Raw genomic sequence first — 288,358 nt, 5'->3', positions numbered from 1 at the left:
AGAAAGGCAGAAGAAGAAGCCTTTATAAAACCTAAGGGGCAGATGGGCTCAGGGAAAGTATGGCCTGAGACATGGGCACTGGAGAAAGGAGTGAAGTGGGAACCTGGCGGCAGGACTACGAGACAGGGCTGTGGGCACACAAGTCGACCAACAACAGGGTGAAGGTGTCAGAGCCAGGTGGCCATGCTATCTTGGAGTGGGAACTGAGGTCACAGGTTACAAAATTCAGTAACCTGAGGTCAAGGGAGGTTCTGGGAACCTAGGCCTCCAGGCTCCTCACCATTCCCAAACCCTCAGCACCTTCTGCACTGCCTCAAAACACCAACCTGGTCCTCACCAAAGCCTTCAACATTCACTGCCCTCTCTTAAGCCAGGAGGAAAGTAGAAGAAGGAAGCCATTCAACAGGACTGATTTCTGACTTGCAGACCTCATACTCTCCCAGTCTGGGTTTCAAACTCATGCCTCTAGGCTGGCTAAGCCCTGCTTCTCTCCCCAGCCACGCCCCCCTAGATCACCTTAACTTGACAAACCTCAGGTTTTTTTCTACCCAGAAAGGCAGGTGAAATTCATATAAATTAAACCCAACCCCAACCCGAAATGCCTAACCCTAATCCCTAACCCTAACCCTAAACCCTAAACCCTATACCTAACACAAGGCTTTTTTTTTTTAATTTATTTATTTCATGTATGTGGGCATACTGTTGCTGTCTTTAGACACACCAGAAGAAGACATCAGATCCCATTACAGATGGTTGTGAGCCACCACGTAGTTGCTGGGAATTGAACTCAGGACCTTTGGAAGAGCAGTCAGTGCTCTTAACTGTTAAGTTATTTCTTTAGCACAACACAAGCAGTTTAAACCATTGAAGACTTTCTGTTTTACTTCTAGGTATATATAGTCCTTGCTACTCATGAACAGTTATTTTTCACTAAGAATAGATCCTTCTTCCTCTACTTAATTGCTAGTTTTCAATTATTGTTGAGGGATTCAAGACATGTGATTAAACACATTAACTGTGAAACTTTCTATTTTTCTGTCTGAGACAATATAGAAACTCATCTTAATGTGAATCCCATTCGCTAATAAAATATATGCATTAGTAACAATACAACGGACTTAAGTAACAGGACAATATACACGAAGTTGTTCATAGTTGTTTAAAAGACACAAACAACAAAACAGATTACTCAGAAAAGAAAAGGCGAATAACTAGGCAAACCAATTATCTGTGTGCACTCTAGAAGAGTCAATTCCCTTTTGGACTTTCTGGTGAACTTTAAAGATTCCAAAGCTGGTTATACTGGAACTGCACAAAGGGTATTCTAGCATCATTTCCCTGTGCAAAGTCCAGTCAGTGTGAAATAACAGACTCACAGAATGGTAATTCTAGTAAAATCCTAGACATGTATCACTTGTGCCGTTTTGCAAATATTTAAAAACTTATTACAGGATGGTCTGGGCTTTCCAAACCAGTCACAGAAATAATGTGCTTCCAAACTGGAACAAGTAGCCCTCCAGGCTGCTATTTTAACAGCACACACGAGTGTGAGCAAAGAATGTATTGATTAACTGGGCACTTCTCTCCTCAGCCATGTCCCTATAGATCACCTTAACTTTACAAATCTGTGGGTTTTTTTGCCCCAGAAAAGCAGGAGAAATTCATATAATTTAATCCCAACCCCAACCCATTATGCCTAACCCTAATATTAACCCTAAACCCTATACCTCACACAAGGCTTTTAAACCACTGAAGACTTTCTGTTTTACTCTGGGTATATATAGTCTTTGCTACTCATTAACAGTTATTTTTCACTAACAATAGATCCTTCTTCCTCTATTTAATTGCTAGTTTTCAATTATTGGGCAGGGATTCAGGTCATGTGATGAAACACATTAACTTTGAAACTTTCCATTTTTCTGTCTGAGACAATATAAAAACTCATCTTAATGTGAATCCAATTCTTTTAAAAGACACAATATGCATTTGTTAGCATACAACAGACTTAGGTAACAAGACAATATACACAATGTTGTAAATAATTATTTAAAAAACAAAACACCAAAACAGGTTACTCAAAAAAAAAAAAAAAAAAAAAAAGGGCGAATAAGTAGGAAAACCAATTATCTGTCTGCACTCCAGTAGATCACTTCCCTTGTGGTGTTTCTGGTAAACTTAAAAGAGTCCAGAGCTGGTTGTTCTGGATCTGCACAAAGGGTATTCTAGCAGCATTTCCCTGAACAAAGTCCAGTCAGTGTGAATTACAGACGCACAGAATGGTAATTCTAGTAAAATCCTAGACATGTATCACTTGTGCCGTTTTGCAAACATTTAAGGACTTAACAGGATGGTCTGTGCATTCCAAACCAGCCACAGAAATAATGTGCTTCCAAACTGGAACAAGTGGCCCTCCAGGCTGCTAGTTTAACAGCACACACAAGTGTGAGCAAAGCATGTATTGAGACACTGGTTTGGGGATGGGGAATAACAGGTCCTCTGCATATAAAAGTGTTAGAGAATTAACAAAACAAAAGGAGGAGGACAAAGCCTGGGGATGTTGACACCTGATGCCTGAGAGCTCAGAGAAAGGCAGAAGAAGAAGCCTTTATAAAACCTAAGGGGCAGATGGGCTCAGGGAAAGTATGGCCTGAGACATGGGCACTGGAGAAAGGAGTGAAGTGGGAACCTGGCGGCAGGACTACGAGACAGGGCTGTGGGCACACAAGTCGACCAACAACAGGGTGAAGGTGTCAGAGCCAGGTGGCCATGCTATCTTGGAGTGGGAACTGAGGTCACAGGTTACAAAATTCAGTAACCTGAGGTCAAGGGAGGTTCTGGGAACCTAGGCCTCCAGGCTCCTCACCATTCCCAAACCCTCAGCACCTTCTGCACTGCCTCAAAACACCAACCTGGTCCTCACCAAAGCCTTCAACATTCACTGCCCTCTCTTAAGCCAGGAGGAAAGTAGAAGAAGGAAGCCATTCAACAGGACTGATTTCTGACTTGCAGACCTCATACTCTCCCAGTCTGGGTTTCAAACTCATGCCTCTAGGCTGGCTAAGCCCTGCTTCTCTCCCCAGCCACGCCCCCCTAGATCACCTTAACTTGACAAACCTCAGGTTTTTTTCTACCCAGAAAGGCAGGTGAAATTCATATAAATTAAACCCAACCCCAACCCGAAATGCCTAACCCTAATCCCTAACCCTAACCCTAAACCCTAAACCCTATACCTAACACAAGGCTTTTTTTTTTTAATTTATTTATTTCATGTATGTGGGCATACTGTTGCTGTCTTTAGACACACCAGAAGAAGACATCAGATCCCATTACAGATGGTTGTGAGCCACCACGTAGTTGCTGGGAATTGAACTCGGGACCTTTGGAAGAGCAGTCAGTGCTCTTAACTGTTAAGTTATTTCTTTAGCACAACACAAGCAGTTTAAACCATTGAAGACTTTCTGTTTTACTTCTAGGTATATATAGTCCTTGCTACTCATGAACAGTTATTTTTCACTAAGAATAGATCCTTCTTCCTCTACTTAATTGCTAGTTTTCAATTATTGTTGAGGGATTCAAGACATGTGATTAAACACATTAACTGTGAAACTTTCTATTTTTCTGTCTGAGACAATATAGAAACTCATCTTAATGTGAATCCCATTCGCTAATAAAATATATGCATTAGTAACAATACAACGGACTTAAGTAACAGGACAATATACACGAAGTTGTTCATAGTTGTTTAAAAGACACAAACAACAAAACAGATTACTCAGAAAAGAAAAGGCGAATAACTAGGCAAACCAATTATCTGTGTGCACTCTATAAGAGTCAATTCCCTTTTGGACTTTCTGGTGAACTTTAAAGATTCCAAAGCTGGTTATACTGGAACTGCACAAAGGGTATTCTAGCATCATTTCCCTGTGCAAAGTCCAGTCAGTGTGAAATAACAGACTCACAGAATGGTAATTCTAGTAAAATCCTAGACATGTATCACTTGTGCCGTTTTGCAAATATTTAAAAACTTATTACAGGATGGTCTGGGCTTTCCAAACCAGTCACAGAAATAATGTGCTTCCAAACTGGAACAAGTAGCCCTCCAGGCTGCTATTTTAACAGCACACACGAGTGTGAGCAAAGAATGTATTGATTAACTGGGTGCTTCTCTCCTCAGCCATGTCCCTATAGATCACCTTAACTTTACAAATCTGTGTTTTTTTTTGCCCCAGAAAAGCAGGAGAAATTCATATAATTTAATCCCAACCCCAACCCATTATGCCTAACCCTAATATTAACCCTAAACCCTATACCTCAAACAAGGCTTTTAAACCACTGAAGACTTTCTGTTTTACTCTGGGTATATATAGTCTTTGCTACTCATTAACAGTTATTTTTCACTAACAATAGATCCTTCTTCCTCTATTTAATTGCTAGTTTTCAATTATTGGGAAGGGATTCAGGTCATGTGATGAACACATTAACTTTGAAACTTTCCATTTTTCTGACTGAGACAATATAGAAACTCATCTTAATATGAATCCAATTCTTTTAAAAGACACAATATGCATTTGTTAGCATACAACAGACTTAGGTAACAAGACAATATACACAATGTTGTAAATAATTATTTAAAAAACACAAACAACAAAACAGGTTACTCAAAAAAAAAAAAAAAAAAAAAAAAAAGGCGAATAACTAGGAAAACCAATTATCTGTCTGCACTCCAGTAGATCACTTCCCTTGTGGCGTTTCTGGTTAACTTAAAAGAGTCCAGAGCTGGTTGTTCTGGATCTGCACAAAGCGTATTCTAGCAGCATTTCCCTGGGCAAAGTCCAGTCAGTGTGAATTACAGACGCACAGAATGGTAATTCTAGTAAAATCCTAGACATGTATCACTTGTGCCGTTTTGCAAACATTTAAGGACTTATTACAGGATGGTCTGTGCTTTCCAAACCAGCCACAGAAATAATGTGCTTCCAAACTGTAACAAGTGGCCCTCCAGGCTGCTAGTTTAACAGCACACACAAGTGTGAGCAAAGCATGTATTGAGACACTTGTTTGGGGATGGGGAATAACAGGTCCTCTGCATATAAAAGTGTTAGAGAATTAACAAAACAAAAGGAGGAGGACAAAGCCTGGGGATGTTGACACCTGATGCCTGAGAGCTCAGAGAAAGGCAGAAGAAGAAGTCTTTATAAAACCTAAGGGGCAGATGTGTTCAGGGAAAGTATGGCCTGAGACATGGGCACTGGAGAAAGGAGTGAAGTGGGAACCTGGCGGCAGGACTAAGAGACAGGGCTGTGGGCACACAAGTCGACCAACAACAGGGTGAAGGTGTCAGAGCCAGGTGTCCATGCTATCTTGGAGTGGGAACTGAGGTCACAGGTTACAAAATTCAGTGGCCTGAGGTCAAGGGAGGTTCAGGGAACGTAGGCCTCCAGGCTCCTCACCATTCCCAAACCCTCAGCACCTTCCCTGCTGCCTCAAAACACCAACCTGGTCCTCACCAAAGCCTTCAACATTTACTGCCCTCCCTTAAGCCAGGAGAATGTAGAAGAAGGAAGCCATTCAACAGGACTGATTTCTGACTTGCAGACCTCTTACTCTCCCAGTCTGGGTTTCAAACTCATGCCTCTAGGCTGGCTAAGCCCTGCTTCTCTCCCCAGCCACGCCCCCCTAGATCACCTTAACTTGAGGAATTTCAGGTTTTTTTCTACCCAGAAAGGCAGGTGAAATTCATATAAATTAAACCCAACCCCAACCCGAAATGCCTAACCCTAACCACTAAACCTAACCCTAAACCCTAAACCCTATACCTAACACAAGGCTTTTTTTTTTTTAATTTATTTATTTCATGTATGTGGGCATACTGTTGCTGCCTTCAGACACACCAGAAGAAGACATCAGATCCCATTACAGATGGTTGTGAGCCACCACCTAGTTGCTGGGAATTGAACTCCGGACCTTTGGAAGAGCAGTCAGTGCTCTTAACTGTTAAGTTATTTCTCCAGCACAACACCAGCAGTTTAAACCATTGAAGACTTTCTGTTTTACTTCTAGGTATATATAGTCCTTGCTACTCATTAACAGTTATTTTTCACTAAGAATAGATCCTTCTTCCTCTACTTTATTGCTAGTTTTCAATTATTGTTAAGGGATTCAAGACATGTAATTAAACACATTAACTGTGAAACTTTCTATTTTTCTGTCTGAGACAATATAGAAACTCATCTTAATGTGAATCCCATTCGCTAATAAAATGTATGCATTAGTAACAATACAACAGACTTAAGTAACAGGACAATATACACGAAGTTGTTCATAGTTCTTTAAAAGACACAAACAACAAAACAGATTACTCAGAAAAAAAAGGCGAATAACTAGGCAAACCAATTATCTGTGTGCACTCTAGAATAGTCAATTCGCTTGTGGACTTTCTGGTGAACTTAAAAGAGTCCAAAGCTGGTTATACTGGAACTGCACAAAGGGTATTCTAGCAGCATTTCCCTGTGCAAAGTCCAGTCAGTGTGAAATAACAGACTCACAGAATGGTAATTCTAGTAAAATCCTAGACATGTATCACTTGTGCCGTTTTGCAAACATTTAAGGACTTATTACAGGATGGTCTGGGCTTTCCAAACCAGTCACAGAAATAATGTGCTTCCAAACTGGAACAAGTAGCCCTCCAGGCTGCTATTTTAACAGCACACACCAGTGTGAGCAAAGAATGTATTGATTAACTGGGTGCTTCTCTCCTCAGCCATGTCCCTATAGATCACCTTAACTTTACAAATCTGTGTTTTTTTTGCCCCAGAAAAGCAGGAGAAATTCATATAATTTAATCCCAACCCCAACCCATTATGCCTAACCCTAATCTTAACCCTAAACCCTATACCTCACACAGGATTTTAAACCATTGAAGACTTTCTGTTTTACTCTGGGTATATATAGTCTTTGCTACTCATTAACAGTTATTTTTCACTAACAATAGATCCTTCTTCCTCTATTTAATTGCTAGTTTTCAATTATTGGGAAGGGATTCAGGTCATGTGATGAAACACATTAACTTTTAAACTTTCCATTTTTCTGTCTGAGACAATATAGAAACTCATCTTAATGTGAATCCAATTCTTTTAAAAGACACAATATGCATTTGTTAGCATACAACAGACTTAGGAAACAAGACAATATACACAATGTTGTAAATAATTATTTAAAAAACACAAACAACAAAACAGGTTACTCAAAAAAAAAAAAAAAAAAAAGGCGAATAACTAGGCAAACCAATTATCTGTCTGCACTCCAGTAGATCACTTCCCTTGTGGCATTTCTGGTAAACTTAAAAGAGTCCAGAGCTGGTTGTTCTGGATCTGCACAAAGGGTATTCTAGCAGCATTTCCCTGGGCAAAGTCCAGTCAGTGTGAATTACAGAAGCACAGAATGGTAATTCTAGTAAAATCCTAGACATGTATCACTTGTGCCGTTTTGCAAACATTTAAGGACTTATAACAGGATGGTCTGTGCTTTCCAAACCAGCCACAGAAATAATGTGCTTCCAAACTGGAACAAGTGGCCCTCCAGGCTGCTAGTTTAACAGCACACACAAGTGTGAGAAAAGCATGTATTGAGACACTGGTTTGGGGATGGGGAATAACAGGTCCTGTGCATATAAAAGTGTTAGAGAATTAACAAAACAAAAGGAGGAGGACAAAGCCTGGGGATGTTGACACCTGATGCCTGAGAGCTCAGAGAAAGGCAGAAGAAGAAACCTTTATAAAACCTAAGGGGCAGATGTGCTCAGGGAAAGTATGGCCTGGAGCATGGGCACTGGAGAAAGGAGTGAAGTGGGAACCTGGCGGCGGGACTAAGAGACAGAGCTGTGGGCACACAAGTCGACCAACAACAGAGTGAAGGTGTCAGAGCCAGGTGGCCATGCTATCTTGGAGTGGGAACTGAGGTCACAGGTTACAAAATTCAGTGGCCTGAGGTCAAGGGAGGTTCTGGGAACCTAGGCCTCCTGGCTGCTCACCATTCCCAAACCCGCAGCACCTTCTGCACTGCCTCAAAACACCAACCTGGTCCTCACCAAAGCCTTCAACATTCACTGCCCTCACTTAAGCCAGGAGGAAAGTAGAAGAAGGAAGCCATTCAACAGGACTGATTTCTGACTTGCAGACCTCTTACTCTCCCAGTCTGGGTTTCAAACTCATGCCTCTAGGCTGGCTAAGCCCTGCTTCTCTCCCCAGCCACACCCCCCTAGATCACCTTAACTTGACAAACCTCAGGTTTTTTTCTACCCAGAAAGGCAGGTCAAATTTATATAAATTAAAACCAACCCACCCGAAATGCCTAACCCTAATCCCTAACCCTAACCCTAAACCCTAAACCCTATACCTAACACAAGGCTTTTTCTTTTTTTAATTTATTTATTTCATGTATGTGGGCATACTGTTGCTATCTTCAGACACACCAGAAGAAGACATCAGATCCCATTACAGATGGTTGTGAGCCACCACGTAGTTGCTGGGAATTGAACTCGGGACCTTTGGAAGAGCAGTCAGTGCTCTTAACTGTTAAGTTATTTCTTTAGCACAACACAAGCAGTTTAAACCATTGAAGACTTTCTGTTTTACTTCTAGGTATATATAGTCCTTGCTACTCATTAACAGTTATTTTTCACTAAGAATAGATCCTTCTTCCTCTACTTAATTGCTAGTTTTCAATTATTGTTAAGGGATTCAAGACATGTGATTAAACACATTAACTGTGAAACTTTCTATTTTTCTGTCTGAGACAATATAGAAACTCATCTTAATGTGAATCCCATTCGCTAATAAAATATATGCATTAGTAACAATACAACAGACTTAAGCAACAGGACAATATACACGAAGTTGCTCATAGTTGTTTAAAAGACACAAACAACAAAACAGATTACTCAGAAAAAAAAAGGCGAATAACTAGGCAAACCAATTATCTGTGTGCACTCTATAAGAGTCAATTCCCTTGTGGACTTTCTGGTGAACTTAAAAGAGTCCAAAGCTGGTTATACTGGAACTGCACAAAGGGTATTCTAGCAGCATTTCCCTGTGCAAAGTCCAGTCAGTGTGAAATAACAGACTCACAGAATGGTAATTCTAGTAAAATCCTAGACATGTATCACTTGTGCCGTTTTGCAAACATTTAAGGACTTATTACAGGATGGTCTGGGCTTTCTAAACCAGTCACAGAAATAATGTGCTTCCAAACTGGAACAAGTAGCCCTCCATGCTGCTATTTTAACAGCACACACCAGTGTGAGCAAAGAATGTATTCATTAACTGGGCGCTTCTCTCCTCAGCCATGTCCCTATCTATCACCTTAACTTTACAAATCTGTGTTTTTTTGCCCCAGAAAAGCAGGAGAAATTAATATATTTTAATCCCAACCCCAACCCATTATGCCTAACCCTAATCTTAACCCTAAACCCTATACCTCACACAAGGCTTTTAAACCATTGAAGACTTTCTGTTTTACTCTGGGTATATATAGTCTTTGCTACTCATTAACAGTTATTTTTCACTAAGAATAGATCCTTCTTCCTCTACTTAATTGCTAGTTTTCAATAATTGTTAAGGGATTCAAGACATGTGATTAAACACATTAACTGTGAAACTTTCTATTTTTCTGTCTGAGACAATATAGAAACTCATCTTAATGTGAATCCCATTGGCTAATAAAATATATGCATTAGTAACAATACAACAGACTTAGGTAACAAGACAATATACACAATGTTGTACATAATTATTTAAAAGACACAAACAACAAAACAGGTTACTTAAAAAAAAAAAAAGGTGAAAAACTAGGCAAACCAATTATCTGTCTGCACTCCAGTAGATCAATTCCCTTGTGGAGTTTCTGGTAAACTTAAAAGAGTCCAGAGCTGTTTGTTCTGGATCTGCACAAAGGGTATTCTAGCAGCATTTTCCTGGGCAAAGTCCAGTCAATGTGAAATAACAGACTCACAGAATGGTAATTCTAGTAAAATCCTAGACATGTATTACTTGTGCCGTTTTGCAAATATTTAAGGACTTATTACAGGATGGTCTGGGCTTTCCAAACCAGCCACAGAAATAATGTGCTTCCAAACTGGAACAAGTAGCCCTCCAGGCTGCTATTTTAACAGCACATACCAGTGTGAGCAAAGAATGTATTGATTAACTAAGCGCTTCTTTCCTCAGCCATGTCACTATAGATCACCTTAACTTTACAAATCTGTGTTTTTTTTTGCCCCAGAAAAGCAGGAGAAATTCATATAATTTAATCCCAACCCCAACCCATTATGCCTAACCCTAATTTTAACCCTAATCCCTATACCTCACACAAGGCTTTTAAACCATTGAAGACTTTCTGTTATACTATGGGTATATATAGTCTTTGCTACTCATTAACAGTTATTTTTCACTAACAATAGATCCTTCTTCCTCTATTTAATTGCTAGTTTTCAATTATTGGAAAGGGATTCAGGTCATGTGATGAAACACATTAACTTTGAAACTTTCCATTTTTCTGACTGAGACAATATAGAAACTCATCTTAATGTGAATCCAATTTTTTTAAAAGACACAATATGCATTTGTTAGCATACAACAGACTTAGGTAACAAGACAATATACACAATGTTGTAAATAATTATTTAAAAACCACAAACAACAAAACAGGTTACTCAAAAAAAAAAAAAAAAAAAAAAGGCGAATAACTAGGCAAACCAATTATCTGTCTGCACTCCAGTAGATCAATTCCCTTGTGGCGTTTCTGGTAAACTTAAAAGAGTCCAGAGCTGGTTGTTCTGGATCTGCACAAAGGGTATTCTAGCAGCATTTCCCTGGGCAAAGTCCAGTCAGTGTGAATTACAGACGCACAGAATGGTAATTCTAGTAAAATCCTAGACATGTATCACTTGTGCCGTTTTGCAAACATTTAAGGACTTATTACAGGATGGTCTGTGCTTTCCAACCAGCCACAGAAATAATGTGCTTCCAAACTGGAACAAGTGGCCCTCCAGGCTGCTAGTTTAACAGCACACACAAGTGTGAGCAAAGCATGTATTGAGACACTGGTTTGGGGATGGGGAATAACAGGTCCTCTGCATATAAAAGTGTTAGATAATTAACAAAACAAAAGGAGGAGGACAAAGCCTGGGGATGTTGACACCTGATGCCTGAGAGCTCAGAGAAAGGCAGAAGAAGAAGCCTTTATAAAACCTAAGGGGCAGATGTGCTCAGGGAAAGTATGGCCTGAGACATGGGCACTGGAGAAAGGAGTGAAGTGGGAACCTGGCGGCAGGACTAAGAGACAGGGCTGTGGGCACACAAGTCGACCAACAACAGGGTGAAGGTGTCAGAGCCAGGTGTCCATGCTATCTTGGAGTGGGAACTGAGGTCACAGGTTACAAAATTCAGTGGCCTGAGGTCAAGGGAGGTTCAGGGAACCTAGGCCTCCAGGCTCCTCACCATTCCCAAACCCTCAGCACCTTACCCGCTGCCTCAAAACACCAACCTGGTCCTCACCAAAGCCTTCAACATTTACTGCCCTCCCTTAAGCCAGGAGAATGTAGAAGAAGGAAGCCATTCAACAGGACTGATTTCTGACTTGCAGACCTCATACTCTCCCAGTCTGGGTTTCAAACTCATGCCTCTAGGCTGGCTAAGCCCTGCTTCTCTCCCCAGCCACGCCCCCCTAGATCACCTTAACTTGACAAACCTCAGGTTTTTTTCTACCCAGAAAGGCAGGTGAAATTTATATAAATTAAAACCAACCCACCCGAAATGCCTAACCCTAATCCCTAACCCTAACCCTAAACCCTAAACCCTATACCTAACACAAGGCTTTTTCTTTTTTTAATTTATTTATTTCATGTATGTGGGCATACTGTTGCTGTCTTCAGACACACCAGAAGAAGACATCAGATCTCATTACAGATGGTTGTGAGCCACCACGTAGTTGCTGGGAATTGAACTCGGGACCTTTGGAAGAGCAGTCAGTGCTCTTAACTGTTAAGTTATTTCTCCAGCACAACACAAGCAGTTTAAACCATTGAAGACTTTCTGTTTTACTTCTAGGTATATATAGTCCTTGCTACTCATTAACAGTTATTTTTCACTAAGAATAGATCCTTCTTCCTCTACTTAATTGCTAGTTTTCAATTATTGTTAAAGGATTCAACACATGTGATTAAACACATTAACTGTGAAACTTTCTATTTTTCTGTCTGAGACAATATAGAAACTCATCTTAATGTGAATCCCATTCGCTAATAAAATATATGCATTAGTAACAATACAACAGACTTAAGTAACAGGACAATATACACGAAGTTGTTCATAGTTGTTTAAAAGACACAAACAACAAAACAGATTACTCAGAAAAAAAAAGGCGAATAACTAGGCAAACCAATTATCTGTGTGCACTCTAGAAGAGTCAATTCCCTTGTGGACTTTCTGGTGAACTTAAAAGAGTCCAAAGCTGGTTATACTGAAACTGCACAAAGGGTATTCTAGCAGCATTTCCCTGTGCAAAGTCCAGTCAGTGTGAAATAACAGACTCACAGTATGGTAATTCTAGTAAAATCCTAGACATGTATCACTTGTGCCGTTTTGCAAACATTTAAGGACTTATTACAGGATGATCTGGGCTTTCCAAACCAGTCACAGAAATAATGTGCTTCCAAACTGGAACAAGTAGCCCTCCAGGCTGCTATTTTAACAGCACACACCAGTGTGAGCAAAGAATGTATTGATTAACTGGGCGCATCTCTCCTCAGCCATGTCCCTATAGATCACCTTAACTTTACAAATCTGTGTTTTTTTTTGCCCCAGAAAAGCAGGAGAAATTCATATAATTTAATCCCAACCCCAACCCTTTATGCCTAACCCTAATCTTAACCCTAAACCCTATACCTCACACAAGGCTTTTAAACCATTGAAGACTTTCTGTTTTACTCTGGGTATATATAGTCTTTGCTACTCATTAACAGTTATTTTTCACTAACAATAGATCCTTCTTCCTCTATTTAATTGCAAGTTTTCAATTATTGGGAAGGGATTCAGGTCATGTGATGAAACACATTAACTTTGAAACTTTTAATTTTTCTGTCTGAGACAATATAGAAACTCATCTTAATGTGAATCCAATTCTTTTAAAAGACACAATATGCATTTGTTAGCATACAACAGACTTAGGAAACAAGACAATATACACAATGTTGTAAATAATTATTTAAAAAACACAAACAACAAAACAGGTTACTCAAAAAAAAAAAAAAAAAAAAAAAAAAAAAAAAAAAAAAGGCGAATAACTGGGAAAACCAATTATCTGTCTTCACTCCAGTAGATCAATTCCCTTGTGTAGTTTCTGGTAAACTTAAAAGAGTCCAGAGCTGGTTGTTCTGGATCTGCACAAAGGGTATTCTAGCAGCATTTCCCTGGGCAAAGTCCAGTCAGTGTGAATTACAGACGCACAGAATGGTAATTCTAGTAAAATCTTAGACATTTATCACTTGTGCCGTTTTGCAAATATTTAAGGACTTATAACAGGATGGTCTGTGCTTTCCAAACCAGCCACAGAAATAATGTGCTTCCAAACTGGAACTAGTGGCCCTCCAGGCTGATAGTTTAACAGCACACACAAGTGTGAGCAAAGCATTATTGAGACACTCTTTGGAGATAGGGAATAACAGGTCCTCTGCATATAAAAGTGTTAGAGAATTAACAAAACAAAAGGAGGAGGACAAAGCCTGGGGATGTTGATGCCTAATGCCTGAGAGCTCAGAGAAAGGCAGAAGAAGAAGCCTCTATAAAACCTAAGGGGCAGATGTGCTCAGGAACAGTATGGCCTGAGACATGGGCACTGGAGAAAGGAGTGAAGTGGTAACCTGGCGGCGGGACTAAGAGACAGGGCTGTGGGCACACAGGTCGACCAACAACAGGGTGAAGGTGTCAGAGCCAGGTGGCCATGCTATCTTGGAGTGGGAACTGAGGTCACAGGTTACATAATTCAGTGGCCTGAGGTCAAGGGAGGTTCAGGGAACCTAGGCCTCCAGGCTCCTCACCATTCCCAAACCCTCAGCACCTTCTGCACTGCCTCAAAACACCAACCTGGTCCTCACCAAAGCCTTCAACATTCACTGCCCTCACTTAAGCCAGGAGAAAGTAGAAGAAGGAAGCCATTCAACTGGACTGATTTCTGACTTGCAGACCTCTTACTCTCCCAGTCTGGGTTTCAAACTCATGCCTCTAGGCTGGCTAAGCCCTGCTTCTCTCCCCAGCCACGCCCCCCTACAACACCTTAACTTGACAAACTTCAGGTTTTTTTCTACCCAGAAAGGCAGGTGAAATTCATATAAATTAAACCCAACCCCAACCCGAAACGCCTAACCCTAACCCCTAAACCTAACCCTAAACCCTAAACGCTATACCTAACACAAGGCTTTTTTTTTTTAATTTATTTATTTCATGTATGTGGACATACTGTTGCTGCCTTCAGACACACCAGAAGAAGACATCAGATCCCATTACAGATGGTTGTGAGCCACCACCTAGTTGCTGGGAATTGAACTCGGGACCTTTGGAAGAGCAGTCAGTGCTCTTAACTGTTAAGTTATTTCTCCAGCACAACACCAGCAGTTTAAACCATTGAAGACTTTCTGTTTTATTCTAGGTATATATAGTCCTTGCTACTCATTAACAGTTATTTTTCACTAAGAATAGATCCTTCTTCCTCTACTTAATTGCTAGTTTTCAATTATTGTTAAGGGATTCAAGACATGTGATTAAACACATTAACTGTGAAACTTTCTATTTTTCTGTCTGAGACAATATAGAAACTCATCTTAATGTGAATCCCATTCGCTACTAAAATATATGCATTAGTAACAATACAACAGACTTAAGTAACAGGACAATATACACGAAGTTGTTCATAGTTGTTTAAAAGACACAAACAACAAAACAGATTACTCAGAAAAAAAAAAGGCAAATAACTAGGCAAACCAATTATCTGTGTGCACTCTAGAAGAGTCAATTCCCTTGTGGACTTTCTGGTGAACTTAAAAGAGTCCAAAGCTGGTTATACTGGAACTGCACAAAGGGTATTCTACCAGCATTTCCCTGTGCAAAGTCCAGTCAGTGTGAAATAACAGACTCACAGAATGGTAATTCTAATAAAATCCTAGACATGTATCACTTGTGCGGTTTTGCAAACATTTAAGGACTTATTACAGGATGGTCTGGGCTTTCCAAACCAGTCACAGAAATAATGTGCTTCCAAACTGGAACAAGTAGCCCTCCAGGCTGCTATTTTAAGAGCACACACCAGTGTGAGCAAAGAATGTATTGATTAACTGGGCGCTTCTCTCCTCAGCCATGTCCCTATAGATCACCTTAACTTTACAAATCTGTGTTTTTTTTGCCCCAGAAAAGCAGAAGAAATTCATATAATTTAATCCCAACCCCAACCCATTATTCCTAACCCTAATCTTAACCCTAAACCCTATACCTCACACAAGGCTTTTAAACCATTGAAGACTTTCTGTTTTACTCTGGGTATATATAGTCTTTGCTACTCATTAACAGTTATTTTTCACTAACAATGGATCCTTCTTCCTCTATTTAATTGCTAGTTTTCAATTATTGGGAAAAGATCAGGTCATGTGATGAAACACATTAAGTTTGAAACTTTCCATTTTTCTGTCTGTGACAATATAGAAACTCATCTTAATGTGAATCCAATTCTTTTAAAAAACACAATATGCATTTGTTAGCATACAACAGACTTAGGTAACAAGACAATATACACAATGTTGTACATAATTATTTAAAAGACACAAACAACAAAACAGGTTACTTAAAAAAAAAAAAACAGGCGAATAACTAGTCAAACCAATTATCTGTCTGCACTCCAGTAGATCAATTCCCTTGTGGAGTTTCTGGTAAACTGAAAAGAGTCCAGAGCTGGTTGTTCTGGATCTGCACTAAGGGTATTCTAGCAGCATTTCCCTGGGCAAAGTCCAGTCAGTGTGAAATAACAGACTCACAGAATGGTAATTCTAGTAAAATCCTAGACATGTATTACTTGTGCCATTTTGCAAATATTTAAGGACTTATTACAGGATGGTCAGGGCTTTCTAAACCAGCCACAGAAATAATGTGCTTCCAAACTGGAACAAGTAGCCCTCCAGGCTGCTATTTTAACAGCACACACCAGTGTGAGCAAAGAATGTATTGATTAACTGGGCGCTTCTCTCCTCAGCCATGTCACTAGAGATCACCTTAACTTTACAAATCTGTGTTTTTTTTGCCCCAGAAAAGCAGGAGAAATTCATATAATTTAATCCCAACCCCAACCCATTATGCCTAACCCTAATTTTAACCCTAATCCCTATACCTCACACAAGGCTTTTAAACCATAGAAGACTTTCTGTTATACTCTGGGTATATATAGTCTTTGCTACTCATTAACAGTTATTTTTCACTAACAATAGATCCTTCTTCCTCTATTTAATTGCTAGTTTTTAATTATTGGGAAGGGATTCAGGTCATGTGATGAAACACATTAACTTAGAAACTTTCCATTTTTCTGTCTGAGACAATATAGAAACTCATCTTAATGTGAATCCCATTCTTTTAAAAGACACAATATGCATTTGTTAGCATACAACAGACTTAGGTAACAAGACAATATACACAATGTTGTAAATAATTATTTAAAAGACACAAACAACAAAACAGGTTACTCCAAAAAAAAAAAAAAAGGCGAATAACTAGGCAAACCAATTATCTGTCTGCACTCCAGTAGATCAATTCCCTTGTGGAGTTTCTGGTAAACTTAAAAGAGTCCAGAGCTGGTTGTTCTGGATCTGCACAAAGGGTATTCTAGCAGCATTTCCTTGTCAAAGTCCAGTCAGTGTGAATTACAGACGCACAGAATGGTAATTCTAGTAAAATCCTAGACATGTATCACTTGTGCTGTTTTGCAAACATTTAAGGACTTATTACAGGATGGTCTGTGCTTTCCAAACCAGCCACAGAAATAATGTGCTTCCAATCTGGAACAAGTGGCCCTCCAGGCTGCTAGTTTAACAGCATACACAAGTGTGAGCAAAGCATGTATTGAGACACTGGTTTGGGGATGGGGAATAACAGGTCCTCTGCATATAAAAGTGTTAGAGAATTAGCAAAACAATAGGAGGAGGGCAAAGCCTGGGGATGTTGACACCTGATGCCTGAGAGCTCAGAGAAAGGCAGAAGAAGCCTCTATAAAACCTAAGGGGCAGATGTGCTCAGGGAAAGTGTGTCTTGAGACATGGGCTCTGGAGAAAGGAGTGAAGTGGTAACCTGGTGGCGGGACTTAGACACAGGGCTGTGGGCACACAAGTCGACCAACAACAGGGTGAAGGTGTCAGAGCCAGGTGGCCATGCTATCTTGGAGTGGGAACTGAGGTCACATGTTACATAATTAAGTGGCCTGAGGTCAAGGGAGGTTCAGGGAACCTAGGCCTCCAGGCTCCTCACCATTCCCAAACCCTCAGCACCTTCCCCGCTGCCTCAAAACACCAACCTGGTCCTCACCAAAGCCTTCAACATTCACTGCTCTCACTTTAGCCAGGAGGATAGTAGAAGAAGGAAGCCATTCAACAAGACTGATTTCTGACTTGCAGACCTCTTACTCTCCCAGTCTGGGTTTCAAACTTTTGCTTCTAGGCTGGCTAAGCCCTGCTTCTCTCCCCAGCCACGCCCCTTTAGATCACCTTAACTTGACAAACCTCAGGTTTTTTTCTACCCAGAAAGGCAGGTGAAATTCATATAAATTAAACCCAACCCCAACCCGAAACGCCTAACCCTAATCCCTAACCCTAACCCTAATCCCTAAACCCTATAACTAACACAAGGCTTTTTTTTTTAAATTTATTTATTTCATGTATGTGGGCATACTGTTGCTGTCTTCAGACACACCAGAAGAAGACATCAGATCCCATTACAGATGGTTGTGAGCCACCACGTAGTTGCTGGGAATTGAACTCGGGACCTTTGGAAGAGCAGTCAGTGCTCTTAACTGTTAAGTTATTTCCAGCACAACACAAGCAGTTTAAACCATTGAAGACTTTCTGTTTTACTTCTAGGTATATATAGTCCTTGCTACTCATTAACAGTATTTTTCACTAAGAATAGATCCTTCTTCCTCTCCTTAATTGCTAGTTTTCAATTATTGTTAAGGGATTCAAGACATGTGATTAAACACATTAACTGTGAAACTTTCTATTTTTCTGTCTGAGACAATATAGAAACTCATCTTAATGTGAATCCCATTCGCTAATAAAATATATGCATTAGTAACAATACAACAGACTTAAGTAACAGGACAATATACACGAAGTTGTTCATAGTTGTTTAAAAGACACAAACAACAAAACAGATTACTCAGAAAAAAAAAGGCGAATATCTAGGCAAACCAATTATCTCTGTGCACTCTAGAAGAGTCAATTCCCTTGTGGACTTTCTGGTGAACTTAAAAGAGTCCAAAGCTGGTTATACTGGAACTGCACAAAGGGTATTCTAGCAGCATTTCCCTGTGCAAAGTCCAGTCAGTGTGAAATAACAGACTCACAGAATGGTAATTCTAGTAAAATGTATCACTTGTGCTGTTTTGCAAACATTTAAGGACTTATTACAGGATGGTCACAGAAATAATTGCTTCCAAACTGGAACAAGTAGCCCTCCAGGCTGCTATTTTAACAGCACACACCAGTGTGAAAAAAGAAGGTTTTGATTAACTGGGCGCTTCTCTCCTCAGCCATGTCCCTATAGATCACCTTTACTTTACAAATCTGTGTTTTTTTTTTTTTTGCCCAAGAAAAGCAGGAAAAATTCATATAATTTAATCCCAACCCCAACCCATTATGCCTAACTCTAATCTTAACCCTAAACCCTATACCTCACACAACGCTTTTAAACCATTGAAGACTTTCTGTTTTACTCTGGGTATATATAGTATACCCATTAACTTTGAAACTTTCCATTTTTCTGTCTGACACAATATAGAAACTCATCTTAATGTGAATCCAATTCTTTTAAACGACACAATATGCATTTGTTAGCATACAACAGACTTAGGTAACAAGACAATATACACAATTTTGTACATAATTATTTAAAAGACACAAACAACAAAACAGGTTACTCAAAAAAAAAAAAAAAAAAAAGGGCAGATAACTAGGCAAACCAATTATCTGTCTGCACTCCAGTAGATCAATTCCCTTGTGGAGTTTCTGGTAAACTTAAAAGAGTCCAGAGCTGGTTGTTCTGGATATGCACAAAGGGTATTCTAGCAGCATTTCCTGGTCAAAGTCCAGTCAGTGTGAATTACAGACGCACAGAATGGTAATTCTAGTAAAATCCTAGACATGTATCACTTGTGCCGTTTTGCAAACATTTAAGGACTTATTACAGGATGGTCTGTGCTTTCCAAACCAGCCACAGAAATAATGTGCTTCCAAACTGGAACAAGTGGACCTCCAGGCTGCTAGTTTAACAGCACACAAAAGTGTGAGCAAAGCATGTATTGAGACAGTGGTTTGGGGATGGGGAATAACAGGTCCTCTGCATATAAAAGTGTTAGAGATTTAACAAAAACAAAAGGAGGAGGACAAAGCCTGGGGATGTTGACACCTGATGCCTGAGAGCTCAGAGAAAGGCAGAAGAAGAATCCTCTACAAAACCTAAGGGGCAGATGTGCTCAGGGAAAGTATGGCCTGAGACATGGGCACTGGAGAAAGGAGTGAAGTGGGAACCTGGAGGTGGGACTAAGAGACAGGGCTGTGGGCACACAAGTCGACCAACAACAGGGTGAAGGTGTCAGAGCCAGGTGGCCATGCTATCTTGGAGTGGGAACTGAGGTCACAGGTTACATAATTCAGTGGCCTGAGGTCAAGGGAGGTTCAGGGAACCTAGGCCTCCAGGCTCCTCACCCATTCCCAAACCCCCAGCACCTTCTGTGCTGCCTCAAAACACCAACCTGGTCCTCACCAATGCCTTCAACATTCACAGCCCTCACTTTAGCCAAGAGGAAAGTAGGAACAAAAAAGCCATTCAACAGGACTGATTTCTGACTTGCAGACCTCTTACTCTCCCAGTCTGGGTTTCAAACTCATGCCTCTAGGCTGGCTAAGCCCTGCTTCTCTCCCCAGCCATGCCCCCCTAGATCACCTTAACTTGACAAACCTCAGGTTTTTATCTACCCAGAAAGGCACGTGAAATTAGTATAAATTAAACCCAACCCCAACCCGAAACGCCTAACTCTAACCCCTAACCCTAACCCTAAACCCTAAACCCTAAACCCTATACCTAACACAAGCCTTTTTTTTTTTTTTTTTAATTTATTTATTTCATGTATGTGGGCATTCTGTTGCTGTCTTCAGACACACCAGAAGAAGACATCAGATCCCATTACAGATGGTTGTGAGCCACCACGTAATTGCTGGGAATTGAACTCGGGACCTTTGGAAGAGCAGTCAGTGCTCTTAACTGTTAAGTTATTTCTCCAGCACAACACAAGCAGTTTAAACCATTGAAGACTTTCTGTTTTACTTGTAGGTATATATAGTCTTTGCTACTCATTAACAGTTATTTTTCACTAAGAATAGATCCTTCTTCCTCTACTTAATTTCTAGTTTTCAATTATTGTTAAGGGATTCAAGACGTGATTAAACACATTAACTGTGAAACTTTCTATTTTTTGTCTGAGAATATATAGAAACTCATCTTAATGTGAATCCCATTCGCTAATGAAATATATGCATTAGTAACAATACAACAGACTTAAGTAACAGGAAAATATACACGAAGTTGTTCATAGTTGTTTAAAAGACACAAACAACAAAACAGATTACTCAGAAAAATAAGGCGAATAACTAGGCAAACCAATTATCTGTGTGCACTCTAGAAGAGTCAATTTCCTTGTGGACTTTCTGGTGAACTTAAAAGAGTCCAAAATGGTTATACTGGAACTGCACAAAGGGTATTCTAGCAGCATTTCCCTGTGCAAAGTCCAGTCAGTGTGAAATAACAGACTCACAGAATGGTAATTCTAGTAAAATCCTAGACATGTATCACTTGTGCCGTTTTGCAAACATTTAAGGACTTATTACAGGATGGTCTGGGCTTTCCAAACCAGTCACAGAAATAATGTGCTTCCAAACTGGAACAAGTAGCCCTCCAGGCTGCTATTTTAACAGCACACACCAGTGTGAGCAAAGAATGTATTGATTAACTGGGCGCTTCTCTCCTCAGCAATGTCCCTATAGATCATCTTAACTTTACAAATCTGTGTTTTTTTCCCGAGAAAAGCAGGAGAAATTCATATAATTTAATCCCAACTCCAACCCGTTATGCCTAACCCTAATCTTAACCCTAAACCCTATACCTCACACAAGGCTTTTAAACCATTGAAGACTTTCTATTTTACTCTGGGTATATATAGTCTTTGCTACTCATTAACAGATATTTTTAACTAACAATAGATCCTTCTTCCTCTATTTAATTGCTAGTTTTCAATTATTGGGAAGGAATTCAGATCATGTGATGAAACACATTAGCTTTGAAACTTTCCATTTTTCTGTCTGAGACAATATAGAAACTCATCTTAAGGTGAATCCAATTCTTTTAAAAGACACAATATGCATTTGTTAGCATACAACAGACTTAGGTAACGAGACAATATACACAATGTTGTACATAATTATTTAAAAGACACAAACAACAAAACAGGTTACTCCAAAAAAAAAAAAGGCAAATAACTAGGCAAACCAATTATCTGTCTGCACTCCAGTAGATCAATTCCCTTGTGGAGTTTCTGGTAAACTTAAAAGAATCCAGAGCTGGTTGTTCTGGATCTGCACAAAGGGTATTCTAGCAGCATTTCCCTGGGCAAAGTCCAGTAAGTGTGAATTACAGACGCACAGAATGGTAATTCTAGTAATATCCTAGACATGTATCACTTGTGCCGTTTTGCAAACATTTAGGGACTTATTACAGGATGGTCTGTGCTTTCCAAACCAGCCACAGAAATAATGTGCTTCCAAACTGGAACAAGTGGCCCTCCAGGCTGCTAGTTTAACAGCACACACAAGTGTGAGCAAAGCATGTATTGAGACACTGGTTTGGGGTTGGGGAATAACAGGTCCTCTGCATATAAAAGTGTTAGAGAATTAACAAAACAAAAGGAGGAGGACAAAGCCTGGGGATGTTGACACCTGATGCCTGAGAGCTCAGAGAAAGGCAGAAGAAGAAGCCTCTATAAAACCTAAGGGGCAGATGTGCTCAGGGAAAGTATGGCCTGAGACATGGGCACTGGAGAAAGGAGTGAAGTGGGAACCTGGCGGCGGGACTAAGAGACAGGGCTGTGGGCACACAAGTCGACCAACAACAGGGTGAAGGTGTCAGAGCCAGGTGGCCCTGCTATCTTGGAGTGGGAACTGAGGTCACAGGTTACATAATTCAGTGGCCTGAGGTCAAGGGAGGTTCTGGGAACCTAGGCCTCCAGGCTCCTCACCATTCCCAAACCCAGAGCACCTTCTGCACTGCCTCAAAACACCAACCTGGTCCTCACCAAAGCCTTCAACATTCACTGCCCTCACTTAAGCCAGGAGGAAAGTAGAAGAAGGAAGCCATTCAACAGGACTGATTTCTGACTTGAAGACCTCTTACTCTCCCAGTCTGGGTTTTGAAACTCATGCCTCTAGTCTGGCTAAGCCCTGCTTCTCTCCCCAGCCACGCCCCCCTAGATCACCTTAACTTGAGGAACTTCAGGTTTTTTTCTACCCAGAAAGGCAGGTGAAATTCATATAAATTAAACCCAACCCCAACCCGAAATGCCTAACCCTAACCACTAAACCTAACCCTAAACCCTAAACCCTATACCTAACACAAGGCTTTTTTTTTTTAATTTATTTATTTCATGTATGTGGGCATACTGTTGCTGCCTTCAGACACACCAGAAGAAGACATCAGATCCCATTACAGATGGTTGTGAGCCACCACGTAGTTGCTGGGAATTGAACTCGGGACCTTTGGAAGAGCAGTCAGTGCTCTTAACTGTTAAGTTATTTCTCCAGCAAAACACCAGCAGTTTAAACCATTGAAGACTTTCTGTTTTACTTCTAGGTATATATAGTCCTTGCTACTCATTAACAGTTATTTTTCACTAAGAATAGATCCTTCTTCCTCTACTTTATTGCTAGTTTTCAATTATTGTTAAGGGATTCAAGACATGTAATTAAACACATTAACTGTGAAACTTTCTATTTTTCTGTCTGAGACAATATAGAAACTCATCTTAATGTGAATCCCATTAGCTAATAAAATGTATGCATTAGTAACAATACAACAGACTTAAGTAACAGGACAATATACACGAAGTTGTTCATAGTTCTTTAAAAGACACAAACAACAAAACAGATTACTCAGAAAAAAAAGGCGAATAACTAGGCAAACCAATTATCTGTGTGCACTCTAGAAGAGTCAATTCCCTTGTGGACTTTCTGGTGAACTTAAAAGAGTCCAAAGCTGGTTATACTGGAACTGCACAAAGGGTATTCTAGCAGCATTTCCCTGTGCAAAGTCCAGTCAGTGTGAAATAACAGACTCACAGAATGGTAATTCTAGTAAAATCCTAGACATGTATCACTTGTGCCGTTTTGCAAACATTTAAGGACTTATTACAGGATGGTCTGGGCTTTCCAAACCAGTCACAGAAATAATGTGCTTCCAAACTGGAACAAGTAGCCCTCCAGGCTGCTATTTTAACAGCACACACCAGTGTGAGCAAAGAATGTATTGATTAACTGGGTGCTTCTCTCCTCAGCCATGTCCCTATAGATCACCTTAACTTTACAAATCTGTGTTTTTTTTGCCCCAGAAAAGCAGGAGAAATTCATATAATTTAATCCCAACCCCAACCCATTATGCCTAACCCTAATCTTAACCCTAAACCCTATACCTCACACAGGCTTTTAAACCATTGAAGACTTTCTGTTTTACTCTGGGTATATATAGTCTTTGCTACTCATTAACAGTTATTTTTCACTAACAATAGATCCTTCTTCCTCTATTTAATTGCTAGTTTTCAATTATTGGGAAGGGATTCAGGTCATGTGATGAAACACATTAACTTTGAAACTTTCCATTTTTCTGTCTGAGACAATATAGAAACTCATCTTAATGTGAATCCAATTCTTTTAAAAGACACAATATGCATTTGTTAGCATACAACAGACTTAGGAAACAAGACAATATACACAATGTTGTAAATAATTATTTAAAAAACACAAACAACAAAACAGGTTACTCAAAAAAAAAAAAAAAAAAAAAAAAAAAAAAAGGCGAATAACTAGGCAAACCAATTATCTGTCTGCACTCCAGTAGATCACTTCCCTTGTGGCATTTCTGGTAAACTTAAAAGAGTCCAGAGCTGGTTGTTCTGGATCTGCACAAAGGGTATTCTAGCAGCATTTCCCTGGGCAAAGTCCAGTCAGTGTGAATTACAGAAGCACAGAATGGTAATCTAGTAAAATCCTAGACATGTATCACTTGTGCCGTTTTGCAAACATTTAAGGACTTATAACAGGATGGTCTGTGCTTTCCAAACCAGCCACAGAAATAATGTGCTTCCAAACTGGAACAAGTGGCCCTCCAGGCTGCTAGTTTAACAGCACACACAAGTGTGAGCAAAGCATGTATTGAGACACTGGTTTGGGGATGGGGAATAACAGGTCCTGTGCATATAAAAGTGTTAGAGAATTAACAAAACAAAAGGAGGAGGACAAAGCCTGGGGATGTTGACACCTGATGCCTGAGAGCTCAGAGAAAGGCAGAAGAAGAAGCCTTTATAAAACCTAAGGGGCAGATGTGCTCAGGGAAAGTATGGCCTGAGACATGGGCACTGGAGAAAGGAGTGAAGTGGGAACCTGGCGGCGGGACTTAGAAACAGAGCTGTGGGCACACAAGTCGACCAACAACAGAGTGAAGGTGTCAGAGCCAGGTGGCCATGCTATCTTGGAGTGGGAACTGAGGTCACAGGTTACAAAATTCAGTGGCCTGAGGTCAAGGGAGGTTCCTGGAACCTAGGCCTCCCTGCTGCTCACCATTCCCAAACCAGAAGCACCTTCTGCACTGCCTCAAAACACCAACCTGGTCCTCACCAAAGCCTTCAACATTCACTGCCCTCACTTAAGCCAGGAGGAAAGTAGAAGAAGGAAGCCATTCAACAGGACTGATTTCTGACTTGCAGACCTCTTACTCTCCCAGTCTGGGTTTCAAACTCATGCCTCTAGGCTGGCTAAGCCCTGCTTCTCTCCCCAGCTACACCCCCCTAGATCACCTTAACTTGACAAACCTCAGGTTTTTTTCTACCCAGAAAGGCAGGTGAAATTTATATAAATTAAAACCAACCCACCCGAAATGCCTAACCCTAATCCCTAACCCTAACCCTAAACCCTAAACCCTATACCTAACACAAGGCTTTTTCTTTTTTTAATTTATTTATTTCATGTATGTGGGCATACTGTTGCTGTCTTCAGACACACCAGAAGAAGACATCAGATCCCATTACAGATGGTTGTGAGCCACCACGTAGTTGCTGGGAATTGAACTCGGGACCTTTGGAAGAGCAGTCAGTGCTCTTAACTGTTAAGTTATTTCTTTAGCACAACACAAGCAGGTTAAACCATTGAAGACTTTCTGTTTTACTTCTAGTTATATATAGTCCTTGCTACTCATTAATAGTTATTTTTCACTAAGAATAGATCCTTCTTCCTCTACTTAATTGCTAGTTTTCAATTATTGTTAAGGGATTCAAGACATGTGATTAAACACATTAACTGTGAAACTTTCTATTTTTCTGTCTGAGACAATATAGAAACTCATCTTAATGTGAATCCCATTCGCTAATAAAATATATGCATTAGTAACAATACAACAGACTTAAGTAACAGGACAATATACACGAAGTTGTTCATAGTTGTTTAAAAGACACAAACAACAAAACAGATTACTCAGAAAAGAAAAGGAGAATAACTAGGCAAACCAATTATCTGTGTGCACTCTATAAGAGTCAATTCCCTTGTGGACTTTCTGGTGAACTTAAAAGAGTCCAAAGCTGGTTATACTGGAACTGCACAAAGGGTATTCTAGCAGCATTTCCCTGTGCAAAGTCCAGTCAGTGTGAAATAACAGACTCACAGAATGGTAATTCTAGTAAAATCCTAGACATGTATCACTTGTGCCGTTTTGCAAACATTTAAGGACTTATTACAGGATGGTCTGGGCTTTCTAAACCAGTCACAGAAATAATGTGCTTCCAAACTGGAACAAGTAGCCCTCCATGCTGCTATTTTAACAGCACACACCAGTGTGAGCAAAGAATGTATTCATTAACTGGGCGCTTCTCTCCTCAGCCATGTCCCTATCGATCACCTTAACTTTACAAATCTGTGTTTTTTTGCCCCAGAAAAGCAGGAGAAATTCATATAATTTAATCCCAACCCCAACCCATTATGCCTAACCCTAATCTTAACCCTAAACCCTATACCTCACACAGGCTTTTAAACCATTGAAGACTTTCTGTTTTACTCTGGGTATATATAGTCTTTGCTACTCATTAACAGTTATTTTTCACTAACAATAGATCCTTCTTCCTCTATTTAATTGCTAGTTTTCAATTATTGGGAAGGGATTCAGGTCATGTGATGAAACACATTAACTTTGAAACTTTACATTTTTCTGTCTGAGACAATATAGAAACTCATCTTAATGTAAATCCAATTCTTTTAAAAGACACAATATGCATTTGTTAGCATACAACAGACTTAGGTAACAAGACAATATACACAATGTTGTACATAATTATTTAAAAGACACAAACAACAAAACAGGTGACTCAAAAAAAAAAAAAAAAAAAAAAAAAAGGCGAATAACTAGGCAAACCAATTATCTGTCTGCACTCCAGTAGATCACTTCCCTTGTGGAGTTTCTGGTAAACTTAAAAGATTCCAGAGCTGGTTGTTCTGGATCTGCACAAAGGGTATTCTAGCAGCATTTCCCTGGGCAAAGTCCAGTCAGTGTGAATTACAGACACACAGAATGGTAATTCTATTAAAATCGTAGACATGTATCACTTGTGCCGTTTTGCAAACATTTAAGGACTTATTACTGGATGGTCTGTGCTTTCCAAACCAGCCACAGAAATAATGTGCTTCCAAACTGGAACAAGTGGCCCTCCAGGTTGCTAGTTTAACAGCACAGACAAGTGTGAGCAAAGCCTGTATTGAGACACTGGTTTGGGGAAAGGGAATAACAGGTCCTCTGCATATAAAAGTGTTAGAGAATTAACAAAACAAAAGGAGGAGGACAAAGCCTGGGGATGTTGACACCTGGTGCCTGAGAGCTCAGAGAAAGGCAGAAGAAGAAGCCTCTATAAAACCTAAGGGGTAGATTTGCTCAGGGAAAGTGTGGCCTGAGACAGGGGCACTGGAGAAAGGAGTGAAGTGGGAACCTGGCGGCGGGACTAAGAGACAGAGCTGTGGGCACACAAGTCGACCAACAACAGGGTGAAGGTGTCAGAGCCAGGTGGCCATGCTATCTTCGAGTGGGAACTGAGGTCACAGGTTACATAATTCAGTGGCCTGAGGTCAAGGGAGGTTCTGGGAACCTAGGCCTCCAGGCTCCTCACCATTCCCAAACCTGCAGCACCTTCCCCGCTGCCTCAAAACACCAACCTGGTCCTCAACAAAGCCTTCAACATTCACTGCCCTCACTTAAGACAGAAGGAAAGTAGAAGAAGGAAGCCATTCAACAGGACTGATTTCTGACTTGAAGACCTCTTACTCTCCCAGTCTGGGTTTCAAACTCATGCCTCTAGGCTGGCTAAGCCCTGCTTCTCTCCCCAGCCACGCCCCCCTAGATCACCTTAACTTGAGGAACTTCAGGTTTTTTTCTACTCAGAAAGGCAGGTGAAATTCATATAAATTAAACCCAACCCCAACCCGAAACGCCTAACCCTAACCCCTAAACCTAACCCTAAACCCTAAACCCTATACCTAACACAAGGCTTTTTTTTTTTTAATTTATTTATTTCATGTATGTGGGCATACTGTTGCTGCCTTCAGACACACCAGAAGAAGACATCAGATCCCATTACAGATGGTTGTGAGCCACCACCTAGTTGCTGGGAATTGAACTCGGGACCTTTGGAAGAGCAGTCAGTGCTCTTAACTGTTAAGTTATTTCTCCAGCACAACACCAGCAGTTTAAACCATTGAAGACTTTCTGTTTTACTTCTACGTATATATAGTCCTTGCTACTCATTAACAGTTATTTTTCACTAAGAATAGATCCTTCTTCCTCTACTTTATTGCTAGTTTTCAATTATTGTTAAGGGATTCAAGACATGTGATTAAACACATTAACTGTGAAACTTTCTATTTTTCTGTCTGAGACAATATAGAAACTCATCTTAATGTGAATCCCATTCGCTAATAAAATGTATGCATTAGTAACAATACAACAGACTTAAGTAACAGGACAATATACACGAAGTTGTTCATAGTTCTTTAAAAGACACAAACAACAAAACAGATTACTCAGAAAAAAAAAAGGCGAATAACTAGGCAAACCAATTATCTGTGTGCACTCTAGAAGAGTCAATTCCCTTGTGGACTTTCTGGTGAACTTAAAAGAGTCCAAAGCTGGTTATACTGGAACTGCACAAAGGGTATTCTAGCAGCATTTCCCTGTGCAAAGTCCAGTCAGTGTGAAATAACAGACTCACAGAATGGTAATTCTAGTAAAATCCTAGACATGTATCACTTGTGCCGTTTTGCAAACATTTAAGGACTTATTACAGGATGGTCTGGGCTTTCCAAACCAGTCACAGAAATAATGTGCTTCCAAACTGGAACAAGTAGCCCTCCAGGCTGCTATTTTAACAGCACACACCAGTGTGAGCAAAGAATGTATTGATTAACTGGGCGCTTCTCTCCTCAGCCATGTCCCTATAGATCACCTTAACTTTACAAATCTGTGTTTTTTTTTGCCCCAGAAAAGCAGGAGAAATTCATATAATTTAATCCCAACCCCAACCCATTATGCCTAACCCTAATCTTAACCCTAAACCCTATACCTCACACAGGCTTTTAAACCATTGAAGACTTTCTGTTTTACTCTGGGTATATATAGTCTTTGCTACTCATTAACAGTTATTTTTCACTAACAATAGATCCTTCTTCCTCTATTTAATTGCTAGTTTTCAATTATTGGGAAGGGATTCAGGTCATGTGATGAAACACATTAACTTTGAAACTTTCCATTTTTCTGTCTGAGACAATATAGAAACTCATCTTAATGTGAATCCAATTCTTTTAAAAGACACAATATGCATTTGTTAGCATACAACAGACTTAGGAAACAAGACAATATACACAATGTTGTAAATAATTATTTAAAAAACACAAACAACAAAACAGGTTACTCAAAAAAAAAAAAAAAAAAAGGCGAATAACTAGGCAAACCAATTATCTGTCTGCACTCCAGTAGATCACTTCCCTTGTGGCGTTTCTGATAAACTTAAAAGAGTCCAGAGGTGGTTGTTCTGGATCTGCACAAAGCGTATTCTAGCAGCATTTCCCTGGGCAAAGTCCAGTCAGTGTGAATTACAGACACACAGAATGGTAATTCTAGTAAAATCCTAGACATGTATCACTTGTGCCGTTTTGCAAACATTTAAGGACTTATTACAGGATGGTCTGTGCTTTCCAAACCAGCCACAGAAATAATGTGCTTCCAAACTGGAACAAGTGGCCCTCCAGGCTGCTAGTTTAACAGCACACACAAGTGTGAGCAAAGCATGTATTGAGACACTGGTTTGGGGATGGGGAATAACAGGTCCTCTGCATATAAAAGTGTTAGAGAATTAACAAAACAAAAGGAGGAGGACAAAGCCTGGGGATGTTGACACCTGATGCCTGAGAGCTCAGAGAAAGGCAGAAGAAGAAGCCTTTTTAAAATTTAAGGGGCATATGTGCTCAGGGAAAGTATTGCCTGAGACATGGGCACTGGAGAAAGGAGTGAAGTGGGAACCTGGCGGCAAAAATAAGAGACAGGGCTGTGGGCACACAAGTCGACCAACAACAGGGTGAAGGTGTCAGAGCCAGGTGGCCATGCTATCTTGGAGTGGAAACTGAGGTCACAGGTTACATAATTCAGTGGCCATAGGTCAAGGGAGGTTCTGGGAACCTAGGCCTCCAGGCTCCTCACCATTCCCAAACCCGCAGCACTTTCCGGGCTGCCTCAAAACACCAACCTGGTCCTCACCAAAGCCTTCAACATTCACTGCCCTCACTTAAGCCAGGAGGAAAGTAGAAGAAGGAAGCGATTCAACAGGACTGTTTTCTGACTTGTAGACCTCTTACTCTCCCAGTCTGGGTTTCAAACTCATGCCTCTAGGCTGGCTAAGCCCTGCTTCTCTCCCCAGCCACGCCCCCCTAGATCACCTTAACTTGACAAACCTCAGGTTTTTTTCTACCCAGAAAGGCAGGTGAAATTCATATAAATTAAACCCAACCCCAACCCGAAACGCCTAACGCTAACCCCTAACCCTAACCCTAAACCCTAAACCCTATACGTAACACAAGCCTTTTTTTTTTAATTTATTTATTTCATGTATGTGGGCATACTGTTGCTGCCTTCAGACACACCAGAAGAAGACATCAGATCCCATTACAGATGGTTGTGAGCCACCACCTAGTTGCTGGGAATTGAACTCGGGACCTTTGGAAGAGCAGTCAGTGCTCTTAACGGTTAAGTTATTTCTCCAGCACAACACCAGCAGTTTAAACCATTGAAGACTTTCTGTTTTACTTCTAGGTATATATAGTCCTTGCTACTCATTAACAGTTATTTTTCACTAAGAATAGATCCTTCTTCCTCTACTTAATTGCTAGTTTTCAATTATTGTTAAGGGATTCAAGACATGTGATTAAACACATTAACTGTGAAACTTTCTATTTTTCTGTCTGAGACAATATAGAAACTCATCTTAATGTGAATCACATTTGCTAATAAAATATATGCATTAGTAACAATACAACAGACTTAAGTAACTGGACAATATACACGAAGTTGTTCATAGTTGTTTAAAAGACACAAACAACAAAACAGATTACTCAGAAAAAAAAGGTGAATAACTAGGCAAACCAATTATCTGTGTGCAATCTAGAATTGTCAATTCCCTTGTGGACTTTCTCGGGAATTTAAAAAGAGTCCAAAGCTGGTTATACTGAAACTGCACAAAGGGTATTCTAGCAGCATTTCCCTGTGCAAAGTCCAGTCAGTGTGAAATAACAGACTTACAGAATGGTAATTCTAGTAAAATGTATCACTTGTGCCGTTTTGCAAACATTTAAGGACTTATTACAGTTTAGTCTGGGCTTTCCAAACCAGTCACAGAAATAATGTGCTTCAAAACTGGAACAAGTAGCCTTCCAGGCTGCTATTTTAACAGCACACACCAGTGTGAGCAAAGAATGTATTGATTAACTGGGCGCTTCTCTCCTCAGCCATGTCCCTATAGATCACCTTAACTTTACAAATCTGTGTTTTTTTTGCCCCAGAAAAGCAGGAGAAATTCATATAATTTAATCCCAACCCCAACCCATTATGCCTAACCCTAACCTTAACCCTAAACCCTATACCTCACACAAGGCTTTTAAACCATTGAAGACTTTCTGTTTTACTCTGGGTATATATAGTCTTTGCTACTCCTTAACAGTTATTTTTCACTAACAATAGATCCTTCTTCCTCTATTTAATTTCTAGTTTTCAATTATTGGGAAGGGATTCAGGTCATGTGATGAAACACATTAACTTTGAAACTTTCCATTTTTCTGTCTGAGACAATATAGAAACTCATCTTAATGTGAATCCCATTCTTTTAAAAGACACAATATGCATTTGTTAGCATACAACAGACTTAGGTAACAAGACAATATACACAATGTTGTACATAATTATTTAAAAGACACAAACAACAAAACAGGTTACTCAAATAAAAAAAAAAAAAGGCGAATAACTAGGCAAACCAATTATCTGTCTGCACTCCAGTAGATCAATTCCCTTGTGGAGTTTCTGGTAAACTTAAAAGAGTCCAGAGCTGGTTGTTCTGGATCTGCACAAAGGGTATTCTAGCAGCATTTCCCTGGGCAAAGTCCAGTCAGTGTGAATTACAGACACACAGAATGGTAATTCTAGTAAAATCCTAGACATGTATCACTTGTGCCGTTTTGCAAACATTTAAGGACTTATTACAGGATGGTCTGGGCTTTCCAAACCAGCCACAGAAATAATGTGCTTCCAAACTGGAACAAGTGGCCCTCCAGGCTGCTAGTTTAACAGCACACACAAGTGTGAGCAAAGCATGTATTGAGACAGTGGTTTGGGGATGGGGAATAACAGGTCCTCTGCATATAAAAGTGTTAGAGAATTAACAAAACAAAAGGAGGAGGACAAAGCCTGGGGATGTTGACACCTGATGCCTGAGAGCTCAGAGAAAGGCAGAAGAAGAAACCTCTTTAAAACCTAAGATGCAGATGTGCTCAGGGAAAGTATTGCCTGAGACATTGGCACTGGAGAAAGGAGTGAAGTGGGAACCTGGCGGCAGGACTAAGAGACAGGGCTGTGGGCACACAAGTCGACCAACAACAGGGTGAAGGTGTCAGAGCCAGGTGGCCATGCCATCTTGGAGTGGGAACTGGGGTCACAGGTTACATAATTCAGTGTCCTGAGGTCAAGGGAGGTTCTGGGAACCTAGGCCTACAAGCTCCTCACCATTCCCAAACCCACAGCACCTTCCGGGCTGCATCAAAACACGAACCTGGTCCTCACCAAAGCCTTCAACATTCACTGCCCTCACTTAAGCCAGGAGGAAAGTAGAAGAAGGAAGCCATTCAACAGGACTGATTTCTGACTTGCAGACCTCTTACTCTCCCAGTCTGGGTTTCAAACTCATGCCTCTAGGCTGGCTAAGCCCTGCTTCTCTCCCCAGCCACGCCCCCCTAGATCACCTTAACTTGACAAACCTCAGGTGTTTTTCTACCCAGAAAGGCAGGTGAAATTCATATAAATTAACCCTAACCCCAACCCGAAACGCCTAACCCTAACCCCTAACCCTAACCCTAAACCCTAAACCCTATACCTAACACAAGGCTTTTTTTTTTAATTTATTTATTTCATGTATGTGGGCATACTGTTGCTGTCTTCAGACACACCAGAAGAAGACATCAGATCCCATTACAGATGGTTGTGAGCCACCACCTAGTTGCTGGGAATTGAACTCGGGACCTTTGGAAGAGCAGTCAGTGCTCTTAACTGTTAAGTTATTTCTCCAGCACAACACAAGCAGTTTAAACCATTGAAGACTTTCTGTTTTACTTCTAGGTATATATAGTCCTTGCTACTCATTAACAGTTATTTTTCACTAAGAATAGATCCTTCTTCCTCTACTTAATTGCTAGTTTTCAATTATTGTTAAGGGATTCAAGACATGTGATTAAACACATTAACTGTGAAACTTTCTATTTTTCGTCTGAGACTATATAGAAACTCATCTTAATGTGAATCCCATTCGCTAATAAAATATATGCATTAGTAACAATACAACAGACTTAAGTAACAGGACAATATACACGAAGTTGTTCATAGTTGTTTAAACGATACAAAAAACAAAACAGGCTACTCAAAAAAAAAAAAAAAAAAAGCGAATAACTAGGCAAACCAATTATCTGTGTGCACTCTAGTAGAGTCAATTTCCTTATGGAGTTTTTGGTAAACTTAATAGATTCCAGAGCTGGTTGTTCTGGATCTGCACAATGGGTATTCTAGCAGCATTTCGCTGGGCAAAGTCCAGTCAGTGTGAAATAACAGACTCACAGAATGGTATTTCTAGTATAAACCTAGACATGTATCAATTGTGCTTTTTTGCAAACATTTAAGGACTTATTACAGGATGATCTGTGCGTTCCAAACAAGCCACAGAAATAATGTGCTTCCAAACTGGAACAAGTGGCCCTCCAGGCTGCTATTTTAACAGCACACACCAGTGTGAGCAAAGAATGTCTTGAGACACTGGGCGCTTCTCTCCTCAGCCATGTTCCTCTAGATCACCTTAACTTTACTAATCTGTGTTTTTTTCGAACCAGAAAAGCAGAACAAATTCATATATTTAATCCCAACCCCAACCCATTATGCCTAACCCTAACCCCTAACCCTAACACTAAACCCTATACCTCACACAAGGCTTTTAAACCATTGAAGACTTTCCATTTTACCTCTGGGTATATATAATCTTTGCTACTCATTCACAGATATTTTTCACTAAGAATAGATCCTTCTTCCTCTATTTAATTGCTAGTTTTCAGTTATTGTTAAGGGATTCAAGTCATGTGATGAAACACATTAACTTTGAAACTGTCTATTATTCTGTCTGAGACAATATCGAAACTCATCTTAATGTGAATCCCATTCTTTTAAAAAACACAATATGCATTTGTTAGCATACAACAGACTTAGGTAACAAGACAATGTACAGGAAGTTGTACATACTTATTTAAAACACAAAAACAAAACAAAACAAAACAGATTACTAAGAAAAAAAAGGCGAATAACTGGGCAAACCACTTATCTGTCTGCACTCCAGTAGAGTCAATTCCCTTGTGGAGTTTCTGGTAAACTTAAAAGAGTCCAGAGCTGGTTGTTCTGGATCTGCACAAAGTGTATTCTAGCAGCATTTCCCTGGGCAAAGTCCAGTCAGTGTGAATTACAGATGCACAGAATGGTAATTCTAGTAAAATCCTAGATATGTATCACTTGTGCCGTTTTGCAAACATTTAAGGACTTATTACAGGATGGTCTGGGCTTTCCAACCAGCCACACAAATAATGTGCTTCCAAATTGTAACAAGTGGCCCTCCAGGCTGCTATTTTAACAGCACACACAAGTGTGACCAACGCATGTATTGAGACACTAGTTTGGAGATGGGGAATAACAGGTCCTCTGCATATAAAAGTGTTAGAGAATTAACAAAACAAAAGGAGGAGGACAAAGCCTAGGAATGTTGACACCTGATGCCTGAGAGCTCAGAGAAAGGCAGAAGAAGAAGCCTCTACAAAACCTAAGGGGCAGATGTGCTCAGGGAAAGAATGGCCTGAGACATGGGCACTGGAGAAAGGAGTGAAGTGGGAACCTGGCGGCGGGACTAAGAGACAGGACTGTGGGCACCCAAGTCGACCAACAACAGGGTGAACATGTCAGAGCCAGGTGGCTTGTAAATTTTTTCACACAAATATCTAAGATAAGTCTATAATTTATTAAGTATGTTAATCTGTTGTATATGTAATATCGAGGACAATTCAGGTACAGTGCAGCATCCAGTCTATTCTTACAATAATGTTAAGATAGGCAATACATTTTTAATTTAAAAAAATTGAACTATACATTGTTTCTCAATTATCCTTTCCTCCCTTCAACTTCTACTATACCCACCTCAAAAGGCCTAGTTTTTTAAAATGTTATTATCACACACACACACACACACACACAAACACAGACATACGACCCAATTATTCAACTTAGCTTGTTATTTGTTTATAGCATGTAGGATGGGGAGAGGAACTCATGTAGAGTTTAGAAGGCAAATCTTATAGAGTCTGTAGTTGCTGGGAATTTTAATCGGGACATCTGGAAGAGCAGTGAGTGCTCTTAACCACTGAACCATATCTCTAACTCCCAAGATGTGCTGTCTTTAAAAGTCAAAATATTTCCAAAGGTTACATTCCAAAAGCTTTTACCAATTCCTTAGAAGACACTAGTCTCAGAATTTGAAGTGTAGACTTACTTTTAGAAACAGAAAGACGCTGTAGGACCCTGGATATCTATGTAGGACAGCATTAGATGTAGTTGTACTTTCTAAAAATACACACAGCTTTCCAAACCTACTTATTTTTATTGTACTTTTAAAACATAATTTATCACATACATAGCATTCTGCTTGCATGTATGCCTGTAGGCCAGAAGAGGGCGCCATATCTCAATATCGATTATTGTGAGCCAACATGTGATTGCTGGGAATTGAACTCACACCTGCAGAGCCAGCTCTCCAGTCCCATTACTTCTGTTCTAATTTTCTTGGTATCTCCGGTTTACTTTCTCAATAATGTTCTCTTGGCATAATAAAATTTGATCTTAGGCTATGTACTTAGAAGGGACACAAATCTGCCATGACATATTCCTTTTGGATGTCAATTACTGAAAATTGTATTTTGCAATCGAAGTTCTCTTTCTGTTTGTATTTAGCCTGGAATTATCTTTATAAAGTAGGATATCTCACTGCCTCTGCCCTCCTGCTTGAGCTCTTGAACTAACAGTGGACCACCACCACGAAAGTCACTTTCTACTTTGTATCCTAAAACTACAATTAAGTGACTACTAAGGAATTGTAAAATATGCTTATTAGCTTAGATGGTTCATGTCATCTGACACGGTTTATAGACTAAGAAGGTTTAGCAGGGTATTTCAAGGCATTGTTCCATTGAACTAGACAGAAGTTCAGTGCCCTGGGTTGCCTAACTTTCTCATGTGTCTGTAAGTCGTTTGGATTTTTGCCAGATTGAGTCACAAATCTCATTAAATATCAAGTTTCGTAACTAAGGGTTTGTTTTTGTTTTTATTTTTGTTTTTGATTTTTAGAGAGAGAGAGAGGAGTGTTGTGGTGAAGGTGATTCGGGTCTCCTCAATCTCTTGGACTTGAGAAAATCAAGACAACTGAGTGTGTGGTGGGGAGGGGGGGAAGACATCGGCTCAGGTGCACTAAATTCTTACTTCCACAAGGTGGCACCCTGTACTTTGTATCCATAGTCTCATTTCTTCAGGAAAGAACATAACGACATTTGGCCAGAAGGGGTCGCAACAACACCACTGTTCTGTATCCCTATTTGTGGAATGAGACCACTGAGCCCTCCTAAGTGGATATCACTCTTGCAGACAGCACAGAGAAAATGTGATATTTCAATTCCTTTTACTAGTAAAAGTTACAGATTGACATTGGGCCATATCTTTTTGTACAGTACTCTATCGAAGGCTTTTGTTGATACTTACTATAAAGGTATGAGAATAAAAATGGTACAGGTATCTGCAGTTAGTATACTAACATTTATGAAAACCCCAAGTATGTCATTAAAGAAACATTTCAAGCTGATTTACCATAAATTCTTGTATACGAATTGCATGAATATCAAAGAAAAGCAAGCTTATAAATACTGAACAAAAAGTGTGAGTGTTTCTCTACATTTTATACCAATGTATAAAAAAATGAATGTCGCTATGATATAAAGTAAAATTGTAATGAGTAGTCTTTTTTTTTCTGAGTAGTCTGTTTTGTTGTTTGTTTTTTTTAATTAAGTATGTACAACTTCGTGTATATTGTCCTGTTACCTAAGTCTGTTGTATGCTAATTAATGCATATTCTGTTTTTTTTTTAAATAATGGGATTCTCATTAAGATGAGTTTCTATATTGTCTCAGACAGAAAAATAGAAAGGTTCACAATTAATGTGTTTAATCACAAGTCTTGAATTCCTTAACAATAATTGAAACTAGCAATTAAGTAGAGGAAGAAGGACCTATTTTTAGTGAAAAATAACTGTCAATGAGTAGGAAGGACTATATATACCTAGAAGTAAAACAGAAAGTCTTCAATTGTTTAAACTCCTTGTGTTGTGCTGGAGAAATATCTTAACAATTAAGAGCACTGACTGCTCTTCCAAAGGTCCCAATTTCGATTCCCAGCAACTATGTGGTGGCTCAAAACCATCTGTAATGGGATCTGATGTCTTCTTCTGGTGTGTCTGAAGACAGCAACAGTATGCCCACATACATGAAATAAATGAATTAAAAAAAAAAAAAAAAAAAAAGCCTTGTGTTAAGTATAGGGTTTAGGGTTTAGGCTTAGGGTTAGGGGTAGGGTTAGGCGTTACTGGTTCGGGTTGGGTTTAATTTATATGAATTTCACCTGCCTTTCTGCATAGAAAAAAACCTCTGGTTTGTCAAGTAAAGGTGATCTGGGGGGCGTGGCTGGAGAGAGAAGCGGGGCGGAGCCAGCCTAGAGGCAGGAGTTTGAAACCAGGACTGAGAGAGGAAGAGGTCTGCAAGTCAGAAATCAGTCTTGTTAAATGACTTCCTTCTTCTACTTTCCTCCTGGATTAAGTGAGGGCAGTGAATGTTGAAGGCTTTGGTGAGGACCAGGTTGGTGTTTTGAGGCAGCGCGGATGGTGCTGCGGGTTTGGGAATGGTGAGGAGCCTGGAGGCCTAGGTTCCCAGAACCTCCCTTGTCCTCAGGCCGCTGAATTATGTAACCTGTGACCCCAGTTCCCACTCCAGGATAGCATGGCCACCTGGCTCTGACACCGTCACCCTCTTGTTGGTCGACTTGTGTTCCCACAGCCCTGTCTCTTACTCCTGCCACCGGGTTCGCACTTCACTCCTTTCTCCAGTGCCCACATCTCAGCCCTTTCTTTCCCTGAGCACATCTGCCCCTTAGGTTTTGTAGAGGCTTCTTCTTCTGCCTTTCTCTGAGCTCTCAGGCATCAGGTGTCAACATCCCCAGGCTTTGTCCTCCTCCTTTTGTTTTGTTAATTCTCTAACACTTTTATATGCAGAGGACCTGTTATTCCCCATCCAAAAACCAGTGTCTCAATTCATGCTTTGCTCACACTTGTGTGTGCTGTTAAACTAGCAGCCTGGAGGGCCACTTGTTCCAGTTTGGAGGCACATTATTTCTGTGGCTGGTTTGGAAAGCCCAGACCATCCTGTAGTAAGTCCTTAAATGTTTCCAAATGGCACAAGTGATACAAGTCTAGGATTTTACTAGAATTACCATTCTGTGGGTCTGTAATTCACACTGACTGGACTTTGCCCAGGGAAATGCTGCTAGAATACCCTTTGTGCTGATCCAGAACAACCAGCTCTGGACTCTTTTAAGTTTACCAGAAACTCCACAAGGGAATTGACTCTACTAGAGTGCAGACAGATAATTGGTTTGCCTAGTTATTCGCCTTTATTTTCTGAGTAAACTGTTTTGTTGTTTGTGTCTTATAAATAAGTATGTACAATTTCGTGTATATTGTCTTGGTCCTAACTCTGTTGTATGCTAACAAATGCATATTGTGTTTTTTAAAAAAATGGGATTCACATTAAGATGAGTTTCCATATTGTCTCAGACAGAAAAATAGACAGTTTCAAAGTTAATGTGTTTCATCACATGACTTGAATCCCTTAACAATAATTGAAAACTAGCAATTAAATAGTGGAAGAAGGATCTATTCTTAGTGGAAAATTACTGTGAATGAGTAGCAAAGACTATATATACCCAGAAGTAAAACGGAAGTCTTCAATGGTTTAAAAGCCTTGTGTAAGGTATAAGGTTTAGGGTTAGGGTTAGGGGTTAGGGTTAGGCATAATGGGTTGGGGTTGAGTTTAATTTATATGAATTTCACCTTCCTTTCTGGGTAGAAAAATCTTCAGGTTTGTTAAGCTAAGGTGATCTAGAGGACGTGGTTGTGAAGAGAAGCGGGGTGGAGCCAGCCTAGAGGCATGAGTTTGAAACCTGGACTGAAACAGGAAAAGATATGCAAGTCAGAAATCAGTCCTGTTGAATGACTTCCTTCTTCTACTTTCCTCCTGGCTTAAGTGAGGGCAGTGAATGTTGAAGGCTTTGATGAGGACCAGGTTGGTGTTTTGAGGCAGCCCGGAAAGTGCTGAGTTTTTGGGAATGGTGAGGAGCCTGGAGGCCTAGGTTTTCAGAACCTCCCTTGACCTCAGGCCACGGAATTATGTAACCAGTGACCTCAGTTCCCACTCCAAGATAGCATGGCCACCTAGCTCTGACACCTTCACCGTGTTGTTGGTCGACTTGTGTGCCCACAGCCCTGTCTCTTAGTCCCGCCGCCAGGTTCCCACTTCACTCCTTTCTCCAGTGCCCATGTCTCAGGCCATTCTTTCCCTGAGCACATCTGCCCCTTAGGTTTTGTAGAGGCTGCTTCTTCTGCCTTTTTATGAGCTCTCAGGCATCAGGTGTCAACATTCCTAGGCTTTGCCCTTCTCCTTTTGTTTTGTTAATTCTCTAACACTTTTATATGCAGGGTACCTGTTATTCCCCATCTTCAAACCAGTATCTCAATACATGCTTTGCTCACACTTGTGTGTGCTGTTAAAATAGCAGCCTGGTGGGCTACTTGTTCCAGTTTGGAAGCACATTATTTCTGTGACTGGTTTGGAAAGCCCAGACCATCCTGTAATAAGTCCTCATATGTTTGCAAAACGGCACAAGTGATACATGTCTAGGATTTTACTAGAATTACCATTCTGTGCGTCTGTAATTCACACTGACTGGACTTTGCCCAGGGAAATGCTGTTCGAAAACCCTTTGTGCAGATCCAGAACAACCAGCTCTGGACTCTTTTAAGTTTACCAGAAACTCCACAAGGGAATTGACTCTACTGGAGTGCAGACAGATAATTGGTTTGCCTAGTTATTCGCCTTTTTTTTCTGAGTATTCTGTTTTGTTGTTTGTGTCTTTTAAATAAATATGTATAACTTTGTGTATATTGTCTTGTTACCTAAGTCTGTTGTATGGTTACTAATGCATATATTTTATTAACGAATGGGATTCACATTAAGATGAGTTTCTATATTGTCCCAGACAGAAAAATAGAAAGTTTCAAAGTTAATATGTTTCCTCCCATGACTTGAATACCTTAACAATAATTGAACACTAGCAATTTAATAGAGGAAGAAGGCTCTATTCTTATTGAAAAATAACTGTTAATGAGTAGGAAAGACTATATATACCCAGAAGTAAAACAAAAAATCTTAATGGTTTAAAAGCCTTGTGTGAGCTATAGGGTTTTTGGTTAGTATTAGGGGTTAGGGTTAGGCATAATGGTTCTGGGTTGGGATTAAATTATATGAATTATTCCTGCTTTTCTGGTGTGAAATAAACACAGATTTGTAAAGTTAAGGTGATCTAGAGGGACATGGCTGAGGAGAGAAGTTCCCAGTGTCTCAATACATTCTTTGCTCACACTGGTGTGTGCTGTTAAATGCAGCCTGGTGGGCCACTTGTTCCAGTTTGGAAGCACATTATTTTTTGGCTGGTTTGGAAAGCCCAGACCATCCTGTAATAAGTCCTTAAGTGTTTACAAACCGGCACAAGTGATACATGTCTAGGTTTATACTAGAATTACCACTCTGTGAGTCTGTTATTTCACACTGACTGGACTTTGCCCATGAAAATGCTGCTAGAATACCCTTTGTGCAGTTCCAGAAAACCAGCTCTGGACTCTATTAAGTTTACCTGAAACTGCACAATGGAATTGACTCTACTAGAGTGCACACAGATAATTGGGTTGCCTAGTTATTCGCCATCTTTTTCTGAGTATTCTGTTGTTTGTGTCTTAAATAAGTATGTACAACTTTGTGTATATTGTCTTGTTACCTAAGTCTGTTGTATGCTAACAAATTCATATTGTGTTTTTTAAAAGGATGGGATTTACATTAAGATGAGTTTCTATATAGTCTCAAAGAAAAACATAATTTATCACATACATAGCATTCTGCTTGCATGTATGCCTGTAGGCCAGAAGAGGGCGCCATATCTCAATATCGATTATTGTGAGCCAACATGTGATTGCTGGGAATTGAACTCACAACCGCAGAGCCATCTCTCCAGTCCCATTACTTCAGTTCTAATTTTCTTGGTATCCTCGGTTTATTTTCTCAATAATGTTCTCTTGGCATAATAAAATTTGATCTTACACTATGTACTTAGAAGGGACACAAATCTGCCATGACATATTCCTTTTTGATGTCAATTACTGAAAATTGTATTTTGCAATCGAAGTTCTCTTTCTGTTTGTATTTAGCCTGGAATTATCTTTATAAAGTAGGATATCTCACTGCCTCTGCCCTCCTGCTTCAGCTCTTGAACTAACAGTGGACCACCACCACGAAAGTCACTTTCTTCTTTGTATCCTTAAACTACAATTAAGTGACTACTAAGGAATTGTAAAATATGCTTATTAGCTTAGTTGGTTCATGACATCTGACACGGTTTATAGACTAAGAAGGTTTAGCAGGGTATTTCAAGGCATTGTTCCATTGAACTAGACAGAAGTTCAGTGCCCTGGGTTGCCTAACTTTCTCATGTGTCTGTAAGTCAGTCGTTTGGATTTTTGCCAGATTGAGTCACGAATCTCATTAAATATCAAGTTTCGTAACTAAGGGTTTGTTTTTGTTTTTATTTTTGTTTTTAATTTTTAGAGAGAGAGAGAGAGGAGTGTTGTGGTGAAGGTGATTCGGGTCTCCTCAATCTCTTGGACTTGAGAAAATCAAGACAACTGAGTGTGTGGTGGGGGGGGGGGGAAGACATTGGCTCAGGTGCACTAAATTCTTACTTCCTGGCACCCTGTACTTTGTATCCAGAGTATCATTTCTTCAGGACAAGAACATAACAACATTTGGCCAGAAGGGGACTCAACAACACCACTCTTCTGTATCCCTATTTGTGGAGTGAGACCACTGAGCCCTCCTAAGTGGATATCACTCTTGCAGACAGCACAGAGAAAATGTGATATTTCAATTCCTTTTACTAGTAAAAGTTACAGATTGACATTGGGCCATATCTTTTTGTACAGTACTCTATCGAAGGCTTTTGTTGATACTTACTATAAAGGTATGAGAATAAAAATGGTACAGATATCTGCAGTTAGTATACTAACATTTATGAAAACCCCAAGTATGTCATTAAAGAAACATTTCAAGCTGATTTACCATTAATTATTGTATTGAATTGCATAAATATCAAAGAAAAGCATGCTTATAAATACTGAAGAAAAAGTGAGTGTTTCTCTACATTTTATACCGATGTATAAAAATATGAATGTCGCTATGACATAAAGTAAAACTGTAATGAGGGATAAAACGAAATGATAAAAAAGGTGAGAAAAGGAATGATAAAGGTATTGAGAGGTGCCACCTGGGAGGGAGCGGCGGCCGATGGCGTTGAGACTGAAGCGGTGGCCGCTTCATCCAGGCCACGGCTCGGTCCGGCTTGGGAGTGCGCGAAGCTTTGGAGAACCTCGACCTAGTGGGACAACGCCATGGTCCCCGCCGACTTCCCGTCCGCCCTGGCGGTCAGGGCTGTGGGCCCTGCGGCCGCTACCCCGTACGGTGTTTTCTGTAAGGTGCTCTCTCGCACCCTGCTCGCCTTCTTTGAGCTGTCCTGGCAGCTGCGAATGAACTTCCCGTACTTCTACATCGCGGGCTCAGTGATCCTCAACATCTGCTTGCAGGTACACATTTAGAGCCGCGTCTGCATTGCGCGCCAACCGGGACCGCTAGATGGCAGGCCGCCCTGTGGCACCTTCAGGGATGCGCGAGAAGAACGTGCAGTCTCGCGAGAGCAGGCTCGCTCTCGGGCGGTCTGCTCACCACTTCCCCTTCCTGGGAATTGGAGGTGGGATTTAGAAGCTACCTGGGTCGATTTAGAACAAAGATATTGTGTTCCAGCAGCAGAGGAGGTAAACAAGAAAGTATTCAAGGAACTACACATCAGCAAACACCTGGCAAATCTTAGGATATGGCAAAGGGCACAGGATGCATAATGTGAAAGGAATGTTAAGTTTTCAAGAACACAGATTTACCTCAAACTTGGGTTCTGAATTAATCTTTTAAGAGTACTGGACTGTGAACTAGACATTGAATTGAATAAGAGGCCTGTTATATCAAGAATGTGATCTTAAAAGCATGCATCTCTTTCCACAAGAGGCTATATTGAAACATCGGGTCAAAGCAAGACTACAGGAAAACTTCCAAATATGACGGCAGGATTTTGAAAAAAAAAAAAAAAATAGTGGGACTATGTGAAGATGTTCCCGCCAAAAAGACACTGGTTCCAAAGAAAAGAAAGTCCAGTTTCACAGGAATTGACTACACCCTGGTAGTAAGGCAAATGGACCAACTATGGCTTTCTTCTTTAAAGAGAATACTTAATTCTAGTTACAGAGTAAACTGCAGATGTTACAAACCTTGACAAGTGGAGGGACAAGAAAGTAACTGGAAAGATGATGCCCTTGTGGAGTGGGAGGATAAAACATGTGTATTTGTGAACAAAAAGGAGACTTTCTTGACTTTGGACGGCCATGTTTCTAACTCCTCTGGAGGCGGTAACCACATGACCCAAACAGTTAATATCCAAAGATGGAATGTTCTCAATGTCTAAAAAAGAGCAAATGGCTGGTGTATGCGAATGTATGCTAGTGATTTTTACAAGCCTGGGGTGAATTAGTCATTGTCTTTGTTTTGAAATCAAAGCAAGTAATTAGAAACCCCAAGAAAAATAAAATAATTGTAAGTTATGCTGCCGTACCTCATGTGAATAATACTGTGCCTGTAATATAGGTTCCTACTTAACAAGAAATAATTATGTAACAGTCGGAGACCGGAAGCTGAAAGAGATATATGTATAATGGAGGACAGGAGATTTGGTTAAGTTGTAGACTTATGTAGAATCAAGTTGTAGACCTGTCATTCATGAACCTATGGGTTTGATACCCAGCACTACAAAAAAATATGTTAAATATATAAAAACACAACAAAATAATTAGGAAAATTAATGAAGAAATATCTAAGAGCTTAAAGTGGTTATTGTTGGGATTCTGTAAACCCCACCCCTCAGTTGCTTAGCAACAACCAGGTATGCCCCACCCCTCAATTACCCAGCAGTGGCCAGGTATGCTCCACCCCAGTGACCTGACAGTATAAAAGGGCTGCTTGACCCCTCCTCTCTCTCTTGGCCTCTCCTGCCCTTGTGCTCTTGCAGCCTTGCTCTCCCCTTTCCCTTCCCCCTCTGTCCCACGTGCTCATGGCCGGCCTCTACTCCTCTACTCCTCTCTCTGCCTCTACCACCCTCTTAACTCTCCCATGACTTGAATAAACTATATTCCGTACTATACTGTTGTGCGGCTAGTCCCTCAGGGAAGGGATTCCCAACATGGGCCCCTCAGAGGCATCTCCCTTCCCCTCAGGCCTCGGCCGCACCTTCATGGGCCATATGCCCCCCACTCTCTTCATCCTTCCCCTAACATTGGTGCCGTGAATCGGATCGTCATCCTTTCACAACATTGGTGCCCTGTGACTCTTCCTTTCAGTGACTTTTCCTTTCATTGGTGCCCCGTCATCTTTTCCTTACAGTTATAGAGAAAATAAATGGGGATAGGTAGAGAAAAAGCAAAGCTTTATTAATTTTTTAATACTCCAATATGTAATTTCTTTTAAACCTTGTATATGATTTTCTTTCATTAAAATCTAATTAAAATTTTTTGTCTTGAAAAGCTCCCAAGACAATTAAGTCTACCATAGGTCAGTTGGCCAGAAGTATTGTTGGATTGAAATGTAAATCATACAGACAGCTGTTACTGTTTGGATAATAGTAATAAATATTAATATTGAAGTATTACCTACGAAGCTTGGAAATGATTTTCATTGCTACTTGTAAATTTTCTTGCATATAAATGTAATTATATCCTTCCCAAGCTCATATAAGATGAATATATACTGTTAGCCTTGACCTAGAAAAAAAAAGGTATTGAGAGGCAGAGAGAGGTAAAATGTATGGTATGTACATATATAAAATCACACACATACACTCATTTGTGCATTAGCAGCAGATACTTAATAGATAAAACAACTTACTGAACTACTATGAGCAATCACCTAAGTTCAATCCCTGGGACCCATGGTAGAAACTAAGAACTGAAAATTATGGCACATATGTGCACAGACACATGCACATACACTGACAAAGAAAACTTTGAAATGTAACAAGCATTTGACTTTGGAAACAGAAGGATCAGGAGTTCTCCCCTGTTAAAAAATGATGTCCAATGTTAGAAAAAGGATGAAGGAGGGCAGGTATGGCCCATAGAGGTGTGCTAGTTTTGAAGTATTGTTAATAAATTCAAGGCATGAGATTAAACACATTAACTTTGAAACTTTCTATTTTTCTGTCTGAGAAAATATAGAAACTCATCTTAATGTTAATCTCATCATTAAAAAAAACAATATGCATTTGTTAGCATACAACAGACTTAGGTAACAAGACAATATACATGAAGTTGTACATACTTATTAAAAGACACAAAAAACAAAACAGATTACCAAAAAAAAAAAAAAAAAAAAAAAAAAAGCAAATAACTAAGCAAACCAATTATCTGTGTGAACTCTAGTAGAGTCAATTCCCTTGTGGACTTTCCGGTAAACTAAAAATAGTCCAGAGATGGTTGTTCTGGAACTGCACAATGGGTATTGTAGCAGCATTTCCCTGGGCAAAGTCCTGTCAGTGTGAAATAACAGACTCACAGAATGGTAATTCTACTAAAATCATAGACATTTATCACTTGTGCCATTTTGCAAATATTTATGGACTTATTACAGGATGGTCTGGGCTTTCCAAACCAGCCACAGAAATAATGTGCTTCCAAACTGGAACAAGTGGCCCTCCAGGCTGCTATTTTAACAGCACACACCAGTGTGAACAAAGAATGTATTCAGACACTGGGCGCTTCTCTCTTCACCTATGTCCCTATAGATCACCTTAACTTTACAAATCTGTGTTTTCGCCCCAGAAAGGCAGGGGAAATTCATATATTTTAATTCCAACCCCAACCCATAATGCCTAACCCTAACCCCTAACCCTAACCCTAAACCCTATACCTAACACAAGGCTTTTAAACGATTGAAGACTCTTTGTTTTACTTCTGAGTATATATAGACCTTGCTACTCATTAACAGTTATTTTTCACTAAGAATAGATTCTTCTTCCTCTACTTAATTGCTAGTTTTCAATTATTGTTAAGAAATTCAAGACATGTGATTAAACACATTAACTGTGAAACATAGAAACTCATATTAATGTTAATCCGATTCTTTAATAAAATATATGCATTAGTAACCATACAACAGACTTAAGTAACAGGACAATATACACGAAGTGGTTCATAGTTGTTTAAAAGACACAAACAACAAAACAGGTTACTCAGAAAAAAAGGTGAATAACTAGGCACACCAATTATCTGTGTGCATTCTAGTAGAGTCAGTTCCCTTGTGGTCTTTCTGGTGAACTTAAAAGACTCCAGAGCTGGTTATACTGGAACTGCACAAAGGGTATTCTAGCAGCATTTCCCTGTGCAAAGTCCAGTCAGTGTGAAATAACAGACTCACAGAATAGTAATTCTAGTAAAATCCTAGACATGTATCACTTCTGCAGTTTTGCAAACATTTAAGGACTTATTACAGGATGCTCTTAGCTTTCCAAATCAGCCACACAATGAATGTGCTTCAAGACTGGAACAAGAGGCCCACCAGGCTGCTATTTTAACAGCACACACAAGTGTGAGCAAAGCATGTATTGACACACTGGGTGCTTCTCTCCTCAGCCACGCCCCTCTAGATCACCTTACCTTTACAAACCTGTGGTCTTTTCCCCGCAGAAAGGAAGGAGGAATTCATATAAATCAAACCCATCCACAACCTGTAATGCCTAACCCTAACCCCTAATCCTAACCCTAAACCTTATACCTAACTCAAGGCTTTTAAACCATTGAAGACTTTCTGTTTTACTTCTGGGTAAATATAGTCCTTGCTACTCATTAACAGTTATTTTTCACTAAAAATAGATCCTTCTTCCTCTACTTAATTGCTAGTATTCAATTATTGTTAAGGGATTCAAGTCATGTGATGAAACACATTATCTCTGAAACTTTCTATTTTTCTGTCTGAGACAATATAGAAACTCTTCTTAATGTGAATCCCATTCTTTTAGAAAACACAATATACATTTATTAGCATACAACAGACTTAGGTAACAAGACAATATACACGAAGTTGTACATACTTATTTAAAAGACCCAAACTACAAAACAGATTACTCAGAAAAAAAAAAGGCGAATAACTAGACAAACCAATTATCTGTCTGCACTCCAGTAGATCAATTCCCTTGTGGAGTTTCTGGTAAACTTAAAAGAGTCCAGAGCTGGTTGTTCTGGATCTGCACAAAGGGTATTCTAGCAGCATTTCCCTGGGCAAAGTCCAGTCAGTGTGAATTACAGACGCACAGAATGGTAAATCTAGTAAAATCCTAGACATGTATCAATTGTGCCATTTTCAATCATTTAAGGACTTATTACAGGATGGTCTGGGCTTTCCAAACCAGCCACACAAATAATGTGCTTCCAAACTGTAACAAGTGGCCCTCCAGGCTGCTATTTTAACAGCACACACAAGTGTGAGCAAACCAAGTATTGAGACACTGGTTTGGGGATGGGGAATAACAGGTCCTCTGCATATAAAAGTGTTAGAGAATTAACAAAACAAAAGGAGGAGGACAAAGCCTAGGGATGTTGACAACTGATGCCTGAGAGCTCAGAGAAAGGCAGAAGTAGAAGCCTCTACAAAACCTAAGGGGCAGATGTGCTCAGGGAAAGAATGGCCTGAGACATGGGCACTGGAGAAACGAGTGAAGTGGGAACCTGGCGGCGGGACTATGAGACAGGGCTGTGGGCACACAAGTCGACCAACAACAGGGTGAACGTGTCAGAGCCAGGTGGCCATGCTATCCTGGAGTGGGAACTGAGGTCACAGGTTACATAATTCAGAGGCCTGAGGTCAAGAGAGGTTCTGGGAACCTCACCATTCCCAAACCCACAGCACCTTCCACACTGCCTCAAAACACCAAGCTGGTCCTCACCAAAGTCTTCAACATTCACTGCCCTCACTTAATCCAGGAGGAAAGTAGAAGAAGGAAGTCATTCAACAGGATTGATTTCTGACTTGCAGTCCTCTTCCTCTCTCAGTCCAGGTATTAAACTCCAGCCTCTAGGCTGGCTCCGCCCCGCTCCTCTCCCCAGCCAAGCCCCCCTATATCACCTTAAATTGACAAACCTGAGGTTTTTTTTCTATCCACAAAGGCAGGTGAAATTTATATTAATTAAAACCAACCCCAACCCGTAACGCCTAACCCTAACCCCTAACCCAAACCCTAAACCCTATACCTACCACAAGGCTTTTTTTTTTTAATTTATTTATTTCATGTATGTGGGCATACTGTTGCTGTCTTCAGACACACCAGAAGAAGATATAGGATCCCATTACAAATGGCTGTGACCCGCCACGTAGTTGCTGGGAATTGAACTCGGGACCTTTGGAAGAGCAGTCAGTGCTCTTAACCGTTATGCTATTTCTCCAGCACAACACAAGGAGATTAAACCATTGAAGACTTTCTGTTTTATTTCTAGGTATATATAGTCCTTGCTACTCATTAACAGTTATTTATCACTAAGAATAGATCCTTCTTCCTCTACTTAATTGCTAGTTTTCAGTTATTGTTAAGGGATTCAAGACATGTGATTAAACACATTAACTGTGAAACTTTCTATTTTTCTGTCTGAGACAATATAGAAATTCATCTTAATGTGAATCCCATTCGTTAATAAAATATATGCATTAGTATCAATACAACCGACTTAAGTAACAGGACAATATACACAAAGTTGTTCATAGTTGTTTAAAAGACACAAACAACAAAACAGATTACTCAGAAAAAAAAAGGCTAATAACTAGGAAACCAATTATCTGTGTGCACTCTAGTAGAGTCAATTCCTTTCTGGACTTTCTGGTGAACTTAAAAGAGTCCAAAGCTGGTTATACTGGAACTGCACAAAGGGTATTGTAGCAGCATTTCCCTGGGTAAAGTACAGTCAGTGTGAAATACCAGACTCACAGAATGGTAATTCTAGTAAAATCCTAGGCACGTATCACTTGTGCCGTTTTGCAAACATTTAAGGACATATTACAGGATGGTCTGGGCTTTCTCAACCAGTCACAGAAATAATGTGCTTCCAAACTGGAACAAGTGGCCCTCAAGGCTGCTATTTTAACAGCACTCACAAGTGTGTGCAACGCATGTATTGACACACTGGGTGCTTCTCTCCTCAACCAGGCCCCTCTGGATCACCTTACCTTTACAAACCTGTGGTCTTTTCCCCCCAGAAAGGAGGGAGAAATTTATATAAATCAAACCCAACCCCAACTCGTAATGCCTAACCCTAACCCCTAATTCTTACCCTAAACCCTATACCTCACACAAGGCTTTTAAACCATTGAAGACTTTCTGTTTTACTTCAGGGTATATATAGTAATTGCCACTCATTAACACTTATTTTTCACTAAGAATAGATCCTTCTTCCTCTATTTAATTGCTAGTTTTCAATTATTGTTAAGGGATTCAAGTCATGTGAGGAAACACATTAACTTTGAAACTTTCTATTTTTCTGTCTGAGACAATATAGAAACTCATCTTAATGTAAATCCCATTCTTTTAAAAATCAGAATATGCATTTGTTAGCATACAACAGACTTAGGTAAGAAGACAATATACACGAAATTGTACATACTTATTTTAAATACACAAACAACAAAACAGATAACTCAGGAAAACAAGGCGAATAACTAGGCAAATCAATTATCTGTCTGCACTCCAGTAGAGTCAATTCCCTTGTGGAGTATCTGGTAAATTTAATAGAGTCCAGAGCTGGTTGTTCTGTAATGGCACAAAGGATAATCTAGCAGCATTTTCTGGGCAAAGTCCAGTCAGTGTGAATTACAGATGCACAGAATGGTAATTCTAGTAAAATCCTAGATATGTATGATTTGTGCTATGTTGCAAACATTTAAGGACTTATTACAGGATGGTCTGGGCTTTTCAAACCAGCCTCACAAATAATGTGCTTCCAGAATGGAACAAGTGGCCCTCCAGGCTGCTATTTTAACAGCACACACCAGTGTGAGCAAAGAATGTATTGAGAAACTGGGCGCTTCTCTCCTCAGAGCCATGTCCCTATAGATCACTTTAACTTTACAAATCTGTGTTTTTTTTTGCCCCAGAAAAGCAGGACAAATTAATATAATTTAATCCCATCACCACCCCATTATGCCTAACCCTAACCCCTAATCCTAACCCTAAACCCTATACCTAACACAAGGCTTTTAAACCATTGAAGACTTTCTGTTTTTCTTCAGGGTATATATAGTCCTTGCTACTCATTAACAGTTATTTTTCACTAAGATTAGATCCTTCTTTCTCTATTTAATTGCTAGTTTTCAATTATTGTTAAGGGATTCAAGTCATGTGATGAAACACATTAACTTTGAAACTGTCTATTTTTCCGTCTGAGACAATATAGAAACTCATCTTAATGTGAATCCCATTTTTTTAAAAAACACAATATGCATTTGTTAGCATACAACAGACTTAGGTAACAAGAAAATATATACAAAGTCTTACATACTTATTTTAAAGACACAAACAACAAACAGATTACTTAGAACAAAAAAGCAAACTCCGAAGGGAGACCCTCACTCAAATCTCAGGAGAGGTGCGCACCCAGTGAGGCACTGAGACCAGACTTGCTGCAATGACAGGAGGAAGTTTATTGAAAGTGAAACAGTGATCTCAGGCCAGCATGCTGGGGTCAAGACTCTTACACCAAGCAGGGGTAGAGGAGTTCGACCCCGGCCTGAACTTGTAATGGGCTTATAAAGGCAAAAATCACAAAGGAGGGGGAGGACAGGGGGGGAATGAGGAAATTCAAAAGGGAAAAATCATACATTTTTTATCAGTACACCCCCAGGCACACCTAGGCCATTGGAACATTCCACAGAGGTCATCCGGACCTTCTGTGGTATTTTGGGAACTCAAATCTCAAGAAACTTGGATTTCCTGGGAGCGATTTCCTGCAGAGAAAATCCCTAGGGCAAGGAATCAGTGTCCTTTGACAACCTTTTACTCTTCATTCCCCCATTTTTCTTTTTGTAAAAAGCTCTAATCTTAGAGCGATCCCTCAGCTTCTTGTAATATCTGGTATTGTTGTGTTAGGACCGTTACCTGTACAGCACTCACCCTTTCTTTTATAGCATTATAGCTTTGTAGCTGAGCTATTCCTTCGTACTAAGGGGGATTGGAAGTAAAACACAGCCAGCAGGACTGAGTAGCGGCAGGGTTAGTGCGGTTTAAAACAACAAATGCACTATCAAGCAGATTAAACAGGCAGTCCTCAGTTCTCATAGGGAGATAGGAGGGTGTGGTCAAAAGGGGATACAAGTCCTCCTTTGGTGACAGAGTGAGACGAGGAGGTCTCTCAGGCCTGGATACAGGGTTATCAAGCACCGAATTGGGGCCTACGGGTCGTGTGGGTGGACTCTCTATCTTTATCTTAATAACAAAAATGAATCTAGGGTCCCCTCTGCCAGTATATACTCTCTATCCCCAACGGTTTCCTCTTACCCACTGACGATCATGTTTTCCCTGTGGGGTGAAGCTTATATTTAGAGGGTTACAATAACTGTCTTTGCACGGTCCCTGAGGGCTACCCCAGCTTTCAGAGGCACACCCAGTCCTATAAGCCGGGTATTTGGATGGATCTCTTTCCCCATTTTCTGGCTCCCCTGGCCTACGACCCTTTTTAACTATAATTAGATCCCAAGCGGAGGAAGGGTACCAGTAGGCTTCTCCCGTGGTCTCACATCCCCATTTACTACAAAAATAGTCTGAGGCCCCTCTCTTCATTTCCCTGGTGTGTCCCTGTCCGGGGCAGACATAGAAGTCTGCTGCCTGAAGGTTGGCTCGGAAAAACTGTCCTGAACATCCCAATGTGCTCCCTATGCCATGAGGGACACACTGTTCTTCTGGGGGTGGCTTTTCTAAATTGGTATAACTGGAAAGATCCCAGGCCATAGAGCCGGCTTCTAACTTACAGACATTGGGTGCAAGATCAGGCCACCAAGTCCAAGGGGGGTGCACTGCGGTTGTTGACCACACGACGTCACCCACTTCATTAAGCACTTCCCAGGTTAATTTTTGAAGGGAATGGGGGTTATTACCCAAGGTTGGGGCTATGACTAAGGCGCAGCTTAAGAGAATTGTCACCAGCTGCCACTGTACCCAAGCAGCAATCCCGTTGACCTTGACTGCCGAGGGGGTAGTCAACAGCACCAGGTAGTGTCCCTTCCACCGGGGCTCAGGCGTGCCAGCGCAATGTCATCTGACCAGGACTGAGTCTCCGACCTGGAACCTGTGGGGCACCGCGGTGGTTCCTGGAGTGTAAGCTTCTTTGATTCGACTCCAGATCTGTGTTTTAATAACTTCTAAGGCCTTTAAGTGGGCAAATAGAACAGAGGAGGAGGGGGAGTTAGTGCCAGGATCCAATATCCCGCACGACTCCGTTAAGGGGGGCGGTCCCCCATGTAGGATTTCATAAGGGGTAAGGCCCGAAACGCCCTGGCGAGTTTCGGACTCTAAGAAGCGCAAAGGGGAGGAGGGTCACCCAGTCTTTACCGCCGGTCTCAATAGCTAATTTAGTAAGGGTCTCTTTTAGAGTTCTATTCATTCTTTCTACCTGTCCTGAGCTCTGGGGTCTGTAAGCACAATGTAATTTCCGACTAGTCCCCAATAAACAAGCTAATATCTAACTTACCTGGGCAACACAGATGGCCCATTGTCTGATCCAATTACCTTAGGGGTGCCAAACCTAGGGAAGATCTCTTCTGGAATCTTCTTAGCTATGACCGCTGCTGCCATTTCTCTCTTTGTGGGGAGGCTTTTACCCGCCCAGAAAATGTATCTATAAAGACTAATACATACTTATATCTATATCTTCTTGGCTCAGTTCTGTAAAATCCACTTCTCAGTAAACCTCAGGTCTATCTTCTCTCCTCCCAGCCTTCGACATACATTTGCTTTCTAACATGGCACACAGTTATCTAGTCAAATCTGGCACAAAAGAATTTGACCTCAAGACAGTCTTTACAAGTTTGTCTACCTCTAGATGACTCCATTGATGCATTTTCTTCAAGTCCAGTGCTGTACACCAGGTCCTGGATAGGGCAATGAGCTCAACAGGTTATAGGGGTTAAGTACTGTGAGATGGAGTTCTGCCACCAATTTGTTTACCTCTCAGAGATCTTGAACTGTTCGGCAGTCGTTGGTTCCATGTTTTCGCACCAGTAGGAGAGGCACACCTCAGGATGATGGACACATACGAAGTTGTTGGAGTAACCAAATGATGAGTGTCTTGATCCCGTCTCATGCCTCCTTTGATATGGGGTACTAACGCACCACTAGCCTGGACTTTCAGCTCCATATGGGCAGGGGCTGGTTCTTAGCCTCTCTCATTCCTGCAGTCTCCGCCCAGGCCTGTGAATATGCCTGCAGCCACCAGTCCGTCTGATCTGAGGCAGGCTGTTTAGAGTTGGTACTTGTCCTCCAACTGGATGGTTAGAACCTGCACAGGCTCTCCTTCTGGACCTCTAACCTGTGGTCCATCAGAGTGGAAGTGAATCTGTGCCCCATCTTAGTCAGGAGGTCTCTCCCCAACAGGGTGCAGGGACAGTCTGGCATTACAATGAATAAGTGGGATACCCGGCCCACTCCGAGATCCACAGATCTTCGGGTAGTCCATAAATATTTAAAACTTTGGAGCCACATGTCCGGGGCTTCTGTTGCTGGTGTCCCCTTTTTTTCTTGTTGGGGCAATTTTTTGTCTCAGTGGCCTTCTTCCTTATAGTAAGCACATTGATCTTTGTCAAGAGGCTCCCTCCTAGTGCCAGACTTGATTCCTAACTCACTGGCTTTTCACTACTGTGGCCAAAATCCTACAAATTCCTTTTTTGTCTACTACCCTCCGGTCCTCTTTTTCCTCTGCCTTCTGCTTCTCTCTTTCTCGCTTCTCTTCCTCAGTCTCCTCCTTATGAAACACTTTCTCTGATTCCTTCACCAAATCCTGCAAGGTATAGTTTTGGAACCCCTCTAGCCATTGTAACTTTCTCTTAATATCTGATGCTGACTGTTGTATAAAGGCCATAGCCACCTCTGCCAGCTGACTCTCAGAGGTTTGGTCAAGGTATAACCCCTGTCAAGAAACACAGACGGCGGTTCAACAGGTCCCTGAAGAACCTCTTACCTTAGCCAAATTCGTGGGTCACCTTGCGGCTCCCTTGAGAGCCCGGAGGTGGACCGTGAGACGCTCCTTACCTTCTGCAGAGTTGTAATCCTAGTCAGGGCAGATCAAGGGAAAAGCTGCATCTATAAGATTAGGGAGATTGGTGGGGGTCCCATCTGGTCCTGGAACATGTTTTCTAGCTTCCAGGAGGATCCTCTCCCTCTCTTCCGTAGTAAAGAGGACCTGCAAAAGCTGCTGGCAGTTGTCCTAGGTGGGCTGATGAGAAAACATCAGGGACTCAAGGAGTCCCGTCAGGCCCGAGGGGTTCTCTGAAAAAGAGGGGTGGTTATTTTTCCAGTTATACATATCGGCTGATGAAAACGGCCAATACTGTAGGAGGACTAGTTCTCCCGGAGCTGGGGCGGGTCCATAAGCCCATAATGGTAGGGCAATAGCAGAGCCAAGCCCCGCGCCATTTCCCCCTGGGCTTCGACCCCGGGGCCTTCGGGTCCTGGCCGCTGGTCCTGTTTCAGAGGTCGTCTGGGAGTTAGTGGGAGTCGGTGCCTGTGGGGGACTTGCATGAGAAGCCGGTTGAGGGTATGGGGGTAGAGGGTTGTTGAGGAGAAGAAAACCATCATCAATTTCAGGATAGATCTGCGTGGGGGCCAATGGAGCAGGTGCCGGCTTGTCTGGAGGAGGTACTTTTGGTTTCTCGGCCACGGACATTGCCATTTCTGCCCCCACTGTCCAGGGTCTCACCCAGGATGTCGGGTTTTAGACCAGGTCCTCCCACACGATGATGTATGGAACCTGATTGGGGTGTCCCCCTGAAGCCTGAAAAACAATTCGCTTAACAGCGGAGATGAGAGATAGATTAAAAGTTCCCTCTGAAGGCCATCCTACGCCAAAACTCAGCCATTCGGAGGAGCAGAAAGTCTGCATGGTCCTTTCCTAACTTCAACAGAAAGATTATGGGCCCTTGTCTTAACGTCCGTCCAATGGTCCAAAGTCAGTGTTAGTGGGGTCGTCACAGTCTGGCCCATTTCTAGTTCTGACACACACACAAAAAACACTCACAGATACTACAAAACAAAGAGACAAAGTCAGTCGCCGACCTCGAGTCGACCCGAAATCCTGAAAAGAGCCAGATGGCCCAGAATTGGCCCTCTGACACAGATTGTCAAGGAGAAAAACTGATCTCCTGACTTTTCCCGTGGGGGTCCACCAGGCGTCCCTGGTCCTCCCCCTGTCCTCCTGGGACGTCTCCCAGGGCAAGCAAACGGCGGACACCCGGACACGTCTATCCCCGTCCACTCCGCTCCTCCCTTAGAAGAGCAGAATTGGTTAGAGCGTTTGAGAATACAGAACTGCGATCACACCAGACCTCTGAACAATCCACAAACACAGAATCACAATCTGGACAATCCACAAACACAGAATCACGATCTACAAACACAGAGTCACAACAGGACAACAAGGAAAGAAAGGAAGGAAAAACCTTACCTCCAAGTAGGTCTAGGGCCCCAGGGTGGTAGCGCAAATCCAGGAGGAGCCCCCAAATGAAAGACCTCCGAAGGGAGACCCTCACTCAAATCTCAGGAGAGGCGCGCACCCAGTGAGGCACCGAGACCAGACTTGCTGCAATCGCACGAGGAAGTTTATTGAAAGTGAAAGTTTTTTTCTGATTTCACTTTCGATGTTTGGTTCATTCTGGTGACTTTTCAGTTGTTTTGGGTTGTTCTCTGGTCATTTCAGCAGTTGAGTCAGTTTGGCATTGTTTTCAGTCACTTTCGATGTTGAGTTCATTCTGGTGACTCTTCAGTTGTTTTGGGTGTTTTTCAGGTTATTGCAACTGTTGGGTGAATTTGGCAGTTTTTTCAGTCACTTTCGTTGTTGAGTTTATTCTAAGTGACTCTTCACTGTTGTTGGGTGGTTTTCAGATTGTTTCAACTCTTGAGTCAGCTTGGCAGTCTTTTCAGTAATTATCGAGGTTTAGTCCATTCTGGGGAGTTTTCAGTCGTTATGGGTGGTTTTCAAGTCATTTGAACTGTTGATTCAATTAGGCATTGTTTTCGATCATTTTGATTTTGAGTCCATTCTGGTGACTTTTCAGCCAGTTTGGCAGTGTTTTTAGTCACTTTCGATGTTTATTCCATTCCGGTGACTTTTTAGTCGTTTGGGTGGTTTTCCAGTTATTTCACCTGTAGAGTCAGTTTGACAGTGTTTTCAGTCACTTTCGATGTTGAGTTTATTCTGGTGACTCTTCAGTCGTTTTGGGTGTTTTTCAGGTCATTGCAACTGTTGAGTCAGTTTGGCAGTGTTTTCGATCATTTTGAACTGTTTTATCAGTTTGGCAGTGTTTTCAGTGACTTTCGATGTTGAGTCTATTTCGGTGACTTCATAAGTCATTTTGGGTGGTTTTCAGGTCATTTCAACTGTTGAGTCAGTTTGGCAGGGTTTTCAGTCACTTTTGATATTGAGTCCATTCTAGTGACTTTTTAGTTGTTTGGGTGATTTTCAAGTCATTTCAACAGTTGATTCAGTTTGGCAGTGTTTTCAGTCACTTCCGATGTTTAATCCATTTTGGTGACATTTTAGTAGTTTTGTGTGTTTTTCACTTCATTTCAACTGTTGAGTCAGTTTTGCAGTGTTTTCAGTCACTTTCAATGTTGAGTCCATTCCGTTGACTTTTTATTGGTTTTGTTGATTTTCAGGTCATTACATCTGTTGAGTCCGTTTTGGCAGTGTTTTCAGTGACTTTCGATGTTGAGTCCATCCTGGTGAGTTTTCTGTCAGATGCCAGTGTTTTCAGTCACTTTCGAAGCTGAGTCCATTCCGGTGACTTTTTAGTCGATTGGATGGTTTTCAGGTTATTTCAACTGTAGAGTCAATTTGGCATTGTTTTTAGTCACTCTCAATGGTGAGTCCATTCTGGTGACTGTTCAGTCGTTTTGGGTGTTTTTAAGGTCATTTTAACTGTTGAGTCAGTTTGGCAGTGTTTTCTGTCAGTTTTGATTTTGAGTCCATTTTGGTGTCTTTTTGTCCCTTTTGGTTTGTTTCCGGGTCATTTCAACCTTTCCGTCACTTTGGCAGTGTTTTCAGTCATTTTCAATTTTGAGTCTGTTCCGCTGACTTTTCGGCCGTTTTGGGTGGTTTTCTGGTCATTTCAACCTGTCACTTTAGCAGTGTTTTCAAGCATTTTCGATTTTGAGTTCATTCTGGTGACTTTTCAGTTGTTTTACTTGGTTTTTGGTGCATTTCAATTTTTCAGTCACTTTGGCAGTGTTTTCACTAATTTCGATTTTGAGTCCTTTCGATGACTTTTCAGGCGTTTTGGGTTTTTTTCGGGTCATTTCAACCTTTCAGTCACTTAGGCATATTTTCAGTCATTTTCGATTTTGAGTCTGTTCTGGTGACTTTTGGCCGTTTTGGGTGGTTTTGGGTCATTCCATCCTTTCAGTCACTTTGGCTGTGTTTTCAGTGATTTTCGATTTTGAGTCCATTCTGGTGAATTTTCGGCCGTTTTGTGTGGTTTTTGGGTCATTTCAACCTTTTAGTCACTGTGGTAGTGTTTCCAGTCATTTTCGATTCTTAGTTTGTTCCGGTGACTTTTTGGCCATTTTGGTTGGTTTTCGGGACATTATAATCTTTCCGTCACTTTAGCAGTATTTTCAATTATTTTAGATTTTGAGTCTGTTCTGGTGTCTTTTTGTCCCTTTTGGTTTGTTTCCAGGTCATTTCAACCTTTTCATCACTTTGGCAGTGTGTTCAGTCATTTTCAATTTTGAGTCTGTTCCGCTGACTTTTCGGCCGTTTTGGGTGGTTTTCTGGTCATTTCAACCTCTCTGTCACTTTAGCAGTGTTTTCAAGCATTTTCGATTTTGAGTTCATTCTGGTGACTTTTCAGCTGTTTTACTTGGTTTTTGGTGCATTTCAATTTTTCAGTCAGTTTGGCAGTGTTTTCACTCATTTTCGATTTTGAGTCCTTTTGATGACTTTTCAGCCGTTTTGGGTTTTTTTCGGGTCATTTCAACCTTTCAGTCACTTAGGCCGTTATTTCAATCATTTTCAAATTTGAGTTTATTCCGGTGACTTTTCACTCGTAATACGTGGTTTTCAGGTTATTTCAACCTTTTCATCACTTTGGCAGTGTGTTCAGTCATTTTCGGTTTTTAGTCTGTTCTGGTGACTTTTCGGCCGTTTTGGATGATTTTCGGGTCATGTCAACCTTTCAGTGACTGAAAGATCTCCAATGCTCACGGATTGGAAGGATTAACATTTTAAAAATGGCCATCCTACCAAAAGCAATCTACAGATTCGATGCAATCCCCATCAAAATTCCAACCCAGTTCTTCATTGAGTTGGAAAGATCAATTAGCAATTTGATCTGGAATAACAAAAGACCTAGAATAGTGAAATCCATCCTTAACAATAAGAAAACATCTGTGGGAATCACTATCCCTGACCTCAAGCTATATTACAAGGCAATTGTGCTGAAAACTGCATGGTACTGGTACAGAAATAGGCACGTGGATCAATGGAATAGAATAGAAGATCCAGAAATGAGCCCTCATGTATATGGTCACCTGATTTTTGACAAAGGAGCTGCAAACATTCAATGGAAGAAGGACAGCCTATTCAACAAATGGTGTTGGTCCAACTGGCACTCAGCATGCAGAACAATGAAAATAGACCCTTTCTAATCTCCTTGTAAAAAGCTCAAGTGTAAGTGGATCAAAGATGTCAACTTTAAACCAGATACACTGAAACTATTAGATGAGAAAGTACAGAAAACCTTAGAACACATAGGCACAGGAGAAAATTTTCTGAACAAAACACCAATGGCTCAAGCTCTAAGGTCAAAGATTAACAAATGGGACTTAATGAGATTGCAAAGTTTCTGTAAGGCCAAGGACACTGTCAAGAAAACAAAACGGCAGCCAACAGATTGGGAAAAGATCTTTACCAACTCCACATCAGATAGAGGCCTAATATCAATGGCTCAGTGAGTAAAATTCTTGCAGCATACACATAAAGATCATTGTTTGGGTCCCCAGCACCATGTAAGAGCAGAGCACAATGTCCCACATCTGTAACCTCTTCCCAGGAGAAGCAGACACAGGTGGATCACTGGAGTTCAGCCAATCTAGTTGTAAGTAAATCAGGCAGACAGACTTAACAACAAGCTGGGACTACTTTATTTGGCCAGTGAGGGGACCCAGCCTTTCTTCCAGATGAAGGTTGATCACATTTAAGGGGCTGGAGGAACACATATATATACATAGGTAGCTACTAGGAAGTTACCGTGCATGTGCACACACACACACACACACACACACACACACACACACACACACAGGAGCGCGCAAGCACATGTACATATATGCGTATGTATGTATGTATGGGAACAGGGTTGGTTGTTTTGATACCTGGACCTGTTGTTTCTGCTGGTGGAGAGGAAGAGTCAGGTTGGGGTTTTAAGCCATTCTTAATGGCTAGTGGTTTTTGCCCAGGACAGCTTGACTCAATTTCTCATGACCTGAGGATATTGACCTGAGGATAACGCCCAACACCACCCCATTAATGTACTCCAGGATTATTGAGAGACTCTGCCTCAAAAATAAAGTGAAGAGTTATAGGAAAAAAGACCAGTGTCAACCTGTGGCCTCCACATATGCACACATGAGCATATGTTAGCACATATGCACCAAAACAAAATGTTTTTAAGGAAAAGAAAAAAAAAAGAGGATTTATTTAAAATAACCTACAATTAGAGAATTTGTTTGAAGCAGATTGCTTTCAGTTCCCAAACCCAGGCACTTCTCATTGTGAATCTGCTTAGCTCTCAATCCCACCCCACAGGCCTAGTACACAATTGCTGCTTGATCTGTTTTTCTTTAAAAAGGGACATCCAGTGGCAACTTTGAAGTCTTAGAGAATGTCCTGTGGACAGTTCATGTTAGCAGCAGTCCAGTGCATGAGCTCAGCAGTCTCTCAGCACCCTGCCATCCCATACTTGATCCTCTTGGCAGGACAGCTGCAGGCCCAGGAGCTCCAGAGTAGAGGGGAAGGACCTGTCAAGGGGGCTGGGCAAAGAAGGCATTATGATTCTTATGGTTTGTTACTTAACGGGAATTACTCTGCACTTAGATTTTATTATACTAACCCGCATTGTTGCACCATCCTATGAGAACAGTGATCCACCTTCATTCAAAATGCTCTTCATGACCTCTGTGTTCTACAATGCTAGCTTGACCATCTCCAACTTCCCAGGAAAACACTTTATTCATAGATAGCAAAGCCTTTAGTAACATTGTTAATATGTTATGAGATATTACCCAGCAAAGTGTGTGACTTCTGACAAGATGATCTAGTCCCCAGCACTCCTGGGTCCATGTGAAACCAATTCATCTCCCAAAGATACCTTATTTTCTGGTCCGGATGGCCAAAGCTGTCCTTATGTACAAAATAATCTGCCAGTCTCAATGCTACCTACTGAGTAAGAAACTAGCAATTCCAACCCTATAAAATAGGGGACAAAAAGAGGCCAAGTTGAAATCACAGTTTTATATCTCTTATTAACTGTGGAAACTTGGTTAAATTGCTTTACATAGCTGGGTCTTGGTTCTCCACAAGATGATAGATGTGCTAGCTGCCTGCCTGTGTAGTTACCTTTTCTATCTCCAACAACAAGCCTACTTATTGCTGGCCATCACATGCCCAGATATGAATACCTACCTGCCTATCCGGACTCTCTATGCTGTGGCTGCAGCTTCTACCCAACAGGTTAATAAATCAGAGCCTGGGGTTTCAGGAGAGCTTTTCTTCCCTTGGTGAGTACCCACCACCTTTTTTCTCCTTTCAGCTTTCACCCACTTGCCACCTTCTTTCTCCCTCCAGACTTGAATTCTTCTTATATCCCCACTACATTGTTTCTTAGCAGTAGTTAGCTAATTGAAATAAAAGTGCTTCCTTCTCTCCTTCCTCCCTCCTTCAGAGACTCATTTCCAAATATCTCAGCATCTCTAGAGAAGCCTGCCCTATCTAATATGTAAGCCTGAAGTTTGGTCTATTTATGCTTTCAGAGACTCTCCATGTTTTCTGAGTGACTTACCATCTGAATATGGTCCAGACCCAAGTTTCTTGTATCCCTCTTCTTAGTTTTAGAGATGTTCAGTGTCATCTCTACAAGCAGGAACACAAGAGCAGCCAGGATTCCTAGCCTCTCCTTTTGATCTGCTCTGCTCACCCAGTGATCTTTCCACCCAGCAAGCTGATGATGAACTGATCTGTAGGTTCTAACATCTAGCTCAAGACAGGCAAGTGAGGTTAGCGAATTTGTTCCTCTGCCTCTCCTTCCTGGAAGCTGTGTCCTCTCAAGTGAACCTCAGATCTTCCAAGGTGTCTTTTCTGCACAGCTCTTCTGTTGGAATCCTAGCAACTTTGTTTCAAGTCTTTGAGCCTACTCTGATTATGGGATGGCAGCTTCTAGCCCTGGTGTATTTCACTGTCCCTTAAGAGTCCCCACATCCCCTCTGACCTTTGTAAATAGGATTATTCAGAGGCTTTAATGGCTATTTGAGTATGCCATAGTTCTGAAAACGCTGATATGGATGAGATGATCCATTTGTGTTTCTAAATAATGTTCTACCTATGCCTCGGGGTCCAGAGCTTATCCCCACAACATCCTTTCCTCAACCATGTTTAAACTCACCTATTCTGAATCATTTCCCATAACTCTGTCTTGTTCTGACAGTGACTGAGTGGATGCAGTCTGTGTAACCAAGGCCAGCGAGCAGTATGTGCAGCCAAGAGAAACATTTATCTCTGTTTAGTTTGTATAGGAACTTTCTCAAGGAGAGTTTTGTTTGCTGAAGTGCCTAGAAGCTGGAGCTGCAGAAATAAACTTTGAATCTTGACCAGGATCAGGCTTGACTCCTTGTGTTCGTGTGTTTTCATCCCTCCTCCCCCACATCCGTGTTTTGTTCCTGCATTCTGGGTTAAGTGATACTGCGGATGCTGATGCCTTAATGGAAGAATCATCTTCCCATATGATGCCATTGGCCCTAATAGTCTAATGGTCCATTGCTGTCCCCACAGACTATATTAATCAAACAGAGCAGATTTCCCTGAGAAATACACACTCAACTTCATTATTTCACTGAAGAAAAAAAAGATTGCAGGATATTTATATTTAAAAATCAGTACTGACTAGGACACAAAATTTTAACTTTTCCCCGAGCTTAAGTAAATGCAAAGACTTCTGACTCAGATTGGCACACAGGAGTTTATGGGAGACCCTAAGAGAATACAAATAGTAGCTCTTTTCCAAGGCTGGTGCTTAGCTTCTTGGCCCTTAAATCTGCTTTCTTAGTACCCTGAGTAAATATTGATTTCACAAAGAAGTTGAGATGTAAAGTACAAAACCAACTTATTAAATTATAGTCAGACATTTTGCATTGGGAACATGCATGCTATTATAGGAATCAACCCATATACATATATATGGCTAGATGCAAAAAAAAAGGGGGTGAGACAGTATTAAACCACAAGCAGCATTCTTTGTTACTTTTTTTTACCAAGAAAGAGTAGTTACATCAATGTCACCAAGTAATCACATTGTTTGATATAGTTACCTATGGCTTCCAAAGCAAAAGGTGGCTGTCATTCTAGACATCGCTGCTGCATTCATTGTTAGAAGAGAAATTCCGGCTTGTGGGGGAAAGGAATGAGAGCACATTCACTTCTTTATCATAAGATTTTGCTTTTCATTCAGATAGCTTCTCATAAGCCCAATTAACCAGGAGTGGGCCATGTTCCAGTTGTTAGGGAAGCTGGGAACAGAAAAGTCTCTCTGGCCACTATCCTATGGAACAAAAGCTTGGCAGTAGCTTTGAGTAGCATGGTATGTACAGAGGTAGACTACAGAGGAGGGTTAGCTGAAAAGCCATGCTGCGTGCCTCTCAGGTGTTCCAGAAAATACTGTGCAACTAGGAATACCAGAGCTAGCCAGGTTGGCCCATGTGAGGCCCTCTACAAGGCAAGCTCCATTATGGATCTAAAAGACACAAGTACAGGCATAGACTAGAACTCTCACTGCCTAACCCTACATATTGTTGCTCCTTTTCCAGGAGTCTGAGCAGCAGCTAGTAAGAAGACTTCATTGAGCATTTCCTCTTTCTATGTCATTTGTGGCCATTGCACACCCATGGATCTCTTGTCCTTCCAACTTCATGTCATGATTCACTCAGCTCTCAGAAGAGCTGGATTGACAGCAGACACCCATGCAAGTCAGTATACATGGAGATAAGTAACATTTGTGCTAATAGAGTGTAGGGAGAGAAGAAACTAAGAGAAAAGGCTCAGACCTCTCTGACTCATCCCTTTGCATAATGAGGATGTTCCCAAACTGTCTATGCAACACTTACTTCAGAGCCTGCATCCATCTCTAGTGAACACTGGCAAAGCTGGTCTTTGATTTTTTGACTTATTTTGGAATTGGAAAGGAATTGATTCATTCCTTTCACTTGGCTGGTTTATGCACCCCTTACCCTCCGATTCCATAGATCCTGCCATAGGCAGTGTCAGCTTATTCTGCTGTAGGGCCTAGAAGATACTGTTTCCTTTTTCATTGTTGTTGTTTGATCCTCTTGTGCCTTTTGAAGGAGACATCTTACACCCAATATTCCTGTCCTGTCGGCTTTACAACTGCAGTTCTCAGACTGCAGGCCTTCCACACAGCATCCATTTTGCAGCATGGTGCCCTCTGCAGAGTATGGAGTTGCTTTGCTTGTGTAATTGTTTACTTCACCTTCATTTCCCATCATCTACTCTGTGATTGACAGTCTAGTAGGCACTGGGCATCTCACAGTGAGCGAGACAATCACAGACACATTCATATAGAAACATTCACTGTTTTTATGTGAAACAAAACGAGAAATCAGAAGTGCTAAGTTTTAAGCTAAAGAAGGGAGGCTCATTTCATCAGACTCTTATGCAGCCTATAGATGTTAAGCCGAAACACAGTCAGAGATGTTCAGACCAGCACAGTCTTTCTTTCATGCTCTAGATATGAACATGAGGACTATCTGCTAAGCTGTGCAGTTTGTCAGTCTGGTGCCACCCTCTGCCGATAGCTGCCTCCTGAGATGGTGACTCTAACCAAAGCCTGAAAACCATGGAGCTGCACACACGATGATTCTGTGTTAAATCATTACTGTCTTCTGTTTCTGAACGTATTTGTGCTGGATGTGTTCCTTCCCACTTACCGGTGCCTGCGGTCTGTTTTCTCACCACAGTAATGAATCACTTATCTGCCCTCCTCTCGGAAAGTAAAAATTAGCAAAGCTCACAACAGACTTAACTATATCTCAGACTGGATATAATCTTCAAGCAGATTATAACTGAAAATAATGACAGCCTTCAAGTCTGGCATTAAGAAGCCCTTTTCCCAGAGATGTCTTAGGTGCTTTAGAAGGTTTTATTCCTTGAGATTTACAATGGGAATGGCAAAGCCATAATGCACCTCAGACAGTCACTATCTCAAGCCTTTATTTTATAAAGAATAAAATTAATACAATTAACTTTAAAATACTAAGGTCACTTCATTAGGGCAGACAAACCTGGAACTAGAGCAGGATTCCTCCTGTAGCCTGCCAGGGCTGATTCCAACAGCTGCTCCTCCCTGGATCCTGTCTAGTCTCTGCCCTTCCCTGTTCTAACTGACATCGCGTTCCTGAGCTTTCGTCCCATGTCGTCACATGCAGCTTCCGTCTCTCCCTCTTCTCCCCCAGAGATTTTTTTTTTTTTTTACATTCTTGTCAGTCCATATTGTTTCTCTGTTTATGTATGGTTTTTGTTTTTTCAAGACAGGGTTTCTCTGTGTAGCCCTGGCTGTCCTGGAACTCACACCTGTAGACCAGGCTGGCCTCGAACTCAGAGATCCACCTGCCTCTGCCTCCTGAGTGCTGGGGTTAAAGGCATGTGCCACCACTGCTTGGCCCAGTTATTTTGTAATTTTCAATTAGCAAAAGAAGAAAACTGGTATTTGTGTCTCAGAACTTTTAAAAGAAGAGATATTTAAAATCTCAGTCCTATAAACATACCATAGAAGTCGTTGACAGAATGCTGGGGAATCGCAAGTGTTTGGGCCTTGAGTTGTTTTCAGATTTGTTTTGTTTCTGGTTTCGGGGGGACTTTTTAATATTAGCCTATACATAATCAAATACCTCAGAGATGGGCTCAAAGTACAAACATGAGCTTTGTTTAAGAAACAAGCACACACGCACACACACACACATGCACACACACATACATGCACACACACATACATGCACACACACATACACATACATGCACACACACATACATGCACACACACACACATGCACACACAGCCTGGAGTTGACATTTTTGTTTTGTTTGTATTGCTAATCATTTTCTATATAAAACAAACATTCATAGTATGAAGTGCTCCACTTTTATGTTCATGTTAGCACTTCAAGTTTTTAGACTGTGGCATGTTTTGGGTTTCAGACCTTCTGAACAGGGATGCTCCATGTGTAGAATTGCCACTGGAAAACAGAAAACAGTGCTGCCGAATTCCCCAAACTGAGTATTAAAGCACTTCCAGGTTACCAAAACAGGTTTGGGAATGATTACATAGAGGCCCTCCGGACTTTAAGAAAGCATCTAAAATTTCAGAGCCTTCTCTAGTTTCTTTGAGTTGATAAAGTAGCAAATGCCTGTTGGGCACAAAGGTGTGGCCTTGAGTACAACAGGCTATGTGCTCTCGTTCCTTGGCTTCAGCAAACCCAGAGTCGTGTGTATGAGAACAGAGGAAATGAATGACTAGGTTGACCTTCCCTTACTGCCATCTTCTCAAATGTTCTAACCGCATCTAGACAAGCTGGAGGTGAGCTAGCCGTGGGCGGGGCAACGCCCACTTCTCTCTGCTCCTCTTGTCCAACCAGCAGCCTTGTTCGTCTCACTGGAAACTATACGAAGGAGCCATCACTGACGCCCAAACAGGGATTCCGCCCTAAGTTCTGGCAACAGCTGTTAAACAGCTGTGCCAGTGTGCTGTGTAAACTGTTCAGGAAAGAAAGAAGTCCCCTGGATCCCCACAGAAAGAGCAAACTCTGGAGAAAACAGCTGCCAGGTACCACGAAGGCATTCGTGCATCCAAATAGATGCATGGTGGGTGAGATTTAAGACAATATTTTAAGAATTTTCCCTATGAACATTCTACACTCAAACCCTTTCAACTAAAAGAGAGAGAGAGAAGAGAGGGGAGGGGGAGGGAGGAGAGAACACGGGAAGAATTGTAGTAGTTAGTATAACGGGGATATAAGGGATATCGAATGCTTTGTCGCTCTCTTCGCCTTCCTTGGTGCCCCGCTCCTAAATACCATGGACTGTCCCCTTTAAGCAACCGAGATGCCTATCTGCTGCTGGAGCCAGGCCCCAAGCTCAGGCACAGCACATCTTCTGAGAGCTGGCAGCTTGGCTAGCCTTTGATCTCCTTCTCCAGTCTACAGTGCTCCCATAGTGTACAAGGCAGGACAAGTGCTCAGGCTGGGTGGGCATAGCTGCAGGCAAGCCTTTCTCCAATGCTGAACTGAGAGGCCCAGGCCCAAGGGCAGCAGCTGTCTTCAGCTGCTTGCCTGCTACAACCCATAAAGGTGTTCTGGTGGCTTACAATGGGTATTGCCCAACACAGGGCGAGCTGGAACCTGGGACTAAATGGAAAACAGATGTGCACAGATTGTTTTTTGAGCCTAGCCTCTGGGGACCTGTATTTCTTTTCTTCAATCCCTTTCAGTGACATCTTCCTCAGGGCCCTTTTGGAAATACATGAGCTCATTTGCCTTTCTGAGTCCTCCTCCCGGCTCCGTGCCCAAAATCTCTGGCATGAACTTAAGGAAACTCACTGACTTCCACTACCAGTAGGGGTTCGGAACAGTATTGCTTCCCGGACAGCCTGCCAAAAAAAGTATACTTTTAAAACACACGTTCTCATAGGCCCAAGGTTTTCACTTCTAGAACTGTATCCTAAAGAAGTGATTACACAAGTAAGCAGACATGCACCTACAAGAATGTTTCCTGCTGCTGTAAAGACAGAACAAAGGCATCAGCCAGAAAAGGATGGGTTAAATAGTGATCACACCAGTATATGAGGAAATATGCTGTAGCCACTAAAAGTAAAGCTCCAGAGTGAGCACTAGCCTCACAGAGATAAACAGTAACATTAGAAGGGTATCCAGAGTAGAAACCTGCTTGTGTAAAAACAGCGGATACCAGGGTTCATATGACCATACAAACTACAATGAGAACCTAAGAGGTGGCCCAGTGGATAAAGTTGATTGCTGTACAAGCTAGAAAACCTGAGTAGAATGCCCAGAACTCATATAGTGGAATGAAAAAATTGACCCAAGTGTTGTCATCTAATCTCCACAGGCATGCTGTGGTATGTACACACAAACACATATATACACACATACACACACACACATACTCACACACATACACACATATACACACATACATACACACACATATACACACACACACATATATACATACATATATACACATAGACACACCTCCATACACACATACACACACATACATACACATATACACATACATACATACACATATACACACACATACATACACATATACACACACATACACACACACACATACATACACACATACACACACACTTACATACACACACACTTACATACACACACACACACTCATGCTAAAGTTTCAATTAAAGTATTTTTATTAAACTTCAACTTTATACTGCCTACTTGTGAAATTTTCTGCGCCTGTGCCACAAATCTGTTTAGCTTGAGCCAACAGCTCAGGGGAGCTCCTCAGAGTGCTGCAGGCTGTGCCTCCCTCCCTGCTCTCCTTGACAGTAGCCACAATAACAATAGATTTGTTATACAAAGAAGAAACTGAGATACCAACAGTCTGTCTCCACACCTCACTCACAGTGCAGAGCAGTATCCAGAGCTGGAACTCCCATGTACTCTATGGCTGGCTTTGGAGAAGCTGAATTTGTCCTTAAATGCATAAAAGTCTACTTTTGCAAACTATGCATGGCTGTAACAAAGAATGGCAAAGATGTGACCGGGCATAATCATCAACCCAGGAATAGGTTTGTCCCCACTATTATATTAAGTAGAATGAAGGAGAAAACAGAGACAGAATATATCATCTCTTCTCACAAAAAGTTCCCAATTAAAGGAAAAGAATAATCCATAACCCTGTGAAATAATTACTGGACATACTCCAGAGGTAATTGCTATGTTGGGTAATAAGAATATAGGTAAAGGGTAAGCAAGCCTTTAACAAGACAGTCATCTTACAGAGTTCCACTCTAGTTAAACCTAAACTGCTCTAGGTTTTGAGCCCAGAATATAATAATAAAATATCAAGTATTAAAACAGTATAAGAACTGGATGGATATGTGTTTGGAAAGGCTCTTACATCTACATGCAAATTCCCTGCTTTGAGGCTGAGCTCAGTAATTAGCATGAATGTACAGGGTGAAAAGGCTGGGTTGGTCCTGGATTCAACCCCAGCATCAACACAGAAATATCCCTGCTTTTGAGTCCTAACTGCTTTGATACTAGACTGTCCCAGGCCATCCATTTCTGGTCTAATCTGGTTCGAGAGTAAGTAAAGATGCCTTAGCTCTGAATCCTAACTGCTTTTCTTTTCTATGGGCAAAAGCAGTTAAAAACAGTGCAATTTTGATCTTACTGGTATTTCCAACACTGTTCTTCATATGAATTCTGCCACCAATTCCATTTGAATGGGATGTTTTGGGGCAGCTGCTGAGCACTGAGGTTAAGAGCACAATGTCTGCCAGGCAGATGGGTTTGGATCACAGTCCTGCGTACCACAGCCTGCCATGTTAACTGACCTACCTTCTCTAACATGCCTAGCACTGTATCCGGACTTGTCGGATAGCTTTGGAACAAGGTGTAAACAATCCATGTCAGGCATTTGGCATGGTGTAAGTAGTCTGTAAAGTTGTCTGTTGCCTGTTACCTGTAATAAAGCAATGCAGCAGCTGGAGGAAAAGTGGAGGTCAGAAGATGTACCTAGCATTGGGCAGTTGGGCATTCAGCAAAGAAAAGACACCAACAGCCTGTCCCTCCAGGGAGCAAACAGGTGAGAGGAGCAGGCAAAGGTAACAGAAAACTGTTGAAAAGACAAATTTAAGTTTTATAAAAACACATGGCACTGACAAGGAGGCTGTGGAAGAATTTCTTGAAAGGAAACATTATCACAGGCTTTTATAATTATAAGGCTTGTTGCAAGTTGTTGCATTTCACCCTTGAATTTCCTGATGATGGGGGTGTTGTGGGTTGAGTTTGGTGTTAAGTAGCAAGCCCTTACTTTGGTTTTGGCACACAGATATTCAGACACCCATCCAGTGAGTGAATACACAAAGGAGGGACTCTTCAAGCAATTAACGTGTGTGTGTGTGTGTGTGTGTGTGTGTATCTCTGGGGGGAGGAGACTCTCTACTGCCTTGGAGGAGGTTGAGAAGAGAGCAGCTGAGGTGCTCAGTCATGGTGAGGAAGCTTAAACTGGATGCTAAAAAACCAAGAACCTGCTAAGGGTTTCATCAAAGGACGGAGACAATTAGTGCTTCTGTTCATAGTTCGCTCTGTATTACGTAAGACATCGATGACATAAATCCACTTCAAAAATAAAAACTGTACGTTCATCACACCATGGCCATGGGTATTTTGTTTCAGCTATTTATTTCTCTGTAACAAACCATCCCCAAACCTAGTGGCTTCAAGTGACTTATTTCTTATGAGTCTGTGGTGGATCTGGACCAGTCGTGAGGGTTCCCCTGAGATCTGCAGGTGAGGATTCAGGGTGCTCAGCTGAAAGCCCAGAACATCAAGATGATTTCATTCTCAAAACCCTTTCCATGTGGTTCTTATCATTCAGACCTAATACAAACTCCTTTGTGGTAAAATGGAGGGCCAAGAAGGCAAAAAGAGTAGCTAGCATAAAGCCTAAACTCACTTTCTTTCTCTCTCTCTCTCTCTCTCTCTCTCTCTCTCTCTCTCTCTCTCTCTCTCTCTCTCTCTCTCTCTCACACACACACACACACACACACACACTAAGCTTCTCCTGCTGAACTTTAAAGTAGGCAGACAAGCCAACACAAGAGCAGCCAAAATACAAGGGAAAGACAGGAAGAACATCACGATGCTAGAGGTGGGAAGAATGTCTGGCTGCCACTTTGGGAGACTATCTTCCAGTCTGATATCTACTACCTACCAACCTGCACAGACAGTAAGTTCTTGGATATTTTGCAGTACTTACAGGAAAACTGTATTCAAAGAGTTTTGGGACGAAGTCTCTAAAATCTCTAAGGCTTGCCTAGCATGTACAAGATTTTGAATTCAATCTCACCATTAAAAAAATAATAATAAAATAAATCAGGAGAGACAAAGTGAATGCTTTAATGTCTCTATATACATGGAGTGCCTGCATCACAGGACTTACCTGTGTGGTGGGAGACAGGATGCAGGGGAAGTATCATGTTACAATCTAGTCTTTAATCACAGGAAAATAAATTCTACACCAAAAAAAAAAAAAAATGGTTTAAGTTGCCATAAGAATTATGTAGCCAACTATATAATTAACTTCAATGCAAACACTGTTAAGCCTGAGGGTTTTTTAAAAAACACAATACGTACATAATCTCACACCCTAGGGCAAGAGGTGGAAGTAGGGTCAGATGGGTAGAGACCTAGGAACCAACAGGACACCTCACCAACATAACAGCAAAACACACCCTCTTTACCCCATAAATCACAACATCCAAACGGAAAGAGCCACATCTTCTGTCAACTCAAAGGGGGTGAGGTCAAAAATGGAAGCCTCTCTTCACACTGTGGTCATGTGTGCAGATGCCCATGTCTCAATCTGCCTTTGAGAAAGGTGCCTGGCTGAATAACAGCAAGCTTGTGAATCCCCTAGTAATCAGACACACACACACACACACACACACACACACACACACACACACACGTGAAGACGCACACTCGCTTACTACACATAGGCTCACTGACACTGGCACATACACATGTGTATACACATGCATACATGCACTTACACACTCCAGCCCATCTTCCAGCTTGCCAGCTATCTTAACTTTTTTAGCTCCAGGAAATGGCAAGAGAAAACAATCCAGCAATAAGTTCAGAGTAGGAGACTTGGTTTCCCTCTTATTGTATGAGTTCTTTTGAACAAATTTCCAGTCTTACTGGCACATCTTAAAGGGTTGAATAGGCAAGAAGTATGGACCAGATCCAAGCAAACCTGGAATAAAAGATATCAAGAATAACATAGTAACCACTATTTGGCTTATGTGAAAACCAAAATAGTGGTAGAAAAGAAGAATCAGTAAAGAGATATGAATAGTATAAATGACATCCTCCAAATGAAGTTGCTCTCAGTAAACAACCAGAAGGGGAAAATACCAGCCAAGTTTTTACCGTGGAACAGGTGGAATTCAGAGTCAGTGAGACACACGTAGAGAACGGGTTTAGGAGTAATCAGAAATTTCCCAGTAGAATGGCCAGGGTGACTAATAAACTCAGTGGAGAGGCCTAAACTAAGTATCAAAAACTAGGAGTGGAAGAGGAGGCATGGACAAACCCATCCATCAGGATCTGATGAGAAAAGCAACACAATATGGGGGATCGAAGGGGTCACAAGTACTTCCCAGAAGTCAACCAAAATTGGAAGAACATATTGTAGCTTGCCAAAGCTATTTAATAATGATCATCTTGGAACACATACCTCACTGAGAGTAGGAAGCTGTGGGGATGAGTAAGAATGAGCCCTTGGAGTTCCATGGCTGTGTTTGAGGAAGTGTGTCTCTCTTCCTGCTGCCTGCCTAAACCAGATATGAACTCTCTGCTCCTTCTCCAGCATCAGTTCTTCCTTCCCAGCAGGACAATGGACTGAGCCTCCGAAACTGTAAGCTAGCCCCAGTTTAAGAGTTGCTGTAGTCATAAAACACTAAGACAGAAGTCATGCCCACATCTCCAGGGTAGGGAGAGCCAATAAATTAATTATACTCACTATGACGGATTTGCTACAAAACAAGTTTACAAAATCCAATAGAATGGGAATCTATACAAAAAAATTTTTTTTTACTTTGAAAGAGAGGCCAGGTGTGGTGGTGCATGTCTTTAATTCCAGTAATTGGGAGAGGCAGGCAGATCTCTATGAGGCCAGCCTGGTCTACACAGTGAATTTCAGGACAACCAAGGTTGTATAGAGACCTTATCTCAGTAAATAAATAAACCTAAAAAGCCGAGATACTAAAAGCAAGATGCTAAGAAACTAATGGGCCTCCACTACCAAGCATGACATACCTACTCACCCAGCAGCACTCCAGAGATCACATGGTACACCAGACTAGCCTACTTGGTACTGTCATTGGCGTTCACTGTGAACAGGAATTTGGATTAATGTGCCATTCCTAAAAGCTTAATATGAATCCACCTGGAGATAGGTCAATTCTCAAGTGCCAAAGTGCTTTTTTGGCATTTCCAAAACAAAGAGCCAAACTGATGACAAACTACAACCCAGGGGGCTCTTCAGAAGCTCTATGGGAGCCTTCAGCCTCACTCAAGCCTTCACACAATGCACCAAGTACGTTTACCAAAAATCAACTAAAAACTAAAATAGGAATACATGTAAGGAGAATTCATTCATATTTTATTTTGAATTATGACCTATTTTGAATTAAAAAAAATCCACTTTGGAAAACATTCCATTGGGTGTTGACTAATAAAAAGTAAGTCATCAATGTCTGAACATAATATAGAATACACAATAAATTATATTTACATGCACTGACCAGATTATCACACACAGAAGGTAAAAAAATACAGTATTTTATGTACATTTTTAAAGATTTACACATAGGTTTATAAAGTTAGAAATTCTCTGTACAAAATCTTCCATGTATAGAGTATACACTTCTTCATCCTATAGCTATATCACCACACAGAATTGCTTTACACTAACACTATAAACATGGGAGGTCTCTCACTTCATAGTCACATCTTGGCACCATATACAATACATTATGAAATGTGAATCATAAAACAATCAGAAAGCAATCATGCAGATATTTTAATACAAGACAGTAAGATGAGCTAAACCAGCACTTATCGATTCCTCTGCCCATTGTCTCTGTCCTACTTCCACTGTTTATGTCCGCTCCATTTCCTGTTCTGCTTTCACACAGGTGCATGCAAAACTAGCAGATTAAAAACTTTTTAGGTAACAATAAAATAACACTACATCCTGACAATACTTAGGTATTAAGAATGCAACTAACAGTCCTAGCTTGATGGTAATTTCTGCTTCAGCAGAAATCTCAAGACATTTATAAACTAAAATTCATAGGCATGTCAATATAATTCTTAATGTATAGCATCTGTATCAAACAGTACACCACCATTAGAAAAACAGAATCAGTGTTTGACACTCAAGAGTACTGTAGTCTCTGTTCTGAGAACAGGGGAGAAGGAAATCCAAGATAAACCATAAAAGGACTGCCCTCTGTCCCTGCTAAGGAAGCCCTTGCACACTCCCAGTCTGTTAAATAAAGATACCTGAAGGCTCTACATTTCAGATGGGCTAAACTACTCATCTTTAAAATTTGTGAAAAGGAATGAAGGTATCAGCACCTTCCCTCCTCCCCACAGATAAATGTGAACAGGAAAATAAAGTGCCAATGTTTAAAGTACTATTATGAGGCACTAACCCATTTGATGGCTTAGGATTAAATATGAAAATAGGCCAGATCTGATCTGAATAATAAATAGCAGGTAGGATTCCAGTCTGTGAAATTCCTGTCTAGATGTGGGGGGAGAGGCTGGACTAGAAAACTACCTACTCCCCCATGTATTGCTTTGAAACAGGTACACACACTTTAAACCCTTACAGACATGGGAACTCTAAGGTGGAAAGCACCGTGTCTGAGCCACTTGGAAGTCAAAGAAGAAGGTGCATTCTTGATCACTCAGAGGGGAGCTGTTCAGACTCTCCTCTCCACAACTCATGTCTTCACCAGAGTCCTCACTGAAAGGAAAAAGACAATAGGGTGTCACTCCCTAAAACACACATAGCTGTAGGCAAAATAAAACTGAGCCTTCTGCAGTTTACGTATTACAATCAAAAGTTAATCATCGTTTACACAACTAAATTGAGTTTAAAGTCAAGTCTATTCTCATTACAAGCAATTTTTTTTCCTTAACAATAGTTTTTATTCATTTATTCACAGACAAGGTTTTTCTACATAGTCCTGGTTGTCCTTGAACTAACAGAAATCTGGTTGCTTCTGCCTCCCAAGTGCTGGGATTAATGGCATGTACTACTATGTCCAGTTAACAAGTTTTCTTAAGAGAGCTACACAAATTGCCATCTGTATGTGTACCATTAACTGCAGAAGTAACCACAGAATTCTACATATCTGCACCCAACGGTTACCTGTGGTATGTTTAAAGGCCTCCTTTGTATCAGTTACTCCTTCAAGCAAGAACACACTATGAAACTGGAGTTTCTGGTCCTTGGCTGACAGCACAGAACAGTCAAATTTAGTAAAATTCGCTTTACTTCTGTAAAGTGAGGTCTGTGTGGAGTCTGCATGATTAATGATGGCCTGTGTCCTACAGTCTTCCCACAGTGCTCCGACCATGCCAGCCATGAAAAGCCTGCGGGCTGTTTCCATTCGTTTTAATAACTGAACTGTCTCCACAGTAAGTAAAATGAGAAGATAAAAGTATCCTTTCAGGTGAGGTTTACAAAATGTCCATCTTTAAAATCTACTAGTAATTTTCTAGCTTGAAAAGACACTGCCCTTAAGGAGGGATTTTCTCTTACAACTCTCCGCAGGGGATTTTATTTATTCTATTTGAGACAGTGTTAACAGTGGTCTTGAACTCATATACTAGCTAAGGATGACCTCCAATTTCTGGCCCTCCTGCCTTTAACTCCCAGTGCTGGGACTGTAAGAACATGTCCACACCTGGTTTAACAGTGTTGGGGATCAAACATGCATGCTATGAAACTCGATCAAGTGAGCTACATCTCCACCCCAGTTTTTCTTTTCATTTTTAAGTTACACGTACTTACTTATCTAGGGTGACAGGGAGGGGACAGGGAGAGAGAGGATGAATTGTGTGTCACAGCATGTGTAGAGTGGACAAAAGTCACTTGCTCAGTTGGTTCTCCTTCCACAGTGTGGGTTCTGGGACTCAAACTCCAGCTGTCAGCAAGTGGCCTTACTGTACATCTCACTGGCCCTTATAGTTCAAAGCCCATCATTACATCTAGTCTGTGGAAGATGCCTGCTTACCTTTCACTTTCGTCAAAGCAGCCCCCCTCTGGGATCGTGGGCAGCTCAGGAACACTGTAGTAGCTGTTGTGGAGGTTTTGCGCAGTGCGCCTCGAAACAATCCAAACCAGCTTCTTCAGATCAGGTTTGCAGCAACGAGGAGAAGAGTACTCGGCTAGACACTTAGAAACCAGTTCCCTCCAGTAAGAGAAGTCAGTGTCGCTTATCTGGGTATAAAGATGAAGATGTTGTAACAATGGTTCAAGTCACATGGTAACTGGTGCCAGGTGTCCTGGTTTAAACAGATGGGAGTACGACCAGGGTGCTGAGTGTCTCTCAAGTCCTACAGATCACTGTAATGCGCAGCCAAAGCATGGAAGCTACTGGTTGAAATCAAGTATTACTTACACAGAAATCAATCCACAAAAAAAATTCTGCTTATTGCCTATTCTAAGAATAAAGCCAAGTACATTGTTGAGTAGTGCTGAACAAAAGAAATTTAACATCTTAAATTATATAACATATAAAAATTATTTTCTTTCTATGGTAAATGTTTCTTAAATAAATCAGTTTCAACTGCTTATAATATTTATTTTTATTATGACAGAAATACAAACTGAAGCCACCACTATCAAAGAAATACCCAAGAAGGGCAAATCCTCCCCACACCAAACACGTAGATGGTTTATGTATCACTGCCACACTCAGGTTCAGAGAGAGAGAGAAGGCTTTTAACAGACAGAAGGTAACAACTCCCACTAACACTAGGCCTTTGTTCGTGTCCTGACAGAAGTCCTCGCACTCATTATGTAGACTACACTGACTACCAGCTCACAATTCTCCCACCCCAGTCCTCTGGGTGCTGGGACTTCAAGTGTATGCTATCACACTGAACATCACACTGGATTCTTCCAAACCATCCTGGCCTCTGTATTTCACTGAAGCTGCTATACCTTTATCTAGTTGTAACACAGCAACCACCAGGCCCTCATCACTCCCTACATGTCCTCAATAGCCTCCTTCGATTCTCATTATATCAGCCCATTCATCAAAACCCAGACTCTCCTGTTGTTAGTATGTACGTGTGTGAGTTTGTGTGTGTGTGTCAGAGGACAACTTTATGAAGTCCGTTCTCTCACTGTGGACTCTGGGTATTGAACTGAAGTGGCTAAGCATGTTTCCCTGGTTCATCTACATATCAGAAGAGCTGCCTTTGGAATTAGTTACACTTACCCCGCTTGGGACTGCAGCCCAGATAGTCAACCTGCATACCCACCCTAAAATGACTTCCCCAACTTACTTAGCCTACCCATTTCTTAGCGTAAGCCTTTGCAGTCCAAGCCTTTGTTCTCACAGATGATGGTCCAAACTCCTAGTCAGCACACTTATTCTGGATCACCAGCTCCTCTGATAAGAACCCCAAAGTACTTCTCATGCTCATCACTATCTAACACTAAGTCACAATATAGAAAGCGCATCATTTTACGTTACGTTCTGCATTCCCTTAACCAGACTATCAGTTGAAGTTAGAAGAGCACTGTACTTTTGTCTTTCACAGCTGCCAAAACTTACAGAAGTGGCTTCACCTAAGGAACTTTCTCATAAACTGCTAATGACCTTCGGTAGTACTAGTGAGATGACTCAGCTCCGCAGACACAGATATAAAGGCATGTCCTCCATCACCTTAGTGTACTTTCTAGTCCACCTGAGAACAGCCACTTGGAGAAGCACAGCTCTCCTGCCTTTGCGCATGCCTAACCCATGAGCGCATACTTGAGGACAAGGACAGTTCTGCTGCATAGGGCATGAGTCCCCAGAACCAGCACCTGCATTCAGAAAGAAGCTAAGTCAGGGTTTCTTCTGGTTTAATACTGTCTAGGTCAAAATACTGTAACATCTGACATACAAGAGAAACATGAACAAAGACACTGAGAATTTCGCTGCATAATTAAGACAGAAGAAAACAAAAGGAAACACCAGAAAAGACGCTTGCTTCAATAAACAAGGCCTAAAGATATTTACCTTCAAATGTTTTTTAACAAGCAGGAGAATTTCCAGCAACTCAACAGATTTTATCGTTTCTATTTCCAAATTGAGAAGGCACAGAGCTAATACAGATGGCTACAAAAAAATAAACAAAGATTAGAAAAAAATCAAAATAGGATCTGTAAGACATATGTAAACAAGAAACAGACTCACTTTTGCTTTTGAGAAGACAAGTCGGCAGTTGCAAGCTTTCAGCTGAGCTTCTAGCTTATCGAGGCTCAGTATCTCCTTCCTACACAACACAAAAGAGTTACTAAAACCTTTAGAAAAGCCACTTGATTTTTAAGGACTCAAATCCAAGTTGAAAGTTTGGGGTATCAATTTGTTGGCAATCTAATCTCCTCCTGTTCTGGCAGCTGTGCGAAGGGCCTGGGAGCGCCCCACTCACCTCACTGAAGTGTGACGGAATACAATTGCATGGTACACGTGCAGAAAGTCTAAGGCAGTGGTGGCTTCCAGCTCATAGTGCAGTTTCTCTGAGATGATTTTCTCCATGCGCCTGATGTCAGACGCTGTGCATTTACACTGACTGATCTGGATCACATCGTGCGTGTGGGGGACATCGCATTTTTCTTCCACCAGTCTGGCTGCCAACAAAAAACAGCAAACACCAATGCAAGACAGGTGTTTCGGTTTCACCTAGGAAACAGAACACAGGGAATCAATCAGCAGTTTGACTTAGCAACAAGAAGACTCTTGAAATGATGCCATGTTGCTTCTCTTAGGTGTACTCACCTTTACCCACAATTACTTTTACATTTTAGACACTGTAACCTCTCTCTAACAAGAAACAACGGCTATATAAGCATTTATTAAATGTAAATGCAGGTTAAAAAAATCCCAAAGCTGGTTCAAAAGCTTGCTTTCTGGCACTGAATTATAGTGTGTATTGCAGACTTAGTAAAACTGAGAGCAGTACATCTATCCTCAAAATAACCCTCTGAACACACACTCACAGACACATACCACACACTCTCTCCTGTTTGGAGAAGGAAAACTATTCTGCATCTTCTCTTTCTCTACAAAACTCTACATGATGCAACCTTGCCCAGGAGAAGCACCCCATTAACTGTGCAGGGTGGAGGGCATATGTAGGTCTGCCGTGGACAGATGGCCGCTCTTTTCTTTTCAGGGCCCTAAAAAGTGACCCAAGGGTAACAGTGATCCTGCTGGTTGGCCAGAGAATTTCCCCCTTTTTTAACAGTTGCTGCTGACTATTAGGAAGACTGTGGCTGCCTGCTTTTAAGGCCTTACAGGAAAGGGTGCAGGCCAACCTTAGCACAATTTTATCTTCACTTGTCCTGACTCAGCGTTAAAATTATGCAGATTCCAAGGCAAACATGATAAAAAATGAAAACATTACACATACATACATACGCACATACCACAGTATTTTATTTTTATAAAAAGTATAGCTTCTTATATGTCAGTTTGAGCACTTTTATAAATGAGCCTGTGACAGATAATACGGTGTTTTTTACAAAATGAATTTTAATTAATTCTTCTCACCTCCCATCTTCCCAAACTCCTGTAAACACATAAAGCATAGTGGTCTTCCTTTGCAATTTCTTTCAAGAGAACATGTTTAAGAAGTACAGCAAAACGTTATTTAAGATCCAGAAATACAACTTTTCAGTCTCTGCAGTATGAATGATCACAATTCTGATTACTTTAAGTTTATGAATAGGAGGTTTTTTATTCGATTCATTTGACAAATACTATTGAGCCCTGGATGTGTCAGAGACTGTGTTGGGCACTGACCATTGAAAACATGTCCATTTGTCATAAGTGGAAGTGCACAGTTTTGATCCTAACACTTGAGAAGGGGAGGCGGAGGCAAACAACTCTGAGGTTTGAGGCCAGCAGAGTCTACAGAGCTAGTTCCAGAACAGTCAGAGCTACACAGAGAAACCATGTCTCTACATAAATAAATAAATAAGTAAAAATAAAGACATAAAATATAATGCAAAGTTTATAAAAAGATATTAAATACCTTCATAAGAGCCAAGAATCTATCCAAAATATTGACAGCCAGAACAAAAGTTTCAGTGCCAAATCCAAAAAAGTTAGTTAAACTTCTTAAATCTTCAACTTTGGCATTTCTCAGTCTCGAACACAAAGAGTTATCATTCTGAAATTAAAAGACAAGAATCAAAGTTTATTTTCTTAGAATGGAATAGAGGTTCAAAGGCCTCGCTCCCTTCAGTTTTCACCACTGTATGCCTAACCTAAAGCTATCAGTGTATTTCAGATATAATAGATAAATCACTGCTTCTAAAATATCCAATACAGAACTTTAGCAACTCAACAAAAGGTGAAGTGTTGCCTGCCCATTCCAGGCAGTTACAGTAGAATGTGAGTTCCCTGATGAGGTTTCTGACTTCTAAAACAATTTAATATCCTATTATAAATATTTCCTAGAAATTTCCCACCACCAGAAGAAATGTCTCTACAGTACATTTGGTATAACTTCCACATTCACTAAAAACAAAAGCATAACCCTGTGCAGTTTCAGGTTTTTCTTAGCACAGGAAGGCCAATTTTGGATTTAACTTTGTAGCCTATGGTACTGATTCAAACTAGGAGAAAACAAAGTCACCTTCCCCCAAGTCCTGACAATTCTCAGATTTACCTCTGGGGTGGCTTCCATCAAGGTCAGCCCTTTTTCCCGAGGTTGGTATCTCTGTTCTTGTTCCAGGTAGAAGTTCAACAATCCGAAAAGCTGAACCCCTTCGCCACCTGCCAAGTGCTCGGCCCCCAAATCCTTCATCTGCAGCAAACACACCATGGCAGGTTAATATAACCCGGATATGAAAGGGGTGTGAGAAGAGTTGGCCGCGATCCCTCCAGCTAGGGGCACCCCAGCTCACACAAGTCAGAACCCGGTGGGGGGGATCGGTCACGTCGGCCAGCCTCAGGGGAATCCTCCCCTGAAGACATGGAGGCGTGGCATGGGGGAAGGATCTCTGTCACCTCCGCAGGCCAGGGGTAGTTCAGACCAGCCCTCTGGCCGACGGCGTCTGACAAACAACAAAACTGTCCTGTCCAAGGAGCGTAATGTCCCTTGCGGTCCGCATCACCTGGATAGCACAGCAGCAACTTCTGCCTGAACTCTAGGCCCTAGAGGAAAGCGGGGGACCGGAAGACTGAAGCCACTGGAACGGGTTTTGGGGCGGGGCGTTGCACAATAGGAGAGAAGGGAGGGGGAGTCTCGAGACTGAACAAAGAACTGGAAGGAGGAGGCTTCGGAGCCCCGCCCCGGAGCCCACCTCCAAGCTGTCCCCTCCGCTTCTGCAGCTTAGACGAGCTCCGCAACTCGAGACAGGGCGGCCCACTAGCTTGGGGGGAGTACTGGGGGGTCAAGGGGAGTTCAGTCCGCCCGCGCCGAGCAGGAACCCCGGGGCTGTCAACCCCCGTGTGGCTTCAGAACATCCCGGAACCCCCGTCGGTCCCTCGGCTGCGGGCTGGGGGATTCCATCGTCCTAGCAAACCGCAATCTAGACCCGGAACCACCCGGGAGGGCCACTCACCGTGTCGGCCCCGGCGTCGCGAACCGGCGCGGCGAGGACGTCCGGACCCGTCTCCGAGGTCGGGGACCAGCCTCCTCAGCGGCGCCCCGGGACCCGCATCCGACCTCCCCGTCGCCGCCCGGCCTCACAAACCCGGCCGCATCCTGCTCCTCGGCGGGGCGCAGCACACACCCCGCACCTCCACCTCCACCCGGCTCCGCCGCAGCCTCCCGAGCTGAGCAAACCCCTTGTTTTTGTTTTGAGTCTGCGACGCCCCCAAGGGGCGGGGCGCGTGACTCCGCGCGGAGGGATTCTCTCTCCCTCTCTCTCACTCTCTCAGTGGATCTGGAAAAGAGTCCCCGCCCCAAGCCTCAGTACCCAGCCTCTCTTAGCCCCTTTTGTTCCTCCTGGCCTTTCCGAGCCAGGATCTAGGGAGGGGAGTGGAATCTGGATTACAGCCTCATTTCAGGATGGAACCGGAAGGCAACAAAGATGAGCGAGCCGACTGAAGAGCGGAAGGAGACGGCTTCTGGACGCCTCACACCTTTTAAAGGTCTCCGATTTTGTTTTGTTTTCGCTGTTTTGAAAAGTCCGCTCAAAGTAGCCCACTCTCTGATTGGATAAGGGTGGGGCAAGCCGACTGCTTGATTTAATTTCGGATCTGGATTGGCTGGCCAATTGGCTGTTGCGTCCTCTGATTGGCTCCCATTATATTCTGAGTCTCTTATCTTGGGGGGGGGGGGGGCTTAGCAACTCCGGAGTCTGGATTGCGCATGCTTGGGTGGGTGGCATTTGTGGGGCTTGGTTACGTGCCTGGGACCACAGCTGCCTATCTGCTCAAAGTCTAGGCGAAGTCCAAGACCGTCGACTCCGGTCACATCCCCGAAAATCCAGGGTCACATTACTCTGTAACAGCATTTCCACGAGTGAAGAAGGGTGTCCTGATGTACCACCGATGTATTTTGCAATAAGTAGTCAATCTGTAACATTTCTCGAGACTCGAGATGCCCACCGAGATACTTGTTTAAAAAAAAAAAAAATCTGACTCAGGAAAGCGGGGTGGGGAGGAAAAAAAGCTAGACTCAACTAGTACATTACACAACTGAGTTGTTGAAGTTGAGCGGTGGGTAGTAGAGACTGTGTTACAGAACTGTGCCTTGAGGATTTTTTTTTCCATAAAAATGTTCAAAGGAGAGACTTTTCAATAAAACTGCATATTGAGTAGGGTATATAAGTATCTAGTAGGTATAATAGTGTGCTTCCAGAGGTTATGGTTGTACTGTTTGCTTTTGGTTTTAATGAAGGCTCCCACAGCCACTTGGTTCTTGATCGCCCATAAATTATCATTTATTGTCTATTATAATTAACATTGTTATTAAGCTGACACCTCTCCTAAGGCAGAGCAAAAACCAAACCAACTAGATGCCTTAGGCAGGACTAACTTTCACATGGACTGGAGTATCTATAGGGAGGTAGGAAAAGTGTCTAGGTTGTTTTGGTTTGGTTTGGTTTGGTTGGTTGGTTGGTTGGTTTACTTTTTTTCCCTCAGATCTCTACCTCCTACCAAACATGCAAATTGGTACTTAGCACCTTCATGAATTCTAAACAGCTAGCCTCTCAGAAGTGAGTTTTCTGCTCTTATGTGTGTTTTCTGTGATGCACTTTGGAGCTTATAAACTACTAGAGGGCACATAGTACAGCTTTTACAGCTGAAAAAATTACTCAAATAGATGGCTTTGTATATTAGCTGGAATGGGACTCAGACATCTGTTTGGAGCACAGCAACAGGGGATGAGAATGCCAGCAGGCCCAACTAGCACTCCTATTTCAGAGGGGTGTGGCCTTCTTGGTTTTAGAACATAAAATTAGCATACCACTTATAAATGATTTACAGGTTACACAATTTTATTCAGGGTGTGGTTGATCTTTTAAGCATTATTTAAATTATTACTTTAGTGACATAGATCTGGACGAAAGTCCATGCTAAAAACCCACACAGCAATCAGTGACTCGCTCTATGATTAAAGTTCAGACATACATTTTGCTTGCAACAGGGGAAAAGCTTAGCTAAGAAGGTTTAGAGAAAGAAGCAACCGAAAGATGAGATGCACAAGTGAGAAGTTTAGGAGCCAAACATGAAGACTGGGGAGAGCCTCGTTTCCCAATGGGCGAAGGTAGAAAAGGGCCTGGGTTATAAAATAAGTGATGTGAAAGAGGAAGTGTAAAAGAATGTGGCAGGAGAGTTTATAAATAACTCACTGTATGAGACAAAAAGGGAAAGAGCCAGCCAAGTGTGATGGCTCACATCTACAAGCCCAGCACTTGGAAGGCTGAGGCAGGGGGATTGCTCTGAGTTCAAGGATAGCCTAGGCAACAGAAGACCTCATCAGAAGAAAAGAAAGAAAAGAGAAAGATCTAGATTTTTGTAGCCCACTAGAGGTTATGAAGTTGTACAAAGCATGCTGATTTTTACATGATGTGAACAGTCCTGTAGAGTAAGCTGCTTTATACTGGTGAATTCACTGCTCAGCACAAAAGAGACTAACTTTCCACCTCCATCCATTTAACTCTTTAATACTAAAGACAACAGTCCTTTAACATACTGGCTCAAAACTACACCATCCCCACCGTAACCTCTTTTTTTATTCTTTTCCAGGAAGTGTAAAGAATTGCTCTTTGCTGAGTCAGTCTCAAGTCTCAGTGTCTCTCTCTGTCTCTGTGTGTGTGCATGCCCTCCCTCTCTCCCTCTCTCCCTCTCTCCCTCTCTCTCCCTGTCTCTCCCTCTCTCCCTCTCTCTCTCCCTTTCTCTCTATCTCTCCCTCTCTCCCTCTCCCCCTCTCTCCTTCTCCCTCTCTCCCTCTCTCTTACTCTCTCCCTCTCTCTCTATCTCTCCCTCTCTCCCTCTCCTTCTCTCCCACTCTCTCTCTATCTCTCCCTCTCTCTCTCTCCCTCCCTCCCTCTCTCTCTCCCCTCCTCCCTCCCTCTCTCTCTCTCCCCTCCCTCCCTCTCTCTCCCCCTCCCTCCTTCCCTCCCTCTCTCTCCCTCTCTCTTAAGTGAGTCTTTCTGTAGACTGGCCCTGCCCTTATCTCCGTCTCCCCTTGCCTCGCTGCACCAGACCTGTAGGTTCTGTTTATTAAAATTAGACATTCTTCCTGTGCTGACCATACTACCGATTAGGTTCATCTTGGGCTTTTCTGAGCAGTTCTTGAAGACCACATTCCTAGACAACTATTCATATAAAATAAGGAAATCAAAACTCTTTCAGCACCCAAAAAAAGATAGAGGGAGTTTCCTTTATTCTGTGATACTGGGTCTTCTTCAGCACAGTGATGGGGGTGCAGCCGTAAGCAAGAGGAACTTGACGAAGGAAAACTGACTTATGAAAGCTTTACTGATAAACTTGCTTAGGACATGTTAAGTCATAGAAAGTAGAATTTATCTAAAGTGGTGCTGCATTCAACATGATGGGGAGATGGTGATGCAGAGCCAGGCTTGTGAGAAACTGAGAGAAAGAAGCTCTGATAACGCTTGTTCTCCAAGTTTGGCCTCCAGTAAGGCTCCATTTCCACAACTAAAGGAGCCGGTCCAGACTTTCAGCTGGTTCTTAGGACATCCCTATGCCTCTAAGGGGCAGTTCAAGGGGGCAGAACAGGGTCACAACCACACAAGTTCCCTGTGCTCTTATCAGAAAAAGCATAGTTCTGACAGATGTGCAAGATAAACCTGTGTTACAACTGTTTGAAAATAACACTGGCGTCCTTAAAATAATTCTGGCAATATCTTTGCAGTTTAAATCTCCCATATTACCAAGTGGGCTAGACTCACAGTCTCCTGTTTCTTTTCAAATTGTTCAAAGTATGACCTGGGACCTGGAAGAAATTTAAGGATAACAGCATATGTGGGATGCATCTGTCTAAGGTGTATATAAGCTAGTTAAATCTTTTATTATTGGCTGGATCCTCTTTGAGCAATGGCCAGAGCTCGTCACTCACTATACTGGAGGGTTTTTTTTTTCCTTTATTAATTTTCAAGTGTGTGCATTGATTTCTTACTGGGAAGATATAACAGTTCTATAACGCTAGGATTTATGGTGCATTATCAGCAATGGCCCATCTGATGGCATGACATGAGACTAAAACCAGAAGGTGGGAACCAGACAGGAAACAGCAGCAGAGGCAGTGGCAGCAGCAGCAGGAGTGGCAGCCACTCAACAACAAAGCCAGCATGCAGCCCGTTCCTGATTCTGAAGGGTGTCCTTCACACTGCTCACAGCCAGCTTCTAACCAAAAGAAAACTGGGTGTCCCAAAGGGCTGCTTCATGGCTCATCTAAGTGAGTCATAGCCGAGCATCTCTAGACTGAATTAGAGCATATAAATTCTTAGAGCTTTCCAAACAGCATCTTTCTCCTTAGAAATAATGGCTTGAGCTGGGGTAGTGGCAACACATTCCTGTAATCCAGGGGTGAGGAGGCAGGAAGATCAGGGTTCATGATCATCTTTACCTATATAATGACTCCAACGGCAGTCTACAGTTAGTGAGACCTGCCAGCAAATCTCAACCGTTGCTTCAGCAGACACACTGAAGGAGTTCAGCAATGCTGCTAATCGAATCTGGGGACTTGCATGTTTTGGACTAGGGTTCCAACACCAAAGCCCACCTCCAAACCCTATACTACAAGCAGTTCATGAATATACACTAAGAGTTCAGAAATACAAAAATAAATAGAAGGAGGTCCTAGGTTCTGTCCCAATTTAGCTATACTCTAGCAGAAGTGCTAATCTGGGTACCAGGATGGCCCTAAGGTCTCGCTTTTCTATTCACTAGAGATACTACCTTCAATAGCTCACTTTCTCCTGAACGTCAGCTTTCTAATTAAAGGGTGGGCAGGGTGAGAGTTAGGACTACTTTGTTCATGGAAGCAATTTGCCTACACAATGAGCTATTAAGATTTTTTTTTTCATGATTTCACCAAAAGAATCATGTTTACCCTCAAAGAAATTTGATGGGAAGCAGCCCTGCGAGTAGAGAACCTTAGAACCCGGGTTTCTGCTGAAGGTTCTGGGCATCTCCTCCACAAATTCCTGTTCTTCTGGCTCCAGGCTCAGCTCCTTTCTCCATTGAAAATGGTTGCAGCCCAAACTTCCTGTTTAGATTAACTCTGGCTAGCAGAAGCCACAAAGGAGACAGGAATGTCTGTCCCAGAAAGAGAGACAAACTTAAAACCCAAGCCAGGATGCCATCTTGACCTGATTCTGCTTTTTCCAAACAAGAGCTCATGTTTTGATCTTAACCTTGAAAAACTGAGATGACCTGCATAACAGACCCTCACCTGTACCTTTCCTCAAAGGGTCAGCAGAACAAATCAAGGAGGCGCCTCATGCCGTCTCCTTTCAGACTTTCAGATACGCCATCAACTTACCATGTTGATACTCTGTTGTTTCTGTTGATAATCATGGATGTTATATCTTTTTCTTGGAAAGTGTAGACCTATGGAAGGGCTGGTGATAACCATAGCACAGCCAATTCTCAGATGTTGATGTACCTAGTCCCTAAATTATGGGAGTCATCTACACCTTGGGGACCAGCAGCGACAGGGCCAGTGATTGTAGACAGCCAGTTCTGCATTCACAGTTTCTTAGCTCACAGTAAAACTCAGCCAACAAAGGTCAACAGATTCCTTATCCAGGACCCTTTTTGTTAGGCTACAGGCCAACTGATACCAGCAAAGTGGCTTTGGTGTGACATCGGAAGCTGGCAAAGAAGAGAACAGCAGATAATCCTGCTGATTATCTCAGAACAGTGAATGTACCCCAAAGCAGATATCCTTTCTAAGAGACTGCCTCGGTATGATTCCCAGCCTGTTGATGACCTTCTGCCTTCGCCTACCATCAAGCTGTGACTAAACTCAAGACATTGCAGCTTCCAAAGTCACACTTAAAGAGACCTATTTCTACAATCCTGTACATTGTAGGATATATCTTTTCATCTTTGGTCTTTTATTTTTCTTTTAATTTGTTCCAAGAACCATAACATAAGTCAAATATTTCCTGTCTTATTTTGACATCACAAGTTGCCACTTTCAGCAAAGAACTATATAGGAGCTTTCTGTTGAATATATCATCTTATTCCAAAAAGAAGTTTTACTGTCAGTGAAAAAAAAGATCCTCTCATTTAGATCTCAAATGGAAAGGCAGTTGACATTTAAAGTGATGTGAATAAAGACTGCAAGCTTAAAATTTGCTTTTGTTAACATTTTAAAGTGTTTTCCAAATGAAGGTTTTTTTTTTATTTCAAATTCCAACAAGAAAGATTGCCTTAAAGATTCACAAATCTGTTAAATTGCATATAATAAGTTTTCAGCCTTAATTATGAATAAGAAATTATGGCTAGAAGTAGAAACAAAACCAGAGAAGGGAGAATTTAATAATTTGGAGAAGCTTTCCTTAAGAAAAAATAATTTACAAATAAAAAAGTATATATGAAAGTCAGCATTTATTCAACATGAGATGGACCTAGATAAATTTATAGATTTTGTAAATCTATAAAAGCTGTCATATATTTACTATTCTCACTAACTATTGCTAAAGTGCATTGAATCCCAAACAAATGTTGTAGGTTAAAACACTTATAACTTTATCATAGCTCTGGGTATTAGGTGAGCTCAGCTGGGTGGCCCACATTCAGTTTCTTAGGAACTTGTAGTTGTTGGCTGTGGCTGTGATTGTGTAATCAATCATGTGAGACTCAATTAAGTGAGACCAGCGGCCAGAATACTTTCACATGTGGTCTTTCCAGCTTCATGTGGCTTGGTGATGGATCTCATGGAATGCCACATGAGTGCTGGATGTAACCCTCCTTCACCTTCTGTCATATCTACTACCATACACCACCATTACAAAAACCACACAGCCAAGAAATCCCTTGGTGTTTTTCCACATGGCTTCTCATTCTTCTTCATTAATTCCCACAGAATCCAGAACCCACCAGTAATTCCACTATGAACTTCTCGTTCTTCTCTTCCTCTTCTTCTTCTCCTTTTCTTCGTCGCTTCTTCTTTTCTTCCTCTCTTCTTCTTCTCCTCCTCCTCCCTTTTCTTCTTCTTCCTTCTTTCTTCTACTTCTTCTTCTTCTTCTTCTTCTTCTTCTTCTTCTTCTTCTTCTTCTTCTTCTTCTTCTTCTTCTTCTTCTTCGTCTTCTTCGTCTTCTTCGTCTTCTTCGTCTTCTTCTTCTTCTTCTTCTTCTTCTTCTTCTTCTTCTTCTTCTTCTTCTTCTTCTTCTTCTTCTTCTTCTTCTTCTTCTCCTCCTTCTCCTCCTTCTCCTCCTCCTCCTCCTCCTCCTCCTCCTCCTCCTCCTCCTCCTCTTCCTTCTTCTTCTTCTCCCCCCCCCCCCCCGCTGTATTTCAGAGACCTACCTACATACAGCTTACTTTTTTCCCTCTTAAAGGGAATAATTCTGCTTTTAAAATTAACCTACATACCCTGGCATGGTGTCATATGCCTTTAATCATAGTACTTGGGAGGCAGTTGCAGACAGATCTCTGAATTTGGGCTATAAATTGAGCTTCAGGATAGCCAGGGCTACACAGAGAAGCCCTGTCTTGAAAACTTCCTCCCACAAAAAATTTCCTCCACCCTACCCAATTAAAAAAAGTCTGGTTCTTGATGTCTGTACACATAAATTTTCATCACTTTTCTTTCATGCCCCATTTTTGTGCATTTTACCTTTTGGTTATTTAATTAAGGCACTTATAGATGATGAACGAGAATAGCTGTCTTAGTCAGGGTTTCTATTCCTACACAAACATCATGACCAAGAAGCAAGTTGGGGAGGAAAAGGTTTATTTAGCTTAAAATTCCATATCGCTGTTCATCACCAAGGAAGTCAGGACTGGAACCCAAGCAGGTCAGGAAGCAGGAGCTGATGCAGAGACCATGGAAGGATGTCACTTACTGGCTTGCTTCCCCTGGCTCGCTCAGCCTGCTTTCCTATACAACCCAGGTTTACCAGCCCAGGGATGGCACCACCCACAATGGGCTGGGCCCTCCTGCCTTGATCACTAGTTGAGAAAATGCCTTACAGCTGGATCTCATGGAGGCATTTCCTCAACTGAGGCTCCTTTCTCTGTGATTAACTCCAGCTAGTGTCAAGTTGACACAAACTAGCCAGTATAATGGCTTAGGTTGGGATTATGATCACTCATAGAGTGCTTGTCTAACAAGTGTCCAATCAAACCAGAAGTTCATAACATTTCAAATGTGTTGCAGGACAGTATAGGAGTGTACACATGCTCCCCCATGCATGCAGTGAGGGGAGTGTACACATGCTCACCCATGCATACAGTGAAGGGAGTGTACACATGCTCACCCATGCATGCAGTGAAGGGAGTGTACACATGCTCACCCATGGATGCAGTGTAGGAGTGTACACATGCTTACCCATGCATGCAGTGTAGGAGTGTACACATGCTCACCCATGCATGCAGTGTAGGAATGTACACATGCTCACCCATGCATGCAGTGTAGGGGGTGCACACATGCTCACCCATGCATGCAGTGTAGGAGTGTACACATGCTCACCCATGCATGCAGTGTAGGAATGTACACATGCTCACCCATGCATGCAGTGTAGGAGTGTACACATGCTCACCCATGCATGCAGGAGGCCTGAGGTTGAGGCTGAGTGTCTTCCTCTATCATGCCACCTGATTATTCTGAGACAGTCTTTTGACCCTGAAGGACACTGTTTCAACTATGTCCTCAACTCGACGATTTTCTAGCTTGATTTAAGAAATAGGGAGGAATACTCGACCTTCAAACAAACAAATAAAATAAAAATTGGCAAGAGGTGCAACAGCAGCCTCAACCACAGCAATTGAAACCTTTATATAAAGAAACAGAACCAATGTGACATGTGTAAAGATAGACATTTGGAAGACTGATTAGGGAGACAGGGACAGAATCTGTTTCCAAAAACAGACAGTCTAGGCACCCATGCTTTTTATTTATATTACTAAGTTATCCTGATGTTCAAGGAGAATAAAAAAGAGGTGAAATCTGATTAGAATATAACCCTAATCCATTTGACTATATTTTATATTAAATCTACTCAAAATGGATACAGCGGGTTAGACCGCCCAGTCTCAGGATGTCAAGTGTAACTAAATTAACTGTCTCTGACCTAGAATGCCAGGGCAAACCTGTGGTAGCACATTCCCACCACTGAAAGCGTGGTAAAGATAGTAAGAAAAGAAGAGCCCCTTTAAGCACTGTCTGATTTCTAAGCACTTGAGACACCTTGAAGACTTGTAAGAGCATCATATCGGTATTGTGCAAATGTTAGGAAACTGCTACTATCCTCCAATTTGTCCGATTAGGACTATTTTCCAGACATTTTGGATGCTTGCTATTTTATGACAGGGACACACATTCCAGTTCTTTATTACAGAGGGTTGGTTGTACTCAGCAAATCTCTGATTGCCCTACAATGTCTTGTAGCTTAGATCCTTCAAAACCTACTTTAATAAGGGTTTCTAATCACTTTAACCTCCTTTCTAGCCCACCATCCACCAGAGGTAGTAGAAAGGAAAGGTTCATAGGGCAAAGGGGATGTGGACCTGTTTAGAAATAGTTCCTAGAGGTGATTCCAGTCTTTGTTGTCAATATATCAGCAGCACAATTTACACAAATCAGCAGTGGCAGCTCAATCTACTCTCAAACATCATTCACAAGTCAGCAATGACAGTTCAATCCAGAAGAAACCACAAGGGTCTGCCAATTGGCCCAAGTCCACAGAAGTCCCTGAAATATCACAAGAAATTCTTTGGTGTGTTTTTTTCCTACGAAGTTACAACAAATGGTGACCAGCAAAGAAGGCAAGGCAAACCAATAGCAAAGCATCATCAATGGAGACCATGTCAGCAAAGCCCGACAAAGACCTCCAAAGAGTGGCAAGGTGAGCCAATGCCACAACATCATCCACTGTCTATTGGGTTTTACTGATACCATTCCAAACACCATGTGTTATTTCAAGCATCTGCTCAAGCGAAACACCACATATCTTTTTTCCAGGCAGTTTTCAGGAAAACATCGCATGATACAACTGAGTCTCCAAATAAACCAGAAATTTCCACTTCAGTGACTGGCTCTGCCACCATCATTTCAGAACCTGCATAGCATGGTTCCTCTGAGTCCAAGACTCACTGATAATTCATTGTAAAATAGAAAGCTTGAGTTCTACTCCATGCACTAAGCATTGGGAGATCAGAGAGGACAAAAGTGGCATGTACTGGGGCAGGTAGAAGCCAAAGGTCGCCAGGTCACAGCACTTGCTGTGTTGCTTAATGTTTATAAGTTGTTTTAATTTTTTAAATTGTGTGTGTATGTGTCTTTGTACATGTGTGTGTATAATCAGAACACATGTCAAGGTAAAAGAAGAGTTAGTTCTCTCCTTCCATACCACCATATAAGTCTGGGGATCAAACTCCATGAATATTTACCCATTGAACCATCTCACTGGCCCAGTTTTTAAGTTCTAGGAGGACATAGGGATATAGTCTCTTAATATTTTACATTAAATATGATAGAAACTCATAGATTCATCATCCATGAAAACATGCTTTTAAAGTATTAAATTGTTTCTAGCTGTGTGCTTTACTGCATTTTAAAATCTTTTTCAGTGTCTTTTGTTCCACTTAATATAAAAATATGTGGATTTATTCTAGGCATAGCACACCGTGTCTCTGGTAGAAACAAAGATACAAAATGACTATTTTTCAGGGAGTTTAGAGGTCAGTGGCAAAGAGATGAGCCAATGAGCAATGTTCTTATGGGATTTGTAGAGAAGTGCACAGGCACACAGGGTTTGCTAGTAAGACAGAAAGGAAAGAAAGGAAGAGAAACATATAGAAACCTTTTCATTGCTCCTTCTAAAAGGCAGCTTCTGCCTTTGTCTTTTCAACTGAAAATGCACATTTATTTTAGGAGTGAGCCACTTCCTCTTCAAGACCAAACACGCTATGTGAGCTCCTCACAAGTTTATGTTGCTCGAACCTTCACCTTCAGAATGTTCTTTTCTAAAGCTCACGTTTCCCACAGGTTCATGGAGTTTATGATTCTAGATATAGGTAGGCTAAGTCATATATCGCTATTTCCTATAAACGGATTATGTATTTAAATTATGAAAGTACTAATTTTCTGGTGTGATATTTTTATTATCTTTTTGAGAATTCCATACATGTTTTAATACACATTATTTTGATCAGTTCTACTTTCACTCCTTTAACATTCAACTTTCTCAAGATAACCCCCAACACGTCTCCCTCCTAATTTCAAGTCCTTTTCTTTAAAAACAGATTTATTTTTAAGTGTGTGTGTGTGTGTGTGTGTGTGTGTGTGTGTGTGTATACCTTGCATACACTTGCATATAGTTATTCACTAAGAGTTCATCAAGTTGCAATGTTTTTCTGTTTGGCAATGTCCTCATGCAGAAAAATCTCCCAGAAAAATCCCAGTGGCATCTGCTACATGACTAAGAGAGTATTAACTGCAATTTGGACACTGGCCTTGCACCTCATAAATCTCAATAAAGCTGTCTTTGCCAGTGGGAAAAACACTCTCTCGAGGTGATGTTGCAGTGGTTAGAGTCTATAATTAATTTATAGAGCATATGCTAATATTATATTTTTATATTAAAATATGTGATATAAATGCTTTTAATTGTTTGTCTTGCATCCCCAATGGAATGCTAAGTCACTTGTTAACACCATATACAACCCCCAAAGCTTAAAAATTGGCCAATAATATTTAGAGTATGACAATTTAAATAATTTATCAACAGTAAGACAAAATATATGAATTGCATATATTTTCAAATATAAAATTGATTATAACGTCAAACTTATGCATGGAAGGAAACAGATTGTTTGCCCTGAAATATCACAGGTATGTATTTTGTAGCCATTAAGACTTAATGTGTTCCCTCGGTTAACAAACATGTACTTGTGCAACTGGTTGGGATAAGATCAGAACTTATGATTCAGTGGCTTTGGAGAACTCACAGAGAAGCAAAGGAAAAGCTTTTTGTGTACATCATTATGGTTCTGTGTGCCACATATTACAAAACATCAAAAATTGTTTTAGTTCTACATCTTTTAGTTGATCATCACCTCTGGTTTTTTTTTTTTTTTTCAAAATGAGCTCACACAAAGGAATAATTTAATTCAGAGGCAGACTTATTCTATAGAGCTGTCTGGTTTTCCTGGCACATAGCAGATCTGAATTGGGGTCATAAACAGCTTGGTGCTGTCTGACTTCAAGGGTTGTAAGGTTAAATGAATCTGATGTGTGTGAGGTAACACTTGGCCTTCTCCCTTGTGACCTGCTTTGACTACTCAGCACAACATAGAAAAAAGCCAGATGAATGATGACAGCTAAGGCTACTTGGTTGTAGAAATGGCTGATAAAGAAGTACAGGTGACAGATTTGGAGAGACAAGGCCATTAGATATGCAAAGCAAAAAGAAATGGGTCATCCTAAAGTGGGCTTATAAGAAATGAGAAATGCCAATTCTTATTCAAACAAACACTTGTGAGTGTGTTATTCTTGTGATTGTACTGATGCTGATCCTTGGGCTTTGCAACCATACTGTCAGTGTGTGAACTTGGTTTGTATAGTTTGCATCTAGCCTGGTTCATCCAGTTTCCTAATAAGGGCAAGGTTCAGTTTCCATCTTTGCTGTCCTCTGTACAGAGAAAAAGATCCACTCCAAGCTGCAGCTTATATGGTATCTTGTGTGAGTCTCTCCAAAGCACAGGTCACTGACCATGTGAATAATTTTAGAGTTACAGTTACCAAGCCCTTCTAACCACACTCACTGTGCTTTGGCAATTTCTGTGACTTGACTTATTTAATCCTCATGAATCTGATATTTTTAGATAAGGAAATGTGCTAAGCGTGATGGTAATCTATTACTTAGGAGGCTGAGGCTGGAGTGGAGGATCTTGAGTTTGAATTTAGCCTGATCTGCATAGTGAGACTTCCTCAGGAGAGTTAAGAAGATAAGGATGTAGCTTGCTTGGGAGAGTGCTTGCCTAGCATGCATGTAACCTTTAATCCTGGTGTCGCTTCCATCTCAGACCAGCAGAAAAGGAGCGATGACACAGCATTCTCCTCAAATCGGTTTATTCAGGAACCTTACAGCATGCCAGTGAAAAGTCCCTTTCTTTCTCCCTTTCTCTTTCTCTTTCTCTTTCCCTTTCTCTTTCTCTTTTTCTTTCTCTTTTTTCCGCCCCCAAGCGCAGTCCTATTATCCTCTCTCATCTCCACCTCCTCAGTCCATGTTGCGTGTTGTGTGGCTGAAGTTCATAGGTCCGAGTCATCTGGCCTGATCATGGGTGCACCTGCGCAGCTCGCATGGTGGGAGTGGCTAATCTGGGGGGGGGGCACAGGAGGAAGTCAGGTGCTAGTCACAAGACTAGGCTGGAGTCCCAAGTGTCATCTTGGGACTGCTGCCACACCCGCTCTCCACACCCTGGTTCCCATCTCAGCACTGCATAAACTGGATGTGGTGGTACATGTCTTGGTAAATTCCAGCATTTACCAAGTGAATGCAAGAGGACTAGAAGTTCAAAGTCATCTTTATCTACATACACACATAGAGATTTCATAACCAGACTGGAACACTTGAGACCCTGTATAAAAGGAGAACAAGAGTTAAGTGATTTACCATTGTTCGTCACACAGATTTGAATACAAATATATTTAGCATTGTATGGTTAACAGATTGCACCTGCACACACACTGTCCTTCATCTCCTAGACTGCCTTTAAGACCAGAATTATCCTGGGTTTACAAAAGTGGTAGCTTGGGGGGGGGGGTCACTAGGCCAGGCCAGCAGGTATTAGGGCCAGTTTCCAATGTTTCAGGAATTAGGCAACCAACATAAAGAGTATGTATATTTCTTGTAAACCCAAAGCCTGTAGAGCACAAATAAAATGGCAATTCCCTAAGTGCTCTCTCTATTCAGGCCCCACAAAGCTAAACCACTTCATTTTTGCTTAATAAAATAAGAACAAAGATGAAATACTATCAATGGAGCGAATGTAACACCTTAAGTATTAGATGTATATGGAAAACCACAAGGCTGTTTCCAGGAAGCTCATCCTAGAAAGAAAGAACTCGATCTGCCAATAACCCCATTGTTTTTAAATCATTTATTTACAATTAAACTGTTGTGATCAAACACTGAGATGCAGGCCACTTACAGAAGGAAGGTTTTATTTGACTTGTGGTTCGAGAAAGAGGAGTCCATCAAGGCGTGGAAGCAGAGGCATGAGAGGTCATATGTTAAAGCAAACATGAAGGAGGGACAGACCACTGAGAGCAGTGTATAGCTTTATGCCTGAAGCTGTGGGGGGCATATATCATTCAAGTCATTCTCCCCACCCCGTGTATGTGATACATGTATGAATGTGTATGGATGCTTGTGCACGTGTGTGTATGTGTGTGTGTGTGTGTGTGTGTGTGTGTGTGCCTTCTATTGTGTGAGATCTGGGAATTGAACTCCAGGCACCAGACTTGGTGCCTATCCCACTGAACCACGTAGCCCATCTTCCATCATATTTTCTAACAGGTGAAGCAAAACTGTGCAACTGAACTATCTGAAAGTTTCTTTTTTCCTATCTCAAAATCAGGAGATAACAAATGTATTTGTTATATTCTGTGTACCATATTGTAGAAGTAACAATTTTAACTTTAAGAAAACAATTACATATTTGACTAGAAAGAAGGTACTCTCATTTTTAAGCTATAAGTCAAGTTTATCTTTTGATGACTGTTGAAACTGCACAAATATATTTATTAAAGTCTCAAGGTTTGTCTTCAAGTTATCTTGGCAGATAAATAGACCTTTTATATTTTAAAACAAAGCTGGTTTGAAATTGGTCAGAATAATAGGAAGATGACAATCTGTTGTAGATAAAGAAAAATATATATATATTTAGACTTTTAAATGATTCACTGAAGCATGATTTTTGCCTAGGCTGGGCACATATTAAAGCTTACTTTAAATTAAAGTATGTTTAACCTGACTAGTATAGAAATTTAGAATTCAGAACCTTTAGTCCGAGGTTCCAAATGATAAGCGTGTAAAATGGATTCTTATGTTTACCTGATAATAGAGTCTATTTACATGAGAAATGTAAGAAAGTGTTCTGTTCATGATGCATGTTCATTCATATGTGCACGCACAATGGGCATGTATATGAGGTAGAGTCTCAAAATGTGTTTTTGACTGAACACATGATATTGAAGCTCTGTATGGCTGCTCATGCCTGTAACTCCAGAACGAGGAGACAAAGACCAGAGGAGCCTACGAGCTTCATTCCATGAAAGGCAATAAGGTCGAGCGCAATGGAAGAGGAAACCTGAGTTCTAGCATTTGTGTGTACACAGAAGGGTGGGTGCATCTGCACACTCAGACGCAGTTTAGACACGCCGTTCATGCAGAAGCACACATATATGCATGCACCCGCAAGAACCATGTATTTGCTCCCACTTTTTGCTAATAAATAATATGCCTCATGATGTTTCCATATAAATGGTTATGTATAAGATATTCTTTTTAATTTATAAAATTTAACTTAAAAGTGAAGCACAATTTGGGCCTGTTACATAAATAACTGTTGTATGTTTAAGGATAGTTGTATTAGCTGTGTGTGTGGCAGCACATGCCTTGGAGTCTTGGCACTTCAGAGAGGAGGTAAGAGGTTCAGGAGTTCAAGGACAACTTGACTATGTAGTGAGACTTAGGCCAGCCTGGGCTATATGAAAAATGTCTTTTAAAATAGAAAAAGGAGAAATGGTTATCTTTCAATGTATGAAATATTTTTCTTTTCATCCAGAAACTAGCTGGAAATGTTTCTTGAGTAGCTGCTGTGCATCCAACTGCAAGTGTATAAAAAGCAGGATGCAGAAGAATCTGTCATTCTAATCATTGTTTTCAATTATTGTTAATACTGTCCCCACGGGCTAGCTTTCTTTTTTAAATTTTTTATTGGGTATTCTCTGTATTTACATTTCAAATTTTATCTCCTCCCCCTACTCCCATATTCCCTCCCCTTCCACTTGCTTCCATGAAGGTGCTCTCTCTTCCAATCACACAGTGCCTTGGCATCCCCTACACTGGGAAAACGCACCTTCACTGGACCAAAGGCCTCTTCTACCATTAATACCAGACAATGCCATCCTCTGCTACATATGCAACTGGAGCCATGGGTCTCTCCATGTTGCTCAGTGGATACTGTTTTAGTCCCTGGGAGTTCTGGAGGGTTTGGTTTGTTGATAATTTTGTTCTTCCCATGGGGTTTCAGACCCTTTCAGCTCCTTCAGTTCTTTCTCTAGCTCCTCCATTGGGATCTCCCTGTTCAGTCTGATGTTTAGCTGCAAGCATCCTCAACTGTATCTGTATGACTCTGATAGAGACTCTGATGAGGCATCCATATCTGGTTCCTGCCAGTACGTCCTTCTTGGCATCAAAATTGTGCTTGGATTTGGTGGCTGCATAAGGGGTGGATCCCCAGGTGATATTTCTCAGTTGAGAATTCTTTGTTTAGCACTTTACCCCCATTTTAAAAATAGGATTATGTGATTCTCTGGAGTCTAACTTTTATAGTTCTTTGTATATATTGTATATTAGCCCTCTATCAGATGTAGGGTTGGTAAAGATCATTTACCAATGTGTTGGTTGCCATTTTGTCCTCTTGACAGTGTCCTTTGACTTACAGAAACTTTGCAATTTTATAAGGTCCCATTTGTTGATTCTTGATCTTAGAGCATACACCATTGCTGTTCTGTTCAGGAAAATTTCCCCCATGCCTATGTGTTCTAAGCGCTTTTCCACTTTCTCTTCTATTAGTTTCCGTGTACCTGGTTTTATGTGAAGGTCTTTGATCGGCTTGGACTTGAGCTTTGTACAAGGAGATAAGAATGGGACAATTTGCATGCTGACTGCCAGTTGAACCAACACCATCTGTTGAGGAGGCTGTCCTTTTCCATTGAATATTTTTAGTTCCTTTGGAAAAGATCAAGTGACCATAGGTGAATGGGTTCATCTCTGGGTCTTAAATTCTGTTCCACTGATCTACCTTCCTGTCTCTGCACTAATACCATGTGGTTTTTTGTTTTGTTTTGTTTTGTTTTTGTTTTTTAATCACGATTGATCTGTAATACAGCTTGAGGTCAGGAATGGTGATTCCCCCAGACATTCTTTTATTGTTGAGAATAGTTTTTATTATCCTGAACTTTTGTTATTCTAATTGAATTTTCAAATTGCTATTTCTAACTCTATGAAGAATTGAATTGGGATTTTGATGGGTATTGCACTGTATTGGTAGATTGCTTTTGACAAGATGGCCATTTTTACTATGTTGATCCTTCTAATCCATGAGCCTGGGAGATCTCTTCACCTTCTAAGGTCTTCTTCAATTTCCTTCTTCAGAGATTTGAAGTTTTTGTCATATAGATCTTTCACTTGCTTGGTTAGGGTCACACCAAGGTATTTAATATTTTTTGTGACTATTGTGAAGGCTGTCAATTCCCTAATTTCTTTCTCAGTCTGTTTATCCTTTGAGTAGAGGAAGGCTACTAATTTATTTGAGTTAATTTTATATCCAGCCACTTTGCTGAAGTTGTTTATCAGCTAAAGGAGTTCTCTAGGTGGAATTTTTGGGGTCACTTAAGTATACTAGCATATCATCTGCAAAGAGTGATATTTTGACTTATTTTCCAATTTGTATCCCTTTGACTTCCTTTCGCTCTCTGATTGCTCTGGCCAGGACTTCCAATACTATATTGAATAGGTAGGGGGAGAGTGGGTAGCCTTTTCTAGTCTCTGATTTTAGTGGGATTGCTTCAAGTTTCTCCCCATTTAGTTTGATGTTGGCTACTTGTTTGCTGTATATTGTTTTTACTATGTTTAGGTATGGGCCTTGAATTCCTGATCTTTCCAAGACTTTTAACATGAAGGAGTGTTGGATTTTGTCAAATGCTTTCTCTGCATCTAGTGAGATGATCATGTGCTTTTTTTTTCCTTTGAGTTTGTTTATATAGTGGATAACATCGATGGATTTCTGTATATTAAACCACTCCTGCATCCCAGGGATGAAGCCTACTTGATCATGGTGAATGATCGTTTTGATATGTTCTTGGTTTCAGATTGCAAGAATGTTATTGAATATTTTTGCATCAGTGTTCATGAGGGAAGTTGGTTTAAGTTTTCATTCTTCGTAGGATCTTTTTGTGGCTTAGATATACGGATAATTGTGGCTTTGAAGTATGAGTTGGGTAGTGTTCTTTCTGTTTCTATTTTGTGGAATAATTTGGTGAGTATTGGTATTAGGTCTTCTGTGAAGGTTGATAGAATTCTGCACTGAACCCATCTGGTCCTGGGCTTTTTTTTTTTTTTTTTTTTTTTTTTTTTTTTTTTTTTGGAAGGCTTTTGATAACTGCTTCTATTTTTTAGGGATTATGGGACTGTTTAGATGGTTTGTCTGATCCTCATTTACCTTTGGTGCCTGGTATCTGTCTAGAAAGTTGTCTATTTCCTCTAGATTTCCCAAGTTTTCTGAGTATAGGATTTTGTAGGATCTGATGATTTCTTGAATTTCCTCATTTTTCTGTTATACCTCCCCTTTCATTTCTGATTTTGTTAATTGGATTCTCTCTCTTTGTCCTCTATCTAGTCTGGCTAAGGATTCATCAATCTTGTTAATTTTCTCAAAGAACCAGCTCTTGGTTTTGTTGATTCCTTGTATAGTTCTTTTTGTTTCTACTTGGCTGATTTCAGGTCTGAGTTTGATTATTTCCTGTGGTCTATTCCCTTGGATGCATCTGCTATCGTTTGTTTAGAGCTTTCAGCAGTGCTGTTAAGCTGCTAGTGTATGCTCTCTCCAGTTTCTTTTTGAAGGCACTCATTTTCATTTAATAAAAAGTCCTTAATATCTTTCTTTATTTCTTCCTTGATCAAGTTATCATTGAGTAGAGCATTGTTCAGCTTCCATGTGTATGTGGGTTTTTTCTCGATTTTGTTGTTATTGAAGTCCAGCCTTAATCCATGGTGATCTGATCGGATGCCTAGTAGTATTTCAATCTTATTGTATCTGTTAAAGCCTGTTTTGTGACTAACTATGTGGTCAGTTTTGGAGAAGGTACCATGAGATGCTGAGAAGACAGTATATTCTTTTGTTTTAGGATGAAATGTTCTGTAGATATCTATTAAATACCTTTGATTCATAACCTCTGTTAGTTTCACGGTGTCTATGTTCAGATTTTGCTTCCATGATCTGTCCATTGATGACAGTGGGGTGTTGAATTCTCCCACTATTATTGTGTGTGGTAAAATATATGCTTTCAGCTTTAGTTTTTTTTTTTTTAAGAATGTGGTGCCCTTGTATTTGGATCACAGATATTCAGGATTGAGAGTTCATCTTGATAGATTTTTCCTTTGATGAGTAAAAGTGTCCTTCCTTATCTTTTTTGATAACTTTTGGTTAAAAATCTATTTTATTCAATATTAGAATAGCTACTTTAGCTTGTTTCTTGGGACCATTTGCTTGGAAAGTTTTTTTCTAGCTTTTTTTTCTCTCTGGTTAGTGTCAGTCGTTGTTTCTGAGATGAGTTTCCTGTATGGAACAAAATGCTGGATCCTGTTTGCATATTTAGTCTGATAGTCTATGTCTCTTTATTGGGGAATTGAGTCTGTTGATGTTAAGAGATATTAAGGAATAGTGATTGTTGTTTCCTGTTATTTTTGTTGTTACAGGTAGAATTATGTTTGTGTGCTTTTCTTCTTTTGGTTTTGTTGCAAGAGGATTATTTTCTTGCTTTTTCTACAGTGTCGTTTCCCTCTTTGTGTTGGAGTTTTCCATTTATTATGCTTTGTAGGGTCGGATTTGTGGACAGATATTGTGTAAATTTGGTCTTGTCCTGGAATATCTTGGTTTCTCCATCTATAGTAACTGAGAGTTTTGGTGAATATGGTCTGAGCTGGCATTTGTGTTCTCTTAGTGTCTGTATGATGCCTATCCAGAACCTTCCAGCTTTCATAGTTTCTGTTTAGAAGTCTGGTGTAATTGTGTTCTTTTTCTCTTACTGCTTTTAGTATATTTCCTTTGTTCTGAACATTTGATGTTTTGATTATTATGTGTCAGAAGAAATTTCTTTTCTTGTCCAATATATTTGGAGTTCTGTAGGCTTCTTGTATGTTCATGGTCATCTCTTTCTTTAGGTTAGGGAAGTTTTCTTCCATACTTTTGATGAAGATATTTTCTGGGCCTTTTAGTTGGACATCTTTGCTCTCTTCTACACCTATTATCCTTAGGTTTGGTCTTCTTGTTGTGGTCCGGATGTTCTGGATGTTTTGGGTGAGGAGCTTTTTGATTTTTACATTTTCTCTGACTGTTGTGTCAATGCTTTCTATGTTATCTTCTGCCCCTGAAATTCTTTCTTCCATCTCTTGTATTCTGTTGGTGATGCTTGTGTCTATGACTCCTGACCTCTTTCCTAGGTTTTCTATCTTCTGGGTTGTCTCCTGTTGTGTTTTCTTTATTGTTTCCATATTTGTTTTTAGATCCTGGATGGTTTTGTTCAATTCCTTCATCTGTTTGCTTGTGTTTTCCTGTGTTTCTCTAAGGTCTTTTACTTGTTTATCTGTGTTCTCCTGTATTTTAAGGGAGTTATTCATGTGCTTCTCAAGGCTCTCCATCACCAACATGAGGAATGATTTTAAGTGCAATTCTTGTTTTTCTGGTGTATTGGGATATACACTACTTGCTGTGGTGGGAGATCTGGGTTCTGATATAGTTAGGCTGTCTTGGTTTTGTTGCTTAGATTCTTCTGCTTGCCTCTTGCCATCTTCTTACCTTTAATGTTAGTTGATCTTGTCTCTGAATGGAGCTTGTCTCTCCTGTGTGTCTGTGGGCTGGTGGGCTCTGGAGGGAGATTGGTCCTGGGTGTTCAACTCTCTGTGGTCATTCTGTGAGTTCGGATGGTGATGGGCCAGCTCTAGCTCTGGGTGCAGATGAAGGCCTGAAGGGTACAGACCCAAGAGTTACCAAGATACCTGTTCCCGGTGGTTACTCCCCAGATAGTCAATGAAGAGAGAGTGTGGTTCACCTGTGGGCTGAAGAGGGAGAGCGCTCCTGTGTCTCCTCTTGGTGCTCAGCTTTCTGAGTTCAGGCTGCCAGTCCTGATGGCTGTGTGCTGGCTCTGCCTGTGGCTCTAGGCAAGAATTTTACATGTTGATCCAAAGGAAGCCAGAAGGATACTTTCATTCACACTTGAGATGTTAGCTGTGGGGCGCTGCCTGCACATTCTCCATTACAAGATGGCGCTGGCATCCGGCTGGAGTTAGCAGTAAACAAGTCATGTGCGCACGCGCTGGATAAGTTTCCACTCCTTGAGCTCTGCCTCTCCCGTGGTGTCATAGGGCCTGATGAGTTTCAACCAATCAGGGGGCTCCACGTCCAAGGTGAGGACTGATTCCTATATAAGGGGACAGCCTAGATAGTTCGTGGTCTTCGCTTCCACTTGATGTAAGCTTATGCTCTGCCTCTCGAGAGCATTAAAGCTTTACCGCAGAAAAATCCTATTTCGTGTGCCGCGTCGTTCTTGCTGGCGAGACGTTTGCGCGGGACAGTTAGCATGAGCATTGAACCTCAGAGCCCACCCCCACAGTGATGAACTTTCTTCAACAAGACCACATCTACTTCAAGAAGACTACACCTCCTAAAAGTTACATGTCCCCTAATCAAACCACCCCAGTACCACCAGTGTGAACGTACACTATTTTGTGGATACTTGTTAACAGTTTGGGGTATGTTGAAAAGCTTAGTGGGAAAGCAATTTTCAGAGCACTGGTTAATAAAAGGTATTGGGGAGAAGTATGTGGTTGGAGCTTTCTAGATGGGTGCACAGCATCAGAACGTTTGTTATTCACAGGAGTTCTTCCAAATGACATGCCATTTATTTTCAATATGTTTCTTTCTTCAGGGTTTGCTTATGGTACTACATATATAGTGCTAACAGTAGAAGTTACTGTGAGCTGATGTGTGCCTCAGGGGCCAGCAAAAGAGACTTGGTACTAGCAGCTTGTTCTAGAATATTAGCCTTACATACTTACAGTGGGACCTCACATGATTGAAGAGACAGACACCTTTCCACACTTCAATAAGGATTGATGTGAATTTATTTACCCTCCTTGGGATGTGTTTGCAAGTGTCACCACTTGTGGGAGTTCAGTATGCCGTGCTCAACCATCATTCCATTCTATATGATATTACCCCTGATCAAATAACACATCTCACAGAGAAAGGAATGCAGCAGTGGGCTCATTTCTATAGAATTTGTCTTGGCACATTTTCCTTGGAGCAGTTGGCCTAGTGTATTAGTGGAATTGCCTTCTGATTTGCTTACAATAACAGGTGAGGGAGGGATGGATTGCTAACACAACATGGACTAATCTTTGAATCAGCAACCATTAGTTAGTCCTTTCTTCTGTAACCAAAACACACAGGATGAAGAATCAAGGTAGAGCAGGGAATGGGTCCCTTAATATGGGATAAAGTCACAGCCACTTTGCCTTTTTGCTTGGGAACAAGGGTCGAATGCTTAACCAGGAGACATGGCAATGGCTCAATAGAATTGGAAGTTGAGATGACATAATCCTTATTTTGGCTCTTCATATTATGTACTGCAATGATTGTTCCAAGTGACTGAGAACAAATTGGATTGCAGTAACACAGGAGCAACAGAAAACATCATGTCTGAAGGCAAGGGATTCTTTAAGGGTCTTTTTTAGTAGTTTGGTCTACAATAATAAAATTAATTTAAGACTACAGCAATGAAAAACAAAATCAATTCAAATAGATATGCATTTATTTCAGACCAAAAGCTTGGATCATACTTTCCAGACAGACTGCCTACTAGCACTTTTGTGTCTTCTCATTTTGGAATACGGTAAAAAAAATAGTCTTCATTCATACTGAACATAATTTTTAAAAAATAGAATCTCACTATGAGGTCCTCTCTGGCCTCTGACTGTCCTTGACTTCTGCAGTGCTGGAACTGAAGACGTGTGCCACCATGTCAAGTTCGGATAATAGAATTTTGCTGGAAGTAATAGAGTTCTTCTGTTGCTAGTGAGGCTGGATAAGTGTAGACTGTCAGTCACTGAGCTATTATGTCTCAGCTTCAAATGTGTCACAATGACTCCATAGGCTACCTGGTGATGCCGTTCAGGAACGTTCCAAACCACAGGCCTGCCTTGCCAGCACTGTTCGTGGGGTGTGGTATTAGCATGCTGCAAGAGGGAGGAGAACAGAAGGGCTTGTATCATGTTTCATGTCTGCATGTTTTTTGTGCTTTTGAGCATTACTCCAGCATTGTTTCTTTAAAAAATTTTGTTGACACATTCATTACGAATAATCATTTCCATGATGACATTTTCATACATGTACACATTTCATGTTGATCTTATTCACCTACTACTCTCTTCTCTCCTGATTCCTTTCCCCTTCCCAACTCACTCCCTTTACTTTCATGTCTTTTTTTCCCAGTAAGCTTCACTAGGGTTGTTCACATGGGCACAGATAGGAATCCATTGACAGGAACACCTGCATCTTACATTTCTCCATACTTCAGCACTGCTTTTCTCCTTCTGAACAACAGCTTGATTCAGTTTGAAGTTTTTCCTTTATTTTCAGAACCATCTTCATTTTGCTCCACTCGAGAGACCAGGCTGATCAGTGCCTCGTCTGCTTATGTCTGATTCCAGCTCCACAGGACTCTACTAAAGCCTCTAAACTTTGTTGGTTGGCTGTTTGTTTGTTTGAGACAAAAATTTTCTATGCAGCCCTGGCTATCCATAGAAATCACTCTGTAGACCAGAGTTATCCTAGAACTCAGAGATTTAACTGCTTCGGCCCCCCAAGTACTAGGATTAAAGGTGTGCACCATTATACCCAGCTCAAAACTACAAAACTTTAATTATTAAAGTTTCTTGACCCATCTTTAAAGTGTTAGCTGCTCCCTGCAATTTTGTATTGACACTTCTATAATAACCTTGATTTGGCCCCTTTGGTCTTTCTTGCAGCTTCCTGGAAATTCTCCTCTTGTTCTCAGGAGGTACTAGGGATAAAGACAGTTACATAGGCTAGTCTCCTCTGGCCCTGTTACAGTCGAAGTTGGTGTTTAAACTGATGATGGGACTGCTCCATGGAATGGTTAAGGGGAAAGGTTTTATTATACATATGAGAGGCAAAGTCCAGAGCAGAGAGAGAAAGTAGACTGAACATGGCCAGCAGACTAGATATGGCCATGGTAGAAGCAGGAGCGGGGGGGGGGGGGGGGGAGGGAGAGAGAGAGAGAGAGAGAGAGAGAGAGAGAGAGAGAGAGAGAGAGAATAACTAAAATGGCAGGTTTATAAGGAAATTGGTAGCTGGGGGAGGGAAGTCCACAAGCTGGATGGAGTCTCGGGTAGTGAAAGGGTGAGAAGGGCTATAATGCTAACATGGACTTTGAAAGGTGTAATAGGTACTTGTGTTACAGAGGAAGCCTGGAGGCTGGCATGTGCTTTGGTATGCTACAAGATACCACAAGTAGCCATTAGTCCCTCCTACCAGTGAAAGGGAATGACTCTTTAGTAGATGAAAAACAGCTTCACAAGTTCCAAAGGAATGGTGAGCTTTGAGGTCTCCTATGCTCAAGCTACGTCCAGTATGGCATACAGTCTCCTTCTTCAGTCTGTGGATCAAGATGTAGAACTCTTAGCTCCTTCTCCAGCACCATGACTGCCTGCATGCTGCCATACTCCCCACCAGGACAATAATGAACAAAACCTCTGAACCTGTAAGCTTCAAGTAAATGTTTTCCTTTATTAAAGTTCCATGTGGTCTAATCACAACCATAAAACCCTAACAGAAACAGGAAGAAAGGATTTGTCTCACTTACATTTCCATGGCATAGTTCATCTTTGAAGGAAGTTAGGACAGGAACTCAAACAAGACAGGAATCTAGAAGCAGGATGTCATGCTGAGGCTGTTGGGGATTGCTTCCTACTTGCTTACTCTCCATGGCTTGCTTAACCTTTTTTCTTATAGACCACATGCTTTCTGATCTGAGACCACCAGCCCAGGGGTGGCACCACCACAAAAGAATGCGCCCTCCCCCATCAATCAATAATGAAGAAATGCCCCCACAGGCTTGCCTCAAGCCAGATCTTACAGAGGCATTTTCCTGAGCTGATGCTCCCTTCTCTCAGATGAATCTACTTGTTTTAAGGTGACATAAAACTAGTTATCACAGCTATTAAAATGTGTGTCCAGCTAAGTAGAATAAGATTGTGCCTTATTAGTTTTATAATAAAAATAATTGTAACTACATAAAAGAGGCTGAGGGTTAGCAATTGTGGCAGAAGCATAAAAAGCACAAAGGAACCAGGAGTGGTGCCCCTGCCTGGAATCCCAGCACTTGGGAGGTAGAGGCAAGAGGATCAGAAGTTCAGGCCAGCATGGGCTACATAGCAAGTCTGAGGGCCATCGTGGGCCACACTAAACCCTGTCTTTTAATAAACAAACAAATATTTCAATCTCAACTCTCTACTACTCTGTAGCTAAGGGGGAAAATCCAAATCTTGGAATTTCCATTCAGGCCTTAGTACCTAAAAGTATGGAGTTGGGCAGTGGTTGGTCTTAGATCATTAGGGGGCAGTTAATGTATGTGTGGGGGAAAGGGGTATTGTTAGGGATGAAACTTTATCTCTACTGCATTGGGCAAACAAAACCTCTTAACTAAATGAGGCCATACCTAACCTTGGGAAAAAAAAATCCTGATCTATCTCTTTGTAACCAAACAAGCAATCAAGAGACCCTCTCTGACCCTGGGCAATTAGGCAGAAATGTTTTGAAAAATTTCTTTTTTGGCTTTCAGTGTGCTTCTCAGAGAGTATCTTTTGTTACCCCAACTGAATTTGCTGTCTCTCATAATACTTTCCCATAGTCCAGCTCTTATCCCCTTACTTACCTCCTTAACCTTCCTCTCACTCTCCTCTCCCTTCTCTGTCTTCTCTTCTCTTCCTTGGAACAGTAACCCTGTGTTACTTTTATAGTCTGGTACAATGGAACATTCCAAATAAAGTAAATGCTTAATAGACCTAATTTCTTGTTGTAGTTACTTCTTCATATTTTCTTGTGCATCAGAGTCTTGAATGTTGATTTGTTACAAACCCTTGGGCTTCTGCTCCAGCCTCCCAAGAGTCAGGACTACGCTTGTGTGCCACCACAAATTCTTATAATTTGGATTCTAACAGTAACCTTGGGCCAGCTTAAGAAGTGAAGAAAGGACACATGAAGGTGTGCTCCATCTCTGTAAGTACTCTTGGCTGTGGTCTCCTGACATGCAACACTCCGACCTCTGCTTTCATGTCAAGGAGTCAGCCTTGTTTTCTAGACATGCTGTAACGCCGTCTCAGAGTTTTCCTGCTATAGCTAATATGCTGTGGGTTTTTTGCATAATAAACAATACTGTAAGCCAAATGCAAGGTATGCAGAATCCTGGGAAACCTGCATTTGTGTAGCATCTTCTAAATGATAAACAACTTCAATTTTTTAATAAGTTGTAAAAGGAATATTTTAAAATGAGCTTTCAACATTTTGCAGTTTCTATCCTCTTAAAATGCAAATATACAAACATCTTGTAAAACCCAGCAGGGCTTTTTAGTAAAAACATTGGTGTTTACATTCATTTTAATAAGCAACACCCACATTTCAACTCCCTTGTCATTTAAAGGACTGCATATCACCACAGAAACTGTGACACCCCCCCCCCACTTAATTTAGAAGTTCGTTACTATGATGTAAGAGTCAAAATGATATTATAAAATGTTCTCCCAGACACTCCAGTTTATTCTCTCAGCTGCAAAAACCTGTACCTTGAGAATCCTAAGCTTTGACTTTCCTTAATAACCACTACCTTAATCAAAAGGCAATGTGTCTTAATGGTCAGATTAGGAACATTAGCCAGATTTCCTGACTCTAAATCCTTTAATGAGAAGTAGGGAATGTTGGAAGAAGTTGCTTACTGCTGTGTGTTTTAGTTTCCTTCTTGTCAAAGATTATACCACCCACGGGGCTGTTGCCAACACACAACGTTATTGCATAGCCCTTAGAAGAGTACAGTGCAAACAACTGAATATTGCTGCAATATTGCTATTTTTTTAAATTTTTGCCTTGTTTGATTGATTGTTTTGAGACAAGTTCTCATCCTGAATCCCAGACCAGTCTCATTAGGCAGGTCCACAAAGACAGCCAAGTGTCAGAAGAAAAACACTACCAAATTCTATGGCCCTGAACAAGCTGATGGATGGCCTTCAGACCTATAAAAGGAATCAGGGCTGGGCAGCAACATCTTCCTCACTGCTTTTGATGATCAGTGATGATCTTTTTAGACATAGAAACATTCTGTATACTCTATGTATTCCTTTAGCTTATCAAAGTGCCATGGCATTTATTGTCATTTGTATGGGAGGGAGGTGAATCCATGGCACATAAATTCAGGTAGTAATCTCTCTCCTTTCACATAAATTCTCCTTTCACGTAAATTCCAGCGATCCACTTGAGGCAGTTAGGAGCTGTGTGCCACACACCTTTGCCAGCCAAGAAGGCCCTATGATTGGTTTACTGATAAGTGGACACTAGCTCAAAAAGCTCAGAATACCAATGAAACAATTCACAGACCTTATGAAGCTCAAAAAGAAGGAAGATCAGAATGTGGGTGCCTCAGTCCTTCTTAGAAGGGAGAACAAAACACTCACGGGAGGAATTACAGGGACAAATAGTGGAGCAGGGATTGAAGAAAAGATCATCCAGAGACTGCCTCACCTGGGGATCCATCCCATATGCAGCCACCAAACTCAAGCACTATTGCTGATGCCAAGTAGTGCTTACTGAAAGGAACCTGATATGGCTGCCTCCTCAGAGGCTCTGCCAGAGTCATAAAGATACAGTTGAGAATGCTTGCAGCTAATCATCGGACTGAACAGGGGGATCCCAATGAAGGATCTAGAGAAAGGACTGAAGGAGCTGAAAGGGTTTGCAACCCCAGGAGAAGAACAACATTATCAACCAATCAAACCCTCCAGAACTCCCAGGGACTAAAACACCAACCATTGAGCACACATGGAGAGACCCATGGCTCCAGGTGCATATATAGCAGAGGATGGCAGTGTCTGGCAACAATGGGAAAAGAGACCTTTGGTCCAATGAAGGCACGTTTTCCCAGTGTAGGGGAATGCCAAGGTGCTGAGGTGGAAGAGGGTGGTTGGGAGAGGGAGCACCTTCACGGAAGCAAGGGGAGGGAGAGGGGGTAAGGGAGAGGGGAAAGGGGAGAACATTTGAAATATAAATTCAGAGAATATCCAGTAAAAAAAAATACGTGATATTGGAAAATAAATAAATTGCTTTATTCATCTAGATTATAAATTAAGATATGCTCCTTAAATCTGTAGAGTAATTTCTTCCAAGAACAATCTAAATTAAGATTTTTATTTTGCACCTTTGAAAAGTAACGCCGTGTTTTTCTATCTAGTCTTCCTCAGAACCTCAGTGCTGCATACATTTTGTATTCTCAGTGGTGAGAGGAAGGAAGTGTGGTCCTGAGCTCAAACAACTGTTTGAAAATCCTGAGATGTGAGCCTTCTCTTTGTTTCTGGGTGACTGGGAAGCTGCCATACCCCAGAGCCTGCAGGGTTGGCAGAATAATCATCAAGATACATTGTACTTAAGATTTACATACTTTTGATCATTTTCTCTTTAGTAGAAGGCACATAGGCCCTTAGGTTCCCAGATAATCACTAGAGGGACCAGGAAAGTTAAACACACAGGGCTGTCTCTTCAATCTGCTTTCTACTCAGAAATCAGATGTGGTTAACAGCCTGCTGGCCTTTGTGCTATCTCTGTGGCCCAGACCACACTGGTTCCTCCCCAAGACCCTCATTTGGAGCTTGTTTGTCTCTGCTATGATACAGAACTATCTTTATGGAAGATGTCACAGTGCTTTGCAAAGAGTTTTGATGTAGTCAAGTCCTAAACTTAGTTGTGCACACAGGATTGAATTACTAATCACCGGAAGACTTTTTTTTCACCAAATTTCACTAAATAGGCATAAAATAAATGACTCTGGGTCACACTCAAAGTTTGAACCAATTCCAGCTACTGAGTTGTGTTGAACCAGCTGCCTTCTTGCCTCTGACAGAACAACACTCTACTGACTGTGGTGGTTGCTCCTCATTATCTTATTTATAATAAATAATTGTAAGAATAGCAATAAATAATATATTTAAGAATTTATTAAATACATTTGAATAATATATTTAATAATATAATATTAAATCAATACTATACAATAACATGTACTAAGCAACTATGTTACATCCTCCAACTCTATAACTTTCTTTTTTAAGATTTATTTTATATGAATACACTGTAGATGTCTTCAGACAAATCTTGAAGAGGGTATCAGATCCCACTACAGATGGTTGTGAACCACTATGTGGTTGCTGAGAATTGAACTCATGACCTCTAGAAGGACAGTCAGTGCTCTTAACTACCTAGCCATTTCTCCAGCTCCCAACATTCTCTTTCAAAGGGATACTCATCTATTTATTTTGTGTCTATATGTGGACATGTGTATGCTATAATACATGTTGGGCAATCAGAGGACCACTTGCTGGAATCTTTTCTCTATTTTTCATTCTATGCATTCTGGGACTCAAACTCAGGCCATCAGTGTTGGAAGCAAGTACCTTTACCAGACGGTCTGTCTTGTTGGCCCTATGATTTTCCCATAGCTTTCTTTTCATATTAAGCACTGTGTGTGTGAAAGCTATGTAAGACACCTGATAGAGATAAGAGCCCAGAAAATATCTCTAGGATCTTAGGACCCAATGTTTGTTTATGTTTCAACAAGCCCAGCTCCAGAAAAACTGACTGGTAGCTATTGTCTCCCTTGTGCAGTCAACAAGCAAGTTCACAGGACATGAGGCTAGGGCGCCACACTGTGCACACAAAACTATTAGACTGGAGGGGTAGAGACTGGTTGCTTAAACTATTGTGGCATTAAAGTATATCGGAAGGGGTTAAATCATAAGAAAACACAAAAAAATTTTCTGCTCAGGAAATATAAGCACCAAACCTCTAGTGGAATTAATCACCTAATTAAAACATTGCTCTTAAATTACAACTAGATTAAATGGTTAACTAATAAATGCTTTTATAACCACGTTATGGCAGGCATGTAGCTCATGAATAACCTCCAGGCTCCACCAGAAGGTTTCACTTGAGGATAAAGAGGTAAAGCTTTGGAACCTCACTTAGTGAGAGAATTTCTGAAATTGACTTTGTGTGTGTGTGTGTGTGTGTGTGTGTGTGTGTGTGTGCACGCACACTTGTGTGCACACTGAATGTCAGTAAGTGAACATAGTAAGACAGTATCTGGGAAGGAGGTGGGGCTGAGAGGAGGCAGTGAGCTGGGGCTACAGCAGCAGCAAATATGTTGGGAACAAGTAAAAGACACTTCATAGACTTCCAAGGATAACTTTTGCTACTTCAAAATATCTCCTGGGGGCTGGAGACATGGCTCAGTAGTTACAAAGGCCTGACTGCTTTTCCAGAGGACCTAGGTTTAATTCCCAGCACCCACATGGTAGCTCACAGTGGTCTTAACTCCAAGATCTGATGAGACATAAGTGGGCAAAACATCAATGCACCTTTTAAAAAATAATTTCCTGTATTGGTCCCTAGTTTCTTGTGATGACTACATAGAAATCAGATTTTCCTCATTAGAAACTGTAGCTCAGGGGTTGAGTGCTGAATGCTAGAGTAGACAGATGCCTCTAGGCTCCTGTGGGTCTAACATCTAAGATACAATGGATAACATAATTGATAAGGATGTCCACAAAAAACACACTGCTATGGGAAAAGAAATGCAGCATTATAGGAAATGTATGGAGATGCCTCAAAGTGATAAAATGAGAAACAGTGTGTGGTCCATCAGTACCACTTCTGTGTATATTCAAAGGTAATAAAAATCACTGTCTTTCTTTAAATCACTTCACTTACTTGTGAATGTCTGTGGGAACACATGTGCCACGATGTGCATGTGGTAGTCAGTGGGCAATCTTTGTAGGTCCCCAGGGATTGGAGTCAGGTTGCTAATCTTGGTGACAGATGTACCCACTGAGTCATCTCACTAGCCCTGACACCTTGAAGCACATCTGTGCTCACTGTTTATTTCAGCATCACTCACCTTAGATAAGAATTGGCACAAACTAAATAGCCATTGGTGGATAAATGGATAAAAGAAAATGTCCCGTGCATATATACACTTAGGAAAATATTATTCATCCTTTAAAGTGGAGAAAGTCTAGTGTGGTGCTTTACCCCTGCAATTTCAGATTTGTGGAGTTCGAAGGAGGATTAGCTTAAGGCTAGCCTGGGCTACATATTAAGTTCCAAGATGGCTCAAAATAAATAACAAGGAAAATCTGCCCTTTGCAACAATCTGGACAGCCCTGGAGGATGTTCTGTTCCATGGAATAAGTGAGTCACAAAACACAAATAGCACGTGATATCACATGTGAAATCTAAAAAATTAGCATAACAGAAGTACCTCATTGAAAAACCTTTGTAGGTGGTTAAAAAGGCTGGGGCTGGGGAAACAGACAGATAAAGGTATAGAGTTTTAATCATGTGAGTGAGTGGATTATGGGCACTAATGCACAGTCTGGTGACTATACTCAATAGCAACGTATACATGAATTTGCTAAGAGAACAGATCGTTAAGTGTTTTCAACACATACATACTCGATAGACAAACATGCTAATCAGCTTGTGGTAATCGTTGCAATGTACACACATGTTACACCATCACATCCTTTTATATGTATAGTTTGTTAACCATACCTCAAAAAAGGTGAGAGAAATTGATATTCACTGAGGAGCACAGCACCATTGCCCTCGTTAGGCAGAGGCAGGGCCAGATGGAGATCTCTCCTGTGCCATCTGTCACATCCTGGCAAAGGCAGATGGCAAGTGGGTTTTGGGAAGGGACAGTGGACTTTTTCTGGCTTTTCTCTTGGCAGTAACTTTACCTAATTCCATTCCATCACCTCAACTACCCAATCTGTCTCTCTCTCTATCAGATCTGCCTCAGACAGATCATTGCTGGAACAGCCTTCAGAATTGAGCATAGAGGAAGTGTAGAGCCATGATTATTGGGCACCTGGGTACTGGGTAGGAAGGAACATTGAAATATGGTGGTTGTTTCTGGTGTTTGTCAAGGTGGCTTTTTGCTCTTCTTCTAGGACATAAAAGAGTCCCAAAGCCTCCTTTAAAGTTAAGCTAGAACATCTGATGAGCTCTAGCCAGGGTACTGGAAGCAGAAGTGATATGTATCTTTCCTAATCTATGATAGGTGGGGGGATGCCTGAGTTTCTCACCCTTATGTGTCCCTGCAAGCCTTAAATTTCACTAAAAGTAGCTCTTTAGATGAAGAAAGGACAGAGGTGGAGTGAAGAGAGGGGGAAGGAAGAAGAAGGGAAGGAGAGAAGAAAGGGGAGGCAAGGGAGGGAGGCAGAGAGAGGGGAGAGAGGGAGAGAAGGAAGGAAAGAAAAAAGGGGAGACAAAGAGGGAGGGAAAAAGAAAGGAAGAAAGGGAGAGAGGTAAGGAGAGAGTGAGAGAGGAAGGGAGAGAGGGAGAAAGGGAGAGAATGGAGGAAGAAAAAAAAAAGGGAGGATGGAAGGGAGGAAGAGAATAGCCTATTAGCCAGGTGGTAGTGCCCCACACCTTTAATCCTGGCACTCAGGAGGCAGAGGCAGGTGGATCTCTTTGAAGTAGAGGTCAGTCTGCCCTGCATAGTAAGTTCTTGGACAACCAGGGTTACACAGACAGACTTTGTCTCAAAAAATAAAATAAAATAAAACACACTAAAAACCCTCCCTCACATTCCTGTTTCACCAAACATGGAAAGTAAAATAGTCCAGTGGACAAAAGAGCCAAGGCTTCTCCCCCCTGTTTTCTCAGTCTCTTGTCTCTGGATGCCTTCTTCCCAAAATTGATCAGTATTTGATTCTGAAAGACCCCTGAATTGGGGAAGCCCCTCACTCTAGTATCGGGAGAACACAAACCCAAGAACTCACAGAGATCCAGTCTTGCTGCAATCAGGCATGAGGTTTATTGGTGGGGGGGGCAGAGCTCTGGGGATGACACATATCTCACGAAGGAGATAGAGGAGTCGACCCTGAACTCAATAAGGGGGACATATTTATAGGGACAATTACAAAGGTAGTTAGCAACAAGCACATAGCAATTTCTTTGGTTCATTCAAATTGGCACTCTCTGTCTGCTTTTGGATATGATTCAACTCCAGACCACTCTGTTTTGGGGCACACTGACCTTCATACGTGTTTTTCTCAGGACTGCAGAGTCAGACTTTATCGAGACCAGGTGATCTGCAGTTTTTGTTCTCAGCCTTGAGACATACTTGTCCTCAAGGCAGGGTTAGTGGGGCTAGCTTAAAATTTTAACTTTCATTTTTATCTCTGAGAAATAGCCACACAGGTACAGTAAGGGCCTCTCATAGGAATTTCCTCAGAAAGATTCGAACTCTAATCATGGCATTATGGGTACCCTGGCCCATTAAATGGTTTCTAGATGACAGATCTAGAAAACAAGGACTATTAGCAGCTTGGCCCACATTGTGAAGCAAAAGATCTGATCTTCACAAAGAAAAAAAATCATGCTAGTAGGAGAAGCGGTTGTGACCATCTAAAACCACGGCACTGCCAATCTCTCTCCTCTTCAAACAGTGCCATGGCTCCCACAGATGAAGATCTGCAAGCTAGTGGTGACTTGGAAAATCCCTGGGAGCCCTCAGCAGCCAAGCTTTTCCAAAGGCTTGGACATGGTCTAGCCTTCACAGAAAACTCTTCTTCTGTCTCCCAATCCCCTCACCTGCATTCCTTTTCTCAGCTAGAAGTGAACATCAACACCTCTCCCTGGTTCCAGATTTTAATATTTCCCCTTCCCTTACTCTGACGAACTGCAGTTTTAACCAAGGCAGGGACCAGGTGCTAGGGATCAGGACTAACAGATGCTTGTTCATGGGATTAACCCTCTCTTCGAGCATGTGTCCTATTTTCATTACAAAGACACCGATCATGTTGTATCAAGTGCACATGATAATTTTATTTTACCTTCATTACTGCTTTCCAAACCTTGTCTCTAATTACAGTCACATTCAGAGACACTGGGAGTTAGAGCTTCAGCATATGAATTCAGAACTTGGGGTGGGGTAGGGCACAATTATGTTCACATCAGAATCTATTTCCAACAAGATGGTGATTATATATCCTGCCCAAGCCACCTGCTGAAAGCCACCAAAATTCCACTTAGAATATGCAAAACATCTTTTTAAAATGCATTAGAGAACTGAGAAAAAAATATGCATGAGCCCCGAACCAAACTGAAATGGAGACCTAGGTAAATAACAGGCACAATGAAACGAATGACATTTTGCAGGCTCCTAAGAATTATGAGTTGGTTTGGCTTGGTTTTGGTTTAGCCTATAGTTTAGCAGAAGCAGGCAGATCTCTGGGGGTGTGAGGTCAGCCTGGTCTAAATAGTGAGTTCCAGGCCAGACAGGGCTACACTGTGTGCTGGTGGAAGGAAGCTGGAATCTTTGAAAGCTATGCACTCTCTCGTATCTAGTGACTGATGCTAACTGTTAGCTTGGAGTTGGGCTGAGGCCACAGGTTTGGGTGCCAACACATGACCTTTGGCTTCCTCTCTGAGCTCAATGGGCTTCCTAAGCATGGTGGTTTCTCACAAACGCAAAGCATCCTGAGAACCAGGGTACGCTGGACTGTCATTTTTCATCTCCCAGCTTGGAAGGTCACATAGAACAAGAGTAGGTTGTCAAAGACACATTCTTCCCTGCTGCCCAGACAAAGTCTTCTAAATTATCAGCATAAGATTATAAACTACATAAAATTTGTAAAGCATTTTACATAAGAGGCAGCAAAAGCAACTAATGGAATAATCCTATCGCAAAGCTTCAAACTCTTTTAAGCAGAAAATAAAGTAAGTAGGCTGCTGCTCTGTCCCCATCAGGGTGGCCAGACTGGGTGGAGTGCAGGGCCTTGGTCCTTAGTGAGTGCATGGGTAAAGAACATACACATCCAGAGAACATCTTCAGAGGCCTGGTTTAGTTTATTTGAGAGGAGTACTTATGACCCTGGGGAGGTGGCCAGGATCTATGGAGCAAGGTTTGTGTGTGGCTGTGTACAACTGTCTGTAATAGGAATGTTAGAAGATACTTCATCTACATACTTAGGGGTTAGGGAATCTGAGGAGGAAAAACCTTATAAGGTCAAACAAGGAGTGAGGCCTGAAACTGTCAGGGTAGTAAATTCTTCCTAGGGTTGGTGGTGGGGCAGCTGACTTTGTGGCTGCAGGTTAGGAGAGGGAAGAGAGCCACTGTCCTCATCCTCATCTGAGGTTTCCGGTGTTACTACTCTCCTTACTCCTTCCTTGAGAGCCATTATAGTCATACATTAGGCTAATATGTTAGCATTATATGATTGGGGTCTAGGAGGATCCTACTCTAGACCACAAATTATAGACTCATTACATTATATCCTTAAATGGTGGAAAGGCATTGAGAAAGCTCTAGGGTCTACAAGAGCCTCACCTTAATGAGATAATCACCAATGAAAGGCTCCTCTTTTTATTTGGTTGTTTTCTTTTTAAAGACAGATTATATGTAGTTCTGGCTGCCCTGAAACTCACTGTATAGACCAAGGCTAACTTCAAGTCAGAGATCTTCCCAAGTACTCCATTAAGGGCAAGCTACCACACCCAGCAAGACTCTATATCTCACTCTCTCCCTCCCTTCTTTTTGCCCCCCCCCATACAGTTTCTCTGTGTAGCCCTGGCTGTCCTGGAACTCATTCTGTAGACCAGGTTGGCCTTGACTCAGAGATTCACTGTGTCTGTCTAACAAGTGCTGAGATTAAAGGAATGTGTCACCTGCCAAGCGCTGCTCCACCTCTGAACTTGACAATATCAGCTGTTAGGACTTTGAGACATAAATTTAAGAGGGACACATATATTTATTTATTCCATAACAACATAAAGCAATAAAAGAAGAGTTTAGAATACAAATAAAGGGCTCAGCACTTAAAATATGTCTTCTCTGTGGAATATCATCCATAATTTGTACTTAACCTGTAGTAATGCTATCAGCAGAGAAAGCTGAAGACAAATGTAGAGTTTCCAGTGGAAACTAAATGTATTTTAAAAATCTAATCTTCCTTATTTGTGGTAAATATGTTCCAAGTATTTATCCAACAATTTTAGAAATTCTAAAATGAAATTGAGGAAGATCTCAGAAAATGGAAAGATCTCCCATGCTCATGGATAGGAAAGATCAACATTGTAAAAATGGCTATCTACAAAAGCAATCTACAGATTCAATGCAATCCCCATCAAAATACCAACCCATTTCTTCACTGAGTTGGAAAGAGCAATGTGCAATTTGATCTGGAATAACAAAAGACCTAGAATAGCAAAATCTATCCTCAACAACAAGAAAACATCTGCGGGAATCACTATCCCTGACCTCAAGCTATATTACAAGGCAATTGTGCTAAAAACTGCAAGGTACTGGTACAGAGATAGGCACGTGGATCAATGGAATAGAATAGAAGATCCAGAATTGAGCCCTCACGTATATGGTCAACTGATTTTTAACAAAGGAGCTGTAAACATTCAGTGGAAAAAGGACAGCCTATTCAAAAAATGGTGTTGGTCCAACTGGCACTCAACATGCAGAAGAATGAAAATAGACACTTTCTTATCTCCTTGTACAAAGCTCAAGTGTAAGTGGATCAAAGATCTCCACATTAAACCAGGTACACTGAAACTATTAGAAGAGAAAGTAGGGAAAACCTTAGAACACACAGGCACAGGAGAAAATTTCCTGAACAGAACACCAATGGCTCGTGCTCTAAGGTCAAAGATTGACAAATGGGACTTAATGAGATTGCAAAGTTTCTGTAAGGCTAAGGACACTGTCATGAAAACAAAATGGCAACCAACAGAGTGGGAAAAGATCTTTACCAACCCCACATCAGACAGAGGCATAAGATCCAAGGTATACAAAGAACTCAAGAAGCTAGACACCAAAGAACCAAACAATCCTATTAAAAATGGGGTACAGAGCTAAACAAAATGTTCTCAATTGAGGAATATTGAATGGCTGAGAAGCATCTAAGGAAGTGCTTGACATCCTTAGCCATCAGGGAAATGCAAGTCAAAACAACCCTGAGATTCCACCTCACACCAGTCAGATTGGCCAAGATCAAAAATTCAGATGACAGCAGATGCTGGCAAGGATGTGGAGAAAGAGGAACACTTCTCCACTGTTGGTGGAGTTGTAAACTGGTACAACCACTCTGGAAATCAGTCTGGCAATTCCTCAGAAAATTGAACATAGTACTACCTGAAGACCTAGTTATTCCACTTCTGGGCATATACCCCAGAGACACTCCAAAATACAACAAAGACACATGCACCACAATGTTCATAGCAGCTCTATTTACAATAGCCAGAAGCTGGAAAGAACCCAGATGTCCCTTAGTAGATGAATGGATACAAAAATTGTGGTAAATTTACACAGTGGAGTACTACTCAGCTATCAGAAACAATGACTTTATGAAATTCTTAAGAAAATGGATGCATCTAGAGAATATCATCCTGAGTGAGATAATCCAGTCACAAAAGAATAGACAATAATATGCAGTCACTGATAATTGGATACTAACCCCAGGAAGCTCTGAACACCCCAGAAACAACTCACAGACTGTGTGAAGTTCAAGAAAAGAAAAAAAAAAAGAAAGAAAAGAAAAAACATTATGCTTAATCCTTACACACCAAGAAATCTTTGACAAATTCCAGGTTACATCCTGTTTTACATGTACTGTATGCTCATTGTAACTAGTAAGATCTTAATGCACACCATCAAACCTTTAAAAAAAACATAAACCAAGCACTGACAAAAATGTATTCATATACTTTTATGCAAAAATGCTTAAAATTTGTACATTTATCTTTGTTTTTTAAAATAAAGTTGTTCAATAAAATAAAATAAAATGTTTTTACCACAGGATTAAAAGCAAAGGTTGAGAACTCCAGAGCTTCGGCGTGGGAGAAGTCAAGTTGCTGATGAAGGAGAGACATCTCTAGAGGAAGAGCAAGGCAGGGTAGCTTATGCTGCTACTGAGAGCAAGCTACGTCATCTTTGCTTGAGAGATGGAGACGTGAGCAGGTATGGACCACTGTCAGCACCACAGTGATGCAGAGCCAAGGGACAGCCACAGCAGAGTTAGAGAGAGAGGAGAGAACATTTGCAGAGCAAATCAGAGATGGAGCTCAGTGTTGGCTTTGCTAGGACACTGGCAGAGCAGACATGGAACACTGAGTTTGAACAGCATTTAGATGGAGTAATGAATAAGGTTGCTACGCTAGCCTAGGGATAGCAACCTCAAGTAGCTATTATCATCCCTAGGCTTGATGGAGTAGAGAAGGAATTAATTACTAAGATGCAGAGAAAACTTGCAAAAGGAAGGCAAGGGCTATGGCAGTAAAGAGAGAACGAATCACTCAGAAACGGGTGCAGAAGTGATAATCTTTTCACTCTCCTCTGGCCCTCTGGATTCTTAGCTGTGGCTCTTGGCTGACTCCATTTAGAAGTCACAATGCCAGGGACTTGTGGTTTGTGTGGTTAAACTGTTTAGTCAGAGCAAAACAGAAATTGAGAAAACAGTGCTGAACACAAGTTCTAATTTTTGTTTTGTTTTTTCTTTTTTTATTGGTCATTTTATTTATTTACATTTCAATTGTGTCCCCTTTCCCAGTTTCCCCTCTACAAACCCTCTATCCTAACCCCTCACCCATGCTTCTACAAGAATGCTCCCCCACCCACCCACTCCTGCTTCACCGCCCTAGCACTGGGGCATCAAGCTTCCACAGGACCAAGGGCCTTTCCTCCCGTTGATGCCAGACAAGGGACATATGCAGCTGGAGCCATGAGTCCCCCCCATGTGTAGTCTTTGGTTGGTGGTTTAGTCCCTGGGAACCTTGGGGGGGTATGGTTGGTTGATATTTGTTGTCCTTCCCATGGGATTGCAAACCCCTTCAGCTCCTTCAGTTCTTTCTGTAACTCCTCCTTTGGGTCCCATGCTCAGTCTGATGGTTGGCTTTAAGCATCTACATCTGTATTGGTCAGGCTCTGACAGAGCTTCTCAGGAGACAGCTATACGGGACTCCTGTGAGTAAGCACTTCTTGACACCAGCAATAGTGTCTGGGTTTGGTGTCTTCAGATGGGATGGATCCCTAGCTGGGGCAGTCTCTGGAGACCTTTCCTACTCCACTCTTTGTCCCTGCATATCCTTCAGACAGGATCAATTTTGGGTTAATATTTTTGAGATGGGTAGGCTTTGTTTTCAAGACAGGGTTTCTCCGTGTTAGGCCTGGCTGTTCTGTAACTGGCTCTATAGACCAGGCTGGCCTCAAATCCACAGAGATCTGCCTGCCTCTGGCTTCTGAGTACTGGGATTACAGGCCTGCACCTCCACTGCCAGGGCCAGCACAAGTTCTTAACAAGAATGAAAGAAGTTTGGAAAAGTCATTGTGAGAAAAGGGGTAGGGAGCCAAGAGAGGACAGGGAACTGTCACACTAGATTAGAAAAACTGGTTGACACCAGTTAGTACTTTGAAATAATTTATTATTAAATACAAGAACAATATATGACTGTCAAATTTTAATTACCAATAATCCCAGTCTTCAGTGGCAATCCCTTTCAATTAACTTTAAAAATACCTCCAAAAGTTTTTATGTACAAATACATTTTTATGAACAAATCATCACACCATACAAATCGGAATCACATACTGATCTTTGAATCCAACCAAATCACATTAAAAATTAATTTGGTGCACATTGAACACTGCCTACAGGTATAAGGAATTACACATTGAAAAGAGAAAGTTGATCATTTTATAAAGTTTACATTCAAGTGGAGTGATGGGAAAGGAGCAAGCAAACCGGTAATGTCTTTTAGGAGGTCACAGAAATGTTTTTTAAACATCTGGATAGATGGGGACTATGGGGGACAAATAACGAGTTTTTCCATGTGAGAAGCCATAGCTTCAGACAGGCAGGTAAAGAGTGAGGAATTCTGAAGGGAACTCGCTGCAGGGTGCTTCAGCAAATGCTCCGCTCTGGTTCTCTGTTTCCTGAAAATCCCATCTCCACAACTGCAACACCTGAACCTCCCCCCCACACACACACGTCTTTGGGTTGGGTTTAAGCAAGAGGATTAGCCAGAAAGAGACAGGAGGGCTGGGTAGGAATGGAAGACTTGTGCCATGGCCAGGATGCTGCTTGCCAATGGCTGCTTTCTTTTGCTACGGTGGTTCATCAGACAGCTGTGTGCTGTGACCACAGTTCTTGTTGGTTTGACAGCTCTCCCTACCCTTGCTCTTTCTGGCCTCAGGGTGGGGCTGGTTTTTACTGGTTCTGACTCTTGCTTGTGTTAGTTACCCTTTCCTACCCTTTCCTTCCTTCTTTCTTTCTCTTTTCTTTCTTTTTTTTTTTTTAAGATTTGACCTTTTTTTTAAAGATCAATTTATTTTATGTATGTAAATATATACACAATATATGAGTAATGTGAATATAGCTGTCTTCAGACACACCAGAGGAGGGCATTGGATCCCATTGCAGATGGTTGTGAGCCACCATGTAGTTGCTAGGAATTGAACTCAGGACCTGTGGAAGCGTTAACTGCTGAGCCATCTCTCCAGCCCTGTGTTATCCGTTTTTGTTAGTTTCCCTCAACTTGACCATACATTGGTCAAAACCCTATGAACTTCCTGCAGGTATCTTTTAATATGTTACTGCTGTTTACATTACTAGGACTCTAATTGACACAGGATGCCAGGAGTCAAAGAGGACTCCAAGAGAACTGGTCTGAGCATCTGGAAGAATGGACTTGCTATTTACAGAATTGGGGAAGACTTCAGAGAGAGAATAAACAGTTGGAAACAAATTCCTGGGGAGACAGGGTAATCCACAGAGTACAATGAAGAGCAGAGACATTTAAAAGGTGAATTTGCTACTGGCCTGCTGAGAGGTTCTGTTTTAAAAGATGGATATGTTCTAGGGAGGGGTTGGCTGTACAATAAAATAATCTTTTAGGTAATTTCATACAGTGATTAGTATCTCTTTGCTTGACTTGCAAACTCCAAGAGCCTTTTGTCTTCAAGCTAGTTCCAGTTGTAAGAACCTGCTCTGTGTTTTCCCCCACTGGTGTAAAATGAGTACTTGACTAGGTAAATAGTTAAGTTCCAGGTTTCTCCTTCCTAAAGTTATCTGCATTCTTTTCATTATTAGGACCATTATAAGAAGGAAAAATTACCATCTGGAGTAAAGACAACTCAAAGTAAATAAAACCCATTTAGTCACATTCATTAAGGACCTAGGAATAAAATGGACCCTAAAACACTAGACATACTGGCTGATGACTAGAATTCCATTGGCGCACAGCCAAGCCGTCAGTAGTCTAATCCACTCTTTTTAAAAGTGGCCTTAAGCACCCAGGATATAATCCCCTTAATTTTCTGATTTCTAAAGTGTATCAGTCTCCCATCACGCACAGTATGGTAAAAAGACACAGGTCCATACTCATTAAGGAGCGGAACATTATTTTGTGTAAGGTCAACAAAGAATGTGATCTTTACACAAAAGATCACCATTCACGTCCAAGAAATTTGTTTAGGAGGGCTAAAGGCCAGTTGGGTTGAAAAACACTGGGAGACTCTAGATTGGACGCAGGCGCTCACCCAGAAACCCTTCCCCGAGGCAAGCGCTCAGCGACGCCTTTCTTTCCAGAAGCGCATGCGCAGCACACTCTCCGGCCACTGCACGCCTCCTTGGCTTGCCAAGCCTCTTACGTCACCGAGCCGGCGGAGAGGGGCTTCTTCCGCGCGTCCGAGAAAAAGGAGTCCGCGCACCTTTTCCTCTCTTTGTGCACACAAAACGCACTTTTGCCATCCATCCAGGTTCCAACGCTATCCCCAGGTTTTCTCCGGAAGCTCGTCTTTGTTCAAACTCTCTTATGCGTCCTTGGGACAACGAAGATTGCGGGGAGAACACTGCCGTTGTATACAGGCGCGCGCGACCGAGATCAGTCCGCGATGGCAGGGCTAGGTGGCCGGCGCTTTTTCTGCTCGTCCCTCCCTCCCCAGTCTTTCCCCCGCGAGCGGACGCGCCAGCGCCTCTGTCTCGCTTTTTCTTATTTTCTCCCCCTTTCCCCTTCCTTTTCTTTTCTTTTTTCCCCTTCCCCCCTTCCACCATTTCCCCTCGGAGGCGCTTCCCTCGGGCAGGGGCAGAGCCGGCCTCACCCCGCGCCTCTCCCCGGCCCCCGCCGCCCTATGGCGAGAGGGCGCCCCCTCCTCACCCGGGCACCAGCGGCGGCGGTCGAAGGAGCGGGACCGGCGGCGGCGGCCTCGGGCCCAGGGTCATCATGGAATTAGTTCGCTGAGTGACCCTTCGGCCGCAGCCGTGCGTCCCGCCCGAGTGCCCGCGCCCGCCGGCCAGGTTTGCCTTCTTCTCCTTCCTCAGTCGGCCCGGCCCTGGTCCCGCGCGCCCCGCCGCCGCGCGCAGAGGATCGTGAGGTGGTAACGGGCCCCCGAATGACCCCGCGTCACCACTGTGAGGCCTACAGCTCTGCCGGGGAGGAGGAGGAGGAGGAAGAGGAGAAGGTGAGGGCGGCGGCGTGGTCGCCGTGCGCGCTGCCGGATGGGAGCTCGCGGGGGCGCGCGCCGCTCCCCCGAGGACTGGTCCCTCGGCGGTCCTTCCCTGGACACCTCGGGGACGCTCCCCTCGCCGACTCTGGTAGTGCTGGGCGGGTTTCCTTTGTGCCTGGCCTTTCTGTCCCCAAGTAACTTGAAGCCAGAGCCCATCACCGACTGGGATGCCAGTGCTCAAAAAGAAGGGGACACGCCCCCACCCACAGAGGCCACCGAAGATTGTGAATGTCAAGCCAGTAGTTACCCCCCACACACACCCCCACACACACACCGCTCGCGGTAATTGCGGGAGGGTAACACTACCTAGGGTTTGGGCGGGTGGAGGAAACTAGAGAAGTGAGGGAACTGAGTTGCATCGTAAAGGACAGAAAAATGCCGAATTTTGCAAGAAGAAATGCTTTTCACCTGCTTCGCTGCAGATCATTTAGGCAGAAGTTGAATGTTGTAGTAAATTAGTGGAAGTTGTGAGGAAAATAGATCAAAGAGGTAAATGGATCAACTGAAGATCTTAGAATAGCAAAGTAAAATAGTTAGGTTTCACTGTGCCAGTGAAGAGCCACTGAGCGTTTGAACAGTAGCCTCGAATACCTTAGAGACTTTCAGGACAGTATCGTAGGATCCTATCTTAAAAGGGAGGGAGGGATCTAGGTTAAAAGCAAAAATTACTTGCTTATTCTGGTCATGTAATTCTTAAAAATTAAGAGTATTCAACCTACCTGTGTGTTCATCTTTTAAATGAATTTAGTAATTCCACTGTCATAGGGTGGAAACAAGGGTTACCTAGGCTAATATGAACAATAGGTAGCCAAATAGCAAAGCATTGAGGGCTATTAGTTGATAAGCACCTGACAAGTGTAAGCTGTCATTTTTGGGGGGAGGGGAGCATAGTGCTAAATTTTGGAGATTGGTGGTGGTAAATATACTTGTGATTAGTGAGAAACAGGTCTAGCAGTGGTCATGACAATGATTAAATGCAAAGGCAGGGTAGTGTGTTCCTGCACAATTCCAATTTTAGTGGGAGGAATTCGGCCTGCAGAAGGCACTGCAAGTTAAAACAGTGAGTTGGATGGAGATTTAACCCACTGTTTTGGGATTACCTATGACCCAGTATTGCTGGTGCATAAAGTCAAGGAGGCAGTAGTAGATATGAGAACCTTAAGGCTTACATTGATTTCCTGTTCAGAAAAGGAAGTAAGAACCAGAAGTCAACAGTCAGTACAGGATTATTAATAGAATTGGCATGTGATTACCATAATAAAATAATTATGTATTAATGAGGTTGTTTACCAGCATTGTGTTCCACTCTTAACTCAAGATCAGGGGGTCCTGGATGTATGTTGGTAGTACAGTTTGATACAAGCTGCTTCATGCAGAAACTAAGCCATTTAATAAGCATGGACAGTATCAAAGCATTTGAGACAATGGGAGGAAAATGTAAAGCTATTTAAAAATGTTAAGAGAAATTTAAAGTTTAAGAGCTCATCTAAACACGTGTATAATATGCCAAGTAGAACTCAAATTGAGCATCCTAAATCCAAATTTGGGGAAAGAAAATTTTGTAAGTTCACAATTGGAAAATTCTATCCTTTGAACTTATTTTTAAATTATATAGAATTAACTGGCTATATGTAAGGTTTATATAAATATAACTCATTTATATTGGGTTCCCTTCTAATTATGTGTATGTAAATATTCTAAAAATCACACACAATCATTAAAAATTGTCCTGGGAGGCTGAGACATTCAGGGCTGGCCTGAGCCAAAGTTCTCATCTCCAAAAAAGGTAGAGAGTATAATAACACTTTTAAGTGTTTGTGTTAGCAAAATGTTTTATTCATCTAGCTTAAATCTCTTTTACACATTAGAGGACAGACCTATACGTTTTCTATAAAAGAAGCAGAAACTGAATCCCCTGTTGTCTACCTGTCAGTAGAAAAATCAAAAACAATTGATTTCATTGTTTTTCCTCATCTCATTGTTTCAGCAGTGATTTGAAAAGTCCAGGCTGATATTAAATGTGGTAGCCAAGGATGACTTTGAACTTCTCATCCTCCTGCCTCTACCTAAGTTTACAGGTGGGCACAAGGCCTGCTTTACAGTTTTGTTGGTTGTTGTAGATTTTGTTTTAAGTGTAAGGAAATTTTTTATTTATTTTAAAGACAAGGTCTGGCTATGTAGCACACATGATTTGGGATGTTTTAATGTAGGCATTTTCAGGAATTAATTTTCCCCTTAGCCCCGCTTTCTTTGCATCTTAAACATTTTTAATATCTTCATTTTCACTCATCTCAAAACATTTTCTAGATTTTTTAAAATAACATTCGAACATTTAAAAATCTTACTGAGAACCTTAATTGTAGAGCAGAGACTCCCTTAAACCAGTCTTAACCCTCACATGACTTCAAATGATTTAATGTAATTATTAAATTGATGTATTTAAGTGATAAATAAATAATGACCCTTAGGGATTGTTTTTATTTTACTTTTAGGGAGAAGGTTTGGGACAACTATTTCTAAGCATTTCTAATATAAAAAGATAGTGGTCTTAGTTTTTTGCTAATACTGAATTGTAACTGAATTTCAAATTTAATGTGAGGTTACTTTAGATGACATTCTTGCCAACTTTAATATGTGGTATTTTAAAGCACTATAAAATCCTATACTGCCTCATAACATTCTTATTTTGTTTTATAAATTGCTTAATAAACACTAACATTTATAAATGTGTATAGTATGCTTATTCTGTAATTATGTGATGCACGTGATTTATATTTGATTTTAATAGGTAGCTACATCAAGCTGGGTGGCAGGCAGATCCAAAGGGATATCATGAAGTTTCCAGGACCTTTGGAAAATCAGAGATTGTCTTCCCTGTTGGAAAGGGCAATCTCCAGGGAAACCCAGATGTGGAAGGTGAATGTGCCGAAAATACCTACAACTCAGGTAATTTCTCACATGAGGCAGGTGCTCTTTAATAAAGACAGTAACAGATGTACACTATTGCATAATGTATGTCATGATGCTACACTGGGAGTCTTTGTACTGTTATACGTGCTCTTAGCTGGGTGTGCTGTATTAGTTGGAGGCTAGCCTGACCTACACAAGATGGTGTCTCAGGAAAGCAAGCAAAAAACTCTGAAACATTATCTTTCTGAAACTAAGCAGATAAAACTTTTTTATCTGATTTACAGGTAATTACATCCATTCATTTTCCTTATAGACTAATGTAGTAGTAGGTTTATTTCTAATTGTGTAGGTAGTCATAAAGAGGAGAAACATCTTCATAGTATTAAATTTAGTTGACAACAACAGCAAAAACTTGTCAGTATTTCTAAGGAGTTCAACAAGTGAATTACTAAGGTAATAGCAGCGCTGAAAGTCTTTAGATACTATCTGAACTTTTTACTGTTGCTCATACTTTTTAAAAATGATTTTATGTCTGTTAGTATTATGTCTGTATGCGCTGTATATTCCTCACACCACCTTTGGTGGTCAGAAAAGAGGCCCCTGGAGCTGGAGTTTCAGATAGTTGTTAGCCATCATGTGGGTACTGGAACTTGAACTTATGTCCTCTGCAAGATGAACAAGTGCTCTTAACTACTGAGCCAACACTCCAGTCCCCTATACATGTTTACTTTTAGACATTTTTTTATACTTTGATCATATTCTGGTAGTTTTTATAACTAAAAGTTTATTTTCTCCAGAAGTTTACTCTCTAAGATTTATACATCTTTTTATCCCTCATGTCTAATAAGGCGCTTGGAGTGTAGAAGAGTAGCCAAGACATTTTTTAATATTACCAGTAATCAAATGATAAACTGCTGTTTTTCATTAGCTTTAGATTTATAGGCCGTTGAAATCTGTTTTCTGATTGTACTCTTAACTCTTCCTACAAGCTAAAGAAATCTGTTCACACATACTGGCAGTTGGTTTGCACATTGAAAACTAGTTGACTTTGAATAAGTATTGCCTGTGGTAGGAACACTTCGGCACTATCATCTAATGGATAGTTTGGTTCTCTTAAGTTAGGCATGGTCCCGTGTTCAAGACATCACTAACGAATAATAGTTATGATTTGAATCTTTTCTTGAAGCAGCCTCTTGTTCGACTTTCCCATTTTATTTTTTAATGAAAATGTGGTTTAGATTTCTTTAAATGTTTATTGAATATTTGTTATACTTTCAAGTACAATTCTACACATCGAAGATATGAATGGAAAACCTCCAAATTTCTTGACTCTGTTGGGACATAAAGCCTTCCAGCAGAGTTCTAAGAAGAGCTCTTTCTCCTTAAGTCAGTATGTAGCTAATCCTAACAGCCATTTGCAGCATAGCTGTGAAGCTGACAGTTTCCAGTGAAGGTAACATCAGTAAATGGCTGAATTGCCATGTTGCCTAGTCTGTTCCTATAGTCAGGTTAACAGGTATGAGTGAGGTAATACCAGAGCACAAGACAGGATCAAGACTTATAAGACAAACCTACTTTTCCCTCTTTCCTTTCTAAAACAACTTTTAAAACAGCAGGACAACTACAACACAATTTAAAGTATTTGTAATCTGGTCACAAAGAAAGATGCAAAGTATTTATTGTATTGCTTACAGAGTTATACAGCTAAGTCATTCACTAAATATTACACTAATAAATAAGTGTTCCAAATTAAATAATTATTATATTATTTAATGAATAATGAATCTCTTTCCTTACAACATTTATTAACTCTAATATTGATTCTCTTATCAAATAGAATCTACAAACTAAATTTTTAAATTTTATTGAAGGATGAATAAAATTCTTTAGCCAAATAGTTTACAGAAAATTCTGGGACATGTGAGATAAAGTACTAAGATTAACACATATATCACAAAACCCCTATTTATGATTCTGATACTAATACACTCTTTATGTATTTATGTATGTATGTATGTATGTATGTATGTATGAATGCTGCAGTGTTTATGTGGCGGTTAAAGGACAACCTATGGGAGTTGGTGCTCTTTCTCTTCTCGGGTCAACCACAGCTTGCTAGGTCTGGGCTGCAAGAGCCTCCACCTACTGAACGTTCCTGTTGACCCTGAGAACAATACACTCATAAATTTTGCAAAAGTTGATCTGAATGCTACAAATAATCCTTGGGACCAAACTCTTAACTAGTTACTCTTAACACGAAACTTGCTGCTGTGTGACAGACTTTTCCTGAGAAAAGACAATACATGTCTACTTGTCCCCAGATAGAGAGCCCACAATAGATCAAAGTATAGATACCCCTAAAGTCCTTGGTAAATCAATGAGCTTTATTGGAGTTACTTACTAGATCTAAAACAACTGAAAGACATATTATCAAAGTCGACCCCAGCATGGGTAGCAACTCAGAAAAGCTGATAATAGGGCCACACACTGCACAGCCTTGAGCAGCGGAGCATGGTGAGGGAAGAGAGTCCCTTTCCAGTGGCTGAGCTGGTCCTCAACCTTTCCCAAGCAGCTCTTCTAACACCAATGACTAGAATGCCTATATTTTTAGATATCAAATGGGTTATTTTGTACTAAAGGAGTTGGTAATAAATTTTTTTCATATGACAATTAGTTCTCTAGAAAAGTTCTACAATATACAAGGTTTTTTGTTTTGAAAGAAGCAGCTCCAGAAAAAGAATCAGCTTTTGCTGCTTTTCTTTGCTTCAGTTAGAAAAACACTAAAGGTGGGCATGAGGTTTTGCATATGTTGTCCAAGAACTTGATTTTCTAATTTTAGCTTTCAAATTTTTTCCTTAATTGCATCTGTTCTTACAAGAAGATATTCAAGTGTGTTTTGGAATTCCAACATTGTCATGTTCTTTTTCCTTCTTTTCCACCTGATTTGCATCATCACCTTGAGATATCACTGTTCATTGTTTTGGGATAATAAACTTTTGAAGCCTTGAATACAAAATCTTTCTATGGACATCTGGTTAAGACACCCATAGTGAGTCATCAGGTGAAGACACTGAGAACCAGCGGATGCAGGCATTTCTGCCTTCCTGCACACTGTGAGCAGAGGACCTATGAATGATCCACAGGAGATATTTCTTGACAATCATGCTGATTAAAACAATTAAAAGTCTCTTGGTGCCCAAGCTCAGGGATACAGAGTTTTTAAAAGCAAACCCACAAAGACCATACTTTACATCAAAATTAGATGTAACCTTGAAACATCCATTCCTGGCAGAGCATTGTAATTATTTTGCATGTACCATGCCAATTATTTTTGACTTACATCTTTTCTAGTTATTTTAGCTTAGTTACTTTGGTTAATACATCTGGACCATGGTCAAGGCCATGGAAATCTCGTGTGTTGCCAAGGCAGATGTGATTATTAGGAGGAGAGGGAATGGATCCAGCACAGGACAGTGTTAAGGCATTTTACCTGTTTAAGGACCTGTTTTACTAATGCCAAATAGTTCTATTTAATACCAGAACTTTGAGTGGGCTTGTTCTGAGGGGAATAGGAGAGGATATATATGGGTTTAAGCTTAAAGGAGCAGGTCTAATTCCTGGTCATGGACTGGCCTTTCTCCTGTTACATATTTTTAAGAGCTGGTAAAAATAGAAAAGTGCATTTTTTAAAAGAGCTTCCTTTATGCTGCTTGCTTCTGCTTTCTTTCACTTCCCTTTCCTTGTCCTCTAAGTGCAAGGTCATTCTCACAGCTTGTTTTTAATTTTAGCCCCAACCTGCAGTGTTGAGCAAAATGTGGCTAGACAAGAAAATATTCCTGTTAACACCTGTGACTCTCCTGACTTCTTCCATAGAACTCTGTATTTCCCTTGTGATAACACAATAATATAATTTGAGTTTTCCTTGGTGGTGATGTTGTATCCTTGTTTTCTGAAACATTTGTTACTCTTTAGTGATGTTTTGAGTCAGGTTCTCAAGTAGCCCAAGCTGGCTCAGACTTGCTTTGCAGATGAATGCTAACCTTTAACTTCTGATCCTTCAGCATCTACTGGTGATTACTGTGTTTCAGGTGTGTGTTTGCACACCACTTAAACTTTTAAATGAATGGCTATGGCTTCTTTATAATTTATTCAGTATTGGTTTGTTGTGTGTTCTTGGTACTTACAGAAAAGTCTTCTGTAGAGTAGTTGAACTTTTTAATAGTTGAATTAAATGAATTTAGGGAAAACTTAAAAACTTGACACTTTCAGATAATCTACATTTATTTTGCTGAAGTCCTTTTGATTACAAAGAAAGTCCTGTCACAAACTTTAAAGTAATTTTTGTTGGAATTTTAGAACACTAAGGAATCAAAGGCTAGTTATATAGTTATATCAGCTTATATAGTTTAAAAAAAGATTTATGCTAAGGACAGCTGAAACACACAGTTACACATGAATCACTTGGTCACTAGACAGGTGAAAATTCTCTGAAAGTTTGTAAAAATTGGAGTTTTCAGCTGGGTGTGGTGGAGCATTCTTGTGATGCCAGCATTTGGGAGGCTGGGACAGTAGGATTTATGAAAGTTCCAGGTCAGCAGGCTAAGAATAACACCCTATCTCAACAGAAACAAGGGATCATTTAATCTTCACATCTAGACCCTTTGAATTATATTGACAGCTGTTGGGTTTTGTAACTTTACTGCTCTTGTGGGTGTAGGTACACTCTGCTTGGGGGAGAATGGGCTCTGTTTTCTGCCTTTGCATTCATTAAAGCTCCAGGGGTTAAACTTAGATCAGTCAAGCTTGAACTGCAGGTTCCCTTACAGGTTCTACTTCGCTGACCCTAGGATTTGTATTTTAAAGCTGCTGCTTGTATTTGTTGTATGTATTAAGTTTGGGAACAGATATAATCTAACTGTACAGTAAAAAGGAAACATTTTGTTTAACATCCATCTCTGATAGTACAGTGGTGTTCCTCTGTTTTTTGGTCCGTTCTAAGAAAAGTTTCAATTTCTAATTATTACACGGCTTTTCCTAAATTGGATCTCAGAAATGCTTCTACTTGGGTGCCTCACAAGCATGAAAAACTTGGATTTGATTTCCCAGAACCCATGTAAACATTCTGGATGTGGTAGTTCACTTGTAGCCAGGCATTGGTGTGGCAGAGGCAGAAGAATCTCTGGAGTTCAAAGACCAGCCATACTCACCTAGTTAGGCACTTCAGGCCAGTGAGGAACCTGTTTCAAAGGAGGTAGATGGAATTCTTGACACCTGTAATTGTCCTCTGGCTTACATATGCACATGTGCGAATGCACACCAGTGTATTCTCATACATCCATGTACACACAAATACTGCCTCATGTCACTTAGTGGGTCCTGGCTCCATCCATGTAAGTGATGCAGAGTAAGTCTGTATTTTAAGTGATGGCTCTTTACATACGTAAAGCTATGTTTTACTTCCACAAAATCATTACTGCACACATCTTATTCTTTAGTCATTTTTCATTTGATAAGACTTGCCTTTCTTCATTCCAGTATGTTCTTTCTCTGGGTAGTCTCTTGTTAATGTTTCTTAACTGGTGTTTCAGATGTCATTAATGCATAGTAAAATTAGACTATGCCTTTAACTTACTTTGGCTTTTATTAGTTTAGCCCAAACTTTGTCTTATTTAGCCAAGAATACAGTGTTGGCTTATATTTGTTCTTTAGCCGAATGGATTTTATGTTTATTGTGCATGTGCTTGCTTTTTGGTGTGCTAGGCAATGAGCCCAGGATTCGGCAAATACTGAGAGCTACACTCTAACTAAAGCTTTATCACCAGAACCAGGGATTTCCTGGGCCACGAACATAGAAGTTGGCTTGCAACGTAGAGTCCATCTGTTTCCAAAACTAAATTTTCTTATCTGTGCTTTAGGTTGTTTTTTGTTGTTGTTGTTGTTGTTGTTATACATTTATCTACTTGGTATGTGTGTATGTGCATACCTGTATGTGTGGCCTGGCATTTGTGTGGTGATCAAAAGATAGCTTTGTTGGGGTTGGTTCTTTCCTTCTACCATGTGGGTCTTGTGGGGTCAAACTCAAGGTTCTAGGGTTGCCACAATATGCTTTTACTCTCTGGGCTATCTCTCCAGCTCCTAGACATTCAAATTTTCTTCAGAACTACAAACATAGCTGCCCAATCACATGTAATTTTTTTACATGGACACTGAGTTTTAAATTTTCAGTTACTGTATTTTTTCAGTTTTAGCTCTTGGACAGTATTCATTTACCTATTAAAATTCATCGTTGTCTTTTATAGTAAAGGTTTATGGTGGGTGTGGGTGTACACACAGAAGGTGGCTTTGACTCCTTAAAGTTAGAGGTGTGTGAGCCACCTGATGTGGGTGCTGAAATCTGAATTCAAGTTCTCTAATAGAACAGTTACTCACTCAGGCATCTCACCTGTCCGTCCTGTGATTTCTTATATAATAAATTCTATATCCTGATAAAGCTCTGCCTTCCTGTTGCCTGGTTTCTTCTCTTGTTTTTAGTTTGTTTACTTAGTTCGTTCTATGTTTCTGATAAATTTCTGATTAACACTAAAGATTCTATTATTTTAAAAATGATAGAGACTTAGTTATTCTTTGTGGTGTTGGGAAGTCAAACCCAAGATGCTCTGTCTACTAAGCAAGACTACCATTGAGCTACATTCTGAACCTAATACAGGGACTCAGGGGTATTTCCTCTGTAGAGGAGTCAGTTTTCTTTCTGGTGAGCAAACTGAATGGGGATTACACACTTCATTCAAGGAAGGACTGGGCTAATTGAGGATGTGACTTCACCTATTACTAGGAGTAAAGCTGTGTGTGTGTGTGTGTGTGTGTGTGTGTGTGTGTGTGTGTGTGTGTGTTTACATTCTTTGATCTCTATAGATCTTAGGGTTTCGTTCAGAAAATGTTTTAAGAAGAAAGTCAGTGTTAATGTTTGAATATAAATGATCTCCTGTAGACTCAATACATAGAAGCCTAGGTTCCCAGTTGATGGCACTGTGCTCAGAGGTGCTGGAAGCTTTAAGAAATGGGGCCTTACTGGGGCTGGCCCTACGTGGTCTGGCCTCTTTCCCTCTCTTTTGTTTGCCTGCCTCTTCTATCCCACCATTTCCCCTTTCTTATTACTTAGGATCTTACCCTTTTTATTTGCTCATCTGCCTTTTCTCTCCTTCCTCCTCCAGTGATCACCCTGAAATCTTTGAGACGGGGCCAGAATACATCTTTGCTTCTTGTAAATTGTTCTGCCAGGTACTGGGTTACAGCTATGAGGAAAGCTAACTGATGCCATCAGCCAAGTGACTTTTTTTTCCTTCATACTTCTGACCTCCTACTCCTACTATTCCTTGGTTTTCCAAGACCCAGCTTTTGTTTCTCACTCTGTAACTCTCTCCTAAGTGCTCTGCTGGATTATCCTAGCTGCTTGCCCTGACCTCACAGTGTTGACTTGTCACTTTATTACTTTCTAGTTCAGGACATGGTTGTCACAGCAGTATTGTAACTTTTAAAAAGCACACCCAGTGTTTTGAAATTGTGTGTGTGTGTGTGTGTGTGTGTGTGTGTGTGTGTGTGTGTTGTGTAGAGAAATAGAGAAGAAGTTCAGCTAGAAGGAATGGTTAAGCAAGGAAGCAGGGATTTAAAATTGCATGGTAAGGAAGGATAGTACTGTTACAGTATGAAGGTTAGTGCAGAAAGTAATAAAAGTTATACAGGAGTGGAAATGTGGAGGTTTTTGTCTGTCAAGCATGGGAATTATACTACTGTTCTCAATTGGTGAACCTTTTAGAGATTAAAGCTGAGCCAGATGGCTTGGTTGAGTAAAGGAGACTAGTACCATGTTACTGTGTCTCACCATGTGAATCTGCTCCAAATTCTCTTAAGAAGTACTTGTTCAACTTTACTCAGCCCTCTTAACCTCTTTCGGCATTGCCTATGAGAAGTGGTGTCTGGGACTTATACCGTTCCCTTCTTCCATTTGTTGATCCTTTCTTTTATCTATTAGAGAATTTTAGGTTTGGAACTTACTTTTCATAAAGCTGTCCAGATAGTTTTACTGCTGAGTGCTCCTGAGCTGATAAGAGCAGTGGTTATCAGTGTTACTGAAGTGCAAATGCATCTCAGCCATCACCGTCTGAGTTTTGTTAGAAATAGGGGGCTCTTTTGGTCCGATTTCATCTTTCCATGACTAACTACCATGTTTAAAAATGACTGATATATAACATCTTATGAATTTTTGTTCTTAACCAGGTAGCATAGAGGTAGGGAAAAAGAGAAGTAGTAACTCATTCCTCTTCTACAGTTTATATCACATAACTGATAACCATCTCTGTAGGTGATTGTGTTACTTTTATTCATTTTTTATAGTTCTCCTTAAATTTCGGTTTGTATTTGTTTAAAGATAAGGATTTAGTCTGTTCTTTGGCAATGTTTTTTTCTGCCTCTTGACTGTATGTCTGACATGACAGTGTAGTTAGTGGTGTTCCTGTTTCTTGTGACCCCAATCATTGTTTCTTTTCTCCCCTGAGAGCCCCAAAGTACGTCACCATGATGTCACTGCCTACCTTTCTTTTGTGAATTTGTTTCTTTATTGTTGATTAGGCTGACTGAATTCTCCTTAAGTGCTTAACTTTATATTTAGAAGAGACTACCTTTACTTTCAGAGATCTTTAGGGGACAGAACTAGGATTTATTAGTTAGTACCTTGGGCTCTAAAACACAGAAACTTGTGTAATTAAGGACCTTGCCATCTGATAGTTAACCCAGATTCTAGCTACAAGGCTGTAGTAATATCCTCTTCCCTAAAGAAGTGATAGCTCTAGACAATAGTGTTTTGTCAAAGGGTTGATGATATTACTGTCCCTATGTTATTGATGACCTGACTCCAGGCTATAGGTGTGTAACACTGTTGTTGGAGTGCTTGTCTAGCATATATGAAGCCCTGGGTTTGGTACCCAGCACTGCATAAACCAGGTATAGTGTTCACACCTGTCATCCAAGTATTGTTTTGTTCCCTAAAGATATGAATTTTATTCAAATGGTAGATGTTTGGTAAAATGAATTATAAAATTGTAGTAAAGTATCAAATGATATTAAATGTGATGTGGTATATAAAATTTTTATCTAAAATGTGATTTTGAGTGATCTTCAAACATTTTAACTAATAGCACATTTTTTGTACTTCCTAACATTTAAAAATATGTTACATGTATTTATTTTGTGTATGTGGGCATGCCATAGCACATGTTAGGTTAGAGGAAACTTGTAAGAGTTGATTATCTCCTTTTACCATGTGAGTCTCAATAAGTGAACTTAGGTCATCAGGCTTGGCAGCAAGTGCTGTTACCTGCTGAGCTCAGTCAGTCAGCCATGTACTTAGAGAGCTCTAAATGATAACTGAAACTTGTGATCTCTTTTTTAATTATTCCTTTCTAGAATGTTTCTCCATCCCAGAGAGATGAAGTAATTCAATGGTTGGCCAAACTCAAATACCAGTTCAACCTTTATCCAGAAACATTTGCTCTGGCAAGCAGTCTTTTGGATAGGTTTTTAGCTACAGTAAAAGTAAGTATTGTAAGATACATTCAAACACAGCGTCTTTTTCAGTGACTTGTGTTAAACCATAGGTTACTAATAAACAAGCTATTGTGACATTAGCTAAAGATAGAGATTTCATGAGGACTTTCTTTGTTTTAAAATTTTGAAAGTGATTCAGGAAGTTCAGAGTTTTGCATTGCGTTTATTCAGTATCTGGTATGAAAGGACAGAAAAGAAACCTTTGTACCCAAGAAGATGTAATGGGAATTATAAGCTAGATGTATATTTAGATTTTAAAAACAAAACAGAGCTCAATTCAAAATAATCATTAATGCTGTTTTTTGTTTGTGTTTTTTTTTTCCTTTTTAAAATTTTAGGCCCATCCAAAATATTTGAATTGTATTGCAATCAGCTGTTTTTTTCTGGCTGCTAAGACTGTTGAAGAAGATGAGGTAATGAATCCTTTCAGGGTTTATTCTTTATGTTTGGGTAGGTTTGCTTGGAGGGTTTTTTGTTTGTTTTTTAATGAAACCTTTATGTGGAAGTGTTGCAACTCTGAGAGGAAAGGAACCTAGCAGTCAGCAGCCAAGAAATACCACAGAGTCACACACACAACAAGCCTTATAGGAGAGATTTATTAGGAAAGACACAAGAGGCTGATTGCCTCTGCTCAGAAGAGAAGCAGCAAAGAACTGAGCAGGAGGCACTCTTTATGTGGGGTTTTCTAGGATTGTGGGGGATGATTTCCAGGATGGCTTGGAATTGGTTGAATTCTGTGGCCTAATCTTGGGCTTTTTTTTTTTTCCCTGTAGGGTGTAGTTTGCCTGCCTGCATCTTGAGGGTCTAGCACAACTATTAAAGAGTATCTAGGGACAGGGCCAGGCCACTTGAGCCTTGAGGGGCTTAAAAATGAATGCCATCTTATAGCTTCAATTTTAGTTAAGTGTTTTAGATGCATTGTACCTCTCATATGCTTTCTTTAGAAGATTAGCTGTCTCTTTAAAAAATTATTTGGGTTTTTTGTTTGTTTGTTTGTTTTTGTTTTTGTTTTTTTTTTAAGACAGGATTTCTTTGTGTAGCCCTGGCTGTCCTGGAACTTGCTTGGTAAACCAGGCTCTCCTCAAACTTAGAGATTTGCCTACCTCTGATACCCTATTTTTAGTGTTTTGCCTCATGTGCCTGGTGCACACAAATCAGAAAAGGGACTGGTTCTCTGGGACTGGAATAAAGACCATTGTGAATTGCCATGTAGGTGCAGAGAGTTGAACTTAGCCTGGGAAGAGCAGCCCTGCTCTTAGCCACTGAGCCATAGTTCATTTTGGTTTTTGAATATTTTTTTCTCTATTTACATTTCTGACCTTTGTTTCCTATTCCTTTTGCCTTGAATAGAAAATTCCAGTGCTAAAGGTATTGGCAAGAGACAGTTTCTGTGGATGTTCCTCATCTGAGATTTTGAGAATGGAGAGAATTATTCTGGATAAATTGAATTGGGATCTTCACACAGCCACACCATTGGATTTTCTTCACATTGTAAGTATATCTAAAATGTTTTAGTTCTTACTTGGAATACAGAGTCCTGGTCTAGTAACTTGGACAGAGGTTGACTCTTCATATGGATTTGGGGAAAACTATTAAAATTAGTCAAGGAAAAAATTAGACTCTAAAAATGTATCAAATCACTAAAGCTAAAGTTACAAGTTTGCATCAACCTGAGATGTTATTTCTATGGACAGTTTCTTAGATATTTTCCTTAAATAACAATTTTGTGTTTTCTCCCCCATCCCACCCCCAGTTCCATGCCATTGCAATGTCAACTAGGCCTCAGTTACTTTTCAGTTTGCCCAAACTGAGCTCGTCTCAACATTTGGGAGTCCTGACCAAGCAGCTACTTCACTGTATGGCCTGCAGCCAGCTTCTGCAGTTCAAAGGATCCATGCTTGCTCTGGCCATGGTTAGTCTGGAAATGGAGAAACTCATTCCTGATTGGCTTCCACTTACAATTGAACTGCTTCAGAAAGCACAGGTATCAAGTTAACTTTTGTTCATTATTATTATTATTATTATTATTATTATTTTTGTTGTTGAATTGAGGGGGGGGTTACTATATGGTTTTAAATAAAACTCAGAGAGATGGGAGATTTAATTCATGGTAGAAAGGCTTTGACTTCAGTCCTTAGCTTTTAAAAAAAAAACCATCAGTTTGAACTGGCTTCTTCAAATGCCACCTGGGTATAATGAAAAGTTTAGATGGTGAAAAATGTAGTAAAGTAATGGTGCCCTGTGTTAGTCACTACTACAAAGCCTGTTTACTCATGCCGCCTAAGAGGACTCAGTTTAGTTTGCAAACTGCTATCCATAGAGACTGATGAACTTTCTTTCTCTTCTCTAGTGCACAACTCTAGGAATTGGTTTTCTTTGTACATATTTTGATGCTCAGAGAAATTCATTTAATTTTAATTTTTCCATAACTTTACAGAATTTTAGAAATCATTTTACTCATCAATTATAGTTCCAATTTAGGGAGTTTGAGAGTTCATTAGAGTAACATAGAACTCTGGTTATGAAGACTAAAAGCAGGGGTGGTTTGATTGCTATGTATATGTTGTGAGCTACTTGATGTGGGTGCTGGGATTTTAACTCAAGTTCACTGCAAGAGCAGTGTGTGTTCTTACCCGAAGAGCCATCTCCAACCCTTCTTTTTTGATAACACACAAACCTTTAAAGAGTCTAGAGCAGGTCTGGAGAATGAATATAAGGTCTTGTTTCTTTGTAAGACATGGCAAGCCCTAGACTTGAGGTTCTATGTCGTATCTTGCCAGTATTGCCCCCTCCTGCTGCCCCTAGTGCTCGGGATCAAACCTAGGGCTTTGTACACAGTAAGCAAGTATTGTACCATTGAGTTACACCCCCATTCTTGATGCCTCTTGATACACATTCTCTGGTTTGAGAGCTTTCCTACCCAGCCTATGCTAACTAATGCTTCTAGGCCACTGTTGGTCTCCACACTAGGATGACTGTACCTTTCTCTTTACCCCTCCCTTCCTGTAGTTTATTTATGTGGCTATGTTCATGGCCTTTGCTTTCTGACCTATAGGTACCTGCCCTGATTGTCATGGTATAGATTCTATTGTGGTCTTCCTACTGGTATGTTAAGTAGATGTTCTTAAATAAAACTAAAATAGAGAATTAAAATGGATACCCTTCTACCATGAACTCTTGGTTACTCTTGAAAAGTGCTTAATATTCCAACAGGTTTTTTTGGGGGGTTTTACACTGCTCACCATATGTGGGTCCTCTGGGATCTGCCACATGTATCATATTCTATTCATTGGAAACCTATATAATGGCCATTTTTATTGCTGCTTGACACATTCTCCTGGTCAGCTAAATAGTTAGCAACTTTTTATTGCCATTTTTGACAAGGTCATTTAGAAATGGTCACCATATTAAAATTTGTCATAAATGGTCACCATATTGGCAATAGTCATAAAGATGGCCGGTAAACGTTCTCTTGATTCTCATAATAAATGAGATAAGTAAATAAGTTAAATTAAAAAAATGGTTCATTTAAAATGCTTGAATTTTAAGAGCAAGATCAAGGACTTGTCTGCATCTAGAATTGGTAATTGTAGTGTATATACCAAACAAGTACACATTACTACAAAAGCCTCAGGTTGGGGTTGGTTTGTTACTTTAAAAGGACAAGTTCATACTGTACTAGAACAGGACATACTGGACAGACTTTGTTTTGGAACCCCAATGGAAAAGAGAGTTTAAATAAAGGGTGTGTTGTTTTTTTAAGTACTTTATAATGCCTTACTATTTTTTGATAGTCTTAACCTCCAAATAATAACTCATTTCTCTTTTCACCATCAGAGATAATAGTGAGTATTCCTTTTAAATGCATGTTCAGGATCATGACTAGTGAACAAGAGTTAAAACATTTGTGGCACTTTCCTCTTGGATGCTATACTGTATTGGTTCTCTTTTCTATGCTGCTTGAAATATTGGAAACCCCATTTCTTACGTGATACAGTTTTTAGCAGGGGTCTTTATCACTGGGCTAATAACTAATAATTAGCTCTAGTCTACATCATGCCTAGCCACCTGAGTTCAATCTCTAGAACCTACATAAGGTGGAAGGGGATGCCACAAAAGTGTCCTACCTCCATGTGTGTGCCATAGCACACATGTCCACTCACATCATACACATGCACACACAAAGTTAGGGACTATTAAAGTGGCTTTTCAAGGAAAATGAATTCTGACACTTGATATTTTACCGTAGTGTCTTCTGAAGTATTTTAAAAGGGGGAAATGGCAGAAGCCAAAGTCTTAAGTATTCTGTTAGCCACAAAAATAGGTTCTTGTAGAGTGGTGGTTATTTACCCATAGTGTTACAAATAGTGCTGCTGTGTACAGATTTCAGACTGTGGGGTGAGTTAAATGTGGGTAAGAAATGTCCAAAATCAGCTTGGTGTGGGAGGAGAGTGAGAGCCAGCCTGAGCTCTGAGCTAAAAACAGAAAAGAAAAAAATGGACACAACAGGGTAAAATGCTTCCCTTGTGCTTACGTGGCCAAAATAAGCTTCCCGGAGGGAAAGGGCAGCAGTTTGAGCATGCACAACAGGTATGCAAGGGGAAGTAGAGAGGGGCCAGTGCACATTATGTAGACTAGGTCTGTGCCGGGAGTGTGGGCTGTCAGTATGGGATATACCAGGAAGTGTGGTTGTGAGGTTTATAGAGAGCCTTGTGCATATTACACTACAGAGTATGTGACTTCATCTGAAGACACTGCCATACTGCTGAAGAAGTGTTGACTAGAAGAGATGTGGATAGTGACAGAGAAGGTCACTCAGTGTTACAAGTTAAAAGTAAGGCAGGCACTTGATAGGCAGGACTTCGAAGGCTTGTACTGTGGTCATTAGTATTTGATATAAAGCAGTAGTTCTCAACTGCTTCGTAGTGCTGCAACCCTTTAGTAGAATTTCTCATGTTGTGGTGACCCAACCATAAAACTGTGTTCATTGCTAATTCATAGTTGTGATTTTGCCACTGTTGTGAACTGTAACGTAAGCATCTGTGTTTTCTAAGGGTCTTAGGCAAAGAAAGGACCCAACCTCCAAGGGGTTGTGACCACAGAGAATGAAAGCGATGGCTAAGGCATAATGCCTTAAGGCTAGATTGTTAAATGGATGATCATTATTGTTTGTTTAACTGTGAGGGTATGTTGAAACAGAAACATATGACCATGGGAATTGAGGGTGTTCAAGAGGTTGAAGGGGTCAAATGTGTGTTACTCCAGAAAGATTAATATCTGAACTATTCCAAAGGATAAGGAAAAAAATATCAATTCCCACTCTGTGTAGTTTTGTTAACTGTTTTCTACAAAAATATGCTTGCTTAACATTTGCAATTATTTTGTAATGTAGTACTTAAAAAAATTTAGCTAAGCAAGCTTCCCCATTATCCCTAGTTTAATATTTTCCATTGCTTTTGACTCTTCCTTAATTGCTGACTGCTGTGTGCCTATCTTGATTTGGTCTTCACTGAGGAAGTTAGAAGAGGCCAAGAGAGTGGGGTTTGGGAGGCACAGACTGAGAAGAAAGCAGACATTGCTGCTATAGCAGTGAACAAAGTCGTGTGAGTGCTCATAGACAGATGCGGGTTTGTGTTCGAAGCACAAGCATGGGTACACATTTCAGAAGAGTGCTCAGTAGTGAGTAGGATAGAGGGTATGGGGAGAGAGGGCCCAGGATGGGGAACAGTGAGCTGTGTCACTGACTAGTGTGGTTTTGTTTCTTTTCCTTGGTCCAGATGGACAGCTCCCAGTTGATCCACTGTCGGGAGCTGGTGGCATATCACCTTTCTGCTCTGCAGTCTTCCCTGCCTCTTAATTCCGTTTATGTCTACCGTCCCCTCAAGCACACCCTGGTGACCTGCGACAAAGGAGTGTTCAAATTACATCCCTCCTCTGTCTCAGGCCCAGAATTCTCCAAGGACAACAGCAAGCCAGAAGTGCCAGTCAGAGGTCCAGCAACCTTTCATCTTCATCTCCCTGCTGCCACTGGGCACAAGCATACCTCTGCTAAACGGAAGGTGGAGGAGATGGAGGTGGATGACTTCTACGATGGGATCAAGAGGCTCTACAATGAAGACAGTGGCTCTGAGAATGTGGGTTCTGTGTGTGGCACTGATGTATCAAGGCAAGAGGGCCATGCTTCCCCCTGTCCACCTTTGCAGCCTGTTTCTGTCATGTAGTTTCAGGTGTCACCTTTCAGTGCACACCAAGGCTGACTACTTGGGGTGAGACTGGAAAACCAGGAAAGGCTATAAAGAAGGGCATGTGCTTTATCAGACTGAAGTGAGCCAGGAAAAAAGAAAAACACTTATTCTTTTGTGTGTTACTTGCAATTCAACATAATTTAATATAAAGGCATATATTTATAGTCTCAAGATCCAAAATATATTTAAAAGTAAAGCAAAAGTTCTTTTTACTATATCAGTTCTACTTTTTTGTTAAAATGTTTGCCCCATATCTAAAAACAAACAAACAAAATCAATGTTTAGGGAAAAGTTGCAGGCTCACAGCTAGGAACCTTATCCCAGTGTCCTCATTTTCCTCTTGCCTTTTCTTGCCTCAGTTGAATACTTCATACGATGTGTGCTTGTTGATCTTTGTATTCTGACTTCACTGAATTCTGTGTTCTGACACCCACCTTTTCTTTTAAAGTAATTCAGTAAGCAAATTGTTCTGTGTGGCAGCCATGTCTAACCCAGGGTTCAAGTATGTTAGTTTGAAAAGGGCACTTTGACACTATCCCGTGAATCAGTGGCAATTGAAAAAGTTCTCTTACTTTGTGTGTCTTATTTTAGTTTTCACTTTAAAAAGATTACTTTTGTCATTTTGTTTATCTTGAGCTTAAAAAATGGCATGTAATTAGGACATTTTAGGTATTTTTGACGTTTATATAAAAGAATTTCTGATAAAGTTAATATATCCAGGTGCTCACCAAAGAAACATGTATGTAACATATACGTAGATTTTTATAACTGATCTGTTTTCGCTCATCTATAATCAGTAGAAGCAACTGTCTAGATATTGGGCAGCCCTGATTTGAGTCCATAACTTATAATTGAATTCAGCGCCCTAGTTTTATATTACACTATTAGGATTTCTCTTGATAAGGAGTTATTCCCTTGTTTTTCTCTGATTGGCTTCTGAACCCTGAGCTCCTTTGCAGTCTGAAGAAGGCACTGCAGTCAGAACCATGTACTACTGCTGATAAAGCCTCTGGTAGCAATAAAATGTCCTTAACCTTTGTTTCTGTAGGAGGTTTATTTTGTTGGTTTGTTTTGCTTAGGAGAAGGTATGGTTTCTGATTCTTAGGCACTTTGTTTTCAACTAAGGAAACCAGTAAGAAACCTAAACATGAGCTTTCTTGACTACTATAAAAGATGAAAGGGGTTGCCTATGAAGTTTCACATTTTCTTGCTTGTGGGCTAGAGACCTTACAATCAACTGGGATTGCTTTCAAGGGCATACATACTCAAGCTTATAGCTAGGTAGTTTCATTTTTAGCCACTTGATTTTAACAGAGCAAGAATATTCCGAGGTCAACATCTAACATTTAGGAAGTTGTGGAAGACTTTTAATTGCTTGTTTTCGATGACCTTGAAAATCCAATTGGGGTAAGCATTGAGTGTGCTAGGATGGGAGTTGGAAGAGACAAAAGGTTTGTGTGCAAAGGATTGGTCTCACAGATCTGTATTATAAGATCACATGTCCTGGTTGTCTCTTTCTTGACTTTGAATTATGGGAGCTCTGAGTTCACAGTTCCATGTGTTCACAATGTGTATGATAAGAATTGGATCCTCCCCTCTACACACACCTAGATGGGTACAAAACTTAAGTCTGGAGTCTGCATATCTAATCTATAGTCCAGAAGCTGCAGACTTGGGAAACAACAGAACTTTAGCTGCTCCATCTTCAAGGTTCTGGTGAACCAGTGCTGGCACACATCAGTGGTCCTAGCTAAAAGAGGCCAAAGCCTGGGAAGTCTAGGCAATAGTGAGGCCTCTGTAGTGAGGCTAGATGACTCAGGTTCAAATCTCAACACCCACATGGTGATTCACAACCAACTGTGATTCCAATTCCAGAGACCCCAGTGCCATCATCTGGCTTCAGTGGGTGTATATACACATGCAAGCAAGGCACCTACATGCATAAAAATAACAATTTTAAGAGTAAGTTTTTGGGGTATTGTTTTTATTAATCACTCAAGTGGATTCTTGTTTTAGGTCTGTGGTCATTATTACTAGAGAGCTGCTTTCCTTTCAGCTAAATCTAGTAAATATCCAGAGCCCTCAGCAATCTGCAAAACCCAGTTTTTAAAACTTGAGCCTGAGATTGAAATAGCAAGCACTAATAAACACCTTGACCCTCAATGAAGAGGATTCCTGCATTAAGAATATCCCTGCTGTTCACTTAGTTCCTTGGGGGTAATTGTTGCCTCTTAATGGTTGGGTCCGCCATTAAGAGAAGCTATTTACTTCATCCTCTGAAAGCTGGCTAAGTTGGTTATTGGTGAACAGAGTACTTTTCCTACCATAGGAAGGGGAACGGATGAGTCGTCCATATCCCCCACTGAAAGGTAAGACACAGGTTTCGTTGCTCCTGACAACCATGTGCTATGATCTAAGGAAAGCTGGTGAGAACCTATAAGCTACCACTTTACTGCTTGCCTGCCCAAGAACATCCCAGCCTGGAGAAGAAAATTGTAGTTAAGTTGGTGATGCTCCTCCAACATGCTTTCCAGGGAAAAGGGAAGGTACTGTGCCAAATGTTCTCACCAGCATCCTCAGGGTAAAGATCCTCACATCATAGCACATTTGAAGGTTGAAGAATGTTTTCTGAATGATGTTAAATCTTAAAAGTCATCTCAAATCTTTACTTTTTATCAAGAGTGCTACTTCTGAAAGCTCCCAAATTCTGGAACCTTTAAACTATGTTAATGAAGTCTTCTATACCAGTCACTAAATATTGCTTTGGCTTTATGGCCATCAGGTGATGTTGCTAGGAAAGGAAAAAAAGCATCTCTTCAGCCACCAGGTGGTGTTGCTAGGAAAATAAAAAAAGCATCTCTCCAACCTGGAGCCTCATGTTGAAACAACAGCCTTCTGGTTGACTGTGGTACTGAGCAGATGAATAATCATCTGTGTGCTTTGTGGTTACAATTTTACTCCATTGTGTGTGTGTGTACTGAGGTTCGTTTGGATGGAGGTTAAAGGACAACTTAGAGCAGTCAGTTTTCTCCTTCCATCACTGGGGTCTCAGACTAGCACTCACGTCTGCCAGGATACTCACTGCGCCATCTCACTGGCCTTTGTGCTTAAAGCAGAGGTGGTGTGGGCTTGTGAGGCTGAAGAAGTTAGCAAGGGGCAGATAATGGCACATACTAAGTCTCAGGCAAACTAAAACCCCAGTAGCACTTGTGTGCATCAAGCATCCTGTGGATTGAGTTGTATGTTGTCCCATAAAGGCTAGAAGCAGAACTGAAAGGGTGTGAAGGTGGCCCTATCCCAGAATGTTGCTGCTGGGGGACTGAGTTAGACTTAACCAGTCGTTAGGACATGAGGGATGAAGTACACACATGTACCACAAAGTCATTAAGGAATTAGACTGGAAATTTTCAAGTCCAGATAGATTTGGTTTTGTGGCTTTTTGTTTATACCAGTGGAGGAGTAGGACAGAGGTAAAAACTGCTTGGGCCTGCTTTGTTACTTTCATTGAAAAGGTTAAGTGGCCAAGAATGTTTTATTGCTGTAGAAGCTTTTGGGTTAAGGATAAAAACAACTTTCTTTCCTTAACTCAGTATAACCTTTATAGACTTGATAAAGCTAGACTGTTCAGCCTACTGTTACATGTTCTGTAGCTAAGCAGAAGAAAAAAGCTAACTCTTCTGCACAAACTTGCTGTTCATTTAGTGGAAACAGCTTGCTTTAAGAGTAGGACACTCCAGAATGAAAACCAATAGCTAATAGCCATTGAAACAAGGCCTGGGTGTCACTGTAAGCATTCAAGCACAAGGATCTGTGGAGAGACAGCTTTGTCAACATTTGAGAAAAGGAGTCGTGAAGCCAAATGCCAGATGAATTTGGCAGTCAGTCTTAGGAGACGGGCCACACAGTACTTGGCCAGTGATGTCCACAACTAGGCCACTTCTTACCTAAGAACCAAGGGCAGAATAAAACTACATACTCTACCTAGGCAGAGTCTGCCACCTGACCTGATTTTTAAACATTGCTCAAACCTGAAACAATGCTTTTTGGAAAAAAAAAAGGATAATTGTTAATAAAATTGATATTAAGTGATTATAAGTTACAAATAGTGAATTATACTTGGTGGTTTCAACATGACCTCACGTTTAACATAGCACCACTATATGCTGGCTTCGAGTTGTACCCATACCCGTCCAATAGTTACAGCACTGAATCTCTGCCATTGCATACAGTGAAGGGGCATTTGGGCGACTCATCAGCTCCAAGCTGCTTGCTCATAGCCTCCTCCAGTCGCTCTAGAGGACCTACCTCTCCCCTTGAATGAGCAGCAGAATGTCTTCACTGGCCCACAGAAGTGCTACACCTTTCTCACAGAGGGCACCACTAAAAAGGATTCTGACCTAATACAACTCGCACCAGTGACATGAACTACCTCCCATGGAGATGAAAGTATTTTAAGATGCAAACAAGCAATGCTGTAGACAAGTAGTGAATTTGGAAAGGAACTTCAACCACTCTTTACTGATAGGAATTTGGATAGTTGGATAGATTATTTAAGTGTCCTATCCTTGAGCCTGACTCTGCACAGGTTGGTCAGCATTAGAAATCTCAAGCTCACTCAACTGGCATAAGTGTTTCTAGATGTGGATGAATTCTAAGTTTTCTGATGCAAATGTTTTGATTCCTAGCAAGCCTTTTGCAGCTACTGTGGAGAAAGCCATGTGAGTCCCTCTGAGAAGATAGGAATTGAGCCTTCTGTTACCAAAACAGTTGCCTGGGAGGGGATATGTACATGTTTAGAGTTCATTTTATGGTTTAAAAAAGGTAAAAAAAAAAAAAAAAAATTAAAACACCAATGAACAGGAGGTAAAGCAGAGCTTCACAACAAATTCAAAGGCATGGATGGGCCAGATAGTATTTTAAGATACCTTTAAATATAAATTGAGCCCCAGAGGCAGAAAAGTCATTTACCCAACACTGGCATAATTAAAACATAATTAAGACTTATTGATCAAAACTCTAGTAACAAAAGGGGACATTTTTAAATTGCATCTAAGATAAGAACATATTAAACAGAATCCCCCCCTTGAAGTGAACTTAGGGTTGGCATAATGTTTGATACCAAAAGTTTGAATAACAAATACAAAGTGCAGGAGTGGCTAGTCGGAACCCCCCGCCCCAAAAACAAGCAGAACTCCCACCCCAAACAACTTATGTAAGGGATGCAGGTAATAGAGTCAAAAAATGGTTCCTGAATTTAAAGGTAGGATGCCCACTTCTTTCTCTCAAGAGGCAGATGGTCAGCTGAAAAATAAAAACAGCATATCAGTAGGACATTCAGGGGGTGGGGGTGCACTGCAGCCATCTCTGCATGCAATGCCTTTTTTTTCCCCTCACCCCAGTACAGCCCACAAAACCAGTAAAAGGTGGCAAGGGTTGCCCCGCTCTGATGACCTGCCAGTAGCAGAGAATCCTGATTGGATTGGTGAGAGTTGCACATATGATAGATACGTGGGGGTACCATGTGCTATGTTTGCCCCACAGGTGATGACAACCTCAAGTGAGGTTACATGCTCTCTTCGGTCCATAAGGTCTTAGATTAGGAGGTTCAAGGAAATGGCAGCTAAGCAAGAGGATTCCAGCCCAAGTCTTGGGGTTCGGGCCTAAGTTTTCTATTCCACTCTTTTAGTTAATATTATTGTTACTATTTTTGGTAGTTGAAGTCACTTCGGTAGCCACTGAGGGTGGTGGTTTGTCAACAGACATTGACAGTTACAAACAGCAGTGCAATATTTGACCCAGACTTTAAAGACTGGGAGGCGATGGTGGAAATGAGGTAACTCTTCCCCAACACGAGTGAGCAGACAGCTCCCGCTCTTCTAATGCTGTCCATTAAGAGAGAGTAGGGCTTGGCAACGGGATGGCTACATAAAGAAGAAGCTACAGAAGAGAAAAAAGAAAGGTTCAGATTCAAATTGATTCTTAAAGCAAAAAAAAAAAAAAAAAAAAAAAAAAAAGCACTTCTCTACAAGCAGCTGTGGAAGTAGTCTGTCAGTAAGGCAGTGCCATCAAGCATGGTGTGTGGAGGGGTGGGTGGGATAGCAGTGTGGACACCCAGGGCAAGGGAGGGGAGGATGCCTCTGCTGGGCAATGAGGGTCATTGATATACTGGGCAGGTAGGGACAGGAGAATAAGTGTGATGGCAAGAAATGTGTGAGCTATAGGATGGATGCCACAGGGCAAGTGACTTGAAGAAGCTGGGACAACCAGCAACATTGAAGTCCATACAAGGTAAGAAAGCAGGAGACAATGGCCATCCCCATTTCTTTATGTGACGTAACAAGCACATGTGTGTACATAGGCATGTCAGGCAGGGACTGGAAAGAACTCACAAACGGGCACACAGAACAACGGTTGGGTAAAAATATATTTCCCCGCTTTAAGTCTTGGCACTAGTGATATATGCATAGGTCACCTGGCACCACACTATGTTAACAGATACCAAGGTACTCAGCGGGTTGCTGAGCCAGCACTTTCAAACTTGTAGGAACAATATGCTTCACATCAATACAATTATTTTAGTTCATTAAAAAAGACAAGTGTCCAACATGCAGCTTACATACATGACAATCTGCATTAACACTGAAAGATTACACAAGTTTAGAAAACACTGGTTATCGTCAAACAGCAAAAAATGACAATTCTACAACAACTACAGTTTAAGGCATTATCAGCATATTTTAAGATCAAGAAATAGACAGTTCTAATGCTGTTCACAGCTTAATTTTCAATTTATTTTTAAAAATCTCCCGCATATCTACATACAAACTAGACCCTGTAGGTCATGATTCAACTAATGACTCCATAATAAATGTCCTGTCAATAGACACTTGAAAATGGCCAAGGGATTCAGATGGACAGTTCTGGTAGGACCACACAGACAGTACAACGTGGGTAAGGGATGTCTGAACACCAACTTTGCAGAACACTTAGGGGTATCAGGAAAGTGAGACAAGTCCATCCATTAGAGGCGCACAAGATCTAGAGGAAGCCATAGCGGTTGCTGGTGAGTTGGAAAGTAAAGGAGGAAGAAAACAAGAAACCCACACCCAACACCTGGTGGAACAGACCTCCTGGCTGAGAGGGAGCCTTTTGGACCCATTCATGCAGAGCTCAAGCTGGGGAAAACAGTCTGGAATTGCTACCAAGTACTTGCTGGTCATACCCCACAACATGGATGACAACTACAGGGGACCACAGTCCAGAAGGAGCAGAAGATGCAGAGAGGCCAAAGCTGTCTGTCCAAAAATAAAAATAAGTGGCCACTGTACATCTAGCATAAAGAAGAAGCTGACAGACTGAGATCTGGAATGTCAGAGCAGAAAGGCGGCAGAGACATCATTTCCTGGATTTTTGTCCTGTGTATGGTAGGAATCTTTCCTCAGCTTTATGCCACTGTCACAATCAAAGGCCCTCTACATGACCTCCAGGAAGCTATACCCAACAATGGCTGCAATCAGTAATTCCCCTACATCCCCTGACATCAAGAGGAAGTATAAATTGTGGACAAAATATAAATGTGGCCAGTATAGATGTATTTAACTTTTAAAAAAGACTACTCAGACTGTCCAGGACACCTTCTGAAAGAATACCTCATCTGCCCCATTTGTTTTCCCTAGTCTGAAACAGGAAGATCTGAGTTCTTACTCCTGTACTTACATGCAAAGGTGAAAGCACGTCCAGTTAGATTTGAGAGTATCGTTTATTCCGTGCAGAGCCAGGGACTACTGTGAAGAAAGGTATAGATACAGAAAGAAAAGAGCAGCAATATCCAGCTACCGGAGACTTAGGAGCAGTGGAGGGAAGGTTTCAGAAGCAATGCTTTGCTTTTTAAAGCTTCTTTAGGAATCTCTTTCTTGACTTTTTATTCCCTGACTCTCCATAGGATTTATTTTAGTATGAAAAAAGAATGCAAAAAAAATTTCAATCAATTTTTGACATCAAAAAATCAATTGTTTCTGATTGTATCTTAAAAGGTTTTAGGGATGCAAGAAATCGAATGCAAAAGGGCAGTTTCTATTACAAGGCACAAAAAACAAAATAAGCTCAACACAAGCAGTGGCTGGGACAGGCAGGTGACAGCAAAGCTCAAGCTCTTGTGGTGCCCGGTGAGAAAGCAAACACAGCCACAGTTCGTCAGCATGTCATTAGTACACTTGCTGCTCCACAGCTAGCTAGAAAAATGGAAGCAAAGCCAGTATCTGTAGGAGCTTCTCCCTCCACCAGTGAAGATGGCTGCAGCCGCTGCTGCTGCTGTTGCTCTCCAGCCTGCCCTACACCCCAGTACTTTGCCCCATGAAGCCTAATTCAGTTTATGAAAGGCCACTGCTTTTTTGTGATGGAAAGATGGAAGTAAAATATCACATAAAAACTTGGCTGGGATCAGGTTGGGGCTGGCTGGACAATGTTGTTTTGAGTGTGTGTGACAGAGAAAGCAGCCTGCATTATCCTGTTCACATGTAACTGGTGACGTGAGAGGGAAATGCAGAGGCAAAGGCCTGGGTTCACGAGAAAAGAGAGGGAAGAGCCGAGATCTTGTTAGAAGTGGGAGGCCAAGTGGGTGACAGGAGTGGCAGAGAAAGGACAAAACAGACCATGCGCCTTTCTCCACTCTCACATAGCAGGCAGGCAGGACATGTCCTGGCTCTTGGGTTTATCCTCATCCGGGGCATGTTGAGATAACTGACAGACACAAGAGTCATAGCGGATGGAACTGGTCACAGTGAGAGAACTAAGAAAAACTCCTTAGAGGCAACTGAATCTCAACGGCAGCAAGGAACTGGACAGGAGACTGGCTGTCAGCCTTATCTATCTCTACTTTGAGTAGTGGCTACACTGTCCATTCACTCCCCTGCTCCCTTCAACTGAGGATATCCTTTCAGATTTATGTTATAGGTAATACAATGTATAAGTTTTCTCATGGTGATTCATGAAAGCTTCTATTAGAAGAAGGCATATCCTAGAATCAGCCTCCAGGTCTCCCATCAGCCTGCTTAAAGCAAATGCAGGTGTGTGTGTGTGTGTGTGTGTGTGTGTGTGTGTGTGTGTGTGTGTGTGTGTAGGGGCTAGAGGAAAGAGATGGGAGTATCCCCTCACTGGAACTGGGAATCTAATGTCCTTAATAGAAGATTCTTTAGCTAAGCAATACCTGAAGAGGTGGTCTTTAAGATGCTCCCATGAAAGCATCAGGGACTCCCTGGTGGGGGTGAACAGAATCATGTTTCTTATTGCCAGTATGTACTCTGGCCCAGCTTTGAGGGTGGGAACTCAGATGCAGACTCCATCTCTAAGACATTCTAGGCAAATCATAGGCTTGGGCCAAATAAGCAAGCAAGCGATTAAATGAAAAAACCATACGAGAGGAAAAGCTCACTTGAGTTTCTGCGTACTTTCGAGCCCAACTCTGGTTTGTGACAAGTATGAAGAGACAAATGAATTCAGGGGTTGTGCAAGCATGAGACACATGATTAAGAAAATGCAAGTTGTCATGGCTACTCAAAGTTTTAGTTGAGCTGCTGAGGTGGTGAGTTTTCACGCCAGAAGTACAGGTAGTTATTTTACCCCCTTTCCTTGGTCCAAAGCGACATACAAGTGACAGACATGCTTCCTGCTGCCTCTTGGAATAGGCATACAAGGCAAATCATCGACTTTCCAGAAGTCCAGCTGAACTGTGCTTGCTGATATCCCCTGTGCTATGGTTTTCCACCACCTGACAACATTCAGTAAAATGAGCTAAGGTATTTGGGGAAAGGCGAAACAACAAATCAAACAGAACACAGATGACAGAGGTGCTACTGCCAAAGCAGGTGAATGCGGGAGCGTCCTTGGCTTGCCAGACCTTATGCGAAGCTTGCACTGCAAGTTAAACAAAACAAAAAAAGGTTAGAAATGATAACCAATGCAATGAAAAGAAAACCAGGAGCGCCAGCACCAGCATCCAGTGGTAGTGAATGCTCATGCAATGATTATGGAACTAGGGTAAATTAAAAGAAAAAAACCCAAGTCTACAGAAAAAGCAAAGTGAACCTTAAACCCTGAATAGAGAGCATATGGCTCAGTTTCATTTTGTGTGAAATTTATATTTATGGATGACCTTGAAACCAAGGCAAGGCCCAGTGGAAGGATCCACTGTCTTCCCCCCACCCCCACCAAAAATAACACAAAACTATCATCTGTCAGGAGTGGAGAGCACACTGGACTGAACAGAAACGTCATGTTCCACTTCCGGGCTGTGGGAGGAATAGTCAGAGAATAAACATCTTGGAATGGATGACCTGGAGAAAAGAGCTGCAGTAGCTTCCCAACTAGAATATAGTGGATGGACAGCATGCTACTGGTCTAACTGGGAAGGCTGAAAAAGAACACGGTTAGAGCCACAACATTCCAGGAGCCTTCTCCCTCTCAGCACCAAAGCAGCACCAAGCCAGGGATCTGCACAGCTAGTTTTTGGCATGCAACTTTATTACTTAGCAAAACCAAACCAACAACAACAAAGAATATCTGCTTTAAACAGGTGAGCAGCTGGCTATATAAAGTATATTTATCACATGCCAATTTAGGATGGTGGCACTTAAAGTCTCATTTGGGGTCAGACATGCCGAAGCAAATGCCTCCTGGCAACTGAGTAAATTCAGGAGACAGACGGTATCTACCGAAAAATGTGTCCCCAGGCAGTCCCACCACTGCAGTACAGCCATGAACAAGGGAAGCGGATTGGATGCCAGAGATGGCAGAAGATGGGATCCAGCTAATGGCAGTGCCCAGGTTAGTTCTCCTTTGTAAGTGGAAAGGTTACACTCATGCCACTTACAGCGGAGGGAGGGACAGAGCCTTCCCTGTGTTAAAAAAGGAGTGCACTGTTAGAATAGGAAAACAGTTTAAGACTGGCTGAGGGGTGCACAGCAGATGGAAGACATCCCTCTGGAGCCTTCTGCTCAGCACAGCCAGCTCCTAAGAGGCTTGGGGTAACACTTGCACCTGCTGCAGCTATGACTAGGAGGAAGAACCATCCTCTTTCTTGGTTGCCCTGGTTACTGTCTTTCTGTGGTCCTCTCTAAAACCTTCCACTGATAATAAGAGGGGTGACTTTTTTTTTTTTTTTTTTTTGAAACAATTGAGGCCTCCAAGTAGCCCTTGCTTTCATCATGCAAAAGTATGGAAAAGGTAGGAACCAACTGACACAAAAAAAATGCTGTCAGTCGCTGAGCCTGGTGATGATTGTGAACCAAGTGTAACACCATCAATAATAAATGAGAGTATATAAATAAACCTAGAACAGATTTTTAACACAGATGCCATGAAAACTTTAGAGCATTATACATTGGTAAAGTCTAGGATGAGAAGAAAATAGGGTCGCTTGTTCCAGAGCAACTACTAACCCGAGGCTTCTGACGGAGGGACAATAGTGATCGGTTCTTGGAATTTTATTGCTAAAAGGCACATCCAGTATACAATTTTGTTTTAAAACAATGCTGGTCTTTTATGAACATTTTTAGTTTAAAACTTGCACCTCTTTACCTCTACCCACTTTAGTGCTTCAGGGTAAGATATCTCTCTCTGTCTGTCTGTCTGTCTGTCTCTCTCTCTCTCTCTCTCTCTCTCTCTCTCTCTCTCTCTCTCTCTCTCACACACACACACACACACAAACACACACACACACTCTCTCACACAAACCCTCCCTCCCTCATCCCCCCCCCCCCCGTGGTTTTTCCCAGATAAGGGATTTCCATCAGGACTCAATGCCAAATGGCTTTGCCTCTGGCTTGCCATGTAGAGATGCCATTCTCACTGTTAGCTTTTCCAACACACAGAGCAACAAAGAACTGCACTGAACTGGATCATCAAGACAGTTGTTTCTCTCGGAATTAACCCACTAAGTTTGGGCTGCTGGACTCCTTTGATGACTTGGATCGACACCAAACCCAATTAAAGTCACATGTTAATCTATGTGGACTACTTCTGTTATTGCTTAGACCAGTTTCCTGCTCCTTTGTTCTCTGGACATGTTTCCTACTGCCTCTGAGCTTGCAAAAGCAATGTGTGTAGAGCATGCTTTTCTACTCTTTCAATGTCACTACAGTGGTGCAGAGACTACAGGTGAGCCACAGTGCCCTAAGAAAAATCCCCGTGCATGTGAGCCAGGATTAAGTGACCACAGCACTGGGCTGGCTTACCAGCTCTCAGTCTTAAATAGGATGGTGTAGAGAATCAATCCTGGGCTGGAGAGATAGCTCAGCCATTAAAGGCTAAGCTCACAACCAAAAATATAAGAGACTAAATCCTAAGGGCTACATTTCTCAAGGAAATTCCTTACTTGCCTCAATCCAACCATTTTTGTTGTTACTTAGCTGCCAGCTTTTCTCCTAGCACCTTAGCTTCCAAGAACAAAGAGCAAGAACCCGAAAGAGGGCTCCAGGGTTGCCCTTACACTAGCTCAGTAGGTTTTAGAGGAGGGTGGCATCCCAGGGCATCCCATGGTCATGCAGCCACAGAAAAGTTTTCTAAGGGCTTCCTTGGTACCGTACTCATTAAGCCCACAGCTAAGGTCACAACAGTGACTCTTCTGCTTTAAGGTGAGATAATGAACAGCTCCAAACCACAAACAAAAGGACACTTCTCCGCTAGTTCAGACAAGTGCTACTGGGTGCCATAGGAAGTGATGACCAGAGAGAGCATCTAGCCTTTTGATACTTGAAACCAAGGCTGTATGGCAACTGTTCTTTATGGGGCAAAGGGATGGCATAAGGGTTGGTGCTAGGGGATATGCTAAATGAGTAGGCGTTTTGGTTGAACTTCACAATACAATAATCCTCCGGAAGAAAACAGCAGCCACTGGCTGCTGTTTGGATTATAAAATTCAGGACACTGCCTAGCAGAATACAGAACCCATGTGAACAACTTCAGTTTTAAAATGCTTTTTATCAAGAGTCTCTAGAAAGCCTCCAGAGGCACTAAGAGAACCCATCTGTCTTCTCCTAGTATTGCTACAAAGCTGTTCTGGAAGCTATCCCGTTCGCTTGGTCACCATAGTGACATCTATAAGTTAATCCTCTGTACCCTTTAAAAAATACCTCTAAAACCTCTGTCGTCTTCCCTGCACCATAGAGAAAAATACTTGCTTCTATTTTTCTGGCGATGGACCAGTTTCCGGTCTGTAAGTAGGAAAAGGTAGACATGCAAGAGGAAGAGATTGTTAGCAGTCCCCAGGAGGCGGGCGACACCTGCTTACTTTTTCTTATCCTTGTCCTTCTTGGTCTGCTGGGCCCCAGACTGTTGGGCCTGGGATTGCAAGAGCTGAGCTGCCGCCTTCTTCTTCTGGAAGTTGCTCACCTCCTCCTCAAGCTCCTTCTTCTTGTCTTCCACCTTTTTCTTCTCCTCTTGGTGAGTCCGCTTCAGGAGGTCAAACTTCTCATGAAGCTGGAAGGAACAAAGGAAAATAGGTGTGGCAAAAGGAATAAAGATCTGTGTGCGCCTGTGCAGAATCAGAACATGCAGCCCATGGCTGCTCTTGCCATGTGCTGGTTTGAACAGCAATGGTCCCCACAGGCTCATGTATTTGAATTCTTAAGTCATTAGGGAGTCATCGTGGCACTACATAAAAAGGACTAGAAGGTATGGCCTTGTTGAAGGAAGTGTCTCTGCAGAAGTCTCAGCTACTCCACCAGCACCATGCCTACCTACTGCCATGCTCCCCCCTCCATGAGGACAATGGGCTAAACCTCTGAAACAGTAAGCCTGCCCTCAATTACATGTTGTCTTATCTAAGAGTTGCTGTGGTTACAGTGTCTCTTCACAGCAACAGGACCATGACTAAGATAAACCTGAAGTATCTGGGTAGCTTATGGAGGAGGGAAGTTTGGATGTTGAGCCCTAAGCAGTTCTGCCACATGAGCTCATCAGGGCTTAACACCCCCTGAGCATACTTAGTGACAATAAGGTACTTATTTAATGATTTGTTATTAGTAGTATTGGTATTTTGATTCTGTGGCCCTGGCTATCATGGAACTCATTAGACCAGGTTGGCCTCAAAACTCATATCTGCCTCTACCTCTTGAGTGCCAGGACTAACAGCATACACTACTATACTCTGAAATAAGACACATTATTTTTGAAAGCATAAAGGCCAGCAAGGTGGCTTAGTAGGTAAAGGTGCTTGCTACCAACCCTGACCTGAGTTTGATCTCTGAAACCTACATGGTAGGAAAGAAAATTGATTTTTGCAAGCTGCCTTCTGACCTACACATGCACGCATGCACACATGCATGCACGTACAATTCTAAATGACGTAATCTTTTTAGAGCATGAAAAAGGCAAAAATTAACCATAACCCTAATAACAAAGCACCCTTGAAACAAAAATAGATTTCTGATTCTGAACCTTAGATAATTCAGTGTTCATACACACATATTATTCCCTCTCTTTCCGTACACATATAAGCTTAGCTAAACATACTTTAAATAAGAAGAAAATCACAATCATGGGCACATCAGCTGTAGGTCCATGCTGCAGGTACGAGGCTGCAGTTTCATCTCCTGAACCAAACAACAAAATACTCCGAAAACAGAACAGGGTGGGGGGACAACCAGTTACCACACAACAAAGTCAGCCAATAATGCTCAATTTTCTTTTCTCTGCAATGCAACCAATTTAAGCATTTTGTATAAATGGCTTCTAAGGTCTGTGCTTCTTTAAAATGATTTATTTTAAGGTTTTTATGTTTTGCCTCCATGTATATGTCTGGACACCACTGTGTCTGGTACCCATGAAGGTCAGAAAAGGACACTGTATCCCCTGGAGTTACAGATGGTTGTCAGCCATCATGTGGGCACATGGAATTGAAGACCCGTCCTTGGGAAGAGCAGTTAGTGCTCTTAACCTCTGAACCATCTCTGCGGCCCCAAAGACTCATCAGTCTTTAAAAACCAGATGCAAACATTATTTTGAAGAGTGAGCCACAGGAAAGTGCTGTAGTAAAGCCAATGTTAAGAGTAAGGGTGCCTGGGTGGGGAACCAGGCAGAGTCTGAAAGAGCCACAGCAGGGAATATGCTGGAATGAACGCAGTGGGTACACTCATGGGGTGTGGGTGAGACCATCATGCAAAATGCCTCCGCTGTTTAGTTGGCTGAACGCCGAATCTCACATTTGAAGACTTTTAAATTGAGGAAACTCAAGAGCTGAAAAGACCACATGACCAGAGTAACAAACCTAAGATCTGGTTTTAGAAAAGTCTACTGCAAAAATTAATTAATTAACTAATTAATTAAAAAATTAAAAAAAATCACTCAGCTTTATGGCTCTCAGCTTACCATCTGCTAAATGGGGACAAGAATGCTTGGCCAGCATGCTTTGCCTGGTGGGGACAACTACGCGCCACTATGAAGTCTCATTAGCCGCAATGTGCTGATGATGCAGCAGCTTCAGCTCCTGGAGAACAGACACTCACCTCTTTCTCTGCCTCCTTAAGCTCCGCCTCTTTCTCCTTCACTCTCATGACAAACATCTGTCTCATCTCCTCCTCTTTCTTCTGCAGTTCTCCCAGGAACTCATTCCTTTTTGCTTCATATGTCTCCTGAAGACTATTAAAAGAATCCACAAAGCAAGACAGCATCATACATTTCTGTTCACGCCATTTCTCCTTCCCTGGTTCCAAAAGAAAAAGCACAACTACAGCTCACCACACTAAAGCTCAGATGGAGCGGGAGGCCTGCGGCTACCCAGCCAGGTTTCCCGTACAAACAGGCCAGCCTAGCACCGTGGGTGAAGTGAGAGGAACTAGTCCACAGAGCTGTAATTCTGGCCTCAGCAGCTGACTGACCTTGGCTCCGCTCCCTGCACAGGGCTTCAGGCACTTGCCTCCATAGGATAGGACTGTGCAAACGAGGCAGGCATTACTGGAGAAAAGCATCTGCCATGCAGTGGAGTTCACTAATCTCCCTCTATCCTCCAAAGGGTACATGGACTTAGTGAGAAGGCTACCTTCCAAAGCCAGGATAGAAAACCGACATGGCTCAAGCCACGTTACAGTTTCAAGTGGTGTGGGGTGGAGTCTTATTTTCATTTTGAATCCTGTACTCTTTCCTTCTGCAGAGCTCAGAGCCTGAGTCTCATACTGAATGTCACAGTCCACTGTATCTGAGTCAGAACAAGGACGTTTATAGAGAAGGTACCTTTAGTAACACAAAGAATGCCCCCAACACACACACACACACACACACACACACACACACACACACCCCATATGTACTACAAAGAAGCAGTAGCTGGTGTTTTATGGGTATTCCTTTCTCTCTTTGCAGTTTAATATCTACAAAAGCTGAATGTGCCCTTAGAGTAAATTTGGTATAAGTTCAAAGTAGACTCTACTTGTACAATGTTACCATTCAGCTGGGTATTCCCAGGCACACTACAGAATATATGGATACTCCCAGGCACACTACAGGATATATGGATATTCCCAGCACACTACAGAATATATGGATACTCCCAGGCACACTACAGGATATATGGGTATTCCCAGGCACACTACAGAATATATGGATACTCCCAGGCACACTACAGGATATATGGATATTCCCAGCACACTACAGAATATATGGATACTCCCAGGCACACTACAGGATATATGGGTATTCCCAGGCACACTACAGAATATATGGATACTCCCAGGCATACTACAGGATATATGGATACTCCCAAGCACCCTGAAGTGCCAAGCAGTAGAATTCACACCTGTCCATAGGGAGAGACCCAGTGGGTAAAAACTGTGGTGCGGAACACAGTAAGGACTGACCGAGACGGTCATAGGAACTGCACAGCTAGGCTGGGCTAGGAAGGTAACACCTCTAGAACTGATAACCTCATTAGCTCACAAAAAAATAAGTTCTTCCTCCCCAGACACAGGCTGATAAACAATCGTGGGTTTTGAGTTTCAGGTGTTATTTTTATTTTATGAGACAAGAACAAGTTGGACATATTAATATTGGCTAATATGAATAGCAATGTTTCGATCTCAATTTTAAGAGCCAGACTCAGTGAGACCTAAAAGAATATCAACAGTAGACCTTCAAAATAACTTCAGAAAGAGATGTCAGTCTCACTTCTCAGTGTGCCAGCATCAGGCCCCTGTGCTGATCTTTCCCACAGCCAGAGGGACACCTGAGAGTAGGCTGCACAAGGATGAACTACCTCCATTCTAGGTGAAAACCCTGTCCTAGTGACTGATGGAATACAATGCATTCATTTACTTATTTATTTACTAATTTTTGTTTTTCTACATAGGGTTTCTCTGAACTACAGCCCTAGCTGGCCTGGAGCTTGCTCAGTAGACCAGGCTGGCCTTGAACTCATAGAGATCCACCTTCCTCTGCCTTCTGAGTTCTGGGATTAAAGGCATGCACCACCACTACTACCAGCCATGAATTTACTTTTTAAAAACTCTATTTCTACCTATCTTTTAAAAATACAGGCCTGGGTAATAATGTATAGGTATAAACATTTTCCCATTTCAACATCAAAAAAAAAAAAAAAAAAAAAAAAAAAAAAAAAAAAAAAAAAAGAAAAAGAAAAAAGAAGGAAGGAGGAAAGGAAGAAAAGAAAAAGAGAAAAGGAAGAAATTTAGGACCTGTAGAAATGGGACCAGATGGAAAGGGTATGGGGCCAGCACAATCATGTCATCTATAGTTCAGAAGGCCAGAAAGGCAATGCACCCCAAGTAGTAAGCTTGTCAAAGCCCTGGTGGACTTTGTATCTTCTCCAGGGCCTTACCCTGGGCTTGTAGAAATTGCCTCAATAAAAATGCCAGCAACAGAGTCAGCAGGGGTCTGCTTGCCTGAACCAACAGGAAGGAGCCCTGTCTGTCTTGGGTACTCTCTTGGATGAAAGACAGCTAGGCCACCTGGCCTGGCCCTTCCTAGCCATGGTAGGTACAGGTAGCATCCCAGAGCTTCTAAGAACACAGGTGTGTGGAATGTTTCCAACACAATGAGAAGAAATTACCTAACCCACAAGGAATCCAGACTATGACCTAGTCAAAGGTTTATAGATGACAGCCCAACAAACAAATGTAGGCTTCTCAGTTGTTAAAATTTTTATTGGCTGGAGCAGAGATATGCCCATTCATTTATATTATGGTCAGAGCTGCTTTCCAGTGAGGTGAGGAGACCTGAATAGCTGTAACAAGACCATATAGGTGATAGATCTGAACCACTAAAGAAAGTCCTCTTGCTAAGTCTAATTTGTTCCCTGATCTCACTCCAAGGGGTTAAGGACATGGGAAGTGGCAGAGTCAGGACTTGAACTCAGGCTCCTCAGCCAGTTCCTCAACACTGGTCCTGGCCAATGCATTTGAATTCACAAAAGTTTTGTTGTTCCATTTTGTGCGTGGAAACAAATACTCTATAAAACAAACAAAACACTTTTTCATCAGACTTAATAACCCTAAAATGGGCTTTATGGGGTCATCTATCATCTGGGAAAGTCATTGTAAGCAGAGATGGACTTGTCACACCTGCCTTCAGAGCCACACCCTATCTGGCTGGCAGTCTGCCATGCCTGCAGGACATGATCCCAAGAGAGAACTCCTCCACCAAAGGGCTGCTCAGACCTGGGAGAAGATTGCTTCACTGAGCAATGACAGCTTCAGATTCTTTGGCCAGCCTTTAGGTCTATGGCTTGTAGATTTCAGAGTGTGTCCTAGAGATAGTCAAAATAGATGGAAAACAGGTTGTTCAAAGGCACTGTGGCTCAGAGTCCTGACAAACCTCACATTGGCTCAACTGAGATAGCTATTTGGAACCAGCTTGGGCTCAAACTGGACAATCCCTTCCTCTACCAGGAGGTGGCAACCTGACCTTGGGTCTCACCTTCTACAGTGACTCAGAGAGATCATTCCATTCAACCCAAACTTTCTCCACCATGAGAGGTGGGGACCTTTGTTCAAAGGGGAGCAATTGCTAAGGTGCTGAGCCCAGTCTTTATTTTTCTCTCATTAATTTTTTTGTTCATTTTACTTCCTGATTGCTGTCCCAACTTTCTGGTCTCCCATCCATTTTTTTAAAAGATTTATTTATTTATTTTATGTATATGAGTACACTGTAGCTATGTTCAGACACCAGAAGAGGACATCAGATCTCATTACAGATGGTTGTGAGCCACCATGTGGTTGCTGGGAATTGAACTCAGGACCTCTGGAAGAGCAGTCAGTGCTCTAACCATCTCTCCAGCCCAGCCTTTTAGTTTAGTTTAGTTTTTTTTTTTTTTTTTTTTTTTGGCTTTTTGTTTTTATGCATATGGGTGTTTTGCCTGAATGTATGTCTATGTACCACATGTGTGCATGGTAACCAAAGAAACCAGAAGAGAATGTCATATCCCATGGAACTGAAGCTACAGATGGTCTTGAGGTACAATGTAGGTGCTAGGAATCAAGCCCAAGTCCTCTGCAAGAACAGCCAGTGCTCTTAACCGCTGAGTGGTCTCTCCAGCCACAGTTACCTTTCTCGCTTGCACATTTTGCATATCTGTCCATCTGTGATGTGGGAAATAACACATTTCCAAAGCTTTTTCCTTCTTCACCCTTTGTCAGAGTTGAGGACCAGTGTGAGATAAGAGAGCCTGAGGGCTGGAGACAGCCTGCTGGGTGTGCTCCTGGGTGCTTTTCCAAAGGACCCATGTCTGGTTCCTAGCACAATCATCAGGTGGCTCACCTGTAATTCCAGCACCAGGGGATCTGACACGCTCTTCTGGCCTCTGCGCACACATACACATACATACACACACACACACACACACACACACACACACACACACACACACCTGGGCATGTGCTTTGCAAAGAAAAAGTACTTGAAAAGCCAAGAGCCTTAGGGCATGTGCTTTGTAAAGAAAAAGTACTTGAAAAGCCAAGAGCCTTAGGAAGTTAAATCTGGTAAGACAAATGAATGAGGGCAAATATTAGACAGCAGCTGCACCCTGTGGGTCAGGCATGACACCCCTCAAACATGATGAGCTAGGGCTCAGGGGTCAAGGAGGCAAGAATTCAGAAAAACCTTTCCTTAGCTACCAGGACTTTAGGCAGGCTGCTTACACTTTTGGCTTTGGTTGCTAATCCCTGTAAATGTGGGCAGCAATACCAACATCCACAGCATCACCCAGCAGAGATGACAACGAAATGTAGTTATCCCAACACCTGATGAACCCCCCCCCCCCAGCAAGCTACTAAGGTAGCCTCAGTCCAACAATTCTTTTGACAGAGACGAGTGTGTGCTGTGCACACTCATACCTAAAGGGCTTGCTGTCAGGGTCTGTGTCCTTGAAGCCCATCTCCTCAAGCTTACAGCGCCGATACAACTCATAGTGGCGAGTGTGCGTCTGCTCTCGCAGGTCCTCCATGTTCACTCGGATCAGCATCTCCCTCAACTTCACAAAATCACAGTGGTTTTCATTCTCAACTACAAGAAGAAAATAAGCAGAGGCAGTGATGTCACTGAGAATCAAAGGAAAGCTCCAGAGGGGGTGTCACCACCCCCCTGAGCTCTTAAGACCCCAAAGGCATAAAGGAGACCCTGCTGGCTCCTCCCTCTGCTCTTATGGAAGCCCTGATGACAGTGGCAGAAAGGTGATGCCCAGGAGGAGCTCCACAATCTCTCCTTCACCTTTCAGTCACTCTGCCTGCCAAACTGTGACCCTTCCCCTGATGGCCCAACAGGGGCAGTAACATCTAGGTCAGACCCATGGCTACCTCTCCACGCTCTCCCAACCCAGCGGGACAGAGTTTAAACATCACCATTCTTCCTAAGTACCACACTGGTTTGTGTTTTTTTTTTTTTTTTTTTGTTTGTTTGTTTGTTTGTTTTGTTTTTTCTTTCTGAAATAGCATTTCCTTGGACAAAAACCTTCCCAGAAATGAGAGAGAAACAAGCTCTCCCCAGCTATCTGACCCTTTGCTGATGAAAGGGGTGCACACTCTTTGTAAAGAACACTTTCCTCTTAAAATGAATTTTTACTAATTTCCTAAAGAGTCTGACATCTTGAGCGGCCACCTCAGGCTCAGAGCTCTCTACCTGCCCTATCGATGACCATTTCTTTCTTCCTCACATCCATGGTGGCTAAGCATGGGTGGGATGTTTCGGGAAGTGGAGTGGGGAGGGTGGAAGTGTGGAGTAGGGTTGAGGGGCGTGGGGCAGACAGCCCATCACATTTCCACATGCCCCAGGTTGATACCTCCCTCCTTATCATGGGGCAGGAAGAAGGGTGGCCACCATTTCTTCATCACAGGCACTCACAAGAGAGGCCTTCTCCCAAGACAGAACATACCCTGCACCACACCCCAAGGGTACTGCCTGGCCTTCGCCATCTTGTTGCCAATCTTCACCTCTTCAGTACTGCCAACAACTGCAAATGGCAGATGGACCTGTCAGGTGACAGAAGACATACACGGGTTATCACACAGCGCCAGGTAGAGCTCTAGCCCCAGCATTAGAGAGAGGCAAGAAAAAAGGTGGTAAGGACAGCCAGGTGTGACTACAGTCTGGTGGATGCCCTTCATAAATCATGTTCCCCATGATCTTGTATTCTGGACAAACGCAAGCTAGATTTAAGGAGCAACTTGAACTGGACTTTCCTGTCATCTGTCACAGCTGGCACTGTGACACACTGTATCCATCTGGTACTTAAAGCACAGCCTATGGAGGAAGACAGGGGAGGTGGGTCAGTGGTTAAGTACATTGGCTGCTCTTCCAGGGGACTGAGGTTCAATTCCTAGCACCCACATGGTGGTGTTTCACAACCATCTATAACTCCAGTTCCAAAAGATATGATGTCCCCTCTGGCCTCTGTGGGTACCACATGCACACAGTACACATGGATACACTTGCAGACAAAATGTCTACACACGTAAAATAAAAATAAGTAAATCGTTGGTTGGTAGCTCAGAACAAACAGAGGCTGGTCCAAGACCAATGGCACATATGTAGCAGAGGGCCACCATGACTGGCCTCACCGGGAAAGGCTGCACCTAATCTTACAGAGAAGAATGGGGGAGGGGAAAGCTGCCCTCTCAGAAGTGAAACAGGGATGGGAGGAGGAAATCTGTGAAATGGGAACTAGAGGCAGCATTGGGGATATTAATTAATTAATTAAAAAATAAGTAAATCTTGTGTATATATATATTATACATACATACATTATATATATATAATATATATGGTATGTGGTATCAAGATGTTCACTTTTAAATTTCATTTACTTTTAATTGATTCACATTTAAATTTTAAAATAAAAGCAATGGAAAAATATCTTTCCATTAAATATTAAATTTACTGACTAGTAGGCCTTTGCAGTTTTGAGCTCAAATCAAATCTTATGACAATAGTTTTATAATGGCAAACCGAGTTTTAAGAAAAATTATCATAGCTAACTGTCTACATGATGAAAAACCTCTAAAGCATGTTAGGAATGACAGATACTTGGGTCTGCCTCTTGACTATAATTTGATGACATGTAAATGAAGATCATTTGTTTCTGATGAAGGCGAGATCTGACCTGAGGTTGGGGTTATTAAATGTACACACTGGATTCCAAAGACCTACTCTGGAAGCATCACATTGGTGAAAGCTAAATGAACTCTGCTGGGTTTCATTTTATTTCTACTGAACACAGCTGAAGTAAATTCCTGGCTTTGAAGTGCTGGGGTGGGACCTCGCACATGCCAGGCGAGAATAGAGCTGAGGGAGTTGCAGAACTGTTCAGATAGGCTCATCAGTGCACGAATTTCAAGTCAGAAATACACTATCGTCCAAAATACTGGCCTGAGCCTGCACCCCAGCTTAGCTTAAGCAGAAATGGTACGGTGTCCAAGACAACAGCCTCTTCCACATTGGGTTATCTGGTCATTATGACTAGATCCTGAGTGTGGGGGAGAAAGCTAACTGCTTTCTGTCAGCACACTGGTATAAGGAGATCTTTAGAGCTGCTTTGAGAATTCCTGTTTATGGTTTCCTGTCCATTGTTGAGAAGGGTTTTCAAGCTAATCAGGCTGCAGGCATGGCATTTTGTGTGATGCACACAATATCTGAATCTCCTAGTTCAGGGGGCTCTGGCACTGCAGTACCAGTTGAGTTTTCCTACTGAGGACCAGTTTTGCTCCCAACACTTAATGCTTTGGGACAATTCACAACCACTCCAGATCCAAAGCCTCTGGTCTCACCTGCACATATTCACATACAAACCCATTCTCATCATTACAAATAGGGTAGAACTATGTAACCTTGGCTGGCCTGAAATTGGCTTTATAGACCAGATTTGCTGCAAATTCACAGACATATGCCTGCCTCTCCCTCCCAAATGCTGGGATTAAAAGCATGTGTCATTCCCTGAAAGTAAGGAGAAAGGGATCTTTCTAGACAACTTGACATTTCAACCTAGAAAACAGTTCCTACTCAATGTAACAGGAGCAACTGGCAAGTCTAGATTTAATAATCAATGAGTATGTGAGACATAAAATTGATAGGGAGTCCTGTCAAGGGAAAGAAATAGATCAAAAGGGAAGGGGGTATATAGCAGGATGGTTGGTAATGAAGGATAAGAAAGAAACCAAGGATACCATGCTTCCTCATGTATGTGACCCTAGACATAAATGTGTATGTGCGCGCGTGTGTGTGTGTGTGTGTGTGTGTGTGTGTGTGTGTGTGTGCCTGTGTCAACGGTGATGCTGTTCTTGTGGATTTGAGGCACTGGCCTTTGTAGTGCCATCCCCACATAAACAATACACATTCCCTCAGGATTTCAATAGCTACTTACACATTAACTCGGGGCCTCCTCGGCTTCCCACAGGTTAGGGTTAATATGAGTACTGTGAAATATACTTTTGAGAACCATTATTATGCACACTAAAAGTTAATTTTTAAAATACTTAAAACTTCCAAAAGGTAGATAAATTATAGTTGGAAAAAGGAGCAACTGATCCAGACACTGAGATTTATGCCTACAATCGAGCACTCAGGAGGCTGATTGCAGGAGGATCAAGAGTTAAAAGCCAGCTTTGGCTATTCTTTGAGTTTGAGGCCAGTTTGGGCGTGTTAAGACCTGGTCATGAAGTCAGTGAAAGGGCGGGCAAGCGGTTCATTTATCTCCTAATGGCGACTTCTCTACTGTGGACAGCATCCCCTCATTTTTTGGCTTACCTTCAGATTTAGGTAAACGCTGTGAACTGGGATTAAAGTCGTATTTCTGTCAGTGCTGAGTAAGGAGCTCGTTCTCTGAGCTGCTCTGAATAAGGTCCTGTATTTGTGTCACATTCCTACAAGATTCTCCCATAAAAGTCAGGGTGGGCAGAAAGCCGAAATAATCCTGCCTACTTTTCACACTTGACAGCGAGAGAAACTGAGGCACAGGCTAGCCAAATGACTGGCAGTCCCACTGATGAGCTCAGTGCAGGCTTCTCCAGCCCCTCTGCAATGCTAGCACCACACAGCTTTCTGGAAGGCCTCCCTCTGGTCCGAACTCGGCTGAGGACTTACACTCATTGTTGCGTTAATCTCGGCCACCGTTTCCTCATCTGTGGGGAACTGATAGATCTGGACACCGTTACTAACCAGTTCACTCATGATCTTACTCTTGAATTTGTGCAATTCATTTTTGGCGATGGTGTCGGCTTTCGCAATGATTGGGATGATGTTCACCTGCAAAGCAAACGTGTCCACGTTCACGCAATCCCACAGCGAGAAGAGAGAGATAGACAATAAAAACGTCCTCCTGGATGAGAAATTCAGGCACAGAATCCTCTCAGCTCCCCTGACTTCCTCACATCCCACACAGACTGTCATCTGTAATTTCCTCTTTTGAACTGCCTCCCCCTTTACAGAGTTAAAGGAAGTGTTTTTACTCCGTGACAAACAGTGACAGCAAGGAAGTCAATCCACTCTTTGAATAAACAGACACTCCTTTTAGGGGCTTGATTTCTGAGTGCCCATACAGTGCCGGTCATATCGGAGCATTATTAGGGCTATGGTGCATCACCCTTTTTTTTTTCTTTTGATGACCTAGAAATTCTTGGGAGAGAATCAAGTGTGAAGCCAAAAATAAATAAAATAAAAATAAATTTAAATTACCTGTTTAAAAAATTTTCAAACTCAACTGTTAATGCTTTTGAAAATTAGGTTTTATCAAATGACACTTTCATCTCATAAAAAGCCAGGCTCATCTTGAGCATAGAGGCACACACATAGAATCCCAGCACTAAGGAGAGTCAGGAGGATAAAGAATTCACAGCCACACTCAACTCTACACAGTAAGTCTGAGGCTGATGTGGGCTCCATGAGACCCTGGCTCAAAAACTCATTTTCAGAGTGTTAGTTATAAAAATAGGGGTGCATTTCGAATTTTACCTTAATGGTAGACATCCCAGAATATGAAGCACTCAGGACATCTGGGAATGCAGGAACAAAGCCCCAAGGTAGGAAGGACACCACCGCTGGCTCAACTTTTCAGAAGAAGGTCGCATGCAACTGACCTCAAATATACTCTGTGTTGAGGCTGTTTGGAGCTCCTGCTTCTCCTGTGTCCTCCTGAGAGCTGGACTACAGATAACTTTTTTTATTCATAGTTTAAGATCCTACTGTAAACGTCAAATTAGAGCCAGCTCTTTGTTCACCTCCAAGAGGGCAAATAAACATTCCGTTTATCTTTTTCTCTCCATTTTAGACTAAGAATGGTTTCGTGTGTTGGCTTGGTCTCCTCATGCCTAACACCCAGAAGAGGGTTTTAGGTGCTTATGTGGCCAAACTCCATGGCTCTGTGATCCAGGACAAAAGAAAGCAGTAACAATAACCCATCTACATGCATTACAGCAAATAAACTATGCCTTAGAGAAGAGAAGAATGCGAAAGTGGGTGGGGCCGCATCCCATACCTTGCTGTCCAGCTTCTTCATGGTGACCAGATCCAGGGACTTCAGTGAATGTCCCGTGGGAGCAATGAAGTAAAGGCAAGCGTGAATCCTCGTGTCATGGTAGTTGAAGAGAGAACGCTTAATTTTCAATTCCTCCTGCAAGTAGGCCTCAAACTGGGCATCAATGTATTCCACTATAGGCTTATAGCTGGAATGCAGAAGAACATTTTTAAAACACATTTTCAATTTGTTTTGGCCTCAAAGCTCTTGCGGCTAAACATTACAAGTGATACTGTTGTTTACCTTTCCTGCCCTGACTCCCCTTCTCCTCGTGAGCAGCACAATCACTTACACCGGTCACTGCTTTCTTCCAGCCTCTGCTTACAATGGCCTTTAGCTAGAACCTCTAAGAGATCACAGATCTCAGTAAAGTGATTCCATAGCTTCTTGTGCCTGTTTGGCACTGGTTCACAGAATGAAATCAGTTTGTGATTTCGGAATGGGGCATCACTGCTCCCAGGAACTTTCCCTAGTCCTTGGCACGTCCTCCTCAAGTAAAAGCTAACTCTGTTTTGGATAACTATGTATGATTCTATTAACCAGCTATGAAAATCAGCAACAGCTCTCAGAAACACATCCTCTAAGAAGCAAGTAGCATGGTGACTATTGTGGGGAAAGGAATTAACCCTTTCAGTCCCCCAAGCAAAGCAATCAAAGGAACTTCATTTTAGCAGCAAAGAAAACAACAGATCCATTAGAAACATAAGGCACTACTTCCCCCGAAAAGTACTCTCTGGTGAACAGTTCAGTTGTATGAAAATAAATGTCTGTGAATACCCAGATCCCAGAACCATAAATTAACCGAAAGCCCTAACAGGGAGTTACAAATCCTTACAATAAGGGCTGGCAGTAGATGTCCTAAGGAAAGCGGCAGAGAACAGTCATGATCAAGACTAAAACAATCAGTAAACTGGTTTTGTATTGTTTAGGATAGGAGGGGGAGGGGAGCGTGATGGACCAGGACAAACGGGACTTCCAGTCAGTGTCTCTGCATGTCTGTGTTTGTGTGTATGTATGTGTCTATCTGTACATGGAGGATAGAGGTTAGACAGTGCCCCTCAAGAGCCATTTCCTTTTTTTTTTTTTTTGAGACAAATTCTCCTGCTGGTTTTGGACTGGCCACCAAGCCAGGATCCTCCAGCCTCTGCCTCCTCAGAGCTAAAAGAATTACAGGTTTGTACCACCACCCTTAGCTCTTTGATGTATGAGTTAATGTTGACTGCGCTATTATCTCCAGCCCCTTGCTTAGGTGTTTTAAGACAGAGTCCTGATATGTAGCTAGCCTTGAACTTGCTCTGTCACCAGCCTCAAACTTGTGGCATTCCTACCCCAGGTCGCACAAGCTTGCACTCCTACATGGAGCTACTGAACAACCAACTTCTCACTGGCTTGTCCTTTGATGATGTGATCATTATTCACTGATGGAACATAAACAGTTGCTCTACGTGTATTTAAAAAAATAGAATATGTCTCAAAATTAAAATTGTAACTGCAAAATTTGAATGCAATAGGCAGTAATTGTTAAGATGCCCTTTTGTTTCTCAATTCTGAAATATAGGCACAAATTACACAACAAAACTCATGCTTGTTATTTTGAGATAGTTGTGTAGGAGAATCATGGATTCAGGCCAAAGTGCCTGAGACCCAAAGTAAGCATCCAAATCACTAAATAACTAGCTCCATGGCCTTGGGCAGGTCACTAAAATTCTGTTGGGCTTCAGTTCCTCGTGAATAGATCCTGGTACACACTCCTAAGTACCAGGAGGTAGGGAGAAGGAAGATCAGGCGTACAAGGACATCCTCAGCCACACAAGCTCCAGACAAGCCTGGGCTCCAAGAATTTTTTAATCAGAGAGCAACAGTGACAGAGAAATGAGCCAGCAAGGGATGTACTGCAAAGCCAGTTTGTAACATCACAAACACAGACCGCAGTAAATCCAAGACTGTGGCTGGAGTCTTTAAAAAGAGGAGGGAGAGAAACCAAGAACTCCACACCCTTTTCAGTTCCTACTTGTCTAGTGATGAGCCCCACCCTGTAGGGAAGTGCAAGGCCCACGGAGGCTCCATCAATTATGTCTGGGGGGAGCCTCAGGGTTTCCTGAGGCTGGGGCAGGCTAGGGGTTTAGGCTCTCCCCAGCAACTTCTTACCCCCAGTGTGCCCTTGCCTCCTCATTTCTGAGTCCAGGCTGTCTGTCTCCTCTAAGGGCAGTCCAAGTTTGTTTCTATTCTCCTCTGATTTCCTCTCTTGCCTCTTGTCCCTGGTGAGCCTCCATGCTTGGGAGAAGCAGGCCATGGCAGAGACCCTTTCCGAATTGGGTTTTGAGTCCTCTGTTTCCTTTTGTGCCCTAGGCCTTCTATGCTGCTTCTTCCAAGGTCCTGCAGACCTTCACCCTCTTCCTCCCCTGTGGTCTCCCTGGAAAACCATTGATCCTGAGTTTCCTTTAGCGTTTCTTCAATGACACACTACTTTCTACCTCCAGTCCCCACCACTTAACAGTTTGTCAAATATTTCCAACTGCTCTTCTGTGGAACCTTACAAGAGCCTTCGTTGTCATCCCCAGGCTCTGGGTGCCAGAAACCCTGAGTTCAACATGAAGATCCCTTCCCCTTCAAAGCCAAGCCTAAAATCTCTTCCATCTAGCATATGTGGAGGCCTCATGCATAAAAAATATAACTACCCCTACCAATATCACTAGCAAAATAAATATCCATCAATAAAAGAAAAGTGGTTGAGTTTTCTTTTGTTTCTAAGATGAGGAGGAAGAAAAAGGACCTAAAAGAAAAAAGAAGGGGAAAAAAAAAAAGAGAAGAAATTACATCATTATAAACAAACAAAAGATGTGTTCTCTTGGAGACCTATTTCCTTAGGCTAAAGTTTCATTACGGGAAAGAAACAATGAAACAGCTTCCTCTGGGGAAACCAGTGGCCAGAGAGCTCTTCATACCTCGGTATCCTAGAAACAAGTTCCATGTCCCTCAACCCCTTTCACTTCTGTAGTCAGCCTTACACCTAACTAACTACTGTCTGTTACTTTCAAGGCTAAGAAAGGACCCCTGTTACTTTGTGTGTGGCCAACTCAAGCTTCTCCTGGGCTATAGAAAATGGGGAGAACAAAACAGGTTTAACATAATTTCCTTTTAAAGGGGCATCGCTTACCACTGCTCATTTTATTCATGTTCTAGGCATTAAAGAACACAGTGAAACCAGATATGTTCTGCTTGAAGTTCCAGGGAAAAGCTATTCTACGTGATTTCTCTTCTCTGATCATTCTTGCACAGTGGAATGAATTATCCATGACTTTCAGGATGACCTTAAAGTTCATGGCACCTCCCAAAGGTGGAGTTCACTATTCTGGTCTAATTAGGCAGCAGGATTCCGCAGGTCCTTGACCCTTGCCCTCATCCATGAGTGCAGTCAGAGCAAAGAAGCCCTTAAACAAGACTTAAACATAACAGGAAATTCTCCCAGACCCTCTTCCGGTCTCCTAGATACCCAGGTCAGAAGCAGATAACGTCTCAAGAATTCTGATATGTCCCAAATCTATAAACACACTGGGACATTCTTGATGCACAAATCTATGGCAGAGAAGCTTACTTAGTAGTAGAAAGAGATAATCCTGGCTTTGAGAACAAGCATAACCCTTCCTACAAGGTTATGTACTGATACAAAAATGCATTTTCCACTTCCAATATCTTGATGAAAACAGAGACTCTCCAGCAACTATTTTTGAATCAGTCATTTAAATTTACAGTTAGTCGCCAACAATGCCTTTGGAGGTATAGGTCTGGAGCTCTAAAAGCCACTCAAAGAGGTTATGCAAGAGTTGTCAAGAAATTAAAGAGGAAAACAATATTTGGTATCTAGGTTAGGTTAATATCACACTTCCTCTCTTCTGAGTCTCCTTGGAAACTATTATTTGACCCAGATGAGTCAGATAATTTCTTAAAGAGGACTCCAGGCGCAGATGTAAGGATCTGCACTGTGCTCACTCAGCTAATTTGCAGCTTGTTGCTGGCCACTGAAAACCCACCAGCCGGAGGAGAACTGTTAGGAGTGAGGCAAACAAAAAAACAAGAGCAGGGATAAGGCAATGACTGAAAGCTGGAAAGGTAATGGTGCTCCAGCAGCAAGATGTTAGATGGTGCCTGATTCTCAGTCCAGCCAGGAAATGCATAAACATGAAATCCCCTAACTCCCAGAAAAAAATCTATCCAGGGAAGACCTGAGAGACAAGCTTTGCTCTGTATATAGTCCTTGAAAGCCCAGAGAACAGAAGCTTCTTTTTGTCAGTCTCCAGCTCCCACAGTGCACCTGTGCCCTTCTCCTGGTCCCAAGAGATTTCTCATTTGTTCCGTTTGGCATTAAAGGGACCTTCAGATACAACCTTCTCATCATACCATGGAACTGAGAGTCAGGACAGTCAAGCTTAACTGTACCCTCCCCAGCTCCATAGAGATGGCCCCACTTTGATTGAATGAATATAAAGTTCTTTCCACTAAAGGTAACTATTGCCATTTTATCACAGGACAGCAACAGCTACTTGATTAAGAGTGTCTAACATATTCCACAAATTAAACAGACCTCAGTGCTCAGCTAATGAATGAATTACATATTTACACCATGAACTGTGGGACCTATATGTAACAGGCACTGTTAAAATGTACCTAAATGGCAGACAGACCTACATAAAAAGATTTCGAACTCCTCTTACAGAATACAACTTCAGAAACACACACACACCATTTTGAGGAAAGGAGTTTTGAAAATTCTGGCACCAACACTATTGATAAGCAAAACATCCCACAGCTTATCTCTGCCTGTCCATTGCTCTAAGAGATGAGGCAGACCCATAATGCTGTCCTCCAGAAAGGTCTCTACAATCATCTTTGGGCTACAACAGCTTTAACCTTCTTAAATCTCTTTGTAAGAGATTAACTCCTAAAAGTCTAGTAGGCCTCCATACTGAGAATGCAGGCAGCCTGCTACTAATGAAGACAAGGGAGGTATCCAGCAGCTAAGTTTCTTTGTCTGCCTCCAGCCCTGGGAAGGACCGTCAACTCGACATGATCCAGCTTTGGCCTTGTGGTTTTCTATAAATTACAAGGATGCCATTGGCATGGTGGCAGAAATTGGGTTTTCTCTCCTTGATTTGGCCAAACTGTAAAGAGACCCACTTCCTTTAGACTACAGGGAAACTAAAGCAGGAGCTTATGGACTGGTGGTTCAGATGACAGTTTGAGAACAAACAGACTATTTTCAACAGTCGAGACATCCAAAGTTAAGATTGAAGAACAGGTTCACTGACCTTGAGAGGGGAGAGGGTGTGACCCTGAGAGCAGAGTTAAGATGCACATTATACTCTGGCAACCTTTAAGAATTAACAGTTACCCTCAAGGAGGGGCAAACAGCCATTCACAGTGAAGAGCTACATTTATGTGGCTTTATAAATGGGCTATGTATTTTACAAAACAAAAGCTAACTGTGGTATTTTACAATATAGCTTCCAGATTATGTGATGAATTCGAGCCAGATTTTATGATCACATAAGAAGCCACTGGTACCAGGCAACCTTGATCTGTATTCAAAAACCACTGTGCCAAAATGCTTTTAAGATATTTTACTTTTTAATTAAGAGTTATTTTCCATACACGTGAGATTTTATAGCATAAATTCCATAATTCTGCAATTCTGTCTCTTTAGAGGAAATTGCAATCCATCCAATTGAGCTGAGTTCCTCACTGGTGCCGGGTGACTCTTAGTTGCTATTCATGTATTACTTGGTAATTCTGAGCCCAAAGTCTTCAAGGCTTTTGAATGTACCTGGGATGGAGCCTCCTTGAGACAGAGTTGCTAACCCATTTCTATGGCTACAAAAATGTTAAGACATACCTGTCATCTTTATTGATCTGGTCTCCAAATCCCACTGTGTCGACAATGGTCAGCTTCAGCCGTACGTTGCTTTCCTGAAGTTCGTAACTTCTGGCTTTTAACCGGACACCTGGCTCGTTGTGAGTAGCTGGGTCACTTTCAAATTTGGTGTTGAATAAAGTGTCCATCAATGTGGATTTGCCAATACCTGTCTCACCTATATAATCACAAAAAAAAAAAAAAAAAAAAAAAACTGCTTTAAAAGGTAGACAAGGCAACATGACCAGAAAACCCCATTGTAAACCCCATAGTTCTTTCTCTGGATGATTTAGAGATCACTTCCGAAAAATGGCCTCTAAATTCACAAATTATTGAGTAGAAGGGGGCTAGAACTTACAGATACGGATATTTTCTAATGGCCAGGCCTGACAGTACAAGCCTGCTCTCCCAGCAAGTCAGAAGCTCTGGCAGGGAGTTATACACTGAACAACTTATTGAGACTCTGTCTCAAAATAAAAAGTAAAAAGAAATAGCTGAAGATACACATTATTGGCAGAACACATGCCTGGCACACACAAGCCCTGGGTTTGATCCCTAGTATGGTGGGAGTGGGGGGAGATTTTTAACCCTTAGATAGCAAGAATAAAAACTATCTCCATCATTTTGTAAAGTGTATTACTTAGAGAAAAATATAATTTTGTTTAAATTTAATGTTTAAAAATTTTATATATTTCAAAACATTGCTTTAATAACAATAACCACTGAACTCTTACGTGTTTACTTTGTGCCAAGCCCAAGACAGGAGGCTCTACTTGGTCTCTCACTAATACGCCATAGGCTCTCCCCCCCAGGCATCACTAATACTCTATAGGCCCTCACCAGGCATCACTAATACTCCATAGGCCCTCCCCGAGGCATTTCGGTTCCTGTGCTTGGCTGATACAGCACTAAGGCTCCTAAATATCTTGCTTGAAGTCACAATGTAAAATGGCAGAGCCAGAGTTTTAACCTAGTTTGCATGGGCCCAGTGTTTAGATTCATCCCAAAAGTCTGTCACAGCTATGGCTAGGCATCTTTGCCAAACCCTCTGCATTGTCTCTGTCTCTCTGCCCCACCCCCCTTCTCTGCAAAGCTGAAGTCAAAATAACAAACACTTTAGTTTTTGAGTCACATTTTTGATATTTTAAACATGATTCAAAGCAATGACTTTATTGATTCACAGTGATATTTCAAGTCAAGATATGGGCAAAGCCAAGGGAAGGATACCAAAACAAGAACATCAATCAAACAAGGAGGCTCAAACATGAAGCCAAGATGTGTTGAAGATTCTAAGCCTTCAGTTTAGGACCAAGCATAAGTCTCTCATAACCCTGTTTCATCTGCTGGGTCTCGGAGCTCCGGAACAGAGAACCTACTCTCATCTCTGAGTGCAGACACGATAATCATGAGTAGGAGGAAAAACTCAAGGTGCACTCACTATAAAATGCTCCTTTTTACTGTAATCAGCAAAATGGTCTCCTAGACTCAATTAAACATGTCAACACATATCAGCCCTTTTCAGCAGATCCTGGCCCAGACCTGACAGTGTTCTCAGACGTCCTGAAAAGGCAATCACTTTTCAGGAAGTGAAAGCCCTGGGGGAAGGGGGATTCTGGAACCTGCAGCCTTAAGGCAATTTTCTCACTTAGTGGACAAAAAAAAAAAAAAAGTGATTAGAACTTTATATTATTGTAATCCTGGCTTCTCAACATAATGTCAAAGTAAAGTGGGGGGGTTACTTTCTGGGTTTGAGCTTATTCTGATGAACGGTCACTTACGCATTGATTCATTTCTTCGATAAAATGTTGTTCAAGTACATTTTTCTTACCTTTTAACCTTTCCACTGTGTCCCTGGAATATCTAAGATTGTAAAGGCCCACCCCTATCAGCCCTCATCTACCCAGTATTTTTCCAGTGCCCACTCTGAACACAGCTCTGTGCCAAGTTCAAGGAATACAACAATGAACTAGGTGAATATGGTGTTCTCTCATATCATAGAATCTGGTCTAGAACAGATCCGATACCAGTCGGACTTTGGTTGAAGGGGGTGCTGTGGGAATCACGCTCGGGGTGCTTGCCATTCTTCTTATGAGCAAGACCACACTTCTCCCTGTGACCTTGGGAGTTTGCACAGAAAACTGATCTACAGCTTGGCCTCTGACCCAAAAGCAACCACAGAAGGCTGGCTATGGTAATGCTACACGGGAGAGCCTTCCACATAGAACTGCTCTGAGCGAGGGAGCATCAGCACACTGTCGTGGCATACAGAGTGGTGGACAGAGAGAAGCAAATGAGCTGAAATGATGACAGAGGGAGGACTGTGAGCACGAGGAGGCTGTGGAGACAGAGCATTAGCTGGGAACATAAGAGAGAACGGATCAGTAGATGCTCAGTTAAAAAGGCAGCATTTGAGTGTGGAGATTTCAGGTTGAATGCCAATAGCTGGTGACAGATTGGACCTTAGTGTCATTACATGTGACACACCTGAGTGTCATTCCAGATGGCTCCATGTCTAGCTGGAGAGAATCTGAGACTGAGACTGAGTTTGAGCTTTCTTACTTTCCTGGACATACATGCATGTGCACCCCCCCACCTCTCTCTCTCTCTCTCTCTCTCTCTCTCTCTCTCTCTCTCTCACACACACACACACACACACACACACTCACACACACTCACACACCCCAGTATGAAGATAACATAAGCCAGTATGTTTCCTGAAGAGCACCCTTCCCAAGCCCACAGCCATGATGCATATTCACAGGGATGAGCTATGAGCAAATCGAAGTGACCGTGTGATGGACACAGATAAGAAATAGGAGCCTTCCCTCTTCCCTCGGGTGACGAGGACTCTGCTAGGCAGCCTGCTGATGGCAATGACTGAGCACGTGCTGAGGAGAAACCACTTGGTTCTCAAAAATGTGCTTGCAGGACATTGGTGAAGAGGCAAGCAGTGTCCCCACCCCCAGAAGTTTCCACTGTGCCAAAGGTTGTCAGTAGAGTGACCTACTTCTGTCTCATCTTTCCCCAAGGACAGCAATAAAACTTCCATTTACAAGGCACGGATTCTAGGGTACCTGAGACTGAAATCGCTGTCTCCTTTGGCTGAGAATCACTTAAACAACATGTGAATTGGGAACACCATTCCTCGTCTTTTTAAAAAGACATGGAGAGTTTAATGATTGTTTATATTAAGGTAGAAACCATGAACTATTAGCATTCTGGACCCTACTCGTAGTACAGTGTTATTCAACTGGTTGAAAAAAAAAACCACTTTCTTCTACATTTCCATGTGTTTTGCTTTCCAGGTCTGTGCTTTTGAGAGCTGTAATTAGACACAGCTACACAGCTGGTGGCTGGTGACACCCAGGGGAAACTGGGAAGCTGGGAGTAAAGGGGCCCCAGAACTAAGGGGGTTTTGTCTTTCTTGCAGGTCTGAAGTCCCATTTAGGCTACAGGAATGCTTAACTCAGCTGCATGCCAACTCCTTTGATTGTGGTTTCTTAGCTGTATTCTGTTTATCTTTATTTTTGAGACAGGGTCTCACTGTGCAGTCTTGGCTGTCCTTGAATTCACAGACATCCGCTGGCCCACACCTCCCAGAGTACTGAATCCCAAGCCATGTGCACCACACCTGGCTATCCCTTTTGTTTGCTTGCTTGCTTTGTAGCCTAGGCTGATCTTGAACTCATTATATAAGCCCCAGTAAGCCTCAAACTTGAGACCTTATGTCTCTGACTCTCATGTGTAAGGCTGAGAGGCCCACACCACCATGCCTGGCATAGGGGAGATTTTTCAGTGCACTGGGTTTTGAATCTTCTGTCTAAACCAGTGGTTCTCAGTCTTCCTAATGCTGCAACCCTTTAATGCAGTGGTGACCCAACCACAAAATTATTTTTGCTGCTATTTTATAACTGTAATTTTGCTATTATGAACTGTAATATAGATATATAATATGCAACCCACGAAGGGGTTTCAACCCACAAGTTCAGACCCACTGGTAAACTTTGACTACAGGCCTTGTTTATATCTTAAAGTTCCTCCCAAGCAAAAACATGTCTTCCCCACTCCTTTGTTTAAAAAAGAAAAAAAGATTTATTTTTATTCCAAGTGTCTGAGTGTTTTGCTTGCATGCTGAATTAACAAAAACCTACTAGGTATAGTTCCCACCAAATATATCATGGCATCTTCAGAAAATCAGTGACTGACACCAACTCTGCAGCATTTCAAAGCTCACAGCAAAGCACCAGGCACAGGGGACAAACTAGTTAACGCTAACAGAAAGTCAAAATGGCTGTGTAGCTGATCATATGACTGAGATTTGCCACTTGGGTGGCTGTTCCTTGGGTCGGCCTTGTGTTATTGGTTCATCTCCCTGAGCTCATAGCTGCAGCAGCAACTGGCAGGCCCTGTCTCTGTGACTCCTGCTAATGATGGGGAAGTGCTCCTACCCTGTTTACTCTAGGGCTCGAGTCAGCCCCAGCTCTCGGGTACACATTAAAAACTGCTAGAGTTTCAAATGGATCAGACAGACGCCTGAGTTGAGCCATTCACTCTAACTGCCAAACCTGGCTACTTAGGTACACAGCTGTGCACAGGGGTCTGCTGGCCTCCCTTAAAGAGCAGAGTATTTTTTCTTGGACAGTCCTGGTAATCAGACAGCTGAAAGCTATGTTATTACTCCTTACACTGGCCTTTAATAAAACCTGCTTTGGCATCGTGGTGCCAGCCTGTAAGGGGATTTAAAAGGCATGTGTTGTTACCTCTGCTGACTGTATTCGTGAATGTGCCCAATCCCTGACCACAACTACCACCAGTACATCTTTTCTGAAAAAGCCATACAAAATTTTCTTGGGTGAGTTTTGTATGAAGTAATTATTTCTGGGCTTTTTTTTTTTTTTTTTAAACTAATAAAACTGTCACACTTTAAACTTTTAACTTGTGTTTGGCATATAATATGGTTACTGTTGCAGACAAGTCTGGCAACAGGCCTTGAGTTCTGATTCTCACCTGGGCTTCCCCTTTTGTTCCAGGGTCACCTTGGTTCCCACTCATTTTGACCTGTGAGCTGTTTTCAGGCTTTCCTAGGCAACAGTGGGACCAAAACTGTTAAGATCTGACTACTCTGACGCTGCAGACTTGGTGTTCTCTATTCCTACCTCTCATCCCCTCAAAACAATTGTTTGGCTTTTTTTTTTAAGCCATTTTCAAAACATATTACTGATTGACTCTTCTCTCAAACCTGTTCCTCTTAAGGCAGAGACGTGGCAGCGGCATCTTACGCATCTTCATAGGTTCATAAGAACTCATGCTCTAATGAATGAGCGTGGTCAAGACAACTCTGAGGGAGCCAACATCCTTTTGGAGAATGGCTGCCAGTTAGTTATAAAAAGCTAATGCTGTCACCAGAGGTTGAGTAAGAACAGAAGATTCTTATTCACCTCCTGTATAACAAGAAAGGCGTTATTTATGGTAAAATGCCCTTTGAGGAGGGACTTAAGGTAAGAATGATGGAGTGGGGAGCAGACAACCTAGGGTTGGAATCCTGAGTGTGGAAACTGATCCCTCTTCCTGGCTCTTAGGTCTCCACATAATGGCAGACAGCTAACACAGTAGCTCTGAGACCAGATCAGTTTCTGCACTGATTTATTTTCTCTGCTTTCAACTCACAAAACAAAATTATGATTTAATAGCCTTTTGGTTAAGAAAAAAAGAGGTTCCTTAATGAAGTAGCTTTTACTGAACCCTTAAATCACAAGTCAAACGAGGTGGGCAATGGTGGCACACACCTTTAATCTTAGTACTCAGGAGGCAGAGGCAGCAGACCTGAGTTTGTGGCCAACCTGGACTAGACCAGCTGAGGTTACACAGTGAGACACTGTCTCAAGAAATCAATATAAGAAGAGAAAGAAAGAGAAAAATGATGCTTCAAATATCACTGGTGGGTCCTGCGTGAAAAGCACAACAGATAGTGTAGGTTGCCTCAAGTCGAATACAGGCCCACTCCTGCGTATATTCTCCAAATATTTTGATTGGCTAGAGCGCTTGCTAATAAACTTTTATGTTATCAATCATTGGCTGATCATAGGGATTTGTTCTTGTTGTTGCTATAAAATACCTTTGGTTAAGAGCTTCAAGGCCTCACTTCTGATATGCTCACATTCCCAGCTTCCAGGGAGCTTATGTTGCTTCTTAACAAAGAGCCTCAAGTCAGTCAGGTTTTGTTACTATGACGACAGGCCTGAGGAGGGGTAATTCTATGGAGAGGAAGTGTCTTTAGTTCACATTTGTGGAGCTGTGGAGGCGTGATGCTGGCCTTGCGTTGGTGCTAGTGGGGACACACAGCGGACGGCATGACAACTTGTGCGAGGAACACGAGAGAGCGCTCATAGTCAGACAAGAAGCCAGAGGCTGGGGGATGGCCAGAATAAGCCTCCATCACTGCCCTGAGATTCAGAGACCCAAAGGGATCACTTTAATCCCTTCTGAAGACAAAACCTAAGCTCCTCTCACAGATACCCCATTCTTATGATCCCAGAATGTCTCAGGACTGCCACCAAGGTTAGGTTCCCTAGGGGGAACAAACTCTTGGGGAGACAGACTCAAACCACAAACTATAGACTCCTAAGGAAATCTGGAGACTGACATGCCCTGTCTTGGAAGTATATCCAAGATTTACTATAGAGCAAAAAACATTAAAGCCCAGAAACAGCGTGCTCCTTTGTGTAAATCAAAACCTATGAACCTCTGAGGGGTCCTTATCTGTCCAGTGTGTGGGGCCCCATAGAAGCTCCCTTCTGATCAAGCCTTCTTTTCTATAGGGAGCCATTGTGTCCTGGAGTACATTGACTTCCACTCTGAGCCAAGATGGAAACCACACTCAGGAAAAAAAATCTGTGGTATTCAGTGATCTGTGTCATGGAATGGCTTGTTCTTTCCCTGCTGGTAATGGCTGGAGGCTAGACTGCTGGAAGAAAAATGTCCAAACACAAATACACCAGCAGAAGCAAGCAACATCAAGAAGTGGACGGTGTTCTGAACACATGCTTCCATCCCAGGAGCCAGTTGAATGTGCGCTCAATGTAATGTATACATCTGTGCGGGTAAGTGAGAACACCTGGGTGTTAAAACCTTGGTCGCTCCACTTTGAGACAGTCTCTTATTTTCTGACTGTGTATGCCAGGCCAGCTGGCCCCCAAGTCCTACCTCCAACTCCATCTCAGTGAGGTGCAGCAGGCTACAGAAGCCTGCACGATGCACTCAGCTCAGACAGAGATCCGTGTGTAGCAAGTGTACTTGCTTGCTCACTGAGCCATGTCCCCAACCCCTGGAGCCAGCTGTCCTTTTTTTCTGTTTTAAATAACTTATTTATTTTTATTTTATGTGAACTGGTTTTTTCTGTATGTGTGTCTGTGCAAGTGATAGTTACAGATGGTTGTGAGCTGCTGTGTAGTTGCTGGGAATCGAACTCGGGTCCTCTGGAAGAATAGCCACTGCTCTTAACAGTTGAGCCATCTCTCTAGCCCCAGCGAGTTGTTCTTAATTCTGTTAATGTTATTTTTCTGAGCCTATACTGGGGGAAAGCAATACTAGCTACATTTAAATTGGACTTCTCCAATTCTCAGTGAAAAAGAACTTCCTATTGTAAGGATGATAATCAAAGAAAGGCTTTGGTTGTGTTATAGATGAAGGAAAGGATCCAAGAGCTAAGGGTGCAAGCATCTGCAATTATAAAATCCTCTGCGATTATAAAAAGTAAGAGATCCATTCTGTAGGTGATGCCACCTACAAACCCATGTAGAGTTCTGTCCACACAACTGAAGGTAATACACTGGTTGTGTTACAAGCCACCAGACTGAATTTCCTAATAGAGAAAGAGGTGGAAAGCATCCTAGAAGCATCTCGGGGTTATCTGGATATATAACAAAGTCAGGTGGGAGGTTTGTAACTTTTCGATAATAAGCATGTGTTATGTTAATTACTTTGGAATGCTGCACTTACAGATGGATGCAAACTGCCCATGAGAGGGAGCCTGGCAGATGCTTTTTCTAAATCTAACAGGAGAACATTAATATAAGAAAATCCAACCTACCTCAAAACTGTGCTGTTTACCATGAGGGTCAGTCACCGAGCCATGCATGCCATGTGCCCAATTAGAGCCTACCCATAAGCAAACCCTGCTCGTGGGCGTGCTCTCCACTATGGTGCAGGAGACAAAACAAAACTCTCAGATCGATTCATGAAGCCGATTTTGGAAAGGGAGCTAGGGAAGCTTGGAAGAGACGTCAGAGTAGTAATTGGCCCAGAGTTTAGTCCACTTTTCAATACAACATCAGCAAATTGCCACACTAAGGAAGAACTGCCCTGCTTTGCAATGAGCACATACCACAGTACAACTCTGTAGAACCAGCTGTAACTCAGGAAGACCATGTTCCGCATCAAAAGGCTTGCAAATAGGGAGACTGGGAGGCTCGAGGTGGCTACGATGGCCAGGTCTTTACTGCTCTTCTCCTTTCCTAGAGAACAAACTGGCCCAGATTGCTGGCAGGCTGTCACAGTCTACACCACTGACTTCCATGCATCCTGCACACTGGCTACATGCACCAGGCGCCTGAAGGAGGCAGATATCGACTCCCCACCTGCTCCTCCTCCAGGTGAGCCAGCCTCTCATGCTGAGGGTAAAGCTTTCCATCTTATTGTTCCACGTAGATGAGAGAAATCACGCTCTGTCAGGCTTAGACTGGGACTGAGGGGTGGGGAATAGGGAAGAGTAGAGGGAATGGGGAAGTACCACTTGGCCAAATGGAAAAATGCTTCAGTCTATCTCAAAGTGATGCCTTGAACAATATGCCAAGGAGCCTCCCTCCTCCTTTCCCAGAACCATCATTGTCCCCTTCTATGCACCAGGTGCCACCATCACTTACCCACGCACAAGATGTTGAAACAGAATCCTTGAGAAGTGGATTTGTTAACCAGCTGGTCAGGGAGACTGTCGAATCCAACATGGCCAGAGAGTGATAAGTTCCGCAGCTCTTCGTTCTGCAAGTTAAGAGAAGAAATGCTTGAGGAACCACGAACTACATCACTAGCCATTACTTCTGAGATCCTTGTGACATACAGAGATGTCCTACTGTCCAAACCTTCCCTGGCTTCTTCACTACCAACTCCAGAACCTCCCCCACCCCACAGCCTCCCTCCAAAAGCAGACTGCCTCCCCTGGGACCTCATTCCTTGGATTAAGTGTACAGTTTCAGTAACTAGGAGCTTAAAAGTAACTAGTTCAAATATGTATTAGGTAACATTTTTAAAAAATAAAAAAATTTAATAGCTTCCATCATTCAAGAAAAACATTCCACTTCTTTTCTACACATGCAAACAAACACTGTTTCAGAAACACAACCCAGGCTCTGAAATGCTGATGGTACAGGATGCAGAAGGCTAGTTAAGGAACATTGTTACAACCAACATAAGGCAACATATTTAAAACTTCTGAACACACAAAAGCAGGTTCATCTCTTCATTCACTGCACAGGCACTTCTTCAGGAAGGCTATGTGCACACAGGAACGCCTCAGGATGAGGGTGGGGTGGGAGATACAGTCAGGCATTGGAGTTGAGAGACTCATCTGTCTTAGATGATAGCACTGACCATTAACACAACTTTGAGCACATCTCATAAGCATTACAGATCAACTATGAAGCTTTTCCTTCCTGAGAGACAGAAGTCACCTGTGGTCAATCAATTACAGTATCTAGTTATGCATTTCCAAGTCAGGAAGTCAAACAGGGAAAGCAAAGCCTTCTGGGAGACAAGACTGCTGGTACTCTGACTCTGGCTGTCACCAGTGGCCTTGGTATTCTAATACTAAATGTGGATGAAAAAACAAACCTCATTGTCTGTGTGTGCGTGTGCACACACACGTGTACATTCGTGTGTTCATATGCATAAGTGTGTGGGTGTGTGTGTAGCGTTTATTTGGGGATGTACATTCATGTGTATATATAAATGTGTGTAGAGGCCTGGGGTCTGTTTTGATTTGCTTCCTTAATTACTCTTCCACATCATTTTGTGACACAGGGTTTCTCACCACATCTGGAGTGTAAAGAGGCTGGGCTGTCTGAATGAACCTCAGGGATCCAGCTGTCTCTGTCCCCAGCACTACTGTTAACCAGCCCACATCACCACAGCGGGATATTTTACGTCAATGCTATGATTCTAAACTCAGGCCCTCGTGTTTGTGCAACTGGCACTTTACCAACTAAGCCATGCCCCAGGCTCACAGTTCCGATTTAAAAAAAAAAAAAAAGTGAAAAAATGAAAAGGCTGTGCACAATAACTTAACCAATAATTTAAAAAAATTTTTTTGAATTCTCCTATTTTTGTATTGTGGGGTTAGGAGTATGACTTAATAACCAAAGCTGGCTCCATTCTCAGATCCCTATGGGCACAGACATGTGACTCTGCACACACTAGGACCGACAGGTTCTAATGAGTTTGTAAATGCCAGACTACATACCAGCTCTAAAATTCTGATTTTATGAAATAAAGCAGAGACCCAGCCCCTGGCCTGTGTGGTGGCAGCTGCAAGTTTGAAGTCAATGGGACAGAGAACAGATGTCCATTCTATGAATAGTCTCCTTGAAACCTGCCAACAGTAAATACAAGACTAGAGAGCAAGCACTTAGCCTTGAGTGGGACAACATGGGCCACAGCTTCCCTCACACACAGGCCCAGTGAGCAACTGTATTGGGGGATGAGGAGCCTTCTAATAATGCCAGACTTCCAGCCCCAGACCGTGCCTGCCCCTTCCTTTCAGACACCTCAAAAGTTCAGACCATAGGTATTTTTAGGGTGTTTACCACATCCGCTGAGTCGTGGAGAAGGGGCATGTGCATCCAGCCCTGATTATATTTAGAAATGTTTCCATAGCAGCTGTGCAGTGGCTACTGGGCACTAGGCTCCAGCCTTCACTTCTGTCTCGCATGTGAATGACTACACAGCAGAGGCAAGACCCAAGCCTCCGTCCCTCCTGTTGCCAATCACAATTCTAGTTTTGAGGGAAAAGGCAGGGGGGTTGATGCTGTAGATTCTGGTTTGCTGGATTTCCAACTACCCAACATCCACCCATAAACCAATCCAGAAAGGCACCGGTTGGTAATTATAGCTCTCATCCCACAGTCCAAAGCTCGGCATCTCATATTCTCACCGTTACCCAAAACACAAGAAGCCACCCACACACCCACTGGGTATTTTTATACCTATTGAAAACCACAAACAAAATGTCAGGCCATAAAACATTTTGGTCTTACAATTTTTGAAATTTAATGCTGTGTCCTTTGTCCTTAGACTGTCTTACAGACTAAGATTTTTAAATATACATTTGAATTTTTTTAATTTAAGCCAAATTCTTCTCCGTGTTATAAAGGAATGGCAGCTATTCACTGTGTGGTGGGCAAAGAGGAAACAGGAAGTTCTTCATCCCCCTGAAGAACTGGAAACAGCAGGACTGGAGGACCAGCTGAGACGCTCACCTGGTGACTCTCACAACTGAAATAAAGTCTGCCTCCTCACCCTTCGTAACACTCGATTTTTAATTCACTATCCAAAGCATGCAGTCTAGAGGACCAAGTTTCAAAGAGCCACCTCTCTTCCCATATCATCAACACTACCACACATTTGGAAATGACTCCAGATTTCATCTACACATCTGGAAATGACTGCAGATTTCATCCCTATTACTCAGTCATTAGCCTGGCTTCCGGGACTTCTCTTCCATTTCCCTGTCTGCACTGCTAACTGACATCCTGCCATCTGTCCCACTCATGCTTCCCCAGAGTTTCCTGCTTCTGTGAGTGGGATTTTCCTGCCATGGAGACCTCTACTCCCACCTTAGTTCTGAAGTCTTACAGATGCTACTCACTCACTTCCTCTCTCACAGCCCCACACCCACCTCACTCCACCTTCTGGGCCTTGATTCTACCCGTTCTCTACCCTGATGCTAGAGACATCTCAGTACCCAGAGGTTCCCTCCAAACTCCCTGCCATCTCAAAGCTTTCTAAATCTCCGTTCTTCCTGGATCTTCTCACCTGGAAGACCTTGACACCTTAATGAGTCAACTTCCAAGCCTGAGACAGGCCTAGGTGTTGTCCTGCTAGATAGTGACTCCCATTTTCTGAGATCTGCAAGGGCCCTGTATCCAATGGCTATACCTTGTATCCAATGGCTGTATCTTGTATCCAATGGCTGTACCTTGTATCCAATGGCTGTACCTTGTATCCAATGGCTGTACCTTGTATCCAATGTCTATACCTTGTATTCAATGGCTATGCCTTGTATCCAGTGACTCCACTGTATCCAATGGCTGTACCTTAAGGACTCCACTGAAACATTACTACCAATTTTATCTTTATTATGAAATCTTAGGGAATGCTGAATAAACATCCTTCTTTCCAATTTAATAGAAAAACTGATATTCTCTGATCATCACAACTAATAGATTATGGCGGCTAATATATAGAAGAACCCTAAACAGAAGCAAACTGATGCTATTTTCTTAACAACTGCATAAAGTAGCTGTAATCAGGCAAGTTCAACCTATAAACGAGGAAAAGGAGGCACAGAAGTTATTAATTTGCCTAAGGCTGCACAGCTACTGAAGCTGAAGGGCAGACATTTGAAAACAAGGAGTCAGCCTCTAGCACCATGGATCGTGTACTTTATTTAGCCTGAACTAGTGTGGGGTGGGCTATGGTGCTGCCAGTAGGCCTGAATACAGTAACACTTCAGCTACTATAGACTTCCAATATGTTTAGACAAAAAAAAAAGCCTCTAAAATGCTAGTTCTTTGGCAACTGTAAGGGTCGAAAATTGAGACTCAGAATGGGCAATGTGCTCCAAGCATATCTTCACTGCCCTTGCAATGCCAACTCCTTTTGATTTCTGCAGTCATGGCACATGAAGCCTGTAATAGAAGGCTTAGTTTTAACCATTTTGGAAACAAAAGTAGCAACACAAAGCCACTAAGTGAGTGACCATAAGACCTTAATTGTGTAATACTCCCTTTGTTCATCTATCTGCTGAAGGTTTCTTACTGAACCAATCCCACAGCCTGCTATATCTTGAATGGAGCTGTGACTGAACTTGATTGTACAGAGCAGTCAGTTTTAATGTTTCATTTTTCTCTTTTCAAAACATGTCTTCTTGGGGATAATTACTGGTTCCCCTAAAAAGGCTACTAAAATCACTAAAGTCCAAGTGTGTTCTTTCTGTTACTCATTGTTAAACATTGTTTCCAACCCTAAGAAGTTTTACAATGTAGTAGTAAACACAGATCATACTAAATGTAATACTACTGAGGATAAACATGATAAATACCATCTTAACAGAGAGATATGGGAAAGGGGGAAGTAGCTTTTGGCTGTTAAAATTTGGGGTACCACTGGAGCCCCCCTGGATACAATAGTGAAACAAGGGTGCAGCTTGCAGGAATGTTTCTAGGTAAAAGCTACCTGTGTCCTAGAGGTCTCTTGGCAATGAATGTACACCCTGAAGTTCATGATCTGAAAGTATTTAAAAGAAGCCCAACTGACTTCATTATTGAGACAATTCTAAAACAGCTTATACAAGAATGTGTGTCAACACCCAGTTCTAAATGCCCCTTCAAACTGTTCCACAGGCCAACGTGGTGCGTAAGCTGAGTAAGGATGACGACACCTAGAGCAGACAGGCCTGGGTCTGAATCCCTACTTTGTTTCCTACTTGCTTTTGGTCTTTATTCCAGCACCAATAAAAATGCAGCACTCGGCAGGGTTGCAGTTTATGGTCCTCAGGAAACAGGAGTTTCCTTTCTCCAAGTGCAGAAGGAGGAAGGGACAGCTCCAACTCTAAAATCTGAAATGAATTAGTTCTGTGACTGCTGCAAGACATGGCAGGGGAAACTGATCTGCAACGTTCCTGGACAAAACAATAAATTAAAACGGCCCTGAGAAGGGCAGAGTGAACAAAGACAAGGTAGGAGAGAGCCTCAGGGCTCTGGGGCAGAGAACAAGCCACCTTTTACAGAGTGGAAGGAACACAGAGTCAACGTTTCATTCACAGCATCAGCAGCCTCCAAGGCTGGAAACCATTCCGCATTCCCCACCCTCATTCTGGCTTCTATTTTAATCCATGTCAGACTCTCAAAATTAACAAGCTCGATGCACCCAGATGGATGCTATTCTCCACAGTCCAAGTGATACCCACTTATTTTACTTTAAAAACCAAAATGTTCAGCATCAAATGTGGTTAGTAAAGTAGCCTATACCTGATCCTTATCAGGAGGCAGAAGCAAAAGAGTGTGTTGGCATGGTAACATTTTGTTATCATTAAAACTATGAAAGCAAGATAATTTTTACCTTTGAGGTCAAGAAGGATTTCCTCCTCTTACATACTTTTATTTGACATATTATTTATGTGTGCAGATGAGTGTTGGAGATTTTGTGTACAAGATGTAATTACTACATCTGTGTGTCATAACCTCCGTTTGTGCACAGTAAATCACAGTGATCCAAGATGTTTAATCCCGAGGCTTAATTTTTTTCATCTGTAAAGTTATGTGATTTAGTCAAAGACCCCTCTAAGTAAAGTCTCTGTTCCTTTTGCCAATTCTAAGATTTCTTTTGTCTGGAAATCAGAGATACCTAAGACTTGCTTAAGAAATGGCAACTTAAAAGATACTTCAGGTAAACAGCTCCGGTTGCCAGATCAAGACAGCTTCTTCACAAAAAGATGGCAGGTGGAGAGTCTGTCATCATTGTGGACATTACAACCAATAGAGACTGTGACGCTCAACTTCTCCTTTCTGCTTTTCCTGGAATAATCCTCACTTAATCAAGAGTTGTGTAGTTAGATCATATGCATGATGGGGGTAGAGGGAAGAAGGGTACAGAGAGGAGAGGGGCGGAGAGAGGGGGAGGAGGAAGGAAAGTGTGGGGAGGAGGGAGAATGTTCCCTCCTCGTTCTTCACAACTGTCCTGCTGCAGCTGCCCCTTCTAGTATTTCCTGTGTCTCAGTCTTTCACAGAAGTTTTGAGAAGGACCCCAGTAGCTCATTTGTGAGTCTGTTATCTGTTGTCAGGGATCAAAGTAAGTCTTTACTGGGGTTTGCATTCACCTTGTGCTGTTTACACCATGCTGAATCAAAGTGCACAGCTCTCCCGCCCTGTGGAATGTGTCATGAAAGCAGAAGTTGGCTGAACAGTCACAAAGGTACCACACATTTCGTCCTACTGTGTGCACCACCGCTGCTAAGAGCCACAGACCTGCTGGTGAAAAATCAACGCCTGGAACTGGGGAACCAAGACAGTCGAAAAGTTGAAAATAACAGTGCTTTGCAACTTTGTAACTCAAGTAATTACTCAGACTTTGAGTAAACTCGCCAGCCTACCTACCATATGCAGAACCAGTCCAAGTACCCACCTAAGTATTTCTGAATACTAATCAAGCTGTTAACCCTAAAAGAGTCAAATACAGGCTATATATTCAGGCTACCCAGAGGGAGCCGTCAGAGAGCATCAGGGAAAGAGGAGGTTTGTAGGGGACACCCCTTTGCTGTCTCTCCGCCCTGGGAAAAGAAGAGGCACTTTTCACTTTAGGGAGTTTCTGTTGGGTTCCTGGCTGAAGAAAAATTGCAGATTCTCATGCAGAATCTGACTAAGCCATCTCCCAGTAACTGAAGAAGTCCTGACCTCACAAACTACGCCCCAGAGCTAAGTGTCCCCTGAAGTGTTTTAACTGACCATCTCTGTGAACACAAACCCTTCCCAACTATAATCTAGAGAGAATTGAGCTGGTCTTGGACTCTCTTTAAAAAGTAATATTGGTGTCAAGATGGAATCTGACCTGAGTTCCCAAATGAAAGGGAAAGCAGAAGAATGTGAATTATGGAACCAAACCACAACTATGAAGCCCACAGGGAATTCTTTCAGGATGAGGAACTGCTGGGGTGACTTTCAAAATACAAAATGTCTCAAGCATTTCATTATCAGTGAGGGTCACATTCTTTAAGGATGATTTGGACATTTGCAAGTCCGCTCATCATCTATACCATGAATTCCAAAGACTGGAGCCAAGAAAAGTCCCCGGGGAAACTATTCCTCACACACAACAGAACAGAGCCAGAGAGGAGAGGGGAAGTTGGGAAGAAAATGATAGTTGGCTTCTCTTCCTAGCCAGCTAAACCTGGAACTAAGAAAGGGGGTGTCCAGGGCCAGCTCCCAGGTCACAGAGCAGTCGAATCAATGGTAAACAGCCCAGGGACACCCTAGAAAGTTCTGACCAATGACCCCAATTCCAAGTCTTGCTTCTAAGTAACTTTTTCCTTTAAAGGATTTCCAGAAAAGGAACTAATTATGTCTTTCTAGATCTTGGGAGTGGGAGGGGATGCATTGGATAAAATCTGCACAAAGCTATAGGTTTTTGAGTCCATTCAAATTTCCCCCTATAACAGAGTCCACACATGCAGACCCTTTCAAAACTCCCCATATACTCTGACTTGGTCATTGGGGGGTTCTTAAGTGCTCCCTCTGCTAGCGTTTCCCCTCTGTGACCAGATGTAACAGCTCCAGCATTACTGTCCCACTGTACCTTGCTTTTTGCCACACTCTTCCTACCTTGCTCTCTCACAGACATCAGTGCTAATCTACCAGCTGGTTCCTATTTGCGTTTGCAGGCATTGCCTTTCCCTAACCCTCTCCAACTAGCAGAGCAGTTCTCAGATAAGAACTTGGGCACAACTGGTTTCCTTCCACAGCAATGGGCCAGGGAATCAGGAGGCAGAGCTTTGGGAGAGCCAGTGCCCTAGGCTGTGGCTCACCCTTCACCACTACACAAAAACTGGTAAAGCCATCTAGAAGGGCCTGAGAATACCACACCAGCCTCTGGCTCATTCTCCTGTACATATACCTTCAGATAAAAAGAAGAATACTCACCTTTCTTAAGACCCAGCTGCTTTGGCTGGGGCTGGCTAGTATTCTATCTTCATTTCATCCAAAACTAGATTTTTTTTTTTTAGATGGCAATTAGAAAAGACACTGTTGAAATGTACTGAGCCCCATCTGCCCGCTCCCAGATGCGAGACAGGAAGCATTAATAAAACAGCCTGTGGGCAAATGTCCGCCAAGGGTGATGACCCAGAAAGCAGACAAGTGGAAGCAAAATTTTCCTTACAAACATTATGTTTTTCAAAAAGTCTATTTAAACTCAAGAGGCCCAAGCCAACTAACTATAAACCAAGAATTAACCACAACAAAAGGCCATTTCTTACATTTCCAGAGACCACAGCCTTCCTGCTAACTAACACCCACAGGAGCCTCAAAGATCCTCAAAGTGCTGACCAGAGCAAAGTCCCATGTTTGGGAATGACAGGGTCCATGTGTGCATTCCAGGAATGCTTACACATTTCATTGTGCTTGGAGGAAGAAGAGTGGGAGGGAGGTGGTGAGACAAACAGACGCAGAGTGTCACCATGGGCTTAGCAGCAGATGCTACAGCTGTCCCAACCCCCATCAGTCACCTTGGAAAGATAATGCACACAACATCATTTCAGACCCCTCAGGGTTTCTGGTGGGACCCCAAACTATCCAACTCTAGTTAAGACATACCAGGTCTCCAGCCACACAACCGCTAATAACCTCTCACAGGGATCAAATTGCTCTTTCCTTCAGACAGACTTAGACTGAAAACATGGGTGAGTTCACCATCAAGAAAGCTACAAAGCTGGAGTTAGCTGAGTCTTCCCCTCAAATGTGTATACACCATTCTGTTCTCCGTGTTCGTGAATCCATTCCTAGCACTTCCTGTTTCAAAACCCTGTGGCTTAGTTTGTATATTTGATTCACTGAATTCCTTAATCAGCAAGTAATAATAAAGCATGGGTGGGCTGCTTCCTTTCCCTGTGCCACCATTTCTATCACCGGATATAAATTAGCACTTCCTTTTTCAAAGATACCATTTATTTCTGTCCTTTTCTGAAAGGGCAAGGGGGAGTTGTGGAGGAGGGCCATGGTTACAGTAATGAACATAGACTGGCAGGCTCTCAAAGACAGGAGAAAGCAAGTGAAGCCAACTCTAAAATAGTTGCAGGGTGGGGTGGGGAAGTGCCAGGGTTAGTCAGCAGTCACAACCTGTCCATTTCTCCTCCCAAAGTAATTCAGTTCCTTAGCAAAGCTGACCTAGTCATCTCTGATATACTCATAGCACCTGAAAACCAAAGGACTATACCCAAAGTACCTCAGGGTATAGTACCTATGCTCATAAAAATAAACATACAAAGGAACATCTGACCTTATTCTACAAATAGCACACAATGGTCCAAATTCACAAGCTCTTGTTTTCAAGAGCTTTCATGGTGTCGGAGCCTCAGCTCCAGATAGAACACTACCAGGATAGCAAAGAGGCTGTCCACATAAATTTGGGGTGTATATTCACTCTTATAACCAAGTAACACATTATCAGAAACCCAAAAGCTTTGGAACGCACTCTCTTGGTTTTATAGGTCATGACTCGAAGGGTCACATGGCTGGAGTCACTGCTCAGGAGAACACAAGGCTGACACCGCGGGTTGGCACCACAGGCTGGCTGAACCGAGGTGAGCCCAGAAGTTCTAGAGCAAAGTCTACAAACAAGCATTCGGGTGGTTGAAAGATTCAGTTCCTTGAAGCTTCGAGACTACAGACTGTCTCTCTCCTTGCTGCCAGAGGATAGGCTGATCTCCAAAGCTCATGACAGTCCCCAGCCATGAACTTAGCCACCCACTTCAGAGCCAGCAATGGAGAGTCTCCTAGAGTGCCTGGCTCATTTGGGATGCCTTTCATCAGTCCCCTACAAAGAACAGCCTGGCCACATTAAGTCCATCCAGGATAATCCTCACTTTTAATTGAACTGCTTTATAGTTTAACTTGCTGGCAGGGATAGAAAACCCACTGTGACCAGTCCTGGGAGACAAACCAGGTGTGTATATATCAGGCAGCTGGGGTTGTGGGCCATCACAGGGTTCTGTCAACCTGAGAATGCATCAGGATTGGATAGATTCAAGAACATTATTCCCTCATCTCAGAAAAGAATACAACTAGGATTCTGGGGAGGGGACAGAAATTAGTAATGGCATAGAAAACTAGATTGCTGAATGTTAGCATGGTGTTCCCCTCTTGTTTATACTAAATATGACAGTCGCATGTGGCCAGTGACTACCAATCTGGAGTTTTTCTGCTTGTGGAAGAATCTAGTATAAGAAAACTTTGCAAATATATAAGGAACCCTAGGCACTGAGTGAGTACTCAGAAGACAAGTCAGTGAGATAAATCAAGTGTTCCATGATGAAATACAGTACCAAGGTTACGTGACAAGCTCACAAAGCCAAGGCCTCCCTTAAAGGTCAGCTTTCTCTGTGATCAGAGTTACACAGAAAAAGAATGGTTGCAGAAAATGCCTGGCGATTAGAGGGGAGGAAGACACTGAATCTAACTGTGAAGGAAGCAAGAAAAGAACTCCAAAGGCCCAGGAAGAATTAACAGGAAAAGGAGAACCATCATAAGCCGAACCCTGGGATAGAGAGCAGCTTCACAGGTAAGCCTGCTAAATGCTTCTGGGAATAAAGCATCATGAAGACATATCCAAACAGTGGAACTTTATACACCCTGCCTGGCACTGAATGCTCCAGAGTTTCATAGAGGATCCAATGAGCAGGGCATATTGGGAAGATTCCTGTTTTCTCCCACCCAGTGAGCTATGAACTTATCTTCCCATGCCTCCATCAGAACAAGAACAAGTATAGAATCGTCTTCTGTCCCCGGTGCTAGCCCACATTACCAGGCTGGGCAACAATCCAAAGAGTTTGCTGTTTGATGCACACTTTCTCTGGGTGGGGTGGGGTGGGGTGGAGGTTGTCGGGGAAGCTGAGAACCTGACAGAGTAACTGTATTCTATTAGCTACAACTATAACCTCTGTCCTTCTAGACCTGCTGAATGAAGGGTTCCATTTCTTCCTTAGTCTGTTTTAGAAATAATAATAATAATAAAATAAAATAAAAAACCACAGATTCATGTTCTCAGTGGCAGAAGGGCAGCTTTCTACTTGCCAAACTAACACACACCTCAAGAGTATCTGGGAAAGTGAGCTGGTTGTGGGATTTTTCTCACATATATGTCTGTGCTCTCAGGGATCCAAGCCGCAACACTGCGTTTCCAAAGTGTCCTTTCACTAGGTGATTTTAAACGCTGGCTTTCTTGTCCTGATTAGCTAAGGGAAAACAAGCCTTTTTCCAGGCTGCCCGCTGGCACTGCAAGGATGTTCCCACAGTCCCCTCCGCCCCCTATTGTTGCCTAAACTTAAAGAGGCACTTTATTTATTTATTCTTAATTATTATCAGGTTTGCGTGCCTGAATAACACACAGAGGATCCAAGCAGAACACTGGGAAAATTCTACAGACAATAACTCTATAAAAACTCCCATCAGCTCTTGACATCAAGGGTTCCAACTCTGAGCAGGTTATTACACAAAGCTGGCTTGGGCAAGCAAGCAACCCAGGTGCTCACCAGATAAGACGTCACTCAGTTCCCCTGTGACTCTCAGATTAATTGATTAAAAGTTAGGGGGTCTATAATGGAGACAATTTCTAACAGCCTCTGATAACATGATTGCAGGGAAGAAGGATCATACTGAAATAAAAACCCAAAGAATATAGAGCTCAGTAGGAAGCCCTTGCTACTCTTCATACATTCTGAGAAGACAGAAACTAACAAAGTTAGCTGAGACCCAAGGTGAACAAAAGACCAGAATTAGCATTAGGCCTGGGCGCTGGTCCAAGCTGCTGCCATTAAACACTCCCAATGCCAAGTGGTTTATCAGAATAACTATTATCCAAGTTGTGGAGGTGAAAGACAAACAGGGGAGCGATTGGCAATTAACACTGAAAAAAGTAACTAAGTAACTCCTGAGGCCATCTGACATTGAGAAAAGTCAGGGTGTCAGTAGAACCCTCCTACCCCAGACAAGGAACAGTACCAGCTACGGACAGACCCACCCCTTAAGAAATTCCCACCTCAGTCCCTGTGAGGCGGGTGGTTTGCACCCCTTTTCATAGACAGGGAAACCAAGCTCACTTAAATGACAAAAGCCAGAACTTAAACCAGTCTTACCAGATTCCATGCCTATCTCTGCTCACACCTTACACTGCACAATTAAAATCAGATCTTCTCAAAGGATCTCCGCTTCTGCACCACCATTCTTCAGTGAGCATCTCTCGCTTCCTTGTAGTTTACAGGTGCCCATCTGGCTCTTCATCACATCTTACAACTAGAAGTGCACTCCACTTTCATACTTGTTGAGGTCCCAGAGTGTTTCTTGGTTTTTATTTGCTTGTTTCAAAACAGAGTTTCTCTGTGTAGCCCTGCCTGTCCTGGAACTCACTCTGTAGACCAGGCCACCCCTGCTCCACCCCGCCCCTGCCCCAGCCCCCAGAGTGCTGGGATTAAAGAAGGAATGTGCCACCACTGGCCAAAAGAGTTTCTTAAATCCAGGAATCCAGTGTTTCTTATTCATCTTACTTTGAACTTTACCTACTCTAATACAAACCACCCGTAACAAGGGCTGTATGTTTACAGACAGTGTTGCAGAGAGTAAGGTGTCATAAAGTCTAGATAACTTGCCATTCCCCAACAAAATACAAGGTGACTGAGTAGCGGTGCAAGGAGAAAGGACCCACAGTATGGGCTGAGCAGCCTCAAGAATAAGATGGAGGTCAAGTGTAAATGGGGCTTTGAAAAGTGGGGGGAAAAACTGTGTGACATATGCTTTAGTACTGACTCTCCCAATGCTCAGCCTCTAACAACTGTGTAAGGATTCAGTAACAAGCAGTAACAAGCAGGCTGCAGTGAAATTATTGTCGTCATGGTATTAGCAGTCCCAGGGGGTCTATAAAGCCAGTTCTCCCAGCCTTTTTAAACAAGATATGGATATATGCTGGCCATAGTAGAGTACCCAAAGCCCCACTGGGAGTATCACCCTATCTCCTGAGATGGAGAATTGCACAGGCCCTCTGTCCCACCAGTCGAGAAGAGAGATGGGTATCTGAGAAGTGTCCACAGCTGTTGCTGGAATGGATTCCTTACTGTTCCCACACACAGGAGTGGAAGGCTGGGGGCTGGGATAATAGCACAAACAAATTAATTCCAGGTCTCCAGAGGCTGAGGCAAGAAGAATGTGAGTTCAAGGCCAACCTGAGCTACTCATGGCCCCAATCTCCAAAGACAAACAAAAGCAAAAGAGTAAAAATTATAAATCTAAATATGACGAGTCTTAGATTAAGCAGCCTGAAGCACCCATGCTCACTCACGTAAGCTCCCCAAGGAGCTCTCTTCACTCTAGTGAGGCAGGAACAAACAGTGGTAAGAGGGGCAGAAGGGGGGCGGGATCAGTAAGCAGCCCCAACTGATGCAAACCACATGTCAGTACAGAAATTCCCATCACTTCCTCTGTTTCTACCACACCCCTCACAGAGGTTAGGCCAAGCCCCTCTGGGTAGTAAGGAGAACTATCCAGACTCCCTCCCACCTCCCACATGGAAAAAAACCATCCACCTCACCAAGCTAATACAGAAAAAAAAAAAAAAAAAAGATGAACTTTGGGGAGAAAAAAAAGGTTCAGATTCATTCCCACATTCTGTTAGAGAAGGAGTGAAAGATGTTCCCTACTTGGGTATTAACACACAGGCATGCACGTGCACATGCACACACACACACACACACACACACACACACACACACAGGTTTGCTGATGGAACACTATTATACAATTCTGAGCTTATGTAAAAATCAAGTCTATAAGGTTGGCAAGATGGTTCAGTGGATAAAGTCACTTGCCACAAAAGGCTGGTGGCCTGCGTTCAATGACAGAAGAAAAGAACCAACTCCATGACTTACACTTGTGTTCTCCCATCAAGTACACACATATGCACAATAATAATAAATTTAAATTTAAAAAAAACTTTAGTAGCTAGTAGTATTTTATCCCCATGGAAACTTATGATCCTGCAGCCTGGGCTTGGTGGCATTTCATTTTAGTTGTTTCAGTTGATAATTTATTTACTCAGACTACCAGTTCTGAAGCCATTTTAATTTGTTCCCATTCTTTTACATGCCCGTTTCTGCAGCCCACAGTTGGGAACAAAGTTCAAGTGAACAGCCATTTGACAACAATACAGACTTAAAGGTGCGTTCATCTGTCAGTGATCTCCAGAACCCTTGAGGGCTTGCCTAGGCCCAGGCCTTGGAAACAGCATTCAGATGTCATCTACTTAAGCACTAATATTTTTCCCTAAGTGTGGTGCAACAAATGGAAAGATATTTTAAAACCAACTTTCAATAAATTTCAAATCACACATTACATAACATCATATACGTCTGCCAATGAAAATCAGCAGTCACTCTCTGGGAGCCATTTTTCCCGCACTCTCTACGCCTCTCCCACCAAACAATCCCTTCAGAATTTTATACTCTTCTCCACTCCACACAATACTGGGGCTACCAGGACAAATAGGCACAAGAACAAAGCTAGGTCCACTACTGTGCTCCACAGCTTAAAAAAATGCCCCAAGCCTTTCCAATGCTATTCCTGCAGAGTCAGTTCACCACCACAACCACCCCCACCACCACCACCACCACCACCACCACCATCACCACCATCACCACCACCCCCACCACCACCATCACCACCATCACCACCAATACCACCACCATCACCACCACCATCACCACCATCACCACCACCATCACCACCCCACCACCACCATCACCACCATCACCACCACCCCCACCACCATCACCACCATCACCACCAATACCACCACCATCACCACCACCATCACCACCACCCCTACCACCACCATCACCACCACCATCACCACCACCACCATCAATACCACCACCATCACCACCACCACCACCATCACCACCATCATCACCACCACCATCACCACCATCAACACCACCACCACCACCATCACCACCACCACCATCACCACATCACCACCACCACCACCATCAATACCACCACCATCACCACCATCACCACCACTACCACCATCACCACCATCATCACCACCACCACCATCAATACCACCACCATCACCACCACCACCACCATCACCACCATCACCACCATCACCATCACCACCATCACCACCACCATTACCACCACCACATCACCACCATCACCACCACCACCACCACCACCATCACCACCATCACCACCATCAACACCACCATCACCACCATCACCACCACCACCATCACCACATCACCACCACCACCATCATCACCACCACCACCATCAATACCACCACCATCACCACCATCACCACCACCACCACCATCATCACCACCACCACCATCAATACCACCACCATCACCATCATCACCACCACCACCATCACCACCACAACCACCACCATCACCACCACCACCACCACCAATACCACCACCATCACCACCAATACCACCACCAACAACAACACAACCACCAATACAACCATCAACACCATCACCACTACCCTGTAGGATATACTACAGATTAAACCTAGGGCCTCGTAGTAGTAAAAGTACCCACCTGACTACTCAAAACATGGAATACCATCTCTCTGGCCTTTAGTCTCATCATCCGTAAGAGGGACAGGGAGAAAAAAAGAAAGAAAATTGTATTCTGTTCTTAAGATACTCCCCATGATCTATGAAAATGTTGTCTCCAAAAGCCTATATATGAAGTCAATACATAAAACCATGTTTTGTTTTTCTTTACAATGTCACTTCCCACGGACAAAAAGACCTTGCCCCAGAGTCAAAAATGTAGCTGGAGGGATGGCTGAGAGTTTGAATACTTGCTGCTCTTGCAGAAGACTGGGTTTTGTTCCCAGCATCCAAATGGCCTCTAGAACTCTAGTTCTAGAAGATATGACAAGGTCTTCTGGCCTTTGTGGGCTCTTGTACTTACATGGTACATGAACTAACTCAGGCTACACACTCATACACATAAATACATAAAAGATGTATCATGCCAGATGTGGTGATGGATGTCTTTAATCCCAGAATTTCAGAGGCAGAAACAGGTGGAACTCTGAGTTCAAGATCAGCTAGGACAATTTAATAACTTTCAGGACAACCAGAGCTACTTAGTAAAACCATGTCTTAACCAATTAATCAATCAATCAATCGATAAAGCTTTTAAGAGACTGGAGGAGGGGAGCACATACTTTGTTTTTTTTTTTTTTTTTTTTTTTTTTTTTTTTTTAGTGTTATTTTACAGACCACTCTTGGCATGCAGTTATCAGAAGTCCTAACTTTGAAATCACAGAATGTGTACCTCCTGCATCTTTGGGGAACTGTCGGGTCTTTCCCACATAGAGCAGACTAAACACAGAAGCTAGGTATTACTTCCTGAGAGTCCCCCCAAAGGTGTACAAGTTTCTTTGTTTCCAATCCTGTAGCCTCGCAGATGTGGCTGAACTCTTGCCTACCATGTAAGGCCCTGGGTAAAATCCCCTACACCCTGGAAACCAAGCGAGCTGGGATCATCCAGCCTCATGTCTACTGGAAGTTACATCTTCCTGTACTTCAGCCAAAAACAATATATTGCATTAGAGCCAACAGCAAGCTGACCCAAAGAGCAGCTGTCTTCCATTAAACAGGCCATTGAAAAGATTTACAAAAATGTGACATTATGAATCAACTCTACATTCTTAAGTTTAAAAAAAAACAGCTTTTTTTTTTATAAAACAGTGTTATTTATATCAGAGTATAATACGTTTATTATTGTCACTTCAAGTGGATTTACCTTTAAATTTAGTAACAGTAGACTGAAGTTGTAACAAGAAAGCCCTGGGAATGCATAAAGAAAGGCTCTGTGTTAGCATACAGTATACCAGCTAACCAAAAGTGTTCTGACACTCCCACAGGGCATGCCCTAGAAGGCAGTGCTCCTACACATACCTCGTATTGTCTGTAGGACACCAGGTGCCCTTTACTGTCTGTGCTGAGGGGCCACATGCACAACCCGATTCACCCAGGGTGCATTACAAGGGCTTGTCCTGCTTACCAACAGTGACTACCCATGAAGTCAACTGCACTAAGAACCTGAGTTACACCTGACCCATCCCATCTGCAGCCAGCTCAGCTCCATGATGCTGACAGTGACCAGGCCCCTGAGGAGAATCTGGGCAAGTGGGAAGAATTTGCCTCTGGACTATCTGGATCACCTCACTTCCACTGTCCCTGAAGCCTTAGTAAGCAAGTCAGGGAATTTGGCTCAGTTCTGGGTCTATGGGCCTTAAGCAGGTCATTTATTCTCCTGGGTCTTGGCTTCCTTCTCTGTACAGGAAAAGAACTAGAGGACTGGATTCTTAAAAGCCCTCTCTGCGCTAGCATGCTATAAAACCCTGAACAACAGAAACAGAAACCCAAGGGCATTCACTTGCCTCCCCAGCAGTTTCCACAGGCATTGTCAAAGTGCACAGCGACTAACCTGCCAACAGCACCAGGGCTGATTGGAAGTATCAGAAGGAAGGCAACAGAAAGAGACAGGAGGGGAGCCAACACAGGACATCGTGGGTATTTTCATTCCAACCCCAGACTCTGGATAGAAAACTTGCAAACACCATCATACCAAAGAGACGAGGTCCTGACAGGTCACACTTGGGACGAATACAGCTGAATGAGAAAGAATAATGAAAGTAGGAAACCGTCCAGACTCAGAATTACCCTCATTTCTCACCTCGAATCTGGAGCTTACACACATACACATACATATGTGCACATGCACGCAAGCACTTGGAGTGAACTGTAAAGGGAGGAGAAAACAGTTTAAAGGGAAGAGAAAGTGGAACAAGACAGGGTCACAGAACAGACATGATATAAAGGCAGGAGAAGCAAGTATAAGCATATCATTCATATATATTCATATCATTCATATAAGGTCGTATGTATGCAAGAAAATGCTAGACTGCTCATTACTTCGTATCCTAACCAAAACAGCAAAGGAAAAAAATTAATCATGGCAGTCTACACCTGTGATCCCAGCACTGAGGAAAAGGAGGCAGGACAGTCAGCCATTCAAAGCCACCCTCAGCTACCCTGTGAGCTCAAGTCCAGTGTCTCCAAAATAAATAAAATATAAATGTCAAAAACCACAATAGAAATTAGAAAACAGCAGGTTTAATGTCTTGAAATTACTAATAAAACTGACAAGTGCTCTTGCTCTCTCTTGCCCTGCCCCCACCACTCGTCTCCCCCTTCCCTTCCCCGTCTCTCTCCATGTGCTCATAGCCAGCCTCTACTCCTCTACTTCTCTCCTCCCCCCCACTACCCTCTTAACTCCCCCATGACCTGAATAAACTCTATTTTGTACCAAAAAAAAAAAAAAAAAAAAAAAAAACCTGACAAGTATCTAGTAAAAAAAAAAAGTGAGGATAGAAAATAGAAAATAACCAATTAAAAACAAAACAAAAACAAACAACCCCCCCAAAAAAATGGTGGAAATGGCAGGCATGAAGCCAGAGTCATCACATACTTCTGCTTCTGTTGAAGCCTCCAAGATGTCTTAATCCACAAGTAGAAGCCTTTCATCAGCTCACCCGAAGGACCACTAGTCTAAGCCCAGCCTAGGTTCCTATCTCAAACAAACCAAACACCACGGCCATGCAGAAGCTGTAGGCAAATAGCATGCCATTTTGCAAAGGGTCTTGAGCAATTAGGTTTGAGTATCTTTCCCTCTGAGAAGACTCCCTATAATTCTTATTTTAAAGACAATCAACAATCAGTCAGGCACAGTGGCAGGCACCTGTGATCCTGGCACTGAAAAAGGCAAGAGCTAGTGAGCTTGTGAGTTCAAAACTACCCTTGTCTGTCTGTAGTAAATTCCAGCCCAGCCTGCACTACAATCAGTGTCTCAAAACAGCAACAACAAACAAACATATAACAACCAAATCTACTCTGTACATTTATTGCTTTGCTTTAGTTTTGGTTTTAAAATTCAAAGTCTGGAAATATTTTTTTGCCAAACAGGGCAAGTTGTTGACCCTTTGTGAGCATTTCTCCTGAGGGGGCTCCTGCACAGGGCTCCTGAGGAAATGACGTAGTAGTCTCTGCTTCCCAACTCTTAATGCTGTGGCCTTTCAATAAGTTCATGTTCTCGTGACCTACAACCATAAAATTATTTTTATTTTCTTTCTTTTCTAAGATTAATTTATTTACTTATTTATATAATGTGAGCACACTGTAACTGTCTCAGGCACACCAGAAGAGGCATCAGATCCCACTACAGATGGCTGTGAGCCACCGTGTGGTTGCTGGGATTTGAACTCAGGTCCTCTGGAAGAGCAGTCAGTGCTCCTAACCACTGAGCCATCTCTCCAGCCCTCATTATTTCACAACTGTAATTTTTCTACTGTTATAAATTGTAAAGTAAGTATCTGTGTTTTCCAGTGGTCAGTACACACCCAGAGAGAGGGGTGTCTACACACAGGTTGAGAGCCACTGGTACAGACACGGTGCTCAGATGCTTGCTCAGCATTAGTTACTATTGATGATGATGATCATTTCCCTCTATAAACCACTGAAAGGTGCTAAACTGGGCTGCAAGGGTTCGAAAGACCCTCCCACTACCTTCCCTGCTTCTTCCATACAGCCTCTACCCAACAGCTAATTATGAGTTACATGCTAATGATCTAGTAAAAGCTTCCTCAAATTACAGAGCTTAAATATCTGCCCCTGAAGAAAGCTGGATCCTCAAGCCTCTTCCTTTCATGTCCTGAGATCCAGGCGCTTCGCTTTCTGGACTCTTTGACTTGTTTCTAATTTATTAGTCCAGGACATCTCCCACATGAACAAATGCTTGGTTCTTAACAGTCGCTATGACAGTTAAATACAATTAAATAAACTAGTTAAAAGTCAACTAGACTTCAAAAGACACTTAAGGTACAAGCCAAGAAGGAAAAGACAGTGTGCCTTGGGCTTCTATGTAAGATACCAGAAACAAAAGTAAAAAACATGGATAAATAGAATATTTAGACTTAACAAAGAATGAATGGTAAGAGACAAAGAGAAAGTCTAATGGTGGGGCTTTGGGATGGTATAGATAGAAACAGGTTGTCTACAAAAAAATACATATAATTGCCCAGTCTAGTCATAGGAATTGAGAATCACAGTTACTAGAGTAACAGGCATGGGCCACATCTTGTTTAACCTGAAGACTATAAGGAATGGTAGAACCAAAGCACTCATGCCAGTGACACACAGCTTGGCCTTCCATTCAACATGGTTCACTCAGGAATTTCCTATCTCCTTTTTTAACCTCGGTAGATTGTGGGTGGTATATGTACACGTTCGCAACAGTGCACACACATGTGCATACAGGGACACATGCATAGAGTCTCCCTACAGACATAGAGGCTGGGGGTCAGTGCTGGTCTCTCCTCACCCCCTCTACCATCCTTCCTGAGATAAGAGCTTGCATTACAGCTGCAGCTGGTCAAGGAGCTTAGGACCCCCTCCTGACTTGGCCACCAGAGCAGTGGGCTTGGACTTTCACTGTGTGGTGCGGGGATCTGCGATCAGTTTTCTCATGCTTGGTTAGGCAGTCAGGTAGGTGGATCACACAGGCACTGTCAGCTTAGGATAAGTCTGACTTGGAGGGGAGTTGCCTCAAAGAGGCAACTTGTACCTCACAAAAGGACCGTCTTTCTTGCTTGGCCTTCTTTCAATACACAGTGTATCTATCGCCGATTATCTCAAAAGTGTTTCTTTTAAAGTGGTCTCTCTTCCCCACTTTCCCAAGTAAGTAGCACCATATTGTGAAACTCATAAAAGCCCTGGCCTATGCCTAATGGTGGGGCTGCACCTACACAAATTCAAAGATCATAGTTAGGAAGGGCTTCACTAAACCATCTCAACATTCTGCTCCAGGAAAAAAATATATAAAATGATGTACATTTTTAGAGTAATCCATGTTTCCTTTTACCAATAGACCCCCAGCCTGGTCTGCATAAAACACATACGTTACTCTGAAATCTAGTATCTAAACTTAATACACCAAACCACACAGGCTTAAAAACTCTATGTAACTCATATATTTGAAAAGGGGGGAGAGGCAATGTGGACAGTATTGCTGCACTGACTAGGAGTCAGATTTAAAAAAACAACCAACCTCCATCTCTGCTACTCTTCAGCTAAATGGCTTTGTGATGCTGTGTGTTGTCTCTTTAATGGTTGGTTCGGTGGGGATAATAGCTGCATGTTGCGCATCCGTTAACTGAGATAATACACAGCACCAAATACCTACAGTCAGCAGTTCAAGAGTAAACAATGTTCTCTACAAACTGGCATCACTTCTGACAGGCACTGATGGTTGTGTAAGATAGCACACATGAGCCCTACGCTTGTGAGATAGGAATAGTATTCTTTCCAAGGAGCCTGTAGTCTCCGGTTCTGGAGATTACAGACATCTGTTAATAACCACCTCTGACTCTGTTATTTCTAGAACTTTTACTATTTGCATTGGCAGTTCTGTGGAAGGTAATAAAACAGCAAAAACAAAAATACCAAAAGCAACCTGCTAATTTCCATACAAAATAGCCTCGAGGTGCATTGCTGTACATATAATTTCAATTATTAGGAAAAATAAGCCCAGGGGAAGGTCCGTAACACAGCATCAAAGAGAACTAACTAGTCATACCATTTGCAGTGGCTGCCTCACACAGCAAGTAGTGTTTTCTGAATCCTAGGAGTAAACTACCAGTTGGTATAGTCTGGACAACCCAGCCCTGACAAAAGTTAGGCTGAGACCACAAAGAGCTGGACTGAAAAGTAAAATCTTAAACCTGTTGCTTGGGCTCACTTCTTCTCGACCCTCAATGTTCCCTGCTGAGACATCCTCAGTCCTTAGCACTGATACTCTGAGGAGTCCTGGGGAAAACAGCAGATTGTCAAAGTTCCAGAACCTTCTCCAGGCATGTTATGTATGCCACAGTAATTCCCCCAAACCTAACTCCTCTTCATGGGAACGGGTGTGAGCTTGAAAGGGCAGTTAATTGTGAAGGATTTACGAAGCGATTCCTTTGTGCCAGCCATTTGGTACTGAATTTAAAAAGCAGAAATGCGTAAGACATGCAAACTACAGTGGTCTAATGAGATGTCTGCTAATTACAGAATTCAGAAAGTGAGCCTGCCTCTGCCTGGTTGTGGGAAAGCTCAGAAGCCAGAAGAATGAGGGCCTACAGAAGAAGGAAAGAGGCAGCAGTGATGTGCGGACTGGAGAGAGCAGGGCGAGGGTGTGGCCTGTGGAGCACAGCAGGGCAAGCATGCCACCCTGGGGAGATGAGCCGTGTGTATCCTAAAGGGAGCAGAATATGAAAGGGCAATTTGGCAGAAATAATTTAAGATGGTCAAAAACAGGTGCTGTCTCTCTGATAACTGAAGTTCCTTTGGGAAGTGTGTTATCCTTACAAAAAAAGCCCTTCAGTTCTGCAGTTTATGAGAAAGTCTGAAGGCTGGATGGTGTTGTAAGAACAAGAGTGAAAGCTGGGCATGGCTGTCTGCGCCTGGAACCTGCTGGGAAAGGTGAGGCAGAAGATTCCAGGGTCAAGATGAGTCTGGGCTACAATAGTATAAATCAGTTTCCTGGCCTGTCTCAAAACCACTGCTGAGCGTAAGTGCAAGAGACACACACACACACCAACCACCACCACCAACAACAACCACCACCACCTTAGCCAAGTATAGTGACTCACACCTGTAATGCCAACACTCGTGAGGCTAAGGCACAATCTCAAGGATATAAGGACAGCCTGGGCTATCGTGTAAGTTTTGGCGGTTCTGTGGATGGTAATTGAACAACCAAAATGAAAATACAAAAAGCAACCTGCTAATTTCCATACAAAATAGTTTGAGTTCCTCTCATTAAAAGAAAAAACAAAAAGAAACTTCATGTTTGAAATCTAAACAGATCATCGAAGGGCCTGGGAATGTTGGGTGGCTTTCTAAATAACCCCTTGGCTAAAGCAGAAAAAGAAAACTCCAACTCCGAGTGGCTGGCCATGGAGCCCCCACTTGTGTTTATCCAGCTGTGCTGTATGCAGACTTATGAGCCACAGACTTGACAGAACTTGGCTCATAATGTCAACTGAGTTTGGGTGGGTTTCTCTCATTTCTTGAGAAAAAAAAGTGCATTTATTAATTCCCTTGATGCCTGAAGTCAGAGATTTGTTGTGTTTGGTCAGGGGCCTGAAATATGATTTGAGGGTCACAACATTTCATGTTTTCCATAAGTTGCAATGTTAAGCACTCAAAATGTCTCCTAAGCACAAATGTTCAATAGAGTCCATTTAGAAAACCAGCTGACAAAGGTCTGAGGTCCTCATGCTCTCTCTGCACCAATGCATTCCCAAATCCAAAGTAAAAGGATCCAGTTACAATAACAAGCAACACTTCCTGGAGCTCCAGACCTTGTTGTGAGTTGTAGAGCTGGTGAGCTCCATACTAAGCCACTGCTGCGCTCCTGACCAATGCTGAGCACTGCCCCTTCCAGCTCCTTTCTGTTGGCCTGAAAAATGAGACAGAAATCCAGCACCTGACTCTAACTGCAGCCTTGGAAGCTGCTTCAAGCCAAGCCTAACATGTAAACAGCAGACAGAGAGCTCAGCAGCCATGTTCTGTGGTACAGTTGTTCCATGGAAATGTTTTAAGAGGAGGCTTCGAAGGACCGGGCCACCCAAAGCCACGTGGAACACCCCAAATGTCTTTACAAGCATGCCCCAATACTGCGTATGCCTTTCCACTCAAGCTGACATCTGGAGCCTCAGAAAACTACCATGTTTGTGGTTATGGAATGGCTGAATATCAACTATTTTGTGAAACTCAAATCATCTACTAGAATATTTTGCCAGTTCTTTTTAAAGTCCTTATTATGCAAAGCCCATACTGGCCTCAGTCTTGTGATTCCCCTGCTTCAGACTTTTGAAAAACAGAAGGCAGGTCAGCAGCCCCGTGATTAGTTATTGTCCATATTATTAGTATTGATGATCTAACTGCCTTTTTGTTTGTTACTTGTTTGTTTATTTTACATCATAGAAATGTTGGAAAGTAGGCTTTGGGAAGAGAGCATCAAGACCTACAGAAAGACAAAAGAAATGTGTTAAGCAAAGTCAACCTTCTAGGAAGGCATTTCTCTCTCTCTCTCTCTCTCTCTCTCTCTCTCTCTCTCTCTCTCTCTCTCTCTCTCTCTCTCTCTTAAGATTTACTTATTTTATATATAGGAGTATGCTGTAGCTCTCTTCAATTGGATCCCATTACAGATGGTTGTGAGCCACCATGTGGTTGCTGAGAATTGAACTCATGACCTCTGGAAGAGCAGCAGTCAGTGCTCTTAACTGCTGAGCAGTCTCTCCAGCCCCCAGGCATTTTCAAATAACTAGTAACAACAACTCCCTTTCTCATTCATCCCAGACTCTGCTATTGTCATCAATAATACATGGACATTTTTCTACAGACAAGAAGAAGCAAGAAAAACAGAAACTGCTGGCTTCCTATGGGAAAGAAAGGGAGAATGACCAATTTATACAACCCAGCATCCTTGTCAAAGGGATGGCCCTGGATGAGGTGGCCTCTTGCCTCTCTTCTGGCTCCAGCACTCACACACTATTAGAATTTGGCAACAGACTTTCTTCTACCTATATCCTCTTGAATTTTATATCATCATCTTGCCAGCTTCATAAATAATTTATAATCTGTAGGAACAACCATTAACTGTCATTGGACCCAGCTGGAAAAGAAAAGGTCCAACTGCTCACTATATATAGCACATGCTTTGCAGAATGTGCATTTGCTAAGCCTCCCACACACCCTAGAATCTCTCATTCTCTCTTGACTGCCATGATACCCACCCATACCTGAACTCCATTCCTCTTCTCCAATTGGATGTCAGATAATTGGTCAAGCATTTGTTTCTCTTAAAACAAACACACATCAAAAGCACACGCACATCACAAGGCATGCTTTAGTTCTTCAAATTTTATTGTATTCTTTCTGTTCTTGTTTTGGTTTGGTTGTTAATGATGTTGTTTTGGTTTGGTGGTGGTGGTGGTGGGTGGGTTTGGTTTTTTAGAGAAAAAAAAACAAATTAATTTCTTCCAATGGAAATGAGATTTTAAATTAGCAGAGTTAGATTATAAATGTGTTTATGTGTCCCACACAATACTTTCCAAATATGTGAATTTAACATTGCCAAAATTTTCATAAGGGAAAATTTCACTTCAAATCTAGATGTCTGTTTTCTTTTCCAACACTGAATTTAAGCCACGGTGACCCTCGCTTCTCTCTTCGGAGCTAGTGTGGTGTGTGCTTGTGGGGTGACCGCAGCAGAAGGATATGAGTGTCGTCCTTTCGGCTACTCTTTCTGGCTCTGACATTTAATTTAGGTGCCCCTCATGGACTCCTTTACCATCCTCTGTGTGCGGTGGTTAGGGGAGCGGACATTACCTGAATATATGTCTGTGCACTGTGTGTACATGCCTTTGGAAGCCAGAAGAGGGTATCAACCGGAACCCCCTGGGACTAGAGTTACTAGTACTCTCAACACAAGTCCAGCCCTTCCTTCCTTTACAACCTTAGCACACACACCATCAATGATGCAACCCAAAAATTGTGTAAATCAGCCAATATGATGATAAATCATTGAGATGAGCTATTTGTAAGTAAATATTTCTTATTAACATCATGGCAATATTAAGTTGAGCATGTTACTAACTCTAATAATGTGTAAGTATGAGATTTGGATTAGGCAAATGTATTTTTCAAGACATGCTACTACTGGTTTAAATTTGGACAATCATAAAACTGTTTGAGATCTAGGAAATTGACATTATAACGTTACTTAATCTTGCACCCTCCTTGCTGAAATAGTTTCTGCATTTGCCTCACCAGATCAGGCATTTAAAAAACCTTGATATCTTCCTTCATGGAAAGGGCATCATAGCTAATTAGATAAAGCCCTTGGTCCTCAGTCTCTGAGCTCTACCATGGATTCAAAGGCCTCTTGTCAAATAAGGATAAGATATGCTTCGCGGAATATTACATGAAATAGCAGACATCTTGATTCAGGAGGCAGCAGTAAAATATAGAACAGCCAGGTGTAATGATACATGTCCTTCACCCCAGCTCTTCAAAGTCAGAGGCAGGTGAATCTCTAATTGTAGACCAGGTCAGCCTGGTCTACAAACTGAGTTCCAGGACAGTTGGGGCTGTTATACAGAGAAACGCTGCCTCATTTGTTCCAGCAGTGAAGAGTGAGCACCATAGAGTACCATCCAAGTGGCCACTGTGCTTATGAAACACAGAATAGGAAATAGTGAGCTCAGACACAGACCCATCCCTAGCTACCAGAACTGTTTACTCAGGCAAGATAACCCAACGGGTGGGCTCTGGGGGAAATAAGGACATGGAAAAGAACCATATTCTGCTGCAGCTGAAGGCATAGACATCCAGAAAGAGCTGACATCCCTTCCTCCAGCATAGTGTCTTCTATCAATAGAGCCAAGGTCTGGGAGTGTTTCTGATGACACAAGTTTTCCCACCCATCGCAAATCCATCGCCCCTAAATCCTGAGATCCAGGTACAGGTTTCCAAATTTAGAATATCCATATTCTGCATTCTACCACCAAAAGAAAATCATTATCAACTCTTCAATCCAACATCAACAGCCCAGCTACAAGTCTTGCTCTATGCTGTAGAAGAAATACACTTCCAACATCCTCAGAGCAAGCACTGTTTCTCTCACCTGTCCTCAAGACACAAAGGTCCTTGCCACAAGGGTTTCTTTTATAAATAGCATTTCCCACAACTGGTCTACCAGTCCTACATATAAATGCTCAGCCTCACAGAAACAACCTCACAAATGACTATGTTATAGTATGTCAATGATATAGAAACATTTTTCCCCAAAAAAATTTCTGCAAAGCTACAAGTAGATTGGGTGTTGTCTCTCGGCCCTCCAGAAATGACCACCCTATGGAGAATGACTGAACACTGAGAACTTTAGCCCAGGAAGTCATTGAGCAATGGACACTCTGTGCGACCCCAGGTCAGGCTGCTTCTCTCTGGAGCTGAGGTTTCTGAGGAGTCTTGTCTAAGTTACCCTGGGTCTTTCACTCTTTTAAAGTCTCCAAGGCTTCAGCCTGCTGCCACTCAATAAATATTGTATCCGAATGGCTTTTCAGAGTTTTAAATTATGCACAAGCCCAATGTTCAATATAAGGACAGGCCAGAGAAGCCTGGCATAAGTGACTGTCCCTCTGGGGTTAAATTTGCTTTTGATGTGATGATGGTGGTGAAAGTGGGGGTGATGCTCATGGTGGTTGTAGTGAATGATTCAAGTGCAAAGATGGTCAGATGCGTTTAGACTCTCAACATGTCATAATCCTCCCTAACCAAATCCTCTGTATTGTTAAATCACAAAATCCTCTGAAGATTACTGAATATTTTTCTTTGATGTCACCTGCCCCCCTCTCTCTTCCAGACCACTAGTTTGGCTCTTTAAGAGAGACTGTTCTGTGCCTCCAATTGACTCAAACCCTTTTGAGGAGGGAGGTGACCAGACACGCAGAGAAACAATTGACCAAAGACTTGTCATGAACTACTTTAAGTAACAGGACAGAAGGCTTTATCATACCATCCTCAACTTTAATTTAAAAAAAAAAAAAAAAAGTCTTGCTGTCATGGTAATTCATGCTTAGATTTCTAACACTTGGGGGCAGACACAAGAAGCAGGCTCTGCCTGACCAGCCTCCAATATAGCAAGCTCAAGCTAATGTGGACTAAATAGTGAAACTCTGCTTCAGAGCTTTTCTATTAAAAAGAAAGATCAGATGATAATTATTTTCAGCCTATGTTAATACAATATAGGGGCAACTAGCCTCACATGTGGCTGTTCAATTATAAGTTAATGAAAATTAAACTAGATTATAGAGGAAGAGAGAACTCAGCAACAAGAGCCCTTGTTGCTCTTGCAAAGGACCTGAATCATTGCCAGCATCCACATGGTGGCTCACAACTATCTATAACTCTAGCATCAGGGGATCCAACACCCTCTTCTGACCTCCACTGGTACCAAGCATGCACATGGTGCATATACGTACATGCAGGTAAAACATTCAAGTGTGAATTTTATTATAAGCATCTAATAAAAATAGATAACTTTAATATAAAGTTAAACTAAATTTTCAGTTCTGCAGTTGTACTAGACTTGTTCAATAGCAGTCTGCACATGGCTAGTGACTGACGTATCTGACAGTAGGAGAATACTTACATCATCACTAAAAATCCTATCTGCCGGAGACACACTATGTTTGAGGCTGATATTACACTATGATAAGAGGGTTTAACCAGTACTAAGAAGTTGTCCTTGAGATCACTACTGATTACAATGAGCATTTCTCAATCCTGACCCATCACACAGCAGCTATAGGTACTGGGTTGAAAACAACAGCCAAGACACCCACTCAGGAAGCTGTTGTGAAGGTAAACATTTACCTATGAACTATAACCAGAAGAAAAATACATGGAGTTACACAACTTCAATTATGAAATCATTGTGACAGTTACAATGAGGCTAGCAGCAAGGCCCACACACAAGATAACATAAACATTCTCAAACACAAGTAAAGGCAAAAGAAAAAATCTCAAAATGGCTCCCAGTTCCAGTTTGAGAAATGAAGGCAGCACACAGCTTAGCTTCCAATGTTCTCCACTCTTAGAATGTGAAAATAACTTCCTACTTGCTTTTCTTGCCGTTGTTAAGATAAGGATGTAGCTCAGGCTGGCCTCAAACTTGTAACATAGCTGAGGAGAACCTTGAACTCCTGTCACTGCAGTCTCCTACTTGCTCTTAATGATGTCTGTGTGATTTCATCATGTATTGTATGCACATTGTACATGGAACTGTGCTACAGAAGGACATTCCCATACAAGTATATACTGCATGTTGGGCTACTTGCTTTTTTAACACCTAACTTAATCATGGCTAAGATTAAGAATTAAAGAACTAGAAGGATTGTTCAGTGGTCTTAGCTGAACAAAACTACTCATACAGAGGAGCAGGGTTCAATTTTCAGCATCTAAATAGCATGGCTCACAACCAACCCTCACTCTCCAAGGGCTCTGAGGTCTTCTACTGACCTCTTAGAGAACCTGCACCTGCACATAATCTACACACAAACACACACACACACATACACACACATACACATGCACATGCACATATCTTCTCTCTCTCTCTCTCTCTCTCTCTCTCTCTCTCTCTCTCTCTCTCTCTATTTTTTTTTTTAAATTCTAACAGGATTAAATAATAGAAGACTAGCCTGGCTGACACTTGGGGAAATCAAAGTATTTGAATAAACGCAAAACCTCAAGAAGGCTAACCTAACAGTTCATACTGTGGCCCTAGCTTTCATCTACATGTAATGAAACAGCTTTCCCTTCCCATCCAAAGCAGAGAATCTCTAAGAAAGAACTGACAGAACATAGCCAGGCATGGTACTGGAAACCTATAGTTCTAACACTTACAGTTAGTGGAACACACGAAGACAGAGGAGTCAGGAGTTCAAGACCAACCTGGGCTACAAGACATTCTATCTCACAAGCAAAACAAAACAAAAATAGAAATAAAAACAAAACCCTTTAATGCTGCTGCCTTTACAAGATGGGTTTTGTTCGTTTGTTTTGTTTGTTTTATATCTAGAATTCCAGGTCCCTCTATTCTGGGCTAACCTAAAAGAAGTCAAACAAATAGGATCCTTTTATCTTTAAATCTTGAATCAAAAAATACAGCAACAATAAAACAAAAGGCCTGATAACCATTTGCATTAGGTATAATATATATAATAATCTAAGCGCATCTGAATCCAGGACAAACCACTCATCTCAAAAGCAATGTTTTCCCCATTCAGTCACATTGAAAGAAGCCATGTACAATGCAGGCTTAGCATGGGGGACAGGAGCAGAAGCTGAAAGGGACAGCTGTGCTAAGTACAAGGTCCTTTTTCCAAAGCTATGATGAACAGAGTTTGGGCACTTTGGCTTAAGAGGTATTGAAAGACTGAGATATTACAAAAATAGGCATAGCCTAAATATTTGATTTTGCTTCAAACCATATATCAGGTATTCACTTGTGAGGGTTTTGTTTGTTTTGTTTTGTTTTGATAAAGGGCCAAAGCTTTTTTTTTTTTTTAATCAAAGAGGAATTAAAACAAGTCTGCTCAGGTTACACTTTCAATAGTGACATCTTTTGTGATTTCACTTATTTTGCTTTTTTTAAAAAAAATGTATTTTATTTAGTGGTACATGCCCTTCTTTAACTCCAGCATTAGGAAGGTATATGCAGGTACCTTGAACTTTGTGAGTTTAAGGCCAACTGGTCTACATGGTGAGTTCCAAGACAGCCAGGGTTATGTAGAGTTCCAGGCTCCAAATAGATATAAAGAAATATGTATAAGAAGAGGCAATGAGAGAGAGAAAAGTACCATTAATCACTGAGCATCTCCCTAGCTCCAGGACTGTGCATAAACCCAATCTTTCCTCCATCTTTTTATAAATACCTTGACTATAATAAACTCTCGAGTTTTATTTTAGAAAATTCTTAACCTTACCAAATCTTTCCAACACATCTAATTTAGTCAATTTTCACACATATATTTTAGAGATTTACTGAACATGAAATTAAACCATGCATACATTATAACTTCTACAACTAGTATAAACAGGTTTAAAACAGACAACTGGTCTACCCATAATACAACTGTGAGTGCAGAGACTCACTTGTTGCCCTCAGCTAAACAACTGTTACCAGTATACTGGTCAAAAACAATGTTGTTGTGGACTCCAGAGTGTTCTGTGGAGAGGATGGGCAGTATAAAACAGCCAGAAGAATCAAAGAACATTCCCTCCAGATTTTGATACATTCCTCGTCTCTGTGTAGGCTGCTTCTGTCCCTACCTTAAAACAACAAAATAGTCGCACAGGACAGCCCAAAAGGAAAGAAAGTTGGTGGTTAGCTTTCAAGTTCTGTTCAAATCCCATAGTTTAAGAAGGAAAATGAAATAAGTGCCCCCCACAAAGATTATAGGAGCCAAATTCCCATATTTACCCAAGTGAAAAGCAAGAATTGACTACCAGTGACTATAGCACAAGGCCCTCCTAGTCATGGAAGCTGGGCATCGTTGTTGAGTCTCAGCCTTTTCTTTTCAGATGCATTTTAAGTTAGTCAAAACAGTATAGAACACAAGGCTAGACTCACAGAAGAGTCTTGGGCACCATACTGATTGAAGAAGCCTGTCAGCGTGAGTTAAAATGTGAGTCTTGATAATTCAGCAATACCTGTAGCCAAAGACAGACCTTGGATCTGGCATGGCTGTGGTAAAAGAGTAAAAAGAAATATGATCTGGGATTCTCTCTCTCTCCCTTTTTGCCTGGTGTCAGCAGCTGGGGTACAATGCTTGCTGACTTAAAAAGTGCAGGAAACAGGAAAAGCCAGTGAAGAACAAGAACAGCTCTGCGAGGAGAAGGTTGTCCATTGTAGATAAGATAGGGACTCATGAAACCCATCACTGGCTGAGGAGCTGTGGCAGTTAATGGCTGCTGAAGAACAGCCATTTTTTTATTTTCAGTAAACAGCCTCACATTCATGATCATATGAGCAAACTTAATTAAACTCAGTGGATTTTTTGTTTGTTTGTTTGGTTGGTTGGTTTTTTTGAAAAAGGTGTATTTATTTATTATATGTAAGTACACTGTAGCTGTCTTCAGACACACTAGAAGAGGGCATCAGATCTCAATACAGATGGTTGTGGTTGTTAGTATTTGAACTCAGGACCTCTGGAAGAGCAGTCAGTGCTCTTAACTGCTGAGCCATCTCTCCAGTCCTGTTTTTGTTTGTTTTGTTTTGGGGGATTGGGAGGTTGTTTTGTTTTTTTAAGACATGCAAGTAGGAGGGGGACTTGGTGAAGAGAAGTAGGGGAGTCTCCAGGGAGTAGAAGGGGATAGGACAGTAATGAGAAGAGGGTGAATAAATGTGATCAAAACATATTATATCAGTGTATGAAATTATCAGTATTTTAAAGAGAGATCTGACAATATTTAGCAACATTGCCAACTTCCACAATAAACCCCACTGCAGAATGCCAAAAGAACACCATCAACCCCACCTCTTTGGTTAGGATATAAAAACCCAATTTATAGTTACTGCTCAGCCATAGTGAGTCAACTATATGAACTGCTACAAGGCTCAGGAACCATGGTGGAAAGGGGAGTGTTAAAATTCTAAGAACCGGAGGAAGGAAGGAAGTCGTAGACTGCAGTCTTCCAAGCCTGATATGGCCACTACATGTATAAAGCCACAGCAGCCATACAATGGGTGCATACAATGGGGTCCCTTGAGACCCTGTCATGTAGGGTAAGGGGCTCAGAAAGTGTCTCCTCCAAGAATTTATAGTCAGTTAATTGTTGATTAGGGGTGGGGAGGATGGGTGCAGGGGTTCTTCAATGATGTAGACAAGCAAGGTGCCCAAGCTGCTATAAATAACTCTTCATGTGTGTCTCTATAAGCAATGTGAATAAAACCCATTGGGTTATCAAACACAAAAGCAAAAAGAGTTTGTTGTCCAGTATAAAGTAGCCAGTCCTAAAACTATATACATAGAAACAACAAAATCAGACCCAGCAGGTCATATTTACCTTGTACACACAGAAATACGGATGTGTAATGATAGCAACCAGGGAAGGTGAGGTGAGCAATTTGCCCGGGACAACATTTAGAAGAAGATAGAAGAAAGGGAAAGTGATGTCATCATTTTCATTAACAATGATATAACAATAGAACTCTTTTAAAAACACACACACACACACACACACACACACACACGACAGGAGAAGAAAATAGTAAGGTGGGTGGGAAGAGAACTGGGCTTGGGAGGCACAAAGGCAGGATTTGACCAAAATGCACTATAGACATACGTGAAAATGTCATAATTCAACACATCGCTATGTATAATCAACATATGCTAAATAAACCTTTTTTCAAAACCCAGTTCAGTTGCAGCTCTCAGTCACCCATCTTAAAAACCTAGCTTTAAGCTGAACTCTAGACAGCAAACCATTTATTTAGTCATTTCAAAAGCTGAAACCTTAACTGTCTGCCTTAAGAACCATAAAATGCCTGAGATTTTAAGTTTCACAATGAGGCAAATCTGACTACCAACAATCACAAAACTTTCTTAGAGGGTTTAAAGATGATTATGTGTTTTGGCTACAAACTGCAGCCAACATTCCCTCAGGGAGAGGTGACTAAGGCTGTTTTGTGGTGGGAAGAAACTGAAAACAAAGAGATATATATGTAAGTAGCAGATACAGAAGCTAGGCCAAGGGACTAGGCTCAGACTGCTGGGGCACACACAGCTCAAAGGACACATATCAGAGATAGGGAGAAAAGATGTTAATTAAGGGTGAGGAGATGCCAAGATGAATCGGCCTGCTTTAATGACCTTTCTAAGAATCTCTCCAGGATTTCAAAAACAGCCTCTGGCCGGGTAAAGATATCATTTGAGCAATTATCCTAAAATCTCTTGGGCAAAGAAACTAATCCAGAGCCTCAACATCGCTCAATACTGAGACCTGACCTACAGCAAGGAATTCATGGCTGGTACTGCCTACCTGGTTTAAAAAGCTCACGACGAGGAAAGCCATAGGTCTTAGGCGGGGAACCCATGACTGTTGTTTTGCTCAATGGACAGTGTCAAACTGTCTTCCAAATGTTTGTTCATACCCACTGATTCGTGCTACTCTCAGACTAGGTCAGTTCTGTTTGCAATGAGCGAAGGTTAACACAGAGACTCATGATTCTTCAAAGTGCTAAGATTAAGTATTTGTTGAGAGCTCAGCTCAGAATGAGACACCTCTATGACCCACTCCAAATCCTAGGAAAAATCGAAGATGGAGTGGAAAGATCGTATGTGTTGGAAGATAAAGAGATATTATCAAAGTGTCTTCTAAACATGACATGGCTGCTGTAGTCATGAGCTAACATACCACATAGAGAAAACTCATGACCAGATCTTTAAGTTGTATTTTACTCAAAGAGTTGGCAACCTGTTTGTCTCATCGAAAGCCAGCAAATTACAGAGAGGAAAGTAAAGGCTCTCAATCATTCTAAACTGGACTAATTTAAAAGAAAAATGTGATTTGAGGCTGGAGAGGCTGACTTCTCTTCAGAGGTCCTGAGTTCAATTCCCAGCAACCACATGGTGGCTCACAACCATCTGTAATGGGATTTGATGCCCTCTTCTGGTGTGTCTGAAGACAGCGACAGTGAGCTCATATGCATTAAATAAGTAAATAAATAAATAAATAAATAAGTGGTTTCTCTGTAAATAGGTAAATCCAGTTTTAAATGAACATTATCCATTCAAGAGCAAATACATGAGAGTTCCATTCCAAAGATCTAAACACAAAATTACAGAGAATTTCTGGTATGCACTTCCTTCTTTTCAGAATCTCATTTTTATAAAAGTTTGATGTCTGTCCTTCATGAAATGGTTAAAAAAATTTTTTTAGAAATTGGTCAATTTGCCCGAGCACTGTTTTAGCAACCCAAGTAGCTCAGTGTCATAAAATACTCAGATTTCTTTATTGTATGGGGTTGAAAAGCACCCAAAAGAAGAAATAATGTGATTTCATCCAGGTTTTCTTAAGAGGCAAGGACTTGAGGCCAAGTCTTACATGACCAGCTGTGTGTGGTGTGGTAGAGGGGTGAAACTGGAAGGAGAGTCTGGAACAGTGATTGGGAAGCCAGTGGCACCTACAACCTGAGGTCATCGTGGGACGCCCCAGATGCAGGTGTTCTGTACCTCAGAACTGCTCAACTTACTGACTGAAGGGAAAGTCTCAAACCAACCATCTTCCACGCCCTCAGTCATAGATTCCCTTTGGAATGGCAATTCCTTGCACATCAGACATGCACATAAGTCAGAAAAGCTAAGCCTGGGGTCATCAGCACAGCTATAAGTCTACACCTACCTGAGGTTCACACAGCAACGAAGTTAAGTTGCATGAAAGCAGGGTCCACACGAGTTCACTGCAAGTCTTAGATCACACACTTGGAGCAGGTGGTTTCACTTCTTCAGCCAATATTTATAGGAAAGGCAGGTACACAACAGAGACCCTTTTCTTACGGCTGGCACTCAGACAAAGAATGCATGACTGTGCCCAAGAGTAAGCCAATCACATGGCCAATGTGATGTGGGCTTGCTTTTTACTGGTCACATCAATATTTAATAAACCCTTGTTATTTGTTTACAGATTTATTTGTTCATTTGTTTATGTGATTTTGGGGGGAGACAGTCTCATTCTGTAGCTCAGGCTAGCCTCTAACTCACAATTATTCCCCTGCCTCATTCTATAGGTACATACTATAGGAATACTACCATGCACAACTATTCATCAGTATCCTCAAACAGATAAAGGAATCTAAGAGTATGAACACACATTACGACCTATATGAGTGGGAACATATATAAAGGTTGCATTTCTATATGTTTTTATATATTTGCATATATATAGTATTTATAAGTACAACATATATAAATGTTGCAATCAACCACTACTGTGAGAAGTCAAAGAAAGAAATTGCCCAAAGCCTCTAAACAACCTGAGGTTTACGACAAAGGTTCATGATAAACAGAAGGACCGAGCAGGAATCAAAAGTATGTTAAGTAGAAACTAGGGGCCTATACACTTCCAGGACTGTCCCCATTGGAGTAATGAGGTGACAGTCTAGATGTGAACCCAGCCTTCAGCACAAATCTGTTACTACTTTAGCATTCACTTACTCCTCCCCCCACCAACTACATTTTCATTGTAGACCTCCAGGTATCATTGTAAGCACGGATAAGTGAGCTAAATCATTTAATCTGTAACTCTTTAAGAGAAGGCCTGTTACTGTTCTACAAAGGAAATAAGTAACACCCCTAAGGTCAAGAGTTCAGCAAACTCAGCTGGAGCATCCTGGTTTCTTCCCCCAAACTATTCAGAGGGGCTGCCTCTTGGCAGGGGCAGAGGGAAGGGAAGGAAACAGACATTTGCTTTTAGGATGGACTGGCTGGGAAAGGTCTGCTTTGGAAACTTCCCAAGGAAAATAATTCTGTCAAGCAGCTGGATATCCTAATGACCTCACAAACATTTCCCATAAAGTCCCAAGCTGGGGCCAACAAGGAGTACAGAAGGTCTTGCAGAAGGTCACCGCATCACCGGGGTATGGCGCGGCTGGAAGCTCACCCTGACATGAGAACCATAGGCGTGATCACCCTCAGTTCACTCTGGCTGCTCCTATTCCTTTAGCTCTCCTCGCTACTGCCATCGCCCCACCATGATCAGCTGCAATCACAACAGGCCTAAAAAAATCGCTACAAACTAAGCTTTTTCTTTTCTTTTTTTTTTTTTTTTCTTTTTTAAAGATTTATTTACTTTATCTATGTGAGTACACTGTGGCTGTTTTCAGACACACCAGAAGAGGGCATTGAATCCCATTACAGATGGTTGTGAGCCACCATGTGGTTGCTGGGAATTGAACTCTGGACCTCAGGAGGAACTTTTCGCTCTTTTTTCTTCAAGGCGTTTCAGTCTGTCTGTGGTGGGCTGTTATCCAGTCCTAATGAGGCCAGCGCATCGTAGCCATGACGAAGGCTGACAGGAATCCGAAAGCCTATCCCCCTCACAGATGCCCACCTCACCAAGAAACTGCTGCACCTTGTTCTGTGACTACCAGCAGCTTCAGAAAGGAGCCAACGAAGCCACCAAAACTCTCAACAGAGGCATCTCTGCGTTCATTGTGATGGCAGCAGACGCTAAGCCCTTGGAGATCACCCTGAACCTCCCTCTGCTGTGTGAAGACAAGAATGTCCCCGACAAATCTGTACGCTCCAAGCAGGCTTTAGGACAGGCTTGTGGAGTCTCCAGGCTGGCCATCGCCTGTTCTGCTACCATCAAAGAACTCTCTCATTTAAGCAGCAGATCCGGTCCACTCAGCAGTCTATTGAAAGACTCTTGGTATAGGCTGTGGCCTCTACCCTTTGTCTGCCTCCACCCTGTGTCTGTGTATCATATTGTCTGTTAGCATGTGCTGTTTTCAGCCAGTTTCTACTATATTGTATTACACCTGATTTGTGTATTTTATTTCATTTTATTTTTGTTTTTCACCATCTCCTTGTCCTCTTCTACCATTTTTTTTTTTTTTTTTTTTTTTTTAGTCTTCGTTTTAAAAAAAATAAACAAAATGATAGCTAAGACAAGTGAAGGGCAGAATTGTCACAATTTAAGAACAGGAAGAACCAGGAGAAACTAAGCCAGGGACAGTGTATACTTTCATCTGCACACTTCTTCCACTGCTCAGGGTAAGATGACAGTAACACTGGTCCCTTGTGCCTTTGATATAAGAGCTCCATAAATGTTAGTGTAACTGAGGTCACTGAGAAACTTTATTTGGGTAGCAGTTCCCCTGACCCCCCGCTCCTATCATTTGAAAAATTTGATAATGTTAGGCCTATGTCTGGGTGCCATTTGTTAATGTCATGTGTGTTTTGTATGCATCTAACATTATATTCTCCCATATCTGAGGCAGTAACAGCTCAAAGGGATTCTGTGGGAAGTCGAGGCTATTTGGGTGGAAGTCACAGCAGAGACAGTGCTAGCAGGAAACACCCTCTCCTTGGTGAATGGGGATTTCTTGTGGAGCCCTTTTGACACCCGTGTTGGGATCCCTTGTCCTGTTCCTCCAACAACATGGGACGGGTGTGTTCTCCCTCACATGAAGAAAGTGGAAACACGTTCATTGTTGAGCATCCTAATAAATATGTTCATATTTCGTTTTAAATGAAATTTGGCAGTTATGCCTGATTTTCAGTTTCATCAGCTAATATTTTAAATAAAATGCTTAGCATTTCTATGTAAAAAGAAAAGAAAAAAAAGGAAGAAAGGTGAAAAAACAAAGGCCCTAAATTTCAATTCAAGATTCTTGAATGAGAAATGAACTTTTGCTGAGTAAGTCAATCTCCTCCTTTTCCCCTCTTCCTTCCCTCCCTCTCCCTCTCTCTCACTCACTCACTCACAAACCTAATAATAATGGTAAGGACTCCTGGCTTCATAGAGGACTTAGGAGATTCAGTGTGGAGGACCTATGGTCAATTTGTCATTCAAAACAGTAGCTGCCTCTCCCTAAATGGCTCTCAAGCTTGGCCAAGTGGTTACTCTTTCCCTGAAGATTATCCATTCTTATTCTGATGAGCTTTCTGGAAGATTCTTTACACTGGCCAATGAAATTCGTGGGAAAGTGATCATCAAACTCAGCTCAGGATCCAGCATGTCTTTTCTCCTCTGCCACCAGATACAAAAGCCTGGGTTGCATGCTGGAATCAGTGTACAACAGACCAGTCCTCAAAGATAGGACGAATAGAACCTTGGAGGAGAAATAATTCTTTTCTGGGTAAGTCATCAAACCTGAGTCGCTAGGCCTATGTTCCTGTTGGTCTTAAAAGTTTTTGGTTCCTCTTATGACTTAAGTGTTAAAGTATCACCCCTGGGTTCACATATTTGAACACCAGTTCTCTGGGTTAGAGATCTGGCTGCACCTCATCTCAAACAGGTAGCACTGTTTTGGAAGGTTGAGTAAGCTTCAGGAGGCGGGGCCTAGTTGGAGGAAGTGACCTTGAGGGCGGTAACCTAGCTCCACTTCCAGGCTCAGAATCTTATTCCCAGTCCTCTGTGATTTAAAGATGTCACAGAGCCCCCACCACCCCTTCTGCAACAGGATGGTCTATGACCCCTCGAACCTTGAGAAGACAGAAATCCTTCCTGCCTTAAATTACTGCTCATCCACAGCAACCGGAAAAATAAATGTCCCCATTCCAAAGCTTTACCTACCAATGGGCAGACTCAAACTAGGTTAGTGAGAGCCTGACCTCACGTTCTGTGCCCATCACTTCTCCCTCGGATGTCGTAAACATTCTCTGTATATTACATATAGAGACACAGTTGTCAGAACAGAAATTTAAATAGAAAACTTAAAAAGAATCAAGAGGCTCCCAAGCATGGTGATACACACACCTGCAATGCCAGCTCATAGGCCTAAGCACAAGGAACGTGAATTTTCAGAGCATACTTGGCCACTTAGCAAGCACATGGCTAGTTCAAGGCCAGTGTGACATATATAGTAAAGTTTATAAAAAAAAAAAAAAAAAAACCTGAACAAGTTCCTTATGCATAAAAGCTCTGTTTTTTCTAAGTTTCAAAATCAGGTCAGAATAAACTTAGTGGACACTCTTACTGAGAGTCACACCTATATGGGCAAAAAAAAACAAAAATAAAAATAAAAAAAAAAATGCACACACAAATAAAACAAATGAAATGGGTCCTAAAACTTAAGGAAAGTCTGGTCTTTGGGACATAATCCTATTCTCATAGGAACCTGTGGGCATTGCTTTCCTTCTTCTGACAATTCTCGTTGCTAGCTAAAGCACTCAGTTCTCACACATCTCCTCTAAGGATGTTGTGAAAGGGGTCTCTTCTCCTGATCCTTTCTCCACAGAATAACCCTGGAGAATTAGAAGTCTGCAGATTCTCAGCATCTTCCCTCCCAACTCAGAAATAGGTTGGGAGCAAGGCATGAAGAGGAGATACAATATTTAGAGAGTAGCAGCAGTGAAGTCATGTCTATATAAAATGTCTGCATGAGGGAGAAGGAGGAAGAGGACAGAGGAGGGGAGATGGACTGTGAGCACATGGCCAGGAGAAACAGAGCTGGCTACTTACAATGTCGTTCTGCCACAGGACCCTGCCAGGAAAATACAAACCACTCTAGACCTTCCTGCAAAAGTGAATTTAACGGAGACATGTGAATTTCAAAGCATGTTTTTTACAAGCTTGAAAAATTACAACAGAGAATCCAAATGGAGGGCTTCTGATGAAATTATTGGCCAACTGAAGGAAGCTGTGAGTCTTCAGTCTCAGGAGAGAAAGAGAGAGAGAGAGAGAGAGAGAGAGAGAGAGAGAGAGAGAGAGGGAGGGAGGGAGGGAGGGAGGGAGGGAGGGAGGGAGGGGAGGGGAGGGGAAGAGTGAAAGGGAGGGGGAGAGGAATAGGGAGAGGGAACTTCATTTTGAGTTCTATGCATGAAGGTCAGCCATGTTTCTTTTAACCTTGCTTTCACAGTTGACTAACAATATTTATCCTCATTATGAAGTAATAATGTCCTCTTAGGATGGTCAGAGGTGTCATATCCGTATATTATAATTGACACAACAATGCAAAAAAAAATTTCTGCATAATCTGTACCTCCTGCCTCACGTCAATCCACTCTCTCCACAAACCCTGAAGGCTAACAGCTGCGTGACTCTGGATTTCTTCAGGAGGAACTCTCACTCCCAGAGCTTTCTGCACACACACAGTTCCTCCCACTTAGAATGCCTGTGCACAGCCACCTTTCAACTGTCAGGAAAGCAATGCTACTGGAGTTCCAGGGCAGAAGTCAGGTTCCAGCAACACTAACAGGCTGTTCAACCGCCTGGACTGGTGCCTCAATTAAATAGCCAAATCATGGTGAAAAGTAGGAAAAGAAAAGGATGTGAGGACTCACAGTCACAACCTCCGCACTTGCTCACGGAGAGCAAGTGGTAAAATAACGTTTTACAGAGAAGAATGGTTGTTTCTGATTTCCAAGAAAATTGCAAATTCTTCCCCAAGTGATGCTACTTATCAAAAGAAATAAGGTAAATTTCATATCTGTTCATTTCCTTTTTACAGCAGAAAAGGGGTGGGGGGTTGTTTGGTTGGTTGCTGATTGTTTTGAACAGAAGTCCTATTGGATAGGTCCAAAGTTACTCTCTTGAAGGATGACTCCTTCCTGTTTCTCCAGCCTGTTCCCTCTCTGGACACATCACAGGGGCCCAGTTCCACAGGTGGCCAGTGCCTGTACTGCTAACTTCCTCTGTCAGGACTTTAGCTTCAGTCACTGGTGCTGACACTGAAAGCAAGCCTGGGTTTGACTTCAGCCACACCGGGGACACATGCTCCTGATTTCTAACGCAGAAGGTGCAAATGTTATTTCTGATCACCCAGCAAATTCCTTTTGGAATCATGCCTGTATCGTCCTCACCCTTGTATGGTTTTTATGCTCAAAAGAAGCTGCACTGATGGGCTGCCCGCAGGGTCGGCCGAGGTATTGTTTAGTTGGAAGATTTAAAAGAGGTGGAGAAGGGCATCAGTTATATTATGAAGGAGGTCCACTAGGGAAAAAGGATAGAAGCTTAAGATTCACTGAGTCTTAAATAATGGTTCAGCTTTGCTGAACCCAATGTCGACACAGGTAGCCAAGGCCACAAAAGACAAGTCCCAGTTAAAGGTTAAAACCCAAAACCAGCCTATTTCCCCTCAACAAAATTAAGACCATATCAAAAAGGAAAAAAAAAAAAAACTGAATCTCCCTCCAGGGTGCCATCTTTAATGGGTGGAAACCTTTAGTGCTTTCACAGTCAATCAAAGCTGGCCTTCCAAAATCTGACAGTGTGGAGTCCACCAACCCAGCAGAGACACACAGTAGCCCAACGCTAAGCATCTAGACTTAGAAGCGTTCCCATGGTCAGGTGGGGTCAGCCAGGCACTTTAGTTTCTTACTAGCAGTTTAAGCAAGAAGGGTTGTGCTTGCTGAAGTAACCTCTAGAGGCTGCACACACAGTGAGTTGAGCACTGGCACCTGTCTGTCAGCTGAGCGTGATGGGGTGTGTGCTGGTCCCAAATGGATTTCTTGGATCTGACTTCCACGACAGTGCAGACACATTGGTAAAGGTATTTAAAACCCTTTTTTTAAGGAAAGCATTTGGTTCTCACACAGTTTTAAAAGGAGCATTACTGCACTTTAAACTGTTCTACTGGTTCTCAGTCATGACTTTTTGCTCCTCAATGTATAATTCATAGTTACCACACACCCCAGCCACAGGGCCCTGAACCTCTGTTGACCTTTCACCAGATACACCAATTCAGATTCCTCCATCTGCTGTTACATTTTCAAATCACAGATATATGTCAATTTAGAAAACACTAATTCCTCATACACAACCCTTATCTCTCCAAGAGTGTATCTTTAGAAAAACTGAAATGATTCAGAGAAAGAAAGAAGAGGCTACCTGAGTCCTAACTGTTGTCAGCAACAGGCTTCCTTTCTCCCTAGTTTAAAAATTCCACAGAAGTCTTATCACCTTAATACATGAGGATTTCCAGCCTTTAAAAAAAAAAGAAAGAATGAATATGTAAATAAACAGCAGCTGTGAGTCAGGAGGGGTTTATTGTCCACAGCTGACCCCTGCCACCAGGACTGAAACGGACACAAAGCAGGTGACAGTAGTTCTACCAAGTCGACAGAAAGTAACTTGGTTTTCCATTCCTTTTAGTTCAGGAGATGCAAAGGCAATGAAATAAATCCCTCGAAGGGCATCACAGGCCATTTACACCACTGGGAAATTTGAAACAGACCCTTTGTTAGGAAAAAAGTAAGAAATGCTCTGCATTGAGGAGGTAACAGAAGTAAACATTCCTAAAGTTCTCTTCGGTTCCTACCACATAAACACTGTGCCCTTCGAGAGATCTACCTAAAGCCTGATTCCCAGGTAGTCACCACACACTGGTCTGAATAAAAGGCTGCTTTGGGATTATGGATGCAAAAATACTAAGCCATCCAAAATGGAGACATGTCCATAGGTAGACGCTAGAAACAGCACCTGTGCTCTGGGTCTTCTCAGGAACAAGGCTAGAGGCCAGAGGGAACATGGGACAAGCTAGGGAAGCAGAGTAAATATGGAACAAACAGCACCACATGAAGCCACAGCCTCTGCCTGGTCACTAATAACATCTCTCTACCTCAGAGAGTTGTGAATCTAAGCATTTGTAACTGAATATATGCATTCCATAATAGAGAAAACTGTGTTTAACTGGATGTAGCTCAGTGGTAGGCTGAGCAAGAAACACAAAGCCCTGGATTCAGTCCTCAACATAGTAAAACCATCACAAAAACCCAGACATGTATATACAATTTCTTCTGTTTGTTAAATTTGTATTTTTACTCACTGCAAATGTCACCCTACAATGTCTAAAAATCTGAGTGCACCTTCCTCAAATGACATTTTTGTTCTGGCTTTTGTTTTTTTCTGGACAGAACAGTGGTTTGTATAGACAGAAGAAAGATTTACATCTTCCTCAACAATCCTGTTTTTTAATGACTTTTAAAGAACTAAAGGGAAGTCCATTCACGAATAAGTCCACTTCGGAGCTCCTCTTTCCTTCGCTGGCCCCTTCAGGTCTTTTGTGCAAACCACAGAACAGATAAAGGGACTGGAGAGGTAGAAAATGTCAATATTGCAGATGCATCAGGAGATCTGGGAGCTGGGTTTGCAGAATCTCACTGGAGTTGTTCTGAACACACCAAGTTAGAGACTCTAGAGAATAAACTGAAACAGTCTGATCATTCTCCGCAGTCTCCTAAAAGCCTTATTCAACTTTGTAGTCCATTACTAACCCCTCCTACAACTAGGGAACAGGCGTCTTGTTTTCAAGTTTTAAGTAATTTCATCTTAATTCCAATGACAACAGAATATGCAAGAAGAAGCAATCTTCTCTGTACACACATACTTCCAAAAACACCCCTATTATATGAATGAAAGGTCTTACACCAGAACTCTGTAGTTTTAAGCTCACATATGGCTGGCAGACAGAATTGAATATGATTACAGCCACCCAACTAAATCTCAAACACACATATTGTTCCTATTTAACTGACATATATGAACTTACTAATTTATTGGAAATGTGCAGTAAATTATTCCTACCACCTCTCCCAGCCCTCAAGAATGCACTGGCAAAAAGGAAAAAAGGAGGAAAAAAAAAAAAAAAGAATGCACTGGCAATAGGTGTTGTTGAAAAAGACACACACCCCCTACACAGGATACATGCATCCCCAGACGCTTGCCGATGCTTCTAAAACATACATTGTTATTTTAGCTCTTTGAATCTGTGCCCTGACAAAATAAGGCCAAGAGTTAACCTTGGTCTCCATACCATAGTAATAAGGAGATCAGCACAGAGACTATGCAAATTCCCTCAGTAATGACAGCCTTGGACCAATTAACAAGGGCATAATTTGTGTGGTGAAGAGGAAGACAAAATTCTTAAGAAAGTATCATTTAATAGAGTTTGGAAGGTCTAAAAAGACCCACTGTAACACTTAATGATGACCAGTGAACAATTTCTGATTGTGGGGAAAGAGACTTTCAAAGCTACTCAAACTGCGGCTGAAAAGGCAGCTGTAGGTGTTGCAAAGAGTGACCCCATGAATTTCCTACTGGGCTAAGACTCCTGGGGGTGCAGAGGGTGTGAGTGTGTAGAGGTTTAAGGGGAGAGAGCCAAGAGACACGGCATCTGGGATTTGGCAGCTTTCAACATCTAAGACTTTTCTCTACATCTGCAAAATGTCAGGCCACCACCTGAAGCTAGCTGTAAAGTTTAAAAGAGAAAAGAGAAAAAGAAAGAGAGACGAGAAGAGAAGAAAAGAAGAGAAGAAAATGGGGTACAAACCAGGAAAGGCGTCCACCGGAGTCGCTCCAAGGGCAGACCAGGCAAAAGTGGTCTGTAAACGTTGACAAAGAAAACCAGAGAGAAGAGGACTCCGCCTATCCCAACTGGGCTTGGCTCCTTTCAATAAAAAGGAAAGGGCCTCCGCCACCACCTCCTCTTCCCTCCTTTTCACCCGTGGCTGGGGCACAGACCCTGAACTACATCCTTCAAGTCCTACTCGCTCTGGCTGACTCCAGAGTGGGAAACCCGAAGTCTATACTCCCAGAGGCACGTACCCCAGCCCAGAGTCTGGATAGGAGCATCCCCGCCCTGACTTGGGGAGCTGGGGTACTTCTCCAGCACCCACCCTCCCTTCTTCTTCCCGGAGCCCCGCAATCAGTACTGCCGCCCCCGGCCTGCCAGCCGCAGAGTATTTCAGGACTTCCACCCACCCCGAAAGGGAGCCCTTTGAAAACTTTGTGTGTGTGCCTAGGGTTTTGTCCACATCCTGGGCAGGGCCGGGTCACCCGGGTGGGCGCCTGAGGGTGTCCGGAATTACACAATGCACCGGGGGTAAGCCACCACGGAAATCCCACCCCTATGACCCGCTTCTACAGCCGTGTGACACAGCGCTTCAGCTCCCAATTCTCGTGCCCCAATCGCCCCCAAGGCGCGGGAGAACCGCGAGGAAACCCTCCTCAGTCAGCGCCTTCCTCCACCTCCACTGTCACTGGCTAAGCGTTGTGCGCCGACAGAGAGAGGTAACTGGGGAAAGCAGCAGCTCAAGCAACCCCTCCTAAGGGTGCTTCACGAAAGGGACCTTTTCCTCCCACATCCCCGAAATAGGGGCGCGCCAAGGCAATCTAAGGTTGCATCAGGTAGGCTCTGAGCCTGAGGGCTCCCCAAGCTCCCCTCCGCCCCAGACGCGCGCCCAAATTCATGCACACACCCACAGCCCCATCAGCCACCACCCAGAGCCCCCCTCCTGGTCCCCACAAATCTCCACCCGCACGCGCCCCAAAGCAGAGCCCACCCGGCGCCCCGGGATCAGCGCGCTAGAGAAGCGAGGCCCCAGTACTTACACTCGGTCTCCCCACCGCCACGGCCATAGCGACTGTGGCTCTGGCTGCGCTTGGCTGCTCTTCACCGACACTGGCTGCTGGTGGTGCTCCGGCTCCCGCTGGCCTCCCCCGCGCCTCCCTCGCGGCTGCGCCCTGCTCGCGCCCGGCTCCCGCGCGTCTCCAGCCGCATCTGCTCGCCCGCGCCGCCCCGCCCGCTTTATTCCAGCAACATGGCCTCCCGCCTGGACTCGACCATTAGCTGCCCCGGGAAGGGGGTGAAGAAGGAGTCCCGGCCCCAGCCGAGCGGACGGAAGCGGCGGATGAGCCATGATCCTGGTCAACTGATAGAATGATAGTCTTTGAAGTCTGTCACCTTCCCTCTCGTGGCTTTCTTTTGTCCCACTAAAGTGTACTGTGCCGGGACGCTGCCCAACTCTCCCCCTGTTGCAACACGTGTTGGAGTCCCAGTAAAAGCCTAGGCGCCGAGGTCCCAACCCTGAGCTGCCACGCGCTGCGCGGAGCCACCACCTGGAGCTGCTATGGGGTGGGGCAGGCAGGCTAGGGGACCACTGGGTGCAGATCTTGCACCTCTGGAAAGTTGTCCTGGTGACACATCCCACCCGGAGGAGCCTGCTTAGGAGGTGCGGTGGGTAACCTACTAGGGCAGAGAGCTCCCCAGGAGGAAAGAATTGCTGGGCCTTCCACCCTAAAGGAGACAAAACGAACTACTGTCGCTGTGATGTGTGGCCGAGCTGGGGACCGCTTTCTGAGAGAAAGAGGACAGAGGATGTAGTCGTGAACGACCCAACCACCGGCTACTGGGGACAGGGGGAACAGGGAACAGACTGTTTGTGAGCTTGCTCCAGAGTTTTTCTCACCGTGTTACTGGAGAGGTTACTGTTGCGGAGAGGTCAGTGGACAGTGGACGTGTCATTGGATCCCGGAGACAGACCGTTTGACCCAGGGACCAGAGGGGTGCAAGCTCAACCCTGGCTACGGGGTGTGGTTCACATTGAAGGCGTGAAGCAGGTGACAAGTGGATACGAATCACGGCACAGGGAACTGAGAGGGCTCCTCTACCACCAAGGATTTTTTTTTTCCAATAGATGTTAGAATATTACTGTGTCTGGGCGGCAGGCGAAATGGCGGGGTCCTTGTGCATGCTTCTGACATAAGCTGAACAGTGAGGGGTGTCTGCACTGTGGGTGTCCACGCATGGTGGACCCACGATTACGTGAAGATAGCTACTTGATTGAGTTGAAGAAACCAGGTGGGTTGAAGCGCAAGGAAAGGGCTGTATTCAGCCCACGTGAACGCGCCCTGGGGGAGGGGGGGAAGGGACTGGGAGATTGACCTGAGACTTCAAACATCCAAGTTACTGGGGTCCCGCTTTTGGCTACGGGATTCAAACACTCTGTCCAGCCTTTGGCTGAGGGTAAGTGGATCTGTAGCACTGATTCACCCATAGCTGATGCTGAGCTACTCTGGGTAGGTGAGAGAGGAGCTAGAAGCCTCCCTAGAATGAATTCCACCCTTGGCGGTGGAACCTAGAGAACAGTGTGTTGAAAGAACAGGGGAGGGGCTCTGATCTGATGCAAAGCCTGGTTCTGGCTCATTCAGAGCTGAGCAGCACTAACGTGTTTGGATCACTTTCTATTCTGTGGATAACTTGTCTTTTGAGAACAGGGACCTCCTTTACATCATAACCCAGTGAGCAAAACCCTGTCTGTAAGATGTTACTCCAGTGAGTGCTATGCAAGAGCACAAGAATTCTTTTCCTCTGTCACTCTAATCCAATGCTTTCTTGCTCTTTGGTGGGGGGGGGTCGTCGTTGGAGAGGGAGTAATCAGGGCAGGTGCATATGAGTTATGAATAATTTCTTATTCAGACTTAAAATTTTTAAGATTAAAAGGGGAGGCTGGTGCTATATATAACTTCAGATGACAACAGGCAGGAACTGTGACTTAACTTTCACCCCAGCCATTGTTGCAGATGAGCTAGGCCGTTAAGAGGTTGTCATAGTAATAATCATCTCTCAGTAGACTATGAACTCAAGAGTACTTTTTGCCTTTTGGCTTCTAGCACACACTGTACATGTTGTACGGGACTATCCCCCAAGCCAAACAACTGCCATCTTGGTGCAAATGAGCATCCCAGCTGTGATGCTGACTGCTGACCTTGCTCGGGATAAGAAGTGAGGCTCAGGAGCCCCTCACTGGGTATCCAGCCACTTACTACCACGTTTCCTATGTACATCTATCTGCCTTAACTGCACTTGGCCTTCAGGAAGGGCTATAGTGTATAGACTGAAAAGACTAGGAGAGAGGGATCCATCTATGTGACTATTTGAAAGCCTTCTTCCCTGCTGGGTGATGTTTGTTTTCAGTGTGGCCTCTAAGAAGGAAGTACTTAGCCTCCACTACGTAACCCATCACCTGTGATCTAAGGAAGCCCAATAAACTCACTGGTTTCCAGAGTAAAGTTTGGTTTTGCGGTCCCTCAGTTTGTCCGTGGAGCTTAGAACAAGGGTAGATGCTGCTAATGCCTCTCTCCCTGGGAAGGAACTTGATCAACATTGCAATACTCAATAAAGTTGAATGATCAATACACATTTATATATTCTATAAATGTTGAGTGGAGATGGAGCTGGGGACTAAACAATTATTACCATAGGAATCCTGAGGGCAGTGAAAAGCCCAAGGGGTTAGTTAGTAAGCCTAGAAGTGACTTTTTTAATTTGAGAAAAGATATATAATGAATGTTTAACATTGTTCCTCATGGAAGATCAATGCCCCTTTTTAGTGATACTCCTGATTATTTGGAGATTTTTCAAGTGAATGGTGCCCCTTGGTAGAAATAACTGTCTATTATTAAAGGTTCCTGAAGATACAACATCCATCAGATCATTTCATTCCCTCAGTGCCCTCAGGAGATCACATAGCCTAAACTCAGGGAGGTGACACTATTAAATTTGATTCTGGAGTTAAGTGAAATAAAGACAAAACCTTTGCATTCTAGGTTTATTTTTATCTTTTAGGTAAGTTATCTAGGTTGTTTCTGTATCTTTCCCCTTTCCTTAAAAAAAAAAAAAAAAAAAAATCTAATATAAGAGTGTTTTGACCACAGTACAAGAAAGAGATACATTAAGAAATCACAAAACATACAACAATGAGAACAGTATCAAACAGATACAATGAGAAAGACACAAAACAGATACAAGAGGATAAAGGCCAAACCAGGAGGCTGTGCATGGTAACAGACCTTTAATCCCAGCCTGGTCTATGTGGTGAGTTCTAAGACAACCAGCTACATAGTTGAGATACTAACCAGAACAAAGGAAAAAAGAAGAAAAAGAGGGAGGGAGGGAACAGGAAGAGTTAGAAACCATGATGACATATTCCATTTAGAGAACAAAGTAATAGACCCCGGAGTCTTTCTGCAAAATTAAAACTATTTCTATTCAAAAATGGCATGAATTTTATAAATAAAATTTTAAGGATACTAAAACACATTTACTAAAACTAATAAATGTGCTCATCGAGATTGTATAGGACACAATCAATACTCAAAACAATTGTATCTGCATGCATTTGCAATGGACAATATAAAAATAAAATTCAGAAAACAGTTTCTATTCACAGCAAAATGAATAAGAAACTTAGGGGAATAGTTTTAAAGGCATGCAAAAATATTTCTGAAAAACAATTTTAATGAAATACTGGGAATTGAACTCAAGGTCTTGCCTAAGATTTGTCAGGCAAACATTATATAATGAGCTAAATCCCCCAGCCCCCCCAACCCAATTTATGAAAAAATAAATATGTACATGAATTGGAAAACATAGCAGTGTTAAGGTGACAGACTCCTCAGACTGATTCCACACAGTTCCCTTTCAGCAACTCAACCAAACTATTGCTAAAAACTGATGATTGGAGGCTGGAGAGGTGGCTCCAGTAGAAAGTGGCACTTTTCCATCCCTGGATTGTTCTTTAAAGAGAAATAAGGGCTGGAGAGATTGCTCAGTGGTTAGAGCACTGACTGCTCTTCCAGAGGTCCTGAGTTCAATTCCCAGCAACTGCATGGTAGCTCACAACCATCTGCAGTGGAATCTGAGGCCCTCTTGTGTATCTGAAGACAGCTACACTGTACTCACATACATGAAATGAATAAATAAACCTTATAAAAAGAAAAGAAAAGGCCCTGATGATTGAGATCCACTGTTCCTATGAACTTTTAGAGACACAAGACAGCCACAAGTTCCAAGACTCACAGTACAGGCTTCAAACTTGACCACAAAGCAGGAGCCAGAGTCATACAGAAACTTGTTAATAATGGGATAGAGTTAAGATTTAAAACCAGATCCCTGTCAGCTGTCAGCTGATTTTCAACAAGGGACCATTCAATGGGGAGAGTAAAACTTCCAAGGAAATGGAAATGAAGGGGAAACAGCAACTAGGCGACAGTTCATATGTTAGGACAGCTGTAACTCAAAGACCACTGGGTATGTTGGCAAACACCTTCAATCCCAGCACTGAGGAGACACAAGCAAGCAGAACTCAATGAGTTTGAGGCTAGCCTAGTGTACATAATGAGTTCCAAGACAGCCAGTTCTGTGTAGAGAGTCCCTGTCTCAGAAACAAACAACAAAAACCTCAAAGGCTCTAATAATCGTGTGTTGGTGAAGATTGAGAGAACCCAAAGCTCTGTATACTGTTGACAGGAGTAACATTGAGTCCTGGCATTACAGACATTGACAGCCTCAGATAATTAAGCCCAGAAATGTCACTCCTCCAGGCTTGTGAAGACACAAGCCACACAGCAGTGTGCACAATGACATTCACAGGGTTCAACACTATAGCCAAACAGTGGGAATAACCCTGCCAACTGATGAATGGATAATATACCATATATCCATACAGTAGAGTGTTTATTTTGCCATAAATAGGGAAAGTGCTGATAACATAGCACATGAATGGATCTTTCAAACATTATGCTATGTGAAAGGGGAAAGTCTCAAAAGAGCCCTCATCCTTTGACTCCACTTATACGTCTGAGTCTAGACACAGGCAGCTCATTGTTAGTGGGGACAAGGTGAAGGGACACAGCAAAGAGGCATAGGCTTTGCTTCTGAGACGGTAGCACGGTAGGGCTCGCTGCAATGCAAAAAGCACACACTACCCACTCTGCAGCCATGGTCAGTATACTTAATCTTTTGGGTTTTAGCCATGTCTGTGGGTGTGCCCTGCTCCCTTTCGTGGCTTTAATATGCATTTCCTTCATCCCTGATGATGTTCAGCATCCTCTTGGGAAACTCATTTCTTAGATAATGTGTCTCTTGTCTCTCAGTTGGTTTGGGGGTTTTGTTTGGGTTTTTTGTTTGTTTGGTTGGTTTGGTTTTTGAGACAAGGTTTCACTATGTAGCCAAGAGTGGCCTAATTGACAGACTGGCCTTTGAAACTGTGAAAAATCTTCCTCTCTGACTGCAGTACTGAAATTGTGATCCTGTGCTTTTAAACTGGGTTTTCATGTTAGTTCTGAGAATCATCACAGATGCCTGATACAAGCCCTCTAACAGGTGTGTTCGTTACAAACACTTACTCTGTCCAAGGCTTGACATTTCCTTTCTTACCAGTCAACAGCAGAGATTTTTATGTTATTTTTTCCCTTTTTGGATTATGCCTTGGTTTTGGTTTTGGTTTTAAAGACCCTTTGCCACATTCATTACTATTTTCTAGACCTTTCATAGTTTTCAAGAGTTTTGTGTTGTGTGGTTATTGTGTTTGGTTGTTGAGTTGGCCTGGAACTCAAAATCCTCCTGCCTCCATGTCCTGTCTGCCGTGGTTATAGGGCATACCACACTATACATGCTGTCTAGGATGGAGGGAATCAGCTCTGCAGATAACGGTTCTCACTGTGAAGCCTTTCACCTGGAGTCTATTCCTTTGGACTCATGTGGAAGGAGAGAACTAAATCCTACAGGTTGTCTTTTGATTTCTATATGTGTGTTGTGGTATCACACACACACACACACACACACACACACACAAAATTAATTAAATGAAAAAAATAGGTATGTAAACTTTTTAGTTATTTTGTGTATGATACAAGGTAAGGATAGGGTTTGGCATAAGCATTCTTTCTTCATTTTATGTAGAAAAATTTATCCCCTGTTTCCCTTCTGTCACCACTGAATTTCTTTTGTTCCTTTGTCAAAAATCTAGTCATCCAAGGCAAAAAAAAAAAAAAAAAAAAAAAAAAGCTTTGTGGTTAGCCTTATGAGTTAAACACAGGACAAAATTAATTCTCTGACTCTATGGTGCCCTTTCTAAGTTGTTCAGCTGCCCTAGTTCCCTTGCCTTTCCAAATACATCCTACAGCAAGCTTCTGAAATGGACTTGCATGACATCTATAGCATACGGAGAATTGGCTTTCAGAAGTATCAGATATTCTAGGCTTAATGCATACTCTGTTGCTTTAAAAAAAAAAGTGTTGAGAGGTTCTGGAGCTGGCCCAGTGGGTAACTACTCTCCTTGAAAGCATGAGTACCTGAGCTCATATCCCCAACAACTTGTAAGTGCCGACCATGACAGCACACACCTGTAATAGAGATGCTTCGAAGTAAAGACCGGCAGATTCTAAGGCCTCCCTGGCTAGCCAGTCTAGGTAGGCAATGTGCTTGAGGTTCAATAACAGGCTATGTCTTGTAGTAAAAAATAGTGGAGGGTTTCTACCCTACCTTAGATCATTTAGTTCCCAAATAAAAGACAAAAAACCTTTATATTTATAACAAACCTTAACAGCACTAGAACTGGGCAGATCTCTTCACTCTATGTATTTTGTCTACATTCTTGCCAATAACCCTGAGTTATAACTTGCCATGTTCCATCAGGGCTGCTCATCCTCTGACTGACAATGTTCTCATGATTCATCTATCCCATGGAGTCTTCTCCTCTCCTTTCCCTCAGACCCTGAGCCTGGGACCTGCCTACCTCTTGTCCTGGCTGGTTCTGTGTCAACTTGACACAGCTGGAGTTATCACAGAGAAAGGAGCCTCAGGTGAGGAAATGCCTCCATAAGATCCAGCTGTAAGGTATTTTCTCAACTAGTGATCAAGGGGGGAGGGCCCAGCCCATTGTGGGTGGTGCCATCCCTGGGCTGGTAGACCTGGGTTCTATAAGAAAGCAGGCTGAGCAAGCCAGGGTAAGCAAGCCAGTAAGTAACATCCCTTCATGGCCTCTGCATCAGCTCCTGCTTCCTGACCTGCTTGGGTTCCAGTCCTGACTTCCTCTGGTGATGAACAGCAATGTGGAAGTGTAAGCTGAATAAACTCTTTCCTCCTCAGCTTGCTTCTTGGTCATGATGTTTGTGCAGGAATAGAAACCTTGACTAAGACACCTCTCTTCTGCCCAGTTACAAGCTGTAGGCATCTTTATTCAACCAATAGTTGTAAATCAAGGAATAAGGTTACATAGCATCATTTGGTGTACATGAGGATCTCATCCCTGAGGCAACCAGATCTTGAGGGCTGGTATTTAGCACTACAATGCATAGCAACAGACCAAACCTCAATAATGCCACAAAGAAGTATGATAGATAACACATACTTGTATTGTAAGTATATAGAGGAACACACTTGCTATCAACCCCTGGCTTCCACAAATGTACACACTCACACACACACATACACATAAATACCATTACACCCTATGCACACACATACAAAATTGAGGATTTAGCTCAGTAGTAGAACACTTGCCTAGTATATGTGAGGCCTAGGGTTCAATCCACAGCACTGCAAATAATAGTAATAAATAATAATAAATTGATAAATAATATAATTTAAATTATTTAAAACACACTGGTGAGGTATATTTGCCTGTGTTAAATTTACTATTAATTCTCACACTGCCCCATGGCTTTCTCTATGAAAACCAGGATTGGATGTGTCCTCTTCAATCCTCTCAATGTCTTCGTTTTCCCAACACTGACTAAGATTGACCCTCCAGTCAGACAGGTGGAATCTTTCATGGTTAGCTCACTGAGGTCCGGACATTTTACCTCATTTAAAACAGGTGGGTGCTTGCTTTCAAATTGGACTTCAGTGGCCTTTTAGCCAGGTTTCTTAATTTGACATTCATTTTCTCAGAGGTTTATTTTTTCTGTGCTTTCCTACTGGCATGACATCATCAGCATCTAGCTTGACTTTTATCTTTAGTCACCCTCTTGTGGCCAGTATGGCTTGAAAAAGAAACAGTGGCCTTTTGAAGCTTCTTCAAATTCTTTTTAAAGATGAGAGTTATCTAACCCTATAAGGAAGTGTCTTTTTTTTGGGGAGTCTGTGCTTTAAAAATCTACTCTCACAAAGTATTGCCCTGTGATGCAGCAGCAAGTTCCCTGGGGTCTGGTGGCAGCCACTGTCCTTGGCAGCCAGCCCTGGAGCTGGGTCATTGACCCTTAGCTCTGATATCTCTCACTGCTAGAAAATTCCTTTCTTACTGGGACCAGTAATCATATGATCATTGTTTTTATGGGCCTAGAAACTTCACACAGCCTCTGTGAATACTAAGTGTTGCTTCTAAATGAAGAAAATCCTATGTACGGGTACATTTTGACAGCAGTTGCTGCAGTCTTACCTTAGTCTCATATTCATTACCTGAAATGGGAAGGAAGCGCCTACTTAAAACCATAGCAACATCAGTAATGGTTTCCTTGGAATTTCTCCATGCTACAGGCTGGATTCACTAAAAACTGAATGAGGAAGGACTATCTAGACAGGTTGACCTGTGGGCATGTCTGTGGGGGTTTATCTTGATTATTAATGGATGTAGGAAGACCCAGACCATTGTGGGCAGCATCATTCCCTAGGTAGGAGGTCCTAAACTGTATAAGACAAGAGAAAGCTAGATGCAAAAAGCAAGTAGTATCACACATTTCCCAGTGCTAGCTGTGTCTGTGATGTGACAGCTGCTTGAGATCCTGCCTTTGACTTCCCCTCCATAATTGTAACCTTGAACTGTAAGCCAAATAAAACTTTTCCCTCCTAAGATGATTTAGGTCAGAGTGTTTGCTACAGCAATAAAAATGCACCTAGGACAGTGGGAGGAGAACTACAGAGGCAGACCACAGTCTGAGGGGAACAATACCTGGACCATGTGTAAAAACAAAATTAATGGGAAAATATGTGAACATACACATTATAAAGATGATACATATTCAGCCAAAAGCACATGAAATGAAGGTCAATATCATTAGTGTTGGCAGAAATGTAAAATTAAAAATACTGGCTATGTCAGTTCCTGAGAATGCAATGCAGCCCTGATGTGTTATTGGTGAAAATGTAAAGTGTACCAGGCTCTGGAATATAGATTGGCAACTTCTTATAAAGTTAAAAATATATTTCCATATGACTCAACAATTATGTTCAAATGTAATTATATAAGAGAAAGAAAGCATGTTTTTACAAAAAAAAAAAAAAAAAACTATCAAATTGAAAGATTTATTCATTGAGTACTCATAATAGCCAAACAATGGGAGCAGCTGGGGTTCCTCATCAATAACGGATAAACCAGTTATGTGGTCCTATCCAGAAGTGCAACCCACTATGAATTTCTGTATGATGCAAATGAATCTCAAAATATAGAATATGATCTTGCTTACATGAAATTGTAAAACCCACAAAAATAATCTGAGGCTGCAGAAGGTGATGATCCTGGGTCTTGGGTTAGAAACTGATGGGAAAGAGCTCCTAAGGATCCCTGAGATCAGAATTTACTGAGTCAAATGTAAACAGTGCTGAACAAATCCAATACAAACACATTAATCTCAAAATTTGTATGGAACATTGTATACACATTATATAAAATAAAAAATTGGGGGTCATTTCTTAAACATTTTTACTGGTGTTTGATTTCTCTGCTGGTTTGCTTGGGGTGGGGAAGGTTCACATATACCAGGCTGGCCTAAACTTTCCTATGTACTTAGAGGACAAGCTCTTGGTTGTCCTGCTTCTGTCTCCTAAGTGCTAGGCTCTCAGGTGTGGGCCACCATAGCCCAGGCCACATGCATGGCAGGCAAGCAATCGATCAGTGACACTGAATCCCCAGCCCTACTGCTTTCTTATATCAAAAACTCTAAGGAGGCATCTTTCTTTAGAATCACAGACCATCAAATTTTGTTTATATTGAGTGACAAGAGGGGCACAGGGAAGAGAGGAGTAATACTACCAAAAAAATCTAAGACTAGAAGGCAACTGTGTTAGATCTGTTGTCCTGTAGTTATCAGCAAAGTCCTTTGGTGTTTCACTCAGCAACTCCAAGATAATCATGTTAATGAGGTACCTAGAGGCCCTGGGGGCTTAGCCAATAAGTTTCCCTTCCCAGACATTCCTCCCTGCAAAGGGTATTTAACTCGAATCCACCCTGAGAAGTGGGTACAGTTGGGTATCCATCCATTTTCTACTATGAACAGTTAATAAACAGTTTAGAACCATGGACTGTCTTTTTCATCAAGATCCGCCGTGGAGAGCCATGAAGAAGGCATTCACCTACAGAGCCACAGTTAAATTCTCCTGTAGAAGACCTCTCTGCATTCCCAGCCACAACTGCCACCAAGCTAAGGACAAGCACCTCTAAGACTGTCCACCCCACCCCCTTGGCTCTTCTGCAATTCAGTGTGGTGCCTGGATGTCTAAGAGTCTGAGAACCCTACAACCCAGGCCACAAACTCAGACTGTGCTTTCCCACTCCTGGAGTAGTGCCTCCTCATTTCCCTACAGCCGGTGTGGGATAAGCACAAACTCCTGAGCATATTTCAGCTCCTGAGTAGCCGTGCCCTGAGGAGGGGGAACAGGACCCACATATCTCTGTCCAGTAAAATGGAAGGTTTGCTACACACCCTGGAATATGCTTTCGCACCATGACAGATTCCCAGAGAAGTCATGTTCTCTATCTTCTGTGGAATCCAACCAAGGAGGAAGGAAGCGTGGCTGTTTCCATTTTATGAAACAAAAACAAACAAAAAGCCTTAGACTGGAGCCGTACACTGGAAAGCAGAGAAGAGTGCTGACCTCTATGAGATACTGTCAGCCTCCCAATCAGCACCTCCCCTACCTTTAATAACAGTACACTTCCCTGTCACTCAAGGCAGGGCTAGGCCTCCTTCACACGACAAGGTCTGGGAGTGAGCTCTTCCCCTTTCACGTAGTCAAGGGCTCTGCATTTTGAAGTATATTCCACCTTAGCTGGCTCTTGAGTTTTTCTGTTTCCACTTCTCTCTTTGGGATATGGGATTGCAGATGTGCCTGCAGTATCCAGCTTTTTCTGAGAGATCTGTGGATTAAGCTCAGATTGTCAGGATTGCACTTTGAATGTTTTTATCCAGTGAACTATCTCCCTAACCCTGTTTTTATAATCATGTGAATGTGTGCCAATGAAAATAGATACATAGATAGACAGACAGACAGACAGACAGATTGATTGATTGATTTAGAAATGTGTGCTGTGTTTTAGGCACTGGAAAACAAAGACTATTCATAGGTAAGTTGCCTTTTAGTCTTAAAAAAAAAATCAAAAAAAAAAAAAAAAAAAAAAACTCAGAAGTTGTGGTTTCTAAACTCAGCTGCCCCTCCCCTCCTGTTTGATTTATTCATACAGAGTTAACATAGGTCAACCTATGAGAACCTGGCTTTTATGTAGTCAAAGAGATTAAATATCAGCAAATTCACAGTTGTACCCAGGAGCCATTGCTGGGAGTAGAGGAAGCCCTGAATGTGTGAGGTCCTGAGTTAATATGTTGTTGACATGTGACTAAAGGGAACTGGAAAAGCCTTCCTCCTTGGCTTGGATTCAGGAGATAGCAAATTCTTTCTCAGGGTCCAAATGTGAGTATTGATACTGTGTGCAGAAAATGTCCACTTTTCTCCCTCCAGGTACTATTTACAGCCGGCTGACTGCCCTACAGAGATTGCTCTTACTGAGATTAGCTAAACCTGTACCCCTGATCCAGAAGTATGTAATAACCCTGCTCCTCATTTATCTGAATGTAATGCGAGCCTTCTTACTCAGCTGTATATGATAGTCCTACCTCTATCTTTATCTATGCAATAACCCCTCCTCCATGTTCAGCTGCGGGAATAGTTTGTCTTCTCCACTCAACTCTGTAAGAGAAGCACTCTGGGGCTGCAGGGTGCTATGGCGTCTTCATTAGAGCCCAGTGCACCTGAATCCAGCTACATCTGTGTCTGTCTTTGTCTTTTCTTCATTCTCTTTTGCCCTGAGTCAGGCCAAGTCCCTGGAGCTATGCCAGGACTCAGGAGTCAACATAATTCTCTTCCCTACCAGTGTCTAGAATAGCCAGGCCACTGGCGAACTTTTCCCTTGGGCTTTCTCCAAATACTATTTTATCGCTTCTGCCCCAGGTCTCAGAGGATTAACAATCACAGGAGCCCAGTGTTCACATCACTATACCCCACCATTAATTTGTAGTGTTGTATATGTATTCCATCATTTTATCTAGCAGCTACTCTATGCTTTCTCTGACAACAAGCAAAAAACCCTGCCCCTTCCCACCATGGACATCCTTATGTCCCTACATGTACAAATTGATACCTTTGTTTATAGCCTTTAGCACCCCTTCTCCTTCCCAAGAATGTGGCCCCAAGACTCTGCCTTCTTAATTATGCTGGATTAGCAGCTAAAGAAAAAAAAAAAAAAAAAGGATTGTATGTGTTCTGCTATAGAGCACCAGTTAGCTATTGCCACATAAAAAAAAATTGCTCCCAAAATGTAGTGACTTAAAGCAAACAGCGTGGGTGAGTCATTAGTGGCTCATCTGGGTGACTTGGCTTGGGACATCTCTGGAGGCAACAGTTCAGTTGTCCAGCACAGCAGTCATTTGAAGGCTTGGCAGCAATGTGTCTGAACCAGTTGTTGTGTCAAGGATCCAGTTTATGGCCTCTCACCTCAAGGCCAGAGTCCTAGTGATACGGCCGTTGACTTTCTTAAAACAAGTGACCCAGGATAAAGCAAGGAGCAAGGTGGGAACCCCGAGGCCTTTTACAGACTCACTCTAGAAATCACCCCCTGCCTTCTTACAGTGCTCGGAGCAAGGTGGGAACCCCGAGGCCTTTTACAGACTCACTCTAGAAGTCACCTCCTGCCTTCTTACAGTGCTCTATTGTTTATTGCACCAGCTCTAGTCTATATAAGTGATTACAAAAAATGTACAATACCAGAGAAAAACTCGATTATGCCATCTTGGAAGTTGACTAGCCCAGGGAACTAATATCTTCTCCATTTCACAGATACAAAACATCGTGCCATCAATAAGGAAGTGGTAGAGAGTGACAGAAAATGGTGCAGTCTGACTCTGAAGTCCTATCCTAATACCGTGTCTCCTACTCAGGTCTGGTAGTTTGATGTTGATCATGGCGTTGAATTATGTTACTATTAAATGAACATTTGAATTCTTAATTATCCAAGTGTGATGGCTATGCTTACTTATCAACCTGATGCAACTTAGAATTTTCTGGGAAGTATCTCAGTGAGAGATTATGTACATTGAGTTGGTGGATAGGCAAGTCTTTAGGGGATTTTCTTAATTAAGTTAAACAATGTAGGATGACCCATCCCACTATAAGTGCCAGCATTGTCTAGGCAGGGGGTCCTGAACTGTATAAAGTGGAGCCAAGCACAAGTACCAAGCGAGAAGCAGTAAGCAAGCATGCATGGATCTCTCTTTACCCTTCACTATGTACGTAACAATAGTGATGTAACCAGCTGTTTTATGTAGAGTCTCTCATAAGCATCACCTGTCAATAAAAGAGCCGATGGCCAATGAGCTGAGGCAGGAAGTAGGTGGTAGGACACAGGCAGGAAAAGAGAAAATTCTGGGATGGTCAGAAGTGCTGGGGAGTCACTGGGGAATGCTGGGAAGACAGGTGTAAGCCAACAGGTAGTTGAGCTCAGAATGGAACAAAGAGGAGATTTGCCCTGGAGTTGGACTCCTGAAGCTGAGGAGAGGTAATCATGTAGAAGACAGAGTAGTTTGAATAGGTTAAATAAGTTACAAGCTAGGCAGGGAATGAGCCAAAGCTGTGCCCTAGGCATTTATTAATAAATAATTCGTTTCAGAGTTGTTATTGTTGGGAAATACATCGCCAAGAGGGAAAATGAGTTTGTTAGTTTTAGATTCCTGATGACTTGACTTCCCTGCTGCGATAGACTGCAACCTGGAACTATGAGCTAACATAAATCCTTTCTCCCATAAGTTGCTTTTATCACAGCAACAGAAATGAAACTAGGACACCATGTTTTATATCTTTGGTTTTTTTTTTTTTAATCTATATTGCTACATGAAATTGAATTCTGAGTGTCCTCGGGCTCACTGCTAGTCTTGGCTTCCACTAATCACCACCTGGTGGCAGGGGAATCTTCAAAGGATGGGGCCTGGTGAGAAGTCATCTGGAAATAAGCGATTGTGGGATTCTAATCTCTTCCTTCTGATCCTTCTTTTGTTTTCTGGCACTGTGACAAGTACTTTGCTCCACCACATGTCCTGGTCATGATGGCTGTTTCATCTCAAGCCCAGAGTCAATGGAGCCAGCCAACTCCAGCCTAAGAATTCCAAAACTCTGAGCCAACATGAGAATCTGTTATGAGTCTTGGTTATAGCGCCTAGCATAAGCACTGTCCAGATATTAGACATCCATTGAACAGTGACACTGAGAGCCACAGACAGTATCAATTTCCAAAGGGCACTCACAGTGGGAAGATGCAGCTTTCTTGGTCAATAGGAAGCATGGCTGGCTTGCATTTCTATTGTCAGTTATGCACATTTAATATTACAGTTTCAGCAGAGGAAAATTGTGCAAATAATAATTAAAGGTACTAGAAGAATGACGAACTGAATCAAATGGGCCCTCAAAGAAGTAGGTGAGGAACTTTTAAGAGTTACTCCCACACTAGATTCCAAAAATCTAACCTGCTCCTACATCTCTCCCCTCTCTCCCACTTCCCTCCCCTGCTCCTCTCTTCTCCTTCTGGTATTCCTTTCATCTCTCTTTCTAATCAGATCAAATATCCAAGTCAGAAAGGGACTGAATTTAAACATGTAGAGAACTCTGATTATATTATACCTGAGTTTATATATACCTGAGTTTAAATTTGGTTTTGTTTAAATAAATTGCATGTACATAAATGTTTACACATGCATGAAAGGAAAAGTCACTGAAAGGAAGAGTCACAGGACACCAATGTTAGGGGAAGGATGACGAGAGTGGGGGGCATATGGCCCATGGAGGTGCGGCCGAGGCCTGAGGGGAAGGGAGATGCCTCTGAGGGGCCCATGTTGGGAATCCCTTCCCCCTGAGGGACCAGCCACACAACAGTATAGTACGGAATAGAGTTTATTCAGGTCATGGGAGAGTTAAGAGGGTGGTAGAGGCAGAGAGGGAGAGAGAGAGAAGTAGAGGAGTAGAGGCTGGACATGAGCACGTGGGACAGAGGGGGGAAGGGAAAGGGGAGAGCAAGGCTGCAAGAGCACAAGGGCAAGAGAGGCCAAGAGAGAGAGGAGGGGGCAGGCAGCCCCTTTTATAGTGTCAGGTCACTGGGGCGGAGCATACCTGGCCACTGCTGGGTAATTGAGGGGTGGGGTATACCTGGCTGTTACTAGGTAACTGAGAGGTGGGGTTTACAGAATCCCAACAATGCATACTTACTAATTTACAAACATCTGAGAATCTAAACTAAAAGAAAAGCACATATAAATAGGGGATCTATTTACTTCCAAAATAGTGAATATTTCAATAGAATTACGGTGATACTAAAAATAGCGGTTATATTACGTTTGTATTGTTGAAAATCCTTCAAGAACACTGCTTTTAATTTTTAAATTTTTCAGTCAAGATAGAAGATTGATTCCTCAATATGATAAGCTAGAGGAGGATGCAAGATTAGGCATAGTGGAAGACTTCAAAAGTGTAGGGCCCACCATTAGAGTAGACTTTTAGGAATATGTTTGATCCAGTTTCATTCAGGATGAGCAGTTTCTTGGTGTCTTAGTCAGTGTTCTACCAAGGTAACTTTTATAAAAGGAACCGTTTAATTAGGGGCTGGCTTACTGTTTCAGAGATTTAGTCTATTGTCATCATGGTAGCAGACATGGCAGGCATGCTGATAGAAAAGGAGCCGAGAGCTTCATCCTGAACCATAGTCTGAAAGAAAAAAACAAAACCAAACAAAACAAAACAAAAAACCTCGGCCAGGTGTGGGCTTTTGAGAATCCCAAAGGACACGCCCAGTAACATATTTCATCCAACAAGACCACACATCCTAATCCTTCTAATGCTATGAAAGAGTTCTACTTCCTAGTGACTAAATGTTTGAATAAACTAATCTATGGGGACCGTTCTGATTAAACCACTACACTTGGTTACCAGATCTTCAAAGTAATGAGCTTTACACTAGGTGAAGCCTTTACAATGGGATTCAGTCAACTAGGGAACTTAAAATTGGACTAGTACAGGGCCCTAGCCACACATTCTTTGTTGTGACAGGACCTGATGACCTGGCCAATATGAACCCTGGTCACTGTGCCTTGGGGCTTCCAAAGGCATTCCACCTACCTGTCTGGAACCTACAATGGGGAGAGTGTGAAATCAGAGACAAGAGCATCCACCAGAAATGTTCTTCAGGGTTATTTGGGAAAACTCATACAAGCAACAGGCTGCATGCATTCCCAAGGGGTGTGCCTCCTGCAGCCATTGCGCACCAGGTCCCCCCAACTCCCCGAGAAAAAGAACCTGATTCGCTTAACTGGCTGCAGAGGAACATTGCTTTTTTAAATAATTGACTGATTATCTGATTTTAGATTACAATGGAACTTTCACACCACTAAAACAAATTCCCTTGCATTAAACTCACCAATCTTCCATAAAAACCCTATAACCACCAACTCTACAAACCCTATAGTTCTGCCTTCTCCAGGATGTTATGGGAATAGTCATTTCTTATGAAGTCTTTTAGACTAAGGGTATATATGGCATTTAAAATTTTTTTTTCAATATTTAACTAAAATAAGATAGAAGGTCAACCAGATGGCTAAGAGGGTGAAGACACGTATGCGGCTAAACCCAATCATCTGAGTTTAATCCCTAGGAACCAAAGGGAGGAAGGAGAGAACAGATTCATCTAAGTTGTCTTCTGATCTTTACATGCTAGTCATGGTGCACACATTCACATGTGTGCACAGAGTAAAAAAGAAAGAAGAAAGGAAGGAAGGAAGGGGAAAGAAAGAGAAATAAATTGTAAGAGAAAAAAAAAGTTGCTAGAGAGATGATTCAGCAGTTAAGAATAACTGGCCTTGCAGAGGCCCTATATTCCATTCCAAATATCCACAGGCTCATGACAACCTGTTAACTCTAGTTCCTGGATAATCAATGCCCAATTCTGCCTTTTGAGAGTACACACATGGTACATAAACATATATTCAGGTAAAACACTCCTATATATAAAATAAAAATAAACTCTTTTGTAAAAAAGAAAGAAAGAAAAAGAAAAAAGAAAAGAGGAAGGAAGGAAGAAAAGAACTAAAAATCCTTAGGGGCTGATGAGATGGCTCAGTGGCTAAGAGCACTGACTGCTCTTTCAGAGGTCCTGAGTTCAAATCCTAGCAACCACACAGTGGCTCACGACCATCTGTAATGGGATCTAATGCCTTCTTCTGGTGTGTCTGAAGAGCTACAGTGTACTTATATATAATAATAAATCTAAAAAAAATTAGAGCCAAGAAATCAGTATTTAAAATCAATAAAAATAAACTTTACACAATGCACAAAAGCATTATACCTATACCCATCAAACAGACAAGGCTTAAGAGTGTTTTGTTTGCTTGCTTGTTTGGTTTTTCTGGGATAGGGTCTCATATAGTCAGAAGCCAACTTTCAATTCATGATCTTTCTCTTTCTACTTCCTAGTCTGAGTTACAGGCCTATGCCACAGTGCCCAGCTAGGTTATAGTTTTTAAAGCACAACTTTATTTGACAAATACGGATGTTTAAAATATCTTCTGGAATCTTCCTCTTTTTCTTTCTTTGTGTGTGTGGAGGGGAGGGCGTGTGCATGCATATATGTATTTATGGAGTTGACATTGAGTTTCTTCTGTAAGGGTCCAAAAATTGCTGAAGGAAATGCCCATACTCAGATAGTAGTATTGATTTATTTATTCTGCAGTATTTATATATTTATTCTGCAGAATATTTATTTATTTATTTAATATTTATTTATTATGCAGAAAGAACTGAAAGGCTCCAGTAGTGGAAAAATACAAACTTTCCCCTCAGTGTCCTCAGGAGGAGTAGATGACAAGCTGCAGCTGCGCTCCTTCAGGAACCTGATAACATTCCTCCTTAGGATGAGTTAGCAATGGGCCAGGGCTGCAGCTGCTCTCCTGTTAAACACTCCCCAGAGTCCAAGGTCCCAGAAAAAGGTGAACCACAAGGGCTCAGCCAGTACCTGACAAAGGGCAAAATCAGCAGAAACAGAACATCTGGCATTGGTACCCTGCTTCCCCAGATACCCCTGTCCTGTTTATAGTTTTCAGCCTTTAAAAACTCACTACAACTACTGCTCAGGGTTCACTCCTTTTAGAAGGTAGCTGAACCTCAGAATGACAGCATAATAAAAATCTTCTTGCTTTTGCAATGAACCTCGACTCCTAGGTGGTCTTTGGGCGAGGGTCCCGAAAGAAAGGTTTAAAGTGCTTCAGAACCAGCATGCTAGGGTCACAATCATTTCCAAATGGTAATGAACTCAAAGACATTCAAGTTCATTTTATAACAGAACTGCTTAATTGTTTCTGAGATAACAATTGTAGTGGCTATTTATGGTTGTCAACTTGACCATATCTGAAATGAACCACAATCCAGAATTGGAAGGCCTGGTTTATAAAATTTCAGAGGAAAAATTTAAAGACTCTTAAAGATGAATGTGTAGCCAGATAATTACTCTTAGTGGATATGCACGTAGACATTCTTTGTTAGAAATCTCTTATTCAATTTATGGTCTGAATTTATGTGCAAACTTGTCGTGAACGTTTTACCATGTTCACTCTGAAAATCATACACTTGTTGAGAGTAGAGACAGGCCTTGCTCCCCTTTTCTTCCTGAGACTTTAACTTAAAGTCATGTAGATTTATGTTAACCCAATACGTGATTGGACAGGGAGAGGAGGTGGGAAAAAGGAGAAGAGGAATGGGAACAGGAGGACAGCTAATGGCAAGTGATAAGGGATTTCCTAGGAGGGGAATAGAGAGTGTAGTGGTAAATCTGCCCAACATAGAGTCATAGCTTGTTTTTCTAATTATTGAGTTGTGCTTTTGTTGAATGAGTTTATTTGGGTTGAAGAGGATATTGCAACAAAAAGCTTCTTTACCTATCCTCCCACTGTTTTTACTATGAGATGCTAAACATCAGACAGGCAGATGAGCTGTAGACGCAAAATACCTTACACTTAGAATGGATAGCAAGTGGTTTATGGTCTAATTTCTAAATGGAGAGAAAATGGAATAAAATGGACTCTTCACTTACTTGATTACTCTCGACTTCATGTGTTGAAGAGGCGCTCTCACTGAATCCAGAGCTCAACAGTTCCAGATAGTCTAACTAGTTAGTCTAACCAGCCCTTGACTCCCTGTCTCTGACTCTCAAATACCAGGACTTCAATGGCTACTGTACATTCTTACTTTTAAGTTGGCTCTGGGAATTTATACCCTGGTCCTCCCACTGGTGCAGCACATGCTTTATCTACTAAGTCCTCTCTCTCCCCAGTCCCATTTTCCTTTGTAAATTGCATGTTTATATCATTGACCTATCACTAAGACAGTATTTAATTCTTTTTTGAGCAATAAAAATGTGAATACAGGATATCATCCATGCCTTCGTTTTGTGGAAGAAAAACATCCATGGCACGAGAACACCGAAATGTATCTCATCAATTTATGGCTGTTAAATATTACACTGGTCCCAATTTCTTTCTTCATTTTTTTCTCTCTCTCCTTCCTCCTTTCCTTTTACCCCTTCTGTTATTACACATAACCTAGTAAACATTATACAGGAGCTGCCTCCCACAGCTGAAATACCCTCGGGGCTATGGAGCAGAGTACCATCTGCTATCACATCATTAACCCTGAATTAGAACCTGGAATTTAGAAAGTTTACCTGGTGGTACTCAGCAGACCTCAACATCACTATACAAGACCCTAGGCCATGTTCATCATCACTATCAGAACACTGGAATGTTCTAGACACCCTGGAGAATATATAAGTCATCATGGAAATTTGGAGTTGAACTCACACCACTAGACACAGCTAAGTTCATTCTTGAGACAAAAACTGTACCCACCCCACCCCCCAAATACTAAGTAGTAGTACAATAAACCCTGTACTTCACAAAATCTTTTTGGTTTTTTACGTGTATGGGCATTTTGCCTACAGGAATGTCTGTGTATCAAGTGTGTAAGCCTGATATCCAAGAAATCCAGAGGAGGATGGATCTTTGAGAACTGTGGTTACAAATAGTTGCAGGCCACTATTACTGGAATTTGAACCCAGGTCCTCTTTACTGCTGAGCCATCTCTCCAGCCCCTACCTAATTGAATCCTAAAGATTATATATATTAAGATATAGTTTTTTCCCTTCTTGCTGCCTATTGCTTTCTCCTGTAGAATCATTTTCGAAGTAAATTTGTTACTGCTGGAATTAAATTAGCAATTAAAAAGAGATGAACTACTTACTACAGTAAAAAAACATTTTAGATGAGCTAAAGTGTTATTCAGTTAGCAAGCTAAAAATGTCCATAATTTTATTAATGTTCACAAATTTCTGAAGGTGTTATAAACAGTTTCGTATAGTTTTAAAATATTAGAAAGGTAATACATAGCCCCTTCACAAAAGGAAGTCTATAAAGACCCATAATGATAAGACTGATTGCAAGCTTTTAATATGAGGGAAAAAATGCCATTGTGTTCTTCCAACTATGATTTTATTAAACAAACCAGTGAAATTATTAATATTCTCATGTGAAATAGTCATAAACCTATTGCTTGGATCCAGTGATAAAGCAAGCCTTCTATTAGTTTAGGTCTAGGAGTGTGGCTCAGAGGGAGAGAATATGTACAAAATCCACCAACCAAATATAACCCCAAAATACCTTAATTTGTGAGGTAATTTTAACTCACTCAGTAAAATCAAATTCCACTGTAATAAGGATATTAGGCCTCAAAAGGATAACTTCATTCTCTCCCACCTGCCTGGCCTCCTACACCATAGCTACCTCACCCCCAACCCACTCTGTATCCCTGGCTGGTCTAAAAGTCAGTATATACCAGGATGGTCTTGAACTCACAAAAATCTGCCTGCCTTTGCTTTCTGGGGGCTGGGATTAAAGGTGTATGGCATCACACCTGTTTCAACATCTTTAAACCTATCTTGAATATGGAGTGTCCATTAAGAACATTGGCCACTCTTTGAGTTCTAATCCCAGAGTCTGGGATTCCAACTGTTAACCATCTGCAATCTCAGTTCCAGAGGTCCTAACATCCAATTCTGGCTTCCTTGGTACCAGGGATGCATATGATACACAGACATATGTGTACACAGAACACACCTACAGACAAAAAAATTTAAAGTACTTTTAAAGTCTAATTTAAAGTGGTCACTTTATAAATACTTAGTTGTGTTGTGCCTTGTGGATTGGTTTGATGTTCTGTCCTTCTCCAGTTATAAAAGTGTCATCTTTCCTCTGCCTGTTCACACCCTAAGGATTCAGAGGTACTAGACAGCCAATTTCCTATTTTCTTAGAGAGATGCAATTTCCTTGCAATAAACTATTTGTTGTCTTTTTAGAGTCTTCAGTTTCTCTGCATCATGGTCTGACTTTCAAATGTCCTTCCTATATGAGGGTGAACAATATCTTAAAAGAAAAAATTAAACAGTTTGGCTTACTATCTTAAATGGCTTAAAAAATTATTCTAGAATCTGGCAATACTTTAGATCCATAAAGTAGACCATGTGTTTCAATACAGTGAGCTAAGCAGAGAGGTTTAGCTTGTTTCTAAAGATAGGGTCGTGTGTTTGGTTATCCTGCATCTCTATGTTTGGGATGTTCCAGCTGAGACTGGAGGGTAGTTTCTGATCCTCCTGCCTCCACCCTTTGAGTGTTTGGGTTACAGGTGTTTGTCAACTGACAGGCTTTATGTGGTGCTAGCAATTGAACTCTGGGCTACTTATCTTCAAATTACTTTCCTTTTAACCAGGAACAAGGAAACAGTAAAAGAAAAATCACCACCACCAAGATATGGCTTCCTTGTCAGCTTACTTCTGATCCTTATTGGGGGAGGGGTGAAATTAAAGCAGGGGAAACAACTAGACTTGGTCTTTTGGAAAACAGGCTATTTATAGTATCTCTCCTGGTATCTCAAAGGTTCTAAGAACAATCTAGTTTCAGTGTGTGGCATAGAACTTTAATAAGAATGTCTCCACTTTGGTTTTTAGTTCAGTTGGCTGGGGTCCTGGAGCCTGATCTAAAACAAATATCATGTGAAACTTTCATTTAGCCATTTGAACAACAGGCAGTTATGTTAAGGGAAGATGGAAGCAAGTGTGCGAACAATCAATGCCTCTGAAAGAATTTATAGAACTAAGTTTCTATGAAAGGAAATGCAATTTGTTACCCTCAGAGAGGCCCAGCCCTGTCACTCCTCCACAGTGGCTATTTTGTTTCTAGATCCCTGCAGGTTCAGTCCAGATGAAAGAAAACAAAGTCAAATGACTAACAAAGCCTTCAGCCATGTCCACACTTCAGAACAACTTTGTGTAACCAGAGTCATTATCTTTGATGGGATCAGTAGAACAATAAGAAGAGAAAGATTGTTTGTTGTCTATTGTATACCTTGTAGCACTTGTGTAGGTAAGAATGACTTAGCTCTAAGTAATTGTCAAGGGCAGGAGAGATGGTTTAGTAGGACAAAATGCCTGTTGCCAAGCCAGAGGACCTGAGTTTGAACCCCAGGATCCACATAGAGGAAGGAAAGAATGGACTTCCCTCATCCCACTCCTACACACAAAATAAACAAATAATTTTTAATGTCAATAACAGAGCCGGAGAGATGGCTCAGAGGTTAAGAGCACTTACTGCTCTTGCAGAGAATGTGGGGTCAGTTCCCAGCAACCAGAGAGTGGTTCAACACCATCCAGTTCCAAGCCAGAATGAGGTCTGCATATGCTACTCTAACAACTGTGCAGGTAAGACACTCATACATATAAACTAAGTAACTCTTAAAAGAGTCAGTACTTTAATCTGACCAGAAGAAGTGTCTTTAGTAACACACCAGCTTCTCTTTTGTATTCAGGATCTAAGTACTTGCTGGTACTATTCAATAAGTTTTCACATAATGTCCAAGTGCTCTCTCCCCAGTCTGCTTCAGCACTTCCTCTAGCTGGGTGCCCACAGTTCTCACAGTACCTGTGGTTTGCATAGTTCATACAGGTCAGGAGCTCACCCCACAGGGTAGACACCAGCATGGGTAATCCTAGGGATGACCCATAGTGCTTACTATCCAGTGTGACTATCAATTCATGGTTCCTGAGACTCCACTTCAGGACTGAGGACTGACTGACTCACTGGATCCTGCATATGCTGAGCACTATCCTACTGTAAATGATACAAGTTAAAAACAGCCACATGTTTGTTTTGTGCTGTTGTTGTTGCTTTGTTTTTTCTTCTTCTTGTTGTTGTTATTTTGAGACAGGAAATCTTGTAGCCCAGGCTGGACTTAAATATGCTATGTAGAGGTTGGGTGGTTGGGAACTTTTGCTCCCCTGCCTCTTCTGGAAAAACAGGTATGTGCACCATGCCCAGCTTTGGGAGCAGTCTCATATTAAAGATGATTTCCGTGAAGTCTGAAGGAGAGGTGGGAGCTTTGTCCTCAGTGTGTGACATGTCCCCTCCCCACATCACATGTGATCAACTGGGACGTTTAATTGAGATAACTACTGATCAAGTGACTTAACTCCTTCTCTGGCCCCACTTTCTTCCCTAGAAGTAGAAGGAAGTGTTATAATGTTGCTGTGAAATGTCACCGCAGGCTCATGTTTTGGGACATTTGGTCTCTGACTGGTGGTGCTTGCTAGTTTGGGAGGTTATGAAACCTTTGGGGCTAGGGACCTAGCTGTAGACTTAGGCTTCTTGGGTTGGGTCTTGGGTTTGGTTCTGCTTCTGGTCCCATTTCTTTGCTTTCTAATCCACTAAAATGTAAGGAGGAGTGAAGCAGAACATTTTTGGTTTCTTTGGAAAGTCTGTTGTGTCAGGTGATGTTTTGCCAGGGCAAACACATGAAGGAGTGTTTTCCTGAAGCAGACACAGGTGAAAGGATGCTTTGCTAAAGCAAACTCGTGGAAGGATGTGTGACAAAGGATTCTTCACTAGTGACATGCATGTACTTATCGGTTCTCCTTACGTTGCATTGTTGGTCTCTGTCGTGACTCCATAGAGAGAAACCTTCTGTTGTTATTCTGGTGGCTCCTTGCTGCTTCTGTGGGCTTGAGCCAACTGGTAGAGTGATGTCAGCTAAGACAGACTGATGTTTGGAGGGAGTATAAATAGGACTCAATGGACAGTGACAGGCTTGCATATCCAGCTTTGAAGTACTTCTTGGTCTTGAGTCTTCACTGATCTTCATTTCACTGAGAGAGGAACAGCAGAGAACTCCTGGCCTAATCCCTCCTGCTGACTCATGCCAATTCAGCTGAGGCCTGGCTGTTTCTGCTGGGTCATGTCACTGCTGCTGATTCGTGTTTTCTATCTCAACACTACTTAACTGGACTGCTGGGATAGTTGTGAAGTGTTTGTGAGTGGATCAAGCCACTGCTGCTGAATCCTGTGGATTAAACTGCTGACTTCTTAACAATACAGATGAGATTTGGACCAAAGAACAATTTCTAAGCAGGTCTACTTCCCCTGTATCCTGATAACCTTTCTTTTCTATTACCTTTGGTGGGTGGTAGGCTAGAAGGGAGGTTAAAACATTTAAGGTAATTCTGATAGAAATCTAAGCTTACAGAATAGATACCACCTAAGGTTCCCACAAGTATTGACAGATACACTCCATTCACCCAGATAGACTGTATACCCTAAACCATCAGGTGTTTTGTCTCAGTAACAAGAAAAGCAACTCGTTAATGGAAATTGACAGCCCCAACCCTTTAGTCATACTCTCTGTCTTCCTGGTGTCACTAGCTCCTTGTTGAACCCATCTGAAGGTCTATTCTAAGTCACTGAATTAGAACAGGTTCAGAAAAACATTAGAAATGACCAAAGACACACCTGTTACTCCAGACTTTGCCAGGTTTTTAGGAGGAACCAGAGACCAAGACCAAATATAGAGAGATGGTTTTGCTATATCATAATAGTTAAGCTTATTGTTATCTAGGAAGGGCATGATAACAATGAAGATCCCCTAAACATGCAATTGGCAATGGGCACTCACATGTGTGCTTTTATATTAAAGAGTCAATTCTTGGCCTGGTGGTGGCAGGACACACCTTTAATTATAGCACTCAGCAGGCAGAGAGAGGTGGATCTGAGTTTAAGGTCATACTGGTCTACAGAGTAAATTTTCAGACAGCTAAGGCTATACAGAGAAACCCTGTCTTTAGCACACACGCACACACAATTCAATACTCATTTGCCAATTTGTTGTCCTAAATGGCATAAATGATGTGTTTCACATTTTAAAGATTGAAGTTATGGACTTGTGTGTGTGCAAGTAGCCTATCTGGTCTTATTGGAAATGGTGGGGATTTATTAAGGGTGGGTGACAAGAAAACAGAGCCACAGTCATTACATCATTAACTATTCCTTTCCTTCTCATACCCCAGAAATCTACTCCCTCTGTGGATTCATACATTTTCCATATTTCATTTAAGAGGACTCCCAGAACATATGTGGCTGTATGAGATTTCTCCTTTCACCTAGCATGTTTTCCTCAGGTTCCTACCATATCAATATGTGTATAACGAATCGCTCATTTATCTATCTGGTGGGCTGTTCCTAACTTGGGGCCATATGAACAATGCTACTGTGAACCTTTGTGTGAAAGTTTTTTGTGTGAACACAGGTTTTCACTTGCCTTGCATCTATAATGGTATGTGAAAATTTTCTCTGGAGATCACATAAGGCAAAGGCTTGGTCCCCCCAGCTTGACACTGTCACTACCAAGAGCTGGCAGAACCTGGAGGGGTGAGGGTCAGTGTGAGGTTGAGGTCACAGGAGTATAACCTTGAGGAGAACAGTGGGACTGTAGCCCCATCCCAGCTCTCTCTGCTCCCTGTTTACCTCGTGGTGTGTTCCTCTACACACCCCCAACCATGATGTACTGCCTCACCACAGGCCCAAAGGCAACAGGGCTAGCAGGCCTTGGAAGGTGGTTCATCAGAACAGTGCCTGCTGCACAAACACTAGGACCCAAGTTCGAGCCCGAGAACCATGGGGGAAAAAAGACCTATGAGGTAGCCCATGTCTGTCATGCAAGCACTGTGGATGTGGATATGGAGATAGCAGGACCCCTGGGACACGATACCTAGTGTGCTTTACACATGCTCCAGGTTCAGTGACAGACCTTGACTCAAAAAAAAAAAAAAAAAAGTGAAGGGAGATTTACTAAGACACCAAACATCAACCTCTGGCTTCCGCATGCACACAGCCCTTACTAGCAGTTAGTACCCTTACTAGTTAGTACTCTGACTAGCTGACTAACCCTTATTTTCTGACTAGGAGTAGCTTCCCATAGACTCAGGAGTGCAGCTGCTATGCCACCTGGTGTCTCTGACAAGAAGCCCTGCTCTTTCCCAAGATCAGTCCTCTTCCCCTCCAGCGGTACACCGATGGTACTGGGGTCCTCTCACAGAGGAATCAAGACTTTTCTCCTTGGTTCAGATTTTGTTTTTTAAAAATTTATTTCTTTATTATGTATAAGTACACTGTAGCTGTCTTCAGACACACCAGAAGAGGCCACAGATCCCATTACAGATGGTTGTGAGCCACCATGTGGTTGCTGGGAATTGAACTCAGGACCTCTGGAAGAGCAGTCAGTACTCTTAACCACTGAACCATCTCTCCAGCCCACTTAGTTCAGATTTTTAAAACCCGGGAAAAAATTTTATTTGTCTCCGCCTGGGTCAGACACTGACCTAGTTTCTCATCTGTGTAACTAGAGGGAGGGGTTGCCCAGCAAGTCTAACTTAGCACCTGGCTGCAGAGAGTCTCTCTGAAAAAGTGACACATTGGACATGTGATAGATGTCTCCACAGACACCCAAAGTTTAAGGATAATGCCACTCCCTATGGATAATGTAAGTGTATAGGTGTCGATACTGTGACTGACAGGGTGTGACTGGTGTTTAGGTATCTGGGCCCTAGAGGGATAAAAGACCTAAAATATTCAAGATGATGTCATTCAATAAAGACTCGACCTGCTCAAAGGGCCTATAGTGAGTCACATGACAAAGCCGGTTTTGTAATAATGAGCTTTTGTTTTTAACTGAGAGCATGCCTATCCAGAACAAAGGGAGTTTTTCTTCTCAACCTTTCTTCCCACCTACATGTGGCCATGAGATTGCTTTCTGAACACTGGAGTGTGGTCAACAGTCTTGTATACAACTATTGTGTTTTTACTTTTGCTTATTTTTTTAAATACCTTTCAGGACTGGCAAGATGGCTCTGTGGCTTGTCACACACGCCTGACAACTCAAGTTGAATCCCCCAGGACTGGGTTTGATACCTGAAACACAGGTGAAGGTGGAAGGAGGGAACCAGACATGAAGTTGATCTCTGATTAGCATGGGTACATACTATAGCACACACATGTGTACACATGTGTATGTACATACTCATACATCTGTCTCTTTTACACACAGAAATAATAAAATTAAAACAGTTATATATATATATCAAACATATCATATATCATGTATGATATATATAACATTTAATATATTTGACATACGATTTATTTGTATTCCAGGCTATGCTAGAGCTTGGTGTGTGGTTGAGGCTAGCCTGAAATCATGATCTTCCTGTCTCTGCTTCCTACATGTGAAGGTTATAGGCACGCCCCACTGTGTCTGGCAAAATGCAAATTCTTCCAGATAGCAATTTTGTTCTCTTCTCTGCCTTCTTTCCCCCCCTGCATCTGGAATATAAATATGCTGACCCATGCTATGACAGAGAGTTAGACTCTGGCATGAAAATCCCACCCTGAGAAAGTGTAGAACATAAGACAGCAGGAATCTGAGCAAACGGCAGAAACAGCTACTGCAGCAACTCTGGGCTGCCCATGGTGTGTGGGGATGGGATTTCTATTTTAATGTCACCCTTAGTTTCTGTCACTCTTCTGCCAAGTCCTAGCCGATGTATGCACTGTGAGCCGGGCAGCTCCTCCATGTTCTCACATGTACACTTCTCTCCCTGTGACTCCTCTGTAAAGCACAGTGTGTGGCAACTGATCGCCTCCTTTACCATGAGGGTCTTAGAAACTGAACCCAGGTCAGCAGAGGGAAGAAAGCACTTGAGCCACTTCAGCCTTCTCATTGCCTACCCCTTATTTCTGAAAAACTAACATCCATTTATAATTATATTGCAAGAAGAGCTGTAGTTAATATCTCAATTGCATCATATAATAGTTGGTATGTGGTAAGAAATTAGCTTTTGAGAAAAATAATTAAAAAGAGTTGTGGAAAGGCAGGAATGGGGAGGGGGCGTAAGTCTGGGAGGAGTTAGAGAAAGGAGAAAGGTAGGGGGTAAATATGGCCCAGATACATTGTATTAAATTCTCAAAAAGCTAATAAAAATACTAGATATATATATTACAAAAGAAATTAGCCTTTGAAATTTGGGGGAAATCCAATTATCTGCCTAAGTATGTTTGCCAGGGATTTTTTTGGGGGGGCCACCAGATTTATTAATAGCATGCTAAATTAGTATCCTTAGCACTCCTCAAATACATGCCAACTGTAGTATATAAATACCAATTTTTAATAACATTTTTAGTTGATGACTCATGAGTGCCACCCATGGCGTCATCTGAAAAGGCCAGCCTATGGCATTTGTGTCCTGGCCACGTAATCAATAAAGATGAGCTGTTAAAATTAAGGTTTTAGTTTGGTGTAACCATATTTGCTCCACAGTGCGCTTTCTCCCGTGACATTTAGCCCTGTCTCAGGCTAAAAGCCAGAGGCCCCAGTACCATGCACCACGTGCTCTGAGACCAGGAGCCAAAAACAAATCTTTCCTCTTCAGTTATTTTCCTCGGTGCCTTGTCATAGCAATGAAAAGCTGCTCAATACATCAATGAATATTATGTGAATTATACAAACAGGAGTATGCATTATAAAAGAAATTATCCAAAACCAAACAATTCTAGGTCATTGCTAACCATGATTAGTTCTTACACTATAATCAGCCAATAACACAGGCCTAATATTAAAAATATGGAATGTCCAATTCTATTTCAAATGTTCTTTCCCACAATTTCGGTTTTGGAAGTTGCTCAAGGCTCATGCTAAGTATCTGGGGCTTGGCTCTTGGGTTGGAAGTTTGGTGTTACCTTTATGCTTTCTTCATGAGAACTGACCTATTTAAAATCTGGTGGGTGATGATTAATATAATTAAAGCATGATAAAAAAGAATCTTCAAATTAGATCAACAGGCTGAACAACGTACTTCACAGGACACACTGAAAGCAAACAGGAGAGTATGCAGCCATCTGTCCTGACAATGCTGTATCCTGTAGAATGTACTTGTAGCTTCTAAAGAGAAGACACATTAGAAATCAAGGCCTATGCTAAACTCTGTGACTTAAAACACAAAATTCAGGGGCTGGAGAGAGGGCACAGTGATTAAGAGCATTGGCTGCTCTTTCGGAGGTCCTGAGCTCAATTCCCAGCACCCAAATGGCAGTTCACAACTTATTAACCAATTTCAGGGACAGTGACACTCTCTTCTGGCCTCTTAGAGCATCAGGCATGCAAGTGGTGCACAGACATACATGCAGGCAAAACACTCAAGCACATGGTAGATAAACAATCTAGATGTCTCCATTTGTTACCCAAAACCCTTCACGATTTACTGTCCATCCCCAGTCATTTTACTGTCTATTTAACCCAGCAGCCTCTGTAGAGAGCTCGGGGCACCGCCACTTAGAGATGTCAATAGAGAAAACAAAACAGACCATGTAAACCATAACAATGGGGACTATTTCAGAGGGTTACAGCAAGAAATGAGTCCATACACGAGTCAGGGGGGCGTATGTCTCCAGGGCCAGAGGATGTGGGTAGATCCCTTAACCAGTGATAACTGACTCAAATTGTGAAGGAAATTCAAGGTAGCTAGAGCAAAGAGGGAAGAGAAGGCAATGAAAAGACATTTTAAATTTTCTCTGTTACTTCATTTAACAGGTTGGATGATGCCTTCCAAAAGCCACAACATGCATAAGATTCCCAGGTCAAGCTAGTAGATGTTATCAAAGCATCCTAGCTTAAAGACTTGGCCATAGTTCCAAAGACAAATGTCCTTGTAAGAGACAGAGGAGGGAAGACACAGAGAAGGGGTTGTGAAGAATTAGCAGCAAAGCCAGAGACTGAGGTGAGTCGAGCACAAGCTATAGAAACTAAGGCAAGCTGGCTGTTCCCAAGGTTAGGAGAGGAAACCTTAGGATGCCACCAAAGGCTGCAAGAGAGAGGGGCTCTGTCGAAACTGTTGTTTCCAGTGTCCACACCCTAGTGTTTCAAGACAGTATGTATGAGTTAGGAGGAGAGAGATGGACAGATGGACACACAGGAAGGGACCTTGACAGGGAAAACTCCTCCCACTGACAGCTGCTCCTATCTCACTGTGACCTCTGCCAATTTCTGGTTTCTGACAGGCTTTCCCTGTCCACTTTATCGATCAGTTGGTCTTTGATCAGTACCAGTAGTGATCTTTTCTGTTTATTTTATGTGCATTACTACTCTCTTCCCTACTACGAGTAAGTCTCCTGAGAATAAAAATTCTGCCTGTTTGATTCACCTCTACACTCTATTTCCCAACACGTACATCTGGTGGATCCTTAGTAAATATCTGACAAACAAGCAAAGGCTGGGAACAGGTCAGGAGAAGAGACAGCAATGGAAGGAATTCCTCATTAGTGTCTCCCCTCCCCCCAGTCTGTTATGTAGCTCAGGCTAGCCTCAAACTCTTTATGTAGCCAAGGATTACTTTACATTTCTGCTCCTTCTATCTCCACCTTCACAGTGTCAGGGTATAGGCATGTGCCGTGCCAAGCTTATGCCTGGATCACATAGTGCTGGGTATCAACCAAGCAAGCACCCTGCCAACTAAGCTTCATTTCCAGCCCTCAAATGGAATCTGTACTTTCCTTCTCTCTGTCCTATTTTCTTCTTTTTTTTTTCTTTCCTTTTCTTTTCCCCCAGTGCTGGGGATGGAGCCAAAGGCTTTCTGCATGCAATGGCAAGGGCTCTACCACTGAACCACATCCCTTGTCTTTATGGGGAGTTCTCTCCTTTCCCTGAGCTCCTCCCACATCTGTTTTTCACTGCACTCTGGATCCCCACTTAGCCACCCTTGGCTTGTTTCCCTCAGCACACATGTGAAATCATACCCTGCTTCAAAAGAAGAAAACTGAATTCCATGGTTTGATGAAGTTCTCTGTATCTAAATCCACCATTTTTCCTTATATCTGGGGGTGACTGGTTGAGTATTTCCCCCACACTCTCTCCCAACTGCCCCTCAAGTTTCTGTGTGGCTGGCTCCAGTTCTGCCACTGTTGTTACACTGTTCCAGACCAGCCCCAGTGACCTGCCAGCTCTGGTTCTATTTTCCTTCTTATCAGCCTTGGCAGTATCTCTAGAAAGCTGTCCCTCCTGATCCTGCTCTTCTGAGACACAGGTGTTTCTCTTGGGGTCCCTTTCAAGTCCCCACAGGAGGCCTTTCCTCTTTCTCTGGGAATTGCCATTTTGGTCTCTTGGACCTGCCCTCCTACCTGTATGTTGTTTTTTAAACAATTTTCTCTCCTGTGGTTTAGATGACCATTTGTAGATATGAATGGTATGCCTTTGGTGACCCAAATTTATATTGCTAACTGTCTTCTAGATAGCTCTGTTTTTATAGCCCTTTAAATTTAATATGCCCCAAGTTGAATTTTCCATTTTTATGAATTTTTACAAACTACCTTTTCTCTATTTTCACTCGAATGGAGTGTGAGATGATGCCAAACCTCTCTCAGCTACTCAGGAGCTTGCCAAGCTGGTCCCTTGTCCTCTGGCTGACTCTGGTGCCAGGTCCTATTGAATTCACCTTCTAAATATCTCCTGAGTCCATCTGTTCATCTCCATTTCTCAGCTTCTGCTGAACTCAAACCTCTTTCCTGCATAGTCTCAGCAGCGTCTGGACTCTTCCTCTGGTTGAAGCTTCACCTCCTTCCCCTTCATATTCTTTTTTCTTTTTGGAGATGAGGTTTAACTCAGGATGGTCTCCACTCACAATTCTCTTGCTCCTGCCACCTGGATGAACAAGGCACACTACCACCGTATAGTTATAAGGCTAGTCGGCTAACTTACACTTAGGCAGTCCTCAAATCTGAGCCCCCAATACACAAACACATAATATCCAGCAATTGCTTTTTTTTCCTCTAATAGGGTCCCACTATGTAGCCTTGGCATGTCCAAAAGTGTGCTATGTATTCAAGGCTGGCTTTTGAATTAATTCACAGAGATGCATCTGCCTCTTCCATCTGAGTGCAAGGATCAAAGGCATGCACCACCACTCCCAGCATTATTTATTTATTTATTTATTTATTTATTTATTTATTTATTTATTTATTTATTATTTTGTGATTCCTGTATTTTAAGAAGTATCTCTTTTTACATTTAGTATCTCTGAAATAGAAGCACAGTCTTAGATGTGGTTAGACTCAACACTGCTGTGTTTATGTTCTTTTCTACTCACTCTGATGAATTTTTTTTTACCCATAATTCTAAGTCAGCATTTACTCCCAGATGTTTCTTCAAGTGCGAATGTGATCTGGTTGAGACTCTCTGGGAAATTCTTAAAAGGCTCTGGCTTGGGGAAAAGAGGCTCCCTAGTCCCTCCTCCCTAAACTTTCCTTCTTTGCAGCCCCTCCTACCTTAAAACCAAACAGCTATATCTGCAGCTAGCTCCCCAAAATACTTAAGTGAAGCCAGAACCCTCTGCACAGAAGTCTTCTGCCCTAATGGCCTCACTTAAAAAAAAAAAAAAAAAAAAAGATGCAAAGTCCTCCTCACCCTGAGCAGAGCCTAAACTTCCTTTGTGTATCCAGGGACCCTAGCATATGGCCCGTGCCATTCCTAAATCAAGTAGCATGCCAACCTGTGCCATTTCTCTGGTCCTTTGTTACCAACAAAGTTTTGTAACACACATTTTTCTTCACATATACCCATTTCTAGCAATGTCCAGCAATATAGAAAAAAATCCTTTGACAATAATGAACTAAATATGAAGGAAGCAAGAAGGTGCCCCTATATAAGATATAAAACCTTCCACCTAACCATCCCCTTACCCTAGGACAGGCAAGAGGACACTAGACACCAAAACAACTGCAGACCTAGTAATTCGACCCTCAATTGAAGGTGGGTGTTGTCAAAACCTGTGGTATCTGCCCCTCCCCTTTCTCTCCTCTTAAAGTACACGGCAAGTCACGGTCCCATTCTACCTCTTGGTTACCTGTGCAACTCAACATATGTACTTGTGCAAGACACCAAAGAGGGATTCACCCGACTTGCCCACCTGAGGTTTCCATCCGGACCCCCTCCCCACACACACACCTATGAATCTCACTGAGACTCAACACCAGTAAATAAATGCAAGGTGAGCTGAAGTTTCATATAAAAACATTTGTTTTAGTAACTATTTTGAGGCCTCAAGTTATATGGAGTGGGAACAGTTTCTCCATGTCAACCCACTACTAGATTTCAATTCTAGAAACTGCCTCAAATAGATAAACAGTCCTTCTTTCTGACCTAGATAATTTAAAGCCAAGGATTCCAAGTCATTCATGGAAAAGTACCAGGGTTCTGTTGGGGTTTGAAATAAAGCACTGATGTGGCCTACCTGACAGACAGGTCAGTGGCAGTGACAGACGACTTGCCTAGCACATCCGAGTACCAGGGTTCGACCCCCAGTGCTGGGGTGGGGGATGGAGGATGACCATACCAAAACATGTTGACAATTGCAGGACCAACATACTCGAGATATTCTTAGTGAAAAATCTGGAACTGTAAGGAGAGAGGGGGAGAGAGAGAGAGAGAGAGAGAGAGACAGAGACAGAGACAGAGACAGACAAAGAGAGACAGAGAGACAAAGAGAGACAGAGAGAGAGAAGGAGAAAGGGTGTCAAATGCCAGGAAAGGAGAAAATAGATTTATCGCTAGAAACAGTCAGGAGAGGGTGCAGAGACACAGGCATTTGCGAAGGCAGCAACTAGGGAAAGGTGGAGAGGCTGTTGCTGAAGACGAAGGGCTTGAGGCTACAATAGATAGATAACAGCAGGCAAATCAACTCAAGATAAAGAAGAATGAGAGGCACCCAGAGCAGACAGAAGTGTGCTGCTGTGGATTAACCCTTCCCTCTTCAAAGGAGGCTAAAGAAATACTTGAATCAGGGTGGACTCAATAGCCCTTCAACAGACCAACGGAGTCTAGTGTCCCCCTTCCTAGGGTGGAATCAAAAACCCTTGTCATGTGCTCAGCATTTTAAACGTGTGGAGGAAAACTTCCATTCTCAAAGCAAAGACTTCACTAAGAAGTCAACATGAAACAGATGGAGCGAATCTCTCCTGTTCACAAGTCTTAGACTAAATAAAATTTAAAAAAAAAAAAGAAGAAGAAAAGAAAAGAAATAAAAAAAGGCTCTGAGTATCAAATACCTAAGCTGAGGAGATAATTCCTGTGGATTTTGGCTTCCTGGGAAATGAACTCTCTGACAATGAATCCTCTCCAACCCCTCCAGCACTGAGTACTGTAACTAAGACAATGATGTAGGAAAATGATGCTCTCAGGGCAGACTTAGGCAGGTGTATTTAGATTCCCTGAAGCGAGTGCCCTGGGAGCCGTCTTCTCAGTATCTCGATATCTCCAAACTAGAAGAGAATTTGGTGGATCTCGGTGGGTTTTTCCGGATTCCCACTGGATTCTGAAGTTGGGAACCCCAATCCCCTCTCCAGACCGAGCTAATAAAGAGAAGCAGTGGGAGAGTCCGTCTGTTGGACCCCGACCCATGTGGACTCTGGCTGTAACTCGTGCCGCTGGGAGAGGGAAAAGGAGCAGACCTCCCTTTGCTTTTGTTTTTGGCATGGCGGGCACTTTGAGGGACAAGCGGCCGCCTACCTGCCTGACACCTCCCAGACCCCGGGTGGCTGCGCGCCGCGCAGAGCCGTTCGCCCCCGGCTCAATTCGCCCCCGGTCTCACCTCCCTACGTTGTCCACGACGGTGACCAGCCTGACTCACCCAAGACGGGTGGCGGGGGAGATACTTCAGAGGGCGGAGGTACAAGAGGCGGGCTCAGCCCTTCCCCCTGAGTCCTGGAGGAGGCGTAGCCAGTGCGCAGGTGAAACCGACTCCGACCTATCCCGGGAACTTTCGTTGCGGGGACTCGCTGCGACAGGCCAGCGTCGCTCAGGGGCGGCCCGGGAGCCTCCTTCTACCACCAGGGTTGCGCGCGGGGACTCAGCCTGGGCACCCGCCCCTAGGGACCCTCGGCCCTCCCGGAGAGCCCTGGAAATGCGGGTGGCGCCGACCTCCCCGGCTGATGGAGACGGGTGGCGCCACCCCGGGAGCAGGTGACACTCGCCAGGCCTGGGTTTCGGTCGGAGGGGAAGTGCGCTGGGAGCTCGAGACGCAGCCTCCCAAGGGACTAGGGACCGGGCAGCGATGGCCGGAGAGCTAAGCCAAGAGGCACTGCTAGACTTTCTGTGCCAGGCTGGGGGCCGTGTGCGTAACGCAGAACTGCTGAGCCACTTCAAGAGCTTCCTGCGGTACCCTCACGTGCCTCCAGGCCAGCTGCAGGAGCGTCGCGAGCTCTTCAAGGGCTTCGTGAACTCGGTGGCCGCAGTGCGCCAGGACCCCGACGGCACCAAGTACGTGGTGCTGAAGAGGAGGTACAGGGACCTGCTGGGGGAGGAGGGCCTGCAGCGACCCGCCCCCGCAGACAGACAGCCACGGAACCGCAGCCACCGCGACCCGGAGCCGCAGCAGCGGCAGAAACCGCCGGCAGGTGCGGGGACCCGGGTGGACGAAGGTGGTGATGAACTAGTGGGCAACAGCGCACCGAAGGAGGCCGGGCCAGACCCCGGCCCGGGGAACAGCCCCAGCCAGAGGACACTGGAGCCAGAGGCTGCTCAGGCCGGAGGCAGGTGTGCGGCGGTGGGAACGCGGGGACGCTGCTGTTGGGAGTGCCAGCAGAACGACTGGGGACAGCCCACGGGACAGCCGCTGCCGGAAGATCTCAGAGACCCTGCAGCCGCCTGCGAGAAGCCGGAGCGCGCTACGCCTGCCCGGGATGACCTCGGAGCTCCGGGGTGGCTGCGGGAAGGAGCGGCGGCCGAGCGCGCGCCTGTGTCGCCTGTCTGGCCTCCAGCCGCCGTCGAAGCTGCTGGCAGCCCGACGTCCCCGCCCGCTCTCCCGCCCCACCTGGCTCCCTCCAGAGAGCCGCTGGAGCTGTTGACCGCCGGCTCCCCGAACCATTCAACCCAGCACCTTCTGCAGCAGCAGCGCACCCGAGAGTGGGTAGCCAGATACCCGCAGGTGCCTGAGGCAGGGATCCAGGGGCCCACTCGCGCCTGGTGTGTGTTGCCAGACAACTTCCTCCAGCTACCTTCAGAAACCGCCTTTGGGGTCTCAGAGACCAACTTCGCGATGCCAGAGCCTGCTCTGTCTTTTCATTCTCTCCTTCCTGGGGTTCCTGACCAGTCCTCTGAATTCTGGCCGGGGAAAACTCCACCTACTGTCTTTCGAAGCATTCGTTGTCAGCTATCCCTCCTGGATCTGGATGACTTTGTGGATCAAGAGAGCCATGGCAGTGAGGAAAGCAGCAGTGGACCCAAAGAATCCCCCGGAACCCCCGAAGAGGGGCTGCAGCCTGTCGTGAAAACTTCCTCTTGGGGCGAGCTCAGGGATCCAGTTGAGGATCTGCTTGTGTCACCAAACGAAGGCAGCCCCTTCCTGATTCGGCCGGGCCTCGGGAATAGAGGCAACGCGTCCAGTTTCCGGAAGGTCCCAACAGTGGCTAAAAGCCTTGGAGACCAACCCAAGGAACCCTTCCCTGCCCCCAAGTTCCGAAGGTCTGTCAGAAGGAGCTCTCGAACAGGGAGAACTAAATCTCCCTCTTCCTCAGATGAGGAGTGTCTTGATGAGGACTTGTTGAAAAGGAGCCGGCGCCCATCTCGGTCTAGGAAACCTTCCAAGGCAGGAGTCCTGCCCAGCCCAAGGGTGGACATTGTTTTGATACAGAAATTGGCAGATGCTAATGCTGTGGCCAGTCAGCCACACTCCTCATGGGTCCCCAGCAGGGATGGACCTGCAGTCTTGATACCCCACAAACCTTCGGAGCACAGGTCACCCCTTGTCCCCTTAGATGCCAGAGAGCATGAGTGGATTGTGATGCTTGCTAGTGGCTCCTGGTTTCGCGTGCACACTTTGTTCTGGGAGGACCCCCAGCTGGCTTTGCACAGGGACTTCCTGACGGGGTACACGGCCTTGCACTGGATAGCAAAGCATGGTGACCTGGGTGCCCTTCAGGACTTGGTCTCTGGCGCCCAGAAGGCAGGAATTGCACTCGATGTAAACGTGAGGTCCAGTTGTGGCTATACCCCCCTGCACCTGGCAGCTATCCACGGGCACCAGGGAGTCATCAAATTGCTAGTGCAAAGATTGGCTTCTCGGGTAAACATTCGAGACTGCAGCGGCAAGAAACCGTGGCAGTATCTGAACAGTAAAGTCTCTGGGGAAACGTGGCAGCTTCTGGGTGCACCCCGGGGCAAACCTATCTTCCCTGTCTATTCCTTAGCACAAAGCTCTTCCCCAGCCAGGAAGGTCAAGAGCCGGGAAGTGTCTAGAAATGTCACCCGGAAGACTTCCTTGGCTGCTTTACTCAAAACTCAGCACAACAAATGGAAATTGACCAGCCAATATGAGAAATTCCACACCCCAAAGGAAAGAGAAGAGTATAGTGACTAAGGTGGGTTCTTCTCTCTAAGAGGTGCAACACACACACACACACACACACACACACACACACACGCCTGCACAAACGCACGCACACACTCCCCAAACTACTAAGTAGGTGGAGGATGGATGAAATGGGGTCCTCAAGGGTCATCTCAATTTCCTGAAAGCCCATGTGTCTGGACTGTGAGATGCAGGCTGAAGCTGACCCAGGCATTCAAGCCTGCGAAGGATCAGGGCACAGGAAGGCGCAGTGTTTTCTGAAGCAGTGCCTTCCAGGCCTTACTAGAAAGGGAACAAATGCGTCACAGGGAGGCAATTCGTGGAACTGCCATAGCTCACACTCTCTGGCTGGAAGTTCTTTGGCTTCTATTCATCTCTAGAATAAATCTTGGCTGAGTGAAAAGCACCAGGCTTGAAGTCAGATGGCTTCCCTTTATCTCCTTTACATGCTTTTGGGCAATTCCAACCAGTGAATAATATCGTTACTGGAGAGTGTAAGATCTGATTGAAGAGATTTCCTCAGTCCTGAGCCTTTCTGTGAGCAATGACTGTAGTGCTTGGTATAAACTGATGACTGTCGTCTCTGGGTGTCATTGCCATTGGCCAGAGAAACAGATGAATGAATGATTGTGACTCCACTCCCTAGAGAAATGACAACATTCAGACTCTTATTTTGTGTTCTGTTTGTTTTTTCTATTGTATGTTTTTGTACCAACTCAAAGTGAGCTTCCCAAGAGTAAAAGAATTTTTGGTTCATTTTGTGTAATGACTGAAACTCATCATCCTGCAGGGAAAACACCACATGTAGCAAATAGGGTCATCTCTGACAGCTTTTAGTCTGAAAGTCAAAGTTGGTTCCGCTGGATCCACTCTAGGGAAGCAGAAAGGGTTAAAGCATCAGAACTTTGTTAAGCTGCTAAGTATAACTTTATTTGCACTAAACTTTTTTGCCAACTAAGATTAAATATTAGCCTTGAAGTACTGAGTGTCTGACAGGAAGTGTCCCATTCAGGTCTCTGGAAGAGGCTGATCATTGCAAGTCCCTGGCCAAAGGGGACTCTGCAACCCCAGAAGAATGTGTAAAACCTGAACATAAATCCAAAGAGGGCTTACAAGTTCAGTGTTCAAGCAGAGATTACTTTTTTTGTGGGAATAATTTCATGTGTGATGCTGTGTTTTTTAAAAAGTATTCTTGCGTTTCTTCTGGTTATTCTGCATTAAAAGACCAGTGGATTGTTCTGTTATTACATTGTATCACTATGATTATTGCTAATGTTCTTATGGGCTCTGTGATTGTCAAATCTTTTTTTTTTTTTTTTTTTTTTTTGTTTGTTTCTTGGTAGTGTAACTTTATAACTTTGCTGAAATCAATCTCTTTCTCTTGTCTATCTCTCTCCATTTCTCTGGGGACCTTGTATGTATTATTCAAGTGCCCAAGCTCCTTTAAAAAAAAACAAAACAAAACAAAAAAGACAGAATAATCAATTATATGAGCTTTTCCAACTACATGACCTTTCATCCCCCACCTAAAGGGTGAAACTGGAAAATCAAATCAGAAAACATGAGAAAATGACTGTCTGTGTGTGTGTGTGTGTGTGTGTGTGTGTGTGTATGTGTGTGTGTGTCAGAGAGAGAGAATTTAAGTTTACAAAACAGACATGCATGTAAATAATCTCATAAACAGCTTCTTTTAAGAGCCAGTGGATTTAACATATTGTCATGACTGGATCAGATTATTCAATAAATAACTTTGCATTGCTCTGTGGGGTTTATAGAGGTGAGTGGAACAGGCTGACAGGGTGTCTCTCCACTAAGAGCTAAAACTCTTAACTGTTTGCTCTTGGCTGCTTTCTACCTTGACTTGATTGTCTTTCAAAGCCTCATTACAACACAGAGAATCTTGTACTAATAGGCAAGAAGAAGAAAGGGTATCAGGAATGAGGACCAACTGACATAAAAAATGAAATGATGGTGGGGGGAGGAAGGAATGCAGACAGAAAGGGGGAGGGATGGGAGAGGGAGAGTCCCTTTAGTCTGGGAAATGAAGCTGGGCTTGGTTCCATCCAGGAATGATGATACTGGCCTTCCCAAGAAACCAGCTTTGTTGGTTCCTCCACATTCTTGTCTGTCTGCTTCAGTGTGGCTCCACACAACCTGGTGTTGGCTGGTTTGCTCAGTGGCCAGAACACAATCTCAGGCTGACCCTCTGTCTGTTCATGTGCCTGTTGTCACTGATCCATGGATCCGGTGAACTGTTTCACCTAGTTACATTGCTGGCGGGGGCAGGGCAGGGGTGAAAGAGCTCAGCCTCTTGCTCATGTTGCAAAGTCCAGATGGAGAGAACTTGGGCAGGAATGCTCTTCTGGCCTTATGCGGGCTTCTCCCTACTGTGAACCCTGCATGAGGCAGCGCTCCTGTGGGAGGCAGACTTCTGCTTGGAAGTCTGAATTTGCTAGCATCTCAGTAAGGTTTTTCATATCCCTCAGAGAACAGCTCAAATACAACCTGTAAAGAAGATGCTAGGCGAAAGCCCCCAGGATGTAGGCATGGCTGTTCTGCTAGGATTCACAGAATGCTCTGCACAGGCCTCACAATTGCTCCCTTATCACAATTGCTCACCTAGGTTTTGATTTTGTTCTCTGCTTTTTTGAGACAATGTGTCATGTAGCCCAGGCTGGCCTTGAAGTCTTGGTCCTCTTCGCCCAGCACCACCCACCCCCCTTCACGTGCTGGTATTACCACGAGAATGTACCGCTGCTCAGCCCAACTACCCTGTGTTTTGTTTTTGTTGTTGTTGTTTTGTTTTTTTGTTTGAGTCTTTGAAGGTTAGAAAACATTTTTTAAACTCATCTAAATATACCAAGTTGACTTCGGTTGTTGTTTTTCTTTCCCTTTTTAACAGATAGGGATAGAAGGAGTCTTACTGTGTTGTCCAGGTTAGACCCAAGCTTCTGAGCTCAAACATTCACTTGCCTCAGTCTCCTAAGTAATAGCCGCCATAGCCACGGCCCTAGGTCTGGATACATTAACTGGGAATTCAATGGGCATCCAGTTCCCATAAGGTTATCATTTCAGACTTTCTGTCTACTAGGGCTCCTTGGTTGCTGGAGATGGGAGCTGTGAGAATGGAGCCACTGAAAATAACTCTAGCACTAGAACTGTGGACAGACATGTGCATCCAGACTGGAGAAGTGAGTCCGGGAACCTGGTTTAGTAGCTAAAGCATGAGCCGCCAAGCCTGATGACCTGGCTAAGCACCCAGGTCTCTACCCATCACTACCACACACACATGGAGGCCGACATGCCCACCCGCCCCACTACCCCCACACACAATAAAGTAAATAAAGATGTAAGAGAGAAGCAGACAGTGGAGGCACAGGCCTTTAATCCCAGCACTCAGGAGGCAGAGGCAGGCAGGTCTCCATGTTCAAGACCAGCTTGGTCTTTAGAGTGAGTTTCAGAACAATTAGAGAAACTCTGTCTCAAATTAACCACTCCCCCAACCACCCCCCCCAAAAAAAGGGGAAAAAACTGATAGAGGTCTAAAATGTGCAATTAACTGCAATAATTAATGCATTGTGGCAAGTAAAGAGAAACCAGAAGGAGGCTCCTTTCTCCTGAGGCAACCAATTTACATGCTAATCTTTTAAACACTGACCTTAAGGGATCTCTGGGTTTGGCCAAGTCTATAGTAGTATCTGATGAACCTTCTCTGTGCCTTTATCACAAAACAACAACCTTGTTCCCCAACAGTGATTGCTAAGACCTGCCACCAGCCTTGGAAAGCCAGGTCCTGGAAGGGTTTTTCCGATAGGGGTACACAGTTCTTTCAAGAGTAACTTACTCTTTTTCTGGTCTTTATGCTCCTATATGCTAATTTAAGAGTTAGAAATCAGAGGACTAGCTTGAAACTCAAGATAAGCTGCTACTCATTCAGAGGTTGCCATAGATTTGAAGTTTCTGTTGTCAGCACCAGGGTGCCCTTTGCACTCTCTTCTATGGCATGGATAATGAGCAATAGCTGAGTGTCTGCTCTTACACCGGAAGTCTCTGGGATTCACAGAAAGGAAGGCATGAGGCAGCTGGCTCCATAACCACAGAAGTCCCTCCCCTGGAACTGAAATCCTTTGAGGAGGAAAAAGGGGTGATTACCTAGGCACAGGACAAAGACATCTGCAGCCTTAGTTGCCTTGGGTGCCACCTGCCCAAGATGCTATGCCTTCCCCGTGTGTCACCTTACACCTCCAGGGGCTCCTGGGTCCAGGTGCTTGTTTTGTTCTATAAGCTTCTTCGAGACCACCTGGAAGATAAGAGGCAGGTGAGTGACTTCACTTTGCCTCTTGGCCTCCTGGATGCATGCCTGGTGCCCTGCCTTCTCTGCTACTCTGTGTGCCCTAGACTCACAGTCAGTTTGGGGGCGGTCTTTGTGTGGCATTCCTCAGATTCTATACTCCAAGTGTCTTTATTTAGGTTTCTGGGTGAGAAAATAAAATCTGATCACTCCAAAATGTAAAGCTATATAGCATAATGGAGATGTCTTTGAAGTTATAAACAATTTGGGAATTCTCAAAAGTGGAGGCTAGAAAGTGATGGGGGAGATATTACACAGGATTATTCTCCCAGACAAAGCTTCCTGAGTTTAGCTGTGCCCACTTGAAAATGATCAGCATGCCTAAATTTACTGGCTGTTGACCTTTCCTTGATTGAAAGAGGGGCTGAAAGGGTCATAAGACCTCCACTCTGAGTATCCAGCCTTTCCTCCCAACCAGCTGTATGCAGGCCTGCCCTAACTGCACAAGGCCTTAGGAAACCCTATAGTTTGGGAAGGACTAGGAACGGGGTAGGGATGCACATCATTTCAGTCATCCATCACCCATGTGAGGTGCACTTTGTGGCTGCTTTCAGACCACCCTTGTCAGTAACGGTGAGTAAGCCCAATGAACTCAGTGGCTCCCCAGAGTAAACTGTATCCCCAGGGTAAAATGGATCTTCCTTTGTTGTGGGGGACCTCAGGAGCAGGGATAACCATTGTTTAGGTGTCCCCCAGGGAAGGAATTTGAGCAACGAAAAGCACTAGAACAATGTTCTGTTACCTACTCTGTTAGGTAAGTGGATCTCCAGTTGTGTGATAATTGCTTTATTAAGTTCAAAGCAGAGTTTTGCTGGGTGGCCCACCCTGGCCTCTAATTCACTAGGTAGCCCAGGCTGTTCTCAAACTTGGGATCATTCTGCCTCATTCCCATGAGCTTGGATTATTTTGATTAATGAATTACTTTAGTTGACAGGGATTTCTCATATATCCTTTATAGGGTGACATTTTAAAAACTTTAAAAACCTATGTTTAAATATATTTGGAGGATTGGGGAGATGGCTGACTGTGCAGGTGTGAGGACCTGGGTTTAATTCCCAGAACCCACAGGATAAAGATGAATGTGATTTCACATGTTCATAAACCCAGAGGGTGGGTCCCTGGGGCTCACTGGCCAGCTAGTCTACTAGATAGGTGTTTCTGAAAAAAAAAGAAAGAAAAGAAATCAAAGGTGTCCTTTGGCCTCCACATGCATTCCAGATGTGCCCATGCATGGCTCTGCATTCACCCTTGCACACACATGACATGTACCAAGTACTTAAACAAAACAGGCAGTAATCTGGTTATTTCGAAACAGACCTTGTAACTCTTATGTCTTTACTCACTTTCTGAGGAAAAACAAAACATTTTTGAAAATCACATGGTTAATAAGAGGTTTTATATATTGTATGTTGGGTTGTTTGTTTGTTTTGTGCTGGGCACTGAGCCGAGGACCTTGCACATGCTGGGCAATTATTTTACATTAAGCTACATCTCAGTTGTTGCTGATGACAGAGGATCTCACTGTATTGGCCTGGAACTGGCAAATGCCAGTGATTCTCTGGCCTACATCTCAGTTTAGACCATGGTGTGTGCCATCAGGACTGGTTTTACAGCTACTTTTATATTTAAAAAAGTTTTAAATGGTAGGAATAATAATTGTTTATTATGCAGAAAACCCCACAACAAAAAGCACACACATCTTCTCATTTCACCAGCATGAGCCAATCACTGATAACATTTTGGGGTGGCATCAATAGCAAAGGTGACACTCACTCTATGTGCTAAATGCCAGTTATATTTGGTCAATTCATCCCTATTTTCTTCCATTTGAACTGGATGTTGCACATGGATCCAGATAGAGAATGTTTATGTGGTTATGTCTTCAGGTTATGGATGGTGGGGCAGCTGAGGGGTTTATAGAGCACCCTCGGTGCTATGCTTTAAGTTGGTTTGTGTGTGTGTGTGTGTGTGTGTGTGTGTGTGTGTGTGTGTGTGTGTGTCTGTGTGTGTGTGGTTCTGGCAACCAGTCCCAGGTCTCACATATGCCAGACATGTTTACTGGTAGTTGCTCCACCACTAACCATTCTTTGAATTCCTGTGATGTAAACAAGAGCTTTCTTTGGTTTTTCACCAGCTTCTTTTGCAGTGTTCTGGTTTGAGACTTATCAGGTAAAAGGCCCTTCCTTCAGGAAACTGGTTGTCTGCTACAACCAGCAGGAAGCAAAAATGGGGACTCTGGCCATGAACAGTTATCTCACAGCTGAGTTTATTTTGTTTGCTTTTGGGGCAGTGGAGGTAAGGAGACAGGAGGGAAGGACTTTGCTTGATGAATTTTTTTAAATGAGCCAGATCTGCCCGTATTACTGGGTGGGTTTTTTTTTTCTCTTTTTCCCCCTAATAGTTAGAGAGAATATTTTATGGCCACTTTATATATAACATATGAGTGAAGAAAGAGATCTATCCATTTATCTGTCCATTCATCTATCTATCTATCTATTTTTCTATCTATCTAGCAATCATTTACTTACATCTATCATCTATCTTTTCTAGCATTTCTATTTATTAACCTTTTATCTTTTCTACCTCCCTACCTGTACATATCTGTACATATATGATCATGAAAGAGTTAAAGTTTCAAGTTAGCCCCACTAACCCTGCCTTGAGGACAAGTATGTCTCAAGGCTGAGAACAAAACCGCAGACCACCTGGTCTCCATAAGGTCTGACTCTGCAGTCCTGAAAAAAACTAGTATGAAGGTCAGTGTGCCCCAAAATAGAGTGGTCTGGAGTTGAATCATATCTAAAAGCAGACAGAGAGTGCCAATTTGAATGAACCAATGAAATTGCTATGTGCTTGTTGCTAACTACCTATGTAATTTTCCCTATAAACATGTCCCCCTAATTGAGTTTGGGGTCGATTCCTCTATCTCCTTCGTGAGATATGTGTTGTTCCCAGAGCTCTGGCCTCCCCCCTCCCCCAATAAACCTCTTGCCTGATTGCAGCAAGATTGGATCTCTGTGAGTTCTTGGGTTCGAGTTCTCTTGGTACTAGAGTGAAGGACTTTCCCAATTTGGGGGTCTTTCAATCATATAGTTCTGGTTTGGTTTTGTTCTGTTCTGTTTCTGAGACAGGGTCTTGACGTACGAACTAGACTGGATTGAACTTTTGGTGTTACTCCTGTCTCTGACTCCAGGTACTGGGATTATAGGTATGAGCCACTACTCCCAGCTTTTAAAGAATTGTCTTGATTGGGTGAGATGGCTCAGTTAGTAAGGTCACTTCCCATCAAGCCTAATGACCCAAGTGCAATCCCTGGCACCTGCATGTTAGGGGGAGAGAACTAACTCCAGACAGTTGTTCTCTGGCTTCCACACATGCCATGGAATGCACATGCTAACACACATACACAATCACACACAGGTGAATAAATACACACATTTTTCTGCTTATATTTTATTCATTCCTTATTTGTGGCAGAGCTGGGGATTAAACCCAGGTTCTTTCAATAATTAATAGTGAGAAAACATACTATATTCACATGAGCTTAGCGGTTTCATTTGCTTTGGGTTTCTGGATCTTTCCTTTTTAGCACAAACAGTACTGATGGGAGAACAGCCTTGTGGAGATCAGTATGAGGTCCTTCTATTGCTGGCTCCTGTCCCAGGTGAAGCTCCAGAGCATCCATTGCATCTGTCAGCTTCAGAGGCTTCAGATTATGAGAAGCCAAGTACCATTCAGGAGCTTATCTCCCAGAAGCCCTGCTAACAGTGGACTTTACAATTTTAATTTATTTATGGCAAAGACCTAAGGTCCTGCTGGCTGTTGTCTTCTCACTACAGAGCAGCCTGAGGATTCTCATGAGTGTATGTACAGGCTGCTAGCTTCCTTCACAACAAGTGCTTCATGGCAGATGTAAAGAAGGCCAGGGATCTTCCAATGCAGTCTTGAAAGCCACATGTCGGCTCGGCTGTCTCATACTGTTTGGAAAAAGTCTCATTCATCTGTATAGTAATGGTGAGGGCAGGACATACTAGCTCTTAAAGTAAGGATTGTCACAGACTTGTGAACACACTTCAGAACCATCATGCACATTACCTGCATTTGTGTTTGTGTGTGAATGCTTGTTTGTTTGTGGAGGGGTGTGTGCATGCATGGTACACATGTGGAGATCATATGGTAAGTAGTGGGGGTCAGTTTTTCCCTTTCACCACATAGGTTCTAGAGTCACCAGGCTTGGCAGCAGCAAGTGCCTCAGCCAAGAGACTTCTAAACACCTCTACCCATTTTGAATCCTGAATCTTCAAGCTATCTTAAAATTTTAAATTTAATGTAAAAAAAAAAAAAACTGTATAACCACAGGTAGCTCTTTAACTAGTGTCTGTAAGGGGAATCGATTATAGTTTTTACATCTTAGGTTTTTAGACTAAATTCCAACAATTATGTTAAATCAATGAGCAGAGCAAGGAAAGCCAAGTCAGGATTACAGGTCAAAGCATAAAGTAGTCGTAAAATGGGAATGAAACAGATCTCATGTAGAATTGGAAGCTGCTCATTTTTTACAGTGGAAGGCAGGCTCCCTCCTTCAGTGTGAGCTGGCCACAGTGACTTCCTTGGAGAAAGCAGGGGAAGAGTAAGCTATAGTGAGATGACTCAGACAACACTTCCTACCAGTGGTGATGAGTCACTTTGGTTGTATGTACCTTGGATGATGGAGAGAGAATGGTATTTGTTGACCTGTGCGGTCTTCCTGCCTGGCACACCCACGTCTGTGCATGATGAAAATATTCAACACATTTCCCTCTACTGCAGTAGAACATGTCTAACCAACACTCCTCACAATGGTCAGAGCCAAGACACTGACCGATGGTGGCTCACACCTTTAATCCAAACACTTAGGAGGCAGAGGTAGGTAGAACTCTGAATTTGAGGCTAGTCTGGTTTACAAGGGGAATTTGAGAACAACCAAGGCTACACAGAGAAACCCAGTTTTAAAAACAACAACAACCATAAAAATACAAAAAGTAAGAAAAGTTGAAAAAGCTGTCATGGAAAGAAGACTCTAAAGAGAAATCACATGATGTATGATATCCCGGGAATGTGTTCCTGAAAGAGAAAAGAACATTAGAAGAACTTTAGTTAGTAACAGTGTGTTCATATTGATTGATTAATTATAGCAAATATATTAATGTAAGATGTGAGATGGGGGTCCTGTGTGGGTGGATGGGTGAGTATCTGAACTTTATATAATAATACTGTTGCTCAATTTTTCAGTTAAGCTCAAACATCTTTAAAATTTCTATTAATGTCTTGGGTGCAGCTTAGTGATAGAAAGCTTACCTAATGGACAAAATCTCTAGGTTCCATTATTGGACTGTGTGTCTGTGTTCTATTAGTAAATGAAACATGGATAGGGAACATGAAAGAGAGATGATAAAATAATAATATTTGAGAAGTGGAAATAAAGGCTAAATGGGAGTATGTTGTAAAGCACTTAAAACTTTGAAGTTATTTCAAAGTAGGAAATTCTTTGGGTTTTTTTGTTTGTTGTTTGTTTTGTTTTTGTTTTACATAACAGATTATCCATTTCTTGGATGACACCTAATCTAAATATCTGCCAAGATTTGACCTGTTGCTATACTGAGGCAGCACTATTAAATGGCGCCCAAATGGCCTGTTCCTAGGCAAAGAATAAGGCTGGGTCAACAGTGACCTTGAGCTGACTGTTTGCTAACCTAGTACTTAAAGGGGCAAGTACCATCCATGATGTCCATCCCAGCAGTCAGTATGGCCTTCACAGGTTGTGTGCTACCCCGTCCTCCCCACTAGCATTTTCCTGAGGGCCCTGCTTTTCCCATAAGCTGCTGTTTATGGCATCTTGTCCTAACCTCAGCCCTCCTCCACTAACTAGAGGGAGGTGTCCTCTGTGGAAAGGAAAGGTGGATGCCTTAGAGGCATCAATACTTTAGTGGTGGGAGGGGAAAGGAAGTAGTAAGGAAGGGAGACAGGAGTGAAGATCAGAAGAGAGAGAAGGAAGGAGTTCCTATGACATGTAACAGCAACAACATGGCCAAGGATAAGCTTCCTGAAAAGTTTTCTTTTAAGCTTCCTTTTTGGGGGTTGGGAATTGTTAAGGAATCCTGGCTCCTAGAAAACTGCTAGAGAACTTGAGGCAATTCCCTTCAGGAGAGAACGCAGTCTTCCACCCTTGATTTCGTGTCCTTCCAGCCTAGACTTCCATCCTAGACTCCACAAGCAGCTACTGATGTGTCTGTTGTGTGCTGGACCTGTGATCACATGGAAAATGTGGGTGCCCTACTCTCACCCCTAGGCATTCATGGGAGGCTCTGATAAAAATCTACAAGTTTTTAATTGGTAAAATTACACTGAAGTGCCAATGAGACTTTACTATTGCTTATCCAAAGCCTACATCTAAACAGGAGCAGAATCACAAGGCTCTTGGAATTAGAAAGCAGTTATTTTTTTTTTTTTTTTTTTTTTGCTTGTGCTCTTGACAGGCAGGACTACCAAAGGGGCCACTATCCCTTGCTTGCTGTCCTAAGGTCACTAGACAAGTATAAAACACAAGGGCTGAAGAGATAGCTCAATAGTTCAGATCACTGGCAGCTCCTCTGGAGGCCAGGGCTCACTTCCCAGCACCCACATGGTAGCTCATAACCATCTAAAACTCCAGTTCCAGGAAATCACATGTTTTCTTCTGGCCTCCAAGGGATGAATGTGATACACAGATATACATGCAGGCAGAGCGCGCGCGCACGTACACACACACACACACACACACACACACACACTCACACACACACACATATACAAGAATACATATCTACATAATGAAATTTTTTGAAAATTTGAATATAAAGCATAGATACTTTCTGTCTCTATTTTTATTTTTATTTTTTCTTAAGGACAATTAAATTATTGTAAAGTACTCTATAATGTAAAGTATATTGTAAAGTATCCCCAACTTGGCTGGAGGAGATGTAAGATGGTAAAATTTGCAGAAAGTATCTTCTGTAAGCATCATTCACTACAGTGGCCACTTATGAATTAAATATGATCTGACCTTGGAAGGCAAGGAAATCGGAGATCTCCACTTCAGCCATTAAAAACCATTTTATGTTATCAGCTTCAAGGTTTTGTATTCTTTTTGAAATTAAAAAGGTAATATAATTACACTTAAAATTTAGGAAATGAGCCAGACAAGCTAATTTGGGCCTATAATCCCAAAATATAAACCGAGGCAGAGAGGTCTCAAGTTGAGCCTCAGCTATTGCATGTATGAATGTTGTTTCCATTTTTGACAAAATGGATGGTCCCCAGGTTTGTGTATGTGTGTGTGTGTGTGTGTGTGTGTGTGTGTGTGTGTGTGAGAGAGAGAGAGAGAGAGAGAGAGAGAGAGAGACAGACAGTGTCACTGCTTGATAGTCAAGATGTCGAATCAGCTTAGATGTCTGTGTCAATAATGGAGCTTTATTTATGTACAATGAAGAATGAAATGTCATTTGCAGAAGGTGGGTGGAACAGGAATTATGTTATGCTATGCTGTGTATGCTGTATGTGCTGTATGTGCTGTGTGTGCTGAATGTTCTGTGTGTACTGTGTGTGCTGTGTGTGCTGTGTGTGCTGCGGTATGCTTTGCTATGCTATGCTATGCTATGCTATGCTATGCTATGCTATGCTATGCTATGCTATGCTATGCTATGCTATGCTATGCTAAGTGAAATTAACCAGAGACAGGAAGGAAAGTGGAACATGTTTTGCTCATATGTGGAAAGAGTTGGGGGAGATGGCTTGAGAAGAAAGCAGACTTTCAGGGAAGGAAAGGGGGTTACAGGAAGTTGGAAAAAGATTGAGCAGAAGAAAGGATGGATATGATTAAACATGGCACCTGCCTGTGTAGTAAACTAAGTCTGAGGTATCCCCCAAGGGCTTGGATGTTGAACAATTGTTCCCCAGTTGCTGGCATTGTTTTGGGATGTCTGAAAACTTTAGATGAGGCCTAATGGAAGCAAGTAGGTGATGGGGAAGGAGACTTGTCTTTGAGGGTTTTACCCGGGCTCTAGTTTCTTTCTCTGCTACAGAAACCTCTGAAACCATGAGTCAAGTAAATTATTCCTCCTTTGTGTGTATGTATCTCATATAAGTAATGGTTAATAAGTTTTTAATAATTTTACACAAACATTGAGTCAATAGAAAAATGATACTAAACTCAAAATTACAAATTGGAATTCAGTTCATTTCTAATAATAAAAACGATTAATAGATCAAAGAAGTCTCACTCTTTGTCTCTCTCTCTCTCTCTCACAAACACACACACACACACACACACACACACACGAGATTGTGTGCATGACTTTATTTTCAGTATCCCAGCATGGAATCAGCCGGATCTCTATGAGTCTGAGGCCAACCTATCCTATACAGAGTCCCAGGAGTAAATATATGTATTCATGTATTTATAAATATTTATATTTATTCATTTATGCTAAGTATATTTTCCACTAAAATGATCAGCATGAATAATTAAGTTGTATGCATAGATGTATGTGCTATTCTTATATAATACACATGCTATTCTTCAGTGACTCCATAGATCAGTTTACAAAGACGTTGTCTGAAGCAGTGGAATTTTCCTGCTGTTTGAATGGAATGCAGGCTGGGAATCATTCAGTGTCGTTTCTTCACCAATGTCTTTCAGATGTTTCTCACTGAGCTGGACAATAAGACACACACAGTCCCCTCTCCACAGAGCCCTCTGAGTAAGAGGGTAAGCCTAACACCTAGAAAGTAGGGTGGTGGGTGTGACATGGTAATGTCTGCCTCACAGCCTAGGTACAGGTTTAGAACAGAAGGTCAGGGAAGATTTCTTAATGTCTCAACAGGAGCAGAGAGTGACCACTTCAAAGTAAGAAATGATTTATTTGAACTATCTCAATAAAATCATCCATGAGAGAAAACTGTCGAAAACTTCCTCATAAAATATATGGTTTCCATATGATCCAGCAACCCTGCCAGGTATAAAACCTGTTATGGTTTGGGGATAAAATGGCTGAGAGAATGAACACCCTACCAAAAATCCAGGTGTTGAGGCATGTAGCCAAGGATGCACCAAACTTACTATGTAGCCCAGGATGACCCTGAGTTTCTGATCCTCCTGCTCCTCCAGCTCCCAAATATCTGGACCATGGGCAGATACCACTGTATTTAACTTCCTTGGTTTTTTTTGTTTGTTTTTAAGTTTGAGCTGGGCCTGTGTCTAGTGAGGGGCTAGTGAGAGACTGTTAGAAGCTCTGAGATGCAAGAAAGCTCAAGACATGTGAATGAATGGGGAAGAGGAAAAGTGGGGATCTCCCACATGGATGCTAGAAACACAACTCAGGTCCTCTGAAAGATCTACTTCTCCAGCCCAATTTGGAGGGTTTTAGTTTTTGAGATAAGTCCTCAGGTAGCCTAGGGTGGCTTCAAACTCCAAGATACTCCAGGATGATTTGAACTCCTAATTCTTCCTACGGCCTATGATCTTAGGTTACAGGCATAAACCCCCATGTCCGAGCAGCACACTGGAAGAGACTTATTTTTTCTCCACTGTGTTGAAATCAGTGAACACAGATGTAGCCGTTCATTTCTGGACGAGGGTCAGATTCCGTCAACCTGTTTGTTCTTCATCTGGGATCCACTGAACTGATTACTGCAGGTGACTGTATTTAAAACTGAGAGATGTACATCAAGTTGTAATTTCCTTTTTCAAAAATGCTCTGGATCTTCAAGGTTTGCTAGACTTCTATATGGATCATAGGGCAGACTTAAGAATGAGGGAGAAGGATTTGGGTAGAGGTTGCCCTGAACCTGTCAACAACTTGGGAAACATTGTCTTAATACTAAACCTTGCAGCCCATAAGTGCAGGATACCTTCCTACTTATTTAATACTTGTCTGGTATAAACAAAGGCCTATCACTTGCAACTCACAGATTTCCAGAAACAGGTTAGAATGTCATAAAGCCTCCTCCAGTCTTTCCTTCCCTAGCTTCTCCTTGGCTTTCTGGTCAGCTTCTGGCTGTAGTTGCTCCCTCAGCCAGATAGATTGTTTTTGACAACATTCCTGGGGACAGGCTGCTTTAAGTTAATTCAAAGAAAAACAGGGTTTAGAGCAGAGTTCTGGTGTAGACTGTGTGTTCTGTGTGTGGAGTGATGTTGGCTTCTGGAGTGTAGACCTTGTGTACTTTCACAAACCACATGATGAAGTTTAGAGAACTTTATAATGCGGCAAATGACAAACCCTGGAGAGGTGTCCTTTCCCAGGTCCCATTCTCATTTTTTGCCTTCCATTGGCTGCTTGGCTGCTTGATTTCTCCTGGGATTACCCTCCAGGCTGGGGAGATGGGGCAGGAAGTGTGACACTTGGCTGTTACACAAGCGAGTATTTCTTGTGCTTTGATTCTCATGTTACCCTGCTCTCTTGATTCATATGAGCAAACTAATGTCTCTGAGCATCTGTTACTCTGTTTGGGGAAAATGCAGATCATAAGCATTCCTCTGGGAACTGCACACATCATGTCACATACATGTGGACCCACTATGCTGTGCAGCTGTTGTGACTCTACCCATCTGTGTGGAGGCTGGGCTCCGCTCTCCCAAGTCTGCCCTGCTTCTTTGGCCTTCTCCTACAGTGTTGCTCCATCCTGTAGTTTGTGAAAGTGCACACGGTCTACATTTCAGAAAAGGATTCTGTGTGCTCCTCCTCTCTGCAAGATCAAGCTAGAAAGAGCTAAAATGGCTCCCCTTTCTCCCTTTCCTGAAGAGTGCAGATAAATCAAGGGTCTGAGCAAAGAGCAGGAAGGTCACTTGACTACAGTTATACAGCTGATAATTGACAGACTCGGAGCTGATTCGTGGGTTGGTGTTTACATTCTGTCCCTTGGTACTGAGGGCGAGGGGTGGGAACGGAAGTGTAGAAACATGTTTTCACTATGTGTGTCGTTCATACACAGTGGGGAAATTCACTTAATCTATAATGAAAACATTATTAATTCCCACTTAATAAACACAAACAAGGGACCTTTTGATTTCAAGAAACATCCTCTTTACATTTCTGGTCCTCATTTGTTTTTCTGTTGCTATGATAAGATACTGACCAGAAGCATCATGAAGAAGAGCTTAGGTGGCTTACACGTTAGAATCCATAATGGAGGGAAGCCAGAGGTGGAACTCCAGGCAGGAACTGAAGCAGAGGTCCCGAAGGAATGCTTCTTGCTGGTGCATATGGCTTGCTCAGTTTGTTTTCTTATATAACCCAGGACCACCTTCCCAGGGATGGCATGTCTCCATTGGGCCAGGACCAATCATTAATCCAGAAATGTGCCACAGGTCAATCTGATGGGGCCAGTTCCTAGATTAAGGGTCACTCTTCCTAGGGAGCTGTAACTGGTATCAAGTTGACAGTGAGTGGCCAGTGTTAGTGGCTTACTGTGGGCTGCAGATGAGACTAAAGCTCCTTTTTAGACAGACTTGGGCATTTCTGCAGAATCTTATTCCACCATCTCCAGAGATCGCTAGCATGTGTGCCCTCTCAACCCATCGAGAGCAGTGGCGCAGAGCACATAATCTGTGCCTAGTTACTTTGAAAACTAGTGTGACTGGGAGGTTGGCTTTATTCGTCGGTTTCACTGTTGACCTCGAAATCTATTCACATAACTGTTCCACTGTTGAGTTGATTTCTGTTGCTGAACATTCCTTGGGGTAAGTTAGGTTATCATTCATCCACAGATCAAGAGCTCAAACACAGGGCCATGAGCTCATGCATACATTCTATCCCTTCCAACTCTGAAATGAGCCCTTCAGGATCAGCTCCAAGGCAGTAGATTTTCTGGGCTCTTGGACAGCTGGAATTCATTTCTGCTGCTTTCTGATGTGGAGCAACTCTGGTGGGCACAGACCCAAAAAGCTTTTCCTTCTAACATGTAGAGCACTTCCTTGTGGAGGAAGAGGCTTTAGGGAACAGCTCTGCGTCCAAGACAAGAGGGGCTTCACAGAGAGTAGCCGGCCCTGGCTTGGGAGGGTGAAATGCTCCTGAGAGCACACACAGATCAAATCTGCGGAAAGAAGACAGTAACTCCAAACAGAAAGGCGGCAGGAAGGATCTGTTTCTGTGGCAACATGAGTAAAGCCTTTGAGTAAATCACCCTCCCTTTGCTGCAAGTTCAGGTTCAAAGGTCTCCAAAGATCTGAGGCCTAGTCTACTGCCCACAGTGCAAAGGCATACAGGATGGTGCCTAGGCAGACTCCGGGAAAGGCTGAGTGCAAAGTTCGTTAACCCTGGGGTACCCAGGGCCCACAAGTACAGTTCAAGTCATAGTCCACACATCCTCAAAATGGTGTAACCAATGCATGTGACCTCCTTAGTAATTGTCACACCGTAGTAACAGAAAGAAGGCTGGTATCTCCAAGTTGTCACAAGTCCCTTAGGAAGTAGGGAGTCCTATACGCACTCCTATGTGTAGTTTTTGTTTGTTTGCTTGCTTGCTTTATGAGAGACAGGATTCCCCTACATAGCTCTAGCTGTCCCAGAATTCACTGTGTAGGTCAGGCTGCCTCTGCTTCCGCCTCCCAAGTGCTAGGATTAAAGATGTATAACACCACACCTGGCTTCATTTGTTTCTTTCTTTTTCTTTTTTATTAAAAAATAAGTCTCCTACTCCAGGCCACTCTCACATTCACAGTGTAGCCAAGCCTGACCTCCTGGGAACCCCCACTTCCCAAATGCAGGTGTGTGCTGCCATACTGGCCCCCAAAGGCAAAGAAAGGACACCTCATGGACTAAGATACACGTCGCCGGCAGAAGGCAGGATGTGAGGGGCCTGAGGTTCAATCTTTGTCACTGCAAAGAAGGAAAGATTCAAAGAAAGAATGAATCAAAGGATCAAAGAAAGAAACCAAAACACCCAAAGGACAAATAGAAGGGCAAATCACTAGCTTCCACTCCAAGCAGGGGCTGAGGTCTGTAAGAAACCCACTGAGGCTGATACTGAGACTATGTTTCTTCCCACCATGGTGTACAGTTCTAACACTGAAAAGTGAAGATTTCACTAAAGCCTGTAAGAAAAAGGTGAGCTTGGGAGTGCTGATTACTGATAGTGCTTGCCTTAAAAGTATGAGGCTCTAAAAGAGATACTCAGTAACATACATGTATACACACACACACACACACACACACACACACACACACACACACACCAACACTCACTCATACTCACATACATACACACTCTTCACATACACAAACACATTCTCTCTCATACACACACATACTCTTTCACACACATACACACACACTTATACATACTCATGCACACACTCACACTCATGTTCACACACACATGTTCATACACACTTATACACACTCATATGCACATACAGACACATACGTTCATACACACACACACTCCTCTCATCATACTCACATACTCTCACAGACACACAGTTTGATGACTGACTGCTGAAGGTACTGGAGCAAGCATTAGGTTGTTCGATGGGAGATAATTTGCCTACTCCTCCCCCCACTCTTTTCCTTTCCATAGCTTTCTGTTAAGTGTGAACACAGCTCTTTAAATTACATGTGTATGAGGGAGGTTAGATGAGATCATCTCTCAGCCTTTTTGCAGCTCTATAATTCTCTGATCCTGTGAGAACTGTTGAAGTGTCATGTCTATTAAAAACCACCCAAACAAATAACTGATAAAAATACAGTGCAAAGGAAGACTGGTGATTTCTTTTCCTTTTTGTCCCTGTGTTTATGTGGGGCACACCTGTACACGACATTTCTGTGCTTAGAGGGTTAGGCCAGAGAAGTTTCTGACCAGTTAAGAGGAAATTTAGCTTCAGTGGCTTTGATGAATAGAGATTTGTGTTTCCAAACCTTCCAAGAGGTTGGGAGGAAGTCTGGAGCTGCCGATGGACTTTTAAAACTTTTCTTTTAATCCATGTGTGCCTTTATATGCAGAGCCTGAGGAGGCCAGATTTGTAGCATTGGATTCTTTAGTGCTGGAGTTACAGCCAGCTGTGAGCTCCCCTGTGGGTTCTGGGTCCTCTGCATGAAGGGCATGTGCTCTTAACCCCTGAATATCTCTCCAACCCCTCTGCAAATGTATGACAACCATGAAAACGAATCTGTCACATCCCTTGCTACATGATGGAAAACCCCAGCTGTGTGACCCACCACAGCAGTCACACCATGTTGTCCCAGCCAATGGCTGCACATCTGGGATTTGGAACCCTGACCTGCCTGCCCCAGAATGCTACAGAGGACGCTAGTGGGATACAGGACAAGGAGGGAGAGCTGTAGACTAACAGATGCCAGCCTATTCATGCTTGATCCTTGATTTTGATCATTCTCCTTTGGTTTATGAGAGTAAAGTCCTGGCTTTTGTACACCACAAGTGGCATATGTAGGGTGATCAGACTCTGTGGCATGTGTAAGTGATCACACTGTGGCATGTGTAGGGTGATCACACTCTGTGGCATGTGTAGGGTAATCATACTATATAAGGTACGTTCAAACAGCCCAGGGAAAGCACACTGGGAGTAAGATAAACAGTCGAGCTAGAATGTAAGCATCCGGGAGAGCTAATGTAGAGACAAATCTGCTGCTTTTCTGTGAGTCCAGACATTTCCAAGCAGAAATGAAACGTAAAAATTCCCATGAGATTCAAAGGAGGGCCTACAGTGGCTGCAAATCTGTACAGTTCTGTGCATAAAAATCAAGGCACACAAGGTCCGTTGTTAGCAGTTTGCTCTGTCTTGAATTTTATCTCCTTAGGATCACCTAGAAGTTTCCATGCGAAGTTACCTAATGTCAATAATTACTTACTGCTCCTTGGTAGCCATCAAATAAGCAGAACATTTATTATACATTTTCCCTTGTTCTTTTCTTTTTTGAGGCAGGGTCTCTCTCTGTAGCCCAGGCTGACCTGAAATTCATTCTGTACTGTGACCCAGTCTGGTCTTACACTCTGGATAATCTTTCCTGCCCCAGCATCCTGGGATGCTGGGGTTAGAGGGATGAACCACCACACTTCAATTTCATAGCAATGTTTAAGTTCCCCAGAGGAGAGCAACAGGAAGCAGAA

The 288,358-nt window shown here is 42.3% G+C and overlaps 5 protein-coding genes, 1 long non-coding RNA gene and 1 pseudogene across 18 annotated transcripts; 5 read left to right on the top strand and 2 right to left on the bottom strand.

The window, feature by feature from the left end:
• Positions 1-43,293: 43,293 nt before the first annotated feature.
• On the top strand, positions 43,294-43,497 carry LOC308440053 (small integral membrane protein 10-like protein 1; the record flags this gene model as incomplete). Its single annotated transcript, XM_080941987.1, has 1 exon — positions 43,294-43,497. The coding sequence occupies one exon, from the start codon at positions 43,294-43,296 to the stop codon at positions 43,495-43,497; it is 204 nt and encodes a 67-aa protein (XP_080798113.1).
• Positions 43,498-73,959: 30,462 nt separating this feature from the next.
• CCNG2 (cyclin G2) lies at positions 73,960-82,370 on the bottom strand. The gene is made up of 8 exons (XM_080929237.1): positions 82,177-82,370; positions 81,279-81,416; positions 80,640-80,777; positions 79,035-79,285; positions 78,800-78,878; positions 78,623-78,721; positions 76,622-76,827; positions 73,960-75,345 (listed from the first exon to the last, which is right to left on the bottom strand). Exons 2-8 carry the CDS (start codon positions 81,414-81,416, stop codon positions 75,222-75,224), a joined length of 1,035 nt encoding a protein of 344 aa, XP_080785363.1. The 5' UTR covers positions 82,177-82,370; the 3' UTR covers positions 73,960-75,221.
• A 42,201-nt stretch (positions 82,371-124,571) lies between these two features.
• On the top strand, positions 124,572-144,922 carry CCNI (cyclin I). The gene is given in 9 exon segments (XM_080932294.1): positions 124,572-125,084; positions 127,918-127,947; positions 127,949-127,972; positions 127,974-128,075; positions 137,499-137,627; positions 137,978-138,052; positions 138,990-139,130; positions 139,393-139,623; positions 143,417-144,922. Coding segments are annotated over 9 exon segments (1,245 nt in total). The 5' UTR covers positions 124,572-125,015; the 3' UTR covers positions 143,861-144,922.
• Positions 144,923-145,076: 154 nt separating this feature from the next.
• Positions 145,077-230,733, bottom strand: SEPTIN11 (septin 11). Of its 12 annotated transcripts, none has more exons than XM_080932195.1 (12): positions 230,579-230,733; positions 229,518-229,634; positions 184,713-184,827; positions 175,774-175,969; positions 169,845-170,031; positions 168,455-168,616; positions 165,252-165,348; positions 164,218-164,386; positions 159,385-159,517; positions 157,170-157,357; positions 151,601-151,668; positions 149,701-149,821 (listed from the first exon to the last, which is right to left on the bottom strand). In XM_080932195.1, exons 1-11 carry the CDS (start codon positions 230,603-230,605, stop codon positions 151,644-151,646), a joined length of 1,416 nt encoding a protein of 471 aa, XP_080788321.1. In that variant the 5' UTR covers positions 230,606-230,733; the 3' UTR covers positions 149,701-149,821; positions 151,601-151,643. The 12 variants fall into 12 exon arrangements, 10 of the variants coding, with proteins under 10 accessions (XP_080788317.1, XP_080788320.1, XP_080788318.1 ...); XM_080932198.1 differs by having other exon boundaries at positions 151,601-151,665; XR_013975405.1 differs by having other exon boundaries at positions 149,742-149,821; positions 151,601-153,796.
• On the top strand, positions 221,581-221,959 carry LOC308432535 (NHP2-like protein 1; annotated as a pseudogene). The gene has a single exon. The product of its transcript is annotated as an NHP2-like protein 1 (transcript).
• A 334-nt stretch (positions 230,734-231,067) lies between the features above and the next one.
• LOC308432545 lies at positions 231,068-237,879 on the top strand. Its single transcript, XR_013975418.1, has 3 exons — positions 231,068-231,827; positions 237,523-237,613; positions 237,803-237,879. It is a non-coding gene; the product is annotated as an uncharacterized lncRNA (long non-coding RNA).
• A 28,692-nt stretch (positions 237,880-266,571) lies between these two features.
• On the top strand, positions 266,572-268,875 carry SOWAHB (sosondowah ankyrin repeat domain family member B; the record flags this gene model as incomplete). The annotated part of the gene is made up of 1 exon (XM_080932181.1): positions 266,572-268,875. The coding sequence occupies one exon, from the start codon at positions 266,572-266,574 to the stop codon at positions 268,873-268,875; it is 2,304 nt and encodes a 767-aa protein (XP_080788307.1).
• Positions 268,876-288,358: the final 19,483 nt, after the last annotated feature.

This window comes from Micromys minutus (assembly GCF_963924665.1).
Source record: "Micromys minutus genome assembly, chromosome: 1".
In the NCBI taxonomy this organism is placed as follows: Eukaryota; Metazoa; Chordata; class Mammalia; order Rodentia; family Muridae; genus Micromys; species Micromys minutus.
The sequence above is the reverse complement of the archived record's forward strand: the minus strand, read 5'-3'. Positions and strand labels throughout refer to the sequence as shown.

What these genes read in the sequence shown, in the direction of transcription:
- CCNG2 (XM_080929237.1), bottom strand. Translation starts at nt 81,416, where the DNA reads ATGAAGGATTTGGGGGCCGAGCACTTGGCAGGTGGCGAAGGGGTTCAG. An exon ending in TTGTCTTCTCAAAAGCAAAA is followed by an intron (nt 78,722 to 78,799) that starts GTGAGTCTGTTT and finishes ATTTTTTTGTAG; the next exon opens with CCATCTGTATTAGCTCTGTG. An exon ending in TTGTTAAAAAACATTTGAAG is followed by an intron (nt 76,828 to 78,622) that starts GTAAATATCTTT and finishes CTTTATACCCAG; the next exon opens with ATAAGCGACACTGACTTCTC.
- SEPTIN11 (XM_080932191.1), bottom strand. Translation starts at nt 230,605, where the DNA reads ATGGCCGTGGCGGTGGGGAGACCGAGT. An exon ending in CAGATCAATAAAGATGACAG is followed by an intron (nt 170,032 to 175,773) that starts GTATGTCTTAAC and finishes TCTGCATTCCAG; the next exon opens with CTATAAGCCTATAGTGGAAT. An exon ending in CCTGACAGCAAGCCCTTTAG is followed by an intron (nt 159,518 to 164,217) that starts GTATGAGTGTGC and finishes TTCTTTTAATAG; the next exon opens with TCTTCAGGAGACATATGAAG.